The sequence below is a fragment of the Corvus hawaiiensis genome, chromosome 3 (genome assembly GCF_020740725.1).
Source record: "Corvus hawaiiensis isolate bCorHaw1 chromosome 3, bCorHaw1.pri.cur, whole genome shotgun sequence".
NCBI lineage: Eukaryota > Metazoa > Chordata > Aves > Passeriformes > Corvidae > Corvus > Corvus hawaiiensis.
Window position 1 is genome coordinate 103,948,755 of NC_063215.1, and position 241,928 is coordinate 104,190,682.

The window sequence follows — 241,928 nt, forward strand, 5'->3', positions numbered from 1 at the left end:
CATGAGAGACACAGAGGTGCAGGTGCAGGTAAGTGTAATGGTTTTGGTGGTCAGCAGCCTCTTCCCTAGATTTCTCTCTCCATCTTGCTTGTCTGAGGGAGGAGGTGAGGACCCCTTCACTCACAGCTGCAGGGAGCCGAGAAGCACCTTCAGCCTTACCAGAGAGAAGAGCTAAAGGGGCTCAGGCCTCAGCATTGCTTGTGCACCCCCAGGACACATAGAGGAGGATAAGCTGCTGCAGGGTATGAGAGCACAAGGAGATGCTGTGGGAGGAGCAGGAGGCACTGCTTTCTGTGGAGCTGTAACCTGGCAATAACACCGCTGCTGGGTCTTGCCCTCTGCCCCCCTGCACTGTTTCTTTCCCTGCCTTCAAGGCTCGCTCTGCTCTCTGAACTGCTGGGTGGCCAGTGAGCCAGAGGAATGGATGTAGATTAATGGATGTAGATTAACACTGAAGGGGGAGGGAAATGTAAGGGATAACAGGATAGAGGTGCTAGAGAAAGTGTTGGCTCCTCCTGGTGCTGGGTACAGCTGTTGGGAGCATGTCATCCTGTCTTAGAGGCTGGAGGAAAAGGTCTGTGCTAAAACACTTCTTTACTTAGGCAACTTTTGAGAAAGTGAGCAGAGAAAGAACATCCTCCATAGGGTGGCTCCCAGCAGGATGGTTGGACTGCCCCAGGATGAGCCTCTCTCTGTTCTTACCTGACAGGCTGCCCACCAGTGCTAGCATTGCCCGGGTGTCCCTGTAGCTACTCAGGGTGCTGTCTCCTCTGTGCTCAAGTTGCTCACTTGATGTCCTGGGTTTAAACACATGCAAATGGCTCCTCTTGCTTCTTTTCCTGGCAGTTGTGCAAGACCCTGGGTTCTTTAAGGATAGAATAATCCCTCACTGTCAGTAAGATTCCCACTGGCAGGCTGGGAAGCTACTCACCTTTCCAGGGAAGCTTGCAACATCACTTGTAACAGGGTTGCCTTACACAATCCATGTTTTGCCTGGCAGCCACGTGCTCCCTCACCTTCCCGGCAAGGAGCTGCCTCATCATCCCCCTCCCCACCAGCACGGTTTCCCTTCCCGTTATCCACTGAAATTATTCAAGTGAAGATATTCTGCCTGCTGGTAGGTCCCCACATTTGCCTCCTACAGCTTTGCACTCCCTGCCAGTGCTGTTCAAAGAGCTCTCTGAAACTCAGCTCTGAACTCACTTCACTCAAGTGCCCTTTAAATAGCTACCTAAGCAAAGGTCCCCAGTTTCCCAGGGCTTTCCTTGGTGCTTTGTGACAGGCACAAATCATCAGAGTCAGTGGGTCAGTCTCAAGGTCACAGCAGGGAAACCTTCCAGCACCTGTGGATCAGACAACCATGTGCAGTCCTGGACATGGGCAGGTCAGGATCTGAACTTGTGCTGCTTCTTACACGCCTTAACACCAATCCCTGCAGGAGCAGAACCAGCATTTAAAGGCAATGTTCTAAACAACCTCTTTTGGCAGCAAACAAAACTTCTCTGATTCCTCTATTGCTCTATGCCTTCCTTCTCCTCTCTCCCTCCAAGGAGTGAGAGAGGAGAAGGTTTTGGGACACCCTCAGTTGCTTAAAGCAGGAGAACAATGATCCCAGAGCCACTGTCCTACATGGATCGGGCTGTGCTGGCCAGGTTCACGAGGCAGGAGTTGAGGGCTGCTTGACACTGCAGGCTCCTTGCACTTGTCTGTCCCTGGAGAGACACACAAGGAGAGGGACTGGATCCAGTTCCTCACCCACACTGGGCTCCTGTGTGGCCGTCTGCCAGCTGCTTCATCTGCACAAACAGTGTGAGATCCTCATGGCCAACACAAAGGGACACTGAGCATCATCCCACAGGATCCCAGAGCTTCAGCCAGTGGCTGGGAAGCCAGAGAGGAGCACTTGGGAAAGGTGCAGCTGCTTGGGAAAGGACGTGCTGACCGACAGCCCTCAGGGGGCCTTGGTGGTCTTATCAGAGGTGCTGTGAGTGGTGTGGGCCAAGGGTGGGGGCAGAACAGGCAGCACTTACTGCAAGCCAGGGCTGTGTCTGGCATCAGGCTCTAACGCTCACCTGTGGGTTTGATGCTGCATGTCCATCTGGGACAGGGATTATTCCTGGCTCCCAAGGCCTCGACTGGGAGTAAATCCCCCCTATCATGGGCAGGACAGTGCAGGATGCAGCAGGATAATATCTGCAGTGAGGGCTGGCACAGATATTCCGGCTACAGTAACCCAGCTGCCTGCCTGGGCCTGTCCCTACCATGTCCCCAGCACACCCACCCCAGAGGCTTCATCCTACTGATTTGGTGGGGCTTTGTCTGACGCGACTGGGAGCAGGGCTGATGTTCTGTGATCTCTGCTCTCTCACAGTTCCTGCTCCTGCACCACGTGAGGGATGTTGTGGTCTCAGAACACGGGGTGCCTCAGCCTTCATGCCCAGCCTGGCTTTAAATTAAGGTGTTGAAGCTCTCAGAACAGTCTGGTCTCCTTCTCTACTCCCGCACTGGGATGAGCCACCAGGGGCAGGGCAGCTGGCTCAGGCCTCTGTGGTCCATCATGGGGTCCTTGCAGCAGGGCAAGGGCAAGCCTCATCCCGTGGTCACTCAGTGGTCAAGTGTCACACCCAGTGGATATCTCCAACCTCTCACTAAAGATGCTGTGCTCCTTTAGAGGTTTTGCTTTCTGCCTGCACTCGGGAAAAGGAGATTCTTTTCCAGGGGCCCCTGAGAGGCAGCACAAGGAGATGTTTTATGCAAGATCGCAGCAAGGTGTTCAGGTCTGCCTCTTCACAACATGTGAAGGTTAAAGGCAGGCTCTCAGTTTTCCACTGCTAATGACAGAAAGTGCTTTGTGAGTGAGAGAGAGCATAATTAGGGACTAATGAGAAAGGAGCCTGTGGTTTTATTACCCGTTGGACATCAGTCCTGTGGATGAAAAAGAGAGGTTGCATTAGCTGCTTCCTGCTGAGTCCTTCCAGCAGGAAAGTCCTTAGCAGACTTTCTGCATCATTTAAGGACAGGAGGTAGAGGAGGGCACTGCAGGCAAGGAGTGATGAGGCTTGGTGTCCTCTGCTGCAGGCTGGGATAGGCCCCAGACCTGTGGTCCCATGGGGGGACTGTGAACCTTGGGGCAAAGACCTTGGGCTCTACTGTTGGCTCTGCCACTGTCCAGTGGCATGTGTCACACACTTCCTGCATCCCAGGTGGTTCAGCAGGACTGGAGACATCTCTGCAGGTGGCGCCCAGTGGCAGCCACAGCATGTCAGGAGAGGCACAGTCCAGGAGCAAAAGCACAGCTATTTGCTTAAGTGAAGGTCAGAGCAGATCCCACTGCTTTGGGACGAGTCTTCTGCCCTGCTCCAGCCTGAATCCAACAGTGAGAGAAGCTGGAAGAGGTCAAATAAAAACAGGAATAAAACTAGGGAGGTTAAATACCTTACCTTGAATTAGCTTCATCATTCCTAGCCATTCCATAAAAGCTATTAAAGTTATTACAGGACACGCTGGATGCTGGCACAGCAGGAACAGCAAATGTAGGTAGAGTGGTCCTTGTCATAAATATCACTCAAGCTTTGACAGCCCTCTGCCATCATGACGCTGCTCGCAGCCAGCCTGGCTCAGCAACGCCAAACCATGGCAGCCCTGGGTGCAGCTGGTGGGAACAGCTCCTTCTCTCTCTGAATAATACAAGGCTTGCATTCTCAGGGAAAGAAACCTCCTGCTCTGGGGCAGACCTGCTTTCCCTGGGTCCTCTCCGTGGGGGTCTTGCTGCAAGTGCCGCAAGGAACCAGAGGCCAGGGGTTAAAAAACCACGGCACAAAAAGAAATCATCCCACTTGTGCATGCATTTGTCAAGTCTATTAGTAAGGTACTTCACATTGTACTTTGAATGCTCTTTTTAATGATTCCTCTGCATTTTGCCTCTCAACCATTGCAGTCACATCTAAGTCCTAAAGTTATCAGACATTCATCTTGTAAGATCACAGCCCGACTCCACTGATGTCTCACTCCTTGATACCAAGACATCTTAATTGCCAAGCACATGGACTTTTGAAGCCTTTTGTACTGACACAGCACACAGGGAGGTGCTTTTGCTGCTCTGTTAGCTAAGCCGGGTGCCTTTTCCAGGGACAGACCATTGCAGCCCTCGGTATAAAATCCTTTGGTTACCCCTTGTCTGCCAAATGCTCTGACACATCCCAGTAGGAAACAAACCCACCTTTTAGCTCAGTGTCTCCAAATCCTGGTCCTCTCACTCTACCATATCTCCCAGAGCAGAGGGGAGGATTAGCAAGGGGGCCCTTGCCCTGCACACCGGCAGTGGTGGGCAGAGCAGAGAGGTCGCCCTGAACCTGGAGTACTTCCAGGGCCATCGACCCTCACTGAGTCACTCGTTAAGATGATGCAGCAGGAAGTCATTGAAAACAGAAGACAATGGAAAGAAAATGAAGAGTGAGGCTTCCATTCACACCCTTGGCAGAGGCATTTCAGTTCCCAGTCCCCGCCTGCCCGCAGGGAGGACGGGTGCTGCTTATTATGTAATTGGTCTATATTTATCAGGAGTGCATGGCGTACACACCTCGAGGGTCAGAAGCCCAGCAGTTTGGAGAACATTAGCTCCACTAATGAATCAGCAGGGAGAAGGACCTAAAAATATGACTCGGCTGCAGAAGGACATCATTGGGTGGCTCAGGGAGCCAAGGTCAGAAGGCTCCCATGTGCCTTTCCAGCTCTGGCTGGCGTGGTGATGCTGTGCTCTGATAGCCATTGCCTCAGAAAAGGCAAAATCCACTCTGTGCTAAACTCCTTTCAAACTTTGGCTGTGGTGTTGGATGTTGAGCCTAAAGGAGGAGGAAGACCCCCAATCCATGCCATAACCACTGTATTGTAAAGTCAACCTCCTTTTTGCACCATTTTCCCTCTGAGCATGAAATCTCAACACTTGTGGAATTTATCCTCCTTTACAGGGCATAGAAGCACTAAAAATGCTTGATTTCCTTCAGGGTCAGAGTAGTCCTTGGCTGGTCCCAGACATGGAGGCTGGTTTGTGCTCCCTGTGCTGAGCCCTGCTGTCGGTGCTGGTGGCTGCTCCTCAGCACCAGGGAAACTCAGGGCAGGCTCCTCTCCGCCACGCTCGGTGCCCAGCCTTCAGGAGCAGCTGTGCCACCCCACAGTCCCCCAGCTGTCATCACAGTGGGGAAGCTGCAGCGCATCAGCAGTGGCCCACAGCCACCCTGGTCAGACTGGAGACACTGAGGTGAGCCAGCAGCTGGAGGGGTGTTTCTGCCACTTTGCTTGGATAGACATGGTTAACGAGGGTTTTTTTAGGGAACTGGAGCAGGTGGGAGGAAATAACAGATAATCTTTGTTTTCTTGGTTTCTGCTATTATAGGGGAATTTGTTTGCCTGTGGTGCTGGGGAGCTCAGCTCAATGCCCTGGTTTACTCAGGGCAGCGTAGGCAAACAGAGGCCCTTACCCCATGCTGTGTTTGTGCAGTGTCCACACTGGCATTTACCTTTTTAAGATCCTGAATGCTGTGCCCTGGACCAGATTCTGCCTTCCTGCAGATGGGTTGGTGGACCTGTCTGCCCAGGGCAGAGAGCAGAGCCTGGACACTCAGCCTGTCCCGAGACTGGCCATGGCCCCGATGGCTGTGTGTTCCTGCCACATCCCCAGTAACGTTTTGGTCCTTGGCTTCACATGATTCACACAAGCTCTGAGCTCTGCCTACAACTTGGCAGACACTAAAACTACAGAGGGGTAAATTGCCCAGAGCTGCTAAGTTAGTGACCCATCACAGCCAGGGCTGATGTCCCTCTCGGTGAGGTTTGCAGAGCAATGGTACAGATTCAAATGCTGCACTCCCAGGGACTCCCTCTGATCCACCTGGAGCTTCCATGCTTTGTTATGGTTTGGAAAAGCTTGGTCAGAAAGGGCTTTCTCGTTGGTATTTTTGTGTGTTTCTGAAGAACAGCTCTCCCCCGTGGAAGTCAGGGCGGAGGTTACCCAGAGGAGCAGTGGAGCTTCCCGACTGCTCCAGCTGGTATAAACCAAGGCTTGAGAGGAGGATCCTGCTGAGCTCTGAGGAGCAGCAGTGTCGTGGGGGCAGCACAGGAAGAGGTCAGAGAGAAGAGTTCAGGGACAGGACAGAGGAATGCAGGCAGGTGCAGGCACCGTGGTGGTGCTCCAGGTGGAGCTCTGCAGTCAGCCACAAGCTGGGATCCTGTTCCCCATGCCTGGAGATGGACAGACCCCTGGAGAAGGACCAGGAGGTGAACACCAGTGGTCACATCTGTGCTGTGTGCCCAGGTAAGGTGTTCACGTGTGTTGTGCAGAGTCTCAGTCCTACCTTCAGTGTGAACCTTGGTGGTTTAACATAAACCACAGGAGGATGTTCTCCCATCACACTCTTACTTCTTCTTGTCGCTGGGGTCTCTGTGGTCACTGCAAAGTCCACCCATGGCACTGGTGGCACTGGATCAGTCCTGGGCTCTCACTGGCCAAGCACCTGAGTGCCACCTGCTCTTTGTTCCCAGCAATGTCACTGGCTGAGGCTCAGAGACCCAACCCACCACCACATGGATGGATGCAGTGGCCAGCATCCCTGGCCTCTCTGGGATCAGGCTCTGTCCCACAGCAAACAAGGAAAAGGACTGATTCAAACATAGCTGTGGGGCTGGCCTGCCCACTGCACATTTCCTGAGCAAGGTAATTTATTTGGGAGAGTTGGTCCTGGCAGAGATGTTTGAGTACATTTTTCTGCTCCCATCAGTCCTCTCTGCTGATAACTCAGCTGCCACAGCAGCTCCTCCTCCCCTGGCCCCACATCTCCTGGTCAGGTTCACAAGGCACATCCTTCTCCTGCAACGGCTGCTTAAATTGCATTTTATTTTTAAACCTTGGGACACAAAAGCTCTACCTTTATCATTTGCCTGCAGTCCCAGCAGCTCCACGTATCCTCATTAAATAACCACTGATCATCAAGTGCATCTGACAGGCGCCAAAGGCCAGGGAGATCCAGATGCCTGGTGTGCCCGCAGCTGGTCCCAGCTCCCTGTGGCTGCCAAGTACAGGGGGTGTCCTCCCTGTGGGGTGGGGAGAAGGGCTGTCAGGAGCCCAAAGGAATAATGAGCTTGTGCCTTTCCACTGCAACGTGGGGACAGGTGGCTGCAAAGACTGAGTTTATCCCAGCCCTGCTCAAATTTATGCAGACAAACAGTAATAATGGTTCCTTACAGGGGGTTTATTGAGATGGAAAAGAGGCAAACTGGATTATGGCCTGTGCAATTTCATATTCCTCTTTGGAGACACAATTTAAATAATCCTTTTTCTTAATTTATTTTTAATCTCTGTAGCACAGACCCTGAGGGAGGATGTCTCCAGAGCAGGAGGACTACCAGCCATTGGTCAGCTGAGTGTGAGGAGGTGTCCATGGGGCAATTTGGGTGCCAACCTGACCCCCAGAGAGGGCTGCTTCTAGAGAAAATTTGCAGGGAGCGATGGATCATGCAGGGATATTGATGCAGTTCTCTATCCAGGGAAAACTCAGTCTGATTTGTCCTTAAATGCCCAAACTTTCAGAAATGTTGGGACTAGATGTGTGAAGCTTGTGTTTTGGTTGGGATTAGCTCCCAGCTGGTTTCTCCAGCCACCAACCTTGCTACAGAGACTCCTGGGGGAAAGGCCATGTTGCATTTTGGAAGAGAGCCTGCAAAGATTGGTACATGCAAAGAGGGAGTCCTGAAATGAAACATTCTGATGAACCCAGGGATGGGAGCTCAGGAATCACACCTGAGAGAGGTGGCAGGAGAAAAGGTGGTTGCTGGTAGTTGTTTAGGGCCAGGAGTCTGCTTTCTGGACCAGGCTAGAGCTGGGCCTGCAGCAAATTTACAGCTTGATGAGGATGCTCAGGAGTCCCTGCTGGGGTTCACTTCACCCTGAGACAGGCACCAGCTGACACATAAATGAACTGGGTTTTCCCCCCAGCTTTCACAAAGTCTGATGCTGGGCTCTGTAATTGCACAAAGTTTTAGTACAGCTCCTGTCTCAACTAAATATCTTCAGGCATCACTAATTGAATTTACTGGGATGACAAGTGTCTCTCTCAGCCACAGATGTTGTAACTGCAGCTCAGGCTCCAGCACAGCCTGTTTGGACCTGCTGCAGGAGCCTGAGGCTTCCCTGGCTCAGGGGTGCTGCCTGGGTGCCTCTCCAAGTGTGAAAACCAAGGGGCAGACCAGGGATCAGCCCAGCATGGTTCTTATTTCTGCAAATAACTCAGATGGCCACAGATCTGCCTGTAGATGCTTTGTCCTCCTCTCCCTGCCCGGTGGGGAGAGTTAATTATAGATGTTGGATGCTGCAGGAAGATGCAGAATTTAAATGAATTCCCCTTCCTTCTCAGTAATAAAAATGTTTCTCCCCTAAGAGTCCCTTGATTAATTGATCCGGCAATTGACAAATCAAGGATGGGAACGCATAAAATCCAATAGAAAGGGATGAAAATAGCATTATGCACCCTCTGATGCAGTCAGCGAAGTCACGCAACCAAATGACGGCAGAAGAATGGGGCCTTGGGCTGGAGGAGCCTTCATTAGGATGTGGCAAGGGTATTATTAAGTAAAAGAACATTGATTTTGTTTGAAAGATTTGGCCATCCATATTAAATATAATCTCCGTAATGTAATCTGGGGAGTTGCTTTAAATGTCAGCGTCACTTGGCTGCATCTGCTCGCTGGGGCTGCTGCTCCGAAATGAAGATGAAACTTCATTCTCCATCACCCATGGTGCCCCGTTAGCAGCTTGCTAGGCTGTGCCCATGCAGGGGAACATCAGCATCTGGGTTTCCCACAGAGAATCTGGGTGTGCCAGAAAGGCCCGTGCCTCTAAAGCATATGTGACTGTAACAAAATGAGTCATTTACTGAGGCAGGAGCAGCCAACACACAGGATATTTCAAAGCCAGAAATTGCTTTAAACTCTGGGCTTTCATGTGAGACTTGTATACCTGGCCAAATTCTCGGCAGCAATTAACCCATGTAGCTCTAATCAAAGTCCTTGGAAGCGGAACCCCCTATCCCAAGTCCAATCTGACAAATTCTGATAAAGATTTTTTTTTTCTGTCTCACAGATGTCCAGATCCAGCGCCAGCAATGCCCACACAGGGCTGCCATGGATGTGTGTGGGCTCACTGGGGAGAGGTGGCACTTGCTGATGTCCCCATAGCTCAGCAGAGAAGCAGATGCTTCAAGACTGGGAAAAAGCACCATGGAACTCACAGTCCTACAGTACAGCTGACGTGAGGGTCCTCACGCAGGTGGGTGTTTCCACAGAAAAATGATGCGTGGTACCACTGGTCCCAGCTGGAAGCATGGACACGGTCCCAAAGAGCCATGATCTCGCATCTCCCAAACCTCAGAGGAGTCAAGGGTAGCATTCCCTGGGCCACAGAGTGGGAAGGAGATGAGGAGGAGGATCTCTGATGGGGACATGAAGCTAAAACACAGCAATGGTTGGTATGAGCGCTCTTTGCTGGCTGCCAGGGGCATCTGCAGTCAGAACCTCAGCCCAGCACATGCAAAAGACTCTCACTGTCAGAGACAGAGAAGATTCTATGACAGGAGGGACCACAGGCTAGAAATCACCTGGGAAAGCATTAGCAGGACCAAGGGAAGATTGGAGACTTCGGATGCAATTATTTCTGCCTCCTCCAGGTGTAGTGGGCACAGAGAAGGCAGTGGTGTGAAGAGCAGGTGCCTGAGCACTGGGGTTGCATAGCTCTGTTAAAGGAGCACACCAAAAAGCATCGAAACAATTTCTTTGAGAATCAGATATGTCCAGACACAGTTGAAGGCACTGAGCCACTTGACTGTAATAGAGTCAATTTTCTCCTTCGAAGTGCAGCATATAAACCTTTTTATAGCCATGCACCAGCAGAGATATTTTTATTCCCTGCCAGCTGTTGGGAGCCATTTCTGTGGCTCCCTCTCCGTGCCCTTGCCCACCATCCCACAGTCCCCATTTCATTGCCTGCTTGAGCACTTTCGACCTGAATGACAAAGAAACAGAAAGCTATCACTCCACTCTGGCACTGCTTTGGGGCCAGGAAGGAATCCTGTATGGGTGGGGCTGGCAGGAGATGAGGAGAGGGGCAGTGGCAGCAATCACATGTGGCAAGGCTCACCCCATGCCCCTCCAACAGGAGGTCTGCTCATTGCATCGCTTGTGGTTGTGAGGCCACAGCAACAAGGAGCTGGGCCTTTGCGTGGTGAGAAAAAAGCAGAGTCCAAGGGAAGAGCAGGCACATTGGCAGAAGACCCTTTGGAGGCCCAGAAAACATCTCTAGTGCCAAGCTCCTCAACAACATGGAGGTGTGTAGGGTTTGTGAGTAAGAACCCTTGTGGTTTTGCCCTAATTTTATTCTTCTCCCAAGAGCCCCTTTTCAGGTAATGGGCTGTGCAAACCTTTGCTCTGACCAGCTTCTACCTGGCCTGATGTGGGAACCAAGCAATCTTTCCCATAGTTCCATTGTCTATTTTTCCACCTCTGTTGTGACTGTGAAACCACAAATGAGATAAAACCACTCTCATGATCACCCTGGGTAAAACCCATGTTGTCCTAAGGTAACTCTGAACTAAGTGTTAGGTTTGAAACAAGAGGGGCTTTTCCCACATCTTTCCTCACGGTAACTGCAAAGAAGGAACAGCATTACCTTTCCCTATGGAAAAGGGCAGGGCCACCTGCCTGTGACCTGTGTCACCACAACTGTGACCCCACGGATCAAATGTAGAGCTTGACATTTGGGGCACAGATGAGACACAAACTCTTGCCTCCCCCTCGCAATCAGTCCCTGGGGGTGTCCAATGGAAATACAAACACAACCTCCCTTTGAAAAACAAAAAAGAGGAGAAGAAGAAGAAGGAGGAAATGGAAAGAAAATAGATTTGTGTTGGTTGGGCGAGTCTGGTCATTTTAAAAAGCCGCAGAACACAAAGGTGAAAACATACATGGAAAGCAAAATACAGAAGGTTTTGTGTGGTGCCAGCAATTTTCCTTCCCTTCACTGAGAAAGGAGTTGCCTGGATATGTGGTGTACAGTCTGCTCTTTCAAATGGCTGAGTCAAATACCAGCTAAATCACAAAGAGTTGTATGAAGACATGAAGGACACATAATGGCAATATTTTGTCATTCTTCCCTCAGATGGATGTGGAAAATGGGAAGGAGAAAAAATAATTACATTAGGGTTCAGATAGGATTTTGATAGCAGTTATTAAATGAAATGTAAAGGTTATTTTCAAACCCAAACCCTGGATGCTGCTCCAAGCATGAACAGACTGGCAAATGATGTGATTTTTTCCATTTCCTTAATATTGTTCCTATGGAAGTGTTTACCACATAGTCTGGCATTGCAAACTTAGATTTTAAGAAGGGAAAGGAAAAGAACAAGCATTTTGCTGGGTACCCAGGTAAAATACATACTGACAGAGCAAGGGCTGGATTTGATATTTCATTGCCAGGACACCTTTCCCTGGGATAAGAGTAGCAGTGAGCAGGACTGGGATTCAGACTATATGAAACAGAGTATTCTCTTTCTGCTCTCAGCGCTTCAGCTCTTCAACCCTGAGTACAACCTGGAGTAGATACTTGGTATTCAGAGAAAGAAATGTGGCTGGTATTGTCCAAACCTGACTGAAAAGCCTCTGTAATGATGCCTGTTGACTTTGATGAGTTGGTCCCAGGCACAGGCAGCCAGAGAAGGCAGGCAGAAGGCTGGCAGGGCTTCTGGAGAAACCCGTGCAGCCTTCACACCTGAATTCATAGGAAGCTCCTGCATGTCCAGTTTCTGGGTTTTCATCTGGCCAAGTTCACATTGGATTCATCTGTGCCTAAACCTTGTCTGAGAACAGGAAAGAAAAGGGCTTGTTGTTGCTCAAACCAGAAAAGTCCGTCTTGAAATCAGTCCTTGGCCCGAATGAGGTGATTGACATTGCAAAGAGGAGCCATCAGGCCAACCACCTCAGGGCTGACCTGTTGCAATGGGGATGGTTGCAACACGTGTATCAGACAAGGAGGCCCATGGAAAAGAATATATGGACTGACTCTTGGTAGATAGATGTTTCAGAGATGTTTATTTCTCCAGCCGCATGGCTGAGGATCTGCTGAGGGACTGCTCAATCACGGGACCCGAGGGTCCTTGCCCGCGCAGGGAAACACAAAACAACCAATGGGAACGAGGCTGACCAGGGGCAGGGAAACCCCGTGCCTCCCGCCCAGGGCCCCTCTCCCAGGATCCCACAGCAGGGGAGAGGAGGGACCCCGACATTTCACCTGTTTATTTTTAACAAAAGAGATTTAAAACTTAACATTGAAAACAACTGGATAAACATGAGATAACAAGGGCAGTTTCAAAACAAAACAAGCCACCCTCCTGAGTCTGTCCAAATGGATTTTTTCTCTGGAACATCTTAGGGCTGGCAGAAGAGAGACAGGACTCTCTGAGCATGCTTTGTGGGGCAACAGAGGCAGGAGAGGGTTTCTTCTGTATGTACCTGTTGGAACGCTAAACAAAAATAGTTAATTTCTTTCTCTCTCCCTTGTCATCCCCCACTCGGCATTGGAAAGGGATTTTTGGGAAAACAATTGGTAAAGGCATGGTTTTGTGAGGGAAACCATGGGTGAAAAAACAGATTGGGAATACACTGGGGGTAACAGGATATAGGGTAAAAGGGAAAGGTGGGATTAGGAAAAGGAGACTGTAGGGGGGATTTATAATGGGGATATTGGTTGACATGACTATGATTTGCAGCATATATACTGCCTTTCACAGAAGCACTACAAGGCCCAGCGACCTCTGCTGCTTCTAACCCTTTCCTTCCTTGGATTATTTTAAACTCTACTATTTTTCCATTTCCTAAGCTTGGGATATATTTTTCAGGATTATTCTTTTTAATAGCAGTTCTATGAACGAATATGTCTTCCTGGTTGTCACATCTTGTTATAAAACCATAATTTTGTTTAACATTATACCATTTTACTATTCCTAAAACCTTAGCTACGGTGATTTTTTCCTTTTTCCGAGTTGCTGCTCTTTTCTGTCTCATGTTCTTGGTTTCATTTTTGTTTTTGCTCGCTCCCGTGTTGGAATTGTGGGTGATGCCAGTGCTGCCGGGGCCATCAGGGCTGCTGGTGCCTGCACGCTCTTCCCGGAGTCACATTCAGGGCCACGCGGGCCGGGCCGGGCCACGCCGCTCAGCTCCCTGCGCGCCGTCTCCTCTGCTCTCAGCTGCGCTGCCGCTGCCTGGGACCATGCCCACGTCTCGGCCGGGCCCCCGAGTGATGCCCCCCCGTGCCCTGCTCCAGCATGCGTTTTGGCTGGGCGTGGCTCCGCTCCACCGCCACTGCCGCCAGCCACTGCCCACGTGCCATTCCTCTCATGGGGCTCGCTCCACCACGCACTGCGCAGGGCTGGGCGGGCACCGCCGAGCCTCGCTCTGCTGCCGACACTGCAGCTCGCATCGCTCGGCCCGCGCATGGGAACTGCCTCGCTGCTGCTCGCAGAGCACTCGGCGCACATGGCCTGGGTCGCATGGTCCCTGAGGCATGCCTCCCTTCACCAGGACACAGCTGACATTGCTCAACAGTCTTGGTAATTAAATAATTTTCACGAAAATATTCTTCCATCGGCATATATTTTGACTCAGAAATTAACTGTGTACAAACGGTCTTCCAAAAGTCTTTGGTAAGAATCAAGTCCCAAGAAACGTAGAAAAAGTTCTTAAACAGCCATGCCAGGAAGTGTTTCAGTTCCTTTTGAGCTTGAATTAAGCTAAAATTTACAAATCGTTGTTCAAGAATCTTTTCAAGTTTGAGATAAACGTCCATATGCGGCTTGGAAAGCCACGCGTTTTCCCACGGTTCCTCCATAGTTTAGAGATGGAACAGCAAAACAAAAACAAGAAGAGAAATCCAGAGTTTACTCACAAATCACAGTCGCTGTCATCCAAGGGATAGTTCTGGTCGCATTCTCCGACCAAATGTTGCAATGGGGATGGTTGCAACATGTGTATCAGACAACGAGGCCCATGGAAAAGAATATATGGACCGATTCTTGATAGATGTTTTCCAGAGATGTTTATTTTTCCAGCCTGAGGATGCCTGAGGATGCCAAGGAAACTGCGGCAATCACGGGACCGGAGGGTCCTTCCCCCGGCAAGGGGAACACAAAACAACCAATGGGAACGAGGTTGACCAGGGAGCAGGGAAAGCCCATGTGTCCCCCCCAGGGCCCCTCTCCCAGCACCACATGGCAGGGGGGAGGAACCCCAACACTGACCATCTCCCTTGCATCCCAGTGTGCAGGGAGTACTTCCCACAATGTTCAACACCAGCTGCCCCTTCTTCCATCACACTGGGCTGCAATCTTATTTTTGAACAGCTCCTCAGTGTGACTTGTTTCAAATCCTCCTCTCCAGCTGTGTCTTTGTCTAGGACTTCTCCGTCTCTGCTGTTATGTTTTATCTGGCAGGGCTGGTCCCTTGTCAGCTGTGAATAATTCACCTGAAAGCTTGAGATCATCTGTCATTTCATCTGCCTGGTCATCACAGACCAGTGGTGATCCCTCCAGTGTCTTTGGGGCCAGAACTGACTATTGCACCTGCCTGGCAAGATTTTCCTCTCTAAAACCTTTCCATAATCTGCAGTGCTTGGGGCAGTGGCAGCTGATGATGGTTTTTGCAAATGAGCAGTGGTTTAGTGGCAGAAGGTGAGTGTGGAGCAGTAAAGGTGATTGGTGACCACAGTGGTTATTTTCCACAGTGGTGCAGAGACTGTTCACTACCATCCCTTTCTGCTTGCTGCAGTGTGGTTGTAGGTGTTGGCTTTTGCTGACCTGTGGGTTCAATACTGAGGCCTGGTTAACAATGTGCCTGTTTTCCAGTCAAAGCCTTTATTCTCTTCCTATTTCCGAGGAGCTCAACACTGCAGGATCATAGAATCATGGAATGGTTTGGGTTGGAAGTGACCTTAAAGATCGCAAGCCAAATCGGGACAGTGACACCAAGCTGAGGTTACCTACACAAGCTCCAGCTTGCTCATCCTTCCTGGGTAAGTGAGGCATCCTGTGGCATTCCAGTTGTCTTTAACATTGTCACCGTATTATTTTTGGTGTTATTCACCATGAGCATCATGCACAGTAGTAGTCATACTATCGCTGTGAGAGCCTGGGAAGCATCATGTGCTGCTGTCAGTGACACACCAGCAGCTCCCTCTCCTCCCAGACAGAGTATTTACCCTCCCTTACGAGCTTCCCCTGGCCGTGGTGAGGGTAGGAGTGTGCTGCCACCTCCCGCAGAGTGGGTTGCCCATCTGCATGCTGTGCGTGGCTGTCACAGATATCAGACATGGCATCGTCTGAGAAACGCCAGAGGAAAATGCTGAACCACAAAGTACGAAGAGGAAAAGGTTAAAGACCTCTCCCAGCAGCCCTGCATGCCTTGCCCGAGCAAGAGGCTCTGCCTACGGCCCCCCCGCCCACTGCGCTGCCCAGCTCCTGCTTGATCCCACATTTTTCTGTCCCGGAATGTGCGCACGGAGGACTGGCTGCACTCCTCGGAACTGTGAACTGAATGATGATGAAGTGACATCGTCATGGCAACACGTGCAGATTTCCTGGTCGCTCAGCAACCTGATGCAGGCTGATGTAAGCTGTGTGCTGGCTTCCTCTGCTGGCTGCACTCCTCCGATGTGTCTGGGAGATTTGTGGTGGCTTTAGCTGGGGTTTTTCATCGGTTGGACATGCCATGACATCAGAATGATGAGAGTGTTGTTTTGTGTGTGCACAGAGGGGAGGGGACCGAGATTGTCTCCTGTGAGAGCCCTCATCCCGGGCACTGCCTTGTTCAGGGGCACTAATGTGCACAGCTTGTTTTTAGAGGCTAGGTAGTACTTAATCTTGTACTTACTGTAACTGCTTTGTGCAATACAGACTTGAGGAGACACAAAGATGCCTTTAAGTGATTTTGTCTCAAGCTATCCCTCTTGATTCTAGCATTAGTCTTGTCAAAGGTACAATATTTTTGGGCATGAAGCAGCTGTAAACAGGTCTGATGTTTTCACAGCATGACAGCACATCAGTGCTGTAAGGGAAAGCTGCAGGCCTGATTTTTGTGCAGACCAGGTACCTGCAGAGCTGAGTGACCCGTTAGCTGTTTCATGGGTCATCTGCACTACAGCAAGACTAAATCTTTGTTCACAGTCACACTAAATCTCTGTACACAACGTGAAATGGCAAAAGCCTGCAACATCCTTCTTGCTTAAGGGTGTGTTTCTTTATATGGAGCAGAAAAATATCTTTACAGTGATGGGTGTGGCTTCAGTCTCTGCTGATGGCCAAATCAGTATCTACAGATGCCAGAGGGGTCTGCTAAATGAGTCTCAGCTCAGTGATGGTGAGGACACAGGTAAGATGCGAGAGGCAGCTCATAAGAAGCTCATGCTGCACCAGTCTTCTCCTTGCTTTGGAAAATCTGGTCTTCAGCCTTGGGAAGCAAATTAGCACTTTGATAGCCAGTGGCCTTAATGGAAGACATTAATTCAGTTAGCACAAAGTGCTCGGCCTTTCAGACAGCTCTGCTCTGCTCCAGGTCGTGGGGAGGCAGCTCCTGTGAGCCACAGGCACGAAGCAACCAGGGAAATGTGCTCGGAGAGGGGTGTCCAAGGGCCCTACACCAGTCAGCACATGTGCAAATCAGGCAGAACACATCTTGTAGGAAAAGCAAAGCTCCTCCTCAGACTCCCCCACTGTCCTGGTAAGGGTGAGAAAGAGTCCCAGGCTGACATGAAGAGCTTTGTTTCTGACACTTCCTCTGAGGTCATGATGGGCTCTCAGTCATCTGGACCCCTGGGGTGAGCATCAGCTGGAATATCATTTGGGAATAAAGAGCAACAGTTCAAAACAGGGGAAGCTGAATTAGAGCTGGGGAATTAACAACATTCAGCAAGTCCTTCCAGATCTACTGGGCTATCCATTTCTGCCTGCTTAGCCCTTTGTTTGTGCTATGTAGATCGATGGAAGTGATGAAATACTTCTGGTGATGCTATGTATGACCCGAGGAGAGAAGCAACAAGAGACAGCCTGGAAGAGGGAAGGGACAGCAAGCCTTTAATGGGTGAGAATCTGCATTATCAGGGTAACAGAGAGGGAGAGAGCAGTTCTGGGGGAGGCCAGGATCAGCTCAGTCAGCCACTTGCCCTTGCTGAGAGCAGGATGGAGACAACAGATTCCTGCTTATAGACTTGTGCCTGTATCTTCTTGTGATCTATGGGATGAGGAGAGTGGGCACCCAGCAAATTACACCATCCATGCCATCATTCATGAGCAGACAGTGCCCTGAGTGGTTTGGGTGAGTTGGAGTATAAAGGATAAATAGTCCCCTGGCTCAGCCAGGAAATCCATGCATGTCCCAATAATTCCAAAATCTAAGAAGGACCAATCATGAAAAATAAATAAGTAAATAATGTAATAAATAATAAATAAAAAATACTGCTGTCAGGTTTCATCAATATGGCACTGCCAATTCTGCAACGAAGGGTTTCAAAAGAGCCAGAAGAGATTTGTTTCCCAGGTTTCTCATCATCAGGTCCAGGGGATGCAGATGAAGAAATCTATAAGGAGATTGAGGTGAAGACTTTTATCATCCCAAAGACAGATGGAATGGCTGTATACATCACTTCTCAAACATGCAGGGTGTTTCTTTAGAGACAGCAGTCTCCAAACAGTTCTCCCACATGATCGATCGTAGTAAAAAGGAATCCGTCACTGTTTGGCTTCAGGCTTTTCACTCAAAGCCATGTTTTATACCCTGTTTGCTCACAGAGGGAAAAAAAATACTTCAACAAAGACTTTATTTATTTGCCAGTAAATTGTACAGAACCTGAAAAATGAGAATACCAAATTCGTGGTGCTTTTCCCCAGGTCACTCGCATGTGAGCTCCCAAGGTCTGATGGCAGACAGGCAGTCAGCCCCAGTGGTCAAACAGTTAACTCTTGCCCTGAAGCAGCCCTTTCTGGAATCTGCTTTTTTGATATTTTTCAGGGATTATCATCATGCAGAAATTTCCTCCTGTGAAGCCTGTGTTTCTGGAGCGAAAATCAAAAGAGCCTTTCTAGATGCCTCCTTGTCAGGTGCTGTGGAAGTGCCAAACTAAACAAAATTACTGTTGTCTTTTAAGACATGTGCCTAGGAGAGGCTGTGGCAGGTTTTAAAAAGCCTCTTCTGTGTCATGGACCTTGATAGCAAAGCTCTTCCTTCTCTCATCACCTTACCCATCATTTCTCTTTCCAATAACTCATAAATTGAGAGTCTTCCTTTCTCTCTCTCTCTCTTTTTTTTTTTTTTTTTTTTTTTTAAATTTGTTCTCTCTTTCTTTTGGATATTAAAACACTGCAGTTATTATTTCTTTCCCATCCTATCCTGTCCCATTTAGTCAAGTAAGTTCTTTGAAGGGATACACCTGGAGCAGTATCTCCAGCTTCACTCACAGGGCTGCCCCAGGCCCGAGGCTGTATGGCTCAGGTAGGAATACTTGGATTGCTCACATGGGAGCATTTTCTCCCCAGTGCAACATTTTTGGCTGAAAACTGAATTCTTTATTGCCAAAAAGGTGGCATTTCTGAGAGAAACGCAGCTTTTCCATCAAAACCCTCAAACGCCTGGAAACAATGTGATAGAGGACATGACAGATTTGTTATTCTTTGGGAAGTTGTATGCTTATGAACCCCTTGGAAGTGCCTGAAAGGCACCTCTCTGGCCAAACCTGCATCCACCTGGCAGTGAGGGGTCTCTCCCTGAAGCCTTCCTTGTTCCATGCAGCCTTGGCCACCAGCAGGTCTCCAACGTGAGGCCACCAGGAAGGGTTTGGGTCCAGCCAGGATCCCCCTTGACTTCTCCTCTGCCTCCCACCACATGCCTGCTGCAACCACAGTGTTTGGGGAATATTTGGGGTAAGAACTGGATGAAGGTTGGTTTTACCAGAGCCATCACAAGGAAGAGCCTATCCTCTGTCTCAACACTGCCACGCTAGTGCAGGCATTGCAGCAGCAAGGGCTGGAAATATAAATTGGTTTGCAAACTGGCCTGACACCAGCCACCAGCATTGGACCAATTCTTGCAGGCTACAAGCACAAAAGCTCTGTATGAAGCTTGGGGAATTTTATTATTTTTAATACTCTGCAAACACAAATGACTCCTTATGTGGGCAAATACCACTTCATCCTCAGGCTTCTCACCAGGCACAAACCCTGCCCCGGGGGGTGTATCACAGAACCCCTGGAAACCTCAAGGAGATGAGAAAGCTTGACTTGTTTAAAGCCCTCCTTCTGCTGTCTGTTGTGTTTGGGTGAATGGTTTATTATCTTCTGCCTAATTGCTTTGCTTCCCAGCCCATTCACAGAAAATCTGGGAGCAGCACCAGTCTGCCTCCCTCCCAGGAGTAGAAATAACGGTGCTGGCAGATGACATTTGCAGGGATTTTTTTGAGGGAAGGGAATTGTTCCTTTTATTTTTTGTTTATGAAAGACTGAGAAAAGTCTCTCTGTTTGCAGATTGATCTGTTTGCTTTAGTTGTGTCCCATTTGATTGATTTCCTGGAAATCCATCACAACTAGCTTTGTTGGAGGAGGAGACCTCTTCCATGCTCTCGGCATCAAGCTGGTTCAAGAAAAGAGGGAATGCAAACCTGGGAGAATGGCAGGCAGAGGCTGCTCTTACCTCTGCACTGCCAGGCCACCAGCCCTCACCATCTGTGCTGGACATGGCATTGCCCATGGGGGTGACTACAGCTCCTTGGTTCTGCTTCTTCCCACTTCCCCCTTGGGAATGGTAACACATCCTAGAGACAGCTCTGCAGACTCCTCCACACAGTGGCTGAGCTGAGGGGATTAAGGATATCTGTGCCTCTTTCCAGCTGTCCCACAGTTTGAGGTTGAAGAAGACATTTGAATTCTTCATTTTTATTTCTTTTTTGTCACATAAATACAACATGGGGATAATTCTGGCACTTGGAAGGGAGGCACTGCCATTGCTATTGCTGTTATTATTGATACTGGTATTGCTGCTTGAACACCTCCAGGGATGGGGCATCCACAGCTTCTCAGAGCATCCTGTTGCAGTGCCTCACCTCCCTCAGAGAGAAGAATTTCTTCCTAATATCTAATCTCAACCCACCCTCTTCCAGTTTAAAGACATCCCTCCTTGTCCTGTCACTACATGCCCTTGTAAAAAATCCCTCTCCAGCTTTCTGGTAGGGCCCTTTGGCAACTTAATTCTGGATCTTCCCAGCCCTGCCTCTCTGTCCTGGGAGACCCTGGCTGCAAAACCCAACTCTGTCCTGGGCCTGTGGGGGCAGGGAAGGGTAGCAAGAGTGTTGTCCTGATTTGCTCAGCCCAAAGTCTGGCTGCAGAGCTGGCTTCAAGGCTTGGGAGCTGTTTCTATCTGTGCTAGAGGAGAAGGATAAGGCAGGATTTGGTTACTGGTGACAAAGCAAGCCAGGATTCCTGCTTCATACCCAAGCCTGGGTCTTCCTTCTCCTTGCTCCTGGAGCAGCCATGGGTGTGCAGCCACTCACCTCTGCATTTGGATTTTTTCCTCAGCAATCCCGTGTTTCACCAGAAGGCTGAGATTTTCAGCCCCACAAGTGAAACACAAGCAGAGGTAACCACAGGATGGGAGCCTTGCTCAGAGGCGGTCCCCGGGTGTTTCCTGTGCTGCTCTCCCCATGGAATGTTGGTGTGAGCTGGGGCTGGCACCGGCTGTGGGGCAGAGGGGTCACAGGGCCCCTTCAGCCCCTCGCAGCTGGCTCCTGTTGAGAAGCAAACCGAAGACAAGCAGCAGTGAAGCCACTGAAGCAGAGCAGGTCCACGGGAGCTGCAGCCTCCAGGTAAAACACAGCTGGGGCTGGGAAAACAGGAGATGATGGAAACAGCTAAAGGCACTTGGCAGCCTTTTGACTCCCAGCAGAAATGTTCTGTAATATTCACAGTGGAAGAGAAAGAAATTTTGCAGAAATAGGGAAGTAAGAAAATGGTCTGGGCTGCTGCTGAGCAGTGAGTCTGTCAGGGGGGATGACTGCCTGTGCCTTTCTGGATGAGTATTGCTGAACTGCTTCCTAAGGATGCCCTGGCATGGCTGTTGGCAAAATCTCCAGGCATTCCTTACTGCTGGAAAGACCTGCTCACCATCCAGCACTTCATTACTGTTGGAAAGACCTTTCCAATACCCAACCCAACCATTTCTCCCTTCTTTAACCCACACAACCCTGGTTCAATCCATTTTTCCTCTCAAGTCATTTGTGAACACCAGTGGTGGTTGTCACTGTGGCTGCTGGCAGCTACCCCCTGGGCACCCCTCTGTCCTCTCGAGTCAGGGGCTCGCTCTGAGGTGGCTTTGTGGCAGCTGGACCATGCTGAAGAGGAGAAGACAGAGTGAGAAGAAGAAATAAAAGTCAAAAACAAGGGTGAGGACAAGTGGTAGCAATTTGCCTCCCAAGTTGCTCATTCCAAGCATGCTTGAACACTGCCTTTGCATAACGTGTAGGGCTATATTTGTCCGTGAGACAGAAAGGGAGAGAGACAGAAAATATTTTTCCATTGATGTCATTCTTGCTCACTTTTTCCTCTAAGAAAATCAATGTCCTCTCCAGTCCTTTCCATTCCCTTGCCCTCCACCCTGCAGACTCACAGCCCTGCCCCTCCTGAGCAGTGCTGTGCTGGATTCCTCTTGCTAATGATGGCTGGGGCCTTTGGCCCTCTAAATCTCACACCTCCTTGGAATTTCTTCTGGCTCTTCCCCTGGCAAGAGTCTTCTCCCCCTCCCCTGTTTCAAATCTCCCTGTTCCAAATCTCCCTGTTCCTCCACCTTCCCTCCCCTTCAAACTGGAATGGGGAATGGAAAGCCCTTTCCTGGGGCTGGTTCCCAAGGGTTCCAGACCAGCTGCAAAGGAGAAGCTGTGCTGGGAATGAGGGGTGGCGGTGCCTCTGGAGGTGTTCTAGCACCCCAAGGCAGGTGCTGCTCTAGGCTGGGTGACTGCCTGTGCGGGCTGAGGCAGCTTGGAAGTGATTTCAGAAGCTGCATTTCCCAAGGGTGATCATTAGCTTGTCTGAAGGCCACCAGGAAGCCAAGAGCAGTTTCTTGATCTAAAATAAAAACTTGAAATGCATGTATTTCAAGCAGGTCCTGGTTCCTGATCCTGGGATATGCCCTCCTCCCTCGCTCAGGGAGATGTTCAGCTCGAGGAATGCAAGTTTTTCTCTAGCAAATCAATGTCCTTGACACATCTAACATCTTTTTAGCACAGCCAGGGGAAGTTTTCCTGTGAGAGGGGAAAAATGATCACAGAATTGTGATTAAACTTGATTTCCTTTTTGGCTTTAAATTAACCTGGCAGCTGGAGGATTTTGTATCACCCAAGGAAAACTATATGGTAATATTGACATTTCTTATTCCCTAGGTGCTAAACCTTCAAAAATGCAAAGCTGCAGCTGTGCAATTCAAAAAGAGATGCAGCACATTTCTGTGCCACTGTTAGCTCAGTGTTAACTTCTTCTGGAGCAAAGAGATGCCACTGCTTCCCTCAGCAGAGCCTTGGGGACCCAGGGGCAGAGGACAAGCAGCAGCAGGCAAGTGTTCAGACTGGAGTCTCTCCTTGCCTGCTTCCCCTGGGCAGTGGAGACACCTCTGACCTGGGACTGGCACAGGTTGGTGTCTCAGCAGAGCACAATGGGCAATTTTCTTTAGAATTTTAAAGATTGGATCTGGAAACGGATGCCAAATAGGAAAGTAGTCACAGTCTAGCATAGACCAGAGTTAATGTGAAGGTGTGGTGCTAACTGGTCTGCCTTGCAAAGGACCCAAACTCCCAAGAGGTGCCCAGAGCTGCAGTCCAGCCCTGATTGTCCTGTCTGGCACTCACATGCAGCTCCTCCCTTCCACTTTAACTGCTGCCCGACCTGCCCCTTCCTGCAGAGACAAGGAGCTGGACTTTCACCTCCTGATTCAGTGCCAGGAAAGTGGAGTCGGTGTTTGGTTACTAATGCCTGTTGGCTAAAACCCTGGGGAGGTGGGCACTGTGCTTCCATTGAGATGTCTTCCCTAAAACTGTCATCCCAGCTTTCATGTGTTCAAAGTCTCTCCTGTTTATGATCTGTTTCCCTTAACCTCTCTTCATTTCCAGGGAAGATCAATAAAGGAGTTAAGCTAGCTGGGTCTCAGGGCATCTGTAACAGCGGCTCTTCCACTGCCTTGCTCTTTGGAGGGTTTGCATTACACTGTTCAAAAACACTCCAGCGTGTTTCAGGGCAAAGCTGGTTAGACCCTCTTCAATGAATGTTTTTTTTCTGTGCTTCTTTTTTCCCCCTAAACAAAATTTATGATCCAGCTCAAGTGCTGGAGGGCTACTTACTGTAATGCTTCTAACAAAATTTATGCTGAGATCCCCTTCTGCCCTGTGACCCAGTCCCTCTGGTTTTCCTGGAAAAACAAAACAAAACAAAACAAAACAAAACAAACAAAATAAAACCCCACAAAAACATCTGTGAAGCCAAACATTGTATACCAGCAGCCAAAGCCCCATCCCTGCAGGTTATTGTTCTTGCAAGCAAGTTCACATCAAGCTTTCTGGTCTGTTTGCTCTTGGACTGATGGGGCTGCAGATAGAGAGGGAGAGCAGGAGCAGATCTCTTCAGGGTGGAAGAAACAGTCCCTGTGGGAGGCACAGAGCAGGGGGACCAGCAGAGCACTGCACTGATCTTTGCTCAACATCATCACAGTCCAAGGAAAACTGCACGGTCAAGGGCCATGTGCTCTTGTGCAAAATGTCTTTGGGGTTACTCCAGGAATAGATGAGAGACCTCCCAGGAAAAGAGCCCCTGAGGAGCTTTCCTGGGCTGACTTCCCTGCCTGAAGCACTGCTAATCTGGGAGTGGGATGCCCACCAGCCTGGAGCACCCACTCAGCTCACACAGCCAAGCATCCCTGGGCCCTGCATGTGGGGCACAGGCAGGAGGCTCTCCCACATGAGGGCAGGACAAGGGACAGAGATTCCCAAGCCACAATTGGAGCTCACAGCTGCAAAACCTTCCTGCTGAAAGTGATGAAGCCAAATGGCTGTATCCCTGCCTGGAGCAGCAAGCCCCTGGAGGTGGGTCCTGTCAGTGTGACAGTGGCTCTGCTGTGATGGAGCAGGACAGAACAGCCCAGGTCACAACCAGCACCAGGCCTTGCCTTACCTCTGCTCCTGTTGGTTTACCTCCCCCCGTGAGGTAGGTATCAACAAATAGTGGAGAAAGCCCTTTGCTCAGCCTTTTTCTGAAGCAGAACAGATGACTCTGGCATACGGCAGCTTCACAAAATTACTTGGGATGGGAGCCACTGTCACGTGGAGGCAAAGCTTAGCCCAGTGAGGGCTGGAGGCAGCCACTGCCCAGGACATGCCATGCCAGGAGGTGTGCTTTCACCCCTGGACACGTGTGCATGGACACACACACACACACACACGTGTGTCCAGCTGCCTCCTCAGGGCCCTCCCTGCACATGCAGCCATAAATGGATTCCAGCATGACTGCATGAGATTTGGGAAAAGGCAGATTAGAGGGCTAACAACAGGCAAATGCAATTATGGAAAAGTAGTCCAATAAATAGAATTATGCTCTGCCACCCAAGCATTGGATTCCAGCCAGGCCTTGAGCAAATTTAGGGTAAGGGGAGATTAGGCACTGGACATGGAGATTACCAAGGATCTGGAAGCAGGACAGTGCATGCTGCTGAAGGAAAAGTCCCAACATCCTTACCTGCAGTGGTCAGTGTTTGCTTGGATGCTGCTTTGGGCCAGGCTGACCCTTTTCCAGTGTGGACAGCCAAGGCCAGCATTTGAGTAGGTGCCTTCTGCCTGTCCCCTGCCACAGCAGAAAGCCAGGGCATGGCATAAGCAAAAATCAGACTTGTTCTGCTCTCTGGCCTGTCAGTAACCAAGTGACTTTTCTTCATTTAGCTACACAAGGTGAGGAAGAGCTTATTCTGCCTGCATAACTTCACCAAGCACAGGTGGTCAGAAACATGTAGGACTATTCATTTCCCATAGTTATTAACTAGCCAGCAGCAGGTTTTTCCACCTTGATAGTCCTGTTCACTGGCTCCTGACAATCTTGCAAATGATCTCACATCAGCACATGCTCCATTTCCCCTGTAATGTCACTCCCACCACTGCACCTGCCTTTTTAATACTTGCAGGCATGGTGACCCCACCACTTCCCTGGACAGTCAGTTCCAATGTTTGGCAAACCTGTCCATGAAACTTTTTTCCTAATATCCAACCTCAACCTCCCTTGGTGCAACTTGAGGCCATTTCCTCTTGTTCTATCAGACATGGTAACCTTATAACAGCAGAAATCTGACTACAGACAGGAGCACTGAGCCCTCTTCTCCAACCAGACCAGCCAGCAAGCTAAAAAGCCTGAATATCAAGTCCAGTCAGGAAGAGCATAAAAGGTTGCTTGGCTGATGCCAAGAAGCCAGTCAATGGACCTGAGCAGTCACTGATCATCATTTCCGATTACCTAGTTGTTAACAGTGGGGCATCAGCACTTGCAGGGTTTAGTACTGAGATCCTGCCACTCTCCCCTACTGGCTTTCAAGGTGCTGCTGCTACCATCCCCACCATGCTGCACTAAATCTCACCCTGCCAGGAAATGGCTACGAATTAGGGCTGTTCCCATATTGCCAATTTAGCCTAATTAAAATGGGAAAAGAGTTGCTTTTCCTCAAAGAGAAAATAGGTTTTGAGAAAGGCACTAACTCGGATGTTGTTGGTCTGATTCTTCTTTTACTTCTGTTCCTCCTCCTCCTCATCACACAGATCCAGACCCATTAACTAGATCTTTTGGTAGGAAAGCCATGCTGAACCCAGGGCTTGCTTGCTCCAGCCTTGCTCTGCACTTGGACAGCCAAGGGCAACCCAGGCTCCCCAACTGCTGGGGCTGCACTCTGGGATACAGACCATGGAAGAGATGCAGCACCCAAATAGCAAGGGCCTGGCTGATGCACCAGCTGGAGGTGAGAAACACGCCCAAGCTCTGCCTGTCAAATGCTGACAAGGAGAAAAGGAGGCTCAGAGCGGACCTTACTGTGCTCTGCAGCTACCTGGAAGGAGTTTGTAGTCAGCTGGGGGTTGGTCTCTTCTCCCAAGTAATAGGCAACAGGAGAAGAATATTAGGGAAAATTTCTTCACCAAAAGGGTTTCCAGGCACTGGAACAGGCTGCCCAGGGAGGTGGTTGAGTCACCATCCCTAGAGGTATTTAAAGACAAGTGGATGTGGCACTTAGGGACTTGTCAGTGCTGGGTTAATGGTTGGACTCAAAGACCCTAAAGGTCTTTTCCAACCTAAATGATTCTATATTTCAGTGGTGCTCTACAGCTCAACAATCCTACCACCAGGGACTCACCCTGCCGTTCCCTACTGGCTCCAGTTCAGTGCAAAGAGGCTGAAGGACAAAATGCTAGGCTGCCATCCCATGCCTTTGGAAACCCCGACCCAGGAATCCCACCTTCTCCCCTTCAAAACCCACTTAAAGGTCAAAGGTTTTTCTTTTTTTTATAAGTACATTTTTTGATCTTCTTGCCTCTGAGCTCCTGCAATGTAGCTGGGTCACAGGCTTGAGTTTTGTCCTGGAAAAGGACTTCTGAATTTGAAAGCTGAGCAGCTCACAGCATCCCCTAAACTGGATCCCTGGGCCAAGGCCACTGAAGTGCTGGATCAGGCCAGCTGAAAGTCTCCTGACTCCAACAGCAGACCCTGGGAAGGGTTTAATGCCTGGAACTAATTTCCTCATGAACAGGAAGGGATGCCTTTGTGCATGGTACCTCCTGACTGATTCCTCTCTATGAAGCTGCCCAAAGACTTTTCAAAGCTCGGCAAGGGTTTGGCAGCCCCAGCACCTCACAGAGATGAGCTCTTCCATATCCAGGCCATGGAAAGCAGTATCTCATCTGGCCTATTTGAACACACCAGTAAGTGATTTATCTGCTGCTCCTGCTTCTTCTCTTACAGGACAATGAGCGGGGGTTTTTTTGTGCACCTGCTCTCATCATTGTAAGCAGCTCTTCTACAGACTAAGATATCCTTATATTTAATGATTCCTCAACCAGCAGCTGCTCAGAAGACTTTGATTACCTTCGGTGCCTTTCTCTGCGCATTTTTCTACTCCTCCGTGTGCGGCAGGAGGTGGGTGCGGCACCCTCAGGACAACCCCGCAGTACCAACACTGGCTGCGAGCCTCTGTGCTTGTGGCGGAAAAGAATCTTTTTCCAAGAGGGGTTGGACACCTCCAAAGGAAGCTGTATGCTTGGTGCTCCCAGCCTCACCCACAAGGTGCTTGTACCTCGCTCCCTCGGCTGAAGGCGTTTGCTGGTTGGGAGAGCAGCGAGCGCTGGTCCGAGCGGAGTCCGCAGTTCAATCCTGCCATCTGCAGCTCCCGGCTGGAACTGCGGCAGCATCTCCTGCCCCGCAGGCAGCTCCCGCCTGGACACGGGCAAACAACCCCTTCTTTAAAGAACCTTCTCAGGTGAGCTTTCTGGGTTTAAAATTCCCGGAGGTGAGAACGGGAGAAACAGGGCTTGAAGAGGAATGAATATGCTGTACATGAGATAAAGTCTTTTATCTAATGATTAAGTAGTTAAAACACATGCCCCTGACAAATTGAGATTAGCCTCGGGGGAGAGTCTGCTTATCAGCAGTACAAGGGGGTGTAGCTGTGTTGTTTCCCAGAAGTTCTGACACAATCTATCCATTTCAAGTGGAAAAAAATGTTTGTCCAAATACTTCACCCAGGAAATTCCCACTTGCCAAAGCTTTGAATGCTTTCAATGCTTTTTTCATAAAATCATAGAATGGTTTACATTGGAAGGGACCTTAAAGATCAATCCCCTGCCACCAAACCAATTCTCCTGCCAGCATGTCCCTTTGAGCCACTCCCAGCTGGATCCCACCCTAACTCCAGGAGCTGTCACAATTCCAATCCAGATACCACTTCAGATCCCTGTGCTGGAGGAGAATGTGCTCCATCCATCTGAACTCCTGTATTATACATGACATGGTGCATCCCAGGATTAATGAAGTCTTCATTAATATCAAAAAAAGAGAAACAATCTGTTCCTGACCTAAAAATTCCTACCTCTGACTTTTTATCACTGGGTACACTTGAGTCTCAGGCCTCTCTTAAGGCTCTTCCATTGTTCAGTCAAAAGTAAGTTTTGGAAATCCTGTTCCCTTTTTTATTGACTCACTGTAGACCTAGAGAAGGAGATAATTCTTCTATGTCTTGGTTGATTGAACAGAATCAATTCATCCATAAAGTGTCTTGAAAGCCATGAATATCTGCATAAAGGCCGAATGCCAGTTATTTTTTGGTTAATGCTATGTTAGAAGTACATCATTACATTCAAATAATCAAAGGCTTTTGCTTAGTATCTCATGCAAAATTCCCATCTCAGTAACAGCAGTCTGTTCATTAGAGAAATGATTTCTTTTTAATGTGTGACTCATGAATCCCTCTAATGTAGGTCAGTGGGAATGTGTGTCAATCCACCACCAGCACAGAGGGCACATCCTGAGGCACAGCCCTGATGGCTCAGTGATGACACCACAGCTTCCTGAATCTCTCAGCAGCTTTGCAAGCAGCTTCTGGCCCTTGCCTTCCTCAGTTTGGAGCTTCCAGCTCGAAAAACCAAAGCTGTTCACTCAGCCTGCTGCCTCTTGGATGTGACTGCTGTCCAACAGCATGATCCTCTCCCGACCTCAGGGACAAGGAGAGTAATAAGGCCTTAAAGTGAAATTGCACAAGGGTAAAACCCCAGGAATTATTTTTACAAATGTGGTTTAATGGGAAAAGGCTGCTTCTATCGCATATTCTGAATTTGGCTTTAAACCCAGCCTGCTGTCTAAGAAGTGCCTGCAAGGCCATGCCTTCACGTCTCAGCAGCAGAGCTGAGTGATTACAGATGTCTGCCTTTCCTAAGACTTGTTCACATGAAGCAAACATTAAGAAGGAGAGCTGGATCCATCGCCTGCTCCAAGAGCTGAGCCAGAAGTGCTGTTTCCCAGCATCTGTTAGCATGGAGCTGTCAGGTGAGCTGTCTGTCAGTGCCTGGAGGGACACGGGCTTTGTAAGCCCTCCAGGTTATCCCTGTCAGCACCAGGAGCAGGGTCAGAGCCTGCAGGAAACAGACTTTCCCATGGATGTGGTGACCCAGGTCCACATGCAGGAGTATGCTGAGATCTCTTAGCTTGCCTGCGGTGACTTTCCCAGGCCCCGTGATTTTGTTCCAGGGCAGTAAAACACAGAAACCTCCCCAGAGCATCTCTGCAGTCACTTCTGGCACAGGCACTTGCTGGAGGGGTTGGTGCTTCCACCAGGAAACTTCTGAGTTTGCCTTTGCTTCCCTGTACTCAGGCCCATCCATGCCCAACTTCATATTCACTGCTCCTCGTTCTTTATTCCAGCCAGGCCATGGAGTATCCTCCTGCCCCATCAAAGTTCAGGGAGTTTCTCACGCCTCCTTTCGGGAAGGAGGAATGATGTCAACCCCTTCCCGGGCCAGAGCCAACACCCAAATTAGGAGTTTGCAATGCTGAGTGTTACAAAGGCCACTTAGAATTCAGAATTCCCCTCTGCTGCCTTTAGTGAGAATTCTGCCTGGCAACCAAGGCCCAGAGGAAAATGCCCAGGTTCACCACAGCACATTGCTCCTTTTGGCTTCCTAATATCTTCAGCCTGATGTGGAAGGCTTTGTCCAAGGGACCTCAGTGGGAACCAATGATATCTGGAAGCCATGGGTCAGGTGTCCAATTCATCTTCTAAATTTGATTAAACATTGTGCTGGCCATTACTGACTACCCTGAAAGCTTGAAACTGTTAATTTTTTTCTAATAGGGAAAAAAATCCCTTGGTTTCATCTGATATAATAATGAAAAGGAAAGGTTTTATGCCAGTGTCTAGGAGAAAGAAATAAAAAAAGTATCAGAAAAAGAAAAATCTGGCACTCACAACTGCAATTTTCTTTTAACCATTCTTCTTGCAATCCAGTAAAATCAAAGCCTGACACTCTCAATTTCATTTCACATCTCCTATCACCTCTGACTTCTAGAGCATGTGGAATGCCGGTTTGAAAAAAAACCAAAAACCCAAAATCCAAACAACTAGACACATTAACATTTCTGCAGGTTAATGACTGTGTTTAGGTCCTGCAAATCATACACACCGTCGGTAAGCAAAGCACCTTCCTGCTCCATGGATGGAGATGTGTCCCTCAGAGATAAGGAGAAGGGGTTTTAGGCCATGAAATCCAAGGATGATGGAGAAGATTCACCCCACAGCTGTGCTTCCCACCTTGTCTCAGCATTTCTCCCTGCATGGAGCTGGGAGCCATCACTACAGCCCAGCTCCTTGGCATCAGGCAGACAAAACAAGTAAAGAGGACAGGAGGGTGGATATAAGACACAGGATGGGCAAGAGCCATTCCTCCCACTTTTCACTGCAATATTCCTGCAAATTTTTATTGTGAGGAAGCTCTACTCCACTAAGCTGCTTTTTCCCTGATTTCAGGTTAGAAGAACGTTTGCAATCTGCTCTGCTGACTCAAAATGCCTATGGGATATCACCCTAGAGAATACACATTCTATCGAATGCCAAGTACCTTTCATATAGGCAATAGTATGCCCTCCCTCTCTCCACAGTAGGTATTTCAGTTCAAACCCTGGGAAAGCTTCAGGAGATGCATTCATCATCTGGCTGAATAATTCAGCATATGGAGATGATCTATTTCCTCCCCTTTTCTTGAATGCATTGCTTTTAAATGCATAGTACTGTTTGCACAATAATCTTTCATCTCGCACAGCCAGCCACGATACAGAGGTATTTCTGTGGCAGCTTTGCCTTTGATGGTGGATGCCATCAAATCTAATGGATGCCATGTAAAGCAAGGAAATAATATTTTCTCAAGTGGAAAGCTGTATGTATTATTTAACCTGCACCAGCCTTACGTGGACCAGTTTTTCTCTTGGGGAAGGGACATGGGCTGGCTCTCCCAGACCTTTGGTATCCCAGAAATAATGTCAAATTTTCTTGAGGTGCTACAACAAAGATCCTTCCCATGGTGGTTTAGGGAGGGAAGGGCAAGGGGAGGACCTGGATTTAAGTCTTGCAATACTTCAAGCCCTTCCCAGGGGCTTTGTGAGGAACAGGTTTCTGCCTGCCGTGTGCTGCGAGCAGTGAGACAAGCTCAGGCCAGGGTGCCTCTAGATGTCACTGCCAGGCAGCAGAAATGGACCCCAGAGCCACAGCGGGCTGGGGACACCCGGCCCCGGCACAGCTGGAGGCAGGGACACAGGGTAGCAATGGCCAGGCTGGTGGGGGCGTTGGGAAACCTGCTCTGAAGAGGCTGCTGCGCTTTGGGACTGCCCGGGCATCCCTCTCCCCAGGGCTGGAACCGTGCAGCTATTGCAGGGTGGGACCAGGTGCAAGGAGCGTGGCCAGGAATTGCAGGTTCAGGTGTTTCGTGTACGGAACTGCCAGGTAAGAGTGAAATGTTTGAGCTGCAGCCCTGCAGCAAGGAGATCCTAAAGACAGGTGCTGAGGCTAAGCTCCATAGTGCCAAATAGAGCTGGCACCGCCCACCACAGAAGTGATCCCAGCATTTGTCTGTGCTCCTGCTGAGCCACCTGAGCATGGGGAGGAGTCTCTCCTGACAGAACTTCCATTGCCTCCTACTCAGAGAAGTACAAGCAGCTCTTCTGAGAAAGGGCCACCATCTGGCTGAGGGTAGCAGCAAGAGCTGAGCATTCCCAGGCACCCCTCCATGTTGGTATTCCTCCACTGGAATACCAGTCCCTCGCTGCTGCACCCTTGCTTGAGAGAGGCCTGTGGGTCTGCAGCCCATGCTCAGGGCATTTGCTGTGGCTGTTCCCTGCTTTGAGAAATGCATTGCATTAAGAAACAAAAATAAAAATCATTAGTGCACACCATAAAGTGCACAGGCCAGTGGGCTGCCCACAGCCAGAGTCAAAGCCAGCCCTCCCCTCTCTAGCCATGCACGTGGTTATGGAATAATGAGCCTTTTTTGTAGCTTGAAAAATGTTATAGTTATTCTGTATAAATTGAAGCAGCAGTTCCTCTGTGAGAGACCTGAGGCGCAGCAAAAGGTGGAGAGGGAGGTTCAGTTACCCCACAACTGGCCATGGACACCCCCAGTCTCCCATGCCACAACAGCAGGATGTATTCACTGAGGCATGGGCATCAAACCACAGCCTCCAAGGTGCTTGGGAAAGCCTTGATCCAGGCTGCATGCTCAGGAAACAGACCCTGTAGATAAGACGTGAGAACTTCCTCTTCTGTCCATATTGGCATGATGTGGGCACAGCCTTTGCCAGGCAGATGTAAGACATGGGGCCTTTGGGTCTCAGGAGGAGGGCAGCAAACAGCAGGGCTTCAAGATTACATCCAGAGATTATGCTTGCAGGGTCAGCTGTCACCACTTCTGCACCAAAGTCCTTCTAATGCTAATGGTTGGCTTAGATCCTACCTAATTTCATCAGCTCTATATCCCATCTCCTGTGCTAGGGAGTTCAGCATCACTAATCTCATCTGCTTCAGCCTGCTTCTTACCCTCTCAAGGGCTTTAGCCTCATGAAGATTTAAAAATAGAGCATTTTTTTGAGGTCCTTCTCTTCAATTTCTAACAGCAGATTCTCTTAGGGCTTTTCAGACTTGTGTCCCTCAGGACCAGGAACTGATTTTAATCAAAAAAATTAGAGATGATACTATCATAATTGGATGAATCTCAGAGCCTTCACAAGTGCCAGAAACCTCATGGGGCCTGAACTCACATTTCAGTGCTGGCAAACACAGTTGAAGGGGCACAAAGATTTTAATAGGGGCACCATGCCCACAAAGTTGGCCTTCACAGCCTAATCATGCACAGATGAGAAAGTTTTCTCTCTGTATCTAACACCCCACTGATCTGAGCAGCCTTTGTTTTCAGTGTTGGCCCCTGTATTTGTGAAATGTACTAAGCTTCTTGTTGCTTTTGGTAATAATAGTCACTGCTGTATTATGGCCAAATCATTGCTTTTCTCCCTTATTGACCCTTTTTTTTCAGGCTACCAAACACCCTTGACTTTGCTTGTGGGATGGTTAATCAACAAGTCTGTCACAATGATGGATTCTTCCTGAATTGTTGCTTAATTAGCTTGGTTGGAGGTATAAATCAAGTGGAATACCAATTCTTCCAATGCCACAGACAGGCAGCCATGCTCAGCTTGACAGCAGTGAGTTATTACTCTGCCCCAGTGCAGGATCAGCCTGCAGGCACCAGCCTGCAAACCCAGGGGGGACATGGGTGGGTTCCTGAGAGTGCTGGTGTGCACAGAGCACACATGGCTGGGTGAAGGGCTGGTGGGATGGAGCTGAAGGTGGGCTCTGCAGGGGCTCCGTGCCTGGGGACACCCCCCAGAGCATCATCCCCAGCAGCTGCTCACGGGGAGACAACCCATGGGTCGCTGATGTTTCTCACCTGGGGTGCCTGGTGTCTGTGCCTGCTTTTTAATGAAGAGGAGACATTTCAGTCTGTGGCGAGACTGAGTTATGAGACAAGGATCTTTGCCTCCTGACAGGCAGAATTGCCTTCCACAGAAAGGCAATTACACATCGCAACAAAAGGAGAAGTAATACATTGGCTGCAAATTAAGATTTTTAAGATTGATCTTAATGGCTTGGTATTTTTATAGATGAGGCTTTCACACAACAAGAATGTATTTAAAACAGTGGACTTGAACTGAATTTTGCAACTTTAACAGAGATTACTTCTCTGTAGCTACAAAGAGCTTGTTCCCAGCAGGTCTGAGCCATCTCAAGCACCCCTGAACTGTGTGGTGGAAACCATCCAGAAGTACTTCAAGTTTTTCAATTACCCTTTTTGAATTCCCAGGCTAAGCTACATAAACCTTTCTCTGAAATGGTTCTACTAATGAACCTTTTTAGCAAAGCATATTTATTTTGCCACGGTCCCCTTTTTATCTTCTCTCTTCGCCAACATTTGCAGAGGGCTTAATTAGTGATTAATGATTTCAGGTGGAATGTGTAAGTCTCACTTTGGAGAAGGAATCAGTTTGTTCAAAAATTACTGAAAAAATATTAAAATAGTCTAATTTTACTGATTTCCCCTTCCTCTCATTTTCAGTGGAAGAGTGAGTTCAGTGGCCCCTCTTGCCTAGGACCTACCTACATGAGTAGTGCTCTCCAAGTTGCTGAATGAGACACTGACACAGACTGAGCTCATGATAACAAAGATCTGGGTCTCTTCTTTACCTTGTGATGTAGTTGTTGCTCCAGTGTGCAACATCTCCCTGCCAAGTGGGGTAAATCTGTTGCTAGCATGTGGATGCCTCAATGGAAACTTGTGCAGAGGGTCTGGGTGAGGCACGGTGTGAATTATATTGCCATGGCAACCCTGGATTTCTTTCATCCATCGACATTTGCATCCTTCTTTTCTGGCATTTTCACAGACTCTTCAAAGATTTTTTTTTTTCAATAGCTGAGTGGAATAAATCACTAAATTTGCTGTTATTGCCATGATAAAAAAGTATGAAAATGAAGTTCATGTGTGGGTACAGAAAGGTTTCAGTTATTTTCCAGGTTTAAGTTAAATTTTTGAGCAGGAATTATGTCTGAAGAAGCCTTACATTTTTAAAGACATCAGGACAGAGGAAGAGAATGCAGTTCAGATAAACCTGTCTATTCCCAGACAGCCCCAATATAGATTCAGGAAGTCAGAAAAAAGCACTGAACAATCTGTTCTATATCTCTAATATGCCACCCCACTGCTGTAGCAAATAAAATGGAATCCCTATAGTTGATGAACTCAAAAATGCTCCAGACTTTTTTTTTTTCTAATTTATTAATAAAAATTATAAAGAGAATCAAAAAGCTTCGGGTGTTATTTATGAATTATGACTAATTTCTTCAATCATTTTCTGGCACTTATTAATGGCACACAAGAAAATTAAGGAATAATTCAAATAAAAGTGTGTCTTAATTTTTTTTGTAACCTACGTCTTAATTTTTTTTGTAACCCTACTGAGACACTCCTTTCACACAAAAGGCAGGGATCTGCTCTTTTTCACAATGGAGTTAATGGAGCTGTTCCTGGCTTCTGTACTATTTACAGGAAGACAAGAGGAGATTACAGTCAACACTTCCAGCTTGCCCAGACCATTAAGTACTACCAGCTTGTCCATGGAGTGCTTTCATTAGCAATTCTTCTCTCTCCAAGGCACCTCCAGTTTGCCTGGAAAGGACTCTTCATCACAACATCTGAGTACCACCAAGCAGAAGGACACCTGGCTTCACTCCTTCACAGTAGTTTTTCAAGAACTCCATGGATGGCTTTTGTATGGGATGGCCTTGGGCACTGTTCTACTGAGGAGGAAGAAAAGTCACCTAAAACAGAGGTAAAGAGACTCACTCAGAACACAGCCAGCTTCAGGTCAGCCTTTAGGGATCACTAATGGGAATATTTTTGCCAAGAGAATTTCTTCAGTGAATGCCAAGTGTGTTTTCCCACATCAATCACAGTTTGTTAGGCTCCAGTTTAAACAGTTCTGGTCCTCTGAGGGTCTTGTGCCATGACTGCCCAGGCTCCAGCTGCAAGTGTCTGCTAATTTGCTCAAGTGAACTGCTTACAAACACCCTACAGGCAGGATTTCATTCCAAACTGGTAAGTGAAAATTATGATTAATTATATATTCCCAGAAGTTATGATCAGTTTATGAATGATTCATGAAAAAAAAAAAAAAAAGACTAAATAGACTATGAATATAATTTGCAAGCAATAATTTAAGCAACTTCATCTCCAAAGGCAAGGTCCTTTTCATATTTACCTAATGATAGTCTACAGTGCAAGTGCTGGGTGCAGTTGTTGTGAATATTCTGTTTCCACACATCAAAATGCAGGTTTGCACCGTCCACAGCTCTGAATGCAAAGGGCAGACTTTCAAACGAACCACTGTTTGCAAGCAGAGGGGTGAAAGCATCACAGGACAAAGCTCAGAGGGGTGAAAGCATCACAGTGCTGAGTGCTGAAGCCCAGCTCCTGCCACAGCTGGACACACTGGATGTAACCAGGAGCCAAGAGAGAGGAGCAGCTGGGCATAAATGTTATCCTGGAGTCAAGGTGAAAGACATGGAGCCATCCCTGCCTTGGCTCTGAACCTACCATGCTTTCTCCCTTGGGGAGTGTAATTTAAACCCCAGTTATACATTGCCCCTTCCAACTTCTCACCAAAGCTGGCATCCAGAGCAAACTGCCTTCAGAAACAGGGTGTGAATACCAGAGATGCTGTTCATGATTTATTTATTATTGTAATTCCTGTCTATAGGAAGGCTTATCTGGATGCAGTTCACGGATTTCAAAGAACGTCAAGGGTTTGGGTTTTTTACTCCATTTTTGGACCGGGCTGACAAGGAAAGTGTCCAACTTTGCCCAAGGATGGTCCACAAATTCCTGGGGTCAACCACCCCTCCACTGCACGTTTTCTCTAAGGATTGGGTTTCATCCCTGTTTTCTCCTCAGTGAGAAATGTCTGGGACCAGCACTAACACTCTAACACTGCAGCTGGAACAGTGGCATCCCAAAGGGTTAGCAGAAGCACGATGGCTGAGATGGTTCTTGGTGTATAAACAGCACAAGTTTTGCAGAAAAGGGCAGAGTCTTTCAGGAGAACCAAGCAGCAAAATCAGAAAGTCTAGAGGAAGGAAGTCCCTCTCTAAGTGTGACATAAAGTGAGCGAACATCAAAAGAAGCACAAGGTTGGGACTGCTGTTCAAATGTAAACCAAATCACATAATTCAGTTAAAACTGTGAAATCAGATTGACTAAGAAATCTAAGTTACTGTGTATACCCACCCTTTATTTGACTTTACATTTGCTGCTGTGTAAGATATGCAGAGATAATTGCATCCCTCAGAAGAAAACAAAAAAGAAGTCCTGCTCACTCATCTATTATCTCAGGTGGGGGGACAAGTTTCAGCTGAGCCATTGGTGGTCTGCTTGACTGGTCAGGTCATCAGCAATTCCCCAGAAAAAATAGCCCAAAGTCCAATTCCCTTTGAAGCCCCTCTCATGCTGCAGCTCTCACCCCTTTTCCTCTCACAGCTCCTTCTCTGAAAACCCCCCATAACCCCAGGCTGAGCTTCCTGCAAGGGCCCCACTCACATTCACTGTGGCCACTCTAAGGGCCCCACCCTCTCTTGTCAGCACCGAGGAGATTTCTTACCATGAGCTCTTGCATCTCTTTATGTGTACATGACAAGAGTCAGCCACTGGAAAAAGGAGAAGGAAAGGTGCATTGAGATAAGGATGGTACACCAAGTCTTCAGACGTGCCTCAGGACCTTCAGGGGTGACCCAATGACTGTAGTCCTTTTGTACTGCATAGGGATAGGGAAGGGATTTTGGAACTGCCTCTTTCCCTTATTACAATTCAGACCCAGAAACACTTTCCATATGTTGTTTTCCATGATAAATTATTGCAGCAGCTGCAGCAGGAGCAGTTGCTGGGAAAGGGTGGCACCTGCCTGATTGCACGTGGAAGGGATAGCAACTCCTGGGAACCTGGCTGCCCTACAGACTACCCTATAAAATAGGTTCAAGTCCTCTGCTTGCCAGCTGTGCTCTGCCCTTGGTGCAAAACAGATTTAATGAACGATGAGGCTCTGCACTAACCACAGAGTGTAAACGGGAACTGGCGAGATTGTAAAAGGCTTTTTTAAAAAATCCTTTTAAACACTGGGTTGTCAAATAACAGTCCCCAGACTGATAAAATGCAGTACTCAGGCATATCACTATGGAGCACAGCAGGATTTTTGCTTCAGACTAGCTGATAAAAAGTCTGATGTATCCCCATTCAGTGAGCTATCCTTCAGGCTGTGCTTTTAAGACAAACAGCAGCAGCAAGCATTTGTCTGCTGTTTCTTTCTTAAAACCAAATGTTTTGCAATTCAGGATTAACAGATGGGGCAGTAAGAAATGAGGGCATGTATATTTTTTTTGTCACTTCCTCAAAGACACTTTGAGCAGTGTTTCCAGCAATGACAGGCTGGTGTCAGGAAGGGAAGACTCTGTGCCTTGGCCATGGATGGCCACCTCTGTGTACAAGTGGGGCCGGGGAACACCAGGGAAACACCTCCCACACAGGATGTACTTCCAGCCAGGCAAAACCTTTAGCACTGTTTGCTAGGACAAAAGCCCTAGCAATATATATCACACATCATCTTCAACTTCACCCTTCTGCTAACATGTGGTCCCACTGTGGAGCTGGAGAGAAGAGAAGGCAGGTGTGTTCTTACCTCCATTGTCGTCATCAGAATTTGTGATCCACCCTCTGCTAAGTTTTGGAATGCATCTAGGGGCAGAACAAAGAAAATCTTATTTCATGAGGAGGAAGCAAGAATGCAATGCAGACATAAGGCTGTGGCAGCTGAGGAGCAGAGCTGCAATCCCTGTGCTGGGATGCTCTGCCTGGCTCAGGTGTCCTGCCTGGCCACGTCTCATTTCCGTGCTGGGTACCTCTTCTGCCTCGGATCACAGCCTGGGAAGGCATTCCAATTTCAGGGCCAGAATTTGGCAGAAGTGTAGGGACAGGCAGTGCTGAATGTGGCTGCTTTCATCTCCTCTCATAATTTGTTTCAATTGTTTTCCTGCCTGAAGACTGACAGGAGCACGGTGAACTAATGAAACACATCTTCCCACAGGGAAACTTCCTGTTGGTCCTTTTCCATCCTCCCTGGCAGTGAGTGATCGCAGTGTGCCCTAAAGAAAGTGATTCTCTTGAAGTCATTAGTATGCCTTGCAAGCTTTTTGCAGGGAATATAAATGCAGATGCTGCTGTTATTCAGCTAGAGTTTGAAATTAACATTGCTGAAAGTTTTTTTTGACAGAACACTTTGCCATCAAAAAATTTAAATCCATTCAAATATTGTTATTCTATGTGCATATTTATATTGCAACATGTCTAGGAGAAGTCTTCAAACCCAAGTGTTTGGATAAACTCAAAACACAGTATTTTGAGGGTTTTTATTTATTTAGAAATTACTTTTTCCCTAGAAATGTGCTGTTATAAACAGTAATAAAAAGCTGAAACAAATTTAAGTCTGTCTATCCTTGAATAACACATTTCTCTGGGAGCCTGGAGTTTCCCACCCTGAATGGAAAATACTTTCTAAGATCATGAATGTTTCAAAACCTGCCCAGCCTTAGCAAAAAGGCTTCTGGGAGAGGGTAGGAAGAGGGCACCAGGGCTCACCTGCCCCTTAGGAGGCCACCAGAGCTACCTGTATGGCCCAGAGCAGAGAGGAAAGGTAGCACATCCAGCCTACACTGCTCTGAAGAAAGGCATAGAACAAGGAAATCCTCATGTTGTGCCCAGTCCCTTGACAAGGCTGTGTTTGCAGGGCTGGGCTTGCACCCAGCAGTCTTTTTAGGAAAAAATGGCAGCACTGAAATTACCTCCTCTGGGCAGAGGTAAGTGCCTCTTTACTGCTTCATTAACTCCAGTTAAATAGAATTTGCAAAGAAGCTGCTGCTTTTGGTTTGAGTCCTATCTCTGGCTATCTTGAAAGGATGAGTAATAATTTAATGGGACAGATTTTATCTTCCCTGCTGCATTCACATCATCATAAAGGTTGACTGCCTTTTATTCCCACTTGGAACCCTTATCCTCTCCTTTAACAAACTGATTCACAATGATCTGAAAAGTTTGACAACTGTATTCCACATTAACCCCTCTGTAAAGTGGTAACTGAAAGAGTGGAGAGCATTTTAAGATTCTCATTACAGACAGCAATGAAACTTTCAGAGGCTCCTTTCCGCATGGATGCAAAGGATTTGTCTTTACATTGGCACTTAAAATGTAAAAGGATCTTTTTTAAATGAAAAAAAAAATACTATGGCACTAATTTAGGCATAAGAACTTTCATCTACAGCAAGTGACATGTATAATCATGACAAATGGGTGTTTGCAAGCTTTTTTTTTTTTAATGAAAGCATTAAAATCGGGACACGCTCTGATTTTACACCACTTTCAGAGCTGCTTCTGCTGCACTCCCTTGAAATGAGATTTTAGGCAGTGTCATCCAAGCAGATCTGCTGACCACTATTAGCCCATTAAACATCAGTGCTAAAAACACATGGGAGAAAATGAACACTCGTTTCCACACACTGCTGAAACCCAGCTCATTCCAAAGACGGAATAAATTGCTGTAGCGATTTTCTAGCACAGGGGTCACAGTTGCTGGCTTCTTTTAACTACCAGACTCCAGTCAAAATGCTTATTATTAGAGTAGCAAAAACTACGATTTCGTAAAACAGAATTTCATTTCCAGTCAGGCAAAAGCTCATTTACAGACACTCCTTCCTTGCAAGTGCCAGGCAATAGGTGGATGCAACACAGGGCACGGGTTTGTTTATCCACAGAGGATACTGGGCTTTCTCCTTACCGAAAAACTGAGACAACTTCACTGAACACTAAACTGCTCTCTAGCAGCCAGTTGCTCCAGCGGGCAGGAGATAAACCCGGCTCCTGGCAAACAGGCTGCCCAAAGGCCACACCTGGACTTGGGGGAGGTTTGTCACTTCCAAGCGACGCTGTTAGACGCGTATTATTGTGTTTTGCGTCGTGTCCCTTGTCCCTTGCCGCTGCTCTCAGCCTGGCTTGCAGGCCACCCTGCTGCCACGTGCCCTGGTGGGTGCTGGCACTCACGGGTCATGGTGTCGAGGCGCAGCATGCAGCACACGAAGTCCGAGAAGCCAACCCTGCCGGCAGCATCGCCGTAGCGCAGCATCATCAGGCGCAGCAGCTGCGCCGTGGCGGCCAGACCTGCCAAGGGAAGAGGACAGGGACGTGCTGGGAGGGATGGACCGGCTCTGAGGGCCTCCTGCACCCTGCCAACAAGCTGGGGGCACGCTCAGCCCCCCGCCCTGGCACGCATTCCTGGACAGCCATTCTCCAGCTTCGTGCCTAGGAGTCGGGGTAGGGTAATGGAAAACTGAAGCTGTCTTACTCACTGACTCCCATTGTGGCTTAAGTCAGCAAGCAGCAAACACTGAGCTAACTAATCTAGTGTTATCTTGCTTTGCCTTTTTAGCTTTTATTTTCTATAAGAAAGGGCGATTTTCTTTGGCTCATAACTGTAAAAGTGTGAGCGTAGCACAACACCACTGGCTCTTTCTGCTAAAGAGGCAGATGCTGCATAGCATGCCTGGGATTCTTAATTTTTACATTTTCTCTTCTATTAGAAAATGGTGAAGGGTGCATTTCTTTTTTATTAGCTGATAATTCAGTATTTGTGTCACAGTCTGTTTGGATGGAAATTGGTATTCAATTGAATGAACAAAAATTGCTTTTTAGAATGATTCTTTTATTAGTTAAATAAAACTACCCTGAATGTGCTGGCTGTGTAAGAGGAATAATTTAAATATATTTTGCACTAAAAGCTGATTTGCGAAACAAAAGGGAAATTTTCTGCAGAGAGCTGGACTGATAGCTTTAGTTTAATGCCTTCTCTGAGACTTCAGAAAAGTCTCATTTGCTCACTCCAGGTTTTAGTAGCTCAGCTGGATGTGAAGTAACTTTCCTGCTTTTTCAACCAGGTCTAAACTTTTCCATTTTAAATGAACTCATCACGGAGCTAAATTAGTTGAAAAAGCAGAAATAAAAGAAATGGCTTCTCTACACCTGTGTAGGGAGAGAGGGAGCCAATGGAAGTTGTTCAGTACCAACATTGACAAACTCTGGTTGCATGAGCCTAGTTGGAGGTCTCCAGCAGGAAGCAGGTACGCAGTGCTGAATAATTAAACAATGGAAATACATTTGGGCTTAAGATACATTTCAAATTGAGGTAAACCTGATTTTATATTCTTTTCATAGGAGAAAAAGATAGTAATTAGAAATAAATCTAATTAATGAAATGTCTTCTGTGATTCTGGTTTTAAACCACTGTAGCAGTGAGCAATGAATTCTATTTTTAACCTTTTGAAGACAGTGGAAATTCAATCAAGCTCTCTCCAGAGAGCAGATTCTAGCAAACATTGCTTATGGGATGCTATAATCATGTCTTACACAAGTAAAACACCAACAATTTGGCCTGGTCAGTCTGGGACATACTTGTTCTGAAATCTGCTCACCCGGCAATGTCTCTCAATTAACCTCATCAAGCAGACTGAATGGTCAGTCCTCTCTTTTCACAAGACTTTTCAGCTGATTTGTAAGACTGCTCCCCAAACCTTTTATCTGCTGGATTCCTCCCTCTGTTTTTAGCCAAGCTTTAAAATACAGACTTGATGTTTCCCTATCTATAAAAATTAATTTTAATCATTTACTGTTGCCACAGAGGAGTTTGTAAACACATCAGGCCAGTGCTGCTGCATTTCAGGGCAGCACTGCTGTTAATGCAGCTGGTGTGCTTTACTCTGACCCGTCATTGTTATTGGAAACATTAGGAAAACAGTGAAAATTAGGCACACATTGCAGTGTTTTGTTGGGGAAAGCACTGAACACTTCAGGGAACAACTGGCTAGGAGCTGTATTTAGATAGATTAATACCATTCCCAGAGGTAGCACCAAGCTCCTAAATACCTTCTGAGGTTCCTACTTAGAAGCCAGGGCAGGGATCATCCCATTGCCAAACCAGATTCAAGCACAGCTGTCTGGCTCAGAGGGCAGCAAGAATGAGCTTATAATTTTCTTCTCCACTCAGAACGACTTGTAGCCAAACATGTATTGAATTTGCCATTTAACACTGTCTTTTTATCCCTTCAAACAGCTGCATTGTTTTGGCTGACAGGACTTTTCCATGCACAATTTCCTCCCACTTTTCAGCATCTTTCTCACAGAATGGCCCTGGCAACTTCTCCTTTGACATCTGGCTCATCAGTTCTGCGCTCCTCAGGCAGATGCTGATGCTCTACCCAGCTCTCAGCAGCAAAAAAATTACGCATGCATCCCCCCAGCTGATGGCTTCCAGGGATAGGAATCCTGCACCAGCCTCCTCCTGGGACAGCACCCCTCCGAGCTCCAGGGAGCCAAATGGGAGCTTCTCTACTGTACAGTTAAAAGGGGATCGCTGGGTCAGAGATGTATTTCATGCACAAAGTCTCTGTTGAGACGACCCAGCTGAAGTGCTTCGCTAACGCGCACTCACTGAGAGTTTCAGCGCTCAGTAGCCAACAGAGGTCAGTGCAAACTAAATAAATGCCTGTCAGTGTGGCTTTCCCTTCTAGATTTAGTCGCTGCCCTGGAGAGAAACTGCAGGAACTGGGGCGACTCTTCCTTCCATTCTTCCTTGCTCCTTTCCTCTACTGGGTATTTCATCCATGACCTAGAGAGAATATGGATAAGCTAGTCTGGCCAGTGCTGCACTTCTCTGCATCTCTCTGCTGGCTACCCAACACAGACCTCTGAGCAGAGCTGTGATCTAACTGGCGTTTCTGTGAAATCCAACCCACTTTCTCCCTAAAGCTCTTTTTTTTTTCCCCCTCTTTCTTTTTCATCCTTTCCTTCACTGCCACAGGGACAAGAAAGGGAGCTGCTTGGCACCTCTGGGCGTACCTGCTGCCTGTATCGCACTCTTCAGTTCAGCAACATCAAGAAATCCAGAACGGTTTCTGTCTTCCTTGCTGAAGATATCCTAAAATACAGTGCAAAGACAGATTTCAAGCCCTTACCAGCATTCCCCACACTTACTACCACAAGCAGTTACGTATGTTCTCCTCCCTTAACAACCATGCTGCGAGGAAGTTTAACAGGTGAGATGGGGAGGCCGTGACGAGGGAGACCCATTTTCAGAAGGCTCTGAGAGAATGTTACTGTGAAAGAAATCCCACAGATTTGGGTGGGAAGAAGCCTTTTTGCTCACTCTCCATGGCTTATGTGTGTGAGAAAGCAATGAGAATAATCAACTTCATTGACAAAAAGACATTGTCTATAATACGCAGATTAAGCCAAGAGTCCCTCATACCCAGAATGGTGTGGGATTATCTTTCCTAAGACAGCACAAGCCACACTTGAGGTGCTGTCAGTAGGAAGAGCATTGTGTCTAGGGAACTGGCACTCTGTGTCCTAGGTGGCTTCAGACCATCTCAAGAGGGCTGAAAAAAATTGGAGCCCACCCAAATGTGAGTGTTCGGGAAACCTTCCTGCACCCATCCCGCACCAAGCTGGAGGGAGAAGGGCCATGACAGAAGCTGCCATGCATGCCCTGGCTGTGAATTTAGATGGGACCCTAAACACCATGCTCACTGCTTCCAGACCTAGTGCTTGTCCCAGAACAGAGACATTTCTCCCAAAGCTTTTATCAGCTCCTATACATTTCCACTAGAAACTGCAGCAATGAGGAAATGACATTTTTCAGACTCTGTTCAAGAAGTCATTTCAGCGTAGAAAGTTTGTTTAAAAAAAAAAAAAAAAACCCTACAAAAATGCCAGTGGTGGCACAGACACCGCGATTTCCATCAAATTCTGAGCCTAATTGGCCTTCCTACCTTTCCCCTCAATGTTCCCTGGGCTGGAAAAGCCTGGGCTGCTCATTTGGAGCACTTTACACACACCGCTGCCTCCCTAGCGCGTGAGGAGGGACCTCTGACCCGCTAAGCAAGCAGCCTTTGCAACACTCCCCCCCGCAGCGCTTTGAGAGCATGGAGCATCTGCTCCCTGCTGCTGGAAAACCCCAGGGTACAGAACCCACAGCGTGCCCAGCACCCACAGCCAAGAGAGATCCACCCACAGCCAAGAGAGATCCACCCACAGCCAAGAGAGATCCACCGCCCCGTACCGTGTACTTCGTGAGACTCCGCCAGAGGCTCCCGAACTCCTGCAGGGTGAGTCTCCCGTTCGAGTTGAGCTGTGCATTTAGTTAAGAATCGAGCACTTAATGAGAGCTAAACCTGGCTGTCTTTGTTCCCGAGGATGCTGCCTCTTCTGTTACTTTGTGTTGAGTTTTTCTGCTCTCAGTTGTGTTTAAATCCACCTTCTTTGTCTCATTGTACAGCTGCTCATGCCTGTGGCTCACAAACCACAAAAGGTTTCTATTTCTAAGGTGCCTTTAACCACAAGGGAAGCTGCAGTGACATTTAGCCCTGGAGCACAGACACTCCTGTGAATGAACATGGCCCCACGGCCTTGCCTCTGCATGGGGCACCACAGGATCTGCTCTTACTGGATCCTCCAGGAGAACAAGCACTGAGGAGCCAAGAGCACGAGATGATCCTGATGCCTTCTGTCAAAAGGCAGCAGCAGCCTCTGAGCCATGCACAGGACCCCAGGGGTGTCAGCAGACATTCCCCAGGAATGCATGAAGGGCTGTGTCAGTGTGCCTGCTCCCCTCCACACTCCACCCAGGAGTCCTGGGCAGACCCAAAGCTCCCACCCTAATGCAGGATGGTGAAAACTCCCTGAAAGCAAAACTCATCACCAGTGAAATACAAGCAGACAAGTGCTACTGTCGTGGAACCTGAGTGAAAAAAGCTGATCCTGGCTTTGCAGGCCAGGATAGGTCACACTGTACATGGGTTATCTGCAGGCCAGAGAATTAAAAATCCATCCTGAGTTATAGCAGAGCAGAGGCTTTGTCAGCTCTTTGCACGTGCCATGCATTCACAGTGCCCATTTATCCCAGGACAGGCTTTGCAAAGGGGGAAATGTCTCTTTTGATAGCTAGATGCTGAAAGCTGGAAAGAGAGAGTGACTTCTGGTCATTTTTATTCATTCTCTGGCAGTTTTTAAAGGTCTGAAAATGTCTCAAAGGTTTTTCTAGGCATGGAGGAAAAAAGACAATGAGCAAGCAAGGGGGAAAGCCACACGAGGGAGAATGAATGTTTTCATCAAGGAGCCCTCTTGTTCTACAGTGGCCAGAAATGTACTTCTCATGTTGTTTTGTTAACAGTAAAAGGACTGAGTGATTCAGCTAAATAGGAAAGGTACACTGGAAAGATATACTGGAATGGCCTGCCAGGCAAGTGCCTGGGATTGAGCAGTGACAGTGTTTCTGCCCCTGACACCAGCATTGCTGGCAGCCTACTCAGGTGCCACCCCAGGCCAGCATGGTGCAGCCAACACAGAACAGCTAAGCTATGCCTAAACTCTGTCCTGCCTCCTTGTCTCTGCTCTGCCTTAGACCCCCACACAAAGGTGAAGCTTAGGCAAGCCCCAGAGAAGGCAAAATGAGAGAGCAAAGAGTCAGCTGGCAGCAGAAGGTTGACCCTCACCTTTCAGCAGACACACCAGAGCCAGGGCATGCACAGCAAAGTCCTGCACAGACAGTTATTTATTGGGGACTGGGGCTGATATTTACTTGCAGGTTCTCACACAGGGATGCTCAGCTCAGCCATAACTCAAGGCAAGGATGGGCAGCACCAGGGAAGTTTATTGCTTCTGCTGAAAGGATACATCCATCAGGGCTAAAATGCCTCTGCATGAATCAAAGGTGAATCTCCCACCCAGGCTGGTCATCTCATCTGCAAGGATTGACAAAACAGAAGGAATTAGTGAGAGCAAGGGCTGTGACAGGCATCAGGACACTGTTGTGAGGGAAGGAGGACACCAGGCTGAAGGCTCACACAGCTGAAAAGCCCCAGCTCTGGTTCAGGTTCTTGAACAGCAGCAAGGGCTCTGTGCCAAGCTGAGGGAATCTGCACATCTCAGACATCTCTACCTTCCCCAAGGACAGGTGTCCTGCTTGGGCTCACTCTGCACAGTCCCTGCCCACCTCCCTGCCCGGACAGAAACTCTTCCCTCTTGAAATAAGGATAAGGGAAACAACAGTGAAAGAAAGGCCACTTATGCTGAATTATCAAGTCCTAAGAGCACTTTGAGCCTTGTGCATGGCTGAGTTGGCTCCAGCCCTCCAGCTGTGCCCCTCTCATGCTCTGATCCCCCTGTGCAGTAAGCCACAATGAGGATTTTTAAAGGACCATCAGGACATCACTAAATCCTGTGCCTAATTTACTCTAGTCTAAGGATAGGGAAGCACCAAAAACATTAGTTGGGCTGTAAAAGCTTTACCTTGCAAGATCACTTCATTAAGGAGTTGTTGCAGCTGCGAGGCATCAATAGTTGAGCCCTAATGAAAAATAAAACACAAAGAGAGGTCTGTGAGCATAAAGTTTTCTCCTGTGTCACTTTTGCCCAAAACTTCTTTTCTCTGGCACTGTGGCAGCCAAGAACCTCTGCTTATATATCAAAGGAGCAGCAGCATCCCCATGGGAGCATAACAAAGCCCTCCACGCTGCCAGCCCACTCCTGGTCCTCCCCTACAACTGCAGGGGAGTTACAGGCACTGCCATCCCCATGGGGTTTGTCCAGCAGGGATGGGACTCCACCAGCCCCGAGCTGGGGAGCTGTGGATGGGCAGGCCCAGCAGGCAGCTGTGTGAGCGGGCTGGGAGCGCAGGCACTGCTGCCTGCTTCCCTCGGAGCGATCCCATCAGCGATCCCGGCCGCCTCCCTCCCGAGAGAGCCCCCGGACACCCAGCGTGGCAGCCCGTGCTCATTTTCACCGTCACACATTGATATAACCATTAACTGCAAGAGGTCCATTGTGCAGAGACTTTTGACAGTGATTTTTTTCCTCTTGACTAAGTCAAGGAGTTCTTTATAACAGTTTATTAAACCATTATAAGCATCTCCTGTGAACACAGAGCTTGGCTCTGAAAGAGCAGGAATCAATTACTCAAACGCTGACTGATGTCTGGTTTCCAAGTGCTGAGAAGGCAAATGGAAAGTGATGCTGATGAGAGGGGGGAACTACCCAGGGCTTTCTAATTGCTTTCAGCAAATAAACAAACCAAAGCAAGGGAAAAAAAAAAAAAAAAAGAAAAGTACACATGCAAGCCCATCACCAGCACAACCATAAATCTCCAATATTCCACTGATATATGGCACTAGACAATCTATGCCAGCTGAATGTCCCATTTTTCTGGGGGTTTTGGCAGGTCAATCAATACCATTTTCAGGGTATCCACTTGAGGATGGAGCTACATTTCCAAAAAAAAAAATTCTAAATGGATTTGTATCAGCATCATAGATCAGTTTTTCTTTTTGCAAGTCCACTTGTGGTTTTTTTATTATTTTTTTTCAACAAGATGTTTTAGAGAGGGTACCTGCTCAGCGTATTTCAGGAAAAGAGCCTTATAGGAGCTGTCCTGGTTCCATCTTGGTGCATCCTGCATCAAAGACAAAGTGCAGACATAAATAATTCAGCTACAAAACAACTGGAGGCAAAAGTCTGCTGATCCAAACAGCACTTTGGAGGGGCAGGGAATGTACAGCACGGGCTGCAGTTTTCACACCCCCAAAATAAAGTGGACTAGGAGTGAGCAACAGCTACTGCAATGAAGAAAATAGCATATTTTGGATGTTAGCAGTTAGCACAACTAGGAAGGAGCAGTTCAAGGCCTAAGGAAGATGACAGAACACATCCAGGGTGGAATTCAGCAAGTCAATACATGAATATAGAGATACAAAGCCTGATCCTTATTGCTGGACCCTGATTGGTACCACTGGCTCAGGGCATGTGAAGATTCATGTGAACCAAGAAAATAGAGCAGGAGTTGGCTTTTCCTTTCTCTTGTACCTTCTCAACCCCAAGGCAGACTTGACTATACCTAAGCAATTGCAATTCAATAGTTAAGTGATTTTTTTCAACCCTCCAGTGAAAAGGTCCACCAGGCACTAAGGGGAATTATCCTTAACATTAAAAAGTTTTAAAAAAAAAAATCTAAGCCCAAGACCCAATGCCTTTATCTCTGTGTGAGATATTTCATACCAAAGAAGCCCAAATACCTGATCAAGAGCAGAAACTGTGGGTACCACAATTCATCAAAGTCAAAACACTGGCTAAGGACAACAGCCAAGTAGACTGACAGCTTGTCAGTGGAAAGAGATAGTGAGCCACCATTTACACCACCCCTCTAATGGGGCTTAATTGTGTGCTGGAAAACGAATCACAGGGAAAGGACTGTTTTCTGTTCCCCTGAAGCAGCTTCACACCTCTAGCTTCAATGACCTGTGTCTTTGAAGGCTGTAAGTAGCAGCCTCTCAGTGGCAGGGTTTTGCTGGTGGGACCAGCAGGGACTGGACCAGCCCTGGAAATGTACACAGCTCACAGCAAGAAGTCAAAAAACCCATGGTAGCTGGGCTGGACAGGCAAAAATGTGTGTTGAACTAGAGATGCAGCCAGTTCCAAAGTGTAATTTGCTTTATGTCTCTGTCTCTGAAGATATCTTGATGAAAATCAGAAGAAATCTGATTTGAGTCTCATCCCTATGGACTCCTGGGCTTTATAGGGTACACGAACTTAAATGAAATCATTCCCATGGGGAAGGCATGTCCAACCCCATTTACAGGAATTAATTTCCCTCTTTCTCCCCCACGGATATATACCCATTTTACAGACATTGAAAGACTTTAGAACCTTTTAAGTGCTCTCTCCCCTCCTATATTTGGTTTCTCAAAGTGTTAAAGATCATGAGGTGAAAAGGACACACAGACAGACTGACAAAGGGACTGCATAAGACCTGTTTCCTTAAAAATCAGGCTCTAAAAAAGACATATGAGAAGAGGAAGGGCTTTGTTGCCACTCCCATCTCTCCAGAGAGGTGTCCTACCCTCCCAGCAAGGTTGCAGGGTGCCAGAGTCAGACTCTGGGACTGTAGTGGGTGGTAAAGGGAGAAAAGATCAGATGAAGAAGAGGTGTAGAGTAGAGATGACCAGTAGAGGTGACCAAATGATCAGCTCTCTGGGAACCATTCACCACCACCAGAATCTACACCAGTTTTCAGACTCTTACCATAGGAGGCACTGGGTCGGTCAGGGAGTTTGAGTTCCTAGAAAAGAGTTACAAGAATCAAACTGGGAGAAAAGAGGCCTTTCCAGAGCACTGATTTGCAGCTGTGGAGGAAGCCAGGCACCAGCAGCAGCACTCACCCAGCCCATGGCCCCACAACAGGCTCAGCACCCATGGCCCAGCCTGGCCCAGTTCAGACAAGGCTGCTGCACCAGTCCTGGGTCTCTCAGTGCAAACAGGCACAGACAGGTCTGAGTCTCTGGCTGCTCTGGGGCCACTGCCTTCCCCAAGCCAGCTCTGTTGGCACCAGCAGCAGAGAAAGGGTAGCTGAGCATGCCAGGACTAACCTCACCATGCAGAAGACAGGGCTGCCCTGCCTTGAGACACAGAAATTTTTCACCTCCTTTCTCTTTGCCCAGCTTAACAGTCAGGAATAAAAATAGCATCTGGGCTATTAAAAGGCAACATCTTCTAAATGCCTGCAGACTGCCTGAAACTGGGCCAGGGTCACCATTCCTAAGACACACTTAGCAGCCACATTCAGTACTTGAGTTTTGCTTTCGGTAGAGCAATCAGACAAGCTAGGTTCTATTTTTGTAACATCTGTATAGGTAAGTGCTGCAAAGACCCACTGGAAGGTCATCTCCACACTTGGCCTAGCTCAGGAAGGTCTGTGAGAGCCAGAGGCTCTCCTGAAAAGCTCACTTCCAGGGCTGAGCTGTCTCACACATGACTCATCCTGCTGACGGCAGTCCAGCCCACAGCACGGACTCTTTGTGTTTGCTTTCCATAACTCAGGAGTTGCCTCACTTGGTTCTGGGCTATTTTTGCCAGGGGCCAAAGCCTAGAAAGCAATCTCATTATTAAGATACGGGCCAGTGAGGTAAGAGCTGCAATCACATCCTCTAAAAAGCTTGCTGAAGGGAAGGCACTGCACAGCTGATGCTTGCAGGTCATTTGGTGAGGCTGAATGCTGGGGCTTGCTTACCTGGAGTAAACCACACCCAGGTATTCACGTGGTAATGTGAACGTGTGTGTGGTAATAGCTGCCTTTGCATGAACTCAGATACCATTTTTCCACTAAACTTATCTTCAAGGCCACTCTCACACCTCCAGGGAGCCCTGCCAGCCTGTCTATGGAGTGAAAGGATCAAGGCCTTTCACTGCTCTTGGCTTCTCCACGTCCCACTCCGAGCAGAATGGGACATAATCCATCTGGCATCCAGCCAGCAGAACATAAGAAACTACCAAACAGCTGTTAAGAATTAAGGAAAACAAGCTCCCAGTCCTCCCTTCAGCAAAGAGAAATGTCCCCACAATCAGTGGTAGAGGACATATCTCACAATTACTGCTCCCTTGTGTGGCTCTTTGTACCAAAGCTGAGACCCTTGGTGGCTGCAGATGAGTTCCTGCCCTGCTCTGCAGTGGCCACCCTTGTGCACCTGATCCCCCTCAACATGGTGTTTTACACTCCTCTGTGCCTTCCCACCCCCTCCAAGGACACACTGAAAGCAAATTGCCACATCAGTTAGCTTGACATTAAATAGTTCATTCCTGGCACACTGTGAGTCTGGGGCCTTTAAGGAGTGCATATCATCTTACTCAGCGTAGTCTTGATTCTTTATGAAAATTCGTAAGAGAAATTCGAATTCTTGCTCCTCTGCTCCAGCAGGAACAATGGCATAGGTTCCTGGGCTCAAGGTAAAGTAGCTGGTCACATCCCGAGTCCGGATAAAAATTTGTTTCAGAAGTCTGGAGTTCTCCTGAAAGAAAAATATAGCCAGCTATCTTCCCTTCCTGTTAGGAGCCAGAGTAAATCAGCAAGCACACTCACAGCAGCCTCGCATTCCCACACCTCTCTGAATACACACTGCATCTATCACGCCTCGCCCCCCCCCAGTGGCCTGAAAAGCCCATCCAGGGGGACAGACTTTTCTCAAGGACATATCAAAGTTGCTCAATGGTGGAGGAACTGAAAGAAACAGAAGGCAAAATGAATGTAAGTAGATTTGCAGAGAACTTCAATTAACATTAAGCAGACTGGAGTTCATGAAGGAATCAAGGATGAGTGCTCTTACTAAAAAATTCCCTGAGATCTTCTGTGACTCAGAGGGGTCAGAGAGCCCTCTAAGCATGTCATCCAGATGACAATGCTTCAAGAATCACAATCCAAACCAGCAAGTGTCACAAGAAAATGGAGTATTCTGATCTTTCATCTGTTATTCCAGTATTTTTTTGCTGAGATGAAACAAATATAATGCAACAGCTATTACTATGATGACATGTAAAGATAGCATAATAAAAAACCCTTCCTTAACATATTCCCCAAAATATATCAGCGTGTATAAATTCCATTTAGAATGGTTCTACAGCGTGGCAGAGTTATTTATGAGCCATGCCTTTGGGAGACAATAACATAAAACTGCTATTTTGGAAGGGAAAAAAAACCAGGATGACTACTGTTACAGACGGCTGGGAGGTACACAGACTGCCGAGTATTATGGGTCAGATCTTGAGCAGATAGAAATGGACAGTGCTGCAAAGAAATAAATGGTGTAATACTTTTTTTCCCCACTTTTGAGCCTTATTCCACATTCCTTGTGGTAAAAAGCAGAAGCAGATTAATATCTCAATGGAATCAAAATCGGTGTGAGATAAGAATCAGCCTCTATACATTTCTCAGCTCTATCACACAACATTAAACTTCCCTCACAGCCATGTATTAGTGTTCCAAGTCTATATTTAATCAAAGGCTTCCTAGAGCTATCAGATACGTCCATTCTGGTTTGCATCCTTGCCTGCACTGCATTCTCCTCTCATCCTTTATTATCGAGGGATAATACTCCTCTTACTTCACAGCAACAATTTGATGCATCTCAAAAGGTACCGAGCAATGGATGCTGCTGATAATGAATCACAGCAGTGAGAGCAGATCAGGGGGGAAGAGTGAAGCCACATGAATCTTGCCAACTGCACTCTCCTTGTGCAAAGCAACCCCTTGTAAACTTCTACCCAAAGATGCTCTGACTGCCCTCAGGCTCTGAGGGTGAACACTGGGGAATAAACTGAGGGAATGGCACTCCCACCTACAGGTTTTAGCTCCTGAACTTGGCTTTTGCTGCTACCTGGACAGGACACCAGGCTGGCTGTGAGGAGCTGGTAGAGCAGCTCTCATATTAAAATACTTAATGTGTGTCTATGAGGGAACATTTTCTGTATAGTCCTCTGTGTGAATGTGCACCAGTATGGTTATATTGATAAAAGCTGTGGTGTGACAGAGCAGCATAACTGTTCCCTTGCCCTCATTGTCCAGGTGCTCCACAGTAATCCTGGTGCCTCCAGTAATGCTCTGTTCTGGCCCTGCCCTTCAGCTCCTGTGTAGATCACTCCTAAGGACAGAAGCCCAAGTGACCTGAGCCCAAAGCCAGCCTGAGGTGAGCTATGGGCTGACAGCCCACAGAGGCCATGTCATCCAGTCTTGACAAACTCATCGAGGTCCATCCATCCTTGATCCATCTCATACCAAGACAGAGAAAACACACCTGAGCATTAACTGGATGGGAGGAAAAACTTAAAATATAAAACAAGAATAGAGAAAATCTGTCTCCTAGACTGCCTTCTGATTAAATAATCTCTTTTTTTGAGGGACCCAAGACCTATATCATCACCTCCCAGTGAATGTCATTTCTGTTAAAATGGGTAGCTAATCAAGGTGGACGAGCATCGTGCAAGAGCACACAGGGGCCTCCATGTCTGGTGACTTTTGGGGATGCTGGAAGGAGCAATTCCCCATTTACCAGGAGCAGCAGCTCTTTCTGAGGGGCACAGCTGGCCCCACAGAGTCCTGCAGGCTTGATACCTGCACAGGACAGAGGATATCCTCATAAAGGGATAGTGACTCCACTTGCTGGAGGGATGATCTTTTAATGACACTTTTTATTTCTCAGACACATTTTTTTTATGAGCTACAAAGCCATGCTCTTCCTTTATGAGGAGCTGTTAAACTTATGGCATCAATTATTTAAAGCCTGGGACTAGGGCAAACCTCTCCAGTAATTAGAAGAATGTGAAATTAGGGTTATAGCAATCCCTGCCTCCCTTTTAGTCTTTGGGTTAAGAACAATAGCCTCCCACACTCATCAGCCAACAACAAAAACACTTTGGGAAAGGCTAGCATCCATCCACACTAGCACCTGTGCTTTCAGTAAGTAACAGGCTGATAAAAAGTAAGCCTGGTAGTGCTCTGAGAACAGCTTGAAAAGGCACCTCTCTGGACAGTCACCAAGAAAAAAAAACCAGAGAAATTGTAGTGGAGGTCCAAGGTATCGGAGTGGATTTCCTCTACACTGGTCTCAGGCAAAGCCTCCCATGTATTTCATAAATGTTTTTACCTGGCTCTTCAGATAGAAGACAGGAGGATGAGCATGACAGACCCACTTTGGGGAATGAGAGACCATCTGCTTCCCTGCTATACCTGGAGTGCTGCTCAAGGGCTGTGGCTAGTGCTGGCTGTCATGCCTTGTGCCCAGCCAGCACGGCATGTCACCAGTACTGCTGGGTATGCAGGATATTGCCCTGGCACATCTTCTGGCTGGGGGACTCCCTGAGTTTCCCAAGGCTATTTTAGGATGCTACAGAACTAAAAGTGCCACCTTTGTTCCTTAAGACATGAATAAAAGGAACTAAGCCTGCTTAATTCTATTTTTACTGTGAGTTTCTGCAACAGAAGGCAACCAGAAATTCACGCCACATACTGACTTTTTACAGACCAAAAGGCAATTCAGCCTTTCACTCCCACATACAGGTAAAATAAACCACACAGAGAACAACAGTGCTCACATGATATCTGATTGTGCTTACCATGGTGATGAAAAAGCCGATCTTCAGGTTTTTTTCATCCTGCATATGCTCAGGGTGTTTTTGCATGAGTGAAATTGCTACATTATAGGTTTTTGGGTCGTGATCTAGCACTTTGAAAAAATACTGAGGGTTTGTTGAAACTGCACCTGCCAAGAAAGTGTTAATAGGTTAACAGTAGGCACACAGATGTTCCAGCAGTAGCCCATTGTGTAAGATCTTGCTTGTGTGGACCCAGAGGAGTGACTGCTCCGAGATCCTTTCAATACAACAGAGCACCTTACTCTCCACATTAGCACTAGAAGTTGAGGCATCTGGAGGTAAACTAATTGCACATTGATCATTTTAGAAATCTCTGGCAAAGTCACAGAAGTCATGCGGATTTCTCACCCCCCCTACATCTGCTTCACCTCCGTGGCACACTTTCCCAGCAGCAGAAAAGCAGTGACTCTTAATCAGACACCTGCCTCAGTGGCTGAGCTGAAAAAGACTGCGGCTTTGAGAAGATAAACACATAGAAAAGGACAAAATGGTGCAAAGCCATCCTCTCCTTCCTTCCTGCTAGGGTTTGTGAGGGACAGACAGAACGTCAAGCACCAGAGGGAAACAGCTGCTTCTTGGCCAAGACTTTGCTTAACAGGAAGCACTCCTGATTTAAAAAAAAAAAAAAGAAAAAAGCAATGAAATACCCAGACTGGAGAAAAAGGACTGAGATGGCAGCAGACTAGAATTTAAGCCAGATCCCCATGTTGGGTGGCCTTGAAACCTGCAAATTAGGATGACTGTACTTGGACAGGAACTTTACTAGAGGGCTGTTGGAAAACAGAGCTCCAAGGAAAATGGCTCTGCCCACACACTCTCAGTTCAGCCCTTGCATCTCCTTGCTCAGTCCCAGTGACTGTGGTGTGCAGCAGCACAGGCATTGCTTTGTTATCACACCTGGTGATCAGGAGCAGGAGCCTGAAATCTGTAAGCAAACACAGATTTTGTGTCATATTTTAAATATAAAACCTGTGTGCTGCTAAGTTGAGGATTGCCATTTGAGAAAAAAAGAAGCCTCTTCATGGATCATATACTACCACCTTAGAGTAAAAACATGGAGCCCAAATAGTGATGCAGCTGTAAAAAAAAAAAAAAAAAAAAAATTGAGATAAATTAAGATTAAAATGTGAAAAAAAAAATACTATTACTGACTGGAGCTTACAATGCCAGAAGAGTCCTTGCACAGGCAGTAAAACCAATGGTTTTATCATCTTAAAGACCTTTTCACCTTAAAAAATAGAGCTTTGTAGCACAATTTTTTCATTTCACATACATTTAAATAGTACTTTTTGCTCTGTAAAATCAACTGCATATTTGCCACACCAGACTTTCTGATGAGGCCCCCAGTAACACCTACTGCAACTGGCTGAAAGAAGATACACAAGCTCATCTTGACTTAAAGAGTCCAGGGTTCCTAAATCACAAGTCTCCTGTTTTAACTCAGCAGCCAGTGCTGTTGCTTTGTTTCTGCCTGTTTAGCTGCTAAGTGCAGTAATGGGAAAGGCAGGCATTAACAACTGGCAATCAATACCTCTGCAATTCGGTGCTCAGAGTGAATGTTTCACCGTGAGCATCAGTGGAGGGGAGGGGATGACTGGGTGACTGCAGGGAGCATCCATTACCTGGGGAGTAGCGGCTCCTTCGTGTGGGAAGGCCTGGGCTCCACAGGTTGATGTGGCTGTTCAGAGACCACGTTGTGCAGTGCTCATCTCCAAAGTCCAGAAATGTTGGGGTGCTGTTACATATATACAGCCATGAAAACTGCTCCTGGAAGTTTTCACAGGACATCCTGCAGAGAAGGAGGAAAATCTCATCGTTCAGTTTAAGACAGAAGAGCATTGCCAGCAGGTCAAGGGAGGGGATCCTGGCCCTCTGCTCAGCCCTGCTGAGGCCACGTCTGGAGTGCTGTGTCCAGTTCCGGGCTTCTTAGTACAGGAGAGACATGGAGCTCCTGGAGCATGTCCAGTGGAGGGCTACGAAGATGACCAAGGGACAGGAGCATCTCTCTTACGAGGAAAGGCTGAGGGAGCTGGGCCTGTTCAGCCTTGAGAAGAGATGACTGAGAGGGAACCTCATCAGTGTCTGTCAGTATCTGAGGGGAGGGTGTCAGAGGAGGGAGCCAGGCTCTGCTCAGTGGTCCCAAGCAATAGGACAGGAGGGAACAGGCAGAAGCTGAGGCACAGGAAGTTCCACCTGAATATGAGGAGGAACTTCTTTACTGCACAACTGACCACATATGAAATATGTTACCCAGAGAGGGTGTGAAGTCTCCCTCACTGGAGGTATTCAAAAACCATCTGGACACTGTCCTTTGCCATGTGTGCTCTGGGATGACCCTGCTTAAGCAGGAAGGTTGGACCAGATGACCCACTGTGGTCCCTTCCAGCCTGACCCGTTCTGTGATTCCATGAAGACACCAGTTAGGCACCCACACTCACCCCCATGTCTTTAAAAGGGGATTGATGAGAACACTGCAGGCACCTGCAGCTCTGCAGAAGAGGTCAGCTCTCAATGTGTTTTGGGCTGCCCTAACTGCCCCTAATGCCCAGAGTAAAGCACAAGGCAAGTTCAGGGGTGTCTTGGTGAAGCCCTGCCATCTCCAGCACACCTCTGCCACTGTCCCCTGCCTTTGTCCCTCCATAGTGTTCTGTCCCACACTCATGCTTCACTCAAGCCTCAAGTGTGTACTTCAGACCCACCTGCTGTTGCCCTGCTTTCCTGAGAGCCTCACAGGGCAAGGGTGCACTTTCTGAACGATCAGTTTTTCTAAGGGACAGCCCACGCATGGCTAAGCTGTATCTGAGGCAGTGAAAAACTACAAGCACCTGCAGAGCAGTCAAGTGCACAAGCTCAGTGACCTGCTTAGCCAGCTGTCCCCTTCAAGCATCTGTCAGTCCAAGGTTCAAACCACACACTTTATGAGGAGAGGCAGTGGGACAAAATGACCAGGTCTCAGGGGGCTGGGTTTTCACTTCTCTCACTTCTCATTTTTTTTATCAGCCTGTTACTTAATCTTGGCCAACTCCATTTTTTCAGGTCTTGTTTCCTCTGAAACCATGGGGCCAGAACAATCTCCAATTTGCTGTTTGCACACATCTAAAAAAGGGTGCCTTGAGCCACCACCAAGAAGAGACAACTGCCAAAATTACTTTTCTCATACTGAAAGTGAACAGAAAACCTGGTAGACAAAGGATCAATAGGGAAATACCAGAATTCTCCATCATCCTTATTTCTGAGGAGGGCTTCTCTGTATTTGGGCTCAACACAGTTCCATTGAGGAGACCTGCAAAAAAGGACAAACCAACAAGATGTGAAGCACAATTTTTCATTATTGGCCCATTTCTCTAACCAGCCTGTCAAGTCATGAGGGATCAGGAGAGGTGAACAAACTGCACATTGGAAACAGGACTGTGCTTGATACCTTCATAGCCAAGGCCAGCAAATAGAGCTCTGTGCCTTTGTTGTGCCTGAGCTGCCACCCTGGGGTGAGGAATCCTGTCCCCCTGGCCTGGTCAGCTGTCTCCATGCTGAAGTGAGGCACCAAGGCATAGCACTGTGAAGCACTGGTATTACACTGACACGTAGAGAGCACATTACCCAGTCAAATGTGTTGTTTCCAAGCAGCATGTTTATAATTAAGTGATAATTGTACTTTCTGCAGAGTTTAAGATAAATAAACAGCATGTGAATCAATAATTTATTGATCTGTGCAGCTTACCTGTGAACGTGCTACTGACATTTCAATTACAGTTAGGATTGTAGTTTACCCTTCCAAAAGGATGGGAGGATGCTGTCTGAGCAGAGAGCTGTTATCCCAGCCTTAGACACCTCTATACAACCCACCAACCCTTCCAGATGCAACACTCTAGCCTGACTTTTCTCAGCAGAGTGCTTGTGTGTGGTCCTAGCAACAGGGAGGGGTGGGATGCTATCAAATAACCTAAGAGTGGCACAAGAACATCTCTGTAATCATGGAAACGCTGATGCAATTCCAGAAGGAAAACTAACATCTATTTATTTACAAAACACTGTTGCAGTCTGTATCATTCCTTCCCTTAGGAAAGAGATGTTAGATTATCCCCACAGGCAGCAACTGGTCCTTGCATCCCCAAAGCTGCATGCAGGATCCAAAAGTTCAAGCCATTCCCTGGCACTTTGCCTTTGCAGTAACCAAGGACCCTTTCGGTGTTCAATACTGCCCTGTTCCATGGACTCATCTAACCATCCTCTTCCCAGTCAGACTCATGGAAGCAGAAGAAAGAGGAGGAAGGTGGATGTGTGATTGCTGCAGGAGAATTCAACAGAAGCAGCCAGCCAGCATCTAGGGACATGGTCAGAGCTTACTCCAGGAAATAAGAACTCTTTCATCCATGACTTACGTAGAATTATGCACTGGGTAAAATGCATACACATAGACAAGAAGTGATACCTGAGCCTAGAGAGGCTGCATTAATTTTCCCTGGACTGGATTTCTATGCAGATGGAAATAATGCTTATAATGAACTGATTTGGAAATATCTGTTTTGTTAAAATGGGTGCGAGGCAGAGGTTCTTATAAAAAGATTGATTCTCTCTTGACATTAAAGCTTTAAGACCCTACTCATCACTCCAGGGCCCCTTCCACTCCCCATGGCCCCACGGATTCCAGATCCTGATTATATGTTTCCAGCCATTCTTGTAGGGGATCTGTAAAGAGGAAAGAAAAGCAAACTTAGTCACAGCTTTTCGCAATTGTGATATTCAGTGAAGAGACAGGTAATAAAATGGATCTTCCTCTACACCTTAGAGACCAGGTTTGACATCTGATCTCATTTTCCCAGCAGTGAAAAATCAGTGCCTTCTGCTACATTGCAAAGGAATGATGTGTGAGAGAAAACTGCACCCATTTTGCTTTCCTGAGGATAGTGAATAGCTGACACAGAGAGAAGCAGCAGCATTCCTGTCACACTGCATGAATTCAACAGCCTTGGGAAATTCCAGTGCCTAATTCTGCACATCTGATGCTGTGAGTCAGCAAAGGCAGAGACTTTGAGGAACAAGGTCACCAGACTGCCTGGAGTGAAAGCCAACAGTAAGCACAGAGAGCTGATGATGAACAGAATCTGTGGGTCTGTATCTACAGCACTGTGGTTTGCAACAGCTGGGGTTTCTGGTGCTTTCCTCCTTTTGCTGCCACTGATTTAAGTCAGAGGCAATTACCTTTTACCAGTGAATGGTGGAAGTCGAAAGGAGAAGCAAACCTGTTTTCTGGCTCTCCTTATGCATGCAGGCAGTGTTGGAAAGAGTACTGTGGCAGTCTCTTCCCAGGCAAAGGCCCAGCCTTCAATCATTTCCTCTCAGGACAACCCCTTGGATGCCTTGGCACTGCTTAAAGTGGAGTGAAGACTGTTTCTGTCCTCTATGCACACACCAGGAGCAGCAGGAGGCTGGAACAGCCCGCTTCTCCTCCAACAGAATTGCAGACCCTTCTGCCCCTTCCCTGCAAAGAGACAGCTGGGGCCTTCTCTGGAGCCTGGCAACCCCCATCTGTCCATTCTGCAGCCCCTTGGCTACAAGCAAGTGTTCTCCAAGAAGCAGCATGCTGACTGTGATGATGGCACCAAGCATGCCATGGCACGAGGGGACACGAACCAAAGCCGAGCTCACACAGAAAACCAACGAAGAGAGAGGGATAAGGGAGAAAACAGCTTAGGGAAAGCAACATCCCCTTTCCAAAGTACTTTAGGTTCAAAGAGTCAAATGTGTTGTAGCTATCTTGCTTGACAGCATAGCTATTGTTTGGTTTCCTTCCTCACTGTTAACTCTCCCTGTGTGCACTACAGCTTACTGGGCTAAGCCATGTTCTGACTTCTGGCTGTAAAAAATCCTTAATTTCTTTTGATCCATGTGATAAATTGGTTCTCAGATCATCAATATTAATATCCAGCCAGGAGCAGTTCTGCATGAGTACAGCAGCTTTAAAAGATGGAGAAACGCTGTTCTTGAACCAGCGATTTACTTTTCACACAGTGATTTTTGGCAGCTTGTGATTGAGCTGAACAAATGTAGATTTGCATCATATGACAAATCCCACAATTTCAGCCAGTTCCTCTACTCCCATGTGAAACAGAAAAGCACATTTTTTTAAGAGTCAGCATGGAATGAAAATCTCCAGAAATGTTGTATTTGCTGCTGAAGTGTCCCAAAACAGAAGTAAATTCAAGTTGCATTTTCCATTAGAAAACATTATGGATTCAGATATTCTCCCTCTTGTTGTTCCAAACTCCTTCCATCTCTTGGAATTTGAATCATGTGCTCTCCCCTCCTAAGTGTGAAGCTCATTCAAATGATTCTGACTGGAACAGCAGTGCAACTGCCCCATAGTGGATCATCAGTGCAAGATCTCCAGGCAGGAACACGTCCCCGATCTTACCTTCACAGCTCCGGTGATGGTGTAGGCATGACCCTGTACAATCCCATTCCTCAGCTCTACGTTCCTGCTTGCCTACAGAAGGAAGAAAGCACAGCTTTTAGCTCTCTGCCACACTGTAAAGACATAGCCACCAGCTCCCAGAACTGCCATTTGCCACAGCACTAAACAAAGCCTCGGGTTTGACCACATGCTACACAGGAATGTGACTGTTGTTCCCACTGCAGCCATAAGCAAGCCAGGAAATTTAACAAAGCTACAGATCAACAATTCTTTGCAAGTTCTTCCACAGTCCAGAGCTGCTGCAACTGCTGAATGGCCTGGACTGGGTGACTTGCAGTCAGACTGGGGAATGCGGAACTTCCCTGCCCCTCATAGCCCAGTGTCAGCCACCTGAGCTGAGGGAATAGTCCTTGGCTTGTTTGCAGCAGCCAAGCTTCATGTCCTGAGGAAGCAGGCACCACAGGAGCAGTGTCACACACCTTGCAGTCACATGTCACATGCCATAAGGGAAGCCTTGGAGACGTTTTACCAAAGGTACTTGCTGAGCACCACAAAGCCTTTTGCAACTTCCCAGCATTAATACCAGTAGCTTGCAAGCCATCGTGAGAAAATTGCATCCTCTTACAGAAGAGAGGTGTGTTTTGGCCCTGCCAGAGTTGATCAAAAAGCTACAAGGCCAAAATCAGGCCTGCTGCAAGAGGACACCACTCTACTGCAGTGGAATTAGCCAGGACAGAAGCCACAGCCCCCCTCTCTGACAGACCGATCCAGCTACACCTGCCCAAATGCCTTTACATTCCTTACCAAATAACCTTATTTACTTTCTGCTGCCAAGATCCCTTCGGGCATCCATAAACTATAAAACTGCAACTATTTTACAGAGTGATTATGGACTTCCTTTTCCACTCCAAAGAGCAACCTTTGTGCAAACACAGTAAACCAAGACAGGCACGGGGCATGTGACTGGCCCTGTGACTCACCTGGCCTGTGGTGCTGCACCCCATCAGGCACCGAGATTTGTCAGCTGCTTTCAGGATCTCCTCCAGATCAGGAGGTGGATCCTTCAATGAAAACTGTACTTGAACTCCACCTGTGAGGTCTACTAAAGCATCTGAAAGGAAGCCTCCATTCAAGTTCTGGTAGGAGCCCCGCAACCTATGGAAAAATTAAAAAAGATTAAAAAAAAAAAAAGAGAGAGAGTGAAGTTAATTAGTCCTTACATTGTGTTTTCATAAACAATGCACAGTGCTTGCTTTAAAAATGAACATGTGCATCAAGGTGGTGAGCACAGGGGAGCCCGGGGTGTGCAGACATTATGGGCAGGTAATGAAAGGAAATGTGATCGAAATATTTGGCCAGGCACAAGACATGCCTTGTGGAAGGAATGAGACAAAGGGGGAGCTTTTTCTGTGTATTCATCCCCATCTGAGGCAGCTGTCCAGAGCCATTTACAGACAGTGGAAAACATTAAGGTGCATCTCCTGCCAGCACAGGCATTTTAGAGAAGTGAGCGGCATCTCATCTTGAAACACTCAGTTTCCTTTTTCTGAACAGGAAGGGAGCCAAAGGTGACTAGTTCAAATGGATGTTTCAGATCAAATGGAGCTGAACTGTTAGTTTCTACATCATACCTATACATGACTCTTCACAAAAATGGCCAGTATTCCTTTTGCAAATGAGAAAAAGGAGAAGAGAGGTGAAAGTATTTTACCCCTGCTTCCAGGGCAAGGCAGAAACGAGTTCTCAGCACTGTTCCCAGTTCACTCTGCTAGAGCGCAGTAATAGGATAATAATTTAATATTGCCAACACAGTCCTTGTTGTTTTTATCATGTGGTTTTTATTGAGACAGCAAATAAGCTGGAACATTCTGTACTTAGAGCAGGTAGAGCATGCTGTTAAACCCCACCATACACACTGTATTTAATGAATGTAATCAAATGAAGTCTGCAGCTAATTGTATTTTGAAGAGTTGTCCTTGTCCTACACTGATGAAAAGAATTTGTCTTGGGCACTGGGGAATAACTTCTCAAATGGGAATCTCATAAACAGCATTGCTTGCAACTTTAATTTAATAGAGGTTTGGTATGCATTGTAATTAAAATCTTATGCAGGAAATTGATACTGAATCCTGAGTCAACTTTTCTGAGATATCTCAGGGCAAAATGCATCTTATTCCTGAGTCGCTCTCATGCTGCTTTAACATTTGCTTATTCCTGACCAAATCTGCCAAAATTATTATCTCTTTTCTTCATCTTCTCCTCACTGCATTGCAAATGCTACACCAGCTTCAGGTACCAAATTCCAGCCCTTCATACCACCCCTAACACAGGACTTTTTCTTCAGCATTTTTAATAATGGGAAATGGGCAAATGCTAAGGGAGCACAGTGTGATCCCTTCTCTCCCCAGAGGATTTTTTAAAATTATCATCTCTTTATTAGGCATTATTTACCCTGCATACTCTGGGGACCTCAGCTGAGAGTCAGAGCTCTCTGGAAAGTGACAGCTGATCAGAGAGTCCTAGGCGTGCATGTGTTGTGCCTGGGCATGTTCTTCAGTCATGCTTCCTCTCATTGCCTGCCCCAAATATCCACATGATCTCTGCTTAGTGACTGTAAACACAGGCAATCCATACTTAGACTCTGCAGTTTTAAACAGAGGACAGCATGGAAAACAGGGGCAAAGAAGTTTGCCTAAAATCAGGAGGAGATTCCAGGCCCTTGTGTGTCACCAACCATTGCCCTGTTCAGTTTGCTTCTCAGGCATTAACACCCCAGAGCTGATTTAGGACCGGGTACTTTTAGGTCTAATGCACGACCAGCATCTCCAGGTTATGTTGGCCCTAAGTTTGCTGCAGCCATGGTTCCCTGCATGAGCACAGCACCACACAGGCAGCTGTCAGCCTGAACTCCTCCCTGTGTGCTTTGCACAAGGCAGAGGGTGAAACCACCCACAGAAAGCATTCAGCACTGGGTGGAAGAACAGACCAGGTATATTTACTTGGCATATGCTTTTTCCAGCAAGGATGGCCAGAATTCATTTGAAGTTCGGGGGTGTACAAACAGGTATCTTCCATTTAGGAGTGGCAGTCGGTCATCTATCACTACATCCACCCATTCTCCGTATTGCCAGAACTGGAAAGAGATAAAATAAAAAAAAGTATGTATTTTTATAAAAGAGAGAGAGAGAAAAGAAAATAACAAGCCTCCTTTAAGCACTAATGCCCATGCCATGAAAAAGAGTCCTGAACTAGCACAGGAATTAACCTAAAGCGTGGATATGTGCAAGTTCTCTCCTGAACTGCCTCGGGCTAATGGCGCACATTGTTAAACAAGCTACCAAGAGGCTGGATTTCCCAGTGGCAGGGCAAGTCCTTGGGGAGTATATCTAGTCCTGCAGTCAATGGGAGGAGAGATTCAACATGGGGAATATGCTAATATTCTTGGGCAATAGCAAGATTTCAAGGAGATAAAGAATGATTATGCAGGTGGATTCCATGAGCCTCACTCCTCAGCCGCACTTGGGTTTTCCCCCACAGCACAGCTTTTGCCCAGAGAGCCTCTGTCAGGATCCAGCCTCTAAATTTTCTTTCCTCTGTGTTTCAATTAAGACTCTGACATGCTGTCATGGACAGAGACAGTGTAGTGACTAAAGACTGTTTTGAGGTGTTATCCATCTCCTTGATGGATGAGAAGGACACAGGCAGTCTCTCCAGCATGTGGACAGAGCAGGTGTTTCTCCAGCTGATCCAGCTGATGAAACTTTTCAAGGGAAAAGACAGGAATAGAGATCTGTGGGGATGAACTAAAGGAGTCATTTCCAGAGTCATTAGCAGATTAATGTAGCTTAGCACGATTCGAAATCATAAGAGGCCAAGCTCTTATTTGCAGTAATGCTAAGGACTCCAGTGGAAGTATGACAGCAATAGATTTAGTCTAGCACGATTTTATTTCAACAGCTTCGGTCAATGCAAAACCCCAAAATGAGCTGTTCCACTAGAAAAGCACAAGACCAGATCTGCCCAGCAGCAAAGCAGCTTAACAGACTGCTCAGCTGAAAGAGGTCTGATCCTACTTAGGTTCTGCCTCACCCAGGCCTCTCCCTTCCTGCATGAGTGGTGGCAGGAGGTGGCAGGGTTGGAACCTCTAACTTGAGCTCCAGGAGCAATTTGAGGCTTCTGCCTGATTTTGGCAGGAGGGGGTTGAGGAAAAGCCTTCCACTGGCTGTCCTCTGCCCGAAGGAGAGACAGGCAAAAGGACTGCCCAAAAGGAGCAGTCCTTTCAGTCACCTAAGCAGCCCTTCTGTCACCAGCCAACACCTAGGAGCAAGACTGTATGGAGAAAAGGTGTGACATCCAGCCACACCTCCCCATGGTGCTTCATGTGCAAACACAACATACAGAACTTGCAGTAGGGATTCATGCAGTCCAAACCCACTGAGAGACATTTTTCCAAAAGTCAGGTTCCTTGGCCATGTTTGGTATGGAGCTCAAGCCTGGAGGCCATCCGAATGCAGCACTGTATTGTTCTTCAGCAGGTTAAAGGGAGCTGCTTTGTCCTGACTGTCACAGACTTTCAGATGGTGGTCTCATCTGAGCTCACAAGGATGGGAAAAGCCACAATGGGAATGAGAAACCTCATGGAAAGCCCTAGAGTGCTCTGGAAGTTGCCAGAGTGGTACAGGAGAAGTCATTCTCCTGCCTTCAAAGAAGGTCCAAGCCTTCACTTTTTGGCTTGAGTCTGGCTTAATGAAATTTCTTTATACCCTTTTATGGGATTTAAGTACTGCAGCTGTGAACATGGTAGTAAATAAAACCAAGAATTGCTGTTTAGGCAGGATGCAAAGAGGGAAGTTCTTCGCTTCCACATTTATGATAAGCCTTTTAAATCAGGACTTTATTTTCCTGGGCTTAAGAGGAGGGAAAAAAAATGGACAGTTCCAAGATGACAACAACACATCTAGGGTTCTGATGCTCAAAGGGGGAATGTTGTGTGGTTATTTTGCCTCCTTTTTTCCTTCCTGGACTGGGATCTTAGAAAAATCCAGTTCTGAAATCGAGTAAGGGGAAAATCACATGTCTATCAACTATCAACTAACACCAACCTTTTTTATGCTGTTAAAAAGCATGTTTTGGATGTTTCCTGAAACTGAGTTCTTGACCACTTATAGTCTTTCAAGATTTCATCTGTTTCTCCCTGAGAGCAGGGATATTAACACTCAGGGAAGATCCCTCCAGTTGTGAGTTGATGCACTGTGCAACAACTCCCTATAGTCCCTGGAGAATATTTCTGTTTTTTTCCCAAGGTGAGCTACTGCTCCTCACCGTCACAAGGAGTGACACACTCTGCCTCATGGGCACCACAGTTTCTGTGGCAGAGAAAGTGATTCCTATACAAACACGGGACTAACTTAATCCCTGGGGAAATAGCATCACTGTAATTATTCCCTAGATAAAAACACAACCCATCTTAACTACAGCTGATGAAGTGCTTAACACCCTTGACTCTTGCAGCTGAACAGCTTGTGCTGTAGAGGAAGACTGGATCAGCCCTTTGTATTCCTGAGAGGCAACATGCTCCAGTTCCAAAAAGGTGGAAAAAAATTATAAGATAAAATTTTTATATTAGCATATGATATGCCTTGTTTGCAATTCTTCACTGAACTGAGGACGGGTGGCTTAGCCTGTGGATGGCAGTAAAATATCTTTGATGGAATAATTGAAAGGCATTGCAGAGAAGCATTTCCATTCAGAGAAGCTTTCTCAGGGGTTTATTGCTCAAGGAAAGCCAGAAACAGTTGCACTGATTTGCAGATGAGATGACAGGGAAAACATTTTCAAATACTGTAAGGTATTTATACTGCTTAAGATTTAAGGATTGCGCCTAACTAATCTTTTCAAAGCTCCCATGAAAGACAATCTAGCTTGCATCCTTTAAATGTGTTTTAAGCAGACTGGGGTGTCTTCAGCTGGTTTATCTCATACAGTGTGGCTCTGTATGCTGGAAATGGGCCAAGATAGAAACATCTGGTATTCCGAGGAGCAGAGGAACAGAGCAAAATTTAGACTGTCCACAAGATAATCCTCCTGGTGCTGCTCCACAAGAGCCTAGGAGGTCAAAGAAGTCTCACTGCCAGAGCTCTTTGTTTGGTGCTGAACTGCATGAAACAAAAGAGATTTGTGAAATAAGAGGGATGAGCAATGGCTGAGTTTATACCGTGATTCTCTCCACATCCAGTTTAGCTTCTGGAGTTTAATGGTGCTGCAAGCTCTTCTAATCCCACCAGATATTTGTTTGACTCAGATACAAGCAAGCAGAGCCTGCCAGTTGCTACCCGAGTCACCCTCCTGGGAGATTCAGACAATTTTAGGACTTGGTAGAAAGTGAGATTTACTAAAAAGCCTTGTTCCTCTCTCTGAAGCAAATCTCTTTTCAAAATATCAAAAGCCTGTTCCTCTGATCTGTCTCCAAGGATTTGTAATTTCCAGCCATTTCAACAAGCTAAAAGGGCAACGTGAAGTAGGGAAACAGAAAACAAGCCCAAATAGATAGTGCAGGTGAGATGACAGCCATAACAGACTGCCCAAATCAAAGCAGCCACCAGAATGCCATCTAAAACCTATATGTACACAAATCTATCTGAACAGCTGGTACCACTGCCTTTGCAGTCATAACTTTCTGAAAAGGGCATCAAATTCCCTGACGTGCAATTGCACCCCCTGGAGCACAAAGAATCATTAAAAAAATTCGTGATTTTCTGCAAAATTCCAAACTGGGAGTCAGCATTGAAGAACTAAAGCTTTCAAGGATGTTGAGATGTGGGGCCGCAGCTTGAACCCCTATGCAATCCAACCAGCCAAGCTCAAGAGGTGCCAATACCACAGGGAATACATACCCGGAAATGAAAAATCCCAGCATAATCGTCCTGGAATCCTTGGTCCTTTGGTAAAACATTTTCCAAAAATTGTTTCCGCAGTGTCAAGGAGCCCAGGGCAGCCAGCATCCAGCAGTCACCTCAGGGGAGGGAAGAATCCAGTGTATTCAGTCAGCTACTCACTGCTGTTGATCATAGCTAACTCTTTAAAAAGAGAGTGGGCTACAGCCTCTAGGACATTCAAGAAACACTTTGCCAAAAGCAACCAACATTCTTCTGTCACCTTTTCCTCCTCCAAAATGCTGAAGTGTTCACTAGCAAAGTCCACTGGAAACCCTGCTGTCACCCAGCCATCCTTTTCTACTTTCAGGCTGCTCCCACCTTTTGCAGTCATGTTGAGACTTGCAGTCCAAAACGCTCTTTAGGAAACCTTCAAACTTCTCAGTGGAGTGGGAAATGGGAAGGCATTTCCTTCTACATGGGAGCAGAGCTGCTCCCAAAAACAAACATGGTCCAGGAGTACAAGATGGAACCGACACAGCACGCAGATACGTACTCTGATAGTGGGTAAGTATCAGAGGAGTTGAATGGAAATATCCACAGGAAAGAAAACGCTGACAGTCAAATGAAGACATTAGGACAGAAAGAAAATGTTGGAGCTGTGCCTACTTACCTACGTACACTTAGCTGTGCTGGACCCGCGCACTTGAAGCATCTGCCTGCTCTCAGCTGGACCTCTGTTTCTATGCTTGGCCTTACACAGCCAGAAGGCAGATGCCAGACAAAAGTAACAAAGATTTGAGCTGCTGCATTTGGGAATCCTGTTAAATATCTGCAATAAGTTGTGTGTGGACTTATGCCAGTCTAGATTGACCCACACTGATTGTTTACTGCAGCTACCATGGTCCACATCTTCCCACCGAGCACTCAGAACACGGCAAAGCAGTCACGGGTTATTGCTTTGTGCACATCTCTTCCAAAACATAAATATAACCCTACCTATTTCTCCTTGTATGATATCAAATCTGCTAACTCCATCCATGATCAAATGAGGGTTTCTCTGAAGTTCCTGGAGGAAAGAAAATACAAAGAACAGTGTGAGCACCCAGCCTTTGCCAGCAGCATGTTCCTGCCCCTTGAAGACCTTGCCTACCTTTTCCACATCTGAAAACTGTTTTTTTCTTGAGCCCTGGTGTTTTGCTGCCTGCCACCAACAAAACCAGAGGAGATACTCAGGCATCTCTTCTTTAATCTGCTCAGATATTCCCAGGGGTGGATTCCTAGGGCTGGGTGCTCCCTGAGTTTTCATTTGGGTTTTTCTAATGCTACTGACACCTTTCAGAGAGGGGTCTGAGCCTGGAAGTGAAATCACGCAGTTTCCTGGGGCACAGCAGGGCAGAGACACACACAGGTCTCCAAGCAAAGTGGAACAGGGTCCATCCTTCAGCTCAGCAGTGGGTCTGGGAGCATTTTACACTCTGAGTCTTTTGTGTTTCTATTCAGGTCTGATACAGGTCAGCCTGGGCTGCTTTTTTCACTCTGGTGAGGAAGATACGGAAAGAGAGTTTAATCTCTGTCTGCAAAATCCCATAGGCCTGGCTGACATTTTTGATTCAGGGAGAATTTTCCTTGAGAGTCTTGCTTGGGCAGTGAAGGGGGAAGCACTTCAGAGCTTGGCTTTGCACACAGATACGTGAACCATTCTCCCAGCTGTGTCTGCTATTGGCCTGGGATATCTCAGTGCTCAGGAAGGAATGGCCTCAGCATCCCCCATGAGAACCCCTTGGCACATTCCAGTGGGGTAAGGCTCTGTTTTGAAAGAGCAATCAGCCTGAAACAGGCAAGTCATCACACACGTAAGAAAACAAAGAGATGAAAGGAGGAAAAAAACCATCCAGGTAAGAAAAATAATACAGCAGCCCTTCCTTGAACAGGCCCTGGCATTCCTTCTCCCTAGCTGATCTGACATGCTGCACAAAAATGAGACCAGCTCACAATGTGACTCATGACTTGCATGGTTGCATGAGCTCAGCATTAGTAAGTGCTGTCAGCTTTCTGAAATGGCTTCACAGTGATCAAACCCCTCTAAAAAGTTTCCCTGTCAGGAAAAGATGCAATGCAACGTCACTGCTCCAAGCTGGTGGGCGGATCATGATTCCATAGCACTGCTGATGTGGGGGAAAACAACCTAGGCAGGCAAATTCCTTGAGAGATGCCTTCCTACAGCCATCCCCACCTATCCCAGGACTTTGGGGATTTGCAGCAAGAGATTACCCATGGCTTGGGAGCAGGCCTAAGATGTGTGGCCACAAGCAGCAGTGCTTGCTCATAGTATAGGGAAACAGCAGCACTGAGCCCTTCTCCTTTCCACTCTACATCCATCCCAGCTTTACCTTCCCCCTATCCTCTATTTCCCAAAGCAGTTTGTGCCCCTCACCAGGGTGAACTCAAAACTTTCCACACGGAGGAAAGATTAAACTGCATGACAAAGTTCTGAACTTGCCTGTGCCTTTGTGTGTGTCTGACTTGCCAGTAGTCATCCCAGAAAACCAACAGCATAAAGGAATGGGTATTTTTGTTTCCCCCATCATTTCTGAGGGCTTTGAAGTCTTAGTTGCCAGAAGCAGGGTGGCTAGGCTACAGTGCACAGATGCCATGGGGGTATGCACCATCCAGAAGCATGAGCCTGTAATTAATGGGAAGGCAGCTGTGTCTTTATGGGATCCCCAAGAAAAGGGCTGATGCTGTGCTCTGTGCCAGAATGCTAAAGCTCATAAGTGCTCTGTGGATCCTGCTAGCCTGTTGTGGAGAGCGGCTGAAAAGTCAGCCCATTAGATGCCTCACCAAACATTCTGTTGCCCACCAAGGTGTCCGACTCCCCAGTGAGCAAACAGGGATGAGCTGAGTCATTAAGCAGGTTCCTTGCTGAGAGAAACTGGTAATTTAGTCTACAACCAGAAAAGACATAATCTGAAGTCAGCCCCAGCCAACACGCCTGGACTGTGCACACAAACATCTCTGTGGCTGTCAGAGGGAGCACTCCAACACTGTATTCCCAGCACCCACAGCACACCAAGCTCTGCTTCCAGGAGTGTGCACTCCCCACGGGCTCCGGGGCAATAACTAGGACACAATACAGAGTTTCCACTAGCCAGGGGAAGGGGCAGCTCAGCAGCTGCCTGAACCCACAGAGGGCTCCTGAAATAGCACAGAGAGGACATAATTGTGATGGGTAAAGTGCTTTGGAAATCTGGACCCTTTCACCCGGGAGGAAAGGACGTCTCCAATTAGCTCCTCTTCCTTCAAAGGCAAGAATACAGCAGTCATACAACACCACATTGTCCATTATTGCAAAGCACAGCTAAACACATAGTTACCACTGCACAAAATGTGCAAACCTCACTATTTCCTACTGCTCGAGTTGCATGACAAAGAGAGAAACCACAGCTTTAACTCTAAGTCTGTCCAGACGCAGCACCCTGTTTCACTGAGAAATGATGAGGCTTTGTGGCATTATTCCTGAGACTTTTCAGTTTTAGCTGCAGGGGGAAAGAAGAGGGAGCTCAGGGAGGCACGTGGTCTCTTCTCAGAGTATCTACGAGCCCAGCAGTAAAGGCAACCATATGGGCTGCAAGTCAAGCACTCTGCCTGAACTCATCCCCTCAGGACAAAGCTCTCATCACTCGCTTTCCCTGGCCCACTGAAGACTTCATTATGTATTCAAAAGGAAAGAGAAGTTCAAGCTCAAACCAGTTCATCCTCTAGAGCATGGTCTTACCACAGAAGTACTGTTCATCTAAAGGGCAAGATGGAGAATTAATCTGAGAGGTGGAAGGAAAGTGTCCTGTACATGCATTTATCTCTAAATCTCTTTTTATAATTGCTTGACATTTTTAGGGAAGAACAAGTCCCCAGAAGGAGCTGGAGGTGGGTAGTGTAGAAGTAGACCACATGCAGACATGCAAAGGACGCAGTCAAACAGTTTTGTGAAAAACTGGAAGCCTGAGATGGGATTTCCCAGGCAGTGGAAGACAGTCTGGCTGCAGGCTGCTGTGGTTGGGTGCTGGCCACTTTCCCACACATTTCCCCACCTGACTCTGAGTGCTGGCACAAGGCCACTGAGGGTTAAGAAGCTGGAGATGACTGACAGCAGAGCCACCTCCTGGTCAGTTCACCTTAACCCTAAAGTAAAATCCCAGCCTTGCTTCTGTTCCTGCCACAGGTCCACATCTTTCCCTTCAGCTACACTTGTGTTGCTCCCCTCTGCTACAGCTCCACCATCCTTACACATCCTGCCATCATGAGTCATGGTGTTCCCTGTTCAACACACACAAATTATGACAAATAAAAAAGGCTGCTACTGATTGAAAGGCAAACCATTCTCAGCTGGACAAATGTTAATTCAGCAGCACTGCTGTGCCTGTAATAGTGTTGCTCTGGATTAAGAAGCAAACACGGTACTACAGTTCCCTGGGCTGAAGGCACTGCCCAGTAGTGCTGAGGAGGGGTCAGTCACACCACTGTCATACATCCCATAACCACAGGGAACCTCCAGACAAATAAAACAGGTGGAATAATGAGGGAGAGCAGAACAAAGGACAAAGCTGGTGGAGGGTCTGGAGCACAAGTCTCAGGAGAAATGGATGAGGGAGCTGGGTGTTTTTAGCCTGGAGAAAATGAGGCTCAGGAGGGTGACTGTTTACATCTGCCTGAAAGGAGGTGGTAGCCAGGTAGGAGTCAGTCTCTTCTCCCAGGTAACAAGTGACAGAACAAGAGGAAATGGCCTCAGGTTGTGCCAGGGCAGGTTTATGTTGGATATTAGGAAAAATTCATTCACTGAAAGCATTGCCAAGCATTGGAACAGGCTGCCCACGGAGGTGGCAGAGTCTCCCCCCTGGAGGTATTTAAAAGACACATAGATGTGGCACTTGGGGACATAGTGGCTTGGCAGTGCTGGGTTAATGGTTGGACTCAATGATCTTAAAGGTCTTTTCCAACCCACACAATATAAGATGTGGTCATGGTTTAGCATAGTTTGGGTTTTTAGTTAAGGCTCCATCAGTCACGGAAGTGATTCTTTGCAAAGCGGTGCTTACAGCTTCCTCCAGACCCAATAGAACCAATCCCCTGGCTAGTTTGAATATTGGCAACTTTTTAAAGCCACTTAAGAAGCTTGACACACCTCTGTGATCCACATTTAAGAACAAATAAACCCTGGGAAACCTCTCTTGCTTCCGGCCTTTGGACAGGTCACTTGGGGGGCTCATGCAGCGCAGCGGGGCCGGGCTGGGCCCTGCTCAGCTCGGGTCCACACCAAAGATCTGCTGGGCCACACCAAAGATCTGACTTGCAATGACTTGTCTCTGACAGAGTGGAGAGGGAGAGGATAACTGAGCAAGCCAAAATTAGTAGGAAAAATCAGACTGCTCTCAAGGGGTTTGCTCACACTGACAGAACTCAATTCCCTGTTTTACAGCAGAATAGCTCAATTCCTAATTGCCTGATTTCAATACAAATGCACTGGTTGCTTATAAAAGCCATGCTCTGCTCCAGTTCTCTTTTGCATGGAAGAATGACTTCACCAGACTCCACACAGGTGGGGGAGCCCACAAATGTGAAAGCTAAGTCCTGCTGGAGGATGGACTGATGGCAACAACCAGACAAAACCAGAAATCAGATCGGATTTTACCTGAAACCTGTTTGCTTTGTGTGGCTCAGTGCTAAACAGTCATTGCAAACAAAGGAGGCAAAGGAGGTAAACAAGGGAGGTAGTCCTGTGCACCCGAAGCCTTGGAGAGGCAATTTCCCTAGAGGCGTTGGAACCTCCCCCTTGGACCACACAGTACAAACTGAAAGTGCCATGGAGTTACCAACTACCCTCCGGCCACCACAGCCATATAATCCTGCCTGAGAAACAGGGAAGCAGGGCAGTCAGACCATCACAGCAGGGCTGCTTTCCAATCCACCCAGGATGCACGAATTGCCCCTCACAATCAGCCCTTCCCAAAGATCAATGCAGTCGGGAAGTACTACACAAATAAACCTTTTCTGTCTTCCAGGAAGAGGGATGTAATAGCTGGTGATGCACTGCAGCTTCCCTGGCCCACAGGGATGAATTCCAAGTCGAGGTCAGGTGCAATCAGCTGAGTAGGCAAGGGCTGAGACAACGGCAGCCTGGGGATGCTGCTCCCGTTCAATTACACTGATTGCACACGCACACTTGGAGAGAACAAGGCGAATTGATTTTGATTTTCATCACGAAGAAACACTGAACAGGATCCAAGAGCCTCCTGGCCCCTGGGAAAGACTGAAGCTGTGAACTCCACCATGAACAGCTGGTGAGCAGCTTTGGCTCATGCCAGGAAACGGCCCCAAAGTGACAGATCTGCAGGACACCACTATCCCTCGCTGCCACACATTTCCCGTAACTTTCCTCATTAAAGCAGCTCATGTGACAACCTGTACTTATTTTTCCTCTTCTTTTTGTTTTTGGTAGGTTTTTCTTCATTTTTCCCCTCTTCTATTAAGAGATAAGATTTTAGGTTAACTTCAAATTGTTGTCTAAATTCTTGCCTGAATGAAATCTGGGGTTTTTCTCCCCTCCAGCTACAGACAGGCCAAGGCTGATGCAGTAGGAAATCCAGCTCAGCTTATCTGTCTAGAAGGATGCTAACTTCAAAATTAATTTTTTTTAGGGGTCCATTTTTGTTAAGTCAGTTGCTGGATTCAAAATTCCATAATGCTGATGCTAATTCTTGGAAATTTCTGGGAAATAAATAACAGGCCAAGGAACAAATAATCACCAAAAGCTGCAAGGAATCACAATAGGCACTCTGCTCCTGAAAGATGGTTACATTTTCTTTGGGAAGGGACAGAGGAAGGGGATTAAAAACATGAAGAAGCCCTTTTGCAAATGACTGATTTAAATGATAGATCACTTTCCCCAGCAAACAAGCACTGGCTCAATATGTAAAATTTTCTCCAATGTTTTTTAGGTGCTAAGTGCAGTAGCACAGGGCTCTGCTATAAGAACAAGGTGTATCCCTTGCCTGAGTTCACAGTGCCTCTTTCTGCACCTTCCATCCAAGGAATTCTTTAAGACACTTTCTCACCAGCTAACCCCAAGGAGTCCACGCCCTGATGCTGTGAACAGACTGATGATGCAGACAAAGCCCATGTCGGCTCTTTCAGACAGTCCTTTCACCACGCACCCCACTACAAGTCACTCGGGGATTCCTCTCATGCTGATCCTCAAACTGCCACTGGCCCCCTTGCAGCTTTTCCATCTCTCCCAGCTGCTCACACACATAACTGTCTATGTTAATCAGAGGACAGACCTTCTTATCCCAGCTCTTGCTCAGCATCCCCTCATCCCATAAGGAAGCTACAGGGTCCCCAAGAGACCAAGGGTGAACAGGGCAGGAGCAGTAGTCTGCAACCTTGAAGACCTTTCAGAAAAGTCTTCAGCAACTTCACCCTGTGCCCTTTTTAGCTTTTTTTAAATCATAAGCACTGAAGAGCACGGACTATCCTTCACATTTATAATGGGTACCATACTGAGCACAGTGGTGGGCTATCCCTGGAGCAGGGCCAAGGCACTGCTGCACAGATGGTAATCTCTCTCCCCTCACACATCTCATGTCTGAAAATATAACCAATGTTAGCAGAAGTAAAGCGTTCCACATTTAGCATCACCACAATTCACATCGTCTGGACCATCCTCCTTCAATTTCTTTTTGCATCTGCACAGTATTATGCACTACGATCAGAACAGAGAGAAATCTTTAGCCTGAACATTAACTGAATAAAAATGCATATTCCACAAGAGTTAATCATTTCATGGCTTCCTCAGTTCCAATCAATAGCTCGTGTGAAGGAAAAGCAGCAAACGATGAAAAAGAATTGTTCTGAATGTTTTAAAAGGAGCATCTCAGTTTTTAAAATCTGACATAATTCTTCGCAGAGAATTTCCCTTTGACTGATCTTTAGAAAAGCATAGCAATAGAAAATACTTTATTCAGTCTAAAGTAGAATTTCTCTTCCATTTCTCAAAACTGTTGGTGAGCCAAAGGAATAGTTAATTGTGAGGTCCTGCTGTATTTGGTACCTTCAGCCCCGCCTCTAGTAATGCCTGAGGTACCACATACAAAATCTCTGTCACAGACTGCACATTTCACAGGGCGTACACTGAGGCCCTGGGGATGCAAACACAGCCTGAAGCAGCCCCCATCTGATGGGAAACTGCAACTACTGCAGAGTCGGGAAAAGAAACATTTCGAATGTTGTCTTGGTGCTCCTGAGCCACCTTCCCTCCCTTTTCAGGCACATCCCTATTAAACAAGACCAGTTTACAAGTCAAAAAGTTGTTTCTGACTGTCACTGCTGACTGTTACTGTCTGAAATCAAGCTGCTTTCTCTCTGCTTCATACATTACCCCCCGATATGAAGACTCCAAACTCTGAGCATAATTGGCAATTCTCTTGACAATGTACAAGGTAAAATAGAAGCAGCATGTTGCCCAACTGCTCGGTTGGATCTGGAACAAAGACAGCAGTTATAATTGCTATCTACCACTTAAATAACCAGATGCTGCATGACAGCAAATGGAGGCTAAGAGATTATTAGGACCAAGATGCCAGTCACAGGTACATTTCCAGACAAATTTATTTTAATGTCAGAGGGAGCTAATGGTGGAGGCTGAGAAAAATGCAGACATAGGTTAAATTGGCCATACTTTGTCAGCAGGGTACAACTGCACTGAGTCTCTGGGAGATGTATTCAGGTAGGAAAAAGTCTCTCTTGAGGAAATTATGGGTATCTCTTGGCTGAGTTGTTTAGGTAGCTTAAACACCTGGGATCGCATATCCTTAGAGTTGGCAGTGCAATGGCCTAAGAACAAAGATTGTACAAACATTTCTGCATGGCTGAAAGGTGCCCAGCTGAAAAACTTCAGGTTGGTGGCACTGCTGCTCTTGATACCTCCCTCTTCCTCCTGAGGGACCAACTCCCAGGCGCAACTGGACACAGCACTGGCCTTTTGGGACTTACGAAATTCACAAAACACAGCTTCCTGACCCTTTGCTCTCAACCTCTGCAGCTCTATAAATGAAAAGAAACCACTGTGATTTAGCAACTTCTTCTACCCCTGCTTCATTCTGTCAGGAAAGCGAGGCCACACTTTGATGTCACCATGACACAGCATGGCTGTTGTGGTGATGTTTGGGAATTTCTGGTTGGTCTCCTCAGGCAGTTGATGCCACTGCCCTCCATCTTGCATCTTGTCTGGCAGGGTGAATCCTTCATGGTTGGGAAACAGCTACAGGTGAAAATTTAGGTCAAACTGAGGAAAAAAAATTAAAATGGGGCATTCTTCAGCACTGGAATCCGGAGTTTCTGTTCCAGATGACCCAGATGAGTCAGCAGTCTCAACTTCTGTCCCTTGTCATGGAACAGCAGCTGGTGATGCTGCTTTAGCCTCTATAAAATAGCAAAAGGCTTTTCAATGCTCATGTCATGAACCCTGGACCATGAGCACATGGTTTAATTTATTGAAGGAGAGCTCTGGCATAGCCAAGGATTTTGATCCTGCTCCTTCCTGAAAAACAAACTCTGGAAAATTGTTGGCTGCTGTAAAAAAATTCTTCAGAAGGGAAATGCTGGGATGGAGAGGACATATGCAAATTTTTGAAACCAATTCCATAAAAACTTTTATTCATAAGCTTAGTATTCATGGATTCAGCAAAATAGAAGGGAATTCTCCAGTATCTGCCTCACCTGACAAACTTCAAGCACTAGCAGCAGCAGATTCTGCTTTTGGCAAGGTACATCAGTCCCTTTGCACATGAAAAAACTCTCAGGATATTAGAGTAGGATAGATGTTCATACCACAGCGCGGTGCCTCAAAATCAGTGGTATTTGGGTTTCTAAGTCACTTTGTATGCTTTTGAAGTCCTACACCCTTCTTCTGCAAAAGCACTGGGGTGTTAGTATTTAACAGAACTGTATAATAACATTTTGTTCCAGTTTATTCATCTTTAAAATGCCCCTGGAGAGTCCTTTCTAATATGTGCTTGTCTTTTGTGAGTCTAATGCTTAGTTATCGTATTTTTTCTTTTAGACTGGAAATAGTGGCAACTAACTCCTCTCCTTTGCATTTTTTAGTCACTTTCTTACTACAACCCCCATTTCAAGAGAGATTGTTCCCACCTGCTCTGAACCCATAAGCAGAGTGCTGGTGTAAAAAACACAGCACCAGCTGCACTCTCACCAGACACAGACTTGAAGGAGAACTGCCTAAGGAGAAGCACAGACATGCAGCCTGTGCTAGGAGCAGATTCTGCAGAAGAGAATGATCCCTTCATGGCACCTTCACAGAGGACACACAAATATCTGCACCCAGCATCTCCACACCCACCACGCCTTGTGCTGTGCTTCCTTCCCACCTTTCCACACAGGCATCCACATTTAGCAGCTCTGCAGGCTGTTCTGCTTCCCTTCTGGGATCCATGTGTTTCAACATCCATGCTGGCCACAGCCTTGCTGCTGCTGTGCCAAGGCCACCACGCTGCCAAGCTCCAGCATACCCTCACTGCCCTAATGCATCTGCCATCCAAATAAATCTTTTCCAGTTGTTTTGTGCTGTCTCTTCACAGTCTCACAGTCACTGTCTCCACACCCTGAGGCATTGCCTCCAGGGAGATGAGCTGGTTTGTCCCAGCCCAGGGAAGCCAAAGGCCCCAGGCACTAGCAGTGTGCTCAGCAAAACCCAGAAAAAGGGCAGCACGTGGCTAATCCAGGAGCTGCACCAGCAGCAAATGGTACACAGCAGTGCTATACAGAGCAGTTGGACCATGGGAAGATTTCCTAAATTAGGTCCTAGGATAAAAGAGCTGAGCATGTGATTCCACCTCCCATTCTAAACTTCCATATGCCAGATGATAACTGCCTATTAAATTGCAACTGGGAATCAGCACACAAACGTACTTCATCTCCTGCCTTGTCCCAGTTACTTCAAAATAGGTATTGCTGAGTCAGTCGCTTGGATTACAGAAATCGGAGATCTTCAATAGAATTTAACAACTTTTCAGGTTTGCACAAAGTCCTCTAGAAGCAGATCAAAGTCGGAACAGTAGTTCTAGTCAGGTTCACAGGTGGAAGCAAGCTTCCTACAAAAACGTACCTGGTGAAATCATTAACGTTGCAGAGGTTTTCTTCTCTCCCCACATGCCACAGCAAGGATCCCTCCTTGCAAGTGTGCTTGCAGTGTTCCCCTTGAGGTCTACTTTCCTACTTAACACGGGCCTCCCACCCCAGAGTGAAGGCTTTTAGCCACTGGCCATCACTGCTCCCATTCAGCAGCAGTGCTACGAAAAACCCCAGCTGGTGGAACTCACAGTTGGCCTCTTCCATTGTATTTGCCAGAGCTTCTCCTCTGGGAGCAGGTTGGGACCAATGGAGCTGATATGAGCGGGGAAGGTGGCATCCTCAAAGAGCAGCCCTTGGCTCAGGCACAAGGCTTTCAGGTCTTTGAAGTCCTGGCTGTTAAACTTCTTCAGGTTCTGGAGGCTTCCTGTTGCTCCTGTGGTTTGCCAGCCCTGCACCGGAGCAGAGCTGGGGGCGAGCATCGTGCCCCTTTCCTGTGAGGGGGAGACAGGGACTGCCATTAGTTTCCTGATAGAAAGTGGTGCATTAGGAGCATGTGGGATAACACCTCCCCCTCCCACCAGCAGGATTGTGGAGCAGCAGCTTGCAGAACTGAGGGCAGCCACAGTGACAAAATCCTTATTAGCTGGAAATGCATGTGGAAAGAGTAGTTGTCAAATCCCAACTGGTTTATCTTATACCAGTGCTGTCAGTGCTACAAATTCAATTTGGAGTCTTCCCTGAGGACAGAGAGCAAAGCTGCAAGTGAGCTGCTGTGTGAGCACTGAGGTACAACTGCAATAGAAGCGAGCACAGGGCATGGAACAGGAGCTGCAGACACAGGGGAGTGTGAGTGTGAGCAGGGACGATGCCCAGAGGTACCCAGGACTCTTCTGGCCAGGTATCACAGCTGTGCCCAGGGCACAGGACTTCAAATTGTTGTTTAAACTGGGCAGTCATTGCATGGCATCTACAGGTATTCCAGTCTGAAGCATGGTCAAACCCCTCTCTGTTAATGTGTGTTGGAGTGAAAGCTTCTCTGGACTCAGGCCCAGAGGGAAGCCAAACACAGGGGTTGAATTAAAACCTTTGGATAAGCTGGGATACATGAAGTCACACCAAAGTGAAATAGAAATACAGATTTTTTAACTTTTAGTAGAAATAAATACTAAGTGCCTCAAAAAGTGCCTGAAACATTGAAGACCTGCAGCAGAGACCTTAAACACAGTTCTTACTGCAGCAGTGTTGCCTTTTCACAGAATTTCTTTACTTTAGACAAAATATAGCTAGAACTGTACTGTTCACATTTTTTAGATAGAGTGTTCCCATGAACAATAAGAGCTGATAGAAACTATATATGCAAATCTGTGTAATACCTGTGTAACACTTGTGTAAGGCTTATGACTGTTAGAATTGGACCAGGATAGGTTAAGAAAAGGAAAACTAGAATCGTGTGTTAAACTTATTGGTCAATTAACAAATGTAATCCACACTTCTGTAAGAAAAGAAGATAGAGTATATAGAATTAGAAGAAGCAGCTGTTTTCTGCCTGCTGTCTGCTGTTGCTGCTTGGCTTTATCATGTAACCCCCTTGAACTCTGCCTTCAAGAAAGCTATGAGACTATGAAATGAAGAACTTAGCAGAACAGCAGCCTCCTCTGCTCTCTTACCCTGGTCTGAGAAGGAAGGGTCTCCCATCAAAAGCTCAACAAATGTGTCTAAAGGAAAGGGGCACGTTAATTAAGAAAAATGAACATTTTATCTATACAGTGAAACCCTGAACTGAACAGACCTGCTAATACACCTGCTGGCACAGCTTGGATGGATGCAGGAGCCAAAATCTCCTGTTGAGGGCTTTGTCCCTTACAGGCATCAAAAAGCACAGCAGGATTCCTGCCATCAAAGATCTGCTTTTGTTCCAAAGGAAGGTAGTTCATCTTCCACGGAGACACTGGACTGTGGGATGGGAGAGCTTTTAGAACAGGAGTGGGAGAAGGGCACAAGAAAGAGGAAAAGCTGCACTTTTGGAGGGGTCAGTGGCACTGGATCTTAAAGAAAGCAATTTGTTCTGTCCAAGCAGAGCACAAGTTTTCAGGTGTGCTCCCCAGAGCCACATGGATGTACAGAGAGACACACACCTGTGCACCACCTCCTGGGGATCTCCTTTCAGCTGAAAGGTTCTCTTGTGGGTTTCAGGGTTCAGAGAAGCAGCAGGAAGGTTGTGCAGCCTGCCCTGCCTCCTGGTTCCTTCAGCTCCTATTGTCACACAAAATTACATGTTGCTGGATAAAAACATGACTCAGGCTCTACACCAGTTTTCACCCTTCGTTACCACTTGCCCTCACAAAACCAAAATACTAACTATCCTGAGCCATATTTCCCATTTTGCCTCTTTTCTTATGAAAAGAGAAGCCCATGGTGAAGCCCTGTATTAGTTGAATTTTAAAGGCATGAATCCCTGTGGTCCTCCTCTGGCATCTTGCATTATGGATGCCACCACACCTGATCCAAGGATTCCTGCCCCTAGCTCCTGGCTTCCACTTAAGATGTACCTTCTCATAAATTAGCACTGGAAAATCCACCACATGCCCTGGGCAAGCCTCACCTACAGTTAATTAACTTTGCTGTGCTAACTTCTAACCTGAAGTCACCCAGTTTCACTTTCCAGCAACTGGATGCTATAGCTCTTTTGGTTGGTTGGTGTTGTTTGCTTTGATTTTTTTCTTTTTTGTTTAATTTTTTAGTAGATGAAAGGGCTCTTTTCTACCAAACAAACTTATCTGTAGATCTGAGATGTCCCTGGTGCTGCACAAATAGAGCAGATGGCTCCAGTAAGAGCAAAGCCGCAGGTTTGTACTGTGAATTCTTCCCACATGTCAAAAATACAGCTCAGCCACAATGAAGGTGTGATACAGCCCCCCACTCCCCCTCCCTACACCCTTTTTACTTAGTCTCATCACCTTTCACTTAGCCTCCTGGCATGGTAACAACAGCCTAAACAAATACGTGGTTTTGCATCTCATTGTTTTAATTAAAAGCCCCACAAAAAAATCCGAAACCACCCTCGGCCAACAAGGAGAGAGAGCATTCCCCTTGGGTTTGCATTTTTTAATACAATGGAAATAAATCTCATGTAATGTACCATAACACGACAAGGGAATGGCTTCCTAACAAATACTCATTTGAAACTGTGCCCAGGCTCCATGCATGCTAAGATCTATTTCTTGAAACAGTGTTCCAGCAAAACTGATTACTAATTCCAAAACTCAAATTAAAATTAACAGAGCTTGAAGGCTGGGTCTGACACGCATTCCCTCTCTTCTGACAGAGAACAAGAGTTTTTAGCATGTGTGTGTGTGTGTGTGTTTAATTACGTTGTTTAACATACTGGGATTAAATTAGCAACCAGACTGAGGAAAATAATACAGTTAACTACTTTTCCCTTGCAGGAATATCTTCATCAGCACAGACACATGAGTTCTATACCCACCCATGCCCCTGTGCAGGCAGTCCCTGGGGTCAGGACCTGGCTAGCAGTGTCCTGAATCCTGGCCACAGCTCTTCCCCGTGGCTCTCATGGGTCCGTCAGCAACAGCAAAGATCACAAAAGCTGTTAAAGCTGAATATTGCCTTGCTTCCTTGGTGAGCTTCTCACTGTTACTTACCCCAAGAGCCAGAAAGACTTTCAAGGGACAGAGTTATAATGGAACGGATATCGGAGATGTTGCCCTTGGACTGCTCCCTGCCACAAGATGCAAGGAGAGAGGGAGGGATTTCAAACACTCACAAAAGCTGGTTCACACATATTGTCAAACTCCAAAGAAAAGCAAAGAGACTGCCACTCAACTAAGGAAAGAAATGATTATTCAGAAGGGGTAAACATTCAGGAGGGGCTAAACAAACATTTACTTAGTCCTGGGATCTCCTTCAACACACTTACTTATCTGAAATGGAGAAGGGAATCACACCCAACTTGGCATCTGCTGCTCTTTTTTGGTTCCTCTTCCTTCTCGGCAGAGGGACATCCTTGCTGTCTGTCCCTGAGAAAGGGACAAACAGCAAAGAAGGAGGGAGAGAAGGTAAGCAGTGGAAAAGCTACAGAGAGAAGGATAAAAAGAGATCAAGTGATACAGTTGGAAGGGATGGGAAGGAAAGCAGAGTCTCTGAGCATAGCAGGGCAAAAAGGTTGGTGACTCCTGCAGAAATTAATGGGGGAACCCCAAGCAACCACCATTCTCTGCACTGAACAGCTTAAAAGGCAGCACTGAAGGTGTGCCCTGTCTCCCTCCAGCTCTCATTCAGGAAAGATGTCAAACCACTACTATAATCAGGTACTCAATGGTGGCAAATCCTACTGACAGCTAATTACACGTCGCATAAAGATTTATGTCACAGTACAGACATCATTTCCTTCAATGGCTTTGGTATTTTTCACTGAGTAGAAAGTAGAAATAGGCAATTAGAAACCATGTGTACTTCATAGCTGAACCTTCTCCTCTCCACTGATTTTCTCAAAACATTTCCATTCCATGTTGGCTTAGCTGAGTTTCTGTACTTTAAAAAGATCAACTCATTTTCTCAAACACAACAAAGAGTACCAGAAAAGCCAAAAAGCCAACAGCCCTTCTTCCCCTGTTTCCTCTCAAACACTCCAAATTATTAAGCTACATTTCATCTCCACATAGTAGACAATACATGCTACAGTAATGCCAGCACTCTTTCCTCTAGGATCCCGTCATTCATGTACTTGAAGCATTGTAAAAACTTCGGGAACTCAGTTCCAGAATTATCTTATAGTGAAGGAAAGTGTGAGTTTATTATCTCTCCTTGCATTCAGAGAAAAAAAAAAAAAAAAAAAGAGAGAGAGAGCCAGCAGCCTTCTGCAGAGACAGCAAGCTGAGGAGGCAGTGCAAGGACCAGAACGTGGGCATCCCAAACCCCAGACGGACAGCAGCTCCTTGGACACACCATGCGTGAAAGCCTCGAGTACCACAGAAAATCAAAGCCAAAGCCAGGCACTCTGGCAACCCTGCAGGAGATTACTTTCCCAGTGGCATCTTGCACGACCTTCTGCTCCAAACAGCCTGTGAAGTACTCCCTTCTGGCTATTTATTAAGTCAATTTTCTTCTCGTTTTGCATACACAGCATAGGACAGTTCCAGATACCTTTTTTCTACCTCATTTAACAGCAGCCTACAGTAACTATAGCATCCTCCTCATCTTAGAAGCTCTACTCCCACTTGATCCAATTACTTCTGACAACTTACCGTTTTACAAAGGAGGCTCTTTCTAGGATGGCAAATTTGTCTTTTCTTTCCCTCCAGGTAACATTAAGGATAGGGACTCTAATTTATCTCTCCTAGGCAATCCCTCTCCATGTGTCTGTGGTGCTTTTCCAGCCCTATTACTTGTATTTCACCTGCTTCATCTTGTGCTAAATAAAACAGCAAAGGGATGTTTTACCTGCAGTGCCTCTGGCGTAACTCCAGCCAGCACCAGCGGAGACACACGGGCTGGCACTGCCCCTGCTCTCCTTTATAGGGGAGCTTTTGCCACGCCTTAAGTAAACGTAACCAAGCTGAAGTTCAACGACCATTCTGGCTTGGGTGTAATAGTTTCATACAGACTTCATCGTATCTTGAAAATATATATACAGAGATAGATTACGCACACACACACACTTCTATTAGCCATGCACAATGAGTTCTCTATCGAGCTACGTTTGTGGACAGCATCCTGTGGCCAGCAGTGGCTTCAGCTGCAGCTATTCTTAGAGGAAAGCAGGTTTATTTGCACTTCTCATCTGTTTTCCTCCTCAAAGCACCAGGAAGTGCAGTAATCACTCTGGATCCAGGCACAGCCTGGCAGGACTCACCACAAGACAAGTTATCAGAGGTGCATGTCATTCTTTCTGCAGCAGTAAAAGCAGCAGATATTTTTAGGCCAATGCCTCTTAGCATTTACACTGGGCTCTTACTTAAATTCCACATCAGTTCACTTGGGCAGCTCATTTCCTCCAGGACTGCCTGAGGAAGTAGGACTTATCCTTATATTTAGAGGGGGACTGACCTCCATTATCCTAAAGCCCCAAACCAAATAATTAAAGAGTATCTAGCAAAAATATGGAAATGTTTATTTTTGGGAGACCAAACTGAGATAGCCTAAAAAGGCCCAAAATTCAAGGGAATGTGGGCAGCACATTCTCAGGGACACATTCCCTGGCAGGAATCCTAAGTGTATTCCTGCAGCCTGCAAACACGTGTTTGAGTAAAAGTCCTGGCACGCAGCCACCTGAACAAGAGACAACGATGCAACCTTGCAATAAAGCAAACCACCAGCACCCTGGGCTGCACGAGTTGCAGCACAGTGGGTCAAGGCAGGGAACCCTTCCCCTTTGCACAGTACTTTTGAGATGATATCTGCAGTATTGTACCCAGTTTGGGGCTGCCCAGCCTAAGAGGGGCACTGAAAGTGCAGCAAGTCCAGCACAGACACACCAGGATGGTCAGGGGGCTGGAGCACACGGTGTGAGAGAAGAGGGTGAAAGAGTTTGTCTGCTCACCCAGGAGGGACACCTAACTGCAGCCTCCAACTATCCAAAAAGTTACAGAGAAGGTAGAGACAGGCTGTTCTTGAAGCTGCACAGCAGATGGGCAGAGACAACAGGCACAAGGAGCAGCAAGGAAAATTACACATGGTTGGAGACAAAAAAGATCTTCAGAGTGGCTCAGATGCCCAGAGAGCCGGGAGTATCTCTGCCCTTGGAGATATTCACATGGATAAGGACATCGGCAACATCACCTAACTCAGAAGTCAGCCTGCACTGAGCTGGAGTGGGACTCAAAGACCCAAGAAATTACCCTCTCTTTTTCAAGCTACCACAGCTTGTTCATGAAAAGGAAAGTTACCCTGCAGTGAATGTTCATGAAGTTTACCTTGAGGATTAAGAGAAAAAGTTACCAATCCATAGTTCTTCACTTACCCAAAGCAATCATACAATCACCTGTGCTCAGGAATTTCTCCAGAACAAGGCTTTCTGTTTGGACTGCAGTCTCTTTGAGCTGGGATGTTAACAATTCACATAGCAGCTGGTTCCTAGGAGCTATGGGAGATAAGAACATAAAAATGCTCATGAAAAAGACAGTTCATCTTCTTCATCAATGTTTACTATAGTTCTGTGGGTCTAAAAGCTGTGTACTGCACTCTGCCTGCTCGTATTTAAGGGCATTCATTTCCTCATGAGAGCCCAGCATTTAGCAGACTCTTAACAGGAAATGCATCCATGTAAATTAGAGCAAAATCTGCCTCAGAGGGCAAAACAGGTGCAGTTTTCCTTTAAGAGCTGTTTTCCATAACCACTACATAAATAAAAGCTGATTGCACAGAAGCAGGGAGCAAAGATTTCCTTCGTTGCAGGAAAGGAGCTGTGAGGTGATAAATGCCATAGCTGCTGGCTCATCTGACAGCACGCGGGCTGTTAATCGCCTCCTCTCTGGGGAAACGGCAGGTATATTCCCCTCCAGGTATGGTGATTCATTGTCTGGAACTGATATCTCTGCTTAAATGGTGGATTAACATGACTTAAGAAATATTCATTGCAAAGTTGATTAGAAAGCCCCATCACCAACCTGGCAGGAGATTTCAGCTATTGCAGCATGAGCCCATTTTGAGATTGCCAGCTTTCCTGCAGAAGGCTGTATTGATGTGTCCATTTTTGCGGTGGCTCCAGAGAAGCAAACACAGAAGGCTGAGGGATTTATGTGCAGTAATGAGCCTTGGGATTACTTGCTATCCTAAGTGTCTGTGGAAACCTGCAAGAAAAAAAAATAAGAAAGAAGGATTTGAGTAAAAAGCACAGGGCTGTGCATGGAGAGAGCAGGGGTGTTTTCTTCCAGTGGTACCCTGTGAGATTGTGGCAGGTGCCAACAATTCCCCTGACTTGAAGTTTGCTTTTGCAGAGCAAGGACATTAATCTGTCTAAGGGTAGATGTGCAGTTTAATCTACTCCTCAGCAGAAGGATCACTGAAAAATCAAAGCTGCTTCTACACTGTTAAGTTACCACGCTAGGGCTGGTAAAGCCCAAATAAAGGAGGGCCCCTTTGCTTAGGACCAACAGCTTCCTCTCCTCGTGGGTACTGGCACCAGAGAGCAAATACCAACAAGTGCTGTTGAACCCAGGTTTTATGTGAAGCCAGCACGGCTTGTGAGGTCTCAGCTGGCACCACAGATTTTTGGCATCACAGATTTTTGGAATTTAGTGAATCTTACTCCCCTCTACCCTGGGATGAAAATACACCCAAAAAATTGCACAACACAGGGGTTCTTTTGAAATAGATTTTAAACTAAACACATATATCTCCTCTTTGCCTGGCTTTCCTGAGGGTAGACTGTTGTTCTGCATGGCTGTCATGGTCTAACCGCAGCTGGCAGCTCACTCACTCCCTCCACCACCAGGTCAGGAAGACAACTGGAAGAGTGAAAGTGAAGAAACTCATGGGTTGAGGACAAGACATCTCAAAAGGTAAAGCAAAAGCCATGTGCACAAGGAAGGCAAAACAAGGAATTAACTCCTTGCTTCAGGCAAGGTGTTCAGCCTGGAAAGAAAGGCTCCATCACACGTAGCGGTTACTGGGGAAAACAGCAGCTCCAAACATCCCCCCCTTCCTCCTTCTTCCCCCAGCTTTATATGCTGAACGTGATGCCCTGTGGTGTGGAATGCCCCCTTGGTCAGTGGGGGTCAGCTGTCCTGGCTGTGTCCCCTCCCAGCTCCTTGTGCACCCCCAGCCTGCTCACTGCTGGGGTGGGGTGAGGAGCAGAAAAGGCCTTGACTGTGTGCAAATTCTGCTAAACAATAGCAAAAACATCTCTCTTATATCAACACTGTTTTCAGCACAAATCCAAACTATAGCCCTATACCAGACACTGTAAAGGAAATCAACTCTAGCCCAGTTAACACCAGCACAGTAGCCAGTGGCAATTCCGAAGCAGTGAGTTTTGTATCATCTTCAAGGCTGTCTGGGGAGGAACTGCATAACTTTGTCCCAATACTAGTGGAAGCCTTGGCCTTAAGAAGGGAACTCTCCTCACTCCACCCACGGAGCTTCTGCACTGAAGTATTAACACTCTTATCTTTTGCAACATTTCAGACATATGCCTTAATTTTTTACTTCTGCTGCTCTTAGCCCTGAGAAGATCACACTCTTTTTAGCAGAAAGACTCCTAATTTACACCACGGTAAATAAAAGAAACAGGCTGGGAAATTTTCCAGGGTAGTGAACACAAATAGGTTTTGTGTAACAGAGGAATCATCCTTCAGTCATTGTCACATTTGCTGCAGTGATTGGGCATCCCGCTGTTTTTGCATTATGGGACTAATGTAAGAACACTATCAATCCATTTCATTTCCTCATTCATAACTTGGTATATAGGTCAAGTGTTACCATTTATTTGCTTCTCTTACACAAGATGCAGGGAAGCTGTGATTAATTTTAGTCATAAACAAGCTCCTTTGCTCTGTGTTTATGCACTCCTGTTTCTGGCAGGACCTGCCCTTCTAAAACATAAACTTTTATGACTGTAAAAACTATCAGGCAAGTAACAAAGTCCTACTTCAGCATCTGTTTTTACCCAATCCTCACCCACGAGCTGCTCCTCAGTGCAAATTCACCACGAGCTGCAGCACTTTTGCCATATTCACATATGAATCATTTCGCTCATAAATGAAGTACAACTGTTGCCGGAGTGAAATGTGGCAGCTGCTTAACAGTACATAATGAATCCACAGAGCTAGATCCTACTGCCACTTGGGGGAGGGGGGATTTGGTGTGAAAAATATCTCTCTCCAGAGCCCTATTTTCAGAAGAAATATCCACCGACTTCAGAACCACAGTGGGAATTCTTCGAGAATAAAAATAAAAATAAAAAAATAGGCAGCCTGCTACTGACACCCATATTAGCACTGGAATTTCCCAGTGGAATATTTTTCCTTCAGAAAAATGCAATTCTGTCAAAGATGAAAGCCACTAACAATGAATTTTCACTATGAGAAAGGCACAATACATTTCGATAATGCCATTGGGCTCCATTCTGATTTTGCAACAGTTGCATTTTTTTGCTTATGAAAAACCCATCACTTCAGGCTCATCTCTGCATTATCCAAAAGGTTTAACATTGCAATGTAAAAAAGATTTCAAGTGTTATTGCAGTAGCTCTCTGCATTCGATCTGACATTATTTTTCAGAATGTGATTTCCCAGGAAATTTTGGACTTTGTTTTTCATTTGAATGAGGAACAGAATATGATAGCACTTTGAATTCTGAAGCCCTACAAAACCTCTACAAAAGTTTGGCCCCTCCGCAGCAAGCAGTGAAACTCTCCTTGAGAATAAGCCCATCCTATCACCAGGAGTAACATCAAAGCATTTTTTAAACAGAGCCGTCATGACATCGTCCTTGCAAGTGACACGGACACCCTTCCATCTGGTCATAGCACTGCTGCTCTGCTTTACCAAACCTTGCTAGCAACCAAAGGAGCACTTTTACCCTTCTCTACTTAGTGTCCCCCATCTACCCCTTCATCAGCAGCTTTTGGGTCCAGAGACAGCCCTTTGTGGAGGGCACATCAAAACGAAGCTCTTGTTTTCATCAGCATATTAGCCCTTATTTGGCATTTCTGCCTCCAGCCTTGTTAAAGCCCTGTGGGTATGAGAAAATTTATTTCACACTTTTTTGTTTTGTTTTTGTCTTGGTGCGAACAGATTGCGACAGTCTCGGATTTGTTTGTTTTCCAGAAACATTCCCGCCATCCTCTGATGGAGAATCCTTGGCCTGCAGATCATTCCAACAGCTTACTGAAAACATTTGCAGTTCCCAGTCCTCACCTCAGTCCTTGCTGACTGCTGACATGCACTGCACAGCCCAGCTTCTTCTTCCTGGACATCTTGCCATTTGTAAGGCGCCAGCAAGGGTGCCCTGCTGGTATGCCAGTCAGGCAACTTGCTGTCCACCTCTCCTCCTTGCTCCCACAAGACATCCAACACCTGGAGAAACTAAGGGCTGCAACTTGAGACAAGCCTGACAGCTCCTCTGGGATTCCATGTCCTTCAGCACATACCCAAAACCTGAAAATGGGGTTACTACCCAAATCAGAGCAGAGGGATCTGAGGCTAAATTATGGCAAACCCTACCACTGTCACAGTGGAATTAAGCCATGAGTTGGATGGAAGTCACAGACGTGACATCCTGGCCCAATCCTCTAAGAAGAGCTTGAGGAGCAGTAACAGTGTGCTGTATGCTGACAGCATTGGCCATTGTTTGACTATACTGGTTCCATGAAACACAAATAATGGCATAGAAGGAGAAATTGAATTAATCTCTCAGACTAACAATTCCATCACCAAACTCCTGGAAATTTAAAAGAATAAAAAAAAGCCCGCAATCAGATGCTTTTGATGAATCCGGCTTCATCTTCCCTTGATCCAACAGAGGCGACCTCGTCTGAAGCAGTAACACCCAAACACACACCTGCAAGGTACCCAGGCAGTTTAAAAAGAGAGGCTGTCTTGAAAGAGGATGGTGAGATTCCTACAGACCTGATGGTAATGTCTGAAAAAAGTTTGTGTTCACCTCAGTTACCATGTTAGGTAAGAGTGGTACAGATCTTTTCTGCCTCCTGGACAGGACAGCAGGCAGCTCTCCTTGGCCTCAGGGAACACGAGTGCAAGGCTCCCAGGATCATGCTCTGTTTCCCTGGAATATACAGGGTACCTAAACCAGGTGCTTTTCCTCTGAAAAAAGCAGTCCACACTTTGTATCCCACTTCACCAGAGACCCATTTGGTCTCTCTCTAAGAATTCTTTTGGCCACAGCTTTCATAACAGCATCAGCACTTGCCAACATTACAGGACTGGGGAGTTAAAAAACCCCAAAGAACCTAAAACATTACCAGCCTGGGTTTTCTCATTCTGATGACTTTGTAGCCAGATGCATCTGAGCTTGCTCATCTGACTGACACAAGTTACAAGCAAAGCACTACCCATAAAGAAGGCTGTTCAGCTTAGTCTGGAGGCTATACTTATTCAGCCCAAAACCAAAGGAGAATGTGGCCTCTTATTTGAAAGGCATAGGAAGGGTGGCAAATCCATGGAGAAAAGCTCAGGACAGAAGTGGGCTCCTCCAGTAATTGAGACAGTTTTGCTGCTGAGGCCTGCTGTCAAGAGAGGAAGGAAAAAAAGCAACATGATGATCTTGTGTAGAAAGAGCTTAGGGGTTTACCAGGATGAACTTTTAATAACTGTACAGACTTGGAACGAGAGGGTATCTGTTCCTTTGCAGGATGGCTCTGGTGGGTGCTCTCGGACACATGAAAGCCCCAATCCCATCCGAGCTGAAAGAGAAGCAAAGATCAAGTGGTGAAGTTTTAGAGCGCAAATGGAAAATCTGAGGCACAGAGCCCAGTGGTGCCCTCCCTGGGGCAGTCATCTGGAGCAGCACAGCAACAGGACTCAGACACACAAATCCCCGATGAAGAAAGCTGCCCTCCACAGATTCTGCTTCCCAAGAGCTGTGAGGGGCCAGCTGTGACCTGCATGGACAAACAGACCAGCACATCAGTGCAGGTCCCTTGAAAAGAAAGGGTTTGTGTGTTCTGCTCTCCTTTTCCAGCTCGTTGCCATGTGCCTGCAGAGCACAGGCATGGCAGCTGGCACAACCTTTCCCAGGCTGACCCTGCACTGTGACCTCTGCCCCACACTGTGCTGGCAGCAGGCTCCTTTTTACTGTGTCAGAGCAGCTCCAGCCCTGAGCTCTTTTGTCAGGATGAAAGGCTCCTCTCAGAGCTGTACAGTGTGCTGTGATAACACAGGGCTGCTCTCTTTGCTCTGCTCTATCAGTACATGGGAAAATGAGGATTGGTACTCTATCTGAGGTATTAATTAAATACCTTAAATAGCTAGATAAGGCACTTAGCTAGGGCTCAGAGCCATGTATGGAGAGTGAGATGCCAGTGCAGAGAACAGCATATGGTCCCTAGTGAATGTTTCTGTCACTTTTCATTGACATTTCAACTAATGTTCTTCACTGATAATCTATATTCTACAATGTATTAAGGAAGCACATCAGACACTGCCTTTAACTTGTTCAGCCAAACTGCACCATCTTTCTAAATGTTTCCTCCTTCTTGGGGGAGGAGGAAGAGAAGAACTAAACTCTCTAATTCTGTGGACAAACACAGGAGGCTTCGGGTAACAGTCACAGGATAGAAACAGGGCCAAAACATAGAACAAGAATGTAAATAGAAGAGCAGAGTCTCAGGTAATTTACAGAGGATCACGTCCATGAAAATTATTCCATCCAGTAAAAAAGAGTAAAATGCAAGGTAATGCCTGAAAGGGAAGAGGGACTCTAGGAGTGGACAAGGCCCAGCAAGACCAGCCCTAGGGTGAGACAGACTTGGAAAGGATTGCTTCCCATGGAGCTGAGAAGAACTGGCACAATACCATGCTGGGAAGCACTCAGGAGAGTAAAGGCAGCCCGGAAAACAACATGACAGTGCCTCGATTCCTGGTGCATTTTTAACTTTTTCTGAAACAGAACATGTTAATTTCAAATTTGGTGAGCTTGTTAGAAAATCCCAGACCAAATCACTAATCTCACTATGTCAACACTAATATAAGAGAGGGTTTAAGATGGAGCAAGAGCTGAATGAGAAGCAGTCACATTCCCCCCTCAGCCCACCCGAGGAGGAAAGTCTTGTCACTCTCCCAGGCATCTGATTTCTTCCAGCTACTCTGATGCTGGTGAGCCACAGGGAGATGCAGAAAGGCAGTAGAGCACAGCTGAGTGAAGCAGCTCTCCTGACTCACTAATGGAAAAGGCAACACAAATCTAGCAGCTCCCAGGAACTAATCAAGGACCTTGAGTCTGCCACTGTGAACCATCAAAAGTTTGTTCTCCAGAGCAAGAAGATGAGACACTTTGAACCTAAAAACAATCAGTGCTGGGATCTCTATGTACTGTCATATTATTTTTACTAATAAGGGATAAGACTTCAGGGCAATACTGAATCAAGCCCCTTGTTTACTGCATCCAGGAAAAAACTGTATAAGCAAGAGGGTGATGCGCTGAAATGAAGACTAAGCCTCTTCTCTCCTGCAGTCTGAATTTCAATTACTGTGCTTGTTGCAGCGTACTGAGACCAGGCCTCAGTAGCCATTAGCTGGAGAATCAAACTGTAATGTGTTTGACCCAATATATGCCCCAGTGAGTGACAGAGAATGGTATTGAGGAGGAAATAGCGCAGGCTGTGATGGATCGGATTCCTAGAACAAAGAATTACCTTCCTCTTCTCCACTCCCTTTATATCCTCCTGCCAAAGCACTGGGGATGGTCCTATTAACTATGGGCTACACTGAGCATTGCAGCATCTTAGGAGGAAATCACAAAGATGGGTTTCACACTAAATAACTGGACTGTCAGAGAAAGAGAGCAGGAGAAGACATCACTGCATTGCTGGGAGACAAAAACTGAAAAATAGCCCATCCTGCAGCTTCTTTGGAGCCACAGATTTATTATGTATGTACAGTGCCTCACACAGTAAGACTTTGATCCTTTGACTGGATTTTCAAAGCCCTCTGTAATCCAAACAGTAAGAACAAACAATTATTCCGTGTCAGGATGAGGAATGATTAAAATCATTTTGCTGTGTTTTAACTGTTGGATATATAAAAAGACAAGGAAGTTTCAGAATAGTTAATCTTTAATTTTATTTTTTTTTAACAGACTTCATAAATCTCTGGGCATTTTTTTAATGAGCAAAGTTATGAGCTGTGGAAAAGCCAAGTGATTATAATAAAAATTATGTTTCATGAAGATTTCTATGCCTTTGTTCTACTTGTTTTACCTGGCCAGCAACACAGGCCACAGAGCTCCAGTGCAGACACAGTCACTTTTTTAACTCCCCCTCCCTTAAGTACACACCTTCACCTCTTTAGCCCCTACCTCTGGTGGCAGTGTAGAGGTAGAGGCAGGTTAGACCCTGTCATCTCAATCAACAGGGAGCAGGAAGAGAAGAGCGAAAATTTTACTGGTGAAACATTCACAGAGAGACAATCTAAAGTGAAATCAGAAACCATTTAGTTGGAAAATTAATTCCTATTTATAATTCAAGAGTCCATCTCAGAAACACACCTGAAAATCTTGTTTCTCTAACCAGGGATCAGCTCAAGGCCTGGATTTCTGAACAAAACCATGCCCAAGTGCCTGCTGACTCCAGGATCTAACCCACAGGCCACTGACTTTGACAGAATAATCCAGTAACTTCAGTGTACCCTGGAGCACACCTTCTGAGACAAGGCAGCAGCACCCTGGCCCTGCCTGGGGTCAATGGCCACATCAGGAACGAGACACAAACACTGAGGTTTCATCCCCACTGCTGAATACCACGGGAGATGCCAATGGCCTGAGTCTGGCCCTGAGGCCAAGAGCCATGTGCCCATAGCACAAACTTACTTCCAGCCCTAAAGAAGGCATCTGATCCAGGCTGGAGGGGATGGGCATCTGCAAACTGCCATCTGCTAAATAAATAGTAGTGCTTCTTTGCTAGCCAGCAAAGGCAACCTTTTGGGGTTGCTTTCAGACCTGAAGAAAAGCCCCCATGCCTGAACATTTCCCTGTTTCCTTTCATCTGCACCTACATTGATAGTTTTAACACAAGATGCTGCATCGCACCTGCATCTGTGCAAGGCCTTTAATTAAAATTTGTGTCAAAAGTGCTTGAAAAGTTAATATTTGCAATGACCAGGTCCACTGACTCTACCTGCTGGCTCTAACCTGGGTTGGGTTCCTCATGGGCAGCAAGTCGGGTGTCACCAAAACACAGGAACCAAATCTGTTGACTCGTGCTGCTGTCATTGTCTGAGGTAGGTGTTGGAGACTCGACTCACACATGCATCTGTTCATTCTTGATTGAGTAAACCACTCACAAACACCCTGAGCCACCCCTGTGGCCTAGGCAGCAGGGAGGGCAGGACCACAGGTAGTTCTGCCCCAAACTCACACACCAGCACCTTCGGTTTCACAGAAAGCTGCACCAGGTATGAACCCCACTCTTGCACATAACCAGGCATCTCCCACTGATTTTTCTCTCTCTTCCCCCAGCGACCCAGAGAACTCCTCTCCAGGAGGTGACTGGGTGGTGGGAGTCAGAGAGGGCCTTTCAGAATGGCAGGGTAGCTCAGGAAGGCTGTGTACATCCTTGTTTGAGGTCACTGGGCTAGTATTCAGTGGAAGAGGCTTATCATATCTGTGTTGTTTCCCTGAGAAATTATCCTTCCTCTTTTAAAAAGACTTGTTTTCTTTTGTTTTTTTCTTCCAGGTTCCTGCTAACTTCATGTTACTTTTCTACAAATGCACTCTAAATAATTTTACTGGCAATAATATAGTCAAAAGCAGTATTCTAAGAAAATACTTCAGTTGCAGAAAATAGTCACAGAAAACAGATTTCACATTGTGCAGCACGAGTCACTGAAAATAGACAGAGTTTCTACCATTTGGGTGAAAACTCACAAAATTTTCACATCAACAGACTAGTGCAGTGTCCAGCCTGTAGCTAATGAAATGCAGAAAGCTTTGCTAGAAACAGTCCTTATTAGAGAAGGCATTCACACCAAAACAAATCATCCCCTTTCACCTGTGTCTTTTTCTGGTATAATGGAAGAAATAATAAAACAGGTGCTGATAGCTTTGCTCAGGGTTTTTCTGCAAGATTCTCAGACATAGCATGGAAATGCACAGATCAAAAAGCAATCCTGTCAAAAGCTGGGGGAAGTTCACTGCTATCATTTGTCAATAAGCAGCCCACAGCTGTTCCTTCCCAACTCTGGAGAATACTCTCAAGGCATAGGCCAACTACTAAGGATTTTAATGGCTTATTATTTTTAGTAGTAAAAAACATTTTAAGGTCACACTCATTTTAGTCACAAAATAGAAACACATCAAGTACCTCAATGCATTCAGACCAGCTAATCAACACATCAGCACAGCCAGGATTTTGAATCTCAAATACCTTACTTCGAGGTGCTCACAGACTGAAAAATTCATAAATCAGAAATGACTAATGGCTGCATTCAGCAAATAATTTCCGACAGCGACTGCATTTGAGAAGCCCTCAATCTGTCCATAGGAAGATCAGAAATGATAAGAGGAGGTGACTTTGGCTGTCCTTCTCTGGCAAATATGTTACTCACAGGAAGCCCCAGTTGTTTGGCCCCCAAGAAACCATCCCTGAGGAGTTGGGCAAGCCTGTGTCCAGCTCAGGATATGCTCTTGGCAGTAATAGCAGCTGCCCTGCAGGAACCCTCAGGAAAAAGTCTGCAGAAGTATCATATTTATTTAAAAAATAAATACAAATCTCTGTCACTTCATCCCCTGTGTTGGCTCAACCCTTTAGGAAAACATCTGCTCCTGCAGTGGCTGGCTGCTGTCTTCACTGAACTGCAGGCATGGCTGTAACAAAGCATTGTGTGGTTTAAAATTAAATTTGTTATGAGATGGAAACCAGGCAGACCTGCAGGGTGATCCCAAACCCTCTGTCCCACTCCCATGCCACACAGAAAGGCTCCCATTTGGGGGTCCCCACCATGCCTTCCCTACATCAGGCTGGGAGGAGGTGCTGCTGATACTGGAGCAAAAAAGCCCCTTCCCTGTCTCCCCTGTTCCCCCTCCTGCTGCTCCCCCAAATCACTCAACAGGGAGAAGCCCAAAACCCAAATATCTCCAGCTCTCTTCCCTGGCTCTCTAGAAGGGACTGCCAAGGAGGAGACCAGGCCAGGGCACCCCTGCCAAAGGGCAGCTCAACACCTGGGAATCCTCCTTATGGCTTCCCCCACTGTTCAGGGCTGCACCACATCCAATCCTCATGACAGAAAGCAGCTTTTTGTCTTCCCACCCATGTCTGGCTCATGCAGAAGAGACCACACCTGAGCTAGAACACAGGTAACCATGCACATTTAAATCCTACACACACACACACGTCCATCCATGCTGGTCCCAGGAATCCTGTCCCTCCACATGAGGGAGATCTCCCGTGCAAGAACACGGGAAAGCCAAAACCTGCAAGAAAAGATGACCACAGAACCACCACCAGTGCTGGACAGGAACACCTTAAGCCATGTTGAAGCACATGCCAGATCCACTCACTCTTCCCCCTCCTGCAGAGATCTAATTAAAATGAAGAGAAGCTGCCACTCATGGCTGGAGGATCGGCCCCAGCCAGCCGTGCTGTTCAATGCTGGACGTGGACTTTGCTGTTAGATACTCTCTAATCAGCTGAGCTATTTTTCAGGAAAAAAATTTTTTTTTTCCTTTTTTGGGATTGTTTTGTTCAGAGCTTCACTCCATTGGCAGAATTCTGCCGGGCTCCTGGGCAAATCACTCACACCACAGTCAGGGCATGCCACAGACAGAGGGTTTTCACTGGAGTTCAATGTAATTGCTAGCATTTATCACTTTAATAGCCTAATGAAGGTGAGATGTAATTAGAAAGGGTGTCAATTGGAATATGGAGTTTGTTTTACAATTACCTATACAGTGGGTAACCACTGGCACAGAACAGTGCCATTTATAAAGCTGGTAATATGTGGCATAAATGTTCATCACTGGGTGACTTAAAGCGACCTAAAGCCACGTTCTGTAATTGCTGCCTTTCTTCCTGAGCACTTGGAACAAACACGAAGAGGTTGAACCCCTCCCAAGGCAGCTTTTCCAGCCAATGAAGATGGTTTATGTCCATGAAACTGAGCCCGTTTAACTGTCACCTCATCATCATTCCCACTTGCAGAGTGATCAGCAGTGATTTTGCTTGAGTGAGTTTTGTATGTGTAAGCAAGCTCAAATGAATGCAACAATCATAAGAACTCCCAGCAGGGCCATTGCTATTGAAAAAAAAAAAAAAAAAAAAAAAAAAAAAAAAAAAAAGCTCCAGAAGCACATGCACCAAAAAAAAAAGTAAAAGCAAAATTCACTGCGAATTAAAAGCAATGCAAGACGCTGCTTTACTAAAAGTAAGTGTTCGGGTAAAGTGAGTTTTATGCATTTGGCAGGATGGCTGACCCTTATTTAAGGCAGAGTGTCTTAAGGCAGAAGAACACCTCCTGGGTAACAATCCCCTGCTGCTAAACAGATACCAGGGCTTGTTGCTTGATGGATATTGTGCAGTAACGCTGGCTGATGGTGCTGTTAGCAGACAGCTTAACGCCGAATGGGAGTTCTGAGAGTCACACAGTCAGAAGCCTCCTGAGCCCAACAACCACAGTACAAAGTACGGCTCTCCTTAAAGAGCTAATCTTGCTTCTGAATAAGAAAGTGCAGTTTCCATTTGTATAATCTCTTGAGGGTTGGTCAGGTTACTCAAGTAAGAGTGATTACTTCGGGGAAACAAGCCCTTCCCTCTCTGCATAACAGAAAGGCAGACTTGGGTACTCACCTAACAATATCATCTAATAATCTAACAGTACCAACTACTCTAATATCATGGGTGTACCCTAGCCCCGGTAGCTTTCTCCACGTGTTATAGCTGTAGGATTAACAAATAACCTGCTGCACTGCCATCCTTCTGACGTTATCTCAAATGGATTTTAATTTAGTGCAGAAGACCAACAAGACGCAATGTTGATAATTTTACCTTAAAAGGCACAAACAGCAAAGATGTGGCCTGCATGTATAACAATTTGTGCTGTGGCCAGCTCTGCTGTAAGATGAAAACAGAGGGTCTTATGCCTGCCTAGGAGATGCTTCCATCTGGTTCATCCTGACAGCCTTCCCTGAGATCTTACAAACCCACAACTGGCTCTGCACAGAGCTTCCCCACTGCACATGCAGCAGGGGGTGAGGTGGGAGGAGATTCCTAAAGCACTCCCAGATGACACTCTTCCTGTCATTAATCCACCATTTAACATTTTCACCAGATGGTAGGAAGCACTCAGATCTTCCAGAAACACTGAGATCACCCAGAAACATCATCCGAATAGCTGTGAACTGAATCCCTTTCTGCATGGGGTGACCAGCTACAGTGCTTACGAAGAGTGTGGTCACACTCTTATCAGTCTGCCTCCTGATACACAGCCCCAGCCTGCTCTTCATTTCCTAAGCAACGTGCCTATCACTTCCAGGTGGCACTCACTGTCATGATGGCATATAAATTGAGCTTATGAAGCTCCTTAAAATTCAGGTTGAGACCTGATTCCATATTTCCTGTACTTTGTGTAGCCATCTGAAGCTACAGGAAAAGGACATAAAAAAGAAACATTTCAGAGAGGCACCATTTTGCAGTCACCTTGCAGGGCTTTAGGTGCCTTCACAGAGAAGAGGTATTAGCTCAGATACTCCCTTTCCTGTGGTCAGGTAAGCACAGCTCTTTGCTATTATATGGACACTCTATACATCAGCATAGGATGCCCTAACAGGTGGGATCCTGCTATAATGTGGAGGCCATATAATGACATTGATGGCTCAGAGAAAGTGATGCTGCTAATTGCAGTAATTAAACAGTAATGACATAATTAATGCAAAAATTATGCATGGCTTGAATCCAAGCTATTGCAGTGCAAGAGGTATTCATCACACCTAGATGAAAATCATTCCTGTTGAGATGGTATCATATCTGCTTTTATGACTTGATCAGGGATAATGGTTATGGGGAATTCAGGGAACAGTGACAGCAGCAGAAGCAGCTGATGGGAATGGCAATGAAACACAAAAGGACTTTAAATTTGAATGGACAAACTGAGCACTGACGGTGAAAAGAACTAAAAAAGTCTTGCTATAGCAAGACCCTCCAGATCAGCATTAACTCAGCGTAATCTACGTCCACTCTAGTACGTTCACAAATCCCTAATCTGAGAAATTAAAGAAAGTAATTGAAAGTGACATGAAATGTTAAGAAATTTCTGTAATATTGCTTAAACCTCAGAACTCAGGTATGCCCAGATAGCTGATAAAAATAGGTGAAACTGAAAATTAGTCTGATGTATTTGCTCCATGCCTGACTCAGCTCTCACATTTCATTCTGCAGTTTGGCTTCTAAATTTTGAAAATTGAGAAGCTTCGTCATATTTCATATTCACTTTGTCATATTTCAAGGTATCTCCCAAGAGGGCCATTAGGAGGACATGTTAAAAATATGGCTGAAAAGGCCTCATAAATCGCAAAGAAAAGATTTTTTTGGTCATGTTCAAAGCCAATTGTGGCAGCCCACAGTTACAGTCACATCACTCAGATGGCTGTGCCCAGGAACTCTTTCCCACATTCAGACCAAAAGACTGTTGCTGTGATTGCTGTTTGACTGCATAGCAAGAGCAGAACTGCAAAATGTAGGAGTTGCTTGGCCATGCTACAGGTTGACAGCACAGTATGTTTTTTGGTCCAGAAACATTTCAGATTTGCAAAGTTGGACTGTAAACATGTCCAGCCCAAGCCTTTCCCACAAATCCAGCTTGAAATATTACTACATGAAGTGGTAGTTTACTTGAACTGTATTATTTATGCTTCCTCAATGAGTACCTTAATGTGGCGATAAATAAAACCAAAATGTTTTATTACCAGATATTTTACCAATCGATCTTCTTATGGACAAAGGCATTGGGCTTAAGGAAGAGGGAAGGACTGACCAATCTCTGAGCTGAAAGTACACAGTGCATATTAGAAATCAGAGTTGCTTTCAGAGTGTTTTGTACCCTGGCCCATCAGCATTCACTTTTAACCAACCCTTCTGTGCTGAACCCAGAATTCTCTCTCTGGTTTCCTTCTCTTCTTTCTTCACTGAAGTGAAGTCACCAGGGAGGAGTTTTGAGAGTCAAAATTAGCATATGGTGTAGAGCTTTGTCCTCCAGTAGCTTCAAACACTTTGGGTTATTAGTCTGTAGCTAAATACAGAAAGCCCTGAAGTCCAGTAAAGCAGACCATGCATTTGTGTTCAGGCAATACAATGTATTGGCCATTTGGCTTTATAAACATACCTTGTTTGGTGTCTAAGGAGGAGTGATGGTTTTCCATTTAGACTGTGGAGTCTACTGCTTAATAATAAATACACTCCTGACATTGTTAAATGATAGCCTGCTTCTAATAAACCCCATGCTGATCCCTGTGTTGGTTAGAGTGGGTAATTCATCTTCCTGGGCTGTTAAAACTTTAGCTGAGATTATAGAGACAACATGAATCAGACACGATCAGCATGTCCCCTGCTGGTTTGCTCATTTTCTCCCCATAACAAAATACTGGCTAGCTTTCTCTTCACATCACAGATCTTGTTATTAGTTGATTTCATTATTAATCGCTCCTAAGGCTTGAGAGGCCTTTTTGAGGCACATCCATAAGGGATCCACATAGTCTACAGCAAAACACACCACCGTACTTTCATGCTCACACTTCTCCCAGGCTACTTGATATCAAGTTGTAATCCCTTTGTGTTACTGAGTAGAGCCCACAGCCACACTCTGAATACACAAGAATGAACTGAGAGCTCCAATTTTTTCCTTGATTTGCTACCAGAAAGAAAGAGGGGGGGAAAGAAAGGAAGAAAGAAAAAAATCTTATTATCCTCAAATCTAATTACAGTCTCAATAGCTCCTGAGGATTTGGCTTCATGAGTGGTTCATAAAACCTTCCTTGTCATTATGCCCACTAACACCCTTTGGTCTCATGCACTGATAAGGGCTTGTTTGAGCAATTTTAAATTAGCTGATAATATGCCAACAACTGCAGGATGCAGCAGGCAGCCAGGTGTCCCAGAAAGAGCAGCCTTCAAGGGACAACTTGTGACTGAACAGACCGGGCACGGGGCTCCCAGGAGCAGGCATGTCACCAGGAAGGGAGGGTGCAGCACAACCGGGGGGGCACAGCAGACTGCCACTGATCCCCCAGCAGCCAGCACTGATGGAGCCTCCACAGCCCAGGGAGAGAGGGCTCCCCGGGGGCCAGCACAGCCCTGCACTCTTGAGCACACAGCACACATGACAGAGCAAGCAGAGTTCTTAACTCTCCGCTGCCTCACAGCTCAGGGGTGATCTTTTCACTCACAGACTAGACAGCACACAGTCCCTTCCTGCACACCCATGGCTGCTACCATCACTGTTTGTTACAAAATGCTGAAATCAGGTTAAGGACATGTTCTTTTTCTTTCTCCAGTCCACTAACATCTTACAAAATCCAGCTGAGGCACCACAAGTCTCTCCTTTCCCTTCTGGATGCTTGTGTTCTCAGGCACCTTTTGACAACTGCCATGAATATTGTGATACACGAACATGGCACCTTTCACCCCCACAGCTGCATACAGCCAAACCAACACAAGATGTGCCTTCTGCCATCTAAGCCAACGAGCCCAGGTGGGAACATCACCCTGTTCCCTGCAGAACAACCAGTGCTTACCCCAGGCCTGGTGAGCCATGGTCTTTTCCCCTGTAGTCTCATGGACAACCTGAGTTGGCATCTCTGGCTAAGGAATCCATCTGCTCCTGTTTAGGGAAACTTCTCAGTGCTCCTGAGCTAACTTGACACTTGTGCTGAGGGGAAACAGCAACACAGGACCCATAAAACATAACCAGTCTTAGAACTGGAGCTGAAAACCTTTTGTTTAGGGAAGAGAGGGGATGGCTCTAGCCCAGAGCTGAACTGCAAATCCACCTGGATCTTCAATACCCTAGTAGTTTACCAAGCCCTGATACCTCTTAGATACCCTACAAATTAGATGCTAGTATACTTCAGGGATACCTATTACAAAAGACAAGAGATTGGGAGAAGGGAGGGAGGAAAAAGTGGTGAGTTTGCTGTGTTTATTTTTTTTCCCCTCACTGCTCTTCCCTTTAAAGCATACTTTCTGTTTTGCTCTCTCTGTAGGTTGGCTGCCACACTACCTAAACAAACAGGCACCAACTGAGGACCAGACTGGACAGACAGCATCACACAGAGGAAGAGGGAAGATAGAAGACACTGAATCTATCCAGAAAGAAAAGAAAGCCACATAGGTGACCCTCCAGAGCCACCACTTACTGGGTAGCAGCGCAGGCAGACCAGCTTCCAGATCAGCAGGAGCAGTTTAGTATCTTATTTACAAGGCCAGTCCCTCAAAGCAGATAAAGCTGCCTCACTTGCATTGGTTATATGCTCAGGGCTACACCACTGGGCCTCTCTAGTCTCCGTAATAGGACTGGGAAATACGATACACCTGTCCTGAATTAGAGGAGATAGGTTTATCTCACTTTAGAGCCAACTCACGGGTGGGTGGAGATCAGATCAGCTGTAAGAAATTCTTTTTATTGTGCGACTTGTTACTTGCAGTAGGGTGAAAATGTCTTCAAAGGTGATCTTGTGCACTCTGAGGGATATCTCCTTATCTCTAATGTAGTTTATACAAACCAAATTGGTTTTTGCTTCAAACAGCTTTCCGTAGAAGAAAATCAATTTCAAGATGCAATGACTGTGATCCTTCACGCTGAGGATCCACTGCAAACATACCAAATGTCTGGCACTGCACAGCTGCAGGGACAGGACAAGCAGTGCCTGTTACCAACACATGGGCTGTGTCCAAACCAAGGTCTCACGTGCAGGGCACTGAATAATCCATTACCACTCTAACAACAGTTCCATTAACAGAAGTCAAAGTATGTTGTGACCAGATAAGCAAATTTCTTTTAACCCCTACAGTGTTCTGGGGCAGCCATTTCAAGCACTGGATCAGTTATCAGTCAAAATAAACCCCCCCTGAAAGTAGGGTGCTGCTCTGAGATTCACCGAGGCTCTCTGCACCCGTGGGTGCAGGTGTTTCCATGCTCAAATCACTTGACTTGCCCTTGGTTACTCCCCAGCCTCACACCTCCACATTTTGTGAACCCACCCACCTTGCCCTCCATCAGCTCCACTGTCAGGCAGTGCTTCCCACCACTGCCAAACCTCCAGGAAACCTCCTTTTCACCCTGCCTTGTGCACAGCCCTCCCCAGATCAACTTCCCAAGGATTAGTAAGGAGGTGACAGCAGCTTCAGGATGAGGATTAGAAGGGCCCTCTCCCAACACCACACGTTCTTCTGCTTCTGGTGAGATGATCGTTGCTGCACGTCCTTGTTGTCAGTGGCCTCGAGTCCACCAAAATTTGTAAAAGCCATCTAAATTGTGTGGGCTTAGGCCAAGAGGGTCAGAGCTAATGGCAGTAATACCCTTGGATCTGGTTGTGACTACATGCAGACTTTGGGCCTGACTCCACATTTAGAGAAAATAATCATCTCTGCTACACAACACAGGCTGGATCTCCATGGGGATGATCCAGGAATTGTCAACAGGACCAGAATTCATGAAAACTGCTCTAAGTGCTTCTAATACTGATTCTTCTGAAAACATTTCGAATGCCAGAGCACCATTACAGCACCAGGATGCCGATCTCTGTTGGAATAGGCTCACACAACTGCTCCAAAGCCGTGAGAAGGAGGCAGGGGTTTTATCTGTCTGCTGCAGAGACACAACCAGACACGTGGTTCATCAGGTGCCTCCATGGCCAGAGTGAGCTGGGACCACATCGTGCATGTTTAGCACCTGACACAAGCACAGCTGCTCTGAAGGACCACAGGAGCAGTGCAGAGGCTTGTGCTCCTTCAGAGAAGTGCGGATCGGGGCAACTTTGTTCAGGTGCTGTGTTATAAACCTGTCCCCATTGTGTAGCTCTAAGTCACTGGGACTCTTAAAAATAACCCTAAATACATTTCTACTGACTTGCACACTCCCAAACCTTTCACCCTGGGAACAGTCCTAATTTCACAGTATCATTCTTTTACTACATATATCAGGTTACATACAAGCTTTCAGTGCTCCTTCTCCTTTTTCATCTCCTTGGTTGGTTGGATGACTGCTTGGTTTTACAACTGAATTTACCCCTGTGCAGTAGCAATATCTGGTCTGGACACTTCTTTCCCATTAGTCATAGGAAAATGAGAGACATCACTCATTGTGATGGACAGTTGATAGACAATTACTACATGAGTGCTTATGCAAAACCCAGCCTTGAAGCCCAGTCATGATTTCATTTGTACATCACATAGAACCAGTTCAGATTTCTTTAGTGCCCAGAGTATCAGAGAAAACAAAATAGCCCCCAGCACCACAAAAGGAGCGTCCTTACCTGTAAATTTATGTGCTGCTTTTTGTCAGCTCTGTGCTAAAATGCAGCTCTATTCAAAACTTAATTAGACTCAGTTGGAGAGGTAGTAGCTTGCAAGAGGTTTTTATTCTTACAGGGTTCTGAAGGCACTTCCAGTGAGAAACAGAACAGTGGACACTGAGAAAACATCCATACATCTGGAAAAATGCCACTGGATTTCAGCACGTAAGTCTCAACATAAGCTGGACACCCATACAAGGCTTCCTTTAACTCTCCAGCCATCTAAAGTAGCTGCACATTAAAACTGGTGCTGGACTGATCATTCAAAATTAATTTAGCCAGAACATTATTGAGCAGCAGAAGTTTCTTCTTCTGCTTGTGTGAAACCTGCTTGACTTTGCTTCCTTTACCCGTTCTACAAACAACGTTAGCCCCCAGCTTTTCACTGAAGCTTTTAAGATCTGAAATGTGAGCAGTGCAGATCCTACTGCACAGCTGTGATCAGAGCCTGAGCCACATGGAACACCAGCCTGTTATACCACAGATCCTGGTTTGCTTAGGGCAGTGGGGTCGACCCTGTCTGCCAGCTCAGTCCCTACTCCCTCCCTCCCTCCCTGCCCAACAGGACGGGAGAAAGAATCCAAAAGGGCAAAGTGAGAAAAACCTGTGAATCAAGATAAAGACAGTCTAGTAAGTGAAGGAAAACGACCCAAGCTATCCCAAGCCACTCCTAGAAGCAGAAGGGATTAGCACTCAAGGCTGTGCTTGTCTTGAACCACCACAAGTTCTCCAGTCTTTATCCACCAGCCCCATTTTGCTGTTGCATCGCTGGATAATCAAAGATCTCTGAATTCAGTTTCCACCTCTGTACCACCAAATCACTACTTTGCCATGTTGTAACCTGAGGTTCTGTGCACTGATGATTTGTGTTGTTACCTTATGGCACTGCACTGGTACAGGGAGAAGATGGGCACGAGACACCTAGAAACCACGTAAGCAGCAACGTAAGGAGTGCAAGACTTCTCCAGCCAACCTAAACCAGATAGATTTGTTCTCATTGGAATATGGATCTCCTCCATGAGGGGAAATGGTTTTTTGATTTTTTTATGGTGTTTTTTGGGGTTCTGGGGATTTTTATTTTTTTTTTGCTAGCCTTAGTTGGCTCTTTAAAAGCCAGTCGTAGTTCTAGCCTTGAGTTTCTTGCTCTGAATGTAATTTTCCCAAGACACAAGAAGTGACTTACCCAGAGTTCATAAAGGCTGTCACAAAGCTCAACAGTCAGGATTAGAATCGTATTTTCTACTTTATCTGCTGTTCTTTCAAGTCAGTGTAAAATGTTACCAAATAGCATTACTACCAAATGGCATTGGGGCTTAGGAAGCATTGGCATGGGAGCCCATCGAGATCCCAATCAGTCACTCCTGTTCCTGTTCACAGCATGATAATAATTTGTCCAGGCATTGAAAAAACACAAAGCAAAAAGGGTTCATCTGTTTTCAGTGTATTTTAATAAATGAAACAAACCTGAAGGTACGAGTTGGATTTCAGCAGCAGTTAACCTTTTCCCTGACACGATGTGAGGTCTCTCTGCAGGGGTGTTAAGCAGATTTGCTAAATGCCATATTGGGGCTAACTCTGGAGACTGCCAGACCAGTCTTTAGTCTAAAAGACCAGCTTTATATAAAGCTCCCCAGGAGTCACAGGCTGATACTCTCAGGCTTCTCTGAAAACACTGCTGATCCACAGGGATAATCTCATTTCCTGGACCATGAAATAAGCTGTAGCCTAAGGGTTACAGCTGATGGCTGTGTGAGACACCATCACCAGTTTGGTAAGTGCTGCTGTTCCCCAGGTCTGTGAGGTACTTGGTGGCTGCTGGGCCTGCAAGAGACTTAGCAGAACTTAGTTGCTGCTCTCTGGTAGGGGACACCATGCCTGATGTCCCTCTCTCCACTGCCTGCCTTCCATTGTCCCCAGACATGTTCACAGTGATCACTTAGCCCATGTTTTGGAACAGGAGGGGTTTGCTGTAGCATTTGTGTTTCCCAAAAGGCAAGAGAGCTGAAAAGCTGGTCAAACAACTCCTTCCTAGAACACATCCCTGCAGGTCCCATGGGTCCATGTGCCCAAGCACACACACATATGTAGTGAGGTAGCTGTTTCTGCTAAGGCAAAGAACAGTTTAGAGAGCTTTGGCTGTCAGCAGAACAGAGATTTGTTTTCAGCTTTGGTGGAAAACAGTAAAGCTAGATAGGTCTGAGGTCCTGCTCAGAGTGTACCTGCCAGGTGCTGAACTTCAAAACCCACGCCGAGTTGTCCAGCAATTTGAATTTTCACAATCGAATTGCCAGCTGCTGGGCAGTCCCAGGCTGTGGGCACAGTACAGGTGTGAACGTGTTAAGCTCCAAGCTCTTGGGAGCTGCTTTCCCTTGTAAACACTACACAGGGAATAACTACCCCTTGCCTGTCATCACCACTGTGAAAAGTAGATGTGATATTTCCCTGTTCAATTAAAAAGAAGCCCAAGGTCACTGCCCTCCTTTGTGAAATGGGTCCATTCCATTTTAAGTGCTCCCCTTTGTTTCCTGCTCGGAGTGGTGGCATGGAAACAATGCCACCTCCCGCCACGAAATGACAGCTTGCTCCAGCCCTTTCACAACAGAAGCCCTTGAGGCTGGCACCAAGGGAGCTTGATGGCGTTGGTAATCACTGCAGCACATGAAAAGCATTTTGCACTGCGACCCTTTGTACATAAAAGAGCTACACTGGTTCTGCTTCTAAAGCTGGAGAGATTTAAACATATGGCTTTCTCCCAGCACTGAGGGAGGAGAAACTGAGGCAGTAAAATCCTGAAAGCCAGCAATTTATTCAAGAAGGGATGCTGAGAGCACTTGAAGGCTTAAAGCTTATGGTATTTTACCTGCAGTCTGTGGCACAGGAAACAATGGATAGGATTCTCGCTAAATCCTAGCATTTTCAGAGACAGAAACTATGTTGGGTTTTTTTTTCAAGTCACATTGATAGTCCTGTGGAAGTTCTCTTTGAGAGTTGTTACCACAGGAGAGCTGTGTGCACAGCTCTTGGTGATGCCTGTTACCTGTGGCTGAAGGGACAGCTGCCCTGAAAGGCTGGAAAAGGACCTTCCAGTCTTCTATTCCTAACATCCCTCCTGAGGGCATCTGTCCTAGTCTCCTTGGGCAGTCACCTCACTCCCACACAGTGACAGCACCTGACACGACCTCTGGGAAACGACTGATCTCCAAAAGCTGAAGAAATCATTTCTGCCTGGTCTGCCTATGTTAAGTGACTTTGAGAGAGAGGTACATTGTGGCCCAGGCTTCCCTGCTCACAGGTGTGAATGGGGAATCCCAAACCTATTCTTCAGTACTTCACATCGTGGCCTACAAGGTAACTGGGAAGCAAACCCAGCTAATATCCCTTTTCCCTTCTCGGAGCAGTCTCTAATTTTAATTGTAAATTAAACCTTCAGTAGCAGCATTTTATGGGAGTCCCTTCATCTGTAGTTTGGAAATTGGGAGACAGAAATATGACACAATTACCTTCAATTACCAAAAATATTACTTTTATGGAAGAAAAGTGAAAATTTGATTTAGTCCAGATCTGAAGCAGAGCAGTGAGAGACAGTGAAATTTTAGGGGAGCTTTCAGTGACCCATGGCCTTCAGAGAGGAGAAATAATCATGTTCCTGCTTTTCCTCCCAGCTTGACAGAAGTTTATATCCTTTAATCTCACACAGTGAATCCTCTGTTTGCTTGGGCTTTGGAAATTCAACAAGGACTGTGTGCAGCTAGCACAGAGCAGGATTCCCCCATCACTCACTGTTCTGATCCTGGCCACAGCTGTAAATGCTGCTCTGCCTCTGTACACACAACATGGATGTGGATCAGGTACCAATTCCAATGTGCAACACGGCTCCACCCATGCTGCTGGCACAAGACAGAAACATCCACAGCAAAGTGCCAAGGTAATTCAGGGTCTTCCACTTGATCCCTGGCGATGCTTCTTAGCAGCCCTTGGCACATCCCACCTTGTGCAACCGCCTCAACCCCCAAGAGCCACTGGGATGCTTGTTTTGCTCAGCCCAAGTCTTCTTTAGGTATTAAAGGCCCTTCTACCTGCGTTTTCAGGGAGATCAATCAATGCTGAAGTTCTGTACAGCCCATTACAGGAGCCCCAGTATCCCTCTAAAACATTTCAAGCTTGGTTCTCTGCCATCCCCTTCTCCTTGACCATCACCAGGCCAATACCAGCTGCATGTCTGGCAGTTAACATCTGCTGTTCCACCTGGAGTGCTGTGTCCCATTTTTATTTGAACGGTTCTCCTCCTGTCCCACAGCACACAAGGACGCCCAGTGGTTTGGATTTGAGCCCCGTCCAGTGCATCTCAGCCGCGTGTGGCCACGTCCCGGTGCCCGTCCCCGCCGTGCACATCCTCCAGCAGGTCAAGACATCACCATGTCCCAGCGCTGGCTCATGGCTGTGCTCTCACAGGGGTTGATGACGAGCTCTTTAATGCTCTCGTTCGTGTCCCCGATGGTCTCGGTGTCCAAGCAGAAGCGTGAAGCTATGTGCTCAATGTGTGACCCAACTTTGCCCCAGCGCTGAGGAGAGACACACACAGCAGGAGAAAGAGGTGAACAAGCTTCCTCCCCACAATGCTTTTACTGTGCTGTTCCAGCATCAAGAGGACAGCTGTCACCAAGCCCTTGTGGCCTGATGCTGGCAAGTACAAGGTCCCCAAACCCACACCAAGCAGAGCACATGCTGAGCATTTTTCCCAACAGAAGCACATTCATTCAACTCAGCCTCTGCCTGGCTTCAGGAAAATAATATATTACTAACAGCTTTTTCCCCAGGTCACTGGTTCAAATGCCAGCTCAGTGATTAACTGCAGGGAAATGTTAGCATCTGCTGCCTTACTGGCAGCCCATGTGAACTAAATTGCCAGTTTGGGTTTGACTTCTGCATTGAAGTATCCAGATCACCACCCTCACTAATAGACATCCTTATCAACACACTCATTTAAGAGGCAAAGGGCTCAACAGGCCAGAATCCGTACTCCCAAAATGACTGTGCTTCCCAAATGAAGTCAGAGCACAGGCCATTTAATGTGCACTAACACTGTGATGAAAGAAAGGGAACTTCCAAGAAAATGAGGGATTAGTGAAGGGGCTCACCTGCTTGTTGTCACCTTCTTTACAAGGTGACAGCAGCACCTGGGAACCAGGGAAGAGGGTGTACACAGACAAACAGAGCTGCTGCTGGCGGACGTGGTGGTTGTATGTGTAAGTCCATTCCTGCACAGAGGAAGAAAAAGAAAGGTGGTGAAAGATCAGTGTTGATTCTTGCTATTTTTTTACCTGGAAAACAAACACTTTGGCTTGGATCCTGCCCCTTACAAAATCAAGCACAAACCTCACTGACTTCAAGAGGCACCAGGAGAGGTCATTAGGATGTTTGAAGCCTCCCCAAAATTGAAGCTGTCACTGGGGGATTGCAGGTACCAAAGAAAATGTCTACAAAAGATGCTGGAAGAACATGTTTCACGAGACAAAAGATTTCACAGCCAGAACTGGGCTGTGGTTGGAGAACAAAAGGATGGGAAAAAAGCAGAAGAGAGGCAGGAATACTACTAACCAGACTGTGCAATCCTCTTTTTTCAGGGAAGAGCAGCAGAGATGCTTTCCAGCTGGCAGTGGGAGAAGAGAGGTGATACCTAGCAAATGCCTGCAACTCCTGGGATTCTGTTCCCAAGTACCACAAAAATAAGGGGTAAAGCTCTGCTTTCTATCAAGGCAGTGGGACCAAACTTCAAAGGTTTGCTGTTCTGGTTTGCTATGACCATTGTTATTCCTGTTCCACTGGTCCACCCTGGAGGTTTTTTCTTTTGCTGCTTTTCATGTTCACCATCTCTTTATCAGCTTCTCAGCTCCAGAAATAAACTTTGGAGGAGCTGATGCCTTAGGTTTTAACTTTTATATTTTTCAAGTCCTGTACTGCTTAGTGTGTAACGCTGAAGTTTCGTGTGCCCTGTTAACTACTGCTCTCTCATGCTAGTTAGACAGAACAGCCTCTCTAGGTTTGCTCTTCAAGGACACCGGGCCCCAAAATGTGTAAACTAAAGCCTAGAGAAGGGGAGGGGCGGGGGGGGGGGGGGGGGCAAACTTGGGGTAATGACTTCATTAACTGAAGTTATAATTGGAGAATTAATCCTGATATGCAAATGAACCAAACTTAGAAAAAGTGTGAAGAACCCATGACCCAGGGTCCATCTTGGGTGGAGCCTTTTGGCTGCCCAGGGTGTACCTTCCTCTGAAGGCCCTTCAAATAAATACCTACTTCTATCCTCTTATTTTTGTCTAGCCTCTGTTTTTAGGAGGCCACCTCAAGGCATCAAGCAGAGACTCTTGTCCTGTGTGATGCTTACCAAACAACAGGCGATCTCTGGAATTACCATCTTTTTCACCACTGAATGTTTTTGGGAGAAAAAGAGGAGTAGCTGATAGTTTGAGGAGGATTTCAAATGTGCTGGACAAAGCACCGTGGAAGTACAAACACACTGCTTAGCCCAGGAGTGTTTCACAGAAGTTTACTCCAGCTGAGCAGTTTCTATCCTTACCTGTGCTCTTATTACCCAAGAGCACCTCCTGAGAGGATCCCAGCCAAGGGATGTCTGCCTCCCTGTTACCCGTGTGTGCGCACAAGCAGACAAGAGCTGGTTTGGCTGATAGGAAACCACAAACCATGCTTTCACATAACCCTGGAGAGGGACTTCTGGAACAAGTGTTCTGCTTGTAACTTTGTGTGAGCATCAACTTTAAAATTAGAAAGAGTGGGACTGGAAGGGTTTTCTGAGGGCTCCCAGCCAGGGTACAAAGCAGGATCAACTCCTGCTGTGTGAATGGCTCTGAGCAGCAGCAGTGGGAGCAGATGGAAAGCAGGTTTCTGAGCCGTGGCAGGGCAGGTGAGCAGGGCTGGAGGACCAACAGCAGGCTGGTTTCACTATCAGAGGGCAATAACCCTGCTGCAGACAGCAAGGCCAGGGAGCAAGAGGCTTCCCACAAGAGCACCCAGGAGCCACGGCAGATGCGTTGACAGGATAGAGGCTATGAAAACTCTGAACCTGCTGTGAAAGAAAAGGTGCAAAGAGAAAGCAAAACAGCTGAGAGCTCAGACACTGAGGAGTCAGAGCTCGGTGAGAAGTGAAGTGAGCAGCGGTGTTGGCAGCAGAGGGAAAGGCAGTGCTCAAACATACGGCTGCGAGGCTGGGGCTGGAAAAATGGGGCTCCTGGGAGACTTCAACCCTTTCTGAGTGCTGGAGGGGAATGTGAAGAATGGCTGCCCCACTCTCAGAGCTGGGATGCCTGCAGCTCCCCTGACTTTGAATGGTGGAGGTTTTGGGTTGCATTAGCATGAGTTATTAGAGCAGGGAAATGCTTCCAGTCCTTTGGTATTTGTCACCGTCAGCAGCTCTAACTCCTCTCCTCAACTTCAAAACAGACAGCTACAGGCATTTAACTCCTGGGAATATAAATCCCACTTTCATTCAGGTTCTTAGCCACCTGGAAGGGAAAACACGCTCTTCCATGGCAGACCCAGCTCCACAAGGACTTCACACTGTGATCCTCATACTCTATGCTTCTTAGCCCACTATTCCCCACCAGCTCATGGAAATCAAACCTGGCTTTCTGAACAGCCTACCCACAGGCCTCTCAGCAAGAGCTGCCCAGGATCTGGGCACATAACAAGCATGCATTTTCAAAGCCAAATCCACACCCAAAGGGCCTTCTGGCAACTACTTTTCTTTGTCATATGGAGCAGGGTTTACCTGATCCTACAGTGAACACGTTCCAGACATCCCAACCATGCATCCTGTCAGCTGCTGTGTAAACTACCAGCCTGGGAAATCAGGTGCCAAATTAGTCCAGCATCTGTGAAGAACCAAACCCTACGGGGCAAGCTGCAACATCTGTTCTTGGCACCCACGCTGCTACAAGATGCTTTGAAAACCTGCTTTACATTTTTAACCAATTGTTTGTCATTTTAGTTCAGGACAGGGCTGAAGCTGTGCCCACAAGGCTCCTCAGCAGCAGCCAGTTAATCCTGTAACTTGTGTGTATGTTGAATTCTCCAACTAACTTGGGCCATGGGACTTTTTTTGTTTGTTTGTTTTGACATCTTAACCTTCTTCCTTCACTGAGGTTATCTCATGGAAGACTGCTCCTCCCACAGGTTCTCCATGGCTTTTTTCCAGACCAGGCTATGTTCAAGCCTCCACAATATTCACCTCCTCTCCAAGCAGGACCATCCTCTCACCCAGCAGTGGACCACGGGATAGGAAGGATGGCAGTAACCATTTTCCCTAAGCTGTTCTTTTTCACCACAAGAAGTGAGGGCTCCAGAGCTAGATGTGTGTGTCAGTTCCACAGCTGACACTGGATCCCACCCTCCTGCCCCCAGGCTGTCCTTCCACTGTCTTTATCTCAGCTGACAGATTTTCACACAGCTCATCTATCTCGGCAGAATGGCTTTTTATGGAAGCCAGTCCTGTTGAAAATATTTTATCCAGCTCTAATCATGTCTTCTTCCCTTTCAGCCCTAGATGAAAGCCAAATAAAATTATTCAGAAAATGAAGAAATCTGGGGGGGGGAGGAGAGGGAAGTCAGTTGAACACCACAGAATCCGTGAAGGGATTTGAGTTAAAATACACACCCATGGCCAGGCAAATTTTTATCTTACCCCTTCTCTTCCCTTATTTGTATGAGTTGGGGTATGAGTTTCTTCTTTTCTTTTTTTTTTCCCCATGAGAACTACTTTATCTCCTAGTCCCTGGCACTGACATGGCCAGCACAGCACTAACAGCAGCAGAGCTTCGCATCATGGAGGTTGTGGTGGATGAGGCAGCCCATGGTACTCCTAAGGAGCCCCGCAAGGAGCTAGCATGGCTTCAGGGCTGCAGACTGGCCTGAGGAGACACCATCAGGCTTTAGAGCTGACCCCAGAACCAAAGAAAAACAGATACATGAGGTAAAGATCAAGATTTCCTGCCTTTTCGAAGACAAAGAAGGAGTGGTGGTGGAGCCAGGAGGAAGAGGGTGGACTTGGAGAAGAGAGCTACCAGCTGCACAGCACAACCAGCAACCCCCTTCCCCCAAAGCCTCAGGTAACACTAACCCCCTCGTCTGAGGCTGGTGACTGCTTCTCAAGGCTTCAGCATCATCTGAGCCGGCACCTGTCACTGTTGCTCAGCATTATTGTGAATTGAGGAAATTATTTTCAAAAGTGACCTTTGGCTTGGCACAGCCTGGCTGGCAGATGGAGGAAGGAGCCCCTCAGCCCGGGAAGGAGCAGTCCCACGGGAGCCCAGCGTTCCGTGACAGCGAGGCCTCTGCTGCCGAGCAAGAGGTCAGCCGTACCCTAAAGCTGAGGTAGCAGCTGGAGAAAAGTGTTTCTGAAGAAGGTGCAACGATCTAATTATCCAATTATCTTCTTAAAATCACAGGGAAGGACTTCCCAAGGCACCTGAGGACACCGAAGTGCTGCCCTCACCAAAGACCCTGGGATACAACTGGCACTTCCACACATCTCAGGAGAGGGAAAGCAGAGTACATGAGGTGCCCAGGACCACCTGGGTGCAGAAATAACACTGCTGCCCCTCTGCTCTGCTCGCTCAGCCTGGCTCCCACAGCTGCAGCCAGCCTACAGCCGAAGCAGGTCATGCCCACGGAGGAGAAGAGCGAAGGCTTTTGAGGGGAAGAAGGTCAGAAGAGAATGTTTATGGCTGAGATGTCTCAGGAGGGACTTGGGTTTGGATAGATGCTAAATGCTCTCCAAAAAAAGTGCACATCTAGTCAGCACACAGAAGACCTCAAGCCAACTGGGATGAGCATCAAAGCCATACCAGGCAGATTATCACACTGTATTTCCTTCACAAGAACAGTCAAGGACATGCCATTCAAATGCAGTGGCAGCCACTGAGCTGCAAACCCCAGATATTTTGGGGTGCAGGCCCAGGAAACGGATGCCGCAGCCTTTCCCCTTTTTCCTTGCCTGTCTGAAAGATGCCTGAGCTTTACATTCCTCTTGCAGCAACTGCTTACATGTGTGTTATATCCAGGTAAAAGCATCTTCAAATTTTTTATCTGAAGTATGTCAGGTTTCCTGAAGCTGCTAATGACTTAAATAAATCCCAGAGTCAGATGCCTTTTCCGAACTCTATGAACTAATATCAACTGACACTTGGTTTCAAAAAAAACCTCAACTACTCACATCTTCATTAGATAGATGAGGACAAAATTATGATCAATTATTTTCCCTCAGATGCATTTCTCTCATGAAAAACTAAATCAATCTGTTCATTTAGCAAATGAGACTCAACAAGGCATAGAGCGCCGAGGTTCCAGTGGGCAGGAGCACAGGCAGAGCCTGCTCTGCCCTGGGGATGGGCACTGCAGAAACGTCTCTGCCAGTCACTAACTCAGCAGCCCCCTGTGAGCCACCCCGGGGTCCTCAACCACCTCAAGATCCCTCTGAGAGACATCTCAGGGGACAGAGCCCACCCTGCCCACTGCCAGACCTGGAGAGGAAAGGGCCAAGTGGATCCCCGGGATGCGAAGACAGAGCTCTCCTACACAAAGATGAGGGGTCTTCTTGTGCCTCAGCGCCCCTTTCAGTACTTCAGGACCAACACCAGACACCATCAAGGAGGTTTTTTGAGATCTCCTAAGGGTGTAAATCTGATTTCACCGCAGAGCACCTGTCTCAATTTACTCAAACTATGGATGTAGCCAGAGGTCTCACAACACCCTTCCCCTACACTACAGGTACAAAAACCTAAAATAAAGAGCAATTGATTGCCATCTGACAGCTCCTGTGCCTCTCTCCTTAAACCACAGTAGCTCAGATCTTCCCACAGCCAGTCCCAAGATTTCATGGATGTAATGTTGGTAAAGGGCTGCAGCAGCCCAGCAGGGAGACAGCTACAGAAAGGCAATCAAAGCAACCAAATTACTGCTACTATAATAGTGATAATAAGGAATTTGGACAGCCAGGATATTTCCACGGTACTTATTGAATACCAGGAAAGCAGAGCTTTGATTTAGCTAAGCCTATTTTTCAAATAATGAAGCTTAGGGTAAACAAGACGTGACTGCAGTATGTTAAAAGTGAAGATTATTGCTCTATTCTGGTATATCAAATGCAAAACCAAGTAGCATTCAAGACTGCTGCATAATCAATTCTACACAGCCTGGTGGTTCTAACACCCATGTCATCCACAAGTTCAGGTGGTCTTGTAGCAACTGAGTCATTAAAATATAAGTTTCTATTCACAATTGAAGTTTAAATACCCTGCTTTAATCTGAACTATTCTTCCTGGGTACAAGTAACAGAGAACTAGCCTAAAAACAGAGAAAGATAAAAAGGAAAGGCTTTTCTCTATTCTTGCTGTGTACTGAGTGCAGCCATTCTGCAATCTGTTTGTAGTGCATTTTTCTGTTCCCTTGCAGAGTTAGTGCTGGACGTGCACAAGAAATGGAGTTGCCATCCAGTGGGAAGTGTTGACCTATCGCAAACTGCTGCAGAATCAGAACGGGAAGATGAAAAGTTTGTGGCGTGAAAAATTCCAAAAATTTACTGCACAGAAATGTCAAAACAAAATGTGTTTGGTGGGAATGAAACAATCCAATTTGTTGGCATGACATTTCTCATTTTAAAATACCACATCAAACTGGTATTTCAGAAAGACCAATACCATTTCATTTTGAAACACTAACTTGCAGCAGCATTTTTCATTCTGATTTTCCCAGGTCTTTTTTTAAAAACAGCCAATTCGTTGGAAGTTGCTATTGTCGCTAGAACACTTTTCCTTTCTTCTGCAGAGCTAGCCCTGAAAAACATGATGACCTGCTCTCATCAGCTTGCTGTTTGTGTGAAAAGTCCACGTAGCAGAAGAAAGAAAAACAATTCTGGAAGCTGAAAACCAGTGAAACCCTACCAAGTGTTACCATGTGGCACTTGCAATTACATTAACTACATTTTCTGAACTGACTAATATTCAAGTAGTCATTGTTGATTTTGCCATGCTGTGAAACAGATATTAATTTCCTGCCTAGAGACAGACATGCAACTGCATTTGGAAAGAGATGCACATAATGACATGCTTTGTTTGCACACACAAATCAGGGACATTTTAAGCAGTCTCCCCAGGCTGGGCCTTTCATATGCACAGCTACCTGGTTTGAATATGTACCATGAGGGTTAAGGATGTACAAGTGGAAGCAAGCACACCACATCATTTCCCACTGAATTAATTCATGGCAACCATGGAGAAGCAAGGGATTATTATCCTCCCTGTTTTATAGATGGAAACACAGAACTTACTGACATGCCCAAAATCACAAAGGGAGCCTGAAGCAAAGGTGGGTTTTTCTGAAGCTGTCTTGGTCCAGAAACTCTGCTGCAAGGCACATGTTCTTGCTCTTGGCTCTAACATCTCCTAGGCTGTGCTTTTGAGAACATCAACTCATACAGCGCTTTCTCGTCTCAATGAGACTGAAAAACCCAAGATCATCCTCATTGAATTCTTGCTAGTTTAATGCAATCCAATACTGAGAGAATGCAGACTATGAAGTTACAAATGCCACTGCAACTCAGTGTATTTTGAAGGAAAAAAGGCTAGGAGGTGAGAGGAGGTTGTAATTCTCTTTGCCTTTGATCTGTGCAGATGAGCAGCATGTGGCGTTCCTGGGCAGCGGGAAGTGCTCAGCACAGACTCGCATGGAGCAGGACACGCTGCCCCATGGCTCCTGCACCAGTCCCTGCTGCTGCCCAGGGCCTCCACCAAGGTCAGGTGGAGTTGCCAGGGTTTAACTACATGCTAACTAAGGGAAGACACTGGCAGAATGGGTAAATCCTCCAACGGAGCTTTAGCAACCTTAAGAAATCATCTTGAAGCTGCCCCCATGGCTTCTTCCCATCCAGCATCACAGGGATACACATCTTACCTGTGCCTTTGGTACAGTGCCCTTGCTGCTGTTGCAAGGATTTAAGCTCAGGATGGGGAGTTCTTGGTCTTCAGACTTGTGTGACTCCAGGCAGCTCTGCCTTTGCCTGATTATCCCAGTCTGATAGAGCGATTCCTCGGGAATCCTGTGGGAAGAGTGTGAAAACAACATCCGTACCGCCCCGTACGCAGGGAGGCTCAGTGGGGTGAGGTTGCATCATTTCACCTCCAGAAAATGAGGAGTGGCAAGATCTACTACAATACTGAAGCACTGAGAGCAGCACACAGACTGGGACGCTGCAGAAGCAGCACTCAGAGATGGATGGCTGACCTTTATAAGAGGAAAAAATAAATAACTGCACAAGGCAAACAGAGGAGCCAGGAGTAGGCTGTGAGCAGGCTGAAGGTCAGCCTTCAGCTTACAGGAGAAGGGAACTTTATAACAAACTGTCACAGAGCCCTGACACTGCCTGTGAATGCTGCTGTGCAATGCCACCCATGGCAAAAAAGCAAGAAAATGGCTATAAATCATCGTTTTCACACAGTGATTCTGCACTCAGCTATTGCACCAGCAGGTCCATGGAGACATCTCTAGAACTTTACCATCGTTTCTGAGGATGGCTCCTGATAGGCACCAGGGGAATGAATGCAATGGTTTCTGGAGTAAATTGGTAACTAAAAGATATCTGTGCAAAAGCAACAATGTTTAGCAAAGCATTGGGCTAGAAGCAAGGCAGAGCCATCTGAATACAAATCATAAAATCCTAGAGTGAATGGTTTTACAACAGAGAAGCCCTGAGTGCCACAGAACAGTGTGAAAGGACTGGAAATTAGGTGCTTGTTTAGGAAGCAAGAGTCATTAAGTACCAAAACACCCCAGCAGAGGCTATGGTGGATTTTCTGCCCTGGGATACTTCTGTGAGGAAATCTCTCTTATTTCCCTATACAGCCTGTTCCACAGCATAGGCAGGAGGATACGTAATGAATCCCCGAGAGCAAATGGGAGTAACTGGTGCTTTGTCCCTCACCAGCCCTGCAGCAAAGAGCTTAGAGGAAGCAGGTATCACAGAATATCTGGAGTTGGAATGGACTCCCAAGGATCTCCAAAGCCCTGCAGTATGTCACACTGTGAGCAAGCTGTGTTTAAAGGCAGCACAAAATTCACTCTGCCCTTCTGTGAGGCCTGAGGGAGGGGGTGCCTATGTCTCTGGGGCAGAGGAAAGCTCTGTGGGGCAGGAGGGAGGGATGGAGCATCCCACTGGCCTGCTGGAGGCAGGTGGAGATCGCACATCCATACCGAAGTTCGGGATAAACGTTTTCCAGGTACCACTTGAAGCTGTGGCATTTCAACTTCTTCCGCAGTTCCACTCTGCTCTGGACACTGTGGGAAGAAAGTATCACAGAGATACAATGGAAATGATGAAGGTGAGACCCAACACACCAAAAAGGGAGGCTGAGAGAAACTCAACAGAAATGCATAGCCAGCAAACATAAGAGCATCAGCAGCTCTGGTTTCTCTCTGCATGAGCTTGAGCGATTGTTTGGATCTCTGTCTCTTTGGAGGTCTCACTTGGTAACATAGCATGATGACATATTGTCATTTTAACAAGGAGTCTGGAGCTGAAAAGGTTCATGGAAGAGCAGTCATTTAAAAATGATTAGCAAAAAATGTATGCTAGTATATGCAATGACCCTTACCTGAATATATTAACGTACCAGGAAATTAATATATGCTACTTGCTATTCTAAGTTACTCTTGGTTTACAGGATTATAGGAGGCCTTGATTTGCAAGAGCACCTAAACATGCTTGTAAGCCAGCAGAATTTAATCACACAGTGAAATACTCTTCTCTTTCATGAATCAGGACAAAATTTCTACTGAGGGATTATGTACAGTGACATTTTAGAAACTCCAGCTCCTCCCTGGGCCAACCTCTACCCTTGAAGCTGTTATGAGCTGGCTTTTATGGAGTAGTCAAGAAGCCTCCAGTACCTCCTTTTCACATAGGTCAACTTCTCCATACCCTCCTACACTAAACAGGACAGAGCTGTTCATTCTGTGCTGATGGATGGGAGGAGGATATATTCATTCACTAAAAACAGGGGAGTCACCAGGACTTCAACTTATTTATCCTGGAGATTGAAGAGTGGTCACAAGGAATTTGGGTTTGGATTTGGAACCCCCTGGAGTCTGAAGGAAAGAGGCAAAGAGGAGCATGTGAAAATGAGAAGTACAACACAGATATTTACAGTTTTCCTGACAGGGAGGCATTTCTGGCTATTCACAGAAGGAATGGCAAACTCGCTGCACACAAAGCACTCGCTGCTTTCCAATAAAGCATCAGCAGGTCAAAAATTTGATGATTTTCCTGTCTGCCAGCTGCCACCAACACCTCTGGACTCTCTCTGCCAAACTCCGCCCTGAGATAAGTAGTTGTATGTAGTGCCAAGCGCAGGACACAGGCAGAGGGGGTTTTCCCCCACCTGGATTTGGTTTATTCACTGCAATAAACCAGCACAGCATTTAAACTGGCTGTTTATCCACCTCACTGCTGTAGCACGTGCCTGCCATTAGCATTTAATTGTTACTACAGAAACAATGCAGGCGGGTTTCCACAGCAGGGGATGTCACCGTGAGCACCCAGTGCAGCAGGCAGGGCACAGGCAGGGCACAGGCAGCAGAGGAAGAACCCTTACTTTCCAAAAGGCCTGCCCTGGGCTGCGGGCCGGGCGGCGTAGTAGTACTGCTTGAACTCGTCCATCCACACCTCCGCCGTGCGCTTGGTGTTCCTGAGGGAGGCAACGGAACGCGCGTGAAACCCAGGGGGCCTGCGAGGTGACACTTCCCAAAACGCACCAACTGGTCCATCCTGCCCTCCTCCCCCCCCATGGCTCGGTCTTCACCCAAGCCCCCTTTGAGCCAGCCCATCCCTCACTACTAGAGAAGGTAGTGCTTTGTTGCCAGTACCCAGGGACCAAACACATCCGGCCAAATAAAGTTCGGGTGAAGAACTCACCCTTTCAAACTCAGCTGGATGCTTTGCATCCACCAGACTCAGAACTGCATGTTCTCTTAAGCATCATCTCCAAGGCAGGAGTGCCTGGGGTTTTATTTAGTGGCTGGGATGGAGCTCTGGAAAGTGTGCCAAAGATTTGTAAATATTTCCTTTGTTTCAATCCAGAAGCTGCTTCTCCTCTCAATCTATACACTATGACATTAAGGCTGGCAGATACCCTAAGCTTAATAACACCCCAGCTCCTGATGCCTACAGGTACATTTCTCCAGACTGCTTTTCAGTTCCTTGCTGATTAATGGGCTTCTTCCTCTCTCTAGGGCAGTAGTCTAAGTGCTCTTGCTCAAGAGATGACTAAATCAGTGTCTACATCTGTACCTAACCTTCCCTAAAGTGCAGGGCTCCTTTGTTTGGCTTCCTGATCTCATTTCAGTTTACAAGAAACACGGGGAAAAACGCCAAGGCTCACACCCAGGCATGACACAGACGTCCCCTAAGTCCCCAGAGGCCGGTTCCTGACAAGGAATCAGAAGAGCTGTACCCATTCGAGCTCCCCTTGCTCCTCCTGCAGGTGATGCAATGCAGGCACCACCTTTTCACTCAGGTTCGCAGCGACTGACAGTGGAGATCTTGCCACATCCCAGACCCCTCTGAAGTAGTCTGGCTTCACTACTGAAAGCAAGAGCCCTCCTAGTGATTCTCAAATTTGTGCTCTGCTCCTTGATGCCAGCAATGAATGCCCTGTGCCCATCACTGCCATCCCCTTCCTGCTCCACACACTGTGTGGCTGGAAACCACACATTAGGTGTTAGTGAGAGGTGTAATTTGCACTCCCCCTGTTCCTTGTCTCAAGGCTGAGGAAGCTGCAGAGAGCCTGGGCCAGCAGTAACTCTGGATCTTCACAAATGCTGCAGGCTCTTTCTAACAGTGGGAAGCCCACACTAAAAGGCAAGCCTGGTGTGCAAGCACTCACAGCTGCAGGCTAGCTCAGAAACAACCCTGCATTTACTCTAAGTGCCCCCAGTGCTTTTCTCTGTCATTCATTTAAGCAACAACGTTCAGCCTCAAACTCTAAAAATGGAGGATATCCTTCCTGACCTCACTGGCTGCTCTCATCATCTTTCCCATGCCTATTCCCACTTCTGGATTTCCTCCTTCTTTGCCTGATGGTTCCTGGATCTTAACCCATTTCAGGCAGCCCTTCAGAACCTGATTCAGTCTACGTTCCTGCGTGTGAGGAGAGGTCCCCTTCAGCTGGCATGCCCTGGCAGTTCCTTTGGTGTCCATGCCAGTCAGGTGCAGCCCACTGCTGCCTCTGCTCAGGAAAGAGCACCAGCCTGGAGACAGAGCCACCCACTCCAGCAAGCTGTGCGGCTCCGCTCCCAGAGAAGCACTGGGAACCAAATTTTCTGGTTCAGCTGAGCCACACTGAGCCCTCAGCCAAGGTCACTGGCTACTGACAGACGTTGCTGGCAGCCTGATTTCAGGTCATTATAAATGTGTTCTGACGACCTGAAGGTCTAAACCATTTTATGTCGCGGTAGCCAGCGCTCAGGGATGTGCTGGGGCCCTCCCTCCGTTTCTGTGCTGATTAAAGTTACCATATAAATGTCCTATTTCTGTCACATTCTCGATGCTGGAGAAATCCTATGGGACAGTTGTATTGACTTACGTTTTCTTCAGCTCAAGAAATTCCTGCCCAAGGATATTTCAAAGTTGTCCAAACAAACTTTCCTGCTTTGTCTTCTCTGCTCCCCCACTCCCTACAAGGCCGTTTCACGAAAAAACAAAGCAAGTACAAACCACTTACTTAATGTATGTATTGGCATTTCCCTCTGGAAAGACGTACGGATGTTTCTTCCGGAAGACATGCCCAACACGGCTGCAGGGGATGATTTCCAGGCTCCCTCCACACATCCACACCCGGAAAGAGATTTCTGTAAGAGAAGCAGCTTCAGCACTTTGTCTTTCTGTCCTAGACAAGTCTGAATCCTGGTGTTAGCTCTTACTTCATCCTCTGCAACATTAAACTAGGGTAAATCAATTACCAGACGGGCTTTCCTAGGCACAACAGCCTTAAAAGCGCATTTCAAAGCTTCTTTGCAAGCTGTTTGAAGTCAGTGCACTTGAAACCTGCCTCTAGCACAGCAGGTGCTACCACAATGGCGAGCGTGAGACGGTACACAGGTCCCTTTTCATACATCGCAGAATCATCTTGCCAGTTCTGTGCCTCCCTTATTACTTCTGCACTGCCTGTTTCAGAGTCACTTCCCTCCAAAGGGCTGTCAAGTTCACCAGGAGAGGCTATGAATTCTCTTCATTAATGACTACAGCTGTCATTATCAATCCACCATTGATTCTGCAAAGTGAACAGAGAGCTGTGCATCCATCACCTGCCCCAAAATGGACAGGAGCTTACCCTGCCCAGGTACTCTGGGCCTTGAGTGCCAATGCTGCAGTTAAGTAAGGCACACACCTTCACACAAGGAAAGGTCAGCAGTGGGAGGGATTATCCCAAAAATCTGGATAAGCTCTCAGTATGGGAAATGTCTCCCAGTCACTCCAAGCCGCTCTATGGCTGGCCCACAGGGCCCTTCTGTAGGAAAATGAGCCTGTGGCACAATTGACACCAGAAGTTATAAAGCTCTTGGCAGGGAGCTGGATGAGGTAGGATGGGTAAGCAGAATGGCTGATCTAATGGGCCCATCTGGTCCTGATGCTTATGAAGCTATGAATCTGTAGCTCTATTGTCAGACAGTCATGCTCAGACAGAACCAGCGTGGAAAAGAAATGAAATTAAAATGAAAAGGCTTCTGCAGTTCTTCAAATCCTGTTTTATCATCCGTGGACAGTGCAGAGCTATATGAAGCATGTATCTACTTCAAAACTAATAATTCCTTTTCACATGCACACCCCCATTTAAGTACAGAGTTAAGACAGAAGAACACCTCTTGTCTTTGCCTGCTTGTGCTCCCAGCAGTCTCCTCACATATGCCAGCACTTGTCCCCAGGTCGGATGCTGGCAAGACAAGCACCTGTGGCAGGAAGGCCAATTGGGCAGTGTGGACAGGACTCCTCCTCCTCCAAGGGCAGGCACTGCTGGCTTACAAAGCTTCCATCCCTCCAAGAACAGCTCACAGCTTCACGGAGCAAAGGCAAAATGGAGCCCGGACTTCCAAAGCCCTCTCAGCACACACAGCTCAGCCCTGAGTTGCTGCAGAGGTGGGAGCCAGGTTCATGTTGCTCCCATCCCGTTCCCAGCACACCCGCCTGCTCCTGAGCTGATGGAAATGGGAGGCTGGCACAGCTGCAAAGCCCTCTTGCCTTGATGTCTGAGTCCAAAATTCAAGGCTTTGATCCCATCCCCAACAGCTGGCCCTGGCAGCAGGGACAAGCAATGGCAGGAGTGGGAAAGCTCAGCAGGGAGCAGTATTCCTTTCCAGAAATTCCCTCCCTTTCCCTTCACTGCCGTGTTTACGTGCAAGAGCTGCCAACAGCAGCTGGAGCCTCACCACTTTCCCCAGTGCTGGGTATTAAGAGGCCAATAAAACGTGCCCTTGTGCCATGTCCTGGTGCTATATTGGGAGCAACCCTAATCACAGGTGCAGGGAAATGAGATTATGGCAGGATGTGGCCACTCTGAGCTGCTGCTCTCGCTGCCCCTCGCACAGGGCCGTTGCTGTCATTTGTCTGCGTGTCACAGCACTGGCCACTGCTGTGTCAGTCACAAGGGCACCTGATACAAGGGGACAACCAGCTGAGCAGCTGTGGAGCACAGCGTGGCTGCTGCAATGTGCCTTCCCCTCCTCTGGTCCTTCTTCTCGGCCTGGGAGAAGAGCAGCTCCCTGATGTGCTAAAAGGGAAAGACTCACACCAGTCAGTCCTTGCCTGATCTTTTCAAAGCCCAGTGAAGAGGTGATCTCTGTGTATTGTGAACTGGAATGAGGACACAGTGCACAAGAGATGCTGAGGAGTCTGAGCTCTCTGCTTCAGACTAGTTGCACCCTGCAGAGCCTGCTCCAGGCACAGCAGAAACAATGAAAGCACGAGTTCCCACAGGTAGGGATGATCCATGGAGCCATCCATGGCGAGTAACAAACAAGGTCTCCAGACAGGCAGCCATGAGCAAAGTGCCCTAATGGAAGGTAAACTGAAGCACCAACTGAAGCATGGTACAGGGTAAGCTCAGAGGAGTCAGGGGAGCAGGAATCAACAGTGTCCTTCACTTGACCCTCAAGAGATGTCACCAGCACAAGTGGCCCCTCCAAGTGACCCCCAGGAGGGGTGTGAGCACTACATGTTGGGGTGCACTGGACTTGGCCTTCACTCAGCAAAATACCTCCAGCACTTCTTGCTGGCCTGCAAGTCCATTCTGCCATTACTCATCTACAGGGAATTCAGTAAATTTAAGAAGCAAAACACTTATGGTGTCCTCCTTCAAAGCCAAACACACTCATTTTTGTTCTGCCTGAATCCTCCAGCCCCCTCCAGCTGCCCTGTCAGTAACATTAAAGGCAGCAGCCCTACTCCTGGGGACCAGAGTCCTGCAGCCCCTCAGGACTAAGCTACCAGGAAGAGCATGGTTCACTGCAAGCACCCAAAATGAGCAGGTCAGCTCCTGCTGTCCGTTCCCTGCCCAGAGCTGACCAGGGCCAGCAGGGTGCAAAGGAGAGATGGGACACGCTGCCCTTGACTGCTGCACCTGCAGGAGATGGAGCTGTGAGCTGGGCACACTTCTGCTCCCAGGGCGATGGGCAAGACAGGCTCTGCCCTGCTGCTATGCAGGCCTGCACATTTTTGCTGCAATGTTAACCCTGATTTTGCTTTCCTTTGTCACATGAGGCCCTGGTACACCTTGCAGCACATTCAGTTCCCAGCCAGTGCACGTTTGGTCAGGCCCAGCCTCCTGGGGCACAGCATCCCTAAGGGAAACCTCTCCTCTGTAGGATGGGCCATAACCAGGCGTAAGGAGCACAGTGCCTGCCGTGTCATGGGACAAGCCTGGCAGGGGACAAGCTGCCAGGATGGAGCTTCCCCCAAGAGCAGGCTGTGCTGTCACTGTTCATGTCCCAGGAGCAGCTCAGAGACGAATGATGAGCACAGACAGGCAGCAGGTCAGGCACAGCATGGCAGTCCCTCTCCCCCTTTTCTCCTGTCTAGTTCCCTTCTTGAGTGCTTTCTTTGGGCTTTTGATGCAGCAGGGGAGGCGGCAGGGCTGTCACTCCCCTCCCAGGTTTCCTCACAGCCACCCCACTCAGATACTTCAGGTCAGTCCAGAGGCAAGATACCCGCCCACAGAGAGCAAGCATGAAAGAGTGAGATTCCTACTGCATGATATAAATAAATAAAATGTATCTAGAGGGACAAGGCACGTGAAGGAAACAACAGTGCCAGGCAGCGGATGGATTCCTGCAAGGCGGCAGCATCTGCTCCCTTGGATGACTGACAGCATCATGTTTTAGGACACAAGAGCCTTCCTTCCTGGCTAGCCGCACTCCCCAGAGGTGCAAGCTATTAAAGCCAGGTTCTGATCCATCTGCCTGGCATCAAGTGCTTCCCCCTTTTCTCGTGGGTACAGTCAATTGTCCTGATCCACAGCATCTCTATGGCTTCAAAGGGAGAACAGCCCAGCCCGATCCAGCTCTGCTTGACAAGTGGACAAGGCTGTTACCTCTTTCATGTGCCCTCTCAAGTGTGCTTGCAGAAGATTTCTTAATGCCCATCTTGTCCCATGATAAGGGCCAGAGGTGACTGAATTTAGGTCAGCTCAACCCTTTTTTTTGGTGCAGGAGAAGCGATGGTATCACAGAGAGCCTGGCAGCAGTCAGCCACCCAGGGACACAGGAATGGATAAGCAGCCGTATTACTTTGCTACCTGTTTGCTGTATGCAGATGGAGCTACAGGTACTCTGCAAACTCAAGGAGGCACTGATACCTCAGTTCATAGCTTGGAAATGCTGTCATTAATGGAATAAGACATATTCTTTGCTTTATTAAGGAGAAAATAAGATCAGGAAGGAATAGGAGGGTGCATGGAGTGTTCTCTCATCTGTTGATAACACCAAAGCTGAAAACTCTGTGGTTTAGGGTATTTACCTACAGAAAATCAAAGCAGGCAGTCCCAAGTACCAACAACTGCTCACTTCCCATCATTCATGGTTGCTGGATCCCTCACTCTCCTAAGACCACAACCTATGACTGTAAATGAAGGAAACCACCCACAGCATTCAAAGCAAAGTCCAAAATGACCTTGTATCCATCTGGCATGACTCTGAAAAGGAAGCCAATACAGCATGGCACAGGAAGATGAAGAACAACTCACCGAAGTTCTCCCCACCCCAGATGTCCATGGCACTGTCATACTTCCCCAGGTGGTTGAACCAGGCCTTGTCGATCACAAACAGCCCCCCAGCAATGATGGGTGTCCTGCAGAAGGGACAAGGAGAAGAGGACACCCTCTCAAGCACTGCTGTAGCACCTGGATGCACAGAAGCAGCCCTTCCCTTTGCCTCCTCTTCCATCACCAGGACATTACCTACGTATCACCTTCTCACTGAGAAAAGGACAAAACACCTCAAAATGCATCTGAGCCTTTCTTTCGGCTGCCTTGGTGTTTTGCTGTCAATCATAAATTGCCTGGCACTTAATGACTGGCTAATGCACCTGTCAGCACAACTCCTACAAGCCCAAAGTTCACAGCCCTGATTGTAGGCTTCAGAATCAAAAATGCACTTAGCACTGAGGGGTTATTCACTCAGATGGGCTTTTTGCCTGGAGCCAGCCTATTAAGAGCACCATTCCACCGGGGAGAGGAAGGCAGAGCCAATTCAGAAGGGCTTTTTAAAAGCCATCACTAGCTGTGTGATCTTTATTTCAAACTAGGGTTATTTTTCTTTCTTTGGATTAGCTAAGAAAACTGCACAGAGAAAGCCCATGGAGGAGGGGAGGGCAGACCCAGAAGATAGCTTGAGGAGACTTGCTGTTTGCTGGCACAAGTGCCATCTCCATTCAGTTGGAGACACTGTGGATGCCTCAGCATAGGCTTGGGAGGAGCTGGGGTGACTGCTGTGCCCAGGCTAATCTCCACTGTGCCCTACATTGCAGAGTGATCACGAATGCAAGGCCAGCCTTTGGGAAGCCAGTGAGAGCTCCTGTTAACAGCAGCATCCTAAGGAGAAGCAGTGCTTTTCTCCCCTGGGAGCCTTCTGAGGCCCTGAGCTTCCCCCAACACTTGGTGCCCACACCTCACACCTGGCTGGGGCTGTAGACACCAGCACCAGGCTTGCTGCCAGCAGCAGCTCCCAGCAGAATGAAGGACCCCCTCCATCCCACAGCATGAGGACAGATGGCATCTCCTCTCCTGTTCAGCTCTGCTCCCTCTCCTGCACACCCCAATTTCTGAGGAGTCCTCAGTGAGGTCCAGAAGAGCAGTGCGGATCTGGGAAGGCTGGACTAGACACCAAGTTCATCATGAGGGCTGAGGACACTGCCTTATTTTTAAAGTGGTAGCTGAGCTGAGGGAAGCAGTAGTCTACAGCACTGGGCTTTTTCCCTAACCATAATCCTTAGCACTCCCAAAACCCCAGGAACCATAAATACACCCCTTCTATCTTTGTGGCAATCTCAGGCTTCAGTATTGGAAGGCGAAGCTGCACTGCAAAACCCAGGCTAGCCAGGAGCTCACCAGAGGCACCTGAAGTTCAGAGCAGCCCTGGAAGAAATAGCACACTGCTACGGTGCATGGGGACACACATGAGGTCACATGAGAGGCCTGTCCTGCCCCACGGGGACACACATGAGGTCACATGAGAGGCCTGTCCTGCCCCACGTTAGCCAGGTGCCTTCTTCCCCCTCCTGACTTACTTAATGGGCTCGGTGGGATCAAGTCGTTTGGCTTTCTGCTCCGGGGAAAGCTGCTCCCATTTGAAATGCAGACTCCAGTCAAAACCTAAAACCAGAGTAGAGAAGTGCCATGGGGAAATTAGAAATTGATATGGATTAGGAGGCAATGCAGGCTGCAGAAGCTGTGTTTGATGGAGCATTTTCCCCACTTTCAAATGACTTAAGCCACAGAGACGCAGCTCTTGGGAGAGAAGTCCAATGCCTAACATATTTTACAACTACATATGAACAAGAAACAACACATTGCATTACAATTGCAAAGTCAAGTGCTCCAAAGGCAGGAAAAGTCAGAATTAAAGCTGCAGCTGAAACCTCACTTAGTCCCCCTGTGCACACAGAAGCACGCTCTGATGGATACTGCGTGCTACAAATAGCACAGGCGTACTAATAAGCAGTACACTCGCATCCTCCAGTTGCTGCCTAGACATCCCCCATCTCCTCCTGTCACTTCCAGTGCTGCCCAGGGGGGCTTTGATGTGACCCTTCTTTCCTGCTTGACCGCCTTATCCACTGCATTTCTCAGTGCAAGAGCATTCCTCATGCCACACCCACCTGTGTGTGGAGCCACCAGCGGGAGCACCAAGCAGTGCTACTGGGCATTTTTGTGGGGCAGCAGGAAAGAGAGGTGTGGTGCAAAGGCCAGTGCACATTCCCACCATGGAATGGATGCCCACAGGACATGCACAAAGCTTGGACTCACCTCCTCTGAGGTCTGAGGAAGCTGCCACGTAGGCAAAAGTGTCCAGGTTGATGATGTCAATAACGGGGCTGACCACTCGGGTGGGATCCTGCAAAGCAGAAGCAAACAGACCCATGACTTCAGAGGGCACCACTCAAACTGGGCAAGGGACTCCAAACTCCTGGAGACACCAAGGGGCTGGAAACATTGGCGTCATTCAGGTCTGCCAGGGACAAGTGCCTATTACTGCCTCCTCCTCCTCAGGCTGTGCCTGTACTTGGCACCCAGCTGGGCTGGATGCAAAGTTCCTTCTGCCTTTTGCAAATTCACCAAAATATTCCCCTTTCACCTCCCTTAAGTACTTTTAACTGGATTTCAGAAGTCAAGTGACAAACAGACAATTGAAATGACAGAGGAAAAACACAGCCAAATAGCTTAAATATGGGTATTTTTTTTTAATGCACCAACTATGGCAATACATAGTTTTGCCAAAGGTATGAAAGGGTTAAAAAAAAAAGACCTGATTTACTCAAAATAGTTGGTGGTGATTTAATTAACATCTTGTTATGGGCAAAGAGATTATACAAACAGTTATGAACAAAAATATCTACAGGAGGAAGAGACTCTGACAGCTTTGACTGGTCTCTTATCTCCCTTTTTCTTTTCAAAAATCCCAAACTCCAATTATAGCTCAAACTTCAAGGTTTTACCCTCGCCAGATCAAATTGTTTTTTCACAGCTATACAAAGGAAAGCATCTGAGCACACATGGGCTTGCTCTCTCACTGGGAAAGACTTTGTTTTAGAAATTAGTCCTGACAAAGAAGTATTCAAATGCAGCTGTAGGAAGAAGCAACCAGAGGCCATGAGCTGGGAGCTGGACGAGAGCTGATTTTCCAACTGAGCATGACAAATACTTGGTATTTCCATAACAGGGTCAAGCCAGGGATCTCACCATCACTTTCTGTCAGTCAAACATCTCACTGAAAGGGCAAGGTCTGCTGTACCTCTGTACTGCATGGGGAAACACAAGTCATATCCGAGCACGATGAGCCTTTCCATCGTGGCTGCTGCACAGTGCCACGCAAGCTGCCACAGCTCAGTACAGCCAAGCATCCTTTAATTGCCTGAGGCTAGGGGAAAGGTTTTAAGCAAAGCATCTGCTTTGTGTGCTGAGCACTGCAGGGAAAGGATTGCATCCACTCATTTAAAACCTGCCCCTCAAACATCTTACCTGCAAGCACTTCTAGCTAGCTGACACTCACCCCCAATTTCAATTCCACTGCTACTCCTTGCACAGCACACCTTCTTGAAAGAAAAATCCCCTTCACATCTGGGGCTGAGTGCATTACTGCAAAATACTAACCTTGAGCAGTGCTATCTTCTTCCTGCCTCACTTTCCCTGCCACATCCTGGGAACATTTATATTTACTCAGCTTTCATGGAGGTCTCTCTGACCCTCAAAAGAAAAGCAAGGCATGCTCAAGAGCACAGCGCTGTTGCTATGATTTATTTTGGGCTGAGCACCAAATCTTATTATAGGCAGCTTCATCTTTCTGGTTTTTTTGATACCCACCCATGCCAGGGCATGTTAATATTAACAACACCCAAACCTCCAATCCTCTTTCACAAACCTCAGAATTCATTTCTGCAATGCACTTCTCAAACACACCAATATATGCACCTAAACCAACAGGAAAAAACTCTAAATAATGGGCCTGAAGATTACAGATATATTTCACACTTGGAGAAGGACCTTGGCTGCAGCGTGGCTCCTAGCCTCTACATCCTGACTTTGTAATGGTCATCAAAAAGGGCCACAGTTGCTCCTGTGGCCCCACAGCAGGATTAGGCAAAGACTAGGCAGGCTGCCCCTCATGTGTCTCCTTTTTCCCAGGAAAGCATCAGAGTGGGGGGTATTTGAGCTGGGAGCAGGGGGTCACCATTCACTGGTTCATCCCAGTGCCCATTTGCAAATCTAGTTTTGGGGCGAGCTTGTTGAGTCATACTGTAAAAATACCTCAGGATGGATAATTACACTTTTAGAAAAGTTACTCAGAGCTGCCCTGAAATGCACCATTAATGGCTTTAGAGATATTTGTTCCATAAGTAAAAACAAGAGCCCAGGCCCACACACTCCCAACCACGCTTTTGCAAACACGCTGGTGCAAGACACTGACCATCACTGCTGCTCCCTGAGACAAACACCCTCTCAGGCACAGGGCTGAGATCCCCCAGACCTTCTATCTTTCCCCCACACTCCATCACTTGCTCTTCCTGCTTGCTTCCAAATCCATATGCTGGTTACGTGCTGCCCACGCCCACCAGTGAGCATCAGCCGTGGGGGGAAAACCATCAGCTGCTGGGAGAGCTCAAGGTGGAGCTTAAGGGGCACCGCCACAGAGGTGCACGGTGGCACACATGGGCTCTGGCACTTCCCACCATGGAAAGTGGCAGGAATAGCTGCTCTGGCTGAGAAAATAAGAGAAGCGATGCGCAGGGTGGCTGGGCTGCAGTGCAAAAGTGATGGGTGTGCTTTGAGGCACTCACCGCTCATTTGCTTGGAACGTAAACCACATTAGCTCAAAACAGACTGTTCCTGGGTGCAACAGAGTGAGAAAATGCCCTTCCTAGGCAGCTGATCCTCATGGAGCAGTTGGACAGGGAGCCCATCTCTTGAGCACAACCTGAAGGTGGCAGCAGTAACATTTCATACACTTCACTGAGCAGTACTTCAACCCTGCTGACAAAGATGGGTATGGTGGGCCGGGGAAGGAGGAGACTGAGGACTCTGCCCTTATCCCGCAGCTTCTGTGAGCAGCTAAAAAGCAGGCAAGCGGGACCCCTCTGGCTTTGCAGGGCCCTCAACACTCTTTGTAGTACATCTCCCCTGCTGCCTGAGGCTGCAAGATACTGGGCAAGGTCAGGGCAGCATGAGCAGCACTGCAAGCTTACAGACTGCCTTACTTCCAGCTGGGGAAAGATTGAATCCAGGAGAGTTCACAGAGGTGATGTGTGCGTTTGATGCTGCATTCAGACCACAAGGCACTGAAACTCCTACGGCAATGCTGCACATGGCATTCACGCTCACCCACCCCATGGGTGCCGGACATGGGGCACTGTCCCGGAGCTGCGTGGGACAGCAGATCTGCCAGCCCCCTTCCTGCCACCTTCACTGTCCTTCTCCTGACAAAACACATCAAAAGCTCTGCCTGGGAAAGATGCAATTGCTCTGGATACTCCTCACTGAAGAACAGCAGGGCTTTGGCAAAAAGCAAGGACGCTTGCCTTAAAAACACCCAGAGGAACAAGTGATGCTGTAAAGCTCACTAGTGAATCCCACCCTGGCCAGGCCAGCCATGAGGCTCCAGTAGGATATCCCAGCATGTGTTCTCACAGCTCTACTGGAGGCACGATCGATGATGTGAAAAGACCATTTTCATTACATTACCATCTATCAGCAGCTCTGTGGCCCAGCCTGCAAACCGAGGTTGGGACCTCTCCAGCGCTGGCTATGCTGCGAGTGCCAGCAGCACCGACTGCCCTCGCCCACATGAAGGGACCTGACCTGGTGCTGTGCCCCCCTTCCCCCGTCCCATTGCTGACACAGAGAGTGGATGCACAGCCCAGCCATCACAGCTGTCACATCTGCAGACGTGAAAAGCAGGATGCCCTAGATGAGGGCATCGTGAACACCAGCCAGGCAGTTTCTCCATGACCCACCACCTCAGCCTCCCCTTGCTCCTCAGCTGCCCTTATGTCAATGTAGCTCAGTAGCTATAAAATTGCTGAGTAATTAACACTAGCAATCAGGAGCCAGAGGTTTAGCAAGGGTGAACAAACAAGGCACGGCAAAGGGAAAGGATGGTGCACCTCCACCAGAGCTGCAGGCTTCAATCCCTGCACTCTGCTGCCAGCAGGTCACGGGCACAGAGCTCCCCTGACTCAAGTGACAAGGTGCAGCAGCCTCTGTGTGCACGTCTGGCAAGAGACGTGCCGCCGGAGAAAGGCGAATGTCATTGTCTGCTCCGAAATCAGCAGAATTTAAATCCTATTAAATCAATTTATTAGCACTTAATTTGCATGAAATTAAATTCGGCCCCTATTCAAGGAGCCGTCACTCCCTTAAATCATCATCACTGAGCATTTTACATGAGCCTAATTAAAATCTCTGCTGGAGCACTGCCCACATATTCCCCTATCACCACTCAACCTGTGCCTGCCAGTTAAAGAGTCCCGCTGCCCCAGGAGACACCTTGTCCCACCCACCCACATGCTTCCCCAGTCACACAGACATCCCACCTGCCTCCTGAGTGGAGGAAGGCCAGAAAACACCACTTTGTACCCCAAAGGGCCCCTCTGTACCCCTTACTTGGATGCCTGGATGCAGCTGGTTATGGCTGGATGGTCAGGCCCACTAAGAGGAAGAGGAGGGGGCCATCGGCCATGCATTCCCTGAGGGTGACCCTGTCTCTCAGGAGCACTCACCTCTTTGATCCTCTGCAGCAGAGGGAGCAGCCAGTCCTTATTCACCTCACAGTGACTATCCAGGAAGGTCAGCACAGCTGCTTTTGCCGTGTCTGCTCCTCGGATTCGGGACCGGATCAGACCTGTCCAGGGACACACCACGTCAGCTGCTGCCCAGATGGCTGGGTAACACCCCCAGCCTCCTCCAGCAGGGTCTCCTGCACTCGTGCTTCTCCCAGGTTTTGACCTGCCTAAATCCCATCCAGATAAAACATGGCCCAGGTTCATTGGATCCTTCCCAGTGCTGCAAGGTATGCAAACCATTTCCTAAGATCCCCAACACAAATAAATGGCTCCACCAAGGTTACTGACTTATGGCATTTATAACAATATGTAGTTTGCACAATTAGTTCTGCTGTCACCTTCTGGGACAAAACATGATTCAAAGTGCTTTCATAACCCTCTGCAGGCAACAAATCTAACACAGATGTGAGGCAGTGGGGAATGGGCCAGGGAAGTTGAGGATGGGATCACCTTGTGACAAAATTAAGCTTTTCCTAGACCGCTGCCTCTTCCCTGCTGTGATCCTTTCCATGTCCCAGCGACTCTCAGATTTCTCTCCCACCCTGAGGGCACTGCTCAATGGGAACAACATTTTCCACCCAGGAAAGAGGCTTGGCTCATCAGGGTTCTGACAGTGAACTTGGGAATCATGTGGAGATGGGAAGGGATTGCTGCACACGCTTGTGAGAAAGAAAAATGAAAAAAGAGGGAGGTCATGGAAACCACACATGGATTTCACACAAGACTTTGGCAAGACCACTGCTCTTAAAGATGCCCTGTTCCTACTTATGCAGGAGTTAACCAGCTTTCCAACACTTCTCCTGCCTGAAGTGGTTGCTCAAGGGAACCATGAAAGGAGATGGTTTGTTGGCAAACAAGAAAAGACACAGGTGACTCAAGGGGAGCAGAACTTCTTTATGAAGCCGAAACAGTGGCAATACAAGGGGACATAGAGGCAGATAAAGAGAGACAGAAGGATTTTAGGGAGCAGCACACATTAGGACTGTGCAGGAGGTCACTGACTTTCATATTAAAATTCCCTAGGGGAAAGGGGTTAAGGAACAGCCTCCAAGCATTTGCCCTTCCCAAATCCTGGCAGCCCCTGAGGGATACAGTTTAAGAGATGTATTCAGCAAGGTAAGGTTGAGTTCCCACATTCTGACTGATTTACAGAGCACCAATAACTGCAGGTCTATCAGCTGCTGGAGATGAGCACACACATACCCCCATAACACACGGGAGAAAGGTGAGAAGGAGGGGCAGGTCTGTGGAGATCTCCCTTACTCTCCTGCCAAAGCAGGAATGTCTCTTACACCCATGGGGCCTGATGCCACCCTGTCACCATACCTGCAGAGCTGAAACCCTCTGCAGAAAGAATCCACAGAGAAAAAAACCTTCTCCACTCCTCACTCTCCTCAACCCAACACTGACCTGGACTCACAGCTTGAATCTGCAGCATGAAAACACTTCTTTGTTTTTAGTTCTCCTAATACTGTAAAGCAGGATTTGAAACACACATTCAGACTATGGGGAATGGGAAGATGTCTCAAAAGGTTGCCAGCAGCATCCCAGTAGGACACACATTCATCCTCCATATAGCCCTTCTTAATCTCTCAAATATAATTAATTATTAAAAAAAAAAATCCCACAGAAGCAGCAGGAGCAGATCTTCTCTCTTTCATTAGAGCAAACATCTTTACAAATAAGACCCCGGGCTTTGTTTTGCCTGTTCTAATTTTCTGGCTAATAAGCTACAGCTGAGCCTCACTGGATATCTTAATAGTCCCATCTTTTTCAGCGAGAGAGGAGAGATCCATTTCAAATCCCAGCCCTTCATCACATTTCCTTTTATGAGGGCTGTCCTTACTCCCAGGAGCCACTGACCTCCTTGCTGACCACACCATGGAGGTTCCCCCAAGCTCCATCACTCTCACACTTCCCAAAATCTGCGTTTCCCCATGTGGGCAGGTAGCTCTTACCTTCCCGCCGTCCATTCCGCAAGCACTTCACCTTGGGGAGCTGGCCCAGCAAGCGGCAGTCATCAGCTTGGGAGACACAAAGGAGGACAAGTCAGCCCTCACAGTGGCTCTGGCAGCAGAAATGGGGACTCCTAGGAGAGACTGGGAGCAGGGAAAGGCCCCTGTCCTTGGCTGGCTGATGGCTTGTTAGGGCAATGGCACTGCTGGGTCACGACAGCCTTACCCCTCAGCTCATGCAGCATAAATTGGGCCTGGCACAGCAGCAGTTTTCATAAAACTAGTGTAAATTCAGCAGATTTACACTGAGAGCAGCTGAATTATGCTCTAAAATCAGCATAGAAAAGTTGTGGTTCGGGTCAGAATCTAAATTTTTGCACATTAATGCAAATGACTATTTTTGGTAGCTGCAAAGCAACGCACAAGCTGTTGATGCGTGTCTGCCTGGCAGGGCAGGAGCTTCCTGTGGTGGCTTGGAGCCTTCAGTGAGGAGAAAGGGATGCTCAAAGAGAGCCCTGTGGAGCAGCTGGGGGCTCCTCACACCCTGGGCAACAGCTCCATGGGGCAGAAAGGCCTGACAGACACCTACACCTGAGTTAGGGAGGTCCTGCAACCCCACACGCAGCCTTAGGATCCCTCCTCACCTGGATTTCTCCCAGCAAAGTGGAGGATGTCAGGTGCACCCATCACAGTCCCTTCCACCTCTACACACCCACACTGTGACCTCCACAACCCCTTCATGGCTCACACCCCTCTGCCTTCTCTTCCTCAGCGCTATAAACACAGAGCCCCATTCCCTCTGCCCAACCCCTGCACCCACACACCCCCCTGAGCACCTTTACCCCCTCCAGAAATCTCTGCAGCAAGAGATCACTGTACCCACACCCCTAACAATTCAGGGACAGAGCTGGAACGGGGAGCAGAAGTGCCAGGGCTTGGCTACAGACTCACAATGAAAACCTGCTGGGGATAGTGGGAACTCATGTGCTGAAGAACTGCATCCCAGTGAATAACAAGTCAGCAGGCAGAGAGAGGTGAGAAACGAGACACAACTGGGCATGAGATAAAAGCACTAATTGCTTGGGGTGGGTTGCAGGGAAAAAAACTGACCATGTGTGTGTAGTGTATTATGCAAATGCATGTATTTTATGTAAATGCATGCAGAGCAGATGCCAGCAGGCTCAGACTATCACAGGAAAGAAGATGTCAGATAGCTGAGGAGAGCTGAGTAGCTGAGGGGTTGCCCTAAGTTACACAGGAAACAGGCTCCCCTCTAGTGCCCTGGGATGAGTTAAAACCCAGCCCTGTTCCTTCTCCCTGGCTCACAGCACTTGGCACGCTGTGACAGGGGAGCTGCATTCCTACAAACCTGCCTACTTCCAGGAAGGCAAGTGCTTTGCCTATTTAGCCAAATACCCGGCATTTACTTCCTCCACCTTCCAAAAATCCTGCTCTGCTGTTCTCCAGGGCAGCTCAAGTCCCTGCACCTGCTGCTCCTCCCTGTTCTGCCAGTTCCCAGACTCACCCGGCCTGCCCGCCCCGTGTGTTGGAGCTGCTCCAGGGCTTACCGTAATCACAGCAGCTCCTTCCCCTAGCTTCAGCAACTTCCCAGCGAGGTGTCAATGCCAAGAAGTGGGTCTTGTGTGAAATCTGTCCCTAATGCTCTCCAAGGCAGTGCCTATTTATAACATCCAAGAGCAAAGCCTAGATCCATTTTTATAAAGAAACCTCTCTGGCTTTGTTTTCACGTTTCCAAGTAAACAGCTTTATTTTGCAGCTCCTAGAAACATAAGTGCCACAGACCACTCAGCCAGTTTATCATCCTTTTTATGCCCGAGACAGTATTTTTGAGCACTTAGATCTTCAACTCTCCCACCACACCAGGCAAGGTCTTTAGCTGGGGTGGTTCCCTGGCAGCCCCTGGGGCTTCAGTTACCTTCTGCTGGAGACCAGAGCTATTGATTTCCCTTGAGTCACACTATTAACTGGGAGGGAACAGCAGGAGGATGTGGGCTGTCTCTGTGGTGTACAACACTATTTATGGTGCACCTAAGAAATGGGAAACCCATGCAGGGAATCCTCTTTCCATGGGTGAAAAAAAAAAATCAGGACCACCTGACCACCTACGTAAACGTATGCAGAACATATACATAGGATCATTGTCATATACACTGTCATTGTCCCGTGCAATTCCAGTGGTGTCAACCCAGAACTGCTCCTGGCTGCAGCTGAAAGCCAGATCAAACACACCATGGCCGTGGTGGGGTACAGCCATGTAAGGATTGGATTCACGTCTACTGGGCATAAAAACAATTTGCCATGCACTTTTCTTGCATTATTTTCATGAGAAGAGGCTGGATCGTTTGGAATTTGAATTCTACACGTGGCGATGCAAACCCGGCACAGCAGGGTTTGCTCTTCGCAGCTACAGAGCTTTAAATTTCCTTCCACTCCAGCAAACTCTCCCCCACTGAGCACAAATCCCAGTCTCTCACAGGCTTTTTGGCCCTTTGCTTTTAACAGGGAAGGGGACACTTACGGTCATCACTGAAGTCATCCACGAGTATGATTTCATGGACAAGGTGCTCTGGGGTGCGGTTCAGCACGCTAAGGAATGAAGAGAGAAAATCCATGACAGTGCTTGACCAACTTAACAACCCGGCAAATGGAGTGGAAGAGCCGAGGAACTGACCCCCCCACCAAAGCACAGGAGACCAGGCTTGGATTTCCAGAAAGGATATACTAGATAAGAACCCAGAAACCACCCCCAATAATCTCCAGTGGCTGGCTGTCAACTCCCTGTAGCCTGATCTAGGAGCCAAGCGCTCTGTATTCCTAGGAAATAGCTGCAATTCACCCTTTTCACCTTTGTGAGCAAAAGCAGAGCCCCACGTAAAGCCAGGAAAAACTGGCACTTTTTCCCCAAATTACACCAAGATTCCTAACTGGGCTTACAGCAAAGCTACTGTCACCTCTCCACCTCCTCTGGGGCTAATGATATGGTGTCCGGCAACAGCAGGGCCAACACAGAGAAAATTACCCAGCTCAAACCCATCTTTACACAGCTCACAGCTGTGGCAGGATGACTCCTGTTTTTATCCTCAAGCTGATTGTGTTTCGGAGGCTGCTGAGAGGATAAGAGCAGGGTCAGAGCCCACCCAGGTAATGAAAGAGAGAGGCTGGAGGATGTGGTTCACAGCTCCCTCCGTGTGGACAGGCACTGTGAAACGTGGCACAAAGCTACAGTCTTCCCTTAATTATGCCACCACGGGTTATTATTGTTGTTACTATTATTAAGAAGTCTAGACCTGCTCTTTCCCTTTCTCTCACAGCGCAGAAGTCGTGGATTGGTTGCACCAGCTCCAGCAATTTCATCTCCAAATAAACACTAGTGCCAAAGTCACCCTGACACGTAAGACAAGGAGTTGCAGTTGCTATTACACATGCTTAAAATCCTGCCCCAGCAAAAGGTCAAGGCTGTCTGCTTGAAGCAGAAGCCCCAGAGCATCCCAAAAGTCACCTAAGTGCTTGACTTGGGCTTTGATAATGCCAGTCAGATTGTACAGACTTCTACAGCATTCAAACCTCTTTGCCTTCATCCTGAGCACGGTTCCTTTTCCACACAGGATTTAAAATCCCCCCAAAATTTCAGATCTTCAGACCTCCTACTGGCACAGGAGGGCAGTCACCCAACTAGCTAACAATCTTGCAGCCCCTGATCCTGCCAGATTCCTATTAACAGGTTTTCCCAGTCTCTCAGGCTCCCAAAACTCTAGCCAAAAAAAGCGTGGAAGTCTGGAAAAACCACATTCCTGGCCCAGACCCCAGTAAAGAGAGCTACAAAGGACAGATGCCCCAGGGGACTTGGGAGACACCCAACCAGCTGGCAGAAAATGCAGCCCACCCCACCCAGGGGGTTCCCCTTTGCCAGGTGCCTGCTGCCTGCACTGGCGTACCCCCTCCCCTCCAGGTGCTGCAATTACAACCCTGCAGAGAGAAACAGTTGAACTGGATTGTTTTGGAAGGCACACAGGACATCACAAGGCAGATGCTTGAAATAGAATCACAGCATCAGAGAATGGTTTAGGTTGGAAGGGACCTTAAAGTTCATCCAATTCCAATCCAAGTGCCACAGGAAGGGACATCTTCCACTAGACCAGGGCGCTCAATGCCCCATCCAACCTGGTCTTGAACGCTTCAAGTAAATGGGCATGTGCAACTTCTCTGGGCAACTCACAGAAAGTAATTTCTTCCATATATAATGAATCCTTCCTCCAGGCTGGTTTCTCTTTTCCCTGAGCAGAAATGCTCAAAGAGGGGGGTTCTCTATCAGACCAGAGTGAGTAAGCCTGGAACCTCCCTTGTGGAGCGCCTCAAAAATCACTTCCAAGAATTACTTTCCCTGGAAACACAATCCCTGCCTCTTCCAGTTTCAGGATCTTGGTAAAAGCCATTCTTTTCCCCCACTATAGATGCCTTGCATGCTAAGGTTTGAAGGAAGAGAAAGCCACAGTTCCCTAAGCAACAGTCAGGAGCTGCTGTGTCCACCCTGACACTTTGGCTTGTACCAAGCAGAGTTAGACAACACCACCTCTCCAAGAGCCTGCATGAAGTACTGGGAGAAAGTGGCTCAGCGCCCCCCCTCCCACTGGGGCACGCAGAACAATTTAGATGTGCTGTTTCCACCTGTCAAGTGTTTTTTAATTATTGTTATTAATAGGCTTGTTATTTTTTAGAAATCCCCGTACGCCAGAGCTGAGTTCAGCAAATTACCGTAGCTGAGCATCAGTAGACAGAGACAGGAGAGCAATATCATGCTCAGTGGAATATTTAACAAGTGCTGATTGCCTGGAAACCTAACTCTGTGAAACCTGCAGGAAAGAAGGAGGATTGTAAGAAAGCCAGCAAAATAAATAAATAACCCACCGAGAGAGGGAGGGGAGGAAGCAGTGGGCAACTTGGAACATTCAAGGCCTGCCTCTGCCTTGTCTCCCCTGTAGATTTGGCTGCCAGAAATGCAGTACAAGGCTTAACTCTATGAGAAGGTGGCTGCAAAGGGGCCTATTCTGCTTTTGCTGGTACCAGCCAGAATAACTCAACCAAAACCATGGCACTGGGCTGTGTAGACTCAGGCCTGGGCTCTAAGCAGTACTCAGTGCCTTGGAGGAACTCCTGCCAGAGCACCTCTTACAGAAGAAAATGGACCATTCCCAAGGCCCTGGGCTGGGCAGAGGTGCAGCCCAGTCTCTGCTCAGCTGCAGGCTCCCACTGTTCCCAGGTCAAGCAGTTTGCTGCCAACTCTGTGCCTGGCCTTGCCACCCCATAAATCGGGGAAGATGACCCAACAGTGGCCATTGGTGGGACTGACCAGAGCAAGAGGGAAAGGGCCAGCATGCTGACCCACAAGGGAAGGATGTCTCCAAGGACTCCTCTGGCTCCATAAACCGTCAGCCTTCCATGGGGCTAATGACAGACACCACTGTGGGTGGCACAGCATCCCCCCACCTGTACCACCAGAGCCCTCTCCCATCAAACCCCTTGTGGGACTCCCTCACCACAGAACACTCTTCCAAAATTCAAGCGAACAACTCACCCTGGTGAGGGTGGTCCAAAGGCTGGCTCTATGGAACCTGATGTCCACTGGTTTCAGTGCACTTTGAGCTCATTATTGCACCTGCAAGTCAGTGCACAGACCCCAGCAAGCCCCAAAACTGCTGCTAAGCCCAGGGCCACTTGATGCAGGCACAGAGAGATCCCCAGCAAAGCCAAATTCGTGTCTCCAACGCATTTTCTGCCTGGTGCTCTATTAACCACATAATAACACACACAGGCTCTGGACACACAGAATATAAGCACCCCTCCTGCAGCGCTCCTCAGGGAGGATGGGAAAAAGAGGCATCAAATCCTCCACGTTTTCAACGTTACAGTTTTTGGGTTTTTTTATTTCAGACAGACCATAAAAGCACTTTTAAAAATTCAAAGCCAGCTTTTCTATTACTTGTGCCTCTGCTCAGCTTTGATTTTTTTTTAATACCTTCCTTTCTTTATGTCTGTGCATGGCTTTTTTTTCCCTTTTATACAGGTAAAATCAGAAGACAATATTATAGTGCTTTGAAGTCCCTCTGTTATAATAGATTTTTTTCCCTGAAATCAAACATAGGTAGATATATATTGCTATGATGGGCATATTTGAACAAATCAAAACAGTTTCTAAGTTCTGCTGAGCCAAAGATCACAACATTTTCTCCCTTAAATTGCCAAAAGACCTGTTACCATCAGAATGAAAGTCCATGCCTCCAGTCCAGAAAGTGCTTAGTTAACCTAAAAAGAACAGGTTTGTCACTGAATTATCTTGAAAAGACAATGCTGAAATTTTCTTTGTCCCGATTTATGTACCTTATGCAGACAGAACCATGGAGAATTTCACCTTAAATTCTCATTGTAAGGTCCATCCTCCTCAAGAATTTGTTGGGATCCTTTTCCACCTACCCAGAGGTAAGCATTGGATCCCACAATTTCATCTCCAAATAAACACCAGGGCAAAAGTCCCCCTGACGATGTAAGATATGGAAAACGTTTGTGGGAAGGAATTTAGACCTGACCAAGTCAGTGTGATTTTGGGCACCACCCACTTGCTTTAGAGAGGTGACTGTGGACACCCATCCTTGAGAACTCATGAACCTGCTAATTCTCTCCATAGCAACATATTAGGACTTGTTGGGGGATAAAGAAACACCTTTGGGAGGATAATAAAGTATGAAAAGGGCCACGGGTCACAGTTATTGAAATCAGACTGAAAGTATGGAGAGAAAATACCCACCAAAATGAACTGCTTCAACAACCCCAAATGGCTAATTATGTAGGAAGAAAGACATCACGCCAAGAATAACCATAATGAGCTTTGATTACACTGCGGCTTTCGCATTTTATTCTTTCAAATACCCGCCAAGCTCTTTGAAATTCAAGAGTTCTCTTATGTTAACATCAAAAGGTAAAAGCGCACAGAGGGCTGTGTACTCGGTCGCCACGAGAGATGATTAGCAAATTAAGAGAAAAAAAAAGTCTGGGGTTTAAGTAAAAAGCGGAAAAGAAAAAAAGAAATGAAAAAATAGTCAGCACAAAGTGCTAATTATACAGTTTCTGTGCAACACCTGGCTTGTTTTTGCTTCTTTAATCAGGCTCATTTCAGTTATGGCACAGACTCTATATGGTGCCTAAGCAAGGAGGCTTTGTCACCTCCTCATCTTTGTCTCAGATGTGTCTGGATGCAGAAAAGGCAGTGGCATGAGGGGAAGGTGCAAGGTGCTGGCTGCCCAGGACATCACTTCTTTCACCTATGAGCAGTGGAAAATGAAAGGCATGATATTCACTCTGCTAATTAATGATCTAAATATTTGATGTGGTATTCACAGCACTTTCATCAAGACTCCTGCCAAAGGATGTGTTTTGGTTTGTCAGCAAGAGGTAAATAATTTAAGTTTTCTTATTCCTGCCCTGAGCTCCCCAGCTGCAAGTTTGAAGAATAAATAAATAAAAACCACTCAGCAGAGTAAACGGAACTGTCTCACCGTCTGCCCAGCAGGTCATCCACATGATGATTAGGATTCCCTTGCTAAATCCAGGCTACTATAGGATGGAAAGACAGGACAGAAAAATTTGCTTGGGGATTATTATTATTATTATTATTATTATTATTATTACTATTATTATATTATTTTAAATGTCTCTCTGTTGCTTATTTTCTCCCTTGCTCCTGCCTTCCCACCTTGGGTTTACTCACACAGTCCCACCTCACGCACTGTTGGAGACTCTCACCATTTTTTAGGCACTGAGCCCTGGAGCTTGAAATACATGAAACTGAACCCCAGAGGGATAAGGAACTTGTTGAAAAGTGAGTGGTTGAAACAACCCAATGAAACCTTCTTCACCATCTGCACAGTAAAAAAAACCAAAACCTTAAAAAATCTCAAGAGCTACTTTGCTATTCACCATGTCCTCCTTCCTTTCTGGCCTCTTCTCCCATTTTCTGTTTCCCTTCCTCATGACATCCATCCCTTACTCCCTGGACAGTTGTACACAAGCACAGTTGCACACGCATTTATAAATGCTGACCTCACCATTTCCAGAGATTTGGGCATTCAGTAAATTTACCTTTTCTTTTTTTCCCTCTGCTTTACTTCCAGCTGGCAAATGGTCAGAGAAAAGATCATGAAACTTTTAAATGAATTCATTATTCAACACAGTCTGCCAGCTTTTCTCAGTAACTCTGACAACGCAAACCGTCCATAAACTAACCATCCCCAACGCTCCCAACGTGACCTGGGTAAGGGGTGCTGTGGAGGCCATGTGCTGCTGCTTCCTACCACAAGCCCAGAACACACTGAGCCTGCAAAACAGCTCAGCTTCAGCACTTGGGGATCATTGAGGCTCTCAAGCACCCAGGAAAACTGCAGGAATAGCAAAATCCCCCTGTGGATCAGGTACGTGGTGTGGTCCCTTCTGCAAGCACTTCCCTCTGCCACTCCTCCGTGTTCACATGGGATCCTGTAGGAAGTGCCCCCTTTGCAGGGACAGTGCCCCATCACCCACAGCTTTGGAAAAGCCAAGAAATGTCCCTTTGTCCTATTTCTCGCTCCTGCCATGGCTATTAACTGAGAACACTGATTCTGCAATGAGGCTGGAAAATCCAGCATACTGGAACTCAGAAAACGAGGTTTGCAATTCAAAATCTTCCACCAGCTACACAGAGATCACCTCTCTGCTCCTCAGTCTGTCCGTCCTCAGTCTGTCTATCTGTCACGTGGGTTACACCACTGTGGAGATGTACTGGGGAGAACAAGGTAGAAGAGGTGCCCAATGCTCAAAGCACTTGGCCACAGACGGCCTCAAAAGGAACAAAGCACTGTCAGGAGGACAGAGTTTGTTTTGAATGGCCAAGGAAAATGATCTATGTTGTTACAGCCACTGTGGGATGGAGTCATCTGGAAGATCTAATTAAACTGAGTATTTGGCGAGCAAGAGAGAAAACGCCCCAAGCAGTCAGAAGGCACAGAAAATTAACCTACAGAGGATAAAGAGGCAAACGAGCTCCCAGCTGGGTCCAAAAAGAGGCAGGGAGGAGGCAATATGTGCACAATCATATCACCACATCTGGAGAGGAACAGAGCAGGAGCCACGTCACCAGCTTGCCACCAAGGATTAGTATCCCTAGGCTTGGCTGGATCAAAGCAAGCCCCTGTGCACTGCATCCAGGAGGAAAATGGTGAACCCTGGTGCCAAAAGGCCACCTCCAACCATGGAGACCTGAGGGTCAGCTCAGGACAGTTCAGGATCTCAGCCCCAAGGAGGGCAAAGGAGACGGGGACCCATGCTTTCATCGCAGTTCCTCAGTTCCTGCACTTGCCTCTGTGGTGCAGCTCAGCGGGATGCTCTGGCACTGTGGGGAGATGAACCTACAAGAAAGGGAGCTCAGAAGGATTCCCAAAGCTGGGGAAAACCTCCTCACAGATAAAACATGAGCACTGGAATTGCCAGGGCCTATAAGCGAGGAGAAGCAGTGCACAGGGCAAAGCTGTGGTGGAAATCACACACAACCACGTAAGGAAGGCGGTAAAGGCAATTAATCAAGTCAAGCAAAAGAAAAGAAGAGGAACAAGGAAGAAAGTCTTTTTATGCTGGAAATAAGAAATTCAAAGGACAATCATCTAGAGGAAGAAGTAAAAATTCAATGTACCTGTATTTCTATAACCTTGCTATCGCTGCAATGAACAGTTCTCTAACGAAGGCAGATATGGGGGACCCAGGCCTAAGAGATGTACCATGGGTCTAACATTTCTTATGTGACATCATCACTCATGATCACACCTGGCAGGACAGTCAGGTGCTGAGTTATGGGGAGAAATGAGATTAAAATCCATCCCTGCACTTCACATGCTACAAGCACCCTATATCTCAGGGGCTAGAGGACTGCACTTGCCACCTCTGTTACAACTGGTTTTGGAGAATGGCAAATTCATGCCAGGCACTGCAAAGACAAAATAGAAGGTCCAGGATCAAGGAGGTGGTGCACAGCACCAAGCATCAGTGTCACCCAAAATCCACACACCCTGGAGAGAGAAAGCAGTGAGAGATTACTGAGTGTGAAGGAAGGAGACAGGATTGGGCATGAAACCATAAAGCAGAGCAGGAATTCAATTTCAGGACTGTCAAACTCACTTGTGGCCCTGGATATGCTCACCTGAGGAAGGATGCTGAGAGAAAAGCTCAGCAAGGACATGACATGGAACAGGGCACAGCTAAAGCCTCCCCCTAACCAGCAACCCCAGTCTGACCAGTACCAGTCATGGCAAGGGATCCCTGGGGATGCCAGGGTTTAAAAGACAAGACTTGCACCAGGGCACAGACCGTCACTACGTGTGCATGAGATGCAGCTGCAAAACTCTACTGGCACAGAGCACAGCACACCCACGCTTGCAAGAGAGGAACCCACCGGCCTAGACCTGGACACACCTCACCAGATCTTCCCACAAGAGAACCTGCAGGTTCAAGGCACACACTGGGATTAAACACTGATTTCAAAAACCTGCAGTGAAAATGAAGCCTTCAGTCTATCCACGACAGCAAAAACACAGCCAAGAACAAACCAACAAATGAAGGAATGGCCACATGCCCAGAGTGCTCCACCGTGTCACTGCAGGAGTACAGAAACCATCCTTGAAAATCTGGTCTGCATGTGTGTCATTACGGCTTCTCAATTAGCAAGCCTTTCTGGCACTCCACGGGGCACTGGAGAAGCTCAAACAGCAGCACTGGAGCAGACATCCGTAGAATGATAGCTGTCCCTAGAGGGCTGGGACAAAATACAGCTGAGCACGCACACCCAGCTGGATATAAAAGCTCCTAGCCCAGACTCTGTAATCTGCTGATGATCCCTCAAGAGTTTCCCATGCTAGACCCTGCAAAGGGAGCACAGCTCCTCACTTTCCCGAGCACAGCACTGTAAAACCTACTTCTCAGAGAGCAACTTTCAGGCTAATTTCTCTCGGTCACCATTTGAGACCACAGCTGGCAGGTCTGGTCCTGTTGCTGTGGTGAGTGCAAACAGATTCTGCTTTTATTCGTGATGACCACTGGCCCACTCATCCTCCTTTAAGAGATCCCCAGGAGCTCTTACCTCCGAACTGTCCTTAGCAGGGTGGACCTGGCCTCGTTGTGGAAGGTGATGACCACGGTGGTGGGTGGGAGGTCCTGGCTGTAGTGCAAAGTCGTACACCTGGGGAGGGAGAAAGCAGAAAAGGCTGGAATTCGAAGAGGGAGCTCACTTCATTAACACAGGCAGCAGAGTCCATCAGTAAATGGTCCTCCAGCCACTATTACAAATAAGTAAGACTTTTTCTGTGTGAATCATTTCTGAAGGAGTCCAGAAAATGCCAAGTAAGCCACCGAGGATTAAAGCAGCAAAGAACTGTCATTAATGGGAAGGGATGAGAAGGAAGACATCCAGCTGGCAGCCCTTTTCTCTACCCAGTGCTTCCCAGCTACCCACCAGTGCTTCTCTAACCCCCCTGGCTCGTGGCCCCAGCAGAGGTGAGAGCATCCCTGCAGCTCCAGCTCCAAGCTGCCTCACTGCCAGCCTTGTGAGGAAGCAATTCCCACCAGCCAGTTTCAAGGTAAGCCAAGCCCTGTTTCTAAATTGATTGTTTCCTTATTAATTCTGCCTTAATTGCATAACCAGACGACAGGGAAGATTGGGATTTAAAACTTTCCAAGCCAACCTGAAGCAGGCAAAACCCCACAGCTGCAACCACAGCCCCTGCTGCCTCCTTCCCAGGAGGAAATGTCACAGACTCTGTAATTATTTCGACCTTTATCTGATTAAATTTGTGGCTTTTATAGACCGACACCAATATATTCCTAGCTCAGAAAACCTCTTACATCCATGCTGCCCTTTCCAGGTCCCTATCAGTCCCTTAAGATGGTCTTAAGATGACAAAACAGTAGCTCTCCATCATAGCCATCCTGTCCCTTCCCATCCACATGCCACTTGTCTGCTCTTGTGTCACTGCCCAGGTGCTACCACTACCATCCTCAAATGCAGCAGGAAAGAGCCCTGAGCAGCCACTCTTCCAACAAACCATCAGTTTTCTCCCCCAAAGTTCTGGACCACAGTACCTGCAAGGTGAAGTAAAAACAGGTGGAGAAATTAAGCTGAGGATGGAGAGGAGAAAGTACGCAAGAGCAGCCAGATATTGCTGGTTTATGCTATTCAGAACTGCACGTTGCACCTCTCAAATGCCAAAATGCTCCAGATATTATTTTTAATGATGTTTTCCATATTTTAATTTTGAAATTGCATTTCTGGCTATTTACAAAGTGAATTAAATTAAAGGGAAAAAAGGCTGCACAACAGGAGAAACAATTCCAAAGATAAAGAAAAAATTATACCCTGGGTGGGACAAAGTATTTGCAAACTCATGCTAAATTAGTTGCTGCTTTCTCTCATTGTTTCACTCAAAACCCTTTCCAAATCCTGCTTCAACTTGGCCAAAAGCAGGTTTCTCATTACTCCCCTGTTCTTTCAGCACAGTCATCCACAGCAGAAATTCACCTTCGAGCCAATTCTAATTCTGGGTCCATCCCCAAAGGACACCAAAGTCGCACAGCTATTCCATATGCAGGAGCAAGTTCAGCAACACTGCCCTGTGCAACAACACCCTCATCCATCAAAACTGCATCTCAGAGATGCTGAAAACAGAGGCTTTCTGAATTATGAAACAGCACTGGGTCGTGCCCTGAGCCGCTTCTCTGGGTCACTGCAGCCCCTTGCATCATCCAGTAGCCCGCTTCAGCTGAGCCATCCCAGACTGATAGAATGAGAAAGAAGCTACTGCTCAGTTTTGCCACGCTCAGGTTCAGCTCCTGTTTGCTCTGTGGAGCTGCTGGGACAGACCATGGCAACTGCTCTCCCTGTGCTATTTATACCCCGCTCCCAGATGCGTGTCCTGCCACTCACTTCCAGCAGGGTTCTGTGGAGCAAACAAGGGAAGCTATTTCTGGAGAAGAACGAGAAAGAGTGGAAAATATAAAGTCACCAATACTTTACTTACACTATTACAACAGCCAAGGAGCTGGTAAATAAGGCAGCAGCTGGGTGTGTCTGTGCCTCCCACGGGTGGGAGTGCTGGGGATGCTGCAGGCTGGCTGAGGCTGCTGCTCGTGAGCAACAATTTGCTTTTAAAACTCCAGACGTCGGTGCACCAGACTGGCCCAACCAGGCCATGTGCATGTGGGGAAAGCTGGAATGTCACACACAGGCACCTCCAGAGCCGCAACTCACCCCTGGCTTCTGTCTAGTGAGGCTTGTCACATCCCAAGGACAGGAATGATGCTGCTATGGACCCCCAACCTCACTTTGCCTCTGTGACCAGCACTACACCACAGCTGGGACTTGCCTCTCCAAAAACTGCATAAAAAGGGTTAGGCAGAGCTGCTGTATTATCCAGGGCTTCTCCTCTTGGGTCCCTTATGGCCCTGACTCTGCCCTTGCTCAGGAGTTTACCCCTGGGTTCTTATTTCAGGAGCCGTCCCAAAGTTTCCTCCACTTGGTCCCTTTTCTTTTTTCCTTCCTCCCCCAGTGTAACTGCAGCTAAACATCCTGGGTCCCCAGAAGGCAGATTTCAGTCTAAGTTGTTGACTACAAGTGTCTTTTTTGGCACTTACTGGGGTAATAAAAACCACAGCTTGGAAAAGCATTAAATCCAGCATGTCCAGAATTATTTTGTGTGACAATTACATCTGGGGTAATTTCAATTTAATACCTCACTGCAAGTGAAAATTGCAGCATGCAGCCCTAAAATTGCTGTAATAATGAAAATAAACCAGCTAAAAGCTGCCTGTGCTACCTCAGGCTGTCACTGGATAAACGTTTTATGCTGCTGATGGTATTTCATAGGTCACCCAATTGCCAACAAAAAAAACCAAAACAAAACCAAAAACAACACCCACAACATTTTCAGGAAACCAATGAAAGTTTGAGTTTTTTTAGATGGTTAAAAAAAAAAAAGGAAAGAAAAAAAAGGGAAAAAAAAGTAATAACTGCACTGCCTGTATTTGCAGTGTGTTGAAACTCACTGGCTAAAGCCATTTAAAGTTTGATGCTTTGAAACCTTGCAGCAGGACTGGGGAGCAATCCTAGCACAGCAAGTGCAAGCAGGAATGGTGCCAGGTTGCGCTGCAGGCTCCCAACAACTGGGTGGGGTCAAAGAAGACAGAAGCCTGGCTGGTCTGCCCTAAAAGCCCCAGGGTCCTCCAGATTGTCTCCAGATGGAGAACAATTCTTATTTCCTCATGTAAGAAGTCAAACTTAATTTGATGGGAAGAGTCACTTTTTTTGCTTAAAGTTTTTTTTCCATTCAAAATGGAAATAATTTCAGAATCAGAAAGTTCTGAAAGGGGTAGTCTGGCTACAAACACCTTGGAAAATCCCAGCCTGGACTGACTGCCTGTCCTACTTCCTTCAGGTTGGACAGAGCAGCACATCTCATTTCCATGTTCCCAACATGCCATTAAGAGGTCAGGAATAAATTATGGAGCGCCTGTTTGTGGGGACAGGGGGCAGCCAGCCAGAGCCCTGCACTCACTGCAGGAATCACAGCGAAGTCCCAAAGTTTGGACACTCCAGCATCGCCCCCAGGCCTCCAAAGTCCCTTACTCACTATTGTTTTCTTGGGTTTCTTCAGCTCTTGTGCTCCTGGTTAGCAGTGTGGTATCACAGACTGGTGGGCTCTGCACACAACTGCCCCTGCATCCTTAGAGATCCTTCTGACAGGGCAGCACGTGCCCATTCCCAGGGAATCTGAACCCATTTCACATTTAAAGTGGCAAACTTCACTCATAGTGCCCCTCACCAAACCACAGCCCACCCTGCCAACACAGCTGCACAGCACAATGGTAAAGATTAACAGTGTGAGCAGAGATGGGACCCCGTGTCACAGCCTGTCCTGGTGCCCCCAGGCTCATCCAAGGGCACATCACATGCCCACAGAGCTGTGCTGTGTCTCTCAAAACCCACCTCTTACATTCGCCCTCTCCTCTGCCTTGTCAACTTCCTTCAAGAAATTATCATCCTCATCCCATTCCCCTAGATTCCCCCTGTCAGGCTTCTGCTCATTCCTCTGCTCTACTCCAACAGCCATCACTTGCCAACAACTCTGCTTTGAATTTTTAATGTTTTCCATGAAGTCCAAACTCTCCCTCAACACAGCTCACCACTTCTGAAGCACTCTCTGCATATTTACTTCAAACAGCCAGCTGCATCAGGCTACAGCATCTTTCACCTCCCTCCTGGCTCCTCTCTTCTCCTTGGAAACACACGGGAGAGCAGTCTCGTCACCACACATCCAAACTAAGGATATTTGGGTTTGGTCTGCACTCTGCAGCCACAAGGCTCTCGCATCAGCCCAGAGGACAGGGACCTGCCACCACAAACAGGATGGGTTCACACCATCCCTGATGGACAAACCACTCTCATTTCAGATGACACTCCCCAAAGTGTGAAAAATTACTCCCATGGAGGAAAATGAAAATTACTGCCCCAGGGAGAGAGGAAGGCACTGCCCACCACAAAAGATTAGAGTCCCAGCTGTCCTGGCCAGTAGCAAACCTACCCAGGCTCTGCACACCTGTAGGGATGGATGGCAGGACATGCAGACACTTTGGTCATACCTCTCAGGACTACCTCTCAGGGTGGCATACACAATGGTGGAAAACCATTGTGTCTAAACCTTGTCTTGGAGCTAAAGCAAAATTCATAAATCATAAAAACAGAATGATTTGGGTTGGAAGGGAACCTTAGAGATCATCTAGTTCCAAGTCCCTGCCTTGGGAAGGGACACCTTGCACTAGACCAGGTTGCTCTAAATCCCATCCAACACTTGAACAACTCTAAAGATGTGGCACTCCACAGTTCCTCTGGGCAACCTGTTCCAGTGCCTCATGGCCCTCACAAAAGAGAATTCTTCCCCAATAACTAACCTAGGAGACTTCCATGAAAAGACTCTAGCAATAGGAACCCTGGACACGGATTGATACAGAACTATAAAGCAATGTATGTGCCAACTCATATGGAATCTAGTAAGTTCATAGAGCTTACTGCTGGACAGGACTGTGCACCACCTCACTTGACCTCTGGGAAACACAGTCTCTGGCATTTCTCCCAGTTATTTCTGCATTTCTCAGTCATCCACTCATTAAGTCCAGTGGCTTGACCCTGACTGCAGAGTACCTTGCAAAAAATCATTACTTGATGACCTCCAGAGGTGGAAAACCCAAGATGTGCTGTTCACATTACAGTCAACGCATCAGTCTCATACAACAGTATAAATGGGATACAACAATTCAGATTTTGCTTGACCAGAGCACATAGAGGGGTCAGTGATCTTCTTCATGGCATTCACCTCCCATCAACACCCTCAGTTCTTCTTGGCTCTCCCCAAGCCACCTTTCCTGCACGTTGCCTCAAAATACTTTTTCACTCAGTTTTGAGAGACCTTCAAAACTCCCTTTTGCCTTCCCAAGTTACACCAGCATCTCCTGCTCCTTCTCCAGGTATGCTTTGCCCCTCCTCAGTCAGGAAGAGGCTGCCAAACAGAGGGCTGACCGTGGTCTGTGCATCTCCAGCACCACAACAGCACCCAGGGCCTCGCCAGGACACAGCTGGGAGCAGTGAGACAACTGCTGGCACATCCTGCACGTGGGGAGACACAAGCACAAAGACCTACTGAGAAAGCTCTGGGATTCCCTCTGGTGTTCTCCCTAAGCTCCACCAGGATACACCACAATCTGAGCGTGAACATCACTGCTCAGAGCACAGATGTGACCTTTGCAGCACAACGGGAAAAGCAGTGCCTGCAGGAATCGCCACCAGCTACAGACCCTCTTGTGCCTAACCTGGTCCTGCACGTCCACCTCGGGCTGGCCATGGCTGTGGGCAGGCTGGTGCTACTGAAACACCAAAAGGCCTAGAGCAAAGAGAGGCTGAAAACACAGCTGGAAGCCACAACAGTCCGGAAAGCAGCCATGCCAAAAGGAAAGAAGAAAGGACGCGGAGTCAGATGTCAGCTGGCAGTGCCACGTGATTGCAGGGAATGCCAGCTCAAGTTTGGCTTGCCAAAGTGAAAAAATACCCTTGAGAAAGGTCATTAGGATTCCTCTGTGCTGGACTGGCATGTGCCTTAGGTTTGCATTCCCAAAAAGGGACTGAAAAATCCCTAAGGTGGCATGTGACAGACGCTGCTGGGGCTGGGAGAAACAGTGGTGATCCAAAGAGAGGAATCCCTGGTTGAGCAGATGACTTCAGGGTGTGCAAGGGCTTGAGCAAGGGTAAGGAGGTACATCTGCAACAAATACTAAACGGTGGTTGGCATCAGAGCTAACAAGGAGTTATTTAGCAGGGTTGAACTAGATGTAATTGGATAAAATTGTAAAGAAGACCATCAGGAAAAATCTGTTGGGGCAGTGAACCAGCTCTGGCTGTAGGTTAGAGGTCCAGAGGAACCTGTCCAAGTCTGCACCTCTGCCTACCCCACAAAAAACCTAGAAAATGCACAAAAGAGGAGAGTCCTGCAAATTGGTGCAACTCAACCACTGGCTGACCTGAGATCAGCCTCCTTGGGTTGACCAAAAGGGACATTTTTCTACACAACTTCTGGAACTCGAAGCAGTGCTGTATTTGGCTAGTGTGCAATTAATATTTCCTCTAACTCACTGCCTCTTTCAGTCTCTTTCTTTCTTTTCCCTGCAAGATAGATATCTAAAAAATTAATCAAACGACTAAATTTGAAGAAAAGGGGAAATGCAAGAAGGCAAAAATAACCTTCTGTGTGCATGACGTGCTGCTGCCTGTGAACCTCAAAACTGATGAGAAGATGCATTTATAATTCATTAAAAATTTGCTGGATTTTTGTCTTCAGAAAAGGGGAGGGGGAAAAAAAAAGAGAATTTACTAAGAAGGAAGGAAAGAATAGCACGGCTGCCTTTAAAAACAAGTTAAACCAGATTGTGTGTCTTGATTTTCAAAGCAGCTCATGAATAATTCAGACTTCTAGGGCCCTCCACACAGACTCAGGGTCTGTCTTGCTTCTTGACTCCTTCCACCCTTCCTTCCTCAGAACTGAGGCAGAAAGAAAAATGGAGCCAACAAAAGTGAAAAGAAGAAAACAAAACCAGTACAATTCAGCAGAATTTTAAACCGAGGCCAGTTTTACTGGAATACCAGAGCTGACAGCGAAGTTTTGCACTTGGTGAAAGTAAAAGCAAAATCTGGTACCTTGCACCGTCATGGAAAACCACCAACCCCTTAGTAAAGGTCTTCAGAAGCCAGGACAACCTGAAATTACATTTCAGAAGGTCGAAACCCTGGATGTAAAGATTCCTTAGGGAAGATGCTTCCTGACCAGAGCTTCCTGGCACCACGTGGCAAATCAAAGCAGAGGAAGTCCCCATCCTCACACCACCTCCGTACTCACAGCTGGGGAAGCACAAACCCAGCTCCACGCTGTGATAGCTCAAACACACTTCCAACATGTAGGGATCTGCAGTGCTTACATCAGAAATCCACCCAAATGGCCCCGAAACAAATTGCCCTTTTGCTGCAGCTGATGGAGTAGGACTTTAAGGTGCTGGGTAGCTGAAAAAAGCAAACAAGAGTTTGATGGAGAAAACTGTCTCATGGCCTTAATTATCTACAGGAGCGAGTCTCAGAGAATTAGTTCCATTATTTACTAATACTTGACTTTGATTTCAGCCTACATAAACATATTAGGTCAATAGAAATAGTGAGACAAGCACGAGAGTTAAACAAACAACTTCATTCTGTCAGAATTATTTGGAGCAAGTTATCAAAGTAATCGATGGCACGTAATAACTGTAAGACAAGTGGTCAATACGTTACAGCAGTCAAAGGCAGAGGATGGTTCTAGCAGAGAGTGATCAATGGCACCCTGGGAATGCTGAAGCGCTTGTTGATGAAGGGATGGCCAGCACCAAATCATCACTGGGCCCTGCTGTGGTTCAGGTGGGTGCACCCTGTGAAGGGCACCGAGACAGGCAAGGTTTTCTCTTCCCTGTAACAACCCCAGGATGCTTCCAGTCCATTGCAGGGAAGGAGGCACATGGAGCTTAAGAAAAGAGATCCTGTTGCCCCCATGGACTGGGTGACGTTGGTACAGCCACCCTGAGGGCCATGGCTGGCTCTGCAGTCAATCCTGGTCTGTCAGAGACCCCCCCCCCCGTCCCTCCACTGGAAAGAAGCCTCTCCTGGTGCAGTGACTGCCTCCCACCAGTGGTTCCTGCATCCACCAACACACACTGCAGCATCACTTCCACTCCAGCACATCGTTTGTTCCTCAGGAGCCCAATGTGTATTTTCCATCTGATATTTGCTTTTAAATACAGCTTGTCATTTTTAGATGACTAGAGTGTCAAAAACATTTGAGATCTAAATGAAATTTTTCCCTTTTGAGGACGAGAAAAACAGATCCCTTTGGCTTTAAGTCTTCCTGTCTTTTTACTTTCAGATTCGCCAACAGCTTTGCTTTTGGTTTATCCTGAAAATTGCCATCTCCTGGCTTTTCTTTTTCTTAAATAACCAAAGAACTGCAACACCATTATTCACTCAGCTCTACTGAGCCCTATCTACCCATGTAGCCCCCAAATTCAAGCTCCAGAGATGTGGCACTGACAATACAGACACAGCCCAGGTTTGGGGAGCGAGGTGGATGCCACCACCCACTCTGTTTCCAGCTTCACGCTCTTGAACAAAAGCAGCAGTGCCCGTACCGAGGCATTGCTCACCTTGAAATGGAGCAGTTCGTCCTCAGGGTGCAGTGGCTGGCAGGTCACTGTCTTTTATTAAATTCCCAGCTCTCCCTCCATGTCCCCCACTGTGACAGGGACACGCAGAAAGATCACTGCTCCACAGACAGATATCTGGGGAACAAGCTTTTATCTCTGGGTGAATGTGTCACAAAAGTGAAGCTAATTAACTGGGACTCTGTTTTTGAAAAAGGTTAATATTTTATCACACGTCTTCTGTCTTGAGGAATAATTAGCCCTGGCAGTAGTAGCTCTGCCATTTCCCAAGGGACTGAGCAAAAGACTGGAGGCTGGAGAGAGACACGTGGTATTGATGGATAGACAGCAGCTCAACTCTGGGCTAACAGTGCATCTCACCAGCGGTTACTCCTCAACACAAACCAACCTGCCACAGAATATGAACAGAGAGAAACCTCTCTCCAAAGGCTGCACACGTTCTTCTTGTGCATTCCATGCCCTCTGGTGCAGGGATGCTTTAAACCAAGGCACTGCGGCTCAGCCAAGAGCGCTGACACGAGAGCACCAGTCCCCATCCCTTCTCCCCAGGCACTCTCTTCCCTTATTGTTCCAGCACCCCAGTCTGTACAACAGAAGGGAAATCCCAAGGGCTTTCCTAACTCTTCCATCCCAAAGCCAAACCTGTTCTCATGAGGGAACCTACAACTGAAGCAAATTCCCACAGGGACTGTGCAGAAGAAGATTCCCCCAGTGCTTGCACAGAAGTTCTCAGTACAGCACACAACATCTCTCCACAGGGCTGGGATAGAAGCAGGGAAAATGGAGGAACTGGAAAAGGACGAGGGAAGGGTCATTTCAAATCAACCCAGAACTGTTTTGTGCATGCATTTTTCTTGGCAAAATGCAGTGGACGGGTGAGCGGGGAATTTCCAAAATGAAATCAAGACTGTCTCACAGGGAAACAATGCCAAAATTACTTAGGGGAAAGAAATACATCACTTGCGGGGGGGGGGGGGGGGGGGGGTGTGGTAAAAATGTTCTCAGCTTTCTCTCTGAAATCGCAATTTTTGGCAAGGAACACAAAAAAAGGTATTCTTCAGGGAAGGGACAGCTGGGATGGAAGCTGTGCTTGCTCCCCTGTGAGCTCCTCAGATTCTCCTTGGGAAGATGCCTGTCCCATGCAGATGCTCTTCCTAATCAGCAAGGCACTGAAGGACCAGGAGAAGGGACAACTTGGATAAACAAAACACAGCAGTACAAAATTTAGTATTATACCACGATATTTGCTGGAACAGTCCAGTCATCCCCACTGCCAGCAGCCAGACTCCAAGACACCGAGTCCCTACAGACTCCCCCAGTACCCACACTGCCAATCCCCTTCGGCCTGCAGACATCTTTCAGCCAAGAATACAGCTCAGGAATGGTTTCTACTCGCTCTGCCGACAAGTGCCATAACTCACACTTCTTTCACAGCCCATTCAGATGGAAGTAGCTTTGCCCTCCAGAAAAAAAATGAATAACACAACCACTTAACTGGCACATCCTCCTGCATCCCAAACACCCGCCTATACACTTGCATCAGCTCCTCAGAGAGCCTAGCTCACTCCTCAGCTGCTTCTCAAGAGTTACCCTCATCCTTCTCATGCGAGAAAAAGGAGAGGGGAGGAATAGCACTGAAAATCCACCACTGCAGAATAAGCACTGTCACATCTGCCACCTCCCTACAGCAGCCACAATCAAAACACAATCAACCCTGCTCTTGAAGAAACATCAGCCTCCCCCAGCCCCAGCATTCCTTCCCAAAACCATTTTTAAGGAAAGCCTTTTCTCTAGGCAGCCCCTCAAGATACAAAACTTCAGCATCTCACTTCACCTCAGCTCCTGCCCCCTTGGTGACTGCCAACATCCAGAGTCAGAGCCCATGACTCCAGGGCGCAATCTGCAACCTGGGATCAGTTGAACTGTGCTCCAAAAACCTGAGTGGAGCCACTGCACAGCCAGGGTGAGGAAGACATAGCATCCCCGAAACCAAGAGGCTGGCAGGAGCTCCTTTTGCAGGGATGCAGTTAGACTGGTGGTGACAATGACCCTGTGTCCCTGCCAAGGAGACAATGCTGAGCGACCCGACCCACCATCTCTAGCTCCAGGGAGTGATTAGGCCGGGCTTGGAGGGGGCAGAGCAGTACCACAGGCTGCCTCAGGCATCTGGGTTTGGATTGGGATCTTAGTGCCTGGAAGTCTCCCTCCTTTCCAGTGAGGTCTGTGCGAGTCACACAGGGTGGTTTGTGTGTCCAAGATGCCCAAGGAACACACTAACTCCCAGGAAAGGCATGGGAAGATCCAACACAGGCAATGGCAGAAGCCCTGTCACATCTGAGGAGGGAAGAAGGGGCTCTTCCGTACAAGTGAGTGTTGGGATGGTGGTCTAGCCAGGACCACCAGCCAAGGATAGATCCCAGCTCAGACACGGGCTGCCATCCCCAGGGAATGCAACTTCTCTCAGTGCTCAAACACACTGTAATCCCATTCCATGCAGACCCTTCTCATCTACTCTTTCTTCCCCTACCACATTCAAAAAAAAACCCCAAACTCAGAAAGCTTCAGAAGAGGACATTACATAGAAAGATATTTGAAAAAAGATCATTGCATTCATCGATTTTTGTCCCCTGAAGCCAGCCACCAGTCCCTGCCTCAGAAGCCATCTGGTCAGCTGAGGCCTCCACCTCCACCAGACAAAAACATGGGGCAGCAAATGTCACAGACACTGGGGTGGCCATAGATACTCCCAGTATGGGGACTTGGACACACACCAGCTATTTCCCAGGACTGTGAGTGTCCAGCTCAGGTCGCAGTTGGTGAGTCCCCAGAGACACCCATCACATTTTTGCACAAGCTCTCTGGGAACAGGGGCAACTATTAGAGAGAGGCACCTTGATGCAGATACTCCCACATCTATACCATCTATACTCCAGCAGAAGCAGGAGAACACAAAACACTGGATTTCTGCAGTACTAAAACAATCCAGTGAATATTCTTCTCCACTTTCAGGCAATATAATGGAGACTCCATGGGATTTGTGTCTTTGACCAAGTTTTCTCAAGCCTGCCTCAACCTCACCATTGGCAAAGCCTTGCAATGTTAAGCCAGAGAACACACGAGTGTGGTAGTTACATGAATCATCCAGAAGTGATGAACACCAAAAGAGGAGATGACAAAAATCCCCTCATTGCTGTCCCACACAGAATGCCCTGAGGCCACCAAACACATCAGCATCACCCAAGCAGCAGCAGAGACTCCTGCTTGTTAATCACATGGATGAAGGACTTCCAGTCACCTCAGCAGCTCTCCATCAGGTGACAACAGATTTGTTACACAGATTTGGTACTAAGATGATGCTAAATCCTGCAAAAGATGGCAGGCAGTGAGGACAGGAGGCTTTGGCAGGCACCTACCCCTCCTCTCACTGGAATGCGTTTGCTATGGGTGACTGGACAAGATACAGGCAACCCAAGCACTGCAAGGACAGCACCTCAAGCAACTTCAAAGCTTGTTACACAAACGCAGGTAGCTGGGGGGAAAGAACTACAAATTCCATGTGCTGCAACCGAAGTTTTTACATTACATCAGCTTTTACAACATGCTGGGGCAAGCCTGACAGGCAGGAGTCCCAGTGGGCTCATTGCTTTCTGCATTGAGACAAACCTGGGCTGATTACAGAGCTGACCCAACTTGGAGCAGGAGGCTGGATCAGAGACCTCCTGTGGTCTCTTCCAGCCCGAATTATTCTATGATTTTATGAAGTGCCAGTTTCTGATTAATAGCTGTCCTGCTTTCCTCGCTTAGCTGCCAAGAGTTGCCAATCCCAATACTCCTTGTTCTCTGTGCTACCTGAAAAAAGTCTCTCTGTGTTTTGATCACACAACTGTTCCTCAAACCTTCTTGGAGTTTCAAGTCCAAATTCACCCAGAAAACCAAGTGCAAAATGCTGCTATGTGAGGTGAGCACTCCAAGTAGACTGAATCTACGCTGTGCAGAACTGAGCTCTTTTGAGTGAAAGACTTAGATTTTGGCCCATTTATACTCATAAGTGGGTCAGGTTTAGCCAACAGACAGAAACCAGTGTCGTCTCAGGATGTGGGCAGAAAACTGGCCACCACAACCATGAGATGCTGGCACAGCTGCCTGACAGGGGCTGGAAGGGCAAAATAACTGCTGTGTGGTAGTCTAGGGAGGCAGTGCACACCTCTTCTCCAAGTACAACTCACCATTAATTCTTTGGCCTTCCCAGCTTGCATCCTCTAAACTGCACCTGGGGCTTCACACTTCAGCTCATTCCAAAGCCTCAGCAATGCGCAGGTCCAAGCTGTGAATGACAGCAGGTAAAAACTCCAGCACAAAGCTACAGATAATGGGGTTTGATAAGGGGAGCTCCCCATTGGGTCTTCTGCCAGCAGACAGCAAATTTTCCCAGCCAGGGTACCTGGCTGTGCTAGCAACCAACCTGTTTAGGGTGGATCTGAATTCCTGGGGGGCTGTAGAGCTTGAAAACAGAGTAACTACAATGAGAAGAGATAAGAACAACAATTCCCTGAAAAATAAAATAAATCCCAGCACCACATGACAATCCCCTCTTACACCAACAGTGTGGCTGGATCTCAGAATGGCTGGTCAGTGGCTGGTGACAGTGTGTGGAGAGCGAGATGCTGCCCAAAGCCGCCTCTCTCACTGACATCCAGCTGCCCAACTGCTTCAATAGCAGCTACAGAACATGCTTCCCTTCCTATCACCAGCCTCTGTTTGCTATTTCTACCATTGCCAAAGGGTGACTGGGCTGCACAAAAGAATCACAAGCAATTCTCTCTCTGCCCACCTCCCACAAGTTTCAAACTTAGGCCACAAAAGCTGTCTGACCAAGGGCAGAAACAAAACCTTGGCCAATGCAGGCAGTTCTAGCTTATCCCAAAGGGACACGCCAGCCCCTACTCTACTGGAAGGATTGTTCTCATATCTTCATCCCGAGAGATCTCAGCCTAAGGAGGTGATGGAAAAACACAGTGCTGAGAGCTAACCTCTTGGGCTCTGGTGTCCAAGAGACAAAAGCAACCATGCTGCTTCCTAATGGAGATACTTCCATCTCAAAGCTGTTTTCCACCATTGATTTGTGTACCTGCTCACCTGCAGGGTCGTGCTCTGCTCTTACTGTCACTAGAAGTAAGGAGACCAAGACCAAAGGCAGGGGTATCCCAGATCTTCTCTTACCCAGCTGTTTCAGCCCCAAAATGCTTTGCAGGCAAAAGATCCAGGGACGGCCCTCACGCATACAGAACCTTGCCCAAATGTGATAAATCTTACTTTGCAATGAAATGACAAACATCCTGACTCTGCCCAGAAAACAGTAACAGCTGGAACAACAAACCAAGGAACAGAAAAACTCTTCAGGATATTGCTGGCAGCCACCCAGCAGCTAATAATGAGTCCCAAAAGCAAGAAGAAACCTGTAGCCCCCCCACAACAAGCCACCCCAAGCTCACACAAGGTGCTGCCACCCTTCTCCCCTCAGAGCATCATGCAGATGGGGGAGCACCCACACAAGAGGGTACAGGACAGAGCAAAGCCAGCAGCACAGACATCTGGCCACATGAAGACACCTCTTCCAGCTTTCACCAATGCCAGGTCCACAGATGTGGCAGCATTTGAGGACTCCCTCTCCCCCATCCTTCTCACCCGCCTCGCTCCTTCATCCGACCTCAAGGGCAGGGCTCCATCCACATGCACTGCATTCAAGCCTCCTCGGCTCAGACCTGCCCCACTACCCTCTGCCCCAAGCAGATGCACCCAGCAGCAACAGGCACAGGGAGACCCCTGCCCACACCACCTCTTGCCCTGGTCTACCACACAGCACACCCCAAGCCAGCAACTCATGAGACACTGCTTGAATAAGCACATTTTAAAAATAATAAACCCTCAGGACTTTGTCTGCATTCCACAGAAAAGTGGATTAGCCCAGCTACAGCCCAGAGGCCAAAATACGAAATGTATGGAGTCAGCAAAGTGAAAGATAACAGGAGACCTCAAAAATCTCTAGGTTTGGTTCTGCTCTCAGTTGTGCAAAGTCCATCTAGGTCCCTGCAAACCTTCCCTCAAATTCAAACTAGGTTTGGTCACCTGCTAGGGACCCTAGGGACTTACCTGCTTCTGCAGGTCTGATGTTCAGGTACCACTGAGGACAGCAGAGCAGAGCCCCCACTCTGTCCTGCTTGGACATTAAGCTCCTCCAGACATTAAGTTCCTCCTTTGGGGACACTCAAGAAACCAGGCGAGAAAAGCAATATGTGAGGCAAAAAATGCATTTCTAGCTGCTGAGACCCAGTGTTCACCTCAAGAACAACCTCAAAGTGGTTTTGGTCTGGAGGAAAAGGAAGCTGGAAGAAGACAAGGCAATGTGAGAAGTCCAAGGGCATCATAAACATGCTAAACCAAAAGCAAAGCTGTCAAAACCTCCTTTTTTCCTCTTCAGCTCCTCACTCCCAAGAAGATATCACAATATTCTCAGTCCACTCAACTGTTTGCCACTCTCGGGTGGCAATCACCAACTCACCTCAAAGCAGAGCCACTCCAAAGCCTGCACGTGACACAGCTGCCCTCATTTCATCTGCACAGGGATGCCAACACATGCTCCCATGTGCCATGTGCCAGCCGTGTCCAAGTGGGACACAGGGAAGGGCAGAGAGCCGCACTCAGCCCCAGGTGTACACAGGCAGCACACCCAGCAGAGGTGACCCTCAGGACCACCTGTTCTTCCCAGTCATCCCCACACTCAGCACAGCCAGGTATTTTTGCCTACCCCAACCACAGCTGCCCCACCGCAAAGTGGAATGTGCAAGCTCTGCACCCTCGGGATGCATACTGAAATTAATGGGTCAAAACAGCACTCCAGTGTGTAATGCTCCTGCTCAAGGGCTGAAATCCTGACATTCCTGGACCTTGAGAATACAAGACAGCAGCTCTCTGCTTCAGGGGAACATCACAGGCACCACCTACATCTTCCCATCCTTCCATGAACAGACCATTTGAGCAGAGCAACCAGTCCTAAGCAGCCTTCCTACCCAAGGGACGCTCTCCAGCTGGCACAGCACAGGGATTTAAGAGGAGAAACCTCGGGGAAACCTTAGAGCATGTGTTGTTCCCCTCACAGAGAACAGGACAGACTACAACAGCAGAGCTTTTCTAGGGGGCACAAGTTGGCAGTATCTGGCTTCTGGGCTGCCAGGATGCTCTCACCTTCAGCCGACAATGCAACACCTGATCTTCATGCCTGCAACATCCCTGCCAGCCTCGTGTTTCAATCACAACTTGATCTTAGCAGCTGCTTTCTCTATCTCAGACACACACATACACAAACACACCCCTAAGCACCTGTAAAATTAAACATTAGCTGGGTAGGTAGGACCTCTTGTAAAGCACTTAGGACTCAAGGAAGGAAGGAACTTCAAAAATGCGGAGTCTTATGCTAGAATTTGAGAGGGCTCCATCCTTGGCCTTCTTGCTTTATCAGCTCTTGAGACAGCACTACTAAACACGTATTGGCACTGCTGAAGTAAAAAGCAAGACAAATAGAGGAAAACAGACACTGGGAGATGCCTGAAGTTGGCTGACGTGATTTGCAATAGCTGGAGACGTCTGCTGGAGGCTCTCACCTCTCCTCTAGCCTCTCATCTCCTCTCCTTGTCCCTGATATCCCCTCTCTGCTTTGCCGCCCTCAGCCAGCAAAAACCCCCGCTCAGGCCGGTGCCGGCCGTGCCTCGCGGTCCCAGCTGAGCCTGGCAGCCACAACAGCATCTGCACATCCATCAAACCCAACAGAGCATGGGGAGGTGGAGGTCAGCCCAAGCAGCATATGGAGCACTGGCGTGGTGAATACCAGCCTCCCCAGGAGCTGTCTGCTGCAGATGGAAAAAGCCCAGGAGCCATCAGGACAAAATCTTCTGGCTCGGGGCGACGCATCCTCCCTGTCAGCTTTCCAAGCCGCTGAGCAATACTGGAAACCTCAGCTCCTCTCTCACCATGCTCACGCCTGGCACTGACTCATTCACTGCCGTTTCAGTCCCACAGTTTGCCAGTGGGAGTTGTAGGAGGTGGGATGTGGGGATGAGGTAATCCCAACTGCATGTGGCTACCGTGGTGGAGGGGGACTAGCCACCCACTCCAGCAGCACAAGCTGGCTGTGCACGGTGTGGATGTGACACCAAGGTCCAGGTCCAGTCTGCTGATGCAGTCACAGGGATGTTTTAACCTTGACTTTTGGTGGGCATGGGAGGTACCACCACAGGACCATCCAAGGTCTCTCCTGGAGAAAGGCAGCCTTTTATGTGGTCCAAGGGCTTAGTCAACAGGCAACCAGGAATGGAGTTAATGGCAGCAAAACACAAGAGGGTCACCAGGAGCAATGCTCCAGCTGTGAGATCTCCCAGGCCAAGTAACACAAGGTAATCCACAGAAAGCATGACAGTTCTCTGGCTGAAATCACCCACAAACCAAGCAGAAATTCATAGCTCTGCACTAGCCAGAGGCAGACAAAGAGATTCACCACAGTTTCTCCTGCTCTGATTCCTTGGAACACTGCAATTCCTCTCCATCTGAAACTATTCCACTGGCTGCAATTTAAAAACAAAATCAATCCAGCAAACATTGCTTAGCAACTGGCTGTCAGTGCCACATCCCATCCCATTGAAAGTATTTGCCCTCTCCATGACCTCCTGGCAAGGAGCTTTGCTGCTCAGCCCTTGCCAGATTCTGTATACTCAGCTATCGCTGGCAAGTCCAGATGCTTGGCTGGATTAGCAGAGAAAACACCAGGAAACCTTCTGCAACCACCCTAATGAAAAACACCTCACAGAGATACTGTAAGGAGCAGCTTCCCCACATTCCAGTCCCTAGGATTAGGATACAATGCATGGATCTCTGGGCATTACCACGCTGTGTAGGTCTGTGCATCTCAGTGCTACCACACATCATACAGAGGCAATGAAGGATGGAGAGCCAACACACTCAGAACCTGGTCACAGAGCAGAGTACAACACCTGAGAGGCTGGAGGAGAACCTGCCTGTGTATGGGAACAAGCTGAAGCGATGGGTAAGACTCTCTCCAAAGCCTCCTAAACCCTCGTGCAAGCTGGGCAGGAGCCTCTTGGCACGGTGTGAGGTCCATGACAGGATGTACCTTGCTCCAATTCAGCTGGAGTAGAATCAAGGTCCGACACTTTGGGCTCACTGTCAAAAAAGCAAGCCTGAGAACTTCTAGTCTGGCTCACACAAAGCAGCTTAATCCAGGTTTTCCGTTGAAACTAAGCCTCTAAACACAGCCTCCAGTAGGACAAGCAGCATGAGCACTAGGGGTGTCCTCCCACAGCAGCCTGGCCCACAGAACCCTGCTCTCCCCTTTGCAGGAGGGACATCTAGTCAACCCCATGCTGGACTCCCCTTACATGTTCTTGCACAGCCATGAGCAATTTCTCCCTGCTCCAAGAGCAGGCCATGTGTATCCGTGCTTTCCCACACAGTTCTGGTGCACAATTCAAGATCAGCTTCCAGGTTGCATAGCAAGGCCTGAGCATCACCTGCAGCAGCTCTCAGGACACCTGTGCCGTAAGTAAGGATTATCTTCCCAGAGAGGCCTCAGATCTGCACCTTCTTCTCTCCCTCAGCCACCAATCCCAGATCCTTCTCCCTCCTCCATCCTCCCCATCAGCGCCTGCCTCCCCCAGATCTCCCGGCAGCCCCATTTCCTCAGTGGCCACTCTAATGCTTGGCTAATGGCTCATCATCCACAGCGTTCTTCAGGCATATTCAATAAATCAGAATCCAATTACCGGGTTAAGGAAATTGGAAACAAATTAAATTAGCCCCAGCCCCTCCCATGTGCTGTGCCCTCACCTCCTCCTTAACGAGGGCTTTTCTTTCACAGGAGCTCTCAGTGCCACATCTGCCCGCCCAGGAACAAGGTGGCTGCCACTGCGCAGCGGGGGTACGGCAAGGGGCAGCCGAGTCAATCTTCCCTTTTAATAGGGCAGATGGTTAATATCCCTGGCATTAATTCTCTCCAGGAATAGCACATTCGCTCTCTGCTCAGCTATAACAGGCGTCCGTCAGGGCTGACAGCTCCTCTCCGGAGAAAGGAGCATCTGGTCCTTACAACAAAAAGAAGCTAAATAAATAAATAAGCACATTGCTTGCTACAGGGCTGGGGAACTGGTGCTGTTTCAGCATTTCAGCCTAAGTGCTGCATTTGAACTGGAATAGGGGAAATTCAGAGTTGGGTCAGATGCCAGGAGTGGAGTCACTCTGATCTGGGAGCAAGGTGCAGCAGGGGCAGCATATGCCATGGCTGGGTCCAGCACAGAGCTCCCACCAAAGCAAGACTTCCCCCAAAGGGCTCCCAGGACAAGGCAGTAGAGACAGCTGCTGCCAGAAAGCTGGGACATAATGCCAGGCACAGCTCCATGGAAAGAGCTTGCATGTAGACTGGTGACTGACAGCAGGGACCAGGCATACGCTGTGTCCTCAGAGAACAAGGAGGAAAACTGCATTGAGGGGACCCTGGGAGCTTTTCCTTCACCACTGGGATATGCTTGCATCACCCCATCCAGCAAACTAACAACCCCACTGACATTCAGCATGAAGGACCGCTCTTCCCTGGTGAGTTTGGAAAGACAACCAGAGGGAGACTACAGCTGAGACCTCAGCAAGCAAGGGTGCCCCAAAACTCCCACCACACCCTTCTCACACTGACAAGGGAATGCAGCTTCATCTACAAGGAAACTGTTGCTGCAATCCTCCCTGCCTCTCCCAAGAGCTCCTTTGGGCACCGAAGGATATTTTTGACCTCAGTGGTGCTGGAGCAGCTAGTAATCCATCAAGTTCTTAACTCTTTTTCCCTCCTCACTCAGCAAATATCCCTTATTCCTCACTCCTCTCTCTCTGCAGAGCAAAATCAATGCCCACCAGTTATTTTATCCCCCTTGCACCACCTCATTGCATCGTCTGCAGAGCAAGAGTTCCCAGCAACAGTGAAGACTTAGCCCAATACTGAGACTTGCTCTTGCAAGCGTTACTTTTCTGAAGGTAAAATAAAGACTTTTCCTTTCTTCCATCCTGGAATAATTTATACCATTTCAATTAATAGGTTTAAGGCTTCCAGACATGCCAAGAAATCAAGCAACAACTCGATCCCAGAAACATAACCCAGGCAGACCCAATCCCAAGAGCACCCACTGGCATCCCAAAACCACGGCCCTGAAGGGGACCAGGACTATGCCCCCATGCCATGAAGTCTGGTGAGGAAGATCAGGAGGAGCCAGGGGGAGGCAGAACCTGTGATGGCGGGTGTCGCGGACAGCGCGGTCACTGGGGATCCTCTCGCTCTCCCGCTGGTTAAAGGCATGGAGCCGGTACGGGTCCTCGCCGCCCTTCCACCTCCGGGCACTCAGGTACCTCCGCTCTTCAAACTGATCCCAAAGGTCGTCCCAGTCCACGTCCGATTCCTGTGCGCACAAAGTCAGCCCCGTTAGAGACAGGAGAGACCAGAGGACGACTGACCCCAGAGCTCCAGAGCTCCTCCCAACCCCGCCGGAGGTCAGTCAGCCCTGCAGCACAGGCAAGCATCCCAAGAGCAGGTTAACAAGGAGTCCCATAAGGCTTTCAGGGTTTATATCTGGTCCGTAGGTCCTGAAACACCACGTCAAAGACAGCCTGCCAATTTGAAATAAAATGACTAATTTGAAACCGAATTCAGGTCTCCGGTGGATTCCCCTCTCAAGCAGCACGGTCTCAAGAAAATAAAAAAGCACAAACGTTTTGTAAGGGTTTTAATTTCTCTCCAGCCAAAAATCAAAGGTATTTTACATCACATGACCCACTGCCCCTGTAACCTTTCAGGCTGGAAAGGGCCATCAGATAGGAGCAGTCCCACATTACCACAGCTGGCTCCAGCAACAGGGCTCTGGAAGAAGGGGGCCATCATGCTCCCAGCCCAATTTCAATCCATCTTTGCCACCACACCTCTCCCACTGAGGACTTCAGCCCTACCGCAGGGAGAAGAGAAGGGAAGCATGTGCCTGTGTGGTCCCCCAACTCCAGAAGGATGAAGGAGCTGCATTTTGGGGTTACCCAGCAGCTCCAACAATCTTCAGGGGTTGAAGCATTTCTTGGTGGCTCGGTGCTGTCGGGGTTTAAGCACCCCTAAGCAGCAGAAGCTGTCGGGGGTTTAAGCATCCTTTGGCAGTGTCTGAGGCAGCCAGCACAAAACAGCGCCGATAAGATCTCATTGCTACAGCAGCACCACCTCTTTGATCTCAGCCTACCTGTAACACTGAGAGATGCAAACATTTACAGACATCTCAGCCCTAAAGAAAATTGTGATCTTATCCAATAATTGATCTTTTCTTCTGCTTTTTTTCTCCCCCCTCCTCAGTTCATACCATCTCAAAGCTGATTTTGCCTGCTAATAGCGCAAAATGAAGCTTTTGAAAAGGGCGATTTTTATCCCGTAATTGATTTTACTCGCATCTGGCAGTGCATTTTCTGTAGTAACAGGAAGGGGGGGAGGGAGCACTGGCTCCTGCAAGTGAACCACCACAGGGGCAAGCCAGGCACCTCCAGCCACAGGATGCCCCACATCGCTCTGGGTTACAGTGACACGAGCACTCCCAAAAAGCCAACAAATTCCAGGGATGCAGGGGTTTCCAGACACAGGGTCATATTCATCCTCCCCTGGTGTGACCCCATGGCCTTCTCAGGACCTCCTCCAGCACCTACCCCAGCGTGAGAAGATCAGAAGAAACCCCCAAGTCACCAGCCACACTGAGATGAAGTTATTCAGGACTGGAAGAAAGTTATTCAAGGCTGGGAGAAAGTTATGAAACCAGTAAGGTCCCTGCAGGAGTTTTACGAGGAGGACGCTCACAGCCCGCCTGCGGACTTTGGGGAGGGCCGACGTGCACAGGGTGATAAATGCTGTTTATGTTGGATTTTTGCTAAGGCATCTTGCAAAACATGATTTAGCACCGCAGTAAAAGATCAGGGGAAAGTGAGGCGATTGCATCGCAGAGCCACCGACAGCCTGATGCTTATAAGATTTCACGATGACCCCAGGAGGCCTGGCGCTGCTAAAACAACAGCCAGAGCTGCAGTCCCTAAATTTTAATGCTGTGAAGAAAAATAAAAGTTGGTTTTATCAAACTTAATAAGAAGAGAAATGGCTTTCAAAAGTGGCCACACAGCACTTAAGGCTGTAAGCTGTGTGTGTGCATGTGTGTGTATTGATGCTGTTTTGGTTTTTTTAATGTCAGTTAATCCCAATAGCCTTGCATCAGCTAGAAGGGTGCAGCTGGGCAAGAATCTGATGGCTCAGGTAGGAGGGCTGGTGGATTCTCTCATGAAAACTGGAGCTTCTGCACCTGCTACAAGGGCAGCAAGGCTCTGGCCAGGCAGCAGAAGCAGGGGTTTGGCACATGGCAGGGTCTGGCATGGCATTTTCCCTGCATCCATCTAACCCCACTAATGTCCTGTTACCAGGGCTGGGGTCCCAGCAGTAAATGGATACATGGGCAAATACCAGTGCCTTATCCCATAGTATTCACTTCTCATCCTGCTCTGGATGAGCATTGCATCCCAGGGCTGCATTCCTGGTTCACTCTGCAGTGACTAATTAATACTCCTGTGCAATCTCCACCTGAAAGACACCAGCCCACCTTGATTCACCCAGGCCCTCCTTTTTGGGCTGAGGAAAGCTATCAGTAGGGCAGATATTAAATACTGGGTAATTAAATACACACCTGAGATCAAGAGTAACTAGATGCCAGAGATTAAAGAGTTCTTTTAATCCCTATCTGGCCACAAAGCAAGACTTGGATTGGGTTGACTTTCTCAGCCAGAAGTAGATACTGGGGGTCAGTCATTTGCTTTTGATCCACAGCACCTGTCCAAATCTTCTGCGTGTTCTTTCCATCCCAAGCCTCCCTACAAGGGTAACTGAATTTGGAGCAGGATGCTCAGACACAGGTGCATACTGACCTCTGCAAACCATACCTGCACAAAGCAGAAGAGGAAAGCATGAAAAGCTCCCAGCTGTGCAAGCAGCAGGAGGCAGGAGACCTCACCAGCCTGTGCACAGGGACTCATATGTTTCTCACCTGTGCCTGATCCGAGACAGGGAATGAGAGTTAAAGCATCAGGAGAAATCCCCTTTGCTCACCCAGGGACAGCACATTGGTTACAGGTTACCAGATAAGGTCTTCATTATAATAATTCTGCCATGTATTATCACCTCTCCCTCACACCAGAATTCTGTTTTGGGAGTTATATAACTGATGTGCAGAAATCTAAATTTAATTTATTATGATCTAACTCACTTTAGAGACCAAATTACCCTGCACTAGAAAAGGATCAAGTCAATACTCCACTTGCCTTTCTATTTATCCTCTACAGGGCTCATCTCTCCAAGTCTCCTATTCTTTTTCTCTCACGTACTAGTAATAAATTTTCTTTTTTTTTCTTGGAATTAGGTAATTTCTCTTTCAACACTGAAGTTTAATGACTGGTATTAATTATAGGAAACACAGTCAATGCTTAAGAGTTGAGAGACTCAGTGAGCCTGAAGGAAAGGGAAGAAAAATATATCCAAGGGGTGGCTGCCTGCTCTTGGCAAACAAGTGTTGCCTCTTCCAACACCACACTGGGGGGTCCCCAAGGGGTGGTCAACAAGAGGTCAACCCACAAAAAGACATGGACAAAGCTCCTTGTGGAGAGAAGCTTCCACCTCACACCAGCACCCAACCAAGAGCAGGGCTTACCAAGAGCTTTCTCTGCCATTTCAGTAAAGCACCCCCCAAAAAATGACCCACTAAAGGCACCTCCTCCAAAACCACCCATCACCCTCGCTGGCTTAGGGCACACAGCCCAGAGCAAGCACAGAGGCAGCTTTTCACTGTAACTGTACATTAAAGATTAAAAGCCTCTCAGTGCGAAGATGTAATTCGTCATCTGCCTCTTAAATCACAGCTCAGAAACAAAACAAAAAAAAACACCCCAAAAAACAAAGGGAAAAAATAATATTTAAGAAAAAAAGGAGTGGTGCTGTGGGGGGAAAATGGGTCATTAGCGGTAAAACTACAATTTTCTGGCAACTGCTAATGGCTTGTTTATGTGGATTTCTGCAAATATGACATTTTAATGGCATAATAATTGTGTGATTACAGTACAGCAGGGATCGCTGGAGCGGGAAGGAGGAACACACAGCCCAGCCGGCTGCTGCTGCGGGCCCGGGGCATCCCCGCGGGATGCTCTGCTCCAGCAGGCAGCCCCCGGCACCCCTCCCGCCACGGGAGGCCAGGCCAGGCTGGACACTGGGCAGGGAACGTGCTGTGGCAGCACTTTGGCCACCCAGAGGCAGTGCAGCAGTGAAAGGGCATGTCAGGTGAAAAGCCTGGCCCAAGAAGAGCCAGTGGTGACTGGGGACGGACAGGTCACACCGGTCCCCAGGGCCAGCCTCCAGCTGCCCAGCAAGACAAGGAGTGGGCAGTGCAAGCCAAAGGCAGATTCTGACTTACTTTCTTGTTTTGTGGCACTATTTTAGCATAGAGAATTTAAGCCTTTGCTAAAATACAAGCTGTTTTCCTTTTGGGGCTGCTGTGTTCTGCCTTCAGACCGGAGTGAATCAGACCACTGCCATGAGCATCATTTCAGGTGGCAGCAAACCCAAGCCAGCCCAGGGGGCTGGCAGAGCTGACAGGGTTTTCCAGGGAACCCATTGGCCAGAAAAGGGGTTTTGCTGATGCAGGTGCAATGATGACCTCAAAGGAGTCTGGCAGCAGCCAAATGTACCCTCTACCTCGATTCCCCTCACATCCAGCTTTCCTTGGAAAATCTCATCCCTAAATAATCCCATCCCAGCAGTTGCCATTGAGCCCATTCTCTGGGACTCAGGCATTAAAAAACAGGAGGGGAAGGGGAAATAAAAAATTACATCAGCCTATCAAAAGATGCAATAAACACGTGAAAGCTCTGGAAACTCAGACACCGTGCAGCACGCTGCTGCCCAGTCACGCTCTGTCACTCCTCTGCCAGCGAGGACGTCTTTGTGCTCAGCAGGCTCGGGGGCACTGGAGGCAGAGGGCAATCTTTCAGCAGGAATTGCAACCAGGCATTATACAAATGAGATTTAGAAGTCTCACTGAAGCGCAGGGCCCCTGCAAACAGGAGGTTCAATTATAGAGCTGTTGCTGGCCCAGGCACTAATGCCATCTGAAAGGATTATAATACTTCAAACAGGATAGGGCTCATCCTGCCTCATCCCCTGGTGCCAGCACATGCACTTAAGAGGGTCAGCAGCACCAGAGGGAAAAGAAGTGGGACAGCATCACACCGCGTTCATCCTCATCCTTGAATAACCCAGATGGGGCACCGAGGTACAAGATCCTTCAGTCAAGTTTGGTGTAGTTTTCTCAACCCCAGAGCCCAGTGCCTTGGCTTAGCCCTGAGCAAGCAGTGCTGTGCATCCCAATGGCCTCAGCCCCAGGATACAAGGGGGAGACAGACACAGCACCATGGCCATAGTCTTTGCCCCATCCAAAGAGGATGTAGTAGTGCCATAACCAGGCTGTGGGTCTTTGGAAAACAGGCTTTGTACTCATCCTGCATGACATCCTCCAGGTACATCAGGTACTGCTCAGCACCAAACCAGTACGGACCCTGGAAATCACGTCCTTCTTCTTACCCTCCTTCCCCAAACTGCACAGTCCCTAAGCCAATCAAGCACTTAAATACAAACTTAAGCAACTCCAGGCATTTGTAGTAACCGAGAGAAACTCCTGTTTAAACACCTGATGTTAAGTACTTGCTTAAGTGCTTCACTGGCTCAGTGCCCCTGCTTTGTGCTGACACAAACACACTGGGAATGGAGGTAGCTCTGGGCCCCGGCCATGATCTGCCCTAATTAGTTTTCTGACCCATGGAGATTTTAGCTGCAGTTCGTTTATTTGAGGGCTGTGAAACTCCTCTTCCTCCTGCACTGGTACCTGGGCACAACATTCATGAGCACCTTGGTGGCAGCTCCTCTGGGACCCCATGGGGACACACAGCAGATCCAGGATCCCACCCTGCTCCAGGAAGGACCAGCACCTCCCCCTGCTTGGAGGTGATTTTTTTTGTCTCTCAAGGAAAACCTTCAGATCTGAGTCTATTTTGACCCCACTTTGGGGGAAGAAAGAACAAAACAAAAGAAAAATCAAATAAAATATTAATACAGATACTTAATTAAAGCAAACCACTTCTCCAGCAAAGGCTGCCCTGCAGCTGGGGTCCCTGGAGAAGCTTTGAGCATCCACCATTAAACTTCTCGTTGCCACTGACCCTTTCCCGCTCATGCACATCCACAGGCATCCCGCTCCATCTTCAAAGGATGGAGCATCACCTCCTCCTCTGCTGCCTCAGCAGGGAGCACGAGTCCCTGAGGATCTTTCAGTATCCCACTTTCTCACTTGGCCCTGAGGGCAAGCCCACACTGTCCCCACCTTTCCTGCCCTTGCTGCTCACCACCTCTGTAACATCTGCTCCTGTGTGGGCAGAGCCTGGATCTCTCCTGTGGTGCACACACACATTTACGCAATCACGGCACCTACTGCATCAGGCAATAGGAATGACAGGCTGGAAAGGGGCCATGGAATAAGATATGACCTTCAAGAACTTGAAGACGACTTGACCCTCACAAAGTACAGCTGCAACTTCAGCCTGGATGGAAAAATCCCCCTCAAGGCCTGTGAGAAGGCTCTTCAGCATCTTCTTTTTATCACCCCCACACTCAGCTGGCATCAGCTCAGGTTGTTGGCCAGGGATTCAGTGCAAGCAGCTGACCCAGGGCTAAGGAATCTGGGCCATCATTAAGTCAATCACAGCTAGAACCAGCAGTCTGTGTATCTTCTTGTCTGTATCTGTGGTAAAAAATATACATGGTCTGAAACACCCTCCAGAGGCTTAAATCTGCTGAAGTCTCCGGCCAAATATAACAGCATGAAAAGCCACTGGAGAATTACTGATGCTTTTTCCAGTAAGGGGACCAAAGCTTGAGTTTTAAAATGGATGGCCAGGGCAGCCACCAAAATGGGGAGTTTATTCGCAAATCAGAAGCAGGGGACTCTGAGCTGCACAGAGGGAAAGATGACAGATTCATTGCTTTGATGAAAAGCCAAATTTTCTTTCAAGGGCTTCCCTTAGGAAAAAAACAAGGCAGCTCAGAGTTCACACCACACTTATCAGCAAGCAACTGCTGCACTGGCAGTGGTGCCAGGTTAAAATATATACACATCTCCTGCAGGCAGCTGAGGCCAGAGCTCCATGCGTGGACAATGCTCCTATCCACTGGCTGTAGCACCAGGCCACCATCCTGCCTCTGCAGAGGGACAGGCAATGCATGCTAGCAGCCAGCACCACATGCCCCAGACAGATCCCAGGAATTCCCATGGTGACCCTCACTGCCTCCAACATATTGAAGAACCTCCTGTCTCTCTGTGACAATGGAAAGGAATGCAGGATCCAGGCCACTGACCTCTAGAAACAACACCCAGCAACAAAATTCCTTGCATTTCCACCTAGAAAGATGCTCTTTCGTCTTGGACCCCCAAAATCAGGTGTGTACGTGTCTCACTGCATAAAGAACACCGATCTTAACTCTTTAAAATTATAAATTAGCCCATAGGATAGCCTGACACATGGAGACAAATCCTGTATAATTAAAAAGGAAAGGAAGCCGATTATATCCTCCTGGAGAATATTGCTGCCTGCTTCTGTTTTATTTATACGTTACAGTGTATAATGAGCTGAATATTTAGGAGGTCAGCACAAACCAAGCTGCTGACTGGACAAAAGGGAAGACCCAGCTCTGTCTGTGCTGGGAGTCAAGCAGAAGGATGGAGAAGATTTTTGGTCATTTCCTCCTCCCCCTGCCCGCAGCTCTCCTGGGATGCTGCAGGACTTCTCAGTTCAACTGCTTGTCCTTGGGCTGCATCAGTCTCTCCTCAAGTTTCTATCAAAAAATGGTCTTCTGGGTTTTCCCACAGCCTTCAGGAAAGGATGAGCAAAGCCAATCCAAGTCCACTGGCACCTGTGAACCCTTCTAATGGGTTTACAAATACTAAATCTGGATGGCAAACAAAACCAGATAGGTTTTAAGAGTCTCTGCTTTCATTAAGACTTTTTAAGATTTCAGGTTTAAAAAAACCAAAATAAGTGGAAAACTGCTGGACTGGCAGCAGCCTCACAGTGAGTTGAGCACCAATTCCCAAGCCAGCTCCCCTGAGCTGATGGAAATAGTCCCCCACCTATGCCATCAGCAGTGGGATACCTACAGCTCCACCAGGCTCTTTTCATCATTCTCCACCTGCTACCTCCCAAAAGCGCCTTTGCCCCCTGCCAGAAGGGATCTTCTTGGCAGCCCTCTCCAGGCTCACCAGGGTGCCAGGAGATGCCAAAGAGCATCTTTGGGGCCATGGTGCCACATTAACTGGTGCACCACAAGCAGCCCCTCCCCAGCCCACTGCCACCACTCAGTGCCATCCTCTGCTGGCTGTACGGCCAGTGCGTGGGTGAGTGCAAGAGCTGCTCCCCAAAGGTAGTCAGCAATTACAAAGGGCACTAATTGGGAAAGAAATCAAGGCAACATCCCATGTGTCCCCCCCACACCAGCCAGGTTCAGCACGTTCCCAGGATCATCAGAGGTCGAATATATTGAGACGAGCCCAGAGCCATGGTGGGTAAATAAAGTGGCAAAAGCAAGTTCCTACATGGACAGACGGTGTTTTGTTTTCCTTCTGTGCCTTTCAGGACAGACATGAGCTGCTTCCCAGCCATGAAGGTCAAACCAGCCTTCCCAGGCTTCAGCAGGAGCAGCAGATGATTTAGTACTTAGGAGCCCATAGCTGTACTCAGTCTCCAGCTGAGCTCCTCTTGCATAACAGCCAAAACTCCTACCAAACCACAGAGCTTGAGCATCTCAGAGGCTGGGGAAGGTCTTCCCTTCCCCATGGAGCTGTGGATCCCACGTGCCAGAGGACAGCCTGGGACAGGACACATCAGGGGAAAGGAAAAGGGGAACAGGGAGAGAAGAATAAAGGAGCCAGACAGCCAGATCCCTGCTCTGAACATTCTGCTTTCAACCCAGCCCTTCAAAAATCAGGAGGTTAATCCAAACCACTCCTCCCAAGAAGGAAGGGATCGTGCTGTTAATATAGTCAGCATCCTCGACCCAACATGGGCTTTTCACAGCAGCAAAGCCAGGGGTAATCCATCTGGTAATTGCTTCCATGAGGATCTTTACACAGCTTTAGAAACTAATGCTACTATCCTTCCCTGAGCAGCCACCCTTCTGAGCCAGGCAGCAACGAGGGGTGATGGTAACAGCAGCATATGAATGGGAAGTGTCTCCAAGGGAGGGAAAGGTTATAAAAAACCACATATATTAGAAAAACAGGTATGAAAGGAAAATAAAATAATTGCAAACACACAGGACAGTTACATGCATGGCTTTAGCTGCCTCCAAGAAGCCACCAGCTCACCTTTCCCCCTCCCTCTGTCAGCTAACTGCTTTGGGGAGCAGAGATGCACCAAGACAGCACCCAAGGCACAACCTGCTCCAAGGAAGGAGCTCAGCAAGGACAAGAAATGCTGTCAGACCAAACTCCCCACTACTGCACTTTGATTTCTGGTTCTGGAAAAGCCCTGGACTCCCTCCAGCCATGCCTCAGCTTTCCTGCTCCTACAATTAACTCACAAGGCTCCTGCTGGGCGGGAGCATCACCTGTGCTGAGCAGCTCCACTACAAGAGCTTTTTTCCATTTTCACACCTCTCACACCCCTAGCAGAGTGGGAAGAGCACAGGAAAAGCAGTAAGAAGACTAACCAAAATGCCTTGAGCCCTCACAGAGAGCTTTCCTGCCATATGCCCACTGTGCAGTGATGTGCTGCAGCCCAGCCCAGCCCAAACCACACTAAGCAGCTATCGTGGTAGCAGTGGAGAAATTCCTGGTCAGAGTATGACTTCTCCAACAGATTTAAAAGCATCACCAGGAAACGCGAGCTGCCCTAGCTCACATGATGTAGGAGGATGCAGAATGCAGGGGCAGGTTCTCTGCAGCTGGCAGAGGCAGCACAGGCTGTGGGGTACCAACCTATGGGGCAAACTCTCAGGGCTCAGCTGCCTGCCAGTGCTTGCCTTTCAGACACCATCCCCCCATCAAAAAGCACTGGTGACCCATGTCCTCGTCTCACACACACACATTTTGCAGAGGCAGGTGTTTCTGTAGCCCAGAGCTGGTCCTCAACACACAGGCGCAGGGAGATGAAGCTCAGGTCACAGAAACGATGCTCCATGGTGCCTATACTCCTCAGATGTACCAGCCCATCCTCCCCCCAATTTCCCTCAAGGAGAAATCAGATATAAAACATTTGTGACAGCAAGAACGGATCTAAACCTTTGATCCTTAGGTGCCTGCTGCCAGAACAGCTGCACGATCCTGGGCCTGGGCACACCGTGACTGACAGCACCAGAGATACGGCAGCATAATTTAGAGCATATGTGTCAGCCCAGCCTTCCCCTATCTCAGCTCAGTAATAGAAATAAAAAAATCAGTGCTGGCTGGTGAGAAATGCACTGTAGCAAGGTATGGCAAGTTTGAAAATCATCAAGCCTGTTGGGGAAGGACTGTGGGTCCCAGCCAGCCAAGAGCACAGGTGCTGCACAAGCCTCAAGCGCTGTGCCTTGAGATGATGCAGGCTTGGCTGGGGATGGGGGAAAACAGAAGCAGGACATGGCTGGTATGACCTGGCCAGGCAGAAAACAGGCAGATCCCTGGGCTCTGGCCATCTTCCAGCAGCACAGCCCTGATGCTTGCATGGGAAAACCCTGAGCAGAGCATCTGGGCACGGGAGCCACAGCACAAACATCATAAAAACCAAACCCATGTTAAGTCTCCTGATGCAGCAAACTCAAAACATCCCCCAAGAGCGTAGGGATCTGGATGGAAACCAGCAACCAGCACTGAGCTTTGTTGTTATTATCGTAAAAAAAATAAAATCTGCATTTGGCACTGATTCTCTGTCACCCATACAAACACATGTTTCACTGCAATAAGGAAAATAGCATTTCTGGAGTCCTCAGTCATGAAAACACAGTATGGAAGTCTTGGTGGGCAGCTCCTGCTAGGGCTTGGACCAGCCCCCTTGTCTGATGCAGGAAGAGGCTTCCTCCACCCAGGCAGTGTGGCTCATGGCATGCTCCAGCTCAGCTACACAATTCCACACACTGTGGAGGCAGCAAGCCCTGCCACATATCTCAATGTCTCAAACCCCCAAACCTCATCCCCTTCCATGCAGACACCAAGGCACTCCTGTAGATGACATTTTGTTGCACGATGCATGTGGGCAAGCAGAGCAATCACAATACAAGCCAGCAGCAAAGCTCAAATCCAGGCAGAAACAAGCTGCCCGAAATCTCTTAGGTCTTCACGCTTTGGCAGCATCAGGTTTGGACAGTGGCAGTGGCCATGGGCACAGTACAGCTTCTTGCAGCACAGTTTGGGTGGCAAGACAACACCTACTACACTCAGGGACAATGATACTACTGGCCTAGGCAGCACAGCGGTGTCACCACACGTGGCTTGTCCACCCAACTACCAGAAACAAGTTGATAGACAACACTTCCAGGACCTCTGAACCCAAAGAGTCAGCACTGGAACAGCCCCATGCTTGCTTCCATGGAGAACATCTCATGAGGGGTGGACATATCAGATCTACCAGGAGCTGTGCAGTATCTGCTGAAGGCAAGGTTCCCTGCCCTCAGAAAGCCATAGGAGGAGAGGGGAAGTCCCCACATGACACAACGAGTGGAGAGCAGAGGCTGGACCTACATTTAGGCAGCCCCATTGCCCACGTGGTCCACATCCCATCCCACATGCCTTTGATCCCTCTTGCTCCAGCAGCAACACCCTTCCCTTGCCTGCAGAGCTGCATTAAGGATTAGGTGGGATCAGACATGGGATAATACAAATGAGGTCGTGTTTGCTGCTGGCAGTAGCTGCAAGGAAATGAGGAGCCAGTCTTTCCAAGCGGAGGGAAACAAGATGCTGTTAAACTCTGGCCGGGCAGGCAAGGAAAGGAGGGACAGGGCTGAGACCAGGCTAATGCAGCTTCTCTGCCCACAGGTTTGGATATACAGTGCCTGATGGGCCACAGCTACAGGGGAAGGGACTCTCCCTGCTGAGGAGCCATGTCTCCAGCTGGGCTTCCTGGCGGAAAGCAGGGGAGTAGAAACTGCAAAAGAGGCTCATGCCGCTGGAGGGAAGTGGCTCACACCACCCCTGCCAGGCCTGTGTAACAAGAGATGAAACACAACCTTCTGTTGTCTGGATGGTCCTGAAAGCACGAGCAAGCCCCAAATTGGTGATGCTGCTTCCCTTAATGCTAGGCATTCACTGGCTTGTTTTTTCTCATAGATCTTTTTCCATGCTTATCCTCTCCTATACTCTCCAGCAGCTCTTCCCTTCCAGCTACAGGGATGCCTCTATCTCCCCTTGCTCCCCCAACTCCTGGCACCTGCCACAGTGCATCTTCAAACATAAGGGAGAAGGTGCTTGGGGGTACACTCAGGCTTTGAGAGGCACACTGGAGCAAGCAAAAGCCACACCACCTCAGAGAAGAGCAGAAACCAGGTGGATAGAGAAGATGTGCCAAGGAGCAGACATGCTATTCCATGGATCTTTCCCAAAAATACAGCAGCCAGTGTAGAGGTCCTGTAAGCTGTGTATGAGGCATCTCAACCAGCACTGGTCCTGACAGCTGTAAAAAAACCCACCTGACTGCTTTTATATTTGATTTACTGCTGTAAAGGCACCTTCAGAGCACAAGCTCCAGCTGAGAGCTTTCATAATCTTTATACCTTTGCTAGAGCCTGAAGGACAAAAAACTCATGAGATGTGAAGAGCCCCGGACACAGCACCGCAGGCTCCCAGCTCTGAGCTGGATGATCTGCCCCTGGCTCGTGCAGGTCCCTGGAAAGGCAGGGACACAGAGCCCCAGCAGCAACGCTTGCCACCGCCCCAGCAAGCCTGCACAGAGATGGTGACAGGACTGGTCCCTCCGCAGCCGGCAGCATATGCTGCTGCTGCCCACATCAACGCGGGTGCCTGGAGAGGTGGACCAGAAACAACCCGTTAAACAAGCCAAGACTTTTCATCTATGCAGTCAAAGAGAGTTTTAATCCCCAACTATGGGGGGTACAGCTGAGCATCTGAAGGCATCCCCCTTTTTTTGCAGCAAAAGGAGCAACATCTCAAGGGCAAGAAAACTGACCTAAAAAAAGCACTGTGACAAAAGAAGGCCAGTGGGACATACTGGTGGCTACAGCCAGCCAGGCTGGTGAACATCTGTATGGCAGAGAGTTTCTGCTCCTCATCTGCCAGCGACCTTTATGTCTGCTTTAACACGGGGCAATAATGCTCACTTAAGAGTCTCATGCTGAATTAATCATTGCAAAGTGCTCTACGGTTCAGCCAGGAGAGATAGGAAGGCAGCACTAAGCACAATCATAGCTGTACTCAGCAAGACTAATGGTCTGTGCTGTGCTCTGGCCCCAGAAAGCACTGCTTAAAGCTCCTGAGCAGGATGCACAGCAGCCCCAGCAGGGATGCAGCCGCCTTCCTGTCCTAGATAGGCACCAGAAACATCTGCCCAGCTCCCTGCACTGGCAGGGGGCTTGTCCCAGTCAGCTGGACTTGATTGTACCACCCAGCTCTAAAACTGCTGAGCTGAGGAATGTAGTGTTCAGAGGAGCAGGGGAAAAGGCAGATCTCATTTAACACCTGCCCAGACCTTTTTCCCATGCATCCTGTCCAGTCATTGCTGAACCCAGCCAGGCTTTCAGCACCCAGAAGATGCTGTTGCAGAGGGGCTCCACAAGCAGCTTGTATCCAAGCACACTGAACCTGCCCCTGCCAGCCTTCTTCGACAATCCCAGATTTTGTCCAGGAAGAGACAGGAACTATTTCCTACCCACTGTTTGTCTGCCATTAATGATCTTCCAGATCTGCAGTACAACCCCCTTCCTCCATCCCAGGCTAAGCTGCCCAAGGCTACTTCTTGCAGAGAAGCCATCACCTTGTGTCCCCCTCTGTACCAGTTCCACCCCTCCAGGATGGCAGGGAGCAAGAAGCAGCAAAGGCCTCATTATTCTGAAATATGAATCCAGGCTTCTAAAAGGCACCAGGATCCTGGTACACCAGGACAAGATGGTTTTCCCCTCCACAGGGCATTTGGCAGGGGCTCTGCTATTTCACATGTCACAGCTGAGCTCCAGCAGGCTGGCTGTGGCTTATCCCTCACTCCTGCCCAGCTTCAGCGATGCCAAACAGGAATGGTCGGCCAGCACTAACAGAGCAGGGCTCAGCTGCCAGCACCGGGCTAAGCCCACCAGCCCTTTACTTCCCGAGACACAAGCGGTGAAGACGAGGAATAAAATGAAAATTCTTCTTTGTGTTTTGATTTAATATTTTATCTGTACTTGAAGCAGCAGGGAAGACATGTGGGAAATGTGGAGCAAGTAACCCCTCCGTAGCAGAAGAAGCCAGGAGAAACATTAGGGCATCTAGGGCAAGTTCTGAGAGGCTCATTTTAAAACGTCCCCTCCGCCAACACAGATAAATATTTGAAAAAAAAACCACCACATGAAAATTCAGTTGACTCACGAAGAGCAAGCACGTTAAATATAGAAATAAATTAAATAATTAAAGGGCAAAAGAAACGGGATTTTAGCCCTGCTTTGAATGTAACTTTCATTAAAGCCTTACACTGGGAGCTGCTTTTCACCATCAGAGTGGGTGAAGGAAGCAGCAAAATGAGCTTTTGCCGTGCTCCCAGGCCTCCCACTGGGAAGCACAGAGCAGTGAGGCGAGTGCCGGGTGTGCTGCTCTGTGCCCCCAGGGCACAGCACAGCCTCACCCAGGCCTCCCTATCCTTTCCCCATGTCCTGATGGGGCAAATAAAGTGTGGAACAGTGACTGCTTGGCCCACGGAGACCCTGGAATTCTCAATGGGATGTAAACCCACTGGGAATGTGCTATAAGCTGTTAGCCCAGATGCTGGGCTATCCCAGAGCTGCAGGTGTATGTGGCAGCTCTTTGGGTACAGTACAACTCAAGCCTTAAAAAATAAAATAAAATAAAATAAAATAAAATAAAATAAAATAAAATAAAATAATCCAGCTCCAGCTAGTCTCAGAAGCTTTGGGACAGGATGAAATTTAGGCTACAGATGTTACAGCCAAATGCTATTATTGCCAGGAGCCCAGCCCTGCAATTTAAAGGTGCCCTGGCACAAACCCGCACCAAACACATCTCCCAGCATCTGCTGCACTCAGAAATTACACACGTCAAAAAGGGCAAGCTCAAAGCATCTGCAGTGTTTTTGGGAGCTCAGAGCTGAGCTGGCTCCCCACGAGTTTCCCCAGCCCCCAGGCAGAGCAGCAGAGCTCCGTGCTCACTCCGCCGGGGAAGCCCAAGGCTGCCCAGGGAGGAAAGAGCCACGTGCTCTTCCAACCCTAGAAACCATTCCCCAGCATTGAGGCAGGAAAACACTCGTGGCAAGGCTATGCTGGCCATGGGCAGGAGAACAGCAGTGATTTGGGACACCAGTGTCCATCCTGACAGCGCTCTACTTCCACAGCCTGCAAGATACTGTGGACAAAGGGTGTGAGCAGTAACCTAACAGCCAGGGAGAGGATAAGCTCAGGGTCAGGCTCTTTTATTAACATTCTTCTCTTTTTTTTCTGACCCTCCTTTTCTCTTTCTGAAGTGACATCCTCCGAGTCTCCACTGCAACAACAGCATCAACGCAGGGGTGACCTGGTCAGCCCACAGAGGTAAAACAGGAGAAACAACTCTGAAGCACATTTTTGTGTCTGTGATCAGATGGCTGAGAACCAGCAGCATCAAATCCCTAAATAGCACAAGGCATCTGGGGCTATACCACTGATCTTGGCGACAACCCCTTCCCTCTCAGCTACAGAAAACCTATATATAGGAAAATATACATATGGATATAGACACATATGATTTTTACATTACTTTGCCATTTCTGAACAGTCCAGTAAGGCTTCACAGATTTGCTTTCCCCAAGGAGGAGACTGCCAAGCCCATGGCTAAGCAATGTCCCCCACTTGCCGTGCCACACTCAAAGTGTCAGCCTTTTGCTTTCCCTGCCTCGCTTCCATGTGTGCGGCTCGGTTTTGGTTTTAATTGCAAAGTCCCCACATTCTACAAACCAAATGCAGCTGGAATTGAAATCGAAGAGCAAAACCACCCACCAACAAAAATCAAAGCATCACACTGCCAAAAATCAAGTGGGATGCACAAAGCAGAGAGCTTAAAGGCGGGGGGGGGGGGGGAAGGAAATCACACTAAGAGCATGTTTCCACTGGTAATAACCTGAGAGCTGGGTAACGACACTGGAAGATGAGCTACCCTTGGCCCAAAGAGAGGTGGCTGTTTATGAAACCATCTGGCTGTCAGCAGCTCAAACACCACATGAAGGAAGAGTGTAAAATGGGCAGGTAGAGCAGCTGTCAGCAGGCCTTTGGGCTGGGAGAGGATGTTCTGTCCTCTACCTGACCAAGGGGGAGGAGAAAAAAATTCTAGAAATTGTCTGCATTATGGGGACAGTAGTAGTCTGTGGTTTATGGGGTTGGGGTTTGTTTTCATTGTATCTAACTTGTTTATTTAGGAGGAGCTTCATAAATCATTCTTTTCTCAAAAGCAGGCACCAAGGACCAGCTACAGGAGAGTATTCCTTTGCTTTTAAGAAAGCATTGAACAAAAATGATCAGATGTATTTAATGGGCTGTTGAAACAGTGTAATGCCAGCCTCTTACGTTATTGTGGCTCCTAATGATTTTACTAAGCAAAGAGCTGGAAGAGATCGACTTGCCATTCCTGGCCTCTGCCACTACATTCTGCTCAGACACAAGCAGCATAGCTGAACAGCAACAGGTAGGATGATATTTAATGCCCACCTCTATATTTTGACATTGTCTGGCTTGAAATAGAGTCTTCATGCCATTTACTGGCAGTGAAACTAATAGGATTCTGTAAAAATCAATCCATAAATGCTCAGACGCTAAAATGAATGGTTTCCTTTCTGTTCCATTTACGGGAGGGCTCTTTTATGGATATCTATATGCCGGCGTAAAAATTGCAGGAACAACTTTCTAAGTCTTCATTAAATTCAAGGGGACTTTTGTAGAGAAGATTGCTTTAAAAGAAACTGCTATTTCCCATGGCAGCTCATTATTACCCACAAACCCAAAAGGGCTACACTGGCCTGTGAAAGCTGCCCCAGCTGCCCCACATTCCTGCTGGGCACACAGGAGCTGCAGGAGGAAAACCAAGGTCAGGGTTAGGATGGGACACCAGCCCCTCTGCCCAACACAGGTGCTATTAAACTGAAATTATGGGTCACATTCACCCACATCCTGAACACTGCCCAGCACTGCCAGGGCCTGCCCAGCCACCACAGGGACTGCTGTCAGCAGAGTGTTTCCAGAGGGGGAGAAATAAATTCATAAACTAAACAATGCTTCTTGGTAACATGTTTAATGAAAGTGAAAGAAAGAGAGATGTGTTTCTTCCTTACCCTACCCACCATGTTAAATGGCAGGGGGTGGGTTTCTGGGGTTTAGGGATTGTTTTTGCTGGAGGAAGCACAAAAACTGCATGACCTGTTTGTCACTCCTGAAGACAACAGTTTATCAGAGCAGTCAGCAAACTGAGAGATTATTCAGATTTCTGCCTCCATGTATTACTTCCAAGTCCACTTTCCTGAAAACACCACAGTAATTCCTGTCCCAGAAGTGAGCTGGGGATGCTGAGCAAACCCCTGCACTGCTCTGCACAGCTCTGCATTCCCTTCTCACCTCCCAGGGGTGCAGGCTCCAGGATTTGCCTTAGGTCCTACTTTGTGGTCCTCAGCCCCGAGCTGCAGGCAAGGATACTTCCACACAAGGCTTCCCCTGGCATGTGCCCTCCTGACTCTGCACCACTCAGATAAAATGACTCTGCCAGCTCCAAGAGCTGAAAATAGATGGGCAGATAAGAGCCAGGTCAAGCATGCACAATCCACAAAACCACAACTCCAGACCATCTTGATCAGCTGGAGACATAATGGAGGAGGACATGGGGACCCCATGGACTGGCTTCACCACTGCAGGCCAATAACACTGATACCCTTGGTTAGTCCACTGGAATTGTCTCTGGGAAAAGCCCAAAGCCAGAAAGCCACTAGCACATCACCAGATCCTCTGCCAAGGATAATTTTCCATGGGGCTTACAACTATCTCGAGCATAAATTGGGATAAAGGGAAAAATGTACATCCAAGCCCTTTGTACTTCTGCAACAATCCATCTTGTTTCTGTCAACTTAACATCTGCAGAAAGATGTAGCTCTGCTGGAGGAAAAACAGCTCCTAAGTGCTCCTGGTCATGACAGATCTCAAGGCACACAGAAGTTCACCACATCCTCCTGGCCAAGGGCCAGGCTCACAGAATTTCATTTTATCTTACCCTCTTTCACCTCCTCCTTCAGCCACTTCAGAGGCTTTTCTTCATCTCTCCTTCCTCGTATTTCACTTCCAAGGGCATGGGACTAAAACAGCCCTGTTTTTTCTCCATACCCAACCTCAGAAAACAAATCATTCCCGAACCATACAACCAGACACCTTGCCTCCAACACAGGGCAGACCTCTCTGCACTGGCAGCTACACACAACTCCCCTAGGAGTGATGCTTTTCCCCACGTTTCTGCCCTCAAGACAACATCCCACGTCACGAGACACTTTTTTCCCCCATCTCTTTTTCCTCCTCTTACAAAAGCTGTGGCTAAGGGTGGCCACGAAGGCATTGAAGCCTCCTGATGCCAGCCATCAAGTGCTTCACACTGCAAAAGCCTGGCCAAAGTGAGGTCCACAAGGAAATTACTCTCTCTGCAAGTAACTTCCCATCCTCCACCTTAATTTCTTCCAAGCCAGGACCCATCCCAAATGAGACACCCAGAACTCAGCAGCACAGCCAAGTCAGGGGCACATTCCTGAACGACCAACTGATGTTACAACTTCATCAGTGCTACAAACGCTTCACCTTCCCCTTTAATTTCTGCTTTTCCGCCATCCAGACTGACAATTCTCCTATGATTTTAGCTGAATTTAGCTCATTTTTAGCTAATTTGGCTAAGATTTTGCTAAAGTTAGCTAAGTAGCTAAAAGCATCTCACATTAAATCTTCCCGTGCCTCAAAGTCCCTCTCTATAAAAAGAGACTCATTATCACTGACTTGTCTCTAAATGATGGAGACTGTAAATCACTGCCACACAACATCTGGTTTGTGGCCCATGGGGAGCTGCCAGGCTCTGTTCAGCTGGGTAACAACCCACTGGTGGAGATGCCACTGATTCGGCTCCAAACTGCCTTCTACATCCCCAAAGCATGGGCCAGGCTGAGGGACAGAGTACAAGCAGCTCAGGGATGTAGGAACTGCTGAAATCAGTAGAAGGCTTAAGCCTTGGGGGCTCTCAGCCTTTCACCAGCAGGAAGGTGCTTTAAAACTAAAAGAAAAAAGGAAACCCAGCTAAGGCAGAAAGCAAATGAAGGGGTTGCAACCTTAAGAGCTGCAGAGACATTCAAACAATAGTATCTCAAACCTTCCCTGCAGCTGTAGCCAACAAGACTGTAAATTGGCCTATGATTTAGCTCCATTTGGTGCCCTCTATCCAGCGCTGCAGGGTAGCCCACGCAGCAGACACCAGCTTCCATCCTTATCTCCACCATCCATTACCTGCTGTCAGAAAGCATGGGGGGAAGGCAGGGTGCCAGCACAGCTCTGCATGCACAGGAGCCCCCTTTTCCTCCCTCAGCAGGTGCCCTTGCAGCACCTCCAGCCATCACGAGGACCATGCTCCTGTGCTGAGGGGCTTGGCTGAGGTAGAGATTTCATCTCATAGCCCATCCATTGTTGAGTATGCTGTTTTCTTACCAATTTTTCCTTTTGTTTCCCCCCTCCTTTTTTTTGCCTCTTCTCCCCCTTGGTTCATTACATCAATCATTTATATCCACAGCACTAGCCAGCTGATTTACTGCCTCGATCAATGCAGCTCCAGCATGAAAAAGAGACACAGCAAGCTCAGCGTGCAACAGGGACCCAGCTGTGGGAACCTGGAAGGACAAGAGGGAGTGACAGAGAACGCAGTCACCCCACAAACCAAAAGCACCAACAGCACAACTTTCTGCATTCCCTATCAGTACAGCAAGTCTGCAAGGATAGGGCAGTGCCAGGGCAGATGGACAGATCCTGCCAGGCACTCCTGGAAGACAGGAGGTTTGAAGCTGAGGGCTCTAGGAGCAGAGCAGACTTGGGCAAGAATTTTTTTTGCCCCTAAGCAGGCGGCGGAGAAACCTGCTCCATCAGGATCGACTTGGAGCACTTCTGCTAAGCACCTCGTTTGCTCTCGCTCTCCTAATGAACAGCGTGACAAGCTTAGAAATCAATGGAGGCTCGGCGAACCCTGAGTGCAGCTCGTGCCGGCGCCCAGCCAGGCGTCCCCGGCACCTGCTCTCCCTAACTCAAACCGACGGGGAGCGATTACCCGACAGCTCTGCTAATGGCCACCCTGTCAGGGCTCCTCACCCACACCCCGGCAGGGCAGGCCATGGAAACAAGTCATTTGTGGAGGTGCCAGCCTTCTCCCTGGCAGTACCTGTGCAGAGAAGAGAGGCTGCAGCAGTGCCGCCGGGAACCGGCCCTGGGGAAGTCCCCAGCATTTCCCTGCAGCCAAGGATGCTCGGCTCAGTACCTCTCTCCCAAATGACCACTGAAGTTTCAAGGCCCCTGGCCCCACAAGCAAAATCCAAGTCTTTATGGCCAGACAGACACTGCACATTCTGGGCAAAACAGGAAGTGTGGGGACACCTCCAAGACAAGCCACCTGCTTGCGATACCTGCGGCTGAGCAGGAAGGCACACGAGGAAGTGAGAATGCAGCCCTGGGGGTCAGAGAGGGATGCAGAGCAGACCAACAAGTGGAACAGGGTGCCAAGAATCTGCTTTTTGGCTCTTTTCCCTAAAATACCTGGCATACTGAAGATTGTCTGAGGCAGCTGAGGCTGCAAATGAGGGACAAGGTTTTGCTGGAGAAATAGCTGCATCTCAGTGCCAGACAAGGAAACACGGGAGCTGAGGCAATGGTGCAGGCATGATGGGGAACAAACACTCTCCAAACCCAACACCAACTGGGAGCAGCTCCCCTGAGCACCCAGAAGGGGTCAGGATGGAACAAGGCTCTCTCACAACAAACAGACCCTGGCTTCAGTTCCAAAAGCCTCCCCACACCACCATCATAGCACCCCCTGCCACTCCCCGCTCAGCTGCACCACCAAGTACGTACCAGTGTATATACACACACATATTACTCAGTTTGCTGCTTCTCCCCTCTATGCCTGAAAAGAAGACGAGGAGAAGAAGCATGCAAAGCACTGCTGCATCATGCATGGGCTGCCCTGAGCCCTTCAGCTCCTTCCCCTCACAGCGTCCGTACCCTGTTCTCTTAACCTCTCTGCAAGGGGCTCATTTCCCATCTCGTTTAACGGCTCCAAACTGTTCCACCGTGCTTTGTTTGCTTAAAAAAATGTTGTTAAGATACAGCAAAAAAAAAATAAGTGGACAAACAGGAGGGATTTAACCCTGCCATTGCATCTCCTGGCTGGAGGGGCTTCACACGCTATTCACTGCGGCATTGGTGATTTAATCATCAGTGCGATGCTACTGCAAACAGCAGCAGACAGCAGAGCCGGCAGGAGTAATGCTCTCTCCAACAGCGTGAATATTAAGGGCATTTAACAGCCCTTGTAATCACACTGTGGCTCCTTGCAAGAATACAGCCAGGCAGCACAAGGGAAGGCACTGAACCATGCTGCTGGGTTATCAAACTTCCCTGTGCTCCGTACAGCGCTGAAATCAACCCTGCTTACAGCAAAGCGAGCGCTGGCTTCCCCGCATGTTCTCTCCAAACCAAATCCCACATTGCAAAAGCCCTTAAGCACACACACTGGGGTGAACTGGGTGGCTTGAGAGCCTCCTTCAGTGAAAGCCAGCCTCTTGTGGAATTTGGGTCCCTGTAACATGGAGCAAACATTAAGAGCTTGAGCAAATTAATCTCCTGTACCTGTCCGATGCAGTGGGAAAGGATTACTGGGGGAGGAGAAGAAATCCTGAGCATGGCATGAGTTTAGCTGCGCCTCAGGACTTGAGATATATCATACTTTTTAGGTCAAGCATTGGTTTGTTCTCAAAGGAGAAATGTCCCAGCTTTTGCACTTTGAAAGCTTTTACTCTTTTATTGCATTAATATAATTCTGAAAAGTTCCCTGTGATTTTGAGGCAGAAATGGCCAGTTATCTCTGGTGTCCTGTGGTAATGAAACACTTCGTGAAACAGAGCCACTCCTGGACTACAGACTTGAAACACAGCTTCTGGAAATAAGGGAAAAAAGTGGGAATTCATCTGCTTTATCTCTCAGATGCAGTAATGGTTGCTGGTTCTGCCTGAAGGTGGGGAGAACATCTTGAGACCCAGGTCTGCATTCAGACAGAGAAACACTGGCTTGCCCAAAGCCACATGCACAGCTGGTGCCAATGCCCAAACCGAGATCAATATCAGGAGATCAGCATCAAAAATTAGTTGATCCCAGTTGCTATTTACATATAGAAACTCAGAACTGTTTGGCTGTTTTGGCTGGACTAACACCTGCACTGCCAGGAGCTCCCACTCCCAGGTTATCTCAGTGCAGCCTGTGCACCAGAGGGAAGGGAATTAGCTACCCAGCCTTTCATTCACACCTTTAATTATTCAGCTTATATTGATATAAAATTAATTGAAGCAGAATAAGCTCTTCTCCTAAATGCAGGTGCCCACACGCAGGAATCTCTGAGATTAAAAGGTGCAAATTACTTTATTTAATGAGTTAATTTCCAGCTATGGCATGGGCAAATCTCCATGCTGGGCCTGCACCTGCTGCTGCACCAGCTCTGCCCCAGTGCTACGGCTGCTGTCCCAGCACAATGCTCTGGGTAAACAGAAGATGTGCAAAGCTTTGGTTACACAGCAGAGATATCTTCACTTCTGTGAACGAAACTTCTCTTTCATTCACAGTCAGGATTTGGCCACGATGATGTCAGCAGGAGCTGCCACCCAAGGGTGCAGTAAGGCACCAAGAGCAAAGAAATCCCATTTTCCAGAACACCCCTTGTGCCTGTTGGGGAAGGTTGACCGCCCTCCGCCTCCCAGCAGCTGGTGCCCTGAAGTACCAACATGATCTCCACATGCTAGGAGAGCTTCTGCCTGCAAAACCCAAACTGGAACTGACTTTCCTTTGCTGACATTGCCTTCAGGAGGGAAGGTGTCCTCACCTTGCTGAATCCCGCAGTGCCTCAGGTGAAGAACAACATCTGAACGACCTTCTCTGGCACTCAGATGCCTGCTGGAGCTCACTCTCACCTTGCAAGGTAGATTGTGTTTATATTTTATGTTTGATTTTGGAAATGCTGTGTTTCTTGAGTGCACAGGTGCATCCAGGAGGTCCCTGCTGAGGAGACACATCCACATCCATGTGCAGTAACACAGGCTGCTCACCGGGCAACGTAATACTTTTCTCATCATTCCATTCCCTTTTTCGCCACTTGCAAGTCTAATTTCAAGTTTCAGATATTTCACTTTCTCACCTTTTCTATTGCTCCTTACCAAACCCTTCACACATCACCTTTGCAAGGGGTCTCCACCCCAAAATCAGCTCCTCTCACGCCATGGCCAGCAGACAGGGCTGCCAGCACACTGCTGGGCTGAGGCCACATCCCCAAGGGCTGCACAGGGGTTGGTTCTTTCTTCTCTAAAGAGACTCAAACCAGAGATCTTTCTGCAGGATGGGAGGGCAGGACAGGAGGGTTCTTCACAAAGTGTTTTGCTGTACCACCGGGAGAAAACAATATGCAGCCTACACATCATACATGGTTTAACTCCGAGCACTAGGCAGATATTCATCCATTTGGATGCCAGTGGCAGCAGCAGATGGCTGGGTAATGCATGTTTGAGTCTGCCTCTCTCTAAATGACACTGTATTACGGCACCAGGAAAATGCAACGGGCATTATGAATGCTGCAACTCTTCCCTCCTCCTTCTCCATCCAGCTCCATTCCTGTTGAAGGCAGGACCATGCTACACAAGTCTCCCTCCCAGCCTGGCTCCCACACACCAGCTCCAGCAGCTCCCAGTGTCTTCCCACTGTCCACCTCCCTGGAAAAACCACTTGCTTTCCCCAACCAGACCCTGCATTTCATCTGGGCAAGCTCAAAGTGCAAAGGGCTGCATGCCAAATGACCCCCAAGGCAGATCCCAAAGGACATCAGAGGATATTATTCCATCCTGAACGACCCTGCATCAACCCACTGGGTAAAGCAGATTATTTAGACCCAGATGAAAAAAACTTCTTTTAAATAAAAATATATTTTAAAAAAATCAGTGTTTTATAAGAAGAACTGAGCCAGCCATTGAAAGTGAATTTGCTCACACCTGTAACTCCTCCCTCTCATCTTTCCTCCATCTCACCTAACAACAAGCAACTAAAAATTCAACACACAAGCAAGAAAAGATGTGCACGAACTCCATCCAGCCCGGGGGGGCTGCAGCCAAGGCCCACACCACTGAACATATCCACGCCGTATTTGCGAGCCGTGTGTCTCCATAATGGGTTATGAGGTGTGGTTGTAACTGGCGGATGCCGACGGTGGTCCTTGAGGAGGAAATGGTGTGTGTCTAAATGCAGGCAAAGCTATTTGGAAAGCCAGGACAAAGCAGCCTTTCTCTCCTGGCATGGGCCAAATTACATCCTTTGGACTTATTCCTTCAGTGGCTTCAAAAGAAAAAGAATCATCCGTCTCAATTTTCCTGGCTCTGTGAATAATGTTTGGAGAATAGAGGGTGATTTCATAGCTCATTTGTTTTTGCACCGTATGAACCCTGTTCTCCTCGCATCACTTTCCAATCAGGTTTATAGCTGGTGTTTCCACGAGAAAATCAAGGAGGGAAAGGCTACAACACTCAGTCTCACTTGAGACTGAGGGGAAAAAACAAAAATCAAAAAAAAAAAAAAAAAAAAGAAAAAAAAGAAAAGAGAATCTCTCTCTCTCCCTTGTCTTTCGGCCTGATCTGAAAATGAACCTGTTTTGCTTCTGAATCAATTCTCTCCTGGCACTGCACTTCCCGCAGTACTTTCCGAGATGAGATGCAATCATTAGCTCACTTGCTCCTCCAAATAATATCACAAAGCTGGAGCTCAAGCTGCTTTGCAGTAAATCATCACTAATTTCTGCCCATGTGTGGCAAGGCAGGGTTTGACGGAGGACGCAAGTCCTGCCACACCCTCCCAGTGCCACCACCCATTTGCATACCTGCTCTCTGGGGACAGTCCAGCATGTCACCTTGTCCCCCCGTGGAGAAGTGACACTGGCACATCATCCCTTATTCAAACACCTCTCCAATGACCCCCAAAGGACCAGCACAGCTCTCACGCCCTTGGGCTGCAGGAAGGGTTAGCCAAGGTTCATAAGGGGCTTCCAAACAGCAGGATTGAGGCAAACTCTTAGTACGACTAATGCTGCCTCCATGAACAAAGGGGTGAACTCCTGCTGAACCTGTCACCACTGATCATTTTCCAAAGGGACATGTTAAGGACAAGAAACCCTCCTCCTGCTCCTCCCAGGAACTCTGTGCTACTGGCACCCAGAGCCCCAGCCACTCCCTGGACACCCAATGCCCATCCCACAGTGGGAGGCTTTCCAGGTACCCTATAGACTGATCCAGCCTGACCTAGGGCTGCCCTTCCCACCCCAGCAGCAGCTATATAGGAAAACCTGTATCTAGGCAGCCCCCCTTTCTCAGCTCCTCTGGAAATACATATAAAGAGTAGAGCAATACTGATTTAGATGAGCAGGAGATGGGGCTCAAGATCTCCTCCTTGGCTTACTTTTCCTGTAACACTGATTCCTGCTGCGATTCTGGAACCAAAAAGGGTAAAGAGGGTGGGAAATCAATTTAATTGCAGCTTAGTAAGCAACTGCACTAAGTATCGCTGGCAAAATCTGAACATTTTGCTGTGAGAGAAAGGGGGAGAAATGGCTTTTTCATTGCACAGGAAAGTGGATTGAGAGCAAACTCCCCCCCATCATCTGCTCCTCACCCCTTCCTTCTTTAAACAGGAGGAAGCCAGCAAGAAACACACAGCTAACGCCAGCAATCTCCCTCTCCTGCTACTCCAATTAATAGTCAATCCGCTGCACCCATTGTCGTTAGGCTGCACGTAATTACTCCTTCACGCAAACATCTTCCTTAAACAGATCCTACTTCTGCTTTCTCCGCAGATACATTCCCCTTAATTGGTTTTATTGCACCAAATGCTGGCCTGTCCTCACAGATGAGACTCTCCCATGTGGAGTACGTTGCTTTTGCATTTCCACAACTTCTCCCAAGCTTGATTTTCCCACTGACAAGGAGATTACAGCACAAAGAAACACACCCAGGGTTATCAAAGTGGCATCCCGTGAGCTGTGCACACAGAACACACACATCCACACACCCTAGAAAAACACTGGGCACACAAAACCCCAATATTCAGCTTCCCAGGGATTTGTCAGCTTGGGACAATAACACTGCACCTGCATTTATGTGGGATCACAAGACAGCGTTATTTGCAAGGCTGCGTCTCCTGGTAGTGCCCTTCCCATGCCAGAGCTCGCCCAGATCACAGCCACAGCAGCCCAGCAGAGTGTGCCCTCCGTGCTCTGCCCTGGTCTCTACACATACAATCAACCTCTCAGCTTCAGGAGGCACAGGAAAACTCCAGTCACAGTACCATAAAACGCTCCCTGGACCTGCCTTCCCCAGGCACAGCATTCCCATTTATAGCTCTCACCCTGCAGCCATCCCATGTGCTGAGTCCCCTGCCCGTGGGGAGGTACGGGTCACGTTGCAGAGCCAGGGACAAGAGATGTCTCAGCAGAGCAAGAAGAAGTAAACCCAACCAAGACAGGCCCTGGGCCATGAGCCCATCAAAATAAATCAGGATGATGCTTTCTTATCAAGGGAAGGAAGAGCGAGGAGAAAACAGTTGGCTTTTGAGTAAACAGTCCAACTCTGTGCATATCTGAGGTGGTGAAAGGATAAATAAGACAAAACATCTTCCCTGACAGTCAACATCTTTCTCAAGCATGGAGACACTTCAACATGTGTGCTGTGTCTCTGAAGCCTCAGCATCCAGACACAGAGCTGATTTTGGAGACCTCCCTGCTCAAAAGTAGGACTTGCTTTTGTCAAGCCCACCCCTCAAGGTCGCCAAGGGCTCCAGGACGTGAGCCAGAGCTGAGTCCTCTCAAAAATGCAGCAGCAAGGGCTCAAGCCCTTCCCTGTCACCTATGAGAGGATGATGCCACACCATGTCACACCAGCTGGAGAGGGATGCTGCAGCCCAGATTAATTCCACATGCAGGGTGCTCCACACAGACCTTGGCAGGAGAAGCAGTTCACAAGAGAAACCATGACACTCCTGAGCCCAACTCACTCTCAGAGCACTACCACCTCCAACACCCCTTCAGAGTGAAGCAGCAGGACTCTTCCAACTCTTTTTATTCTTCCAGAGCACAATAAAAAGTATGTTTCTTCTTCTGGTGCTCAACAGTTCTTGTCAACAAAACACATACCACCTGCACAGAAATTTATTTATGTTCTTACCAGGAGAGAAGCAGAATCCTTGCCTCCTGTCCTTCCTTCCCTGATACCTCTTTTAAAAGCACCAAGCTATGAAAGGCACCTGTACATTCCAATGCTCACTGTTTTGCAAAGCAAACAGGTCTTGTTCAATCGATATTTATGCCCCCATCAGTCACAGCTGCAACACAGAGCTCTACCAGAATGTAATGAAGACGAAATTCATTCATTGCAATTACCAGTGAAAAATTAGGAGGGTTTTCATTGACGGGTTATTGTTTCACAGGTATCTCAGGGAGCGCTGTAACGCACAGTGGGCAGGTTAATTAAACAAGGTGCACCAGGCAGGCTGCTCACCATTTGCCCACAGCTGGTTTCATCACCGAGGTGACTTCCTCGCCTCACCCCTGCTCCACCAGACCTGTCCTGCCCAACACCACAGATGAGGGCAGCTTGGGCATGGCTTTCTGTTTTAACCAGCACTAAATACACAAGCAAGAGAGAGAGGAACTGGATTCCATCACACCTCCTGCACAGGCAAAGCTCTGCACATCCTAAAAAGCCTGGATTTACTCCTAGATTTCAGAGTGGGGTTTCACCAGCAAAGCATGACAGAAGTTTCCCCTTCTCTCACATCCTGGACCTATCCATGCCCCCAGCCAAGTCCCAGTCAACATAAGCTTCCTGGGTATTAAACACTCTGCCTCTTCTTTTTTTTTTTGTTCCCAACAGCTTTGCCACTTCAATCCCTAATTGTCAAGATCTGAATTTTTGCAGGATACACAGTTATTTTAATCTGTTAAGTGGCTCTGCTGCTATAAAACTGACAGGAATTTAGTATCTGGAGACTGTCAGCTGAGCTCCAGGTGCTGAGGCTTTCTACACGGCAATGATGCAGAAGGAAGCACAGGCTGGTGGTGCAAGGCACACAAGCACAAAGCTGGCAAGGGTCCCTTTGCACTGAGGTCCGACCCTGTAGCGTGCTGAGCACCCTGGAACACCTGGAGCAGGCAGTGAGGCTGCTGAGCTTCTCTACATCTCCCAGGAGCCATTCCCCAGCTGCACACTCAGAAAGGAGCTGTTGCATTGCAAACACTACTATAAGTCAAGTAGAACAGGTCACTTTTTTTAATAAAGGAAACTTTTCCTCTGTAGCTTTTCTCCTGCAGCAAGCCCGTGACAGACCTGCTTTCCCTCCAGAGGCTGTCAGCTGTGCTTCAGCCATTCATCAAAGGGAGCAAGCTAGCATGCAGGAGGGAATGAAGAGAAATAAAATACCAAACCCAACAAAAACTATCTTCCTGCCCCTCCTGCACACACTGCTGACCCTGAGCACAGGAGCCCAGACCCCTGAAACCCCCTCCCTGCTGCAGGGCTCTGCTATACAGCCACTGTGGTCTCACACAGGTGCAGGAAATGAGAGGACCAAGGGCTTGTCATCCACCTACTCATCTCCTGCTCCCTCATTAGCATCCCTCAGGGCCACACAGCCACAGCCTGGCACAGGACACAGGAGCCAGCACACCAGCAAAGCATCGCTGCAGAGCCAGCTACAAGTACTCTTCACAATTAATTTGGGATTTTGCTTGTAATTAATCCCGCGTATCAGTTCCCCTCATTATTCCTTAATGTAATTAAGTTATTAGTTTATATGTCCCCCCCTCAAAGCAGAGCAGAGGGAGGGATCAGAGGGAGGCAGGGGAGATGCCAGGCGGTAGCACAGGGCCATGAACCCAGATTACTGGAGCACATGCCAAACCCCACCACAGCCTCCCTGAGCGACTTCAGGTAGGTCACTGGCAGCCTGCTTTTCCAAGAGGATAAAACGATTCCAATTCCTCCGGAGTCCATGCGAGACAGAAGGATACAAAGTTCAATTAGCCTCTCCGGGTCCTGGTTTATCCAGCTGGAAAACTGCCGGGACAAGGAGACAGGCTGGAACTAATTAAAGCTTGCAAAGTGTTTCGAAGCCCTCCTCCAAAAGGCAGGGAAGGCAGGAGGCATCAAGGAGTCCCAGCCGATCCACGACCCCAGCCAGCCCCGTGTCCTTACACCCCCATCCATCAGGCTCGGCTTCCCCGCAGGCTGAGCCCACACTGCTAACCCGGCACCCGGCCGGGCAAAGCTCCCTGGCAGCGGCAGGCACCCTGCTACGGCTTCTCTTCCCAGCCAAGTCACGGGACTTCACAAAGGGCAGCGAAAGGGCGAGTGTTACTTACAGCACTAATGGGGCTTGATCTGCCCCTTGGAAAAGAAAGAAAAAAGAAGCCCCAAGCCAACAGCAGTAAAAGCAGCACTGGAGGGACCGGCAAAGCTGTCCCAGGAACAACTTCATGGTCCTAAACACTGCCAGCTTTCTTCTTCCATACCCTACCAGCCCTGCAAGGTTGCTACACCTCACGGCCAGGAGGGAGTCCCACACCCTAAAATCCAGCCTCAACCTGCTCCTGCCGCCCTGGCACGTACCACCAGCGGCTGCAGGCAGCAGGGAGGAGGAGGAGGAGGGAAAGGAGGTGACACGGATTGAGGGAAGCAAGGGCTGGCAAGTAGGGGGGCCCTCTAAACCTGCCTGCCCCTGGGCAGCAGCGAGGGATCCATAGAGATGGGCTGCAGGGGAATATAGGAAAAAAAAATTACAGGGGGAGGTGAAGCCAAGTTAATTACAAGACACTGCTGCACCCACCTCTTCGGGCACGAACAGCTTGAGAAAGCCCAGCTACTGCTGCAGGACCTCCCCCAAACACCTGTCTTCACCACATCTTTGAGATGCCAAGCCAGCAGTGTGTTTTGGACAAAGGAAGGACTCAAAGACTGCGTCGGACCCTCACACCAAGGGCCTGCCCTTTGGAGGCCCTGCCCACCCCAGCACAGGATCCTCTGGCTGCAAGAAAAACATCACAAGCCTTCCTTTGGGAAGCTGAGGCCTGGATCTGGTTCAGGATTTGGGGTAAAGCAAGGGGTAGGGTGAGACCCAAGTAACAGTGATCGATGAGCATCTGTGGAGCCAAGGGCGGCAGATCTGTGAGCAGCAGCTCTGCTGTTGGCTCTCAGCAAGGCACCAATGTGCCACAGCCAGCCAGGGAGCTCAAGCACCACAGCCTTCCAGCATGGGATGTGTGCCGAGAGCCTGCCAGGACACAGGCACGGCCAGGAGACAGGCATGGCCAGGATGCAGCGTTACCAGCTGAAGCCTAACTGGAAAGGTCTAAAGGTTAAACCTACTCGAGGCATGATACATGGTGTGCCCATGTCCGTAGAAATACAGTTCAGCTGGGAGAGAAGCAGGGGAGGGAACAGGTTGGAAAATGCTGCCAGGAAAGTTTATGTGGATTTGCTCCATTTCCCCTCTGTAGCTGTTTTTCAACATTTGAGGTGCTGTTAGCAACCCAGCACTTCCTCCTGTTTCTCGAGGAATTTAGGAGGACATCCCCTAACTGCACAAGTTCTCATCAGTGGCAGCCAGTCCCGGTGGCCAGGGCAACAGGACACCCCACCAGGCTCCTCTCTGGACCACAGCATTCCTGTCTCTGGTACACCAGTCAGCTCTGCAGCCATTCAGAAGTGTTAACTGAAGTTACACCACGTCCCCACGCTCATAAACAGCTTATAAGTCATACTGCTCCAAAGCAGCTTCCAAAGCCAAAAAACGCAATGCATTAAAAAATAAAAAACAATCTGCACTCTATGGATCTCAAGGGGATGCAACCATTTGGATGGAAAATTCAGAAGAAATGAAAGAGAGGCAATTTAAGCAGTCAAATTGCTGGAGTTATGGCAACTTGGCAGTGGCAGCTTTGAAATATGGGGATGGATCCTGTGTGGCAGAAGTTCACCTGCTGCGGGAGCCAAGACCAGCCTGTAACAGCATCAGCAACCTGCACCCTGAGGTGGGGGAAGCTGTGAATGGGAGCAGAAAGTCAAAATGGGCTGCAAAATGGCAGCAGTTCAGCTGCGGCTGGTGCTAAGCAAAAAGCAAGGCTCATTTCAAGGAAATTATAGTAGCCCCTGTCAAACAGGGGAAGTCTTTTTTTGCAGTTTTTACAAATACGGTTTTGACACCAAAGCACAGTTCTGGTTAAGAAAGTGCTTGTATTCTAACTCTGCTTTCAGTGACTTATTTATTGCCTTCCCCAGCTTAAATAAATAAATAAATAAATGTATAGATAATTATTTCTTTTTGGGGCCTGAAGTTGCACAGATTCATTCCCTTCTTCTAGGATTGAAAGATTTACGAAAGCCTGAAAAAACCTCCTCAATCATTTTTATTTAAAAAAACATGGAAAACCAATAATTCCTCAGGATGAAAAAATCAAAGTAAGCTTTATGAGTTCTTTTTTTTTTCCAATCAGGTCGTTAATTCAGTTGCTGAGGTGACAGACACATATATGAGACTCTCCAAAGACGTGGCAAACACGTAAACCTGTCACATACTGTGGGCCAAACACTGCTGGGTGTCACTGGTGCAAAAAAAGGAGCTGAGGTCTCACATCCTTCCTCTGCCACAATAACCCTAATCTCGGTGTATTTTCAGAAGCTGGACTCCAACCCGGATTAATTAATTCAAGATTTACAACAGTACAACTAAGCAGTAACTAATCCACGTCCTTCGGAAAGTTAACCCTCGGCTAAGCCCCAGCCGCTCTCAGCCGAAGAGGAGAGGACAAGGGACCCGGAGAGGACACGGCACCTCGTTCGGCCGCAGCTGCTCGCAGCTCCCCTGCTTTTCGTCTGGGCAGTGAAACTCCTCTGATTCATTCCCTGTGTGGAGCGAGATGCTCCTCACATCTCTGCCGTGCTGTCACTCCGGGGACTCAAACACGACACAGAAAGGCGCGATTGCACAGGCACCCTCCTCCCAGCCCGGCTGGGGCTCCCAGGGCAGCAGCATCCTGCCCGTGTCTGCTCTTCCATCACAACCAGCGGCGAAAAGCCCCAGCACTTTAACCGGGCTCGCCCAGCCCGCGTACGCCAAGCACGGACCATCAAAGTCTGCACCCCTCTCGTTTCAGCCCAGAGAGGATCGAGCCCTTCTCCTTTAGTGGAGAGCTCAGGAGCACGGCGTGACCCACGGGGTCGCCGGCCGCCCACCCGTGACACAAACCACGCGTTTCGTTTCCTTGGGGCGCCCCGGTCCCGCCGCCCCCCAGGGCCCGGAGCCTGGGATGCTCCAAGGTGGCGTTGGGGCAAAGGGCCGGCACCGCCGGCGGCCCCGACGGCCGCAGCCTCCGGTGAAGCGGGGCGGGGGGGCGGCTGGGGCTGCCGCTGTCCGAGACCAAGCGGAGCGAGGAGAGGGGGACACCACGACCGGAGGGTACGGAAAGGGCCGCAATGCCCCCCCCGCACAGGCACAGGTCCGGTACCCAACTTGAAAGGGAGCGCGATGGGGTGGGGGGGGGGGGGGGTCCCGAAAACCGCCGGGAACTTCTTCCCCGGGCAGCGGCGGCATCGCGCCCAAGTCCCGCCGGAGCAGCCGCGGCCCCGCCGCCCCTTCCTTACCTGCGGTGTGTGACCCTCGGGCTCCGCCGCCTCCAACTTCCTCCGCGCCCCGAAGAAGAAGAGGAGGAGGGCGGCGAGCCAGAGCACCCCCAGCAGAGACAGCGCCAGCCGCCGCGTCGGCCGCCTCATCCTCGGGAGGAGGGAAAAGTCCGGCGGGGGCACCGGGAGGCGGTGAGGGGAAGCCGCGGGCGCCTCCGGGGGCAGCGGGAGCGGGGCTGACGGCGACGAGGGTCTCGCCCGCCCGCCTCGGAGCCGGCGATGCGAGTCCCGGGCTGTGCATGCTCTGCAGGGGAGGGGAGGGGAGGAGGAACGGGAGGAGGAGGCGCCGGGAGGAGGGGGGCTGGAGCGGAGCCGCTTGCCGGGGAAAGGTGCAGGGCGCAGGCAGCCGGGCTGGTGCCCGGGAAGCCGCTGCCCTGTCCGCTCTGCGCCGGCGGGGAGGCAGCCCCGGGGACGGGGACACCGCGGGGTGCGGGGGTGTCTGTGTGTAACCGGGGACGCCCATCCCTCTGCCCTCGCTCCGTGAGTGACTCCGGGCCACTTCCACGCGAGGGGATGCGCGGGGCTGGGCAGCGCCGCTGCGAGTTTGGCCCGGGTCGGTCCCGGTCCCCGCCCGACTCCGGGGCGAGAGGAGGCCAGCGCTCAACAACACAGAGGAGGCTCAGACATGATGGGAAGATTAATTTAACCAATTGAAACAGCAGGGGGAATTCAGGTAGGTGGAATTTAATTACTGGATTTGGAAGAGAAGATGTGTGTCTCCAGAGCTGTCAGGAACACTTAAAAAATAAAATCATAATCATCAGCTGTTGTTATTCCGGCAGCAGCTTGGTGCTGGGCCATGGTCCTGCGGGGATGGCCTGCAGCCGTAATCCCTGTCCCATGGGGTGTTCCTTGCTGGCTCCATACACAGCCCCAGCACAGCAGGCCTGTCCACACAGGGCAGCCAAAGTGGGAATTACAGACCTTGCTGAGGGGAAAAAAAACCTAGCACAACTACAGAGTAGGACTCCAGAAAAGAGCTGTCTCACACAGCTATCCCTGCTCACCTGCCTGACACTGCGCTTCCGATCTTGCCACTGACAAGTACTACATGAGCTGAGCAAACCTTTGCAGAAGACATTAGAGAATAAATTAAGTATTGGAGCAGATGTGAGTCATTCATGTTAGTACAAAAACTACAGAACAAACCCCATAAAAACAGGAATCCATGCATAAAGTAACATATGGAATGAAATAGAGATAAGATGTCAAATGCTGGAAAGTCCAATGCACATGTTGTAAACAACCGCTCCTATGCATTTCCCACACACTCCTCCTGGCTTTATTATTTCCTGCAGTTGTTTTCTGTCACTTGCTAATTTATCATTTGTGATCTTCATCCTCTGTCCTCCTCTGATTTATTTCCAGGGCTCAATAAGCCCTTCTCCCTAACATAATCCATGCCTCTCAGGCCCAACATTCACAGAAAGATGCCCAGATAAAAATTTCATTAGCATCCACAAAAAGGGACATTTCTCTTTCTTTGTTTTAAAGCTGTGCGACTTTGAAACACCTTTACCAGAATGAGGAAATTCAGGTCCAGCAGGCAGTTAGTTTGAACTTTGTGGAAGGATCAGGACTAACCAAGTGGGAAGAGGGCAGAAAGCCCTCATGCCCTGGTGAGCCACCAACCTCATGTCACATGGGAAGCCCAAACCAGCCTGAAAATGCAAACTGTTCCCATGGCATGTGTCATTTGTCATGCCAGTTAACCTTCCTCAGCCCCATGCAGGGTAGCTGGACCATCACACTCCACCTCTGCCAGCACAAGACATCTCTGCCCAACCTAGTTAGGACCTACAGGTACTGCTCTCCCCCCAAACTGTTGCCTTATGCTTTTTCCTGACACCTAAGGTAAAACACCTGAAAAGCTTTCAGCAGCTGAGGCACATGGGTGGTAGTTTTTACATGGTTTATAGTTATCTTCTTGCCTTATGCTCACCCCTGCTATTGGGACAGACTGGTTGCTACTTCTCACATTCCTTCTTTGGATCAGGAATGGCTTTCTGACCAAAAATATCACCTTGCCACAAGAAGAAAATAGCCACTGGTGTTTTCCTGCCTGGGACAAAGTGACCTTGGCTGCTGTTACACAGTGTTCCCCCAACACATTTGCAGAGGGTGCTGAGTTTTTCCTATGAGACCTCCCTCTGTGCTAGGAGAGTTTTTCCAGATAAAGGTACCTGGAGGGTGTTATCATTCAAAGCTGGATTAAAAACCTTGTCTTTTTTGTAGGTCAGACTTTCAGGGGAAGCTATTATGAAATACAGAGGGGAAGTATAGAAAATATCAAGGAAATACATTACAAATTAGATTACAGGTAAGGTAATAAATAGGACATACCTGACAAAAATGCAATCAGATAATGCTTTCTTATTACCTTGAGAAACAACTCCCTCTGCTGAGGGAAAGCTTCACTGGCAGGGCTCGGTGCTGTGATGGATAACTCGCTGTGCCCAGCAGAGAACGGGCAAAAACACTTCCCCGCTGGCACTGCCACCACTCCAGCGAGGAGGGGACACTGTACAAATCCCCGCGCTGTGCAGGTGTCCCACGTGGAGGCAGGAGACTCGAGGAGCTCTAGCAATGCGTCGTCTCCAAGGAAGTATATTCCTCCTGACGGCGTGCCTGTGTGCTGGGACAGATAATGTATCATGCAGATGATGGTAACAGCTATTTAAACAAGAATAAGGCAAGAATACAAATCTGGAGGTTCAGAGTTATTTGAAGTCGTAGACTTTCAGAGACTCATATAAAAATCCTACTGCAATTCCATTAAAACATGGCAATAAAAAAAAAATATTCTGTTGCATTATTGACCCATATCTTTGCCATTTTTCTAATTTTTCGTCTGCCAGTCTCAGCTGCTTCACAGGTGAGGCCCATAACATACTACCTGTTTCCAACAGAGCAAAATTTACAGGCAGTGCAGCCAGAGACAGGAAAAAAGCCTAGGAAATGGGTGGCCAGCATTTGTTGGTATCAGAATTGAAAAGCTGATGAAAGTGACTGTTTCATGAAGGCAAAAATAGGACGTGAGTTCTGAGTGGGAGGTGGACTCTTCACAATCACAGCTTCAGGCAATGGCCCTTCAGGGTCCTTTAAGGAATGGGTGGAAGGGGAAAGTAGCTTTCCTTGCTGTTTCAAGGGCATCTGTAAAGCACATTTCAAGGAAATCTAATCTCACTGGTTCTACAAACCAGCTGGGCACTGCTTCAGTGCAGTTTTTACTAGGAATGTTCTTGGGTTTGAGTTCAGTTCACATCTGATATTCCATCCAGAGAATGTTTCTTTTCCAAAAGGATCACAAATACTTCGCAGTTTTTTCTCAGAAAGTTGAAAGGGGCTTAAACAGATACAGTCAAGAAGTGATCAGAGGAAAGGATCAAAATCCACCCTCAGCTTGGGATACTAAGGAGTCTCAACTGAACATGGGAGGTTATTGTAAGATGGAAGAACCCCAGTGAGCTCCAGATTGAAAGGGGCTTCTAGGACAGAGAGCTCTCTATTGCCAGGGGAGGATCTGGTTCAGTCAGTGGCTTGGGGTAGCCCAGCACTCACTGCTGTTCATGGCAGTGCACCATCCCCATGAAGAGGTGCTGCTTGTGGTAGCACAAATATCAGAAAGACTGTGCAAAAAATAGGAGATCAGCATTTGAAAGGGTCAGCATGGTAATATGGGGTTATACAGAGTGCTGGATTTCATTCAGTGGTCAGTGGCACCTCTGTGGTGCGTGCTCCAGGCTCGGGGGAAGAAGCTCATTCAGAAGTTTTTCTCCCACTCCTGGCAGAGGGTGTGCTACACTTACTGAATTTAACCACATTGAGGAGAGGGCCAGGAGAGGAGGGAGAGCACAACGAGCTGCTCCCAAATAGCTGTTTTGGCAAGTGCTGAGCATTGGCGTGTTTCAGCAGGAGCCCAGCTGTCCCTCGTCACCAGCAGCAGAGGTGCCAGCCTGGGTGCAGAGGCTCCAGGACAGCAAGCCAGCACATGCCCTGGCCCAGCACCACCCCACAGCCCCAGCCTACTCCCAGGGCTGACTCACAACTATTTGATACCCCTCCATGGGTGGAGCTGTGCTTCAAATGTGAACAGTCATGTCAGTGACTTCCAGGTTTATATTTACTACTGGAACAAAGTTCCCTTTTCAGACCTGTAGCTGTTCAAAAAGCCTCTGGGTCACTCGGTCAGTATGAGGAGAGGAAGGGGAGAAGTCCTTTGCACAGGAGCAAGGAGAGTGTTGCTTTGCCCTGGGGGACCCCCAGCCCTGCAGCACTTGACACTACTGTGCCGTGGGCTCGTGGCAAGGTGCTGCAGGGGCACAATTGTGTGCTCAGCTGGGGGTTCTTACCCACAGCTACCATCACACAAAGCCCTCTGCGTTGTGAGGGCAGCAAGGGCTCTCTGCCACTTCAGGCAGTACCTTGCCACCTCAAAAACCAGCTTCCCTGGCAGCTGTTGAAGATAATGTGAAGAGTATCCCACATTTTTGTGGCAGGTAAGATCTGCCTTTATTTTTGTGCTGTAACGGAAGCCAAAAAAATCAAACCAATGCTTACATGAAAAATGTTCTCCCTGTGTGCCCTTGGAGAAGATGAAAAATGTTAGAGACAGCTCTGGCCTAATACCAGAAGAATTGTAAGTTAAAGTGTTAACAAAACCAAAAACTTTCTAGTTGGCTGTCTCCTCTCCCTTGCTGAGGTAACAGAGCTGTAGCTTGTCCTACACATGCAGTTTAAACGGGAGGGTCAAACGTGAAGCTGTGAAGCACTCACCTTCTCCTCTTGGGTGATGATACCGCTGTGCACCTCCTCACCTACTGCTACACTCAGAAAGGGAAATACAGGAGTTCCTGCAGACTTTTTGCCACTATTAGTGTTGCAAGCAGATCTCTTCCAGTACCTCTAAAGGATTTTTTTTCCATTTAATTAAACCGCAAGCATGCTTCTCTAGCAAACTTTCCACGATGGCATCTCCAGTTAATTAAACGTTTAAGCTGTCAGGAAATGCTATGCATTAAAAAAAATAAAATAAAGAGGAGAGCTACTTTAATAGCATTTGTTAATTGAAGCTCTCATCAAGTCAGCTGCAGCAACACAAGCTGCTTCCCGAGTCGATGGGCAAGAGCACACATCCAGACATTTGCCTGCAGTTCCTACAAGTCAGACTCCCACCTCCAGGCTAGTGTCTATGGCACTGATGGATGAGGCAGCACTGAGCTCCCTCATCATTGGAACAAATACAAAGACTTCTCTGTAGTAAAACTGGAGGAAGGCTGGGGGGAATTCTTGCTTATCACAAGGTATCTTCCATCTCTAGCAACTGCAATCAAATGGGCACCCACTTGCACTTGTGTTTAATTCACATGCTCCCCAGTCCCTGTCTCCATTTCCTGGAGCACAGGTTTTTCTGGATTAGATGCAGCCTTTACCCACAGCATTTACAGGTGCCCAGTGATGCCAATCCAAGCAGGCGTGGGAACAAGGGCAAAAGCAATGGGAGATTTGATGGGAGACACATTGACTTCAGTGTGTAACTGAGGGACATTTTAGCAAAGAACAGCTCCCTTGGACAGTGCTCTTCCACTGAAACCACCTTCAATACTGTTCACTGGTTGGTCTTGACCAGCTCTGCCTCTGGGTTTTATTGCTACAATAAAGTCTTCTGGATCTTGTCTGTCCGAATATGTCTCTGGTGCTTGTTAGTCTCTCCTGATGCTCCCAGTTTCTGGAAAAAGCCTCTAGATAAGCGATGGCTCCTGATCCCACAGCCTGGTTTTTCAGTATTCCGCCTAGCTCCAGGTCACTGCACCAGCAACCAGTGGAAGGCACTGCAAATGGCCACAAAGGGGCATTTGAGACCAAAAGCAGCAGAGAGTTTTATGAGCCAAGTAGCAGCAAACAATCAAATAAACAGAGCCCAGGGCAGGTGAATCTTTACCAGCAGCTGAGCCTGTGAGGTCCCGGGCACCCTGCAGTTCTCAGCACAGCTCTAGTAAAGCACATGCTCCTGGCGGACCCCAGTGCTGCTGGGACATCACAGGGGAAGCAAAGCTGCTCACTGCCTCCCAAGGAGCTGTGCTCCTGTGTGCATTCACACGTGCACACGCACACACTCACCACCATCCGTCTCTAAAAGCAGAGAACCCTGCCAGAATTCAGACCAAACCCCTTTGTTTCTTTCAATACACTAAATCAGTCCCTTTTAGCTAGCTGCAGGACTGTGTCTCTTAGACACATTGAAGCCCATAATTGTGGTTTGGACAGGTGACACTCAACAGAATAAAGAACAAGTCATGTGATGGGCGAGAGAACGCATGAGCTAAAGTAAAGCTTTGTCCTTAAAGCACCTTTAATGCCTCTGTCCTTTTGTGTGCAGGTGTTAAGCAGATTTCAGAATTAAATCTCTATTTCTGGGATATGTAAGTGTGGCCCAATGCCAGCTGGGATCTAGGCATCTATTAACACAGCTGGCAATATGTAATATTGCACCAGGCACTTTTTGGGAAGGAGGGTTTTCACAGCTGGGTGGAAAGTTTTACCCTCATCTTCTTCCTGTAAAATTTTCCATAGAAAAAATTCCTGACTGTTTATCTCTCCCTTCTCCTGAGGGATACAAAACCTGGAGACAGTGAGCCACACTTACTTCTTAAGATTTTAATCCCATTATTTAGGTGAAGTGTCTAGGAATAGACATTTCTTCACATACAATCCAATGCTTTAAGCGTAAAGACAGTGATTTCTATTTGATCAGGCAACCTCCCTCTCTCAGTACAAAAGCTCCAAGGGGCTATCAACTAACCCCACAGCTCCCTGAGAAACAGTTAACAAGCAGTTGCTCTGTACAAAAAGAGTGAGTAACGTCAAGGTCTGTGCTTGCTCCATTCAGTCTTTTCATAGGATCCACTGTGATCTCCTACACAAAAACACACAGGGTGCTAGAAATCCAGCCTACCTACAAGGGAACAGTATTCTACCCTGAACATGCTCAGGTGGATTAACATCTCCTTTCCCATCACCAAATCATTGCTGTTGGTTAGACAGCAAAGCAGCAGCTTGATTCCCTTGCTAGCAGGACAAAATTTCAAGGCTGCTGTTTAGAAAACAAAGTAATGTTTAATTGCACACATTTGTTTTGCTGTTATTGAGCAAGAACAAGTCAGAAGCCCAACAGCATTATTTTTCTTTCCCCACATAGAACCTCATGAATGCATTCAAACCTGTTAGAGTTTGTTAGTCCCAGAGGGTCTTGTTGAACCAGAACGATCAATAGATGCAAACAGAGCAGGTAAAGAGGCAATCAGGGCCCTAGAAACTTGAAATATTTTCCATTAGGACGCCTTAATAACTTCCCCTGAACAAGTATTTCAATGGCTGGTGCTACAAGCAAGGAGACATCCCAGCAGCCTGGGTGATACACACGAGGGATGAAAAGCATCTTGGTTTTACTACCCAGAGCAAAATGTGCTCTGGACAGCAAGATGTTCTCCAAATAGCTTGGGCCATCCTATGCAGGAGAGGTATTTCACAGGAACTTCTGCATATGGAAGATAATTGGAGGGAACCATTCCAGCGTTCGGGGTTCTGATCTCCTCGCAGTAATGAGCACACAAGCAGGGGATGCATATGCATGAGAACATAATTAAGAGTGGTAAAACCTGGAAGATTTTCAAACTCTGTGGCAATTACCAACTTAAGCACACAAAAAATTAAGATAGCCTTATACCCAAAGGAAAGTTATTATTCAAAGTGCCTTGCCTCATTATAGTTAGCTGGAGCTCAAACAGCAGGCTGGTGAGCAGGGGAGAGCTGCCTTCCATTAGCAGCAGGTGCTCTCCCTGAGATGGAGGCAGGATGCTGGCATCCTTCTGCTCTTGCTGAGACATCTCAAACGGTCCCAGAATGCTTCATGGGGACAAAAATAGAAAGCAGAGGGCACACATGACTGGCAGCTTGGGCTCCCCTGTTGCTCTTTGGGCCTCTCTGGTGAAGAGCGTTCATGGACAGAGAGCTATCCTGTGTAAATAGATTCACTAAATAAATGTGGTAATTATACTGAATATTATTCTCAGTAGAAATAGCAGCAGGGAAGTGATTTGCATAAGAAATGTGGATTATTCATGTAAATGAATGTGTTATTTGTTTATAGAAAAGATTAAGTCTTGTCTAAAGACCTAGAACTCAGCTATACATAAAAGCAAACACTTAACCAGTTTTTCATGCCTCCACTGTGCTCTGCCCACCTTTATCAAATTCATCTTTGCAGTACTACCTATGTTTTTCTCATCAGTCCATTTTGCTAAAGCTCAAATTCCCCTCAGTGCAGGGGATAGTTAATCTTCTCTAGGGAGCCTGTTTGGGCTGCCACTGACGAATCTTTAGTGGAAGCCAGGCTTTTAATCTTTGTTTCAGCAAGCTGAGCCTAGTGCCAGGAGAAAAAGGAGTGGTTTCTAGGTTTGAAGAGCTGTACAAAAAGCCTGACTTGGGAGGATGACTCCTTTAATTTCCCTCCTCCATGTGCTGAATGCAAGGAGGGGCTCAGGTCCCAGGCTGGCTGTCCCTGCACAGTCCAGAAGCAGCCAGGAGTAGCCTCAGTTTGGGGGGCAATAGGACAGGTGACCATATCCTTGACAGCCCCCAAGAGTTGGGCTACTGATGGAGACACTGTGTGCCCACCTCCCAAGCTCTGTGCCACCCCATGGCCTGCTCACCCTTGGAGTACTTTCACCCTGCTACCCGAGCAATGCAGAAGGGGTTGATCCCGCTGCAACCACCTCCTGTTAACATCACAACAGCCTCAACCCTCAGCGCAGCAATCCCCAGGCCAGGGTTATTCACCAAAGGAAAAACACTGACTGAACACAAAGAGCAGAAAGGCAGCCTCAGCTGACGCTGCAGGACCTTCACCCTGCCATTCACCCCTGCAAAACAGCGAGCTCAGCTCCTGGACCCAGCCTGGGAAGGGCACAAGCACCCAGCGCAGCCTGTTAGGAAAGCAGCTTTACCAACCACCAGGAGACATTCTCTCTAGGCTTTGCTAACTAAGGCAGCTCTTCTTATATTGCCGTCTGCATCCTGGGCTGTATCAAAGGAAGCAAAGCCAGCAGGTCCAGGGAGGGGATTCTCTCCCTCTAATTGTGAGATTCTGCTCTCATGAGACTCCACCTGGAGTACTGAACCAGCCCTGGGACTCCCAACATAGGAAGGATGTGGACCTGTCAGAGCGAGTCCAGAGGAGGCGATGAAGATGCTCAGAGGGCTGAAGCATCTCTCCTCCAAAGACAGGAGGAGAGAGCTGGGCTTGTTCAGCGTGGAGAAGCCTCCATGGAGAGCTTAGAGCACCTTCCAGTACCTTGAGGGGGGCACACAAGAAAGCTGGAGAGGGATTTTTTACATGAGCAGGTAGTGATAAGACAAGGGGGAGTGGCTTTAAACTGAATGAGGGTAAGATTTAGACTAGATATAAGGAAGACATTTTTTCCAATGAAGATGGTGAGCCACTAGAACATGTTGCCCAGAGAGGTGGCAGATGACCTGTCCCTGGAAACATTCAAAGCCAGTTTGGACAAAGCTCTGAGTAATCTGGTCTATTTGAAGATATCCCTGCTTACTGCAGAAGGGTTGGGCTGGATGACCTTTAAAAGTCCTTTCCAACCCAAATTATTCTATGATTCTATATGCCAAGTCATTGAGAAGAAGCATTCTCAGCTGATCCTAACTTTCAGGTGTATGCAGCAGTATGGGTCACCTGAGGATCTGTTGCCTCTGGTTGTTTTAAATAATTTGAGAAAGGAAGAATATCTGCCTCGCAGCAGGAAGGGCTTATTTCCTGTCACAGTAAGCTCTCCAGGGACAGCTGTGTCTAGCTCAGGTTCTGGCACTTGAATTCAGCAAGGTAATGTGGCCACAGCTTCCTTCAGCTCCATCAGGTGGTCAGAGCTGACAGAAGTTCTTTGATGTTCTACAGATTCATTGCACCATTTTTTGTAATTTAAAGAGTAGTCTGGAGGAATGGCACCTCCACATGGCCTTTCCACCAAATTCCCCTTGTCATTTTGTACTTCCAAGTACTTGTAAACAATAAAAATAAAAATAAAAATAAAAATAAAAATAAAAATAAAAATAAAAATAAAAATAAAAATAAAAACTAAATGGGAGTTCCTTTTACTGGACTCAGCAGTTTATTCTTGCAGCATATGAATTTTGTTCTGTTAATTCATCCCCTAAATTCTTTATGTGCTTAGCTATGTGCTAGTTTGATAGAGTATCCCTTTCTTTTTTTGCATTTGGTACAATTAAAGTTCTGCAAAACTCAGCGGTTTAAACTCTTGGAAACTTGTGCACATTGGAAAATATTGATCCGTACGGAGGACGCTGTGAAGTGCCCAAGCCTTGCTCCCACGCTCTGCCCTGCAAAGTAAAAAAGCAAGCTGAAATGGAAATTGAGTTCTCAGTAATGTTCAACTTAGCTGTTCAAAAATAATGAGCCCTTCAGATCAAACTACTTTGGAGATGCTCAGGGTTATTTCTCTTGTCCGTATTTGCCTGGTGAGTGTTGGGAGGCCAAGAGTCAGAGTCCCTGTGGACAAACATCTTAACAGCAGGCTGACATTTCCCAGCCTCACTGAAGGAGAAGTTGTGCACAAGGGATTCAGCATGGGCTTTACCTGGGTTTCAGAGAAGAGCTCTGAGACAAGTAGGGCTTCAACTTAAAATAAGACTGCCAATGGTCTGTCCCACACCTCTCATGGGTGCCATCGGACCCAGGTGCTGGGACACGTGGCCCAGCATGAGCCAGTTCCTGCAGGACTTCAGACACCAGTTTGCAGAGCTGGAGCTAATGAACAGCTGGAGTTAATGTTGGCCAGAGGATCAGGGGGAACACCTCAGCCCTTCAGTGTTAGTCTTTTGGTACATGTGTACCTATGCCCTAAGAGGAGGAGACAGTTTTTAAGACTAGGATTATGACTCAGATGAGATCTGACATTAAGGAGCAGCTAGGAAGAGTGGGTGATGCTGAGATTGTTTTCTTTTTCCTTTTAAAGGGGAACACAGTACATTACAATAAACATCCAAGCTGCGGAGAAGGGTCAACAAGGGTGTGCTTGTATGCTCCAAAGGAGCACAAAAAACACCTACTCCTTTAATAGGGGGCTGTACCCAAAGACTTACAGAGCAAGCATGGTCCCAGTTTCTGAAGCAGTATTCCAAGCTAACTCTTTGGTTTTGACGAGGGCTGTGGAAAGGGAGAGACTATGGTAATGGGACAATCACAGACATAATCCCACTCCTGCATCCTCTGGAAGCTCAGTGTTTAGCTGCAGAGGCAGGAGCCCTCAGCAGCCTCACCCCAGGCAAAAAGCAGCACTGCTGCTGCTGGCAGCCAGGCTGAAAGCACCCACTCAGGGTAGCTTAAGACCAAATTTCTTACTCTTGAGCTCCAGCTCTTCAGCAGTGCAGAGCTGCTTTCAAGCAGTAAGTCATTTATGTCTAGCTGCAGCATATTTATGAGAAAGAAATCCTGCTTTTACCTGAGGAAAAAAAGCTACTTTAGAGCAACTACCTCTTTCATTTCACCTCGCTTAATGAGCACCAGCTATAGACATCCTTCTTGTAGCCACATTTCCAGGAGCATGAAGAACTCTGTGTGGTTCTGCAGGGTTCTTAGCTTTTAACCCTTCCCTCCACATTTGATATGTGCATGACAAGTTAGGGAAGAAAAAAAAAAAAAAAGGGTCTTTTAAAATTGTAACACTTCATAGCAATCACATTTTGGGTCTTTTTAATCTGAAAATGTAATTCCCACATTTGTATGTGGTTCATTGCAAATATTCCATCAAAATGTGCTGCAAGAGAAAACCGGATTTATAATTGCTGTTCTCTTAATGGAGATCCCCTGTGCTAGATTATGAGTGGAAATTTTCTTCCTCAACAGCAGTAGCAAAGTCCATTTTTCTTGTCTCACACAACAGCTGAAAATTTCTACAAAAAACAAGTTTGTTTTCAACCTGACTCTTCCTGTGAGTTGGAGTTCCAAGGATCAACACGATGGTCCAGCTACAACATTAATAGCAATAAAGGGGACAAGTAATTCAGCCAAGAATAATTTTCTAGGACACTTATGGCACTAATTCAATAACAAAAAAGTAGCAGATAAGCCCAGGTAGAGAGCACTTCTGCCTGGTATCTGCAGCCACCACAATGCCAAGTGTGTCCTTTGCAAGCAGCATCACTCTCTGGCACTGCCAGGCTGGGTAGAATTAGTCCGGATTTTGTAGGTTTTTTCCTTTATCTGTGGAATGTCAGCTTCCTACATTACATGGCTGATGTGAGCAAAACAAAGGTCTGCCTGCACTGGAAGGGAGCGCGATGGAGACATTCATTTCCCCAGAATAGGTAGTGTAACAAATCAATCCTGACTGCACTGATAAATTGAACTTCAAGCTTGGTGATACTGCTTTTCAGGTCTAATTCAGTGTAAGACACAGCAGGAAGGAAAGGCAAAGGCACTCGTTAGCATTTCATTCTGCAAGGAGCTGCTCCCTGAGCAGGGGAGGGAAAAAAAAAAGATTTTTTCGCCTTCTTTTTCAGCACAGTATTGCAACAGTTTTTAAGGAAGGTGATATGGGGTTCACAGGAAGATGTGGGGGTGTGTGTGCAGATAGAGGTGCAGAAGAACTACCCAGAGATCACTGGCTTCTTGCCAAGCCCCCAACCTTGGGATAGGGTCATAACTTGAGCGCCTGCATGCCAACAAGAAAGAAGCGTTGCTTATGGGGAAAATCCGGTTCCCAGCAGGAGGAGGATTCCAGAGCAGCAATGCTGTGGTATGCAGAGGGATGAGGACCTCAAGAGGCTGAGGTCCAGGTCAAATCTTCTCTCTTAACAGAGCCCCAGGCTGAACACAGACCACTCCCTCGGGGAACTGCAGAAGTACTTTTTTTAAGCACACAGCAAGTCCTGCTCTTGTGTCACATAGTAGCCATCACCCTGGGGAACCCGATCTTTCTCCCCTCGGCACTGTGGCACTGTAAATAACAACAAAGGGGATTTTTGCCCTTCAATTTTCTGAATCTAGATGCAAAGATCATACCTCTGTATCACACTCCAGCTTTTCACCCTCTTCCATAGGTTTGCATGAAACACTGACCTGAACAGCTCACAGAGGAAATAAAGTAAGACTTAAGGTTTGCAAATTTTGAAATCCCATTGTCTGAATTGAGTCTCCTGGTGGGGTTGTTGCACTGGAGAGGGGGTGAGTGAGGACTGGTGGACACTTGGATTTAGCAGTGGCTTTGACCCCATGTTCCCATATTGTCTCTTCACTCCCATCACTGCCCTGTGCAAAGGTCTGCACTAGTGGGACACTTTGCACCCCCTCTCCTCAGTGGACACTTTTCAGGCAGCACCTGCCCCTGGAAACAGGCTCTTCCTTCCAAAAGCTCCAAAGTCCTCATTTTTATGGTGCCAGTTCAATGACAACTTGCCCTTTAGAGGTCCATTTCTGGATTGTGGAGTTAGGATTACAGATACTGCTTAATCAAAACCAAAGCAACATTATTTATTCATTCATTCCACACAGAGCATCATGTGGTGTGATCAAAGTCTGCTGGCACAGCTTGGACAGCTCTAATAGTGCAGTAGCCACTTGCATGAATGTAATACCTCCCAGAAAAGGACTGCAATATGTTTTCAGGTAAGGCAGAAGTCCTGGTGGCCCCACTGTAAAACTGGCAAAAGGAGAGATGTGACCTCAGACTGAGAATTACACCGCAGTGTCTCAACAGCATTTAATTGATTACCCAGAAAGGCAGAAATACTCAATCTGTGTGTTTCTATCTCAAACTGGTATCTGCTGTACCCCAACTGCACCCTCAACATGTGCACCAACTATATCCAGGAAACATGAAATACTTCCAGTTGTGTGTATTTGCAGCAATAAGCTCTAGCTGAAGACTTTGTTTGTAAAGGGTTGATTAGTTCCTTTCAATTTCATCTCAGTCTTATTGTTACAGTATATCTCACCCTCCATCTCCTCTTCCCACTCCAGACATTATTTGCTATTCTTGCACCTGCCTTTTCAAAAAGGACTTTTATTAGCAATACTAGTCTCAAGCCACAGTCCCACTTTTCTTTCATTTCTGCCAGAGCAATACCACCCACTGCAAAGCTCAGCATCCCTGTAAATGCTGTGGTTACAAACGAATGCATCCTTCAGCAGCATTTCAGACCATTTTTTCACAATGCACATTGTAAATGAGGAGTAATATATCTTCAGAATTGCCCAGAAAACATTATTCTGTTAGCAATATAAAAGCTTCACAGTGTCCGAGTAGGTGCCCTTGCCAAAAACATTTTATTGTGAGCCAAATAATTCAGTTTGAATTGTACATGGTTTGGTATAATCATTCCAGTAAAGCATTCTTTACAATTCTGTAACAGCAAGTCACATGGCTCAATAAAGTTTATTGCTGCAAATGCTTAGTGATTCATGGCATGGATGAATTCTGTTTCTTTCCTGGATCAAGTAATCAATAGCAAAATAATCTCCCTGCAATTACATTGCTCTGCATTAAAGAGGTGTGAAGTAAGTAAGTACAAAATCTGATAGAAAAAACAATGTGTACAACATTAAAATGAACTGCAGTTTGAAACTGGGTGTCCTGCACCAGCTTTGCAAACAGCCTGTGGCAGAGGTATGTCCAGCACACTCCCAGCCTTAAATGACACTTGCTCACGTCGTGCAACAAACCCAGTTGGGACCGACAGATTTCCATCCCACCATGTCCAACAGAGCCTGCTGTGAACACTCTGCACTCACACAGATCCCCTGGACATCCCCATGGGTGCCAGGGACCATCCTTTCCAGAGCGTGCTGAGAAAAGCGGGACCTGCGCTGCCTCAACCAACGCTTTTGGTTCTTCCAGCGCTGCTCCTGCACACAGTAAATCAGTGTTTATAACAGCCCCTGCTGAGTTGAGTGCAAATTAAATCAGGCTAATTTAGTTTGCACCATCATGTTCAGCTGCGAGTCACAGAAGGAAACAGAGGCATGTGTTGAGAGGGGAGCTGCTGACGGAGCCTCCTCAGGAGCCTGGCGGGACACGGAGCCTTTTCGGGAGTCCAGCAGGACATGGAGCCCAGCGGGACACGGAGCCCAGCGGGACACGGAGCCTTCAGCTGCTCCAGGGGCCCTGGGTGTCCCTGCTCCCTCCAGCCTGCTCTGCTTCACAGACGTGAACCCTGTGGCTCCAGTGACACCACACTAGGTCACTCCCAATAGATGATAGATACATCATCTGTAATAAACAAGTACCAACACAGCCATCTATTTATCTGGTTCTAACAGTTTTCTCATAAAAACAGGAGGAAAGTGATATTGCTTAGAAACAGACGGTTCTGGGGAATAAAGTGCATGCTGTTGTTTTTACTGTTTAATGCCTCCTGACTGGGAACACTTATATGCAAAGGAGTTCCTCTATAAATATGCTTATGCTATTGCACAGGCCTCAGTGCAGTGGTAAGCACATCCCTGAGCTCAGTCTTTTGCCCATGTTTACTTTCTTATCCACAGTCCACCTCATTCCTGAATCTCACATGCACTCTGAAAAAGTATTTAGAAGATTAAGCACCTAAAAAGTCACAAAAAGCCAGAGGGAAGGCTGCCTGTGCAAGCTTAATATAACTTCTTCCTACAAAGGTATTAGAGTATGGTCTTTCATTAGATGTTCATTCCCATTGGAGCTCTGTTTCATTTAGCACCCAGACTCAGACTAGGCTGTGCACTGTAAAGGAGCCACAACTGAGCTGTCTGCAGGAATGCAAAAAAGATTTTAAAGAAAAGAAGAAAATAAAAGCAGCAACCTGTAACAGGCACTTAGCATGGAAATTTTCAGCCCAAATAAATGAATGGTAAGAAAGTGCAAAAGGATCCTACAGATAAATGCATCAAGTAACTCTCTCATGGATTTTGACTGAATAGTGAATAGTCCCATTTATACCATGTTCTCTAATGCTGTTCACAGCCACACACCCAGGTTGCACTATTTAATTAGCTACAACTTACATTTGTCTGCATCCTTTAGAAGTACACACACACACTCACCCTATATAAAAACTGATAAATATCCAAATGTTTTACCAGACAGCTCCTGTATCATGCTACTGAGAACATTCATTCCCTGCCAGTCTCTGGTGACTTAAAAACAATATGGGATCAGTTTACTTTTCACTGTACTGTACTTTTCAATCTGCAGAGAAAACCCACTGCCTTTCTGAAATAAATACTCAATCATCATACAACAAACAGCTGGAGGCCCAGCTCATCACTTGGTCAAACCAAATTAGGGTCACTTCAATAGGGCGGTGCTAACTTAGAAAAGCAAAAGAGATGGTTTGAATGCTTGCAAATCACCTTTCCAAGTTAGGGCTAGGGAAGAGTGTTCATTCATTCTGTGAGTCCCTACCCCTTCTTTCCCAGAAGCACACAGACTCCAGTCCTCTACCATGGGCCTAGCAGGTACAGAACTGGGATCCCTCTCTCAGGGGACAAGCTACTGAGGACAGGGGCCATTCCCTTCCCAGACTCAAGAGCCCCAACACCAAGCACAGCCCCTGGGCACTACCACAGTGTGTGCCTATGACAGCAGCATTACATCAGCATGAAGTAGGTGACCCCAAACACTCAGCCACCATGCTCCAGGGTGTCACACTATACACTCGTAGTGGTTGGCATCCAATGGTCTCTCCTCAGTAGGGTTGTCTGAAGTGAAACAGGACTCAAAATAAATATGTTAATTAGCAAAACTTCAGTTCACCAAGTCTGTGAGCTTGTCTGTGAACAGGTTAAGTCTGCTTGAGGGAAAGACTTTTCATATGAAGTAAAAAGTTGAAACAAGGCAGCCTTCCTCATGCTGGTGCAGGTCTGGTTGTCCCCTCCTCTACAGCATTGCTTCAGGAGTAAAGTGTCATCATCATCCACTGTAAAATAATATGGAAAGGGGGTTGAAATAATCCATCCCTGTGAGAGCTCTGCCATACTCCCACCTGGACTGGGCTATGGGGCATTGGAGATATTCTGCCTCCAGCAGGAATAGAAGCCATAATAAAGCAGAAGGCTTAGGAGCCTGAACCTCCTTGTTGTTTGTAACCTGCCCTGTAAGTGGTCAGTTAAAGATACCTTTTCTAATACCACAGAACAAACCATGCAGTGCCACATGCAACCAAGGGGCCTGCACCTGACAGTCAGGGAATGGGCTTTACCTCAGATTCCCGGAGATATATCCCTTTGCCATCTTGTGTTAAGTTGCGAAAGGCCTCTGCAAAAGAAGTAAATGAGGAGCATTAACTTGATAGCCAAGAGATCACCACAGCCAAGGCACTGTCTCAGGAAAAACCCCAAAGGCAGAGTTTGTAGGCTAGTCTCAAGTGCATGTGAGCTTCTCTGTTCTGTCCCTGAAGATCCCTGAAGGCTGGAATACTGGGAGCAGCTGAATAAAGTCAGGCATGTTACTGGCTGCCCATGCATCTGTGAAACCTCAAAATGCAGGAGGTCCCAACCCGACCCACCACAATTTTGAGACATGTGCAAAGTGTCTACAGCATGATCTGAGTATCAGCTGTCTCATCCTCACAACTGCAGTCCATCAAAGACATATTTCAAAGTTTTCTTCTTCCTGGAAAATATATATTTAAAGGCTGTCCTCTTCATGGGAAACTAGTAGTTTTCATCTGTAATTTTCTTGCTTCTTCCTACAGAAGGCTGGTGCCAACCTGCAGAGAGCTTAATCACTCTGATACGTGCAGCTCAGATGTCTGTAGGCCGGGACTGGTGGGGGGGTAAAGAGAGAGCTTGATTTCCTCTTTATCTGTCCCTTGCTTTAAATTGATTACTCTTGGTTTATTCAGAAATCCAGCTCTGCTAATTTTGACCTTGCCACTGCCAGTGGGAGCAGCATCAGAGGGGCCAGGGCTCAGCTGGCAGCCCAGCTTGCCAGGCCAGACACGGAGCGCCAGCCTCACCTCCCATGATCTCCACTCGAAGCATGAAGCAAACAAAGCTCTCAAAGCTGATCTGTAAGTCAGGGTCACCGTATCTGATTGCCATCAAATTACAGACTTCATTGCTGAGTGAAATGCCTACATAAAATGGGGGGGGGGGGGGGGAAGGAAAACAGAATGAGATGGCACAACTGAGTGGTCTTCATCTCTTCTCCAACAGCTTTGTTTTTCAAGCCTGGCTTAAGATAATCAAATATTAGCCAGCCCAAATGAGACCTCTACATGAAGATATCTCCTCCAAATTTAAAATGGTTCAGATCTGCTCCCCTATACTGAGAGCTGGAATAAAATACAAATAGGCCTCTTTTGCTCATGGGATATGAGGGTAATTGCAGCACTGGGTTTAAGAGCAATATTCCCAAGAGGGTAGGAAAGGAGATGAAAAAGAAAATCCAGAGGAAGCTCATACAGAAAGCATCAGTCCCAAAGTCTAGCAGCAGCATTTGCTAGGAATAAAAGCATTTTCTATTCATGGCCTGGGATTTTAGTTTGCTTTAGCAGAGGTCTGCCTGGGTTTCTCACTGTGCTTTCACTGACTCAGATGAACTGGGTGAACATGCACCAAAAAGAGGAATGATATTTAAAGTGTAAACATGCAAAAGAAGCTACAAGACTGAGCACCAGCCCCCACACAACACCCAGCAATAGCAACAGAGCTTGGTCCAGTATTTGGATCCATATGTATCATCTGCCATTTCTAGATCAAGTCTCAGACACTGCATTAGTGAAGTCTGGCACCAGTATTGTCTCCGTGCAAGTCCCACACTTCCAGATTTGGTCCCTGAGCTGTCATCTTCAGCAGAGGTAGCAATTTAATAGGAGCTAGATCTGGCCTCCTGCATCCACACAACCCCACAAATCTTTTAAAATTCAATTAGCAACACACAGGAAGGGATTTCAAAATTGGGTCTGAAATAGGCAGACACTTGTTTCAGACAACTCTCAGTGTGAGACCACACTGAGAAAAGAGTGAGCAGCCCATCCCATGGCAAAATAATTTTCAGAAGTGTTTACCCAGCTAAAGAAGGAAGAAGAGATGGCCAAGGCCATGCAAATGATACTGTTTTCCACTTCTCCTGGGCTCTACACACGGTTATCAAGATGTTTCCCAGCCCTGTGCTTTTTTTCAGCTTTCATGAGCAAGAAGATGAGACTTGCCAAAACATGCTGTGGGCTCACCTGTCTCCTGTACAGCTGCATGCAGCTCCACAAGGTCAAGCTTTCCTGATGTGTTGGTGTCTCTCTTCTGGAAAACTTCCTGTGGGGTGAGGGAGTATTTTTAAACAAACCAAACCACCCAAAACCCAACAGATGATACCAAAGGGATTGTGAGCAGGGAGATATTGAAGGGAGGCATGGAAATTGTTGTCATACCAAATAGAAAAGCAGTCTTTTCCACAGGACTCTGAATTCCTGGATACTCAGTGTGCCAGTGGCATTCAGCTTAGTGGGCGAATTAAGGTCAAAACATCTCAATTAAACATTAGCGAGCACCCATTACATATATTACGAAATGAGAAAAGAAAAAACAAAACCAAACCAAAAACCTAAAAAAATCCCAAAACTTACAGCAATTCCAACATCCATGCAATTATAATATGAGGATAATGATTTCCTAGCCCACATGCCTATTTATAGGCTTGACCCTCCTCCCACTAAAGTCAATGGAAACATGGCTGCTGATTTCAGAAGTGGCAGGAATCAACCCTTTCCCAAACCAGCTGCATTCTGTCACAGCTGAACTGTTATTATGGGGGGTGAGAAGTTCAATAAGCAGGGCCATGTCCTGGTGGTAAAGAAATCACAGTAACACCCAGTCTGCCCTAAGAAATAATGCGCTGCTGAAGTATTACATAAATCAGAAGTATCACTCATGACATGGATACATCCAGGAGTGCCAAGATACCCTGGCAGGAATCCAGACTGAAACTCAGGCGAAAACTCTGGAAATCTGGAGAGAGAACAAAAAAAAACAAACCAAAAAATTGTTTTGGGGAGTCATTGAACATCTCTCAGAAAAAATGGACTCTCACAAAATTCCCCCTCACTTGAGAGGGCTCAGGCCCCAAAGCCTTTGTGAAACTTTACACCCACTTGAGAAGATGTATCTTTTTATGATGATAAAAATATGAGGCAACAGGATGGATTCTACTAGTCTCAGAAAATCCAATATGAGCTCCCTGCAGGCATGTAATATAGAATGAAATATGGTACACTATCTCCAGCTATTAGAGAAAATGGAAGGAAAAGGACATCCAAAGCTCTAATCCCAAACAGAATTTACTGCATGACCTTGAGCAAAGTCACTTGACCTGAAGAGCTTTGGGGAACAGCACTCCAAATTAATTGAAACCCTTGTACTAAGCATCTTCCTCTCTTTCACAGACACAGTGCCAGCTCTGTTAATATAATTAAAAGTACAGGCACTGCTGAAAACATGATGCTGCCTCAAAGCTTAGCATTCCTCGTTCATATATAAATTACATTAAGAGTAACAGAAATAAGCTCTAATCCCACTGCAAATCATGATTAGAGTTGGTCTGTACCTTCTACTGAGTAAGGGACAGAATCATAACTCACCAATTCCTTCTCTGCAGAAAGTTAAGATGCTTTAATAATTTTAATATTGTAATTCCCTGTTTAGTAAATCTGAATCAACTACTGTAAAGATTTTTAAATCGCTGTCTTAAAATCAATAACTTATGAAAAGTAAAGGCTCCCTGTTCAATATAGTTTTCTCACAGATAAGACAGTACCTGGTGGGTCAGTTCACAAGGACAGAGGAACTATCCTTGTCCACCTTTGTAGAAAGGAGAGTAATGTCAAATTGAGTTTAGGTGGAAAAGGCATCACATCAGTCTTTTGATTTTCTTCTTTGTTGCCTGTAATGGCTGGGCAGAGTATTTTCTGTGTTGCATATTGGTTGTTACCAGTGCAGAAACTGGGAAGAAAATCTGGATTCATCATTGTATCTGTAATTTCATTGTCATTGTTCACAGAAAACAGCCACTGCAATGCCTCACTGCTGTCCAGGTAGTGTTATTTGTTACCAAGGTCCAAAGTGTGAGCCTGTGGAGTGCTCTGGGCTGGCCCCAGCAGAATGGACGTCACACATGAGAGAGACAAGCCCAGGGCTCACCTGGCTCTCACAAGCATGAGTTACACAGGCCACCTGCACCTCATCCTGTCCCCCAAACACAGAGCAAGGAGCAGCCCTATGCATGCACAGCAGGGAAGAGTAAATAGAAACAGCAGCATGGACCAGGCACATGAAAGTAAAGACAAGACCCTCCTCCATCACAGAAATTCCTACAGACCAGGCTTTCCACATCTAATTTGGTCCTGCTGAGACTGCAGCAGTGGCACAGGGTGAAATGAGATTCAGTTTCAGAATCAAAGCTGAGGTCAGGCTGGGTTTGGAGGTCAAATTAAGAATCTGCATCCATGCTTGTTCTCCCTCCTCATTCTTTCAGTTGTTGAAATTCAAACTAGATTAGCTCTGCTTATAAAATTTCTGCCAGGTTGATTCAAACCCAGTCAAATCCTTTGCTCTGGAAATCTAATATGGCATCAGAAGAGTCAGTTCAGTCAGACTGAAGCCAGTTTCACTTCCCAGAATTCAAGAAATAGATACAGGAGCTGAGGCTTTTCTCTGAGAGGGCTTATTTTACAGAAACATTATTTCTCAGCACTTACTTCTCCAAGATATATTATTCAAGATCCTCTGGAGCTGAACAGCATTTATTTCAGGATTCTGCAATATGGAAGAGAATTTTAATTTTTTTTTTTCCTAAGTATTAAATCACTTTTTTCCCTCTTTTGTTTTCCCAGCATGTCCCATCTTCATTCTCTGCTTTTCTGGCCCTACTCCAGCCACTGTGAAAATCAATAGAAGAGACTCCCTTTGAATATGACAAGATTCTGAGCCTGCAAGAGCTGCAGTGTGCTCTGGGCTAAGTTCTCAGGGCTCCACACAGATCAATGCAGTAGTGCAGATTTCCACTGAGTGAGGATGCAGACCGTTAACCTTTCAGCCCTGCTGCCATCTGTCCCACCAAGCACACTGTCAAGAGACCTGCTTTAAACATTCCCCTTTTATCATTTACAAACAAAAAAAAAAGAAGGAAACTTTGGAACACTTCTCCCCAAACTTTTCAAAGCAGAGACTCCCCCTCCCGCTTGTCATAATAAAGTTTACAGATCTTTTGGAAGCTGCGACAATCATTTCTTTGGAGGATTTTTTAAAATGTCACTCTTCAAAAATAAAAGCCTGCTTTCAGATCATTGAGACATGCCAGGGTAAAGCTTTCAGAAATGGCAGTACCGCCTCTGCCTCTGTGTGTACTTGGACATCCTGACAGCAAAGGACCAGCACCTCACAGTATGTGGCAATTTTTAGCACATCAAAGCCACACTGTTCTCAAAACCAAAATCTTAAACAAATGGAAAAAAGTGAAAGCATTCTTTGTTTTTAGTAACAGCTTCCTTCAAAATATTCCTATTAAAAGTGCAAATTTGTTTTTGTGAAATTGTGTTTGCCAAATACGGGGTATGATGCTAAATAAACGCAGTGACCTTTTCTGAAAGGTGAAACACTTGCATCCCTCACCATAGTTAATGGGATCCCTGATGGTCAGCTCCACCCCAAATCAGGCCAGAGAGAACACTAAAAAGAATCTTTCACAGTAAGGGTCACATTTGACTAGGAAAATTAGGGGGAAAAGGAGATGATGGGACACCCAGGATCTATTTCACCTCTCAAAGCAAGTTAGTTGCCATCCAACTGTGATGAAGTATGTGTGAGACAAGATTTCAGGGGTGCTCTCTATGAATGTAAGAAACCCCAAAGGGTAGGATGGATCCACACAGCCCATCACTTTGTCCCCAGTACAGGCAATAGGAATTAACGTTTAGGGAGAGCACGTGAGCCTGGTCAGCTTCTGCAGTCCATTCTGCTGTTTCCCTGTTGGAAAAGTGATCTTAGAGGGTACATCCCTGCCCAGTCCTTCAGTATTTGTTTATGGACTTTCTTCCCATCAGTTTGCTAGTACCTTCTGAGCCTCTTGATACTGTCACATCCACATTAAGTTCCAGGCACTGACACCATGTTGTGCAGAGAAGTGTGCCTGTCTCAATGCTGTCATATTGCTAAGCTTCACGGGCCAATTTGCTGCGTGGAGTCATCACTGTACAGAGTCCAACCTCCTCTCCATAGCCCCTCTCTGTTCTCCACACTTCCACAGACCTCCCTTGAATATCAACATGCTTTTACTTTCACAGAGCTACATAATAGCTCTGGAGGAGCTTACTCATGCAAGCACTTACCTGTTCAAAATGTTTTGTGAAGAAATCCTCCCAAATCTTGCCTTCATACCTATCAACAATTTCCTTTAAGGCATTAAAAAAAAAAATCATTAGAAATCATTTACTTGCATGAGAAAAATATTGTCAACCAAGTAATAAAGATGCTTTCCCAGAATTGCATTCCATTCCCTGCCCTTCTCGCCACCCTGTAATGAGTGTTGCATCACTACCACAGCCCACTGCTAAGATACCTCCCCACACCAGAGAAGTGCTATTTCTTGGAGAAAAATACTCAGACAACACTTAGTGGGGAGAAACATTCCCCTCACCACACCCCAAGCTGTGCAAAGCATGGGGCCCACTCTGTGCCACAAAGAGAGAAGGGTCTCTGTCCTCCTTTATGCAGCCCAACAGAGGAGATGAAAGCAGGAAAGGCCCTGTTTATGCCAGGGGAACAGACTATGCTATAAATTCCCTGGCACAAGCTGCAGATGTGCGTGTACTGCTGCTGAGACCAGGTATTTTGAAAATAACCTTTAGGCTGCTGCATGGGAATAGTACTGCTAAGGTCCCATAACGTCTTCAAAGCTTTGAAGGCATGAAAGGGACAGGGAGAAGTGCAAGAATGGACCATGAGTCTCCAAAAAGCCAAGAACAGGAAAGACTGCAGAGCAAGGAAGATGGTATCACTAAAAGATCTTTGCAAAAAGGCAACTAAGCTGTCTAAAGTTTTGCCTGTCCCCCACATTTGACTGCATCTGTCCCCTTGGTCCAAAGGACTGTCTGTAAACCCAGGCTGTGCTCTCAAAAGTGCTGTAACACAAGCATTGACATTCTCACTCAGCCTCTTCTCTAGGGCAGAGCAACAGTAAAAACCCAACATTCAGAGCTGTAGATTGAACCACAGACCTCCCACTCCCCTCACACCCACTCACCTTAGAGAGGGTGAAGCTCGTGTTCCCACCCATTTCCCTGGAGATGCAAAAAAGCAGACACATTAAGGAGAGACCTCAGAACTGTGTGTTTGTCTCACCACAGGTGGCATCCCCCTTCCCCAGATGGGGCCCCAACCTGCTCTTGCAGCGTGTGTTTTATTCTCTGGTGTTACAGCAAGGGAAGGCCTCATGTCCATACAGCATCCCAAAAGCTGCTGGCATTTGAAGTATGCAAAGCACCATTTCTGTAAAAGCAACTGTCCCAGCTTTGCCAGCAGGGACTCATGGCAAACTAAGCTAAAAAGCTCTTATCATTCTCACAGTCTCAAATGTGAGCATGCTGCAAGGGTTGTGTGGGCCTAGCCCACCAGCCTTTTTTGAAAGGACAAGGCCAAAAACTTCCAACCACTAAGAATCCTAAGGCAGGAGAAACCCACAGCCAGACTCTCTGAAAGACATGGTGCTGCTTTTTACAGAGTAAAGTCTTTATGCTGTCCCCACTAGACTAGAAAGACCAGACCTTCCCAAAGAATTAGGTGCTGGCAGAGGGGCAGCAGCATCTCACCGAAGAATGTGCTTCCTGGAGAAGACCCGCAGGATGAACTCAGACTCTTGCTGAGGCTCCAGGGTGGATGGGACAATCACATAGACACAAGGCTCCAGATGGAAGTCACAAGTCACTTCCCGCTCATCAAGGAAAACCGGGTGCTTGTTCACAGGCCGATGTCGGGTGAAGAAACCTGGGGGCAGCTTTCTGTTGCTCTCCTGGTACTGTTCAGGGAAGAAAGAGAAGAGAAACGTGTTCTGCCCCAGCTGAACACGCGGACAAAAGGCGTGTGGAGGATTCACGGGCAGGGCACAGCCAGCCGGCCTTCACATCTCAGCCTGTTTTACAGCACAAGCAGGTAACAGAGCCCAAAGGACTGTCTCCTCCCAGGACATGGTGGTTCTCACTGTGCAGCACCCTTGCTCAGTACTAATATGACCAAGCACTGGGCTTCCCGCAACTTACAAAAAAAATAACTCTACTTGTAAGGAACAGCAACAAGGACTGGGAAGGAGAAGCCATTGCTGTCAAAGTGGCTACTGCAAAATTCTTTGCCATACTGGCCAAAATGACTGCAGGCAGGAACTGCTCCAGAGACTGGCCTTCACTGGCCAGAACACCTCTCTTTTCCCACAGGGACCACGTACTTTGTCCCCAGCTTGTCCTTTGCACTAGGGATGTGGTAGCAGAGGATTTTTTGGAGCACCTGTGATCTGAGCATACTGCACGAGCAACCTAAGCCCTAGTCCTGACTTGATGTAAGTGTCCTTCATCTGTCTGGCACTCTTTGCCCTGCAGGCCCTTTTCTGCCACAAGATGATGGATAAAGTGTTGATCCAGGCAAAATGGAACTAATTTTAATGCCACTGAGTGCCCAGTACACAAGCCCAATAAATAATCCTGCTAGCTAAAACTACTGTCACCTTCTGATCTTGGCTGTTCCTCAAAACATTTAGCCATTTTACTCTGCAGCCTCATGGAGAGATGCTATTCCTCTTTCTTTGCCAGTATTTTTCTTACTAATAGAGCAATCTTTCTTATGAAGGGTTCAGGGTTACTCCTCCTGATGCCCCTTATGTTAAATTCAAAGTTTTTATATTCCAGTCAATACTCTGTTGACAGCAGTTCCAATACCTTAGATGCTCTAGGCCTGCCATCTCTCCGTATTGATCTTGGCAACCACTACAAACCTGAAATTAAAAGTCCTGGCTGCCACCATTCCCACTCAGGTGTGGCAGAGCACTGTGCTAGGGCCACACTCAGACCCCCTCTGCCAGAAAGTTTACCTTGAAGGTAACCCTGACGGTGCCCAAGATATTTAAGTCAGGAAGGAGTGGCATCTTACCTCATGGTTACCATGCTTGGAATACAGTAACTAGGAACACAATTGTGCTGCCCTAACCATATACCCAAACTAGTTTTTTACCAGCCCAAGTTCTCATTTAAGAGGTGTACTCTCATTTGAGTAGTGACACAGTGGAAGATATGCCCTTTAAAGACAAAAGGACCTAAACCTTTCCCTGTTTTAAATAGCCCTCTGAGGTCAGGGCCAAAATTGGGACTCACATCAGGATTTTACTGCCAGGGCCCTTTCTTAGGTCCCAAAAGCTCTTTGATAAAGGAAATGCTAGAAACACAGCTGGCCTAAGGAAGCTGAAAATGCCAGAGCATTCCCAGCCAGCCAGGAACCTGAGCTCCCTAGGAGATCTCTGACTTGCATGGGGCACAGGCTCTTTTCCCACCTCATGCCAAGACTGGAAGACAGCAGAAAGGCAGCTCTGACTCCCACAACACAGCCAAGGATTTGGACACCATCCCACAACTGCAGCAGGAATGAAGTGCTCATCAGGTAAAGGCTGATACCACTTCTAATACCTTTGAAGTCCCAGGACAGAAGCTAAACAACTAATACCCCCTTTTAAGGCCAATGAGCCCTCCTGATATGGCTGTTTTTTAGAAGAGTCAGAGGATAGTTCTGCATTAGTAGTGCCTTGCTGTGGTGCCTCACTGAATTCAAATACTGTCACTTGCTGTCAGCCAAGGAACAAAGGCAAACACATCCCATTCAGCATTGTCTTAACAGCTGCACCCGCCCAGGTCCCCCAGACAACAGCCAGCAGTGGTGACAAGGGACTCACCTGTAGGCCCACCTGCAGGAAGAAAAGAAACAGAGCATCTGTTAGTCAGGACCTCTGTGTCTCACAAAACACAGCCAAGTCATTCCTGGGAAGCAGAGCAGCTACATAGATCTATATGGGGTTTTTTCCTTCAGAAAACTCAGTCCCTCCACCCAAAAGCCCTTCCCCACAGTCACCTCTCCATAATTGTGCAAGCTCACAGCAGCAACAAGACCTGTGTCTCTGTTCAAAGGAGCAGAGTGGCTCTCAAGGCACTTGGATAAGCAGAGAATTGAAGGGAGGAAACTCGCACTCCTTCTAGTGATATCCACTTAGCTCTGGATACACAGGGAGCTAGCAGTATGCACACATGGGCAGCTGCCACATCATACTAGGAACACTTCTCAGGCACAATATTACCATGGCTGGAAATAACCTGAGGTCAGAGCTCTTCCTGCCCCAAAGTAAGGGAACTCCTGGCACCCTCTTCCAGCTATTGCACAAACCCTCAGAGGCAGCAAAATAAAGCCCAATGTGCTTTGAAGCAAGAGGCACTTCTTACTGCTCTGCAGGATGACACACAGCATGCTGGAGAGGCAGCAAGAGGGGCACAGAGCCCGAGGGAGCCTAGCCCTGATGTGTGAGGAGACTGGCCACAGGCAGGAGGAAAGAGCACAGATAACCCTGCGCACAACCAAACTCTTGGCCTGCAGAGCACTACAATCTACAGGGACTGGAATTTCTCCTGTTTGGTGAGAGCAAGAAAAGCAAAGCAATTCTTTGCACCTTATAGAGTAAAAACCCAATGAAAAGGTGAGGAGCCTGGTTCCGGTGTTTGCTGCTGTGTTTCTGCATGAGGGATATAACCACACTGCACGAACTTGGGCTTTTCCTACTGTCTTCAGCTGGTAACACATTCAGCCAGTACTGAGGGTTCATCCAAAAGTTGCCTAAGTAAAAGAAAAACGTTTTGATGATATTTTCCATGACAAAATTGATTGCCAGCTTCCCACATGATGCCTGGCATTGGACTGAATAGGTCACAGGTTGTCTGGATCTCCAGATCCTGGAAGAATTTGATTTTAAGGTGCAGTTTACAAGTCTAGCAGTGCAACTACTAAGACAGGAGAAGGAATTATATTTCTGCTTATATGCAACTAAGAGCTCATTTTGTTCATAAATGTATCACTATTCCTCTCTCACCTCTGGTGCACAGGCTTGCTGACTTTAGACTCCACCTGCTCTGCTTCCAGAAGAGCTGAGCCTCTGACTATTTTATTCACTTTACTTAAAACACACTCCCTGGAGGTGCTGAGGATGCAAATTTTAGCAGACAAGCTTAATGTCCTAGAGCAGATCAGTGCTGGCAATTGATCCTGGGATCCTAAAGCTTATTTCATGCTATAATCAGCCCACTGCCCTATGTTTGCAAGCAGTGCATCTTCTGTGATAGCAGGAGCCAGTCAAAGTCCTTCAGCTGCTTATTTCTGATGTTTGTGCGGAGGTTTAAGCAGGAAACACATGTTTGTTAACAATTTTATGTTAAGAGGTTAAAAGGAGCTGGTAACTGAGTCAGCAGAGCATCCAAAAGTCAGAGTCATCCAAAAGAGCACCCCTCACCATTACAGAATCCCAGACTTCCTCCTGCTGTACTTCCTTTAACCCATCTCCCACTCTTCAAGGAGTACATCCACTTTTTCCCATCTTCCTGGCTCATCAGGTCTGGAGTTAATTTACAGATCACCAGATCTACAAAATGAATCTTAAAATCTCGCAGAGACATCCTGGGAAAAGAGTGCCAAGAGACATCTTGTCAGCAGTTTAGTTTAGTCCATATGGCTCATAAAATGAAAAGAAAAGGGAGCGGGGAACTTCGAAGCTGCACCATTCTGTGTTACATATGGTAATGCTCATATTTTATTAGGCAGTAAAGAAGAGAGCGTCTGCTTCAACAGCAGCATCTAGGAGTAGCAAATGCACCACTAAAACTTCAGCAAAGGATAGCAGAACAGAGAGTAAAATAATCTTGCCAGCAAAAGGAACGCAGTGAAATTACAGGGGCAGCAACATTGCCACCTCGTGGCAAAAGCTGTGGAGAAACCATAGGCAAACAGGCAAGCGGGAGCTTCCCGAAGCTATGGTAAAAAAAAACAAAAACAAAAACAACCAAAAAAAAAAAAAAAAAAAAGGCAGGACAAAAGCTCCTGGGGCTGCCCTTTATCTCCAGCAGCCCCAGGAGAGCTGGCAACGTCCTGCTTCTCCCTCACTCCTACACTGAAGAACAGTGCATGCCATGTCAGCATAGCCACTGCTCCTCACAGCATCAAGATGAGAGGAGCGTGGGCTGCTATAAAACTTATCACCTATGCCTTGGCCTTAGTGGCAATGTGCTGCTTCAGCTCCAGGTGCAGCCCCAGCGCTACTGGAGGAGAAGGGACAAGCAAGACTGTGCCATTACCAGAATTCTCCATCCTCCTTCTTTTTCCTCAGCAAAATCTTCTCCTTCGGGCTCAGCAGCTCCCACTTGTAAGAGCTAAGGGAAAAACATGAGGTGACTAACCGAATGTGGCCACAAATTCAAGACAGAGGACATAGCCTTCCTTATAAAAAGAGGCCAAATCCCCGTTTCTACATATCTCCATGCTTATCCCCCGCTATGCCTTCAGCCACACAAGACTCTTCACAACCACCCTGGGTCCCATGAGATGTAGATACACCTATGTGGCTCCAGTTTTCTCCAGCAGAAGCCAGAAACGTTCCATTTCCATCAGCCAGTGCCTTCACTTGAACGCACAGCTTCCAAGTACTTAAGCTGTAAAAATCTAGACCTGCTTTGTTGGTTAATTTTCTGTCAAAGGAGACATAATAGGAAGAGTGTTTGGCATAATGAATGAATGACTAGGACAGCACAAGAGGCAGCTGGGAGTCATTTCAAAGGCAAGCCTGCAGTATGTTGCTCATTATGCTCTTCAACAGAACAGCTGGTGTGCTGTCATTATGTGACAGACATGCATCAGAGAAGTTACTGCTCGACAGACAAGGTGAAAGCCATTCACATTCCCAATGACCTCTGTACTCTTCCCTCCTTTCTATGTCCTGAGCCTCAGCAAACAGCCTGTGCAGGGAGTGAAGTGAAGCTTGGAAGAAAGAAACATGCTCCATTTCAAAGAGGAACAGGACACAAGTTTACAGTTGCCCATGGTCTAGAATGCAAACCACTGTCTTTCATGGGTCCCAATTAAAAAAAAAGTAAAATAATAAAAAGTCAGGTAGATGCAAATATAGGGCCCATTTTCCTCACTAGCGGCTTCTTCTAATCTCATACCCAACTGTATTTCCCTCAAGCAGCCAGGACAGAGGACTCCTTCATAGCTATCCAGTTCCAACACCTTTCAGCCTGTGGGATATTTTTCCTGGGCCCTCCCGTGATAAATGACTGTATCCTGAAACATGCTTTTTTTTGGAGCCTTCTGCACAGCTGTCTGTCCCTTTGCATGCTCTCCAGATCACAGCAACATGGTCAGCATCTCATGTTCATACTATGTTTCCTCTGGCACTTTTAAATGGAAGAGCAGAACTGATCTTGTTGAGGCTGCATGTGTGAAGTGAGCCCAGCTACAGAAGCACTGTATGTTGGAGACATAAATCTATGGAGTCATTGCTTTGACACCAGAAGGTCTGTGCAAGCAACTGTTATCTTATTGCTGTCCTCAACATTAATTCATGCCTGAAGATGGCAGCATCTTTCCTCCAAGAAACCTTTCCTCTGCTCAGTGTCATACCTTTCCTTTTTTAAACTCACCTGTCACTCCAGTCTCCTTTCCACTCAATTTTTCCCCATGGATTTCTCAGTCTCACTAGGCTTTCTGGTCCATATTGACAGGTCACCTGCAGAAAACAGTAACGCTGTGCTTACCAAGGTCTCAGCAGTTCTCATCTGGTTTATATCATTGTACTATGTCAGATATTAACAATAATTTTGTTTGTTCTCATAGATCACAGGAAGTATGATAACAAAAATATTTGAACATGCAACTCTGAATTCCAGCAATGAAGAGATTAAGGTGCTTCATCTTACATTCTAAACTGAAACCAGAGACATGACAGATTCCTAATCTAAAGGCTTGACTGTAAATTCCTCTTCCTTTCCAACATCTGCTCATTTTGTACTCATGTGAAAGCCAAGTCCTATCCCAGTGCAACGGCACAGCACAATGCAGCCCCCTCAGGTGACTACACAGATTAATGCCTCCTGAACTGGATGCCACGGCAGGAGGAGAGGGAGCCAGGCGAATCAGGGGCTTTGTTGGCAGCACACAGCAGAACAGCTAACTTCACACTATTTCCACATGCTTGGTCAGTCCCTTAATGCTGCCTGGCTCTTCATCTCATCAGAGGAGCCAGACTGACAGACACATTGCTGAAAAACTCCACACCTAAAACCCTCCTGCTCCTCCTGTGCGAGACACAAATATGCCTCATCCAGCTCACCTCTTCTAGCCTTTCTAGTATCTCTTGCTGGAGGTACTGAACATGCTTTCACCAACATGTTCAAAGCCCCACAGAGTCCTTTGCCAACCCTGTCAAACTCCTCTTGAGGCTGGACAAGACAGTCATCCACCAATTCAGGAGGGAGAAGTTCCTACTCTTTGGGACCTATTATTTCACTGTCCTTTATCTCTAGACAAATATCTTAAGGGGACTCCCAGCAATACGTCTGCAGATTCGTGGGGTTCCCCTGCACTGTCTGCACAGGAGCACAGTTCAGTTCCCTTACTCTACCCCTGACTCACATTTCTATCTGCAGTTTTTCATATTCTGGCCTTTACATCCTTACTTCTCTATGGCCTCTCCACTGGCTTCAGAGGAAGGCTTTTTACCCCAAGTAGAAAGCACATCCCCTCAGCCTGTACCCTCCCCCACACCATGTGGCGAGGGAACAGGAGCTAACTCCAGCAGACACAGCTGCCGGGCATCCCCAAGTTTCAGCACATCCTCCCAGCAGCCCCAAAAGCCAGTCCCTTCATTCTTAACAGCTAAGATGCATTTCTAGGTGATGGTCTCAGGAGAGCCCTGTGAATCATCCCAGCCTTAGAGATACACTGATCCATAACCATTGTCCTTTACATCAAGGCCTCCAAATTAAAAATAACATACTTAGAAAGCAAATCTTAACAAAGCACACAGTCTCTTTTAGCCTTAGACTAGGAACAGAGTATTGGGGAGGAGATATTATAGTTGCTCTGATCAATGGTTGAACATATGACTGAAAAAAAAAATTGCCAATATCCAAATTAACCTGGACCCAGGACATTTGGGCTGGTCTTACCTTTCTAATACCAGTTACTGTGTAGGCATGGCCAGCAACAAGCCCATTCTTCAGGACCTTTGTTGTCTGTATACAAGAAAAAGAAACAGAAGGGAAATAAACATTTCTTCTATCCCTACTCATACAGCAGACTCATACCAATACCAAAAACCTGTACTTGTGCAAGCAATGATTTTCAAAGTAAAAGGAGAACTGAAAATAAATAAATAAATGGAAGCTCCTAAGAGCAAATTTTGCAGTATGCTTGGAATTGGAGGTTGAATGTGAATGCCCCTTCCTAAACTGTGGATCTTTGGCTAGAGACCATCTCACTTTAAGGAAGTCCAGGAGGTTTTGATTTTCAGAAAAGCAGAGTTTCCCAACAGCTGAGGTGGTAGCATAAAGCTTGGAAGCCAAGATTTTAATTCATGTTCTGAACTACACATCTCTCTACCTTAGCTGTAACTTCATGCCATGTGTGTCTGTACCTCACTGCACCATCTGTAAAAATGGAAAATTTATTTAACAAAAATGGGAAATGCAGTAGGTCCCTATTCAAAAGAAATTCTTTGATAGATAAACCAGTTCCTAAACATAACAACAGGGAGCTGAGAGCATCAGGGAATCAATTCATGAGCAAAGTTTAACATGAAGAATGTGACTTCTACAGAAAGCCACATGTGGCAGCTTTGATACTTTTTGAGTCATAGTGACCAGCTGAGCAGAGGGAAACGGGTGTGGAAAGGCTTTTAGCTGTAGAGCCATTTGATGTCACTCCAAGCCTCACCCCTAAGCGTGTCTGACAGCCCATGAGAGATCTGCTGTAGGTGGCTCTTGTCAGGATATCCCACAGATCAGGAGGAGCTTCTGCAAGCTTGATCCTTGTATTGACACCCCCTGTAAAATCTACCAAGGCTTCTGAAACTTGCCCAATCTGCAGATCTTCATAGGAGCCATAGAGTCTAGCAAAAAAAGATATCAATATATTCTTTAGGTTATACTCACAGATGACAGGGTGAGAACAGCTTGCCTATGAAAACATTAAAAAAAAGTGTGCAAAAAGCAAAAGGAAGGCTGTAACTCATGTTTAATTTTAGGGGAGTTTTTGGCAAGGGGAATCTACAAAATTGCCTCCAAGATTGGCCATAGTCTGAAAGGGACTCTTCACTCGCTGTCATCCCTGACTGCACTGTAATGAGAACATGCCCATCATGACTCTTTGATAATTCTGCCTTAGAGAATGTTACCTGAATTTATCACCAGGCACTGTGCTGTATCTAAGATATAGTGCCTTGAGAGCTGAGTCTCCAATCTGATTTTCTTTATCACTGCAGTGCAACTTGGTCCAGTCTTTTCATTCTAACACCAACACCAAATGAAAATAACTGAACATTCTCACCTTTGTGTGATCTTTCTCTCACTATAAACTAGGATATTTTTCCCTGCTCTGCAGAGATTATTTCAGCCAAATATTAACAAACTCCACCAGTTAGGCCTTGCTGCTTTCTTCTTTGTGCTGATACTACCACTAGAGATTACCACTGTAGACAAAACACCCTGGAGAGAAGCCACTGTTCTCACCGTGCCATGTGACTTGTGACATGGCTCAGCTTTGGGGACCTGAGAGCAAAAACATCTGCCAAAACAATGTGCAATACTTCAGCAGACCTCCAAAATTAAAATCCTTGGAGGCTTCTCCCACTGATAATACATTAAAGGAGGCTTTTAGAAATCACTCACATTTGAAAATCTCTATCTGTGGTGTTTCACTCATCTGTGGTATTTACAAGGAAGGCATCAGCCTAAGCCAATACACTGTAAACAATGATAACACTCAAAGGACAACCCCCCACAACAGGGCTGTTTTCGCACCTAAACCCTTGGATTTAAACTCAAGGGCCTGGGTTGATAACAGCTACTGCAATGGCAGCTTTTACTGTGCAATAATAGAAAGATGAGAGCTATCTACTACACTGCAAATGTAGTGAGGCCTAGGAGATGCATTTATAAACAAGAACAAACTGCGTAGGCACCAACCAACATATTTTAGAGAGACTATTTACATAACTTGGCATGAGTCACTTACTTAGCATATGCCTTCTCCAGAAGGGCTCCCCAAAACACATTCTTATAGACCGAGGAAACAAAGAGCAGCTCCCCTGCCTCATTCACCGGCAGTCGATCATCAACCACCACGTCAACCCATTCCCCGAAGTGCCAGAACTGTCAGGCGAAAGGAACGAGCTGATGTTTCCTTGGAAGGGACCTCCCCTTGAAACAACAGGAAAGGCAAGACAACCTAGCTGTGGGCACAGAACAAACTGCTGTGGGTCAGTGGGATGTGCTGACTCACCCACAAAGCCAGGTTCTCAGCCCCACCCAGCCAGAGGAGAAAACAAAGCATGTATCAGGTGTAAAAGGAGTAAGCAGGGACATTAGCCACAGGTGGACTTCTGGGGAAGGAATTCCTAACTGCAGGGTAGCAGAGTTGTACCAACAGGTGGGCAAAGGGGTAGAACATTGGAGCTGATGTGCTCAGGTCCTGCTGACTGTTGCCACTCTTGAAAAAGAGTTTTGTCTGTGTTAAAATATGGGTAGGACACAGCTGGAGAGAGCAGCCAAGCAGAGGTGTTTCCTCAGAGTGGCTGGCAGTTGATTCACTGCCTGCACTGCTTTGTAGGAGGGGTGATGGGTTCTTCTCCAGACTGGGATACCCTCTGGCCACTTGCCCCTGGACAAAGGGAACCACGTACAAATTATCTAAGGGTGTGACACAAAACATAGTAGAAGGATATCTGAGGGTCTCCTGCAATCTGGGGGAGCAGCTGTACCCGGAAGTGGAAAATGCCCGCGTATTTCCTCTCAAAGCTCTGGTTTTGTGGCACAACTGCAGCCAAGATGTCCTGGTGGAATGTCAGGGCTTCCAGGGCCGCCAGGAACCAGCAGTTCTCTGCGCCAAGACAAACGGACACATGCAGTTGGCTGAAAAGTGAGAGCTCTCAGCCAAGTTCAGCAACATCACCAAGATCCCAGCAGAAGAGCTGTTGTGCTGATGTCTTTACAATTATAACAAATCATACACAGAAAATGAGATGATCCAGACATGTGCTTTACTTAACCAAACCATGATTGGTTTATAATTGTTCTCTCATGATCTTTTCTTTTGGATACTGTTTGGTTAAATAAGAAATTTAGCAAGCAATAACTGTCAATGAAAACATTCTGGGTTTTACCGATGTTGTGTGAGGGTTCTTCTATTCTCTATAAAGGCACACTATTAAAAAAAAAAATTCCATTTTTCTTTGAAAACATTAGCTTTTCAGAAGAGAAAAAAATTTCCAGTGGATCTCACATGTAAGACTGTACTTAGCAAACTTTGTTTTTAAAGACATAAAGGACTTAAAAACTAATTTAGTCCCACCTCTACCTGTTTTGCAGGTGGCAATATAGTCTTTTATTTTAGGCATAAAATTATTTTTCTAACTGCAAGGCTGAGAAGAGAACACACACTGAGCATTAGGTACAAATATAAAGTCCTTCTGTGGCTTCTGTTCAATTGTCAAGTAGCAACACCACAGACCAGTAAGAGCACAGGATCACTTCCTATTAGCATGGGCAGAAACAACACACAGTGGTGATTTCAGCTTGTGGAGACACCTCTCATGCCTCAAATCCCACCTCAAAGCTTGCCAGCTTATTTACTGAGCCTATGCCAGTAAATGATTGCTTCATCCACACCATGCCAAGTGGAGAAAGGAGATGGACACCTTCTATTTCCATGCCAAGTTTTATACATTCAAACTTCAATGCAAAATGTTATCTTGTGTAAGAATACTTAGATATTTATACAAAGGAGTTTCCTTACCCACCAATCCTTGGCAGAGATCAAGCTGCTTTCTGTTTGCAGAATAAAATACGGGACTTTTGTGCAAAGCCTGGGAAGCACAAAATTAAAAAGAAAAAAAAAAAGGAAGGACAGAGTTAAGCCAGTAAAATGAGCTGACTTAGCTTGAAAGTCAAAGCTTTTAAAATACTGAGAGTCCCTTTGTCCCAGCAGACATTGTTCTGGCCCAGGTATAAATCTGGTGTTATGTGTTCTGGCTAACCTGACACCAACCTGGCCACACATTTGTGCTTGGTTTACGTTGAATTTGGTCTCCAGAGTAAGTCACTGGTGCTCAGATGCATCACCATGGCTTTCCACAGACACCACGCTGAGAAGACAACCCTTCAAACCTCCCAGTCCCGCTCCTCCACACCAGTGTCAGCCAAAAGAGGTTATGAGGGCAGAGCATAACTGTTCAAACTTTCACCCAACCTGGCTGGCATCTCCACAGTTTGACTGACAATTGAGTTACAGACTGATGGCTGCTACAGAATTCCTGTTGCTGTGACAAGAGTAGGTCTGTGAATAATTGTACAGAGAGAAATAATGTTGTGATTTTTTTTCCCTTCACAAGTGCCTCTGGGGTTAAATTAATAACCTAGGTGTCAAAATTACATTTCACTTGGATGACCCAGAAATTGCTCAAGCTAAGTTTCGCGCTGCTGGCTTCCCCTGCAGGCAGTAGCAAAGAAACAGCAAACTCTCAGAAGGCAGTCACAGTAATTAGACACCAAGGCCTGCCCTTGGTGAGTTTGGGTGTTCAGTTTGCAGGCCATCAGTCATAGATGCAGCAAGCTACAAGCCTGCAGGGTGAATGGCAGAATCTCAGCCTGTCCTCTGCAGCACAGGGACTGAAGGATGCACAGCATCCATTCTCAGAGAGTCTTTGCTCAGAGAGTTTGGCATCCAGAGTAAACAGCAGCCTTCTTCACAAGACAGTTTTAGAATCACAGAATCACAGAATATGCTGAGTTGGAAGGGACCCATCAGGATCATCAAGGCCAACTCCTGGCCCTATACAGGACACTCCAAAGATCACAGCAGAGCAGCAGAACAGTGGACTGAGAGACAGAGGCAGTTTCAAGTCCATTTCAATATCTGAAAGGTGGAGAGACTTGAAGGGCTTTGTAGAGGCCAGGATTCACATTGGCCCTTTTTTTTCTTGCAGAAACTCGATCCTTCTGAGAAATTGTTTAAATCTCACAAAATACGACAGCTAGAAAATAACTTAGCTGGGAGATGCTATCTGCTATTACCTGGCAGAATTCCCTACAGACAAGGGAATTCTGAAATTCTCACATAATTCTATACACTGGTTTCAGAAGGATCTGATTGTCAATACTCTGCTCAGTGGTTCAGCAAGAGCAAAACTGGCATTGCTAGTAACAGGCCTTATCTAACTGTGCCAGGCCGCTGTCCTGGCCTCCCAGACTTGTTATCTCCCCATTTGTTATGAGAACATGCTCTGTGACCAGCCCTTGCAATCGGGTGTCTCTTCTTGTGAAGTTCAGTTTAAGCCTGGAACAGCAGCAAAGGCCTTGGAAATGTGAGCACAAGCAGAAAACAAAGACCCCAAAACTAAAACCAACTCACAGACTGATGCTCAATCACTGGCTGTGATAGAAGCTCAGCCTTGAGAGCTGAGAAAAGAATACTCCAAGTACAATAGACTAAACAGTTAAGCAGGGAGGAAAAGCAAGAGGATAAGGCACCTGCCCTGTCTGGGAAAGTAGCAGCCTCCAGCATCACAACAGTATGTGGTCCATGGGAGAGAGGGGTCACGGCTAAGAATTGTCTAGAAAGTCAGAAATCTTCTAAAAGGTCATGATCTTGAACTCTGGGGAGAAGGATCTCATCTGTCACCACAGAATCACGGTGAGATCACTGTAGCTGTGAGCTCCAAGGAAACCAGTTCTCCCTGCTCCCTTCGCCTCCTCTCCCTGCCTGCTCCAAGTGGATATAAACTGAACAAGGCTGGTTATGATTTTGAGCAACAAATGCTTCAAAGGCAATTATGAAACTCCATGTACCCCAGCTTCCAAAATGACACCTGATGTGATAAATGTAATCCCTGGAGACATTAAAGTACACCTAAATTAAAGTCTAAGAGTAGTCTGTTCAATGATAAAACTATTTGCTGGCTATCATCTGTAATCATCCTCTTACACACAATGCTCAGTGAAAGTCACTTACGTGTGGCCTCCTCCACTGTAAATTTCGGGGTAGTTTCCTTAGCAGTGCTCCTGTTCCAATAGAGCTGATGTGAGCAGGGAAGGTGTCGTCTGTGAACAAGCGTTTGTTCTTCAAGCACGACTCCAGCAAAGCCTGGTAGTTCTGCTGGATGGGAGGGGTGTGTTTTTGAAAGATAGTCCTGCCTAAAGGCACGGGTGACTTATTTTTTTTCAAGCACAGCAGAAAAGGCATGCTGATGTCTCCAATAACACCAGGATAATTTCTTCCCACTGAGGATTCTGGAGGGATCTCACACTGCACAGTTCTGCTGGAAACTCTTGGTTTTCTCGGATGAGGCGTGTCTTTTCAGAGGAATTCCTGATAGTTAAAATAAGTATAAAAAGTACATTTAATTCTGGCTTTTAAAATTTTCTTCTTAGTCTTAGCAGGGGTGGGTAGGAAGAGTGGCATGCCCAGGAGAAGTGGGGGCCCACCCAATTCTAACTGAGCACCTATCACTGCACTTCCAAGGCTTTAATATTACTGTAGATCTGAGTGAAATCAAAATGAGTGACCCCACTGACTTTTACTTGAGCTTTGAAGACATACACATGGCTATTCTATGTCTCTCTCTGGACTATTTTAGGCTCTCCAGGATATTTTCACAACATGTTACAACATGAATGACAGTCTTTATTCAATCACATTCTGGCATGAAGTTATTTCCCCTCCCAAAAAAAAAAAAAAAAAAAGAAAAATAGCAAGATAACTCAAAGGCTAACAGAAAAATGGAATACATTACATTTTACAAAGCCACGATTCACACCCCTATGATAGTTATTTTGCCCTTTTTGCCTCATTTTGGAGAATGATATGATCTTCCTAAGAGTTCACATTCCATCTTGCTGAGCACCACAGATTCACATATGAAATCTCATGCTGAGGTATTTTTTGACTTGTAACATTCAAGACAGATGTTTCTCATCCCCCCACTAAAAACACCAAAGAGTGATGTCCTAGCTCTTTTTTAATATTAGCAGCTATGTTAAACATTTGCACCACCCCTTGCTGGGAGAAATCACGACTAAATCTCAGCAGGCAAATCACTTCCATCAGTGCTAACACAGTGATCACAATCAGTTAGTACAGTGTGGACTGAAAAAATTAACCAGGATGCAAAGTTTAAAAATTGGTTCACGTGCCATGATACAGCATTTGGAAGGCTCCCCCACAGAGGAGGCTCTTTGAGACTCAAAATCCCTGCCCCAGGCACCCGAGGACACTGGTCTCAGTCAGGCACCAGTTGATTGTTACTCCCATCGAAGCTGAAGGCCACCAGCAGTCCCTGTGAGAAAACAAACAACCACAGATTGTACTGTTCAACCACACAGAGCCCTCATTTGTTATAAACCCACTCTACAAGTGATCCACAAAGCTTGACCCTCAAGGGCAACCAAGAGAAAATCTTCAAAAGATAACCCTGGAAATGAAATTCAATTTTCTATCTTAGAGTAGACATTTCAGAGATGAAAAAGAATTTAAGTGCCTAACAACTTGCTTACTTTTTCTCCAGATGAAAAATGCTGTCTCTCCCTCCAAACCTTCCCTTTGTACAGCCATTGGCCTTCACGGCTGCAACAACACGATCAACAGACAGAGATAGATTTAAGAGAAAAACAAAGGAAGAAAACAGCCTGGAGACCAGCTGCACTTTATATAGGCAGATAAAACATGTATGAAGAAGAATTTCTCATTTTGCTGCTCTCCAGGAAAAGAAGTGGAGAGCAATTGCCACACTTTGAGCTACACTGAAGAACAAATATTTGAGACTTGATTTTTGGGCATGCAGAGAATTCACAGTGTCTGATAAAATTATTTTAACTTTTCACCAGTTCTCATTAGACTCTGGCATTTATTTGAAAAAGAGTTGAACTTTATATACAGGTCTTGAAATCCAAAGATAATATGAAAAAAACAATGCTTTCAAAAATGAAGGTTGAAATCACCTGAATACGTAGCCTTATTTTCAATAAATTCAGCCAGCACCCCTGACTCTAACAGTGTGTGTTGAGTCTATGATGCTACTTTGTATGTTTTGAAAACCTCCCAGCTGAACCTGCCTGTGTGTTGTTTTAAACTTTTTTCCAAATCACCTGGAAATCTTTGAACAAAAGATGCAATGAAGCATTCTATGTGTCATGAACAGTCACTTCTCAGACAGCAAGTGTTCCACCTTCTGTTTAACCTTCTGCCTGCTGTCTGGCCACAGTCCTGTGCATGAGCAGGCACCAGATACAGATGTATATGACCAGCCAAGGTATTCCTGGAAATCACCTGTACTCCACTCCCCAGTGGTACTGAGCCAGACTGAATCAGTCCACCACCACAGGTGGAGCAGAGTGTGTGCATGTCTCTTCCAGCAATTAAAATTTCTAAGGGAAAGCAGCCAAGTGTAGCAAACAGAGGTTAAAAGCTTTAGAGAGAAGCCATGAACTAGTAGGTTAAATGGATTTGATTCTCTATTCCTTCCACATTCCCCTAGTTAGCATGTTTACCATCTGATCTAAGTCCTTCCACTGCATTAGCATCCTATGATCTCCTCTGAGCTTTCTTAAATGCCTCATCCCTAAGTCTTAAAATGAGAAGCTGAAGAATCTATGGAAAATCCTTCGCTTTCTGTAAAAGTAACTGGACCATGAATTAATTCTCTGAGAGCCTCTTACTCACTCTAGGAGAGGATTTACCTCAGGCAACACTTGGACAGTGGGCAATTTGAGGGCTAAACCTGGGGATGACAGAGCTCAGCCCAGCTCCTCTGATTTAACA

The 241,928-nt window shown here is 47.4% G+C and overlaps 3 protein-coding genes and 1 long non-coding RNA gene across 10 annotated transcripts; 1 reads left to right on the forward strand and 3 right to left on the reverse strand.

The window, feature by feature from the left end:
* Positions 1–35,035: 35,035 nt before the first annotated feature.
* On the reverse strand, positions 35,036–84,756 carry CAPN13 (calpain 13). Of its 4 annotated transcripts, none has more exons than XM_048299789.1 (23): positions 83,202–84,704; positions 81,400–81,517; positions 79,513–79,755; positions 69,119–69,188; positions 68,141–68,259; positions 64,247–64,380; positions 62,228–62,402; positions 61,248–61,319; positions 59,436–59,521; positions 58,044–58,118; positions 56,458–56,624; positions 54,797–54,942; positions 51,539–51,699; positions 49,940–49,976; positions 48,252–48,314; positions 47,156–47,213; positions 46,541–46,608; positions 44,928–44,996; positions 43,706–43,784; positions 40,859–40,975; positions 38,448–38,503; positions 37,377–37,422; positions 35,036–35,517 (listed from the first exon to the last, which is right to left on the reverse strand). In XM_048299789.1, the coding sequence occupies exons 3-22, from the start codon at positions 79,741–79,743 to the stop codon at positions 37,396–37,398; spliced, it is 2,010 nt and encodes a 669-aa protein (XP_048155746.1). In that variant the 5' UTR covers positions 79,744–79,755; positions 81,400–81,517; positions 83,202–84,704; the 3' UTR covers positions 35,036–35,517; positions 37,377–37,395. The 4 variants fall into 4 exon arrangements, with proteins under 4 accessions (XP_048155746.1, XP_048155745.1, XP_048155742.1 ...); XM_048299788.1 differs by having other exon boundaries at positions 35,036–35,520; XM_048299785.1 differs by having other exon boundaries at positions 35,036–35,541; positions 83,202–84,703.
* A 20,748-nt stretch (positions 84,757–105,504) lies between these two features.
* On the reverse strand, positions 105,505–201,143 carry GALNT14 (polypeptide N-acetylgalactosaminyltransferase 14). 2 transcript variants are annotated; one of them, XM_048297742.1, is made up of 15 exons: positions 200,735–201,143; positions 167,723–167,892; positions 147,696–147,794; positions 139,062–139,129; positions 136,526–136,591; positions 134,505–134,626; positions 130,039–130,126; positions 129,300–129,384; positions 127,759–127,862; positions 123,247–123,373; positions 121,120–121,212; positions 119,720–119,803; positions 118,424–118,568; positions 110,596–110,715; positions 105,505–110,019 (listed from the first exon to the last, which is right to left on the reverse strand). In XM_048297742.1, exons 1-15 carry the CDS (start codon positions 200,861–200,863, stop codon positions 109,861–109,863), a joined length of 1,659 nt encoding a protein of 552 aa, XP_048153699.1. In that variant the 5' UTR covers positions 200,864–201,143; the 3' UTR covers positions 105,505–109,860. The 2 variants fall into 2 exon arrangements, with proteins under 2 accessions (XP_048153699.1, XP_048153700.1); XM_048297743.1 differs by lacking the exon at positions 136,526–136,591.
* LOC125323125 lies at positions 201,088–223,051 on the forward strand. Of its 3 annotated transcripts, XR_007202394.1 has the most exons (5): positions 201,088–201,446; positions 214,356–214,469; positions 218,681–218,848; positions 219,964–220,098; positions 222,665–223,051. It is a non-coding gene; the product is annotated as an uncharacterized LOC125323125 (long non-coding RNA). The 3 variants fall into 3 exon arrangements; XR_007202392.1 differs by lacking the exon at positions 219,964–220,098; XR_007202393.1 differs by lacking the exons at positions 218,681–218,848; positions 219,964–220,098.
* Positions 215,932–239,437, reverse strand: LOC125323124 (calpain-14-like). Its single transcript, XM_048297744.1, has 20 exons — positions 239,124–239,437; positions 236,910–236,979; positions 235,876–235,994; positions 235,131–235,267; positions 233,832–234,006; positions 233,066–233,131; positions 231,539–231,624; positions 230,195–230,269; positions 229,357–229,520; positions 228,511–228,686; positions 225,638–225,843; positions 225,073–225,109; positions 224,159–224,221; positions 222,530–222,587; positions 220,720–220,784; positions 220,208–220,276; positions 220,013–220,091; positions 218,795–218,911; positions 218,036–218,091; positions 215,932–217,753 (listed from the first exon to the last, which is right to left on the reverse strand). Exons 1-20 carry the CDS (start codon positions 239,352–239,354, stop codon positions 217,727–217,729), a joined length of 2,076 nt encoding a protein of 691 aa, XP_048153701.1. The 5' UTR covers positions 239,355–239,437; the 3' UTR covers positions 215,932–217,726.
* Between the last annotated feature and the right edge of the window lie 2,491 nt (positions 239,438–241,928).

Coding starts and splice junctions, on each gene's coding strand:
- CAPN13 (XM_048299786.1), bottom strand. CDS start 79,743: ATGCTCGCCCCCAGCTCTGCTCCGGTGCAGGGCTGGCAAACCACAGGA. Junction 58,119..59,435: donor AAGGGGCCCTGGAGTGATGA/GTAGGGTCTTAA, acceptor CCTTTTTTGCAG/GTCTCCTCAATGGAACTGTG. Junction 54,943..56,457: donor AAGGAGCCGCTACTCCCCAG/GTAATGGATGCT, acceptor CTTTCTTGGCAG/GTGCAGTTTCAACAAACCCT.
- GALNT14 (XM_048297742.1), bottom strand. CDS start 200,863: ATGAGGCGGCCGACGCGGCGGCTGGCGCTGTCTCTGCTGGGGGTGCTC. Junction 167,893..200,734: donor CCGAGGGTCACACACCGCAG/GTAAGGAAGGGG, acceptor TTGTGCGCACAG/GAATCGGACGTGGACTGGGA. Junction 136,592..139,061: donor GGATGACTTCAGTGATGACC/GTAAGTGTCCCC, acceptor GTGTCTCCCAAG/CTGATGACTGCCGCTTGCTG.
- LOC125323124 (XM_048297744.1), bottom strand. CDS start 239,354: ATGCCTTTTCTGCTGTGCTTGAAAAAAAATAAGTCACCCGTGCCTTTA. Junction 236,980..239,123: donor TACAGTGGAGGAGGCCACAC/GTAAGTGACTTT, acceptor TGTGCTTCCCAG/GCTTTGCACAAAAGTCCCGT. Junction 225,844..228,510: donor TCTATAAGGTGCAAAGAATT/GCTTTGCTTTTC, acceptor TTCCCTGAACAG/TACCAGGAGAGCAACAGAAA.